The following is a 288,358-nucleotide window of genomic DNA, read 5'->3' as shown; positions in this document are numbered from 1 at the left end:
GCTATCACTTCAATTTAGATAAAAAGTCACTCACTTTTCAGCTCTGCTTGGTGCCCAGAAGAGATTAGATTAAAACTAAATCAAGAGGTAAAAAAAATCTAAACAACAGCCAAAGAAAACCTTTTCCTGCTCTTGTACGTATCCTCAGCTAATCCTACTATGGAAAGTCAGGCTACCAACAACTGATGAAAGCAAATTCCAGAAGGCTTTTGAAAGTTATCAGAGCCTTCAGAGAAAAGCAGCACTGAAAGTTAAACTACCTGTTTAGAGCTGTCTCCCTCTATACTGGATTTTGGACTGTATTAGAGAACCTTCTAGAACATGATTGGACCAACATTACAAATTCTTGTACCCACTATTGTGTACAGCTGTGCACCAAGAAGTTCTAGTGTTATTCAATTGTTATAAAGACACTGCAGGAATTTGCTAAGGTCTGTCTATCACACCCTGATTTATTTCAGTTTTGTGAAATGTAGATAAAGGACTCAGATGCAGGATCAGCAACTGATACTTTAATTTGTATTTGGTAACTGTTTTGCAAGTGGTTTCATACAGCAAAATGCCAAGAATGTGAATTTAGCTCATTGTTACAAACAGAACACAAGTAAAGGGAGAAGGCATCTATTTCATCACCACGATCCTGTCATCACATATAGGAGTTTCTAAAGCAATAGAATTAAAAAATTTTCACTTTATTTTAAAAAAGCTCTGCTTTATTTAAAAGCTGAGAAATTACACTTGGTTCATCCTACCGAATTCTGTGTGCAGCAGCAGTTCAAATATGAATAGCATATCTCAGCAGGCAGAATTAGCACCAAAGGAAACATTTTAACGAGAACAATATTAATCCTAGATTTTATCTTTCTTCTGTCAACATTTGTCGTTAACACAAATCATGCAGTCACTCAACCCATTGTCTCCTGATGCCCAACCCTGTGGCTGCAATACGCATCAAGGCCATCTACCACAGCCTTGGTCCCTCTTTGGAACTAAGCATACTGCCAATGTATGACCATGCACCCCCATGATGAGACCCGCGTAGAAATATACATATCTCATCACATGACTGAATATGTTCCTCTTATACAGCTGGGCACAAAGTCTCATACTCTTAATAATAATTAAATAATAATTATAATTAATTTACACAGTTTACCAACCCCATTTTAGGATTAAATATACACCCCACACACTAACAGAGCTGCACTAAGGAGTGCAGCAAGGATGGGGCTGCAGGCACTCAGGACAGGTTATACATTGGCACTCAGTACAGCTGAGGGGTCCTCGGAGAGTAAAGCAAGTACAGAGTGGATCACAGACTGTGTCAACTATTCTGCCGAGCTCTACCAAGACTGCTATTGCCACCTACACATGATATGAATAAACTTTTGGTTAAATTTTCTTCTCTAGATGTCGACAATCAGCATAGCACAAGATAAACAGAACTCTGCAGTAACCAGAAAGGTCAAAAATTTTTGAAGTATCATAAAATATCTTTCTTCTTTGAAAAGTCTTGTGTACTATGACTTGGCCAAATTACCTCCTAACACCCATGTTGGCTCAAAGCTGAGGGAACTAATGAAACTCTGAGACAGAAAAATTCGAACACTTTTCTGCCTCTGCTGCTAAAATAAAATTGCTTTTCCTTCTAGCCTTCTATTATTTAAGTCATGCAGTGCCACCATCTTGGTCAGCTAGGGTTTTTTTGGTAATATGCGAAGAGACAGAGAGCAACAAGCATATCGGTAGAGAGACACCGCAGAAGCGTAAATGCTGTCTGTGTACTTGCATATTTAGAGGGAATTAAAATGGGATAGAAAATTTACAGTAGACCAAGAAAGCAAAACAGTGGTAGCCTAGAAATCCAGCAAGGAGATGCAAAGTTGAATGACAGGAGACTTCACATCTCACAGAAGCCACACACCTTCCAAACAATTCAGAGGTCCTAAAGCTGTCCTGAGTATTGAGGCAGCCCATTCAGAATCCCTCTTCCCTACTTTATGCTTGCTGAGCCTACTTTCATTAACCATTTGTCCCTCCACTTCCATATAAACTCTTAATGAATATTGTTAACAAGTTTTTTCCTATATGGACAATAAAGTCCAAATCTTGGCTCAGGACTGAGAAACTTGAAGCAAAAAGTAAAAGGCTTGATTGTGCAGTACCCAGGGCTTACATCCCTGTCCACACCATCATTTATACAGAGAAGTTATCTTGTCATGATGTCCGTCGGACATTAGGTGCTCACACAAGCAAACAGTAGAGGAAACCCAACAAATTTTTGCAGGATATCCTTGGGAAGACCAGATACATGCACAAACAGTGCTTTTAGAAGGGAATACCTCTATACCCACACAGTTCCACTTAACTCAGCCAACTTCTCAACTCTTCCAAAGCTGTATACCACTTGACACGATTTACAACAAAAGTTAGCTGGCTGACATGCACCACACTAGTGTAAAAGGATTGGATTGAACTCAACCAGCTACAAGTATGGGCAAGCCTTACATTTCACAATTGTACAGACACTTGCAAAAGCATTGTTTGGCTGTGGGGTTTTTATTGTTGTTGTTTTTCATATTCTTGTACATCTTATTAGTCAACTACAACAAGAACATGGAAATGGTACAATAAGTACCATTTCTCCAATAAGGCAGGAAAAGGGGATGTGTAGGTCCAATGGTTAAATCTTCACTGGAGCACTTCATGCCAGGAAACATCAGTTTAGGAAAATGCTGTGCTTTTGGTTTGGGGTTTGGTCTTTCTTTGCGGGAAACTATCTCTATTAGACATTTCTCACTAAAAAATGCAGGACTAGTTCTGCTGCTGTAGTTTTAGACATTCGTTCCAAAAAACTGCTGGCATTATGTTCTGATATTTGCTTTAATTTTTATACTGTTGTTATTAGTATTCTAACATCAATTCATAAAAGCACTGCACAGTGCCATGGCTACTAGAGAAAAGTGAGGAAATAATGAAGAAATAAAAATCAAAACACATATCAATATGAATATTCATTTGGAAACTAAATTATGAATTATTTTTTTAAAATATAGCAACCTACCCTCAAATAAAAAGAGACACCCATCAATTTTATTCTCATTGTTCCCATTCCAGAGGAAGCCTGCAGAACTAGTACTGTAACAAGAAACAGAAGAGCCAATATTTCCCACAAAGAAAATGTATTATTTTACCCATCCCAATACCTGCAGCACCCCATCTTCAAACTACGTTTTCTCCCTTTCCTCTCCTCTCCTCTCCACAGATATATGGGAGGGATGAAACCTATCTGCAGACTTCACCATAACTAAGAGCTTCCAGATTTATGAGACCCAGAAGCTAACGTACGCTTATTGGTGAGACAACAGTTGTGTCTAAGCAGAGGAAACACAGGAAAAAAAAAAAAAAAAAAAAAAAGGATAAAACAAAACACCTAAAGTAGAAAGATTAGCTCAACAGTAGCTTTTTATATCTACCAAAAAGAGCAAATGAAGGCAGAATATGGGCTGACTAAGCCTTGTCTAAACTAAAGCTGCTCAGAAGATATGTGGTAGCAGACCTGTGAAGCCCTAGCTTTTTACAGCACTGAAGCAAAGGACACACACACCACAGTGTGATTTAGCATTATAAGGAACATATACCACACAAAAACAGTTCTGCTGGGCTGTGTGATTGTATGTGGAATTCTGGGATTTGTTCAGCTTTGTTATGAATTTACTGCTATATTATTTTTCAGAGACATTTCTTTTCCTAGATACCCAGAGTCAACATTTGATTGATTAGTGTGGTTTTTCTGGCTTACCCACTAAATTGATTTGAACAATTCATTTGTTAATACAGTGAAACACACGTTCAAGATTACAAATTGTTTAACAAGTCTTGACAAACAAGTCCCTTGGTGGTCTTGAAGTTTCTCAGAAGCAGATGGATGAGGTACAATTTTATAGATTCTCTTTCCTATTTGTGTAAAGCTGCTAAGGGCTGAAATAGGCTTTAGTGCAAACAAGGGGCATTGTCAGACAATAAAGAGACAATTGCCTGTGTTAGCACAACAATTAATTTATTTGCAGAGAACCACTCAGTCTATTTGTTACCAGAAATGTGCTAATTATTCCTGCTAATTACATGCAAAACCTTCATTATCACCTATATGAGGAAGAGGACCCCTCAGGTTTCAGTGACAAATTAATTACTGTGTTTTCCTTCTGAATGTACTTCGAGACAGTCCCTGTTATCTAAAAAATAAATTGGCTTGCAGGAAGCTTGTCTCTCAGAGACATTCTGCAAACTAAAAGCAAACACACAAATATCACATCAAGTTACTATTGCTATTTTTTCAGGCAGGTATATCCCGAAGCTCTCAGAACTACTATATTAAGGTCTTAATCCTGACAAAATATACCATCTACTGCTAAATTCCACCATGTAACTGCTTTCAGAGCCCTTTACACATCTATAAAACAAGGGATAAGATAGCAGGCATTAAGTTTTAAAAATATCACAAATAAGACCAACAGTAAACTACACAGTCAGTACAACACAGATATCATTTCAGTGAATAAATATGATTTAAAATTCATAATAACTGAAGTGAGAAGGACAGCAAAGTGGCTGAATCGCCCAGTCCCTCATTATCACCATTCTAATTCAACACACAGGACACTTGCCACCCAGTTCTTGCAATGCATGTCAGGGGCAGGGGAAGTTTCATGCGAAAGGGGGAAGAGGAGGAGGCACACAGGATCAGAGCCTGGTTTGGAAGGTAGGAAACAGGGTGAGCGAAGGATTTACAGCACAATGAATCTGGCAGAGGGATGAATGGAGAGGCTGTAGTGACTTCTCAACACAAAGGCACATAAATCGACTATTTTTAAAAAATGTTTTTAAATCTCTTATATTTTGCTTAGAACCCATTAGATAAGTTTCAGCCCTTCCTGTATGACACCTTGCCAACAGCCTGCCTCTATTTCCATAAAACGGTGCTCTGGAGTACAGTACCCACTGTCCATCCTGCTTATAGCTACTTGAGGCCTCCCAATCTCTGTGTTTGGCACAGAAAAACATCAACACTTTAACAATTCAGACTATCAGCAGCATCCATTAATGGGTACATGAACGTCATCATAACAACTCCAGAATGTGGACATCAACCACAACTTTAGCAACACCAACAACATTGCATTGTACAAAACAACAGTTAATCTGTGGCTGAATATAAATTGTGCGTGCTGTCTTGGCAATATGGCAGGGATGGGATACAGTAGCTCAGCTAGGGCTGCTAAAAAGCTAGAAATACAGTTACAGAGTGAATCAGGTGATGATTAGCACCCACACAAATCCATATTTCAACAGCCACTCCACCTTATGAAGATAAAGCAGGTGTGGAGGAGTGGATTCAGAATCTGGATGTCTATAAGACACAGCCCCACCTCTCCAGACCATCAACACAGAAAGACAATGCCCAAGAGCTCTGAACCTAGCCTTAGAGACTAGTTCAGCCATGACTCACTGGACTTATGCCCTTCCTTCACTTCAATCTGGGTATCACTAGTCATACAGCTCTCTCTTCTACATAAAACATAAGACACCTTCATCTTTACTTGCATTTGTAGCCCATTCCTCTAAAGAGGCGGACTTAATCCCCTAATTCACTCACGATACCTCCCATGCCTACCTGTTTCCAGTTTTAAGTAACTGTGTTGGTGCTTTCTCAATGTTCTCCTCCAGAAGCAGGATACCCCATAAATAACTATATGGCTACTTCATTATTCTTCAAGTCTACCTTCATCCTCTCCTTTCACTTCAGGCTTCAAAAACCTCAGTAACAGTAATGCTAATGATATGCTCAGCTTCCATATGCTGTACTACTAAATACAGAGTTTCACTGCAGTTTGCATCTGTGTATCTTGGTTCGTCTCTTGTGTCAGAGGGTAACTTCTCCAAAGTGAGAGCCATCTCTTTGGTGTATTCTTGTAGTAGTTAGCATGTCTTAAACACTACTTGACTATAATTATTAATATTAGAAGTAGTAGTAAGAAGAGGAGAAGGAGGAACAGGGCAAGTCTTCCAAACCTGAAATGCAGGAAAAGATTCAACATTTGGAGGCTAATACTACTTTGGTCATTACTACAAAAAAATGTTTAAAGGTTAATAGCAGACCAGCAGACAAAACATGCCAACTGGCATGTAACCACAGCTGCATGCACTTGTAATTTTTCTTTTAGTCTACAGTCCTAACTGAGGTCTGGCATATATACATTGTCTATGTTCGTGTCCTCTAGCTCAATACCCAGCCTTCATTCAAATAAATCAAAAGGAAAACAAGTGGACAAAAAGGAAAGTACTATACTGCATCTGACTGCAGCAGTTTTTTGTTTAAGTCAGAGACATTCATGTAAAAGTTAGAGTGTGTATGGTTTAATTTCCCCAAAATAGTAACTCATAAAATTATGCCTAAAGCTCAGACCCCACCACCAGCAAAGCAGCTGCTTTGTTGATAAGATATTAGTCCAGTCCATGAGGATAATAAAACAAACTTTTTACAGATGAAAAATTCTCACCTGGCTTATTACCAGGTTTTCTGTTCCAAAGCACAGGAAGGTTTCCCTAGCATAAGCAAAAAATCCTGTCCCTGAAATTTAGAACACAAGTTTTTAACCAGTATATCACCCTGTACGACTGAAACCCTGAAAAGTGAACAGAAAAATTAGGATTGATGCTAGGCCTCTAACAAGTGCCCTCAACCTATTGTACCCAAAAGTAATTCAGATCCAGAACATGTAAAATTAACCCATGATCAATCAATTGAAAATTGGTCTCAAGAAGGAAGAGTTTAGCTGCAGAATGCAAAAGCAGGGCATAGCTTACTTATAACAGAAAGAACTTTTTTCCATTTATTATAGCCAGGTTGCTCACCGGATTCTTTTATCTGTTTGTCAATAACAAGAACAGCAACATTTGACTGACTGGGAGATGGCTGGCAACAGGGAGGCCATGTGGCAATGAGAATAAGAGGATTCTAAATTTGAGGGAAAAGTGATAGAGGAGGAAGACTGATCTGAAAAACAGAGACGCATAAAAAGAGCTGCATGGCATTAAAAACTATTGAGAGCTGGAAGCGAAGGGGTAGATGGAAAAGCAGGTGATTTCAGCCTATTTTTTCTATGACACAGAGGAGGAATAGGACATTGCTTTTGCAGTGAAACATTTGAGCAATAAAATCATGAGTTTGCCTAGAAGTCAAACCCTTTCAACATGGGCCTTAATATCTTCTAATTTGCCTGGACTGAATTATGAGGACATATTTTTGGCCTGGCCTATACCACAAAATATGAGTAGGATTAAGAGCATTCAAAGCAGCTGACAAGATGCTGAAGCAGAAGAGAACCTTCCTGCAGAGCCCAGAAAGTAGGGGTCAGCGCTGGATTAGCTGACAGACTGCATCTTGTGTTCCAGTGGCTTAATCACTTCACTTAAACCTATCAGCATGTGAAAGTAGCAATAGAAAAAATTTATAAACTCTTTGTCATAGCTGCAGATGGCAACTATGTGACAAAGAATGACTTAGTAATATTTATTTCTTCTTTACTATGTATGAAGTTTGTAAAGATTACCTTCTCTCTTCATATTCCTTCCTGTCTAATATTAAGAATTTCAGTAGTCAGAATTGTTACAGTTGTAACAGCTTAGTAGTAAGGGCAATTTCTTCCAGTGTAGGGGCTAGAGACTCACACATCTACAGCTACAAGGGATACGGATCCACTCTTCCTGTCGATACAACACTGGCCTATCAAATTCTCCAAGAGAAGAAGCAAATACTGAAGCTGGAAAGAACTGATTTAACTCATAATTGCAGTACTACTAGAATTCATTTTATGAAAATCCATGTGCACTAAAATACCTAGTGATTTTACATTCCTTTACATTTGGCGGGGAGGAGGAAGTAGTTGTTGGGTATGGGTTTTTTTTAGATCTACATTTTCCTTCAGGTTTTCACATGCTCCTGCATAAACATTTCCTGGCTTAATATTGTGTTTGCTCACACCACAGAGGCATTTACTTCCTGCTGCAAAGAAGGGGGAGGGAGGCAGTGCAGCACCATTTATCCTTTTCAGACAAGGTTTGATTTAGAAAAGAACCTGCCACAACTTGCTGGGTACCAGAAGCCAAATAAATGATTTTACTGTTTGATTATCCACATCATTCAAAAACAGTGTAAGTGGCAATTGGCTTGCTTCTTGTCATACTGGGACCTGGGTTGCACAAGTTTGTCTTGCACAGAAACACTAGGTTTCTGGAGTTGAAAGGCTCCTGGAACTGTTAGTTTTCAATCATTTTGTCTTGGACTGAGCACCTTAACTCCTCCTTGCTCTTTAGCACAGCAGCTAAAATGGAGCCATCCTGCTGGAGCCTGTACAGCCAGCAGCTCCCCTAGGGACCCCCACACCCTTCCTCTCACATTAATGAGTGGCTAACTGAGTAAATAGAAATAAATTAGGAACTCTCTTATCCTGGTAGATATCAAGGAAGAAGAGAATCCATATGAGGAACTTAAACAGGGAAAAAGATGCATGAGCTTTACAGTTCAGCATAAGAAAGAGTGCCCGCATAAGATACTGCATATAAGAAAACAAGAAAACGGTTTTAAACAAAATTGAAAGTTAAGTCTCCAAGGCTTGCACCACTAATGGAATTGAGAGGAGGGATGAAAAATGTTAGTATTATCTCTGGCTCAGGAAGTCCCAAAGCCATGATTCAGTAGAAGGTAGGAGAGTACACCAAGAAAGGATCATTACATGCCTGACATTTCCTTATACGCTCCCCCAGGCTGCTGTCAGAAACAGGATACCCGGCTAGACAGATGTTTAGTCTGATCCTGCATGACTGTTCTTACTTTGTGATAGTAAGACATAAATGTGGATAGGAAGAAAGTTATGTGCAACTCAGGGGGATCACATGAAACTTGGAGATGATGCAGGCATAGCAGCCTACAGTGAGGGGATTCAAACTGAGGGGTGTCAACTCTGGGCAAATGTCGATTATTATGGACTTCACCCCTGGGAGAAGTTCATACTGTGCAAAATCCTTCTCGTACATTTCAGGACTTGTCTTTAGGACATGGGGCACCTTTGTAGTCAAACCACTTCCCCTACCCTCCTCCGGGCCTTAAGTTAAATATTTCATTCTTTCAAAAAAAAAGTTTCTTTCCTCTCTGTCTGTGAATTAATATCTGTCATACTATTGCCAATGTGGACATTTTCCGCACTGCATTTTCTAGGTCTTTGCAAGAAAACAGATCTTCCCAGTGCCACCAGTCCTTCTCACATGCAAGTCAAAACATATTCACTAAGTACAGTGTCCATTATCCCTCCAGCAGGCGTTTGGGAGCAAAAGCAGATAGGCAGATATTTTGCAACATAATAACAACAACATGATGTCAACCATAATTTCTAAATTGTACATAGATGCCCCAAATCACCACAGTTCAAACACAGCTGGAACAATGGGTCAGGAAGGGTTTTATTTCCTACTTTAGTGTAGACCAGAGCAAAATGAGGACCAACAGTCACAAGAAATTTTCTTTCAGCACAGCCACCAGAAAGATTACCTTTTCTTGCTCCTAGCCATTTTAATTCATGCTCTTGTTACAGTCAGGCAGACTCGCTAAAGGAAAATTGTATATAGAAAATGTTATACAACACTTGCAGCAAGTAGCCTATACAGCAGCTTATTTGCTGTGACAAATCGCACGGAGTATGCCACACACCAATACTCCGTATTCTATTCTGGGTCACTGAGTTGATTCTGGTTCAAATTCCAGACAAACCATTTCACATGCAAAGCCATTAAAGGACTAGAACTATTTTCTTTTGCTAGCTCAGACTAGACTCTGCTCTAGGAGCAAGGCAATACACAACATGGATGCAAGCCCACTCTGACATTTCTTGGATGACTATCTAGCCACTATAACGTTATATAAAAGGGAGCTGCACCACCTTTCTCCCAGTGATAGCAGCTGTCCCTGCATTTTATGAGGAGGTGAAGCCATCCACAGATATTGTATGCTCTGGGAACATTTACCAGATCAGCTTTCCCAGGTAATTCTAATCCCAGAACATCTGCTTCCTGGATCCCAGGCAAGCTTAAGGAGCAGGGCAACGAGCTCTGCTGAAACAGGGCTGTTTTGGACCTCAGCTGCAACAGCATGCCAGGCACCATGGGACAGTAAAGTTGCTTACCAAGCTTACGTGTCTCCAGGGCTAGACTGCAGTTAAGGAGGCACTCACAGTCAAAGTTTTGGACTTAAATAGCTTACTCTTCCAAGTTTCATTTTAGGTAAAAAAAAAAAGGGAATCTATTTCTCTCAGCAGTATTGTACACTGTACAAATTTATTCCTCAGATGATTGAGAAAATTACTTACTGGTTGTGTGCACCACAGCCTGACCCCGAAGACGAGATCCTTGCAGAGTTCAGACTTGTGCAACAGCCCAGGTACACCAGGTAAGATTCACAATATACTGTGAAAAAGAGAAGTTCTCAGAACAGCAACAGAGTTGTTTAATCTACCTTACCCTACACTGTCCATCAGAGTAACAACAGTTCTTACTGCTAAGTAAAAATGTGTCTCTATGTAAAGAGAGATACAGAGAGGTTAAAGACCTTTAATCAATCTTTACATATTAAAGAATGTTTACAATTTCTATCACAACACCCATTCCAGTCATAACATTGTGCTCTTATGGAAGACCACAATTAATCTGCTACCTCCCCAACTAATATTTCAGTGACTTTAGGATTATTTAAGGCCCCCGCCAGATCAATAGCCCCCTGTGACCGAACCTGTGTTTCAACAGGAAAAATTTTACTGGGGGAAAACAAAGGTAATTTCTGTTAAACCTGTAATGCTTATCAGTGATACTGAGCCGCAACTTTTCTGATGCTGTCTGACACCAGATGAGAAATCACTTTCTAATGAAGTGGAAAAGTAGCATATATATGAAGTACAAGGCAGCTGCTGAGTTTGGAAGCAGTACCATTTTCTCATTTTGCCGGATAAGTCTACTCCACTTCCTCAAAAGAGGACACAGAAAAGGAAAATGTGACCTTGGAAAAATTTGCTATGTATGGCATACAAAAAACTGTTCTTCCCAAGACTCCACAGCCCCTAAGTGTTTCAAAAACAGGCACAGAAGAATGAAAAACCAGACAGGTGACAATGATGGCATCAGCAAAATACCTTATGCCTTAGTGAAGTATTTTATATTCAAGGCACAAGTTACAACTCAGATATTTCATTAAATCTACCTAATTTATACCAGAATCCATTGCCTCTTTGTATTTCAAGGGAATAGAAATACATGAGATATTGTGGACAAAACTGATATTTCTTGTGGGAATAAAATCCAAACAGAAAAAGAGAGCAAGAGAGAGAGAGAGACTTAGGCTTAATCTTCCTTATTATTTGATAAGAAGCATTTTCTGAGTAAAGGTACAAGTAATTTGTGGTTCTGATCACTCCAGTATGCTGTTCCATACCTAAGAGTAGAAAATGTTTCAAATATTTAACAAATCAGGGCTAATTATATAGAATAATTGAATCCTTAATATAAAGCCTGAGAGACTTTATTCTTCTAACGTTACTTGCTGCTGATGTGAATACCATGAGAAGAGATAAAGCTACAGACCTGTTAATACAAAGGAGACAGTAAAAAACTACTTTCAGTTTTGAGAAAAACACTAGGCTCTGGATATAAGTTAATTATTAAAGTTCAATTCCCTTTTTCTCCCCCCAAAAAAAGTTATTTTAATTACTGCTTTTTTATGCCAAGTGTCTGCTTTACTTAAGAGAAGAAATGACTTTCTATTTGAAGCAATGCCTACTAGAAATAAGAGTTACTCAAGGGCAGTGTTTTATTGATAAAGCCTTTTTCTTTATAATCATCATATGTCATAACATTTCACAGGATTCATGAGGTTCATGTTTTTTCAAAGGCAGAAACAACTGGAAGTTCTGATCTGGAGCTAACAAAAAACCCCAAAGCTCTGTCTAGAGCTGGAGTAATTTTTGCATTTTAAACCCTAGCTTTAGTAAAAGACAGGGCTTCATAAAAGTAGGAAAGGTTGTTACCCTAAGAGCTAACATTTTTAAACTGTTATGAGTATTTGCATACATTTACATGCACTGAAAGCACAGCCATTCAGAACAAACGAGGTTCATTATGAAGACAAACATGCAGAGTATGACTGAGCGACAATCTACACAATGGCTGATTTAAACTTTATCGGTCTCCTCCATTCACCGACCATTTTTCTGAGGACGAGGAACAGCTAAGGATGCCTTACATCTCTTTGGCCACTTTTTATTTTTGATAAACCCTGGGGCTGCCTCTGTTAAGGTGAGAGAATACACTAAGCAGTAGTTCAGTCTGTTGAAACCTCCGATATGGTCTCTGACTTCTAACAGGCAACAGCAAATGAATCTCTCTCAAGTAGTGGAATAGGTAGGAAAACTTGTTTAGCAAAAAGACATACACAGTTCCCTTAAACAGTTCAACTTTAAGGCATGTCTGCATGCATTCCTACTGCCTGTGACAATAGTAACACTTCCTTTCAGCCTAATAGGTCCTGAGCCCCATCCTTTGTCTGCTGATTAACTGCTCTATTCAATGACCAGACCACTAATTGCATGTTCCTTATAGTTACCCTACATTACTGTAAGAATTAATGAGACACAATTACAGCTCCCAGAAATCTCAGTCCTAGCCAACTGCAAAGCACTCCAACTGAATAAGAACTCCCCAAGAATAAAGAGAAAAATTCAGCCCATTGTTCACAGGAAGCAGAATGTTTTTTGTTAAAAAATTGTATTTATTTGAAGCTGTTTCATAATTAGGCCCTGGAGAAAAAAAAAGGAGAGAATAGAGAAAGAACTTGGGAACCAGCATTCACTAAGAAATCACAGTGGATGCAAAGAGACGCACAGACAGTTCAGATATGAGGAAAAAAAAAAAGTAAGGGATAGAGTGCATGAAAAATTAGTGCTATGAATACTACAAACATCTATAACCGATCAGCTGCTTAAACAGAGCATGTCCCGCTGTACAGGAATTACCACTAATGCAATCATATATTTGACTAATATAGCTTCAATATTGAGCAATTTAGAATAAGTATATGGCATGCTTCTGCACTCATGTCTCTACTATGAGATGGAAGAAGAGGAATTTAATTTCCCACCCCAGAATTTAATATGCATTAGAAGTCAGTGTCATTAGCCATGAAAGTCAAAAGGAAGGACAGAAAATTAGTTTTTTGAAAATCAGCCATATTGAAAACCGCACTCACATTTAATCTGTGTAATCAACAGCCACAGCTATTCAAAGTCTTAGTGACTACAATCACTACCTATTAGCCTGTAAGTAGTTCAGAAGCTATTATTCTCACTTGAACAATTTTCCAATACACAAGAGACAGCATTAACTTAATGAATTTAATATGCAAAGTCAGTATTCTTTGTTAAGCAGTTGTCTTCTTCCATTGGTTCACCTTCAATGCATTTTCACCATATAAATTTGATTTAAATTACATGTATAGTTTGACAAAGCCACTGGTACTTAAAATAGAGCTTGAAATGCAGCACTATATAGTCCTGGTAACCATTTTCCAGGGTACAATTTATAGCAGCCACTGAGACCCCAAACTAAGAATGTCATAGACTGGCACTGCTACATTCCAGAATCAACATCTTTGGACAGAGACAACATTTTTTGTACAACTCTACAGGGATTCTCAATAATTGCACCTAACTGCAGTAATAGTTTAAATTCATGGAAAATGGATGTTCTTCTGATACTATCGCTCACTGATATCACAGCAGAACGCTTTCCTGCATGAAGCAGACAGTTACCACCATGTGGTGATGAATCCCAAGCAGGAAACAAGGCATGAAGATGGATCAGAGACCTTTGTGTTCAGTGTATAATAAGTCCAATATCCCTGTCATAGAACAGCAATCATTAACTCGGTGATCTTTTGTTAAATGGCCCCTGTGGCTGGACTGGTAACAGCAGGGATTGAATTTGCAATTTCTGTATCTCAAAATATCTCACTTTTATGATTATGATCGCATCCAATGCCATAGTTATATCTCTACTTATCACCCTCAAGACTAGATCCATCTGTCAGGGAGAGTGCAAGCCTACAAATTCATGCATTTCCAAAGTAAGTCTCCAGGACTTGAAGTGAAAATACTGGTTTCAATTAACCTTGGCCCATTAATCAGCCTCAGTGCAGGACCACAGAGCTTACATATGCAGCTTTGGCTCTGACAGTGTTATCTGAAATGGGCTCTCCCCATCTCTTGAAAAAACCTTTGAGGAAAAATGATATCTTTGTCTCAAATAAAACATCACCTAGCTCATTCAAGCTATACCTGCTTCAAGCCTAAAAATAGAACCAGTCCAAGTTCCTGCAGTGTGATGTGAAATTATTTCTGCTAGTGCAAATAATGCATTCTGGTATCTGCTCCAGCCTCATTTCTGATGTTATGAAATAACTTGAACGAATACAAAATATACCTACATTTCAGGCTAGCTGTAATTTCTAGTTAGGGTCTCTCTGCCTAAGAGAAAAGGGAGTCCTTCCTGCAGACAAACACTAACAGCCCACCCTTCAGGTCATCAATTCCAACTAAGGTAGAACATCTAAACGGAAGATAATTAGAGGCATAGAGGAACTGCATCTTAAAGAGACAAGGGAAGGTTTCAAGTCATAATCACAGTTCACTCACACCATTTCTACTCTCCTGTTCCACTGCCAATTTCTTTAGAACTACTTGTGATTTATGGTGCTGCATGAAGGATCAGCAAAGGACAATCCTAATCCATCAAGTGCTTCTATGTGCTTATTTTTTCTGGAACTGATTCACCCAAGGCAGCTTCCACTTTTGTACTTCTCATCCTTTAGTTTGTGCGTTGCACATCACAAGTTTCACTGCTAGCGAGTTTCCCTCCTTCCTTTTCATTGTTCTATCTGCATCTGGCCTCCTTTCTTCCTGCAGGTAGTTCAGTTAAACAATGGTTATGCCTATACTGTCTCCTAAGTGTGGCCCCAAAATTATCTTCAGGACTAGAACCACCAATAGGACAGGTGCAAAACGTGAAAATTCATGCATTGCCAGGCATTAAGACAACCCTGTAGACAAAAGACAGATCACGTACAATTCTTAGAGTTGCTCTAGAGGTGGTTCTTCAGAGCAACAATAGCATAGGCTATGGTATATCATCTCTGCAGGGATAAACTTGCATATGAGTCCTTACAGGTTGAGGCCTACAGCTCATTTACACTAGAAAGGTTAGTACAGAAATTATACTAACAAGACTCCTTTTCTCAAGCAACTTATATCTACCCTCTAGAGAAGCAAAATGTACAGGTAAAAGAACTTCTTATACTGCTTCTGCACTAGGGTTTTTGCTGGCATAGCTATGTCAGCAAAAAAATCATATCCCTCCCTGACAGGCCTCCTTGATAACACTTTTAAGTGCAAACCAGGTGTCACTATTTCAGTTATGACAGAAAAGGAGTTCTACACTAGTCATGAGCTGAATATGTAGTCTTTCATGACCTGGAAAAGCCCTTGCTTTCAAGGAGGTCAAATCCCATGGTCATATTTTCCACCAGCAAAATCTCTCACGAGCACTGATTAATACAGTACTAATATGGTACTATATTAACACATATAGAGTAGGTGAAAATATCATCTAAGTACACTACATTAAAGCCACAAAAAAATCCAGTGCACAGAAGGCACCAACACTTCTATGTAAAAATTTGCTGTGGTTTTTAGATTTGACTAAAAATAATTTTAAATATATTAATCTCTGGACACTTCAGTTGGTTGCATTCAGCATTCAGAAAGATTTAGATGATGCTAAGAAGAGATTCTATAGATTGAGTACCCAGATACATCTGATCATGAAAAAAAGATGATCACGTACAAACTTCTTTCATTTTAAATCAGCTTCATTAGGTAGAAAGTTAACAATACTAGTTTGAGAGCAGATAGATAGCTTTTAAATACAAGGTCCATAATTAAATACATAGACCTAGCATATGGCATTAGGAAACAAACCTGCAACTGAAGAGATTGGAAGAAGCCATGCTGCCACAGGCAGAGGTGCAGAGTGACCCTCAAGGGTCACCAACATTGTACCTATTTCTAACCTAGTTTACCACATTCTCATCATGTCCAGTTCAGTTGCTCTCTGATCCTATGAGATTATTTATGAAACATATTTAGGCCTTGCACTGATGTGGCAATAGATAAGGCCCTTTGAAAGCACCCCTTGCTGAGGTGGAGTGCAAGGGCCATGGTCCACCTGGGGTGTTCCTCAGTACAAGCAATGATGCCCTGTAATAAAAATCAGCATGAATAAAAGTGTTTCTAGCTACTTACACATGCAACACTCATGGCCATCGATTAGCCAAGCAGCATGAATCTCTGAGCTACAAGAAACAGTCAATCACATTAACTTCTTTAATTAATTAATGTTCCTTTCTTGAACATACAGGAAGAAAATGAGTTTCACAAGCAAAAAGCAGTCTGTGATACCTAAGCACTTAAATCACTACCGCAAACTGTATCCTACTCCTGAAACTTTCTTTTTTACTATTTTAGTATTTTTTTATAAACCACTAATATTATTCATAGACAGAACTGTGGCAAAACTGGAATGGTATGAAAACTGTTCCCATACCACTAGCTGAGAAAGGCACTGGTATTAGTCCAGAAACCAATTTACTCTCATAAATCAGCTTTATTCTTGCAAACAACACTGAAGGGAAACAATTTTGCAATGAGGCAACAGCAACACAGAGCATATGGCCCCTCCCATCCTCACTTTATTCACTGCCCTTCCAAGACTCTTTCTTCCATCCATTTAGCTGCACCATCCAAAAATCCCATCACCATGGACACCAGTCCTTGACAGGGCAATTTCCTCTTTCCTGTGTGGTTGGTGGCCTATGTACCCTCAGCATCATGTGCTCTTAGGCTTTCTCTGCTGAAGTCCATAAGCCACACAGATAAGACACGCTGTTGTCCCACTCGGGCTGGAAACCACTCCATTCGCCTTCCCCTGGTATAACTTTACTCCCCTTTTGAAAAAAGGAGCGTGGTACAATATGAGATGTGTTGAAAGAATCAGGACCCCTCATCCCCACTCGTTCACCCTTTCCCTACTCCTCCTAGGCCTCGAAGCTTTCTCCCTCCCTCACCCTAGAGCAGCTACTGACACTTGTCTAGCTCATCCTTTGGGTAGCAGCAGAAGCCAACATCTGTGGGTTATTTGCTTTCTTCCAGGCACTTTTGTCTACCAGGACACAGGGCAAGGAACCTGCCTGCTGATGACCACTGTGGTCCTGAGGAAAACCTGGTTCATAATCACATGAAAAAAGATGCACTGTGATTGAGGGATGGTAGATTTTACAGAGCATTCTTTAACATCAGTGTCCTTGTTTATGTCTGGTTTCATTCTTTTCCATTTCTGATACACTTTAAGGAAAATTGTACTGTGGAAGTTAAAAGTCTAGCATGAGACAAAAGTGTTATGCTTTCACTGTGCACTTCAGTTACAGATAACTTGTGTAGTGAACTAAAGAACAGAGAAGTCAGATCATACACAGTCAGGGCAAAGATTGATTTATGCCCTGATTTATTATTACTAGTTTCAGAAGAGCAACCGGCAGAGTCATTTCAGTGACAAAAACATTAGACTGACATAAGGTTTTGCATTATTTAACTTCCTGTGGCACATACCCCCAGCCCTATCCTTTTTGTCAGTCAAACAAAGTAAAGTTGGCTAATATGCAACTTGCATATTGGGCATACGTTGGTCAAAAAACAGATTGGGTGGACAAAAGAGTCAAATCCCTGTCAATTTTGAGCCTTAATGATTCCTTTTATAGCAACTTTACAGGGTAGCTAGCTCTATTAATAACAAAGCTCTTATGTTTCATACATGCCAATGTGAGAGGGAAGCTAGCCACTGGAAATTAAGTGTGCTATAGTGCCTTTAATAGGTACACAAAGTGTAAGAGTGGGAAGAGCTAAAAAGGAACAGACAGTCCAAAGAAATACAGGATAAGACTAGGAAGAAACATATCCTGAAACAGAAGCATAATTAAGCATCCAAATTGCCAATTAACAGTAAACAGCCAACAAGGAACATGTACGGAAGAATGCAGGGATGTGTGGAGAATTAAGGAGCTATATTGCAACTAAGCTTTATTCATGGAGAATTTCAAGGTATTTAGGTTCCTAAATCCTACTTAGGAACTTAAACTCCCACTCATTTCTACACAAAATTAGCCACCTCCACACCTCTCAGTATTCAGACTCAAGGATCACTACCATAAGGCATCAGTGTACATGCCTCTCTGGTGCCTGTCTCACTGTATTAGGCAACCAGAAGAATATTATGAAGAAACTCTTGATGCACCAGTGACTCAGAACAAAACTCCCACTCTACCATAAACACATTTAATGTCCTACACATAGGACCATTTAATGAGACTCAGTAAAAGCATTAGAAGAGCAGTTGTATTCTAGAAATGCAGAGTATGGGGGAAGGGAAGTTACAGGCAATTGCTTATCCTGAACCTACCTACAGGTTCAGAAATTTCCTCTGTAAAGCTGCTAGCCTTTCTTCACACACAATTATCATGTACCATTTGTATTCCTGTAGAACCTACAAGTTCAGGTCATGGATCAGTCCTACACAGATGCAAAGAAAAAAAGAATATGCCTACACATCTGATGAAAGTCACACAGCCCAAATACTAGCCAGAACACAATTTTTTAAAATTTTATTGGCTTAGAGTAAATCTAACTACTATCATCCATTGTAGAACTGTCATAAAAACATTCTTCATATTACAGCTGAACAGGCTTAGAAGGGAGAAAATATGCATTGAACCACAAAGAGGAATACAGATTGTTACAGTGTTACATATACTCTAGGCAGGCAGGAGAAATGCTTTTTTTGCATGCAGTGGGTTTTTTTATATAGATAGCTAGATAAAATGTATTCCATGTAAATGATTTATAGAAACTGAAGAAATAGGAACCACTCCAGTAATTAAAATATTGGAGAGCTCTCTGTTATAAACAAGAGAATATGTTTGTATAACGTTTACAACACATACTCCCCAGCAATAATTTACCCTTCCACTCAGAAACTTTGTGTAAATATACTTCATTGTTACCACGCACAAAAATCAGAATAACTTATGAGAAAGCAACAAAGGAAATTTGCATCTTTCAGGCAACCTGATACTAACATCTTCATAGGTTAAACTATACGCTAATGAAGATATTCTCAGCAATATGTGTGCTTATACTTTTTTCTTCTTCATGCTTGGGTTTTACCTTGTTTATGTCATGATCTACCTTGCAAGTTTAAATGCATCATTTATTCATGACCTCTGTTTTCTTTCAGATCTCCTCAGTTACACAGATGACCAAGTTAAAGAAAAATCAAGTGGTTTATCTCATAACCGTTAGTGTCAAAACAAACCATATGCATTGTATTTCTATTAGCTGAAGTAATAATAAAAAAACCCAACCCAAAACGCAGTGCTTGCTTTACTTTACTTTTTTCCAGAATAAACCCTCATAATTAAACTTTCCACTTTTCCGAGTAGCTGACTATGTATTCCTGCACAGCAGGAGGTTTTCTCCACAGACATATTGACTTGGACAATAAACAAAGCAGAAATCCCTGACTGGAATTTACATCTAAATTTAACCATGCATACTGTTAGTAAAATTTGCATATCTGTCTTTCAACATTAAGAAAAAATAATAGTTGAAATTCAATGAATTTGTGCACTGCACTGCTTTGGAAGAAAAAAAAAATGAGATTTAAGTTGTAATTTCCATACTTATTGAGGCTGTATGTCAAAGGAAATCTGTGCAAAAAAAAATCCTGGTGCTGCCTTGATGAGATTTGAAAGATGACAGCATACTAACAGTAAAGGAGCTTCTCCTTAACAAAGATGGATTGAACAGTACCTATAAAATACTGATGAAGGGCCACTGAATTCTAGAAAACATTTCCAGCATCTCTTATCTCTCTGTCCTTCAACCACAAAATACATAGAAGCAGTTAACATGTTTTGAGAAATATCACCCACCTTTTCCCCTTGGTGTTTTTCCCCATGAAACATTAACAGATCAGTCAGCATTGGCTTCTTACAAATAAAGATGGCAGAAACTTTCGCTGACACTTATTCATTGATTTTTTGTCACAGCACTGCATCACCACCAACCCTCCAAAGCCACAAGCCATCAGCAGCAAATATTCACCTTCTCTTTTTTGATTTTTGTGTCTCTTTTCACATCATCCAGCAAACCTGGATGTCTTAGGGATTTGATTTAAAGGAATTGGGGTTTCTAATTCCTTTAATACTAAGTTACTTCACCTGGGTCTGTCTACCCACAAAAACGAGACATTGGGATGCAGTTGAGACAGCATAAAATGTTTTAGATCAGCACAAATACTGAAGAGAGAAAGTACCTAATTTGAGGTACTTTATCAGTATAAAAGTTGGATTTATTCCAGGGATTACACTGTTGGTTGGGTAGGATTTTTTTTCATTATTATTATTGCTTTTTTTAATAAACTGAAGCAGTGAATTTTTACCAGTAAAGCTCACACTACCACAGTGTGTACTTTATGGCTTTCCATACTTGCACTTGCTCTGGGCAGGATTTGAAGACCACCTGTAACCTATCCTTAGGTCTTTAGAGTTTGGCTACTCCTCCACTGGAGGACAGAGAAGCAATAAATGGCATTCTGGCAAAAGCAAGGAACTCGGTCACCACTTTAAGACATTACCTACAGTTGACAGTGCAGATAAGTGGCCCAGTCTTTCTCTTCTTAGGTTTCAGATAAAACAAACACAGCCATTAACACTGAAACTACAAGATTTCTAACACCCCAGTGAGATGCACAAATCACCTCACACCTCTCAGAGCACTTCTGGCATATCTTGTTGACTTAGGCAGGAGATCCCTGAATCGTGCTCCTGAATTCTTCCTACAAATACAACTGCAACTTTTTTCTTTTCTAATAAACAAGCCACAGTGTGAGAGAAGTGCACTACAATCACCACTAGCATTCAGGCTGTGGCTATAAACAGCTTCGTATCGTCACAAGGTCTAACCAAGGTTGGTGAGACTCTATAAAATAGTATGGATCCCTACAGAGTATCCCCTTGTGAGATCCAGGCATTGCACTGTTACATCAGATTTTTTGCAACATGTTGCATTCAGATATTGCGCAACAGAGATAGCTGAGGAAGTGGAGTAATTTTATTCTGCAAAAGTGCAATGAAAACTAGGTAATTAACCTCAGTGATACAGAGCATGTACCTGGAAGCCATCGATGAGCTATATGCATTTTGGTCCAGTCGTAGCAAACCAAAACACCACAACAAAATATGACTTGCAGTGAGGTAACCATGAGATGCTGAGAGCTTAATGGGATACGTTCATGACATCGAAGTCAATGGAAGTCAAGGCCCACAATTCCCCAAATACACGTTGCTGAGTAGGAAACCAAGCCAGCAGTTAAACATGCCAGAATCAGGCACTGAAATTAATGAGTTAAAGATTAATTCGCTCACAGACTGTGTACATGGTCACCTCATGGGGCCATCACCAGGAAGACAAGAGATCTTAGAAGAACTGGCTCTACCTGAGGCTAATTAACAGATGTGCTGACTGTAAATAAAAGCAGGAGGTGGTAAACAGAAAAGGATAGGAAGTTTTGATGGGGCTCCCAACTGATGCTGTGTGTCAATAAACGTCAGCTGAAACTTAGATGCTGCTTTTATGCTCTCTTAAGGAAATCATTATTATCACATTATTTGGTAACAAAGTCTAACCAATCTCCATGCATCGTACTAGGGAAGATATTTTTTATCAACTCTAGATTTGTTAATTACCAAACCAAACATACTGAAGTTATTTTGTTTTACATACAGAATGAAGCAGCTTATTTAAAAGCGTAAATTATGATATTCAGCTTTACTACCCATAAAACTAACAACTATTTCTTATATCCCAATCCAAATTAGTGACCCTTGTAAAAATACTGGGGGGTTTGTTTTTTTTTTCAAAAGCACCAGTGAGATAGCACAAACAGCTGTATGAAACAGACAAGAGATTGATACATACAATGGCAATTAGGCTTTTTAAGCACAGAAACACTTTTTCAGTTTACCCTCATCATTTCTTAAACCTGTAGAAGATATATCCCTTAACTCTCTGGGTTTTGGCATGAGATTCTTTCTATGTATTTTACCATAGCATTTTTCTTCACTGACTCATTCACAAATTGTCTGCCAATAAAGAGTTACCTGTAAGAAAAACAGTTTTGGTAGTACTGAACATTGAAAAGATGGTAATATTCATTGTCCATACTCTGCCCCGCAAGCCCAAAAGTTAACTCCCACTGCAAATGGGATTTTGTTTGTTGTTTCCTAATCCCCTGTCCCATTTAAAGACCCGATTTGACAAACCTTTTCTCAAGCAAGCAGACACTTTAAAGTAACCAGGATCACTGACATCAGGATAGACTACTTTGCATGAGAAAGTTTTGCAGGATGTAATCTTCTCTTTTCCTTGAAGTTTAAGTAGTTACTACCTACTATTTAAATGAAAGAAATTTAATAGTCTCAGTCCAATTACTTGTGAACACATTTATTTCGCACCCAATTACTTCCCACAATTCTTTCAGTTTCAAAAAAGTGGACAGATTTGGCAACTCTACTTGCTTCTCACTTCTTGACACTATCATTAAGATTCAGATTAAGGCATACAAATGATGTGAGAGAGGTTGCACTATTCTTGCTATTCTTGACACACATTAGAGACAGGATTACAATATCTCCTTTCACTTCACAAAATTTCTAAGTTCATTTTAAAAGAATTTACATATTTTCACTGCATTTTTAGGAAAACATTGGCATAATTATTTTGCTACTTCTTCCAACTCATGAATTCTAATATACTAAAATTTCTTCCTTATACAATGATTACTTGAAGTAAAGCTAATTGACTGTGCAGGACTATGCTTCAAAAAGTATTTGGATTCCATGCATGAACAGCTGGAAAGTGGTACCATAGGAACTCACTCTTATACTTCAATATCGTGTTTTCCTTCCTACATCCTCTTTTCCAACACAATTTTGGTACTAGAATGATGCAGTAGTACTTCTAATACTAGTACCAGTATTTCTCAGCAATACTCAAAACTATTTCTTCTTTTCAAATGCTGTCTGGCTATTATATTTTCTTGCAAATATTTATTTAAAATAATTGTAAAATAATAACAGGGAAGAGGGAAATTACTGGTCATCTACTGACAATGTATTATAATTAAATTCTGCTGACAGAAATGTGAAGGAAAAAGGTATACCCTGTCAGGAAAAGAAATAAAAGAGACTCTATCTATTTTGGTCAATGCAACTACCAAGTAAACTTAAGTACACAGGAGTATAACTAGATATATCTACTTTCAGGTAATCATAAAACTTCTGAAGAGTTTATTACAAATATAGAAAAAAAATAGAGACTGTCTTACAAAACTAAGCATATGCTCATTTAAAGATTTGACCATTAATGCCTGTGAGGGCTAAAACAGCACAGTATTGCTTAGCAGTCATGAAGCAATCTAAATTAAATTGCCATGAAAACAAAGTTTAAAATATCTGGAAAGATATTTCTGTAAGAGTGCTAAGATGCAAAACAAGTAATAAAGAATAACAATCAATTTTTGGTTAAGAAACACCACATGTTGCCAGTTGCTGATAGGTTCTGGCTACAAACTGCATTCTAACACTGAACTAATGACAGAACATAACACATACTAAAACTAATGTAGGTCATATCAACAGTTTTCCTCTCTGGATTTCAATATTCGCTTTGTTTTCTCTTCTTGTCTTAATACAAAGTCCAGTGAACTCTGCAGGGGTCTTACACTAATGTTCTACCCACCAACTTTGGTAGAACTCCCAAAAAGGCTTACAGTTGTATTTAAGACACAGTTGTAGCAAATTCTTACTGCTACAAGAAGACAGGAAAGAGAAATGGAAGCTGTAAAAGCAAAAAAAAAAATCAATAGAAAGTTTGAGAATCCAGAATCTCACCTGAATAGATAAAATTATCTACCCTGTCCTGGTTTCAGCTGGGATAGAGTTAAATTTCTTCATAGTAGCTAGTATGGGGCTGTGTTTTGGATTTTTGCTGGAAGCAGTGGTGATAATGTGGAGATGTTTTAGCTGTTGCTCAGTAGCACTTACGCTGGTCAAGGACTTTTTCAGCTCCCCGTGCTCTGCTGGGTGCACAAGAGACCGGGAGGGGACACAGCTGGGACAGCTGACCCCAACTTACCAACGGGATATTCCATACCATGTGATGTCATGCTCAGTATATAAAGCTGGGGGAAGAGGAAGGAAGTGGGGGATGTTTGGAGTGATGGCATTTGTCTTCCCAAGTAACTGTTATGCATGATGGAGCCCTGCTTTCCTGGAGATGGCTGAGCCCCTGCCTGCCCATGGGAAGCGGTGAATGAATGCCTGTTTTGCTTTGCTTGTGTGCGCAGCTTTTCCTTTACCTGTTAAACTGTCTTTATCTCAACCCATGAGTTGCCTCACTTTTACTCTTCCGATTCTCTCCCCCACCCCACCAGTGGGGAGTGAGCGAGCGGCTGCGTGGGGCTTGGTTGCTGACTGGGGCTAAACCACGACAATCCCCGTGCTCCTATCTTTTGTGACTCATTTACAATTTTCTTGGAGGAAGGAGTTTCATTTCTGATAAATTTTGCTGAATTCCAGATTGCCAAAGCCCACACTTACTCATTTATCATTGCATTTCTCCTTACCCAAGGATGGCTGTGCCAATTCAGATCAAAGGTCCATTTAGCTCAGTATCCTGCTTCCAAAAGCATCCACAAGTCAGAGCCAAGAGAAGAGACCATGAGCAAAGAAAGCAGATCCAGTATTTTCCCAGAATAACCCCCAGCCTTCAACGATATTCCACTCAGAAATTCCTGAGGTTGATGCAATTTATCTGTTCAGCTTGCCCAATGGGTCTTCTCTTTCAAGCCCTTACCCCATTACCCCTTAAACCCACGTATACTGTTTGCATCCACAACAAGGTTCTTTGCTGCCTCAGGCAAAGAACGAAGAACTGTATCACAGTGATGCTATGTTTTGTGCATATTCAGTGTTCAGTGGATACAGCTACTCACATTTGCTTATTAAAACCCAGCTTAAATAAAAAAGCAAGATGGATGCACCCCTTGAAAGAAACTTGGACTTTGCACATAACCCAGCAAGTTGAGTCCAGTGGGAACCAGCATTCTGAGCAGAGTAAAATGCTGCAATAGCAAGAATTATAACAAGCTTGAATATAGCTGGAAAAGGAGGCAGATGTCATGAGTGAAAAAACAGACACCCTACCAAATGCAGCAAAAAAAACCTCTGTGAGCCTCCCTCAGTCCAACAACTGAATTTTGATCCAAGGAGGTTAAATATAGGGCTGCTTGAAATTTTCCACTGCATCTACTTTTGATGGGAAATGAGGCTTTCAGCTAAACACTTTTTGGTTGGGTGTTTTTTTTTTGGCACATCTAAGTATGTGCTTCTGCAAATATATTCTTCTTACCAAAAAGCCAAACTTACAAACCAAAATATTTTGATTGAAAACAAAAAATGTTATTAGGAAATGCTAGTGTAGCATCTCATTAAATCTGTGGTTTACCTGCTTCATGTGGCAGATCTCCTCTATCAACTAGACTTACCATTTAAATAACAACTCTGATAATAGATCACTTTGAGGGATTCCCTACTTCCAGCACTCCCTTCAAAGAGGAAAGACCGTGGCAGTGCCAAAGGTGGTAGGCGGCCTCAGTCTTGCAGAACAGGACCAGCAGGCTTCCACACGATAATGTCAGACGAGGACTACAGTAACATTTTTCAAATCAAGAAGTTTTTGTTTTCAGACAAAGCCTTCCAGTCCTCTGAATTCTGTCAAGCATGTAGTTTTTCCTGGAAAATTAAGACAAATATGAAAAAACCTTTGTATTTTTTATCAAAAATTCATGCACGAAATGGCATAGGTCAAGCAAGGTCTTATTTATTAATGCACAGATTTAAACGTAGCATCTGGATCCATCCATACACAAATCAGAAAAACTTTAAACAGCAGTAAAATGTTTCAAATTTTCCATAGCAGCCCTGTTAGCAGGACTGTTCAAAAGCCAAGGAGCTAAAACCAAACAAAAACAATAAGGGCTCGTTAGATGGGATAACTTAGTGTATGAGCCCTAAGTTATAAAATACCCATCCGCCTAACACACAAAAGCAAAGTATGCAGATAAGATTCAAACAATGGCTACACTTACTAGGCAAGAGATCTGTAATACAAAAATATCTGTTTAGCAAAATTGCCAAAGTGGCAAGAAAACTAGATATTCCATTTATTTTTCCCTTTCAGGGCTCTCTAATTCAGTGAATTAACCAGAAGGAATAAATTTTATAAGGTTAATTCATTAAAAAGCGAGAGTAACAGCTATCCAACTACGGCTGTTATCACCCCTTTTCTTGGAACTCCACAATCCACTGGAAGAACTGAAAGCCTCTCATCCAGAAACAGGCCCTAACCAGACCAAGACAGAGAAGCACCCAACTAATAATACCAGGGACAATGTTAGCACTGAATTTCTAACATCCATCTCTTGTGGCTGTTTCCTGCCATGCAATTGTGTCCTCCCATCCTGAAGGCAAAATAAATGCAAAAATGAAAGAAATAAAAGACAAGAAATCAATCAAGACTGCATCTTCTGTAACACTGTTATAAGCCCACAAAAGACAACTGCAAAAAATCTCATACCAGTGGGGTACTATTTTCTTTTCTCCCACCACACACACAAAGGACTATTACTGCCATCATTATCACCAGCTAAGAACTGAGAAAATTCAGGGGAACTGGTAAAGAAATATCCTTATTAAAAACTCAGTGGGTAAAATGAAAGGAAGGACATTTTGCTATTACAGTGAAATTCCTCTCAACACTTTGCTTTTCAATCACGCTATTATGTTAGTAAAATAAAAATAGAGAAAGGTTTTTAAGAGCAAGTTTCTGCTAAGACTAGGCACCTGAGAGTTCCCTATAAGGAGTTCCAAACTGCCTAATGCTGATTCCCTGCACAGAGTTAACATCTTTGACTGTCTAATGTTATAAAGTGAAAAGTGCTAACATGACTTGTCATTCTTGAGGACAGTTTATTCATCAAAATTAGTACAAGCCCAAGCCTGCTGTCCTTACTAATATTTGGAATCACCAGCCACTTATGTGTTGTCGCAGCAAAATTAGCACAGTGAAGGATTAGTCAGGATCTAACCCTAAAGATAAAGAATTTGTTTAGAGTAAGTGAAATACAAAGAATAGATATTCAAAATGAGTGATGAAAGAGGTGTTTGTTATTTCCGTTTTAACTCCAGGGGCAATGAGTAATTTCAGTAAGAATTTCACTGCGATTCTTATCATTCAGTATCTTAAAAATTACTACTGTCCATCCTCCATCAAAAGTTGGGATTGGAAACAGAGAAACTTAAAAAATGTCCACTTCAAACATGTATGCAAAACATTATTATGCTAAATTATGCTAAATTTTGCACCTATGAGGTACAAAAAGTAGTGTCAGAATTTATGAAAAACTTTGCATTGTTCAAGGATTTAATTACACATGTTCCTCTTCAAATCAGCCAACAAAAAGTTTTGCTTTCTCATATCTGGGTTTTACCCTTATCCATGCCTTTCAACTTTCAAAGTGTCATTTTTCTTCAGTTCACTTCTCAGTCATAAGTGCATCACCTCATTAATTTCTCTCTTAATTTACAGCATGTGAGAGGGCATACATGTAAGCTAATGTCTCCATGCAGTTTATGCAAAAGTTAGTAATTCATAGTGGACCACGCTGCCTCATCTTGTCTCTGCTACAAGGATGTTGTGAGGTTATGCAGGGAAAAGATTAGAAAGGCCTAGCTGGAATTTAAACTGGCTGCCGCCATTAAAGATAACAAAAAATGTTTTTATAAACGTATCAGTGACAAAAGGAGGGCCAGGGAGAATCTCCCTCCTTTGTTGGATGCGGAAGGTAACCTTGCCACAAAAGATGAGGAGAAGGCTGAGGTACTTAATGCTTTCTTTGCCTCAGTCTTTAATAGTCAGACTGATCATCCTCGGGGTTGTCAGGCCCCTGTGCAGGGAGATGGAGATAGTATGCAGAATGAAGTCCCAGTTGTTGAAGAGGTGGCAGTCACTGACCTGCTCCTTCACCTCGATGTTCACAAGTCCATGGGGCCGGATGGGATCCACCCAAGGATACTGAGGGAGCTGGCAGAGGAGCTCGCCAAGCCACTCTCCATCATTTATCAGCAATCCTGGGCAACCAGGGAGGTCCCAGATGACTGGAAACTAGCGAATGTGACGCCCCTCTACAAGAAGGGTTGGAAGGAGGATCCGGGGAACTACAGGCCTGTCAGGCTGACCTCGGTGCCAGGAAAGGTCATGGAGCAGATCATCCTGAATGCCATTACGTGGCATGTACAGAACAACCAGGGGATTGGGCTCAGCCCGAAAGGGAGGTCCCGCCTCACTAACCTGGTCTCCTTCTGTGGTAAGGTGACCCGCTTAGTGGATGTGGGGAAGGCTGTGGACATTGTCTGCTTGGACTTTGGTAAGGCCTTTGACACTGTCTCCCACAGCATTCTCCTGCAGAAGCTCGCTGCTCACGGCTTGGACAAGTGCACTCTGTGCTGGCTTAAAAACTGGCTGGATGGCCAAGCCCAGAGAGTAGTGGTGGTGAATGGAGTCAAATCCAGTTGGTGGCCAGTCAGGAGTGCTGTTCCCCAGGGCTCAGCGTTGGGGTCAGTCCTGTTCAATATCTTCATTGATGATCTGGATGAGGGGATTGAGTGCAGCCTCAGTAAGTTTGCAGATGACACCAAGCTAGGTGGAACTGTCGATCTGCTGGAGGGCAGAAAGGCCCTACAGAGGGACCTGGACAGGCTGGATCGTTGGGCCAGAGCCTACGGTATGAGATTCAACAAGGCCAAGTGCCGGATCCTGCACTTGGGTCACAACAACCCCATTCAACGCTACAGGCTTGGGGAGGAGCAGCTGGAGAGATGCCGGGCAGAAAAGGACCCAGGCATGTTGGCTGACAGCCGGCTGAACATGAGCCAGCGTGTGCTCAGGCGGCCAAGAAGGCCAACAGCATCCTGGCTTGCATCAGGAATAGTGTGGCCAGCAGCAGCAGGGCAATGATTGTGCCCCTGTACTCAGCACTGGTGAGGCCACACCTCGAGTACTGTGTGCAGTTTTGGGCCCCTCACTACAAGAAGGACATTGAGGTGCTGGAGCGTCTCCAGAGAAGGGCAATGAAGCTGGTGAAGGGTCTAGAGAACAAGTCTTATGAGGAGTGGCTGAGGGGTTGTTCAGTCTGGAGAAGAGGAGGCTGAGGGGAGACCTTATCGCTCTCTACAACTACCTGAAAGGAGGTTGTAGCGAGGTGGGGGTCAGACTCTTCTCCCTAGTAACAAGCGATAGGATGAGAGGAAATGGCCTCAAGCTGCACCAGGGGAAGTTTAGGTTGGATATTAGGAAAAACTTCTTCACTGAAAGGGTTGACAAACATTGGAACAGGCTGCCCAGGGAGGTGGTGGAGTCTCCATCCCTGGAGGTATTTAAAAGAAGGGTAGACGTGGTTCTCGAGGATATGGTTTAGTGGTGGACTTGGCAGTGATAGCTTAGCGGTTGGACTCAATGATCTTAAGGGTCTTTTCCAACCTTAATGATTCTATGATCAACTCAGATAGCCTACTGTGGATGGGGCATCCTTATCTCAAAGCCTTTCATATCTACTTCTTTCACATCTTCTTCCACCAGGCTGGATCAGCTAGAAGAGAGCTGCACACAGGCTGGGCTAGATTTCTCACCAGGAGTCCCATCGATCCTTGCAGTGTGGCAACTGAGCAGCTCCAACTCTGATTTACACTATACGAGAAACTAACTTGCAGTCCCCAGCTTCTTTGTTGTGGTTCTTCCTTATACCCTGTCATCATCGGTACTCAGAGTTGGTAGGAGTTACTTGTGCTATTACCCTGTCTGGTATCACCTAACCCAAATATAGATGCCACGAAGTTGAGTAGGTCAAGTTAGTAGATAGAGCCCCCTTAATTCCTCCAGTAGATCTGACATCAAAGACTAGACACATGCATGCCGTACCATCTTAAGGCCAGACTGTAATTTTTATTATAGAAGCTGCCCACCCCAGATGGCTACGGCTCATTTAGGTAAGCCAGGGGGCAATGCAGTAGCAATGGATATTTTCCAGAAGCTTTGCAGGGGTTTATGCCCAACTTATTAAAACTGAGGTCTCCAAAACTGAAGACTGACCAAATGGACTTCCCAACCCATGCTGGGAGTCACAATGGTGCATGGGCCATTTGAGCATTTAGGAGCATTAATGACATTTTGATGGAGCATGGAGAAAGAATCACAAATATGACCACAGAAGTCACTAGCATGCTAGACTCTGGCTTTTAGGAGACAGTGGTGCACATGTATACTCTCATACTATCCCTAGAGAGCAAACCTCTCCTTGCCAGCCTGGATCCACATAACCTTCCCGAGACTCAAGAGTGCTTTTCCATACTAGTTGCCAGAAAGTAAATTAATGGTTACGTGGGCAATCAGAGGAAGACAACACTGCTCACTATGTCCACACATACTTCATATGATTAGCAATTTAACTGTATATTTGTATTACTCTCCAAATACAGTGACAATGAATCAATGGACTGTTTAACTCAGGACAATTTATCTTCAAAAGTCACATGATTTATCACATGTATAACACCACACCATGAGGTATTAGAGTCTGTAGGACAGGTAGGTTATAAATAATGCTTGCTAAATAATGGGCAAAAATTAAAAGAAATAATATTAAGGAAAATTAAAAAGACTGCCGTCAAGAACACTTATTTTCTTTCATAACCTTTATAATCCATAATTTCTTGCATTCCTTCCTCCTGCATTGTTTCACTAATGAGAAATGAAGCAATATACAATTACACTGAGTCAATACATTGCAGCCCAATCATCGACTGCACAGTGTGGGACCCCTTCAATACACATTGATCTTACGTTGCCCTCATGTTATACTGCTGTACCCACTGACGACTTATGCTCATTCTGCTGCTCGAGCTGCTTCTCTAGCAAAGCCTACACACCCAAAGCAGCCTCAGGAAGAAGCCTAATCATGGTCTGCTCCTGCGTTCAGCAGAAAAACCTCCAGCCACTTTCAGGGCCACAACCTGCAGCTTCACTGTTGGAGCAATCCTCAGAACATAGCACTGATCAATCACTTTGTCATCCTCCTTTAGGGTAGAGGGACAGCAGAGCACTCTTCCAGCAGTTTCTCCTCCTTCTCTGCCACCTGCTCACTGCACTCCAGAAGCAGCTACTGCAGCAGACTGTATACAGCCTGTTTTCTTTTTGCTTAAAGGCTCTCTCACAACTAACAGAAGCATCACGGTACTGTGCTCATCCACGATCAGATCTGACATCCCTGAAAAGATGGGAGCAGAATATTGTTCTTGTCTACAAGAAGTTCTCACAAATCACAATAAAATGCAGGCTGCCTCAGAAGATGTCTCAATGCCATTTAATTTTTTTGTGAAATAAAAAATAGCTATCAAAATATAAGGTATATATGCATGCTGCCTTGTCCCATCCCTATTTCTTTGCAGGTTTCACAGTGGTGGATTTTTACTCATGATTTCTGCTTTGCAGACTTGGAGAAGTACAAATCAAAGCATTTCTTCCCATACTTGGACTGCCCATCATGTTGCTTAGTTCCAGACTACACTTGAGAAAAGGATGGATTGGAAAAACCAGTTTCTTTAAATTGGTACTTTTTAGGGAAAAGCTGAGCATAGTAAGATGCCGCAATTCCACCTTACGCTGCCTACTAACTTGCCTGTAAAAATACTCTTTCCTCCTGCTCCCATTTACCATATCCTCAAAAAGTTCCACAGTTGCCACTTTCATGCTGTTGTTCAATGTATTGGCCATGTAAAATCCCCCATGTCTTGTAGCTAACCAGTATTTGTGTAGACAGTCTCTGGATAAAGCTCTGTGGCCTGTGACAGGAAGATCAGCCTAGACTACCCCTTCTGAGTTTAATCCATGAAATTACTGCCTTCAGTCAAGGCTTCATTCTAACAAGATTATTTGAACAATTTCCATGGACTGAGTTCTTCTTTTCAAACATTTTTTTAAAAGCACCATTCATTGACCTATCCAAAGCAGACCATGCCACACTAGAATTTACTGGAGGACATTAGGTGGGAATAAAAAGCAATTTTTCAATCTTATAAACTAAACATCTGTATTTTTAAATAAACCAAATACCATTTAAAATCCTAGATTTTATGTGGTATTTTTCTTTCCAGCAAAAAGGAAAAATAAAATCAAGAGCCAATTTACTATTCTCAAACTAAAGTGCCCTGTAGTTAGCTTTACCTGGTTTGGTGTGATCTGTGGTCCATATAATCCCAAATGCCTTAGATGCACTAAAAAATTAAGCTTATGTTAGAGGGGCCAGCGACAAAACCAAATGTTTGAATAAAAGAGGTATGAATATCTGTGGCAACAAAGACCTGTAGAAATGTTATCTACTTGTTGTCAAAGCTATAGGTTTGCAAAAGGTTGTAGTATCTGTAACATTCTTGCCGGCTTTATATTTCTGCATGATTTGATGACTGGACATTTGTTTTGAAATCGCCGCAAAAAGTGCTCAAAAGTAATCTGTATTACTATAGCAAAGCTCAGCTTTTCAGAAAAAGCAGCTGCTGTATTTTCCGGAATAAACACACAAACCATTTTAAAGACTTGACCCTTGATTCCTTCGTCTCAGTCCTTCTTCTGACTTCAGGGAAGTCTCACTATATGAGGAACACACAATGGGCTGTGATTCCACAGCCTTGAGCTATCCGGGCTGCTTCTCAGTCACATAAAGCTGCCTCCCCACAGCTGCGCTGTTTTATATACCTGAAAGACAATTTCAAAAATTATCATGGTCTTACTAGGGAATTTGGGATATGCAGTCATTACTAAATTGCCATAAAGTTCCATATTACCAATTTTGTCATTACTGAACAGCTTCAAGACACACAGTATCTTTGTGCTGCACCTATTTTCAGGCTGTAAGAAAACACGAGCATATGAACGACAGTAAAAATGAAGCCAAGTGTGCTGTTGAGAAACTTGGTATTCTCTTATTTCTAGGAGAGTTATAGTGTAATTCTAAACTGCAGCGTTCAGCCTGTCTCCTGAGTTTCCTTGCTGAAATATTGCAATGGAAATTTTACAGCATCTGTGTTGCTCTTGGAAGCCATCACCTCACATCTGCTGTCTCTGTAGTGTAGTGCTTAAGTTCAGCGTAAAAAGGTACTTTGTAATAGGCAATAGGAGTCCTGACAGAGCGGTAATTTAGACTCGCCCAGCTCTCCTGACTAGACTCACTCATTTTTACATTCTGTAGAGATTTTTAAATAAGGTACTCTTCAAGCAGCCAACAGCATAACAGTCATTTCTTAAAATGGAGCATCGCATCCAGGACTGGAAAGAGACTTTTTAAATTTAAACCTGTGTCAGTCACAGACATCGCAGCCAGACGACAAATTTCTCATTCCGTTCCCTTTACTGGGCATTCTTCAACCTCTTAACACTTTTCAGCAGGGCATTAACTAAATGAGCACTATAATAGCCATCTGCTATTTTTTGAAAAGTTCTGATTTTGGCCAGAAATAAGAATACAGATACAGCAGCGATTTCGCAGCCGGGGATGGGAAACATAGGGCCACGTCCTCCGAGCACTTCTGCCACACGTCTGAAGGCAAAACCTTCCCCTCAGGTGGGCGCCGGGGTCGAGAGAGTGGGTTTGCAAATCACCGCAATGATTACGCAGCAAACGCGTTTATTGCCCCCTTATTGCCCACTTCCTCCTAACGCGGTAACCCGCGTGTCCGCTGAAATAGAGGGGCGGGCAGGAGCGAGAGGACCCCGGCAGCACGGCCGCCGGCCCGGGGCTGCGGGTTTGTGTTGCCTCCCGCGTTCCCTCCCCCCCGCCCCCGGCCCCGCTCCTCCCGCCGTGAGACCCGGCGAGCCACAAAACTTCACGCCGCCAGCAGACGAGCCCCGCCGCCCCGCCGGCTCCCCGAGCGGCGTGTTCCCGAGATTGCAGTCATTACAGCCCCAGCGGGAGCTCCGCACAAGCGCGAAGCGCAACAGCGCGGCAATTAACAAACAGGCGCCCCGTCCTGGGAGGACGACAGCCCCCCGGGACGGCGCGGCGCGGCGCGGCGCGGCGCGGGACGGGACGGGGCGGCGCCGCCGCCTCTCCCCTTAAGGTGGTCCGGCTGAGCAGGGGCCGCCGAAACTCCCTCCCGCGCAGCGGCCGGCGGAGAGCGGCGAGTCCCCTCAGGGCCGCCCCACGGACCCCGGGAGCGGAGGGCGGCGGCCTCCGCCCGCGGCCTTGCCGCGGGGAGGGAGACGCGCTCCCGGCGCCTCAAGCCCACAGGGCGGCCCCACCGCCGGCGGCGGGCGGGCTGGCGGCCCCCGCCGCGCTGCGCCTGAGCGGGGAGGCTCCCCCGCCGCCGGGCGGCCCCTGCTCCCTCCGAAGCCGGCCCGGGCGGGTCGCGCAGCCCTCAGCGGCTGCACGCGGCTCCTCAGCCAACCCCCACCTCCGCCGCCGGGCTGACGCGGAGGCCCGGGGAGCCGCGGCCCGGCTGGGACGGGCCTCCCGGAGCTGCGGCGGGGCCGTGGGTCACTCGCCGGAGGCGGCCACCGCAGATCGCCGAGGCGGACCTCGGTCCTTCCCCGGCCCGAAGCGGCTCGGCCGCGCACACCTGCGGCGTGAGCAGCCCCGTGGGGGGGCGGCTCCGGGACACGTCCACCTGCCGGAGCGCGGGGCCGCGCAGCGCCGCGGGGCGCCGCAGCCGCGCCGGCGTGGGCGGGTGCCCAGCGGGCGAGCACGGCGCCGCTCACCGAGCCGCCCCGCGGGCCAAGCGCGCCTGTACGCCAGGTGCCAGCGCTGCGAGAACCCCGGCGTTATTCACGCTCCCCCGCTGCTCGGCCGTGACCGCGAGTGGGAGCGCGCGGCCGCTGCGCTACGTGCCGCACGCGCGTGTGCGGCCGCTGGGCAGCGCGTCACCCGGCCGGCGCGGGCGGCCCGCGGAGGTGAGGCCGGGTGTCGGCCCGGCTACCCCCGGTGCCGGCGGGCCCCCGCCGCGCCGCGCTCCCGCCTTCCCCGCGAACGCGTGCGGCAGCCGGCCCGCACCCGACCTCAGCACCGCGGTGCAAAACACGCGCACACGCCGCGAGGGGCCAGCGCTTGCAGTGCTCAAAGCGGCACGGGCTGAGAGCTCCCGCGGGTGCCAGGGGCTTCATGGAAAACCGCTTGCGAGGAGGCTCCGGGCGGCTGCTGAGGTGCTGCTGCTCCCGGAGCGAGCCTGACTTGACCGGGAACCCTTAGAGAGGGAAAAAAGAAGTCCCCAGCAGCAGCCCACACACCCGGCAAGCAGCGCCTCACGGTGCGAAGCCGCACCTTCCCGCACGAGCAGGAGCCCCCACAATGCGACCAGAAAGAGAAAACCCCGCCACGTCCCCCCAGGCTGAGGGGGGCCGAGGAGCTGCCGCCAGGGTACCGGCTCCACCTTAAGGAGGGCTGGAGCCTGCCCCGCCGCCCCCCGCCCGGGCCCGGCTGATAGGCGGCCGAGGCGATGGGGGCGGGGCCCGCCGGCGCTCGCTATAAATATTCATGAGAGCGCGGTGGCCGGAGTGGCGCTGCCGGGGTCGGAGAGCGAGAAGTTGCGCCGAGGCGCTGCGGCGCTCGCCCCGCGGCTCCGGTGGCGCGATCGCGGCCAGGGGCGCCCGGCTTGCCCAGCCGGCGGCGGCGGAGGAGGAGGAGGAGGAGAAGAAGGAGCGGGGACCGGGCGGCTGGCGGTGGCCCGCAGAGCCGGGTGCTCGGGCGGGCGGCAGGAGGAGCCGCTTCGGCCGCCCCAGCACCGGCCCCGCCGCTGCCCGCCCGCTCGGGGCGGTGGGAGTCCGGCGCCGCGGGGCGCAGCGCCTGGTCCCCGGGACGCCTTAGCCATCTTGACCGTGCCGGCCGGGGGCTGACGGCGAAACTTCTGCTGCTGCCGTCGCCGCCGCCGCTCCTTGCCTGGCCGGCACTGGAGAGGCGGCGACCCCCCCTGCGCAGCCAGCCCCGCGAGGAGAGATGCGACGGCGGCTGAGGGGCCTTCTGTGAGCGGACCCCCCTTCCTCCGGCGCGGCGCTGGGGCTCGGCGGCGGCTGCCCCTCATCGGCTGCCCGCGGAGCCGCCTCCCTCCCGGGCGCCGGAGCCCCGCGGGGGCTGCGAGCCCTCTCACCTGCGGCCGGCACGGCGGGGGCCGCTCTGCGCCTCCCCCGAGGGGTAGCCGGGGCCGGGGGGGTGCTGCGGCGCCGCGCTCCCCGCGGCTGCTGAGCGGGACGGGAGAGGAGCCGGGACCGCCGCCCGCCGCCGAGCATGGAGTGGAGTTACCTGTTGGAAATCACCTCGCTGCTCGCCACCCTGTCCCTGCTGCAGCGCGCCGGCTGCGCCGCCGCTTCGGCCGCCGCCGCCGCCTCCTCCTCCTCCTCCTCCTCGGCCAAGGAGCTGTCGTGCCAGGAGATCACCGTGCCCCTCTGCAAGGGCATCGGCTACAACTACACCTACATGCCCAACCAGTTCAACCACGACACGCAGGACGAGGCCGGGCTTGAGGTGCACCAGTTCTGGCCGCTGGTGGAGATCCAGTGCTCCAGCGACCTGCGCTTCTTCCTCTGCAGCATGTACACCCCCATCTGCCTGGAGGACTACAAGAAGCCGCTGCCGCCCTGCCGCAGCGTCTGCGAGCGGGCCAAGGCCGGCTGCGCCCCGCTCATGCGCCAGTACGGCTTCGCCTGGCCCGACAGGATGCGCTGCGACCGCCTCCCCGAGCAGGGCAGCCCGGACACGCTCTGCATGGACTACAACCGCACGGACCTCACCACGGCCGCCCCGCCGCCCGCCAAGCCCCCGCTCCGCGGCGCCAAGCCCGGCGGCCCCGCCAAGGCGCCCCCCGCCGCCGCCGCCCCGCCGGCCGAGGCCCCGCGCAAGCCGCGGCCGCCGCCGCCCTGCGAGCCGGGCTGCCAGTGCCGGGCGCCCATGGTGTCGGTGTCCAGCGAGCGGCACCCGCTCTACAACCGCGTCAAGACGGGGCAGATCGCCAACTGCGCCCTGCCCTGCCACAACCCCTACTTCAGCCCCGACGAGCGCGCCTTCACCGCCTTCTGGATCGGGCTCTGGTCCGTGCTCTGCTTCCTCTCCACCTTCGCCACCGTCTCCACCTTCCTCATCGACATGGAGCGCTTCAAGTACCCCGAGCGCCCCATCATCTTCCTGGCCGCCTGCTATCTCTTCGTCTCCCTGGGCTACCTGGTGCGGCTGGTGGCCGGGCACGAGAAGGTGGCGTGCAGCGGCGGCGCGGGGGCGGGCGGCGCGGGGGCCGGGGCGGCGGGGGCGGGCGGCGGCGCGGCGGCGGGCGCGGCGGCGGCGGGGGGGCGCGGCGCGGCGGGCGGCGCGGCCGAGCTGCAGCCGGAGCTGGCGGTGGCCGAGCACGTGCGGTACGAGAGCACCGGCCCGGCGCTCTGCACCGTTGTATTCCTCCTCGTCTACTTCTTCGGCATGGCCAGCTCCATCTGGTGGGTCATCCTCTCCCTCACCTGGTTCCTCGCCGCCGGTATGAAGTGGGGCAACGAAGCCATCGCCGGCTACGCGCAGTATTTCCACCTGGCCGCCTGGCTGCTCCCCAGCGTCAAGTCCATCGCGGTGCTGGCACTCAGCTCTGTGGACGGGGACCCCGTGGCCGGCATCTGCTACGTGGGCAACCAGAGCCTGGAGAACTTGCGGGGCTTCGTGCTGGCACCGCTGCTCATCTATTTGGCCATCGGCTCCATGTTCCTGCTTGCCGGCTTTGTCTCGCTGTTCCGCATCCGCAGTGTCATCAAGCAGCAGGGCGGCCCCACCAAGACCCACAAGCTGGAGAAGCTGATGATACGCTTGGGCCTCTTCACCGTGCTCTACACTGTGCCGGCTGCCAGCGTGGTCGCCTGCCTCTTCTACGAGCAGCACAACCGGCCCCGCTGGGAGGCCACGCACAACTGCCCCTGCCTGCGTGACCAGCAGCCTGATCAGGCCCGCCGCCCCGACTATGCTGTCTTCATGCTCAAGTACTTCATGTGCCTGGTGGTGGGCATCACCTCTGGTGTTTGGGTCTGGTCTGGCAAGACCCTCGAGTCCTGGAGGGCCCTCTGCACCCGCTGCTGCTGGGCCAACAAAGGTGCCGTCGTGGCTGGGGGCACAGGGGCAGGACCAGGCGGGCAGGCAGCAATCGCTGCAGCGGGAGGACTCGGGGCTGGAGGCGGTGGCTCCCTCTACAGCGATGTCAGCACCGGCCTGACGTGGAGGTCAGGCACTGCCAGCTCTGTCTCCTACCCCAAGCAGATGCCCCTGTCTCAAGTGTGAGGAGGGGGAAAGAGGCCAAAGGTTAGGGAATGAGGGACACCGGCCTGCCTAAAATGCCCCCTCACTGTTTGGTGCCGTTAATGAACCCCTAATGGTCCTTATTAGCCACAGCTTGTATAGAACAATGCAGCTGGCAGAGGCCCCAAGCTCCAGCCCCCTCCTCCTTCCCCTCCATTCATATGCAGGGAGCATGTACTTCAAGGAGCCAGCTTATTATTTTGCTGGCAGAGGAGGGTAGAGGCTCACCCGTGTCTTGCAGAGGGCAAGGCACAGCAGCTTCTCATTTACTCTGGACTAACAGCAGCTCTTTGCTCATGGGAGGGAGAGTCTTCCTCCCCCTATCCTGAGGTGGGAGTCTGCTGGGACTGCTGGTTTTTGGGATATTGATGACCAGGCAAATGCCTTACAATACAGACTGAATCAAAACATGTCTTAATTATACACCCCCAGCTAAATACGGGTTTCCTACATTAAAGGATGTATTTATATAATTATTTGTTACCTTGTACAGATGTGTAAAATATGTATATATCCAAAGCTATACAGTCTGTAAATTTTTTTGTAAAAAAGTGTAGAGGCTACCCCTGTAAGAGCAAATATGAGTATTCTATTTTGTCAATAAAATTACTTTTGATAAATGACTTTTTCAAGCTTTTCCCCTACTCCTGCCCTGGTTATTCCAGCTGCTCTGTCTTTAGGTGGTTCTACAAACTATGTCTCTGCTCCAGTTGTTTCTGTGTAATAGATGGCTGCCGCCATTAAAGTAGGCCCAAGGGAAAACAAGTCATTCAACAAGTTGTTTTGAAAAAGTGTTTGCCAAAACCAGGAGGTGCCTTACCATAGTTCTCATCTGCTTTTTGAAAGATGATGGTGTCTTTAAGCTGAGCCTTTACAAAAGAGTCACCCCACCCCCCCCATGGCATGTTAAGTATTTTTTTTAAAGCAGGTGTTATTTTAGGAATGTGCACACACACCTCTGCGATCTGTTGTCTACGCTCCGTAAGCACCCACCGCTCCGGGAATGCATACTGAAGTGTAAAAGGTTAATGTTTTAAATTCATAGATTGTGTACTATGGTGGAACAGCAAGTTGAGATTTGTTAGATCAGTCTCTTCTTACCAGATTAAACTAACATCTTAACCTTTCATACTTAACTTTTTGTATATCAAATATGGTTCTTTTTCAAGGGAAAAGGTATTGTTCTTCTGTCAGGACTAAGCTAATTTATTTGAGCAGAAGGCTGTTGAATTAACAGAAGAATGCTTTGGCAATTGTTGAACTTTTTACCTGTCTGCCCAGTGGCTCAGAACATCATTCCTTTAAGAGAGGCTAAATGAATAGGGTTAATCTGTAGGGAACTTGGTTTCTTTTGAGTTTGGGAAAACTTTGATCTTTTCTCTTCACCAAACGTGATGTATAGTCTGAAGTTTCTTTCCCTGCTGCCTGGTTCCTCTTGTTGCAGACCAATTGGCCACCATGGAGCCTTAAAGTTCTTCAATTAAAGGGACTTGGGACTTTTTTTTTTTTTTTTATTTTAAGAGGAAGACTTGTAACAGTTAGTGAACACCAGAGGGAAAAGGGAGAACAGCCTTTTAAACAGCTTTTCCCTGCATTGTTAGCCAGCCTGCAGGCAGCAAGGCATGGCTTGGAGCATTATAGAAAAGAGCTATGAATGCCCTACAGGTGGTCTGCTCACATAATCTCCCCAATTTAAAACATTTTCCTTTACAGGACAATTGCATTACAAAACTCCCTTCTCTTTTGCTCCTAATTGAACCAAAGGACAACTACAAGATTTTCTTTAAAAACTGAGTGTCTAAAAAAAAAAAATTAAAATCTATTAACCACATTCTAATCTGTTTTCTAAAATGGGTTCGCTCAGAATACCAGGAGTAAAAGCTGCATTAGACATTATTCCAGATATTTTTATGCCTTCTGCTTATATTCTGTCAAATTAGCAATCATTTAAAAGCAATTGGTTAGGTTGAGGGCTAGCAGTGAAAAGATAGCCCCAGGTCCCTTATTAACCTGTCAATCATGATAAGAGATGGGCAGCTACCCTACTAATGACACAGATATCAATCATGATTTGTGGGAAAAACCTTGTTCCATTGAGCACTGACTTGATTATTGGTGTCCCTTTCAAAGATCCCGTAACTTAATAGACTCCTCTACTTCCACAAAGTTACTGGGATCACAAAAAGGACGAATTTAAAATGCCAATCTCTAACTCCTTGGAGGGAAAATAATTTTAACTTCTCAAATGCAAAGAATGTTCCACGGGATTTATGCATGGTGCTTATATATACACCGATTGACCATGATCAGAACATTGGCACACCTGTAAGTTGAAAAGGTCCTGGTATTTTCCTGTATTGCTGGAACCATTTTTTAACAGTTGTTGAAACATTTAACTCAACACAGCATTTTCCCTGCTGTCAGTGGGGCTAAGGCAGAGGTCTTCCTCCTGCTGGGGAAGCCCCACGTATGGAAGCAAAACTACTCTTCAGATAAAAATCTGTGTTCCTTCCCCTCCGTTGGGTTCTAGCAAGGAAGACCAAGGGGAGGTACAGCCACAACTCTTCTGTGAGCATTTATTTAGATGGGCCTCTCAAAGACTGCGGGTACGGGTTGCTAGTGCTGAGTTAAAAGCATTTCTAGTAAAAGGTAGGAAGTAGCTCTGGTGCTTAACCTACCCTGGAATGTGCTGCAGGTGGACTTAGGAAAGCAGTTTCGGGGATAGGTAGGTTAACAAGATGCCTGTTTTGGCATTTGGAAGTGACTGAGTATTTAAACAAATAAAAATGAGACAAAATTCAAATCACCAGGAACACAAACCTGGGGAGTGGTGCTAGAGATGTTAATTTACAAGTGCAGATTTTTTGTGAATGAACGTAAAATTTGTGTCTAGGGAAAAATTAATTGGAAAAATTAATCAGAAAAATCAACAGCAAGGCATTTAGGTACACAAGAAATAAAAATCCACAGCTACACAGAACTTCACATTATTATGACACCCTTTATCAGACTTCAAAGATTAATTTTCTATGAAGATCCAGAATATATTGGTGAGGTGGTAGGAGTTACATGTTACCTTTCAAGGTCTGATGATAAACTGCCTTCTCCCTAAATTTGCCAGAGAGCTACTAAAAATAGTCCTGGCAGACCCATGGCCCAAGCCCTTGCCTGCAGAGCAGGAATGCCCTTGGCATCCCTGCCTGGTGTAGGCTCACTCGTGGGCCAGGGCAGCACCCACATGCCCCAGCAACCACACCAGCTCATGAGAGCTCAGGGAAAGCTTTATTATCGCTGATGTGGCTCCGTAGCACAACTTGTAGAGCAACATTTGGAGAGCTAGCTAGGTGGCAACTGAGAGCCTCCTGCAGCTCACAGAAGGGTCTAACTAACTGCTCTGTTCAGGAGAGTGAATGAACTAGCAGAGGAACATGGGTTGGGTTTTTTTTTTTTCTTCTCTAGTAAGCAACATACCTTTAGAGTGTTCCTTTTCTTTCCGGGATCCCTCCCTGCTTTACATGTCCCTGCTCAAAAAGGAAATCCTATGGGTTATTCTCCTCCTCCTGTAATGACTGAAAAAATGCTGCAGCCTCCAAAGGAGCTGACCCAGATACCCGTGGGCCTTTTAAAAAGAGGCAGAGCAGCACCTCCCCTGGGCCCTGCTGCTGAGTCCCTGGGAGCATCCTGCAATCTGCTCCAAAGGTTTCCCTGTGCAGCGGAAGCTTCCCTGAAGCTTTGATAATCAATCATGGAAGGGACTTCAGATAGGGAGGAATTGGGAAATTCTTATATATTGAAGTAATATGAATGTGGCCAGGCTTTCCAGGAAGGCTAAGACTGGTAGATGAGGAGTCTTTTTTCCATCTTTCTTACACAATATTTTAAAATCAAAGTATTGGTGTGCTCAACATTAGAACGTTCTTCAAATTGCTTGACTAGTCCTAAAAGGTCTACCAGGTGGAGTAGGAAAGCTGGAGGCAGAGGTGCCTCTGTGTGCACACCGCCCACAGCGTGCTTCACCCCAACTTAAGAGCCCAGGCTCTTTCCAGATTCACTCGGGCAGACGCCTCACTAGGCACCTGAAGGTGGCTTGTGGGAAAAACCAACAAAGGTTTTTCACAAGAGTACAGGGAGCCAAAGCAGCATGTCCAAATTTAGAAAAGAATCAGTATCTAAGAAATACCAGAGTCCTTGGGACAAGCCCAGGTCCACTTTGAAATATAAAAGTTTCAATACACTTCAAGATCACTGTTTGATCCCAGTGACTATGATCAACACACTACTTTCACAAGCACTATGTGCAGCGCAAAAGCCAAGGCTATCCTGCCCTGGAAGTTAACCCCCTTAACCAATAAAGACATTTAATTTTATATGGGGGAGACAGGCCACCTAATACAGGGAAAAGCAAACTGGTGATAATGAATGTTGAAACACGACAAAAGATGCTCCTGGAGTGAAAGCTCTCCTACAGTCAAGATCGTGCTGGAGGAAAGCTCATTGTGGGCCAGTCAAACCAGCTTGTAGACTCGCAACCAGTTTCCAAAGTGCCTGTTACAACCTGCCTGTAGCATGCCCCGCTCCTGCACCCATTTCCAGAGCCACGAAGCCTGTGTTTCTCTAGGCACATGCTTCTTCCGCCCCCACCCGCCGTGGCCTACCCAGCTTCTGGCCCAACAGGGAAGCAATCAAGGAGCCATCTCCTGCCCGTATTCCCTCTCTGTTCGCCCCGCATACCAAAACTAGAGTTAAAGAGGTGGGCAACAAAGCTCACCCTGAAAGCAACAGGATAGGATGAGCCTTAGCAGAAAAAGGAAAGTGATTTACAGATGACAGTCAAAGGAAGAAATATTAAACAGGACAGGCTCCCTGCATGCGGTCATGAGTTCTAGGAAGCCTCCAAGAGAACTCAATTAGAAATGTTCAGACAGCACTATTTATTTAAGCTTTTATACATGCCCATCATTACTGTAATCAGGTATATGAATGTCACTAGTTCAGCAGAAAGGATCACACATTATAAATGCTATGGTGGTATGGAAATAACTAGTGTCTGGTATTAAAATGTGCAGCCATAATCTGAGGTGACTAAGGAGAGTCAAATCACTTCAGAAACTAACACCTCAGGTCAAATGCTGAACCAAGCTTTTTGAAGGCTGATATAATACTTTTTCACTCCTACAAGTCTCTTATCTATGATCTGAAAACACTTTACATTCACTTGTGAACTAATAGTCAAATTTCTTCTTGAGAGAAAAAATAATTGCAGTAATACCCAAACTAACAAAACTTAAGCAACAAGTCTGTCCTGGGCTTTCAGTAATGCTCCATTTTAGAAGCACTTCCTCACACCCTCACCAGTTTCCCCCCAACAACCCCACGCAAAGGGCCATAGACCCACACGCCCAGCGCGTACGCAGCTGCCCAGGCACAGCACCAAATCTACCACGGGTTCTCCGTAAAGCTGGCGCTCTCAAACGCAAGTCCCACCCTAGGCCTTACACGGGGCCTGGGTGAGGGAGGCGATCCTCTTCCTCAGGAAGACACGGAGAGATTTGAGGGAGTTAGGTGGAAGGACGCAGACCAGCGCGGGGCCATCACGTCAGGCTCGCCAAGCCAAACCTGGGCTGTGTACCCTGAAGGGCTGCAGTTCCACCGGCTTTTCAGAGAGTGGCGAGAAATGACTCATCCTCCCCATTCTCTAAGGCACGCAGGTATGGAAAAGAGGATTTACAGCAGTTTTGGAGTTGCGTCGGGCGAGAAATCCCGGCGAGGGGAGGCACCCGGGTGGGGCGCGGCGCGCCGCCGGGGCCGCGGCGGGCCGGGCCGCGGGGCGGGGCCGCCCGCGCCGCTCGCCGTCCAGCAGCGCCCTCGCCTGGGGGAGGCCGGCAATTTCTCCGCGGGGCCCGCCCCGGCTCCCGCAGGGCTCCGCAGCGAAGGCCTGCCACCGTTTTCTCGGCTTCTCCTGGCTCCGCGGTGCGTGGCGTGGCGTGGCGGTGCCGTCCCTGTGCGCTGGGGGGCAGCGCACCCCGGGGGGCCTGCCCGCTGCGCGTTCCCCTTGCACAGAGGCACGGCTGCGACCCTCTGGGCGAGGGGACTGTCGCTGCAACCAGCAGGGAAAAATACAGCCCTATCACGTACGTCCTTCTTTAAAACCCAGCTTTCCAAGAAAATACAAATTTAGTCAGAAAGATGCGGGCGAGTTGATCTACATGCCCAATGTGTTATAAAGTAGAAAGCTGGACTATCTTGGCTACTACCCAGTTTTTTTAGTACGTTGCAGAAAAATAATCGGTCTTTTCCAGTCATTTTTGCCTCATGTGTGAGTTGTTACGTGCTTTCATGTATGTTTTAAATGCATTAGCTAGGTGTGCTTTCCTCCCAACATTTGTCATTGCTAAATTATACCTTTTTCACAAAGAAACATTAGTCTCAATTATTTTTTCTACTTGATCTTTTTCCAGAAAATAAACCTACAACTAGAATGTCTCATTTTCACATCTTCTGAAATTGGAAAAAAACAGTTTTAACGCTATGAACTGACTTGATTAAAAATGTGTGTTAAATGTGATACCCTCATCATTTCTCAGGGGCTAAAATCTAAATGGTCTCTTTCAGTGTAAGTCAGAAAATGCAGCAATATCTGGCTTATGAAACAAACGGCTGGCTTTGGCTTTTTCTCCAAATGTAGGGTAGGGATTACATTAAACCTGACGGGGTTTTTGGCGGGGAAGGGGAAATGTTTCCCGTCCAGCTACCGAGCCCGCAGCCTTGGGGCGGCGCGCGGTCCGTGCGTTGCTGCCGTCTGGAGCCGCAGCCGCCCCGCGCCGGCGCGGGGACACCAGCCGCGCGGCAGCCCGCTGCCTTCCTTGCTTCCCCCAAACTCGCTGGGCAGAAAACTCATTTACAGTTGTGATTTTTCTTTCAGCTGAAGGTACTTTTTTGCAAAACTCTAGGTAAGCGACATCTTGCCTGTAACAATTTGGAAAAAAACCCACGCTTCTCTGGGATATGGAGCAGGGTGTTAGGAACAGTCAGATCAGGAAACCACAGAGACCCACAAGGAGCTTCATTGCTGCCATCCTCTAGCTCATTAGTGTACAAGAATTGTGTGTGTTGTTTTTAGCAGCTAAAGAGTTATTTACGGCTTCTATGTTCTCAAGCCAAAGTGAGTGAGGGGTGCAACCAGGGCAAACGCATCAGAGCAATGCAAATCACTGACAAGGCATCATGAATGCAAGCTGAGCAGAATTTAAATACAATCCATGAATGAGAGGAAAGATTTGCATGAGGGAAAGAATCATTAGAATCTGATTTAACAAGCAGTATATAAAATGGGCCTTTGCAGCTTAAAATGAAGCAAAGCACATTCACGTTATACGTTCTTAATGAAAAAAAAAAAAAAGCAAAACCACAAAAAACCCTAATTTATTAGTAGAGCTTGGAATAGAAGTGGTTTTCACAGAATACCTTTAGATCCTGATTCAGAAACTTGTGCTTGATTGCTTTCTTGAATAGAAGTGGATCATAAGCATGTAGGGTGGTAAGGACTATTTAAGTGCATGCCAAAGTCCTATTGATTTCAGTCAGATTTTATAAGATGCTTAAAGTAAGTGTATGCGTAAATGTTTTCCTGAACAAGGGTGCTTTTCTGAATTAGAGTTTAACTCATGAATTACTTTCAAACATGATTTCTTCTGGGAAAATAGGATAGATGAGAATTTAAAAAGCTATATATTTCTGCATGTCTTGAAAGAAAGTAACGGAGAATTATTCAGGGTAGAATTCTTTTCGGTAAAATTTTCTGTGAGGTCTAAAACCAACAGTGAAAAAACTCTGGAAGCTGAAAGTGAATAGTGTTCATACAGCAATTTTCATAGGTCCTCTGCTGGTTTAATCCCAACTAAATTATGGAATATTTTGATTATAAAGTATTATATAGTTAATGGCAGTCTCTTGGACGAAAAGGGATATGTTGTTTTACATTAAGTGATATTATATTCTGTCTTTGAGAAAAGCAAGAGAATTGCTTTTAAGAAACTCCTGCCATTTTTCATTTCCAGTCAGTTGTCACAAACACTGGGCAGAACAAACTTTTACTTACTATGTCCTAAAATGCAATGTGTCTACCTCTAAATATCTCGTCTTTTGAAGCAACGGCTAAGGTGGCAGATTCTGATGTGCTGTGTTTTCTGATAATAAGAGATCATATATCTCTGCCAACACTGGACAATCTTTTTGTTTCTATCGAAGCATTGGTCCAGCTGTGTATTTACATCTCCTAGCATATCCCTGTGGAACTACAGCGCTTCTCTTTGTGCAATTCTCTCGACTAAGTCATTAGCAAGAATACACACAAGAATAAAAAAAGCTCAGTCTGCAGCTGGGTGGCCATATTGACTGTACTGGTGAAAGTTAGACTTCAGTGTCAATTTTTCTTTTGGCATTTTAGAAGATTTCAGATTGTTGCAATGGTGACTTGCAAGATGTCTTTTTAAAATCTATGAAAGGTATGACTGGTGTGGTTTTGTTTTTCCTGCTCTTTTCCTAAATAATTCTACTGTGAAGATGTTTGACATCATATGATATTCCAGGTCAATAGCAATACTGTTCTCCTGACTTTGTTTTTTCTGTCTCTTTTGTTGAGCAAAAACAATATTACATTTGGTGAAAGGTAACATCCTTTACAGTAGTACTTCTCCAGCTGTGTTCATTGCTTAAATATTTCTATATATAGTCATACTTTCATTTCTTCTTTTTTACCCACTTTGCAAGTGCCATATTTAGGTGAAGGCTGAGGTTCAGCTCAAGACTAAGTCATCTAAATGCAAGCAGGTATCTAAATATGTTTTCTTTAAAGGTAAACTATTACATAAAGTCTTGTTGCAGTCAATAGAGTAATGTAGTCAGTGGTCCTGGAAAGTAAGCCAGTTCCCTCTAAAGTAAACTTGTGGGCCTTAATTCACTTGCCCAGACATAGGCTCCAGGTGGCCCTGGAGACTCCTACCCAGTTTCTACCTGCCTCTCCAAACGATTGTGGGGCTGCTGAAATTTTCTGTCATGCCTGAAAGCCCCAGGTGAATATCTTGGGTACCCTCTGGCAACTCTAATAACGTAGGGTACCTTCTGTGGGCGACTGATTGGAGACCAGATCTGGATTTGACCAGATCTCCTTGTGGGAGTTTGGACACCTACCTCACAGATATGCAACCAAATGTAGGTGACTTAATCTTGAGCTGAACCCTGCCAAGAGAGTCTGGTGATTCTTTCTATAACCAGTCACACCTCTGTTGCAAGATTTCAGTATTTTCTTGGTGGTGGATTCTTTAATCGCTGCTTTCTCAAGTTTTACACTTTTTGCTGGGCTCTGTCATGTTTTTGTACAAGCTGGTACAATTTGTAGTTTTGATTGATCAATAGAGAGTTTGTTTCTTAGCCACTCATCTGGCCTCTTTGACCCCTTTAAAAGCACTCTGCACATGGTCTGCTAAAGTTTTGGGAGGGGTTAGTCTTAAAAAGGCCTTTCATTGGTATAATAATAATTTATTCAGTATAATCATAACTTATTGAAAAGGTGTTATTTTAGTATCATCTCTTCTGGCAGTCCCCTCACCTGTAGTGATATCTATGTGCTTTCTTCTACCTCTTTTCAGTATATTAACTTCTATGTTCTTTACTTCAAAATTTATTTTGCTGCTGCTTCATTTCCTGGCAACATTTTAGGGAGGCTATTGTTTACTTTAGTTTGCTTCCTTTCTTGAATTTTTTTCATTTATCCAGATTTTAGGATGGCTTAAAGAGCATAACCATGTATCCTTAAACCGTGCAAGTTCCATCAGCTCCTCTAGAGAGCAGCAAATATGTTCAAATAAAATAGTAACATGATTCAACCTAATGTTCCCTGAAACACACATAATCTTTATTAACTAAACTAGCTAAGTACTGATAAAAAGCAAAGAACTACAAGGAATGGGGGTCCTATACCCAAGTCTGGCATTTTCAGACATTGTCTGAGAGCTGTCCTAGCCCTGGCACTTAGTGTGGATGCAGACCCCTACCCTCCCTCAAAGCCCTGCGTGAGCCCAACCCCAACTCACCAACATCTTATGGCAGAGGGAAGAAGGCAGGCAATGAGGGACCAGTCTTGGATGCGTACCAGATCTGTGGGCTGTAAAACTTCCTGTCCTTACTCACACTGGACTGTCAGCCATGAGGAAGCACTCTCTGAGAAACACCCACAAGTTCTCGGTTCCTCATGGCCTTCAGTGGGCGTTTGACAGATGGGGCTCTGTCTCCTGGTGTGCACTAGGGCAGGGTATAAGGGAACTTGGCACCTGACAACGAGCCACATTTATTTTTTTTTTTTAAAGAAAAATAGTCAAAGTAATAAAAAGTCTTCCCAGCTATAGACCTCTTCAGACTAACACCACCATGTGTGTGGACCTAAATAATACAAAAATCTTCAAAAGAAGGACAACTTTCTCTCTGTTCTTTAACATCAGTCTCCAAAGCAAGATTGACAGCTGCCTGCCTAAGCACTCGCACAGCTGACACAGACCTAATGGCAAGGCAAACTAGTTCTAATAGGAAAGCCTGTAAAAAAGAGCTTTCAAAAACACAATCATGTTTACAGACCTGTCTCCAGTAAGGTTTTCTGCCAGTAAAGCTTCTTGGCCCATGCCCAAGTTTGTATCAACTGTCTAAAGAAGCTTTTACAAAGTTTTTTCTCTCAGATATAATCGTGGCCAATTAAGCCAATTTAAGGCACCCCCGGTCTGCAGAAGGCCTATGGCTGCATGCAGAGCTGCTTTTCCTCACAGTTTACTGTGACCCACGCTACATTTCATCACCACTACCAACCCTCTTGGTGACAGTCACTTCAAATTACCAGGTACTGAGGTACAAATGGGAACCACCTTCCCCAAAATAACCAGTTGAGCTCAGGCAAACATGAAGGGCACTAAGAGACAGCTCTGGACAGACAGAAAACATTGCCAGGGTAAGAACTACTGCCAAGGCGACACCAAAGCAAGGTGCTGAAATCCCTTCTGGAAAACAGACTGACTTACCATGGGTTGGGGTGTACAGGGTACTAGACCAGGGTACACATGGGCTGGCCTGTGACAAAGCTGGAGGGGGCTGGAAGAGCCGGGAAGTGGATAGGGCCCATACTTGTCTTCCATTGCTTGCCTCAAGGACGCTCATCTCATCCTGGCACACTAGTGCAATGCAGGAGAAAGGAGTCAAGGCAGTCAAAGAGGGGGAAGACAGCAAGAGGGAATACTCCATATGCAGCCCATGTTTATCACCAAATTTTCCCTGTTCCTGGGTCATCTTTCATACCAGGATCCTGCTTCTTCAGGCACTCGCTAGCTTCTGCTGGTAGGCTGGAAAGTAAAGGCAGACACAGTTGGATACAACTAGTACAGCAACACAGGCAGTCTGGTAAACAAGTTCTGCTTCATTTTTGGAAACACACTTTGCCGAAGATCCTGAAAATGGTGGAAGTGGTACTCCAGGGTGGGTGGTGGAAGCTGTACCTTGCTGCTTTTTGAGATATGTGCTGGAAACTGGGCCAGCCCCGTGCGGGGTGCAGCTGTTGCAGTAGAAAAAAACCAGTCTTCCATACCATAAGACCCCACCTGCTGCTGAGGCAGAGTATAAAGAGACTGGCAAAACTGGAAGTAGCTGGAGTAGCACTCACTAGTGCTTTCTCTTTACAAACTAATTCCTGCAAACACTTATCATGCACATTGCATGGTGGTGTGCCAAACTGCAGGGAAGATTCCAAGGGAGCTCAGTCCTCATGAGATGGTAGATGAGGTCCTCTGTCAGGTGCTGACTGAGGCACCCTCATGGTAATCTTTATGTAATCCAGTTTCAGGGAAGATCCTGCTGATTCTCCAGTCTAAATAAATTTATCCATAGCTAACTTTGCAGACACAGGTGTGCTTGCAATTGTATTACATGTCTACTACAGGGTTGCTCTGCAAGGTGACCTTAGCTTTGCAACAGTTTATCAGTATAACCCTGTAGCATAGGATTTGTTTCAACTAATCGACTAATTTCTCATGTATCAACAGGAGAAGCACTCCATGCTCAAGGTGTTCAGTCTCTATGGGCAGGGGCCTACAGGCTGCCTGCAGGGATGCAGTGGGAAGCTCTGGGAAGTTCTGTAGGGACTGAAAAGTCCTGAAAGTTGTATTTTGGTGCCGCAGCTGAACTGTTCTTATGATGACTATGCATACAATCCAAAACCAGGGCAAAATTTGTATAGAACTTGGTGTCAGAAGCAGTGTGGGACAATATTTAAAGTTAGCTGGTGCCCAGATTCTGGTAGGCTGGACCCAGGTCCCACACAAGATTATTACCCACTGGTATCAACAAGCATTTCAACAGAAGTGGACAGCCTAAAAGTTTTGCTGAATCCTTTATCTTTAATTTGTAGGGTCTTTGGGTTATACCAGCAAAATTTCTCAAAACCTAAAGTCTGCTGAGCCAAATTCTTTCTGACAGTGAGCCCTCTAGGATTATTTTAGGAATCCCATATAAGAATAAACCAACTGTTTGGATGCTTTAATTAACCCCTTTTTTTTTTGGTGTGAGAAGTACTGTCCTGAGGAGGAATGAAATGTCAGCTGCCAAGTTTAAATCACACTGGTACCATTTTTGCTATAGACTCTGAAAATTGAGATGGATTTCTTCTAAATTGAAATAGCGCTGTGTTTCACATAGCTCCAGGCCATGAGGTGGATAATTGTTACCACCTCTATCTATCCATTTGCATTACCCCCAAAAAAATATCTGTTTTAGATCATTCCTTAATTTAGGGTCACTTTTTAAATTTCACAGGGGTTTGTGCTCCATGGGATCAGTTCTGAGTGACTGGTGGGAGATGGGACTGGGGCTGCAATGCAAATTCTGTGGCTTTCTCCAGTCATTCAAAGATCAGGGTCCTTTCCAGATTCTGCACCAAGACATATATGAAAGTCTCTGGTGAAACAGTACAAACAGGTATCTGTCAATGCATCACATTTGGTAAACTGTTATAGATATTCCATGTTTATGTTTCAGAAGAATACTTTAGAAAGAGGCTTGCTGAAGCAGAAAAAAAATCTTGGATTTGTTAGCTGAGGCATACACGAGTTGCTCATCTGCCTACATTTGAATATCTCTACTAGGCCTTCAAGGATAGCACAGAGCTTTAGGAAAAAGCAGGTACCAGAAAGAAGGGGCTAATTGCACTGTCTATGGTCTGTCAGAAGTAAGAATCACTCACACTGACTGCTAGAGAAATGAACAAAGGAGTGGGTGTCTGAGTGGGTGTCTAATTTTTCAGGACAAGGAAGGCATTGCTTAACAAACCTAGTGGGGCACTAAAACCATCTTATCCTGGTTTCTCTTTAAAAAAAAAAATTTAAAAATGTTGCCTATCTTCAGTACAAGGAAAAGGCAGGAAATCACACAGGAAAATACAAAAATTCATTCTTCTAGGTCAAAACCTTCTATTTCTTTCCATTATTGTTATTTCTGTGCCAAAAGTAACATGTTCAGTGAAAGAAAATCCCCAAACACACTCTGGTGTGTGATGGCTAAAGTCTCACAGGCAAAATAAATGTTACACACATAGAGAAGCCAGAAGTGAAAGGACTGACTTCTGATTGCTGATGCCAAATCCTCCATCTTTCTTGAGTGCACCATATATAAACTCCAATTTCTAAAGAAAAGATCAGAATCTGCCATCATCTTCATTCAGTAAATTGTTCATCAGTGCAAGCTTTTCAAAGCTAATCCACTATCCAACCTAAAGTGTTAGCTGCAGGGCCTGAATTAGAAACAGCTCTCTCTGTCCTGGCATTTCCTCATTGTGAATGGCACAGCATCATAGAACAGTCCTTGGAGTTAGCACTGTATGTGTACTCCCATAATTAAATTATAGCTGTGGAGATGGCCTGGGACATCCTGCCTGTCAAACCCAAATGGAAGAAAACAGAAGGCAAAGTGGGAGAAGGCAAAAGCTAGTGAAGTAGACTGTGATTGTAATCTAGCTACATGGATGCTGCATAATTTTAATTGTAGAGATACAGTTCATACTTTCTGATCAGATTTCTGCCTTGGTTAATTCATTTTTCAGAACTGGCATTGCTGTGCATCACAAGCCAAGAGTTCGTGCTGTGACTTTGAACAGAGACCATCTAATTTGCAGAACATTTTAGCAACTCAATTACAATGTAAGAGCATTACATTGTAAAATTACTTCTCTATCAGTCGAACATCAGGCTATTAAAAGAAGTACAAAAGACAAGTTAAAGAACAGCCTTTTCAACTACTCTACTTCCCTATTTTTGGAGATGCATTTCTTTATTACCCTCAAATACTACAAGCAGTAATAATTTATCTGTTCCTCTTTGTAATCATGACATTAAAATAAAATAATGTGCAATTAATATCCTCTTTAATGATCCCTTCTAGAAAGATAATCACTGCAATAACAATGTATCACATAAGGGCAGATAATTTTAATAACTTGAAAGAATACACTAAGGATCTCTCTACATTGTTAACTTCAGATTTAATACTTATTCTGGTCTGAACTGAGAGATTCATGGAGAACAACTGCTGCTAATGGGAAATTATGCATTCCCTAGGAACCTGTCTGCAGTGTATTTCACAAAAGAAGAGAGAGTCGCAGCTTTCCATTATGCTGATGAGAGTAAATCAAAGTGACCCAACCTAGAGTGTGAGGAAAGAGGAGAAAGTGATTATAACTGATTGAAACTTGATGTTTGGCTTCTATTTTGTTATCAAAAAACATATTCCAAAACTGAAACAAAACAAAATAAATGAAAAAAAATTTTTAGAAAAAAAATTTTTTAAATCTATCTTATTTGGGGGTAAAAAAAATATTTTCCTGTTTTCTTTACATCATGGTGATACTGAAGAAACTCCCAGTGATACTTGTTTTGGCTGCATGGAAAAATGTGGCAATGCTGGGTTCCCAGCAGCCTAGCAGATACTTTTTTAGCAAGAGAAGTGCTATGATGCAGTTGAAGATACTAAGAAAACAACATTTTTTTAGGCATTTTATAATTTTTTAATGCAAATTTTATTTTCTGTGTGAAAACTGTTTTATCACAGATTTCCTGATCAGTTCCAACTCTTATTTTCAGGGAATTCAATTCCTTTCTGTGTAGTCTTGTGTTCAGTACCACACAAGACTGGATAAGCAATATATGTAGCTTATGTATTGTTCCAGCTGAGTGACACAAACCAAAGGCCACAATTTCACAACAAGAAACCACAAACAGAATAAGGAAGAAGATCAGTAATTTCATTTTCCATTTCAGACAAAAACAGTACCTTTTTGATTTGAAATAAGGGTCCTTAGTCATTAAAGGATGTCTAGCTAGAGACACAAAAAAGCAAACTCTGTCCAGCCACAACACATTATTTATCCTACCCTATTTATATCTCACACTGAGGGATGTACTCAATCGAATATACTGAATCCACATTTGTTCCTTACATTCCTTCTCGCAGCTGAGAAGATGCAATGAATCACAAAAAGTTTCAGTGTTGCAATGTTTTGTCATGCTATGTGTGCACAGACACCATTAAAGAGGCTTTGGAGGATGAAAAGTTTAAATATTTAATGTTTTTCTGCTGTGATAAGTTTAATAATTAATGCTGCTCCTACCCTGGAAATGACAAATCATACAAGCAGCATGCATGATAAAAGAAACAAACAGAGCTAATAGAGAGGAAAACTTTACTTAGAAGGTAGTAATTAAAAACTTCTGTAGCATACCTCAGGATCCCAAAGTACTTCACAGGCAGAAGTAAATTCTGCCCCCCAATCCAAAGAGCAGTCTGTCTATCTATTATGCTACCTAATTTTTGAGGGGATGAGGGATAATTAAGATCTAGTCTTTATGTTGCATATGTAAGAAATGATACATAGACATTATGAGCCAAACTGTCTTAAAGACTTGTGCACCCACAGGAGAAAAAAGAGCAATGTGAAAGCTGTTGTCCCTTGATGTTCTGCACAAAGGAGCCAGCCATTAAGTCATTACAGAAAGTTGTTATATGGCACAGTAAGAACAAGGCTGGATCTGTGTCTGTTTTCTCCTTTGCATGGGTCTAAATGGAGAGGGAACTACTCCAGCTCCAAGCAGCATCTACAAATACCAGCTCTTGCCACTCTTTCAATAAACTGTTTTGTAAGGCACTACCACCAGTACATTTCCCTGAGAACATGCTTCTCCACATCCACTCCCACTGATGATCTGCAGGTGTATGCAACCTTCAACCCCCACTGACTTGTAGCTAAAAGAAGCTTTTTGATACTTCAGCTCAAACATTGCTGTGCTTCAGTGATGGACCACGCTTATGTAACTGCAAGAGAATTAATACTGAAGGAAAGCACAAAGCATGACAGTAATAAAATCTTCTGTGATTCACTCAATTAGGAACATTTTCAAATGATTAGCATTAGAAGTCTGTCAGACAAAGAGGGTGAGCACTCTGATACAGACATTGCCACTATATCCTTCTTTCAGGATAGAAATAATTTTCCCTAAGCCCAGGTCGGAGATAACCACACTGTGGGAGAAACAGGTATATGTAGGAATTGACTCATCTTACCTTCAGAGATGCCTAAAACAGGTCAGGTGATTCATTCCCCCTACTGAAATCAAGAGCCTAGTGTGACTATTTCAGTTTGAGACACATAACACCCTGTAGACATGTCAGTAGCACACCTACACCAGTGCACTGTCAGCAGTGCGAGAGCATGGGCACTGGAGCTCAGTCCCCTGCACTGCCGAGCTGCTGGAGCACTCCCTGACACCCTTCTGGCTCATATCTCCTAGACGACTCCTGAGCAATTGTCGAGCACAGGACTATTCCCAACAGCTAGTCTGGATGCAGCCACCCCATTCTGGAGGCTATATTGGATTTGAATAGCTCAGACATGGTCAGACCGTGCCAGCTGACCTCAGGGTCTGAGAAAGGTACTGCCATGGCGTTGCTAACTAGGGTGGGTATAAGCCTTCAATCAGTAAGATCCAGGGTTTTTTTACACATTAACACTTTGCTACAAAACATATATTTTTATTTTATTCACTATTTTTATTGCTTGAATACCCTTGCTTAACTTGGACTTCGAGAATTTAGTATGAGGAGACAAATTAACCTTCTGACAGCAGACAATGTACAATTGTGTTTAAAAGTCACATCTTTCCTCAACTTAATCCTTTGTGATAAAACTAGGTTAGGGTAAACAAGTGTTCACACGTACTCCTGGAAAACCAGGTCACTCTCATCAGTGACACTCCACAGCATTTTAAAGTCACTTGCACTCAGAAAAACATAAAGATGTTACATTTTCCAAATAACAGTTCCCTTAATGTAATATCCTTCAAACTTGTTTCTGAGGTTTTTGCTTCCTCTTCAATGGAGGAACACAGCATAGCAGAGTGTCGCTGCAGCACAACCACAGTTGAAATTATCTGAAACATCCTCAGTGATGCAATGATTTGTCCTGCCAGGTTCATAGGGTAGTGTTCACTGGCCCTATACCCATTCTGACTTTTTGGACCTCAAACAACTAGTACTACTATAATTTGATTGTGCATCAGGGTTTTTTAGCTCAGCTGAAGGGTAGTATCCTAAAAGCTTGCTCTGAACTACACAGGAAGAAACTCCAAGATGAGACTTGATCTGAGGTCTTAGAGTCAGGGCAGTATCTTTAATGAAGTCTTGCTGAAGCATGGGTCTTACTTGCCTGCATGTAGTTCCTTGGTGGTCACCAGCACACAAGGGTTCTTCAGTGCTATCTTGCTTAACAGCAAGATCTCCTGATACACAGGGCTTATTGCTGTTGCTGTTAAGGTTAGTGCTGGCAGTTTGGTGAAAGACCACTTCAGGATGAAGAACAGCCTCTTCTTCCTCTTCAGAGAGAAGTGAGCAGGAGCCACCACTAGTCTGGCTGCTTTTTGATACTGGACAGTTTTGATTTTGAGGGGGAGAAGAGCTACCATGCTGTACTGGGGGAAGATTTAAAATGCACTCATCCTCTGTGTGGAGGTTTGTGGGCAGCTTGTTCTTTTGATTTCTTGCTGTCATTCTCCGGAGAGCACAGACAAGATCAGCAAGGCTAAGCAGAAAGGATAGACTGCTGACCCCCCAGATGAAAATCATCATGATGGATTTCTCAGTGGGCCGGGAGATATAACAATCAACTGTGCTTGTACAAGGTGAATGGTAGCAGGAAAAGCGCTCAGGAACAAAAAATCCAAAAAGTAAATATTGCACGGCTGCAAAGGCAGCCTCAAGTAGTGTCCTAAAAAAAAGATGAACAGCATACGCCCCAGAAAAATTAAGGACACTTAGGTTGCCTGCACCACAATCTAATCGATTGGCAACAGCACTTCTACAGAGCTCCTTCAGGTCTTTGGAGCTTGATAAACCCTTATTCCCTTTGCATCCATGCACCAAACAGTGCATTCTTACAATGTACATAGCTACCTTGTGCAAAACATAAATGCTGAACGCAGCATAAGGCAGCAGGATAGACACAGTTTGAATGAGCCAGAATCTAAAGTGAGATACTGGAGAGAACAAGTCATAGCAAACGTTGGAGCATCCTGGTTGCAGGGTGTTGCAGACGAAGCGCTCCTGCTCGTCTTGATAGAGTGGATAACCTGCTAATACTACCACTGCCATTCGCAGCAGAATTATTAACATTAGCCAGATCTTTCCTAGAAGAGAAGGTAAGAAAAAGAGTCAGAGCACTGAGAAGGAAAGGAAGGCAGGTAATGTAGTGATGATCTCTCTATAAAAAAGACATTTGAAGAAACGGCCTCTCTAATCAGTTGCCCCTCTTAAAAGCTCCTCTTTGTCTTTGTTTTGAGTGGGACTGAAACTTGTACGAAAATGTGTTAGCTGACGCATTCCATAACCTTCATCTAGACTCAGTAGTGTAGGGGTTTGACACACAATAAGCCATGCCAACTGAAACTTCAGCCTAATGAAAACACTCTGAATATGTCCAAATCCGATAAAAAGAGTTCACAATTGAGCGAATAGTCCCATTTCACTTAGTTCTTCCTTGCTCTTGGTTTCATACCTCTGCACCTGAATTTTGTCCTATTTCAGTAATATAGATCAGCTAACATAGTATGAAACACTTCTAGATACAAAAGATTTTCCCATGACATAGTATTTGTTCTTGGCCTTGGCCATGAAATCATATGTAAAGATTACTGTAGCCAACAAATTCTCTTTATTGCATCTAGACTGGTATTTACTAGCAAGCTAGTTAGCAGGTGCTATTAGCAAACTTATGCAAAATGCTCTACAAATGTACAATTGTGTGTGCACATGTGTGCCCCAGTCATTTCTCTCTGCTACTTCTTTGGTTGCCCTATCTTGACCATGTCTTCCAACCTTCATTCACTGTGGTGCGCAGCTTCTCTTCCCATTCAGACCAAAAGCTCCTTTCTGTCTTGATACCAACACCAAGTGAAGCCTTATGGGTTTGGCATTTTCGTACACTGCTTATTTGTTCTTTCCCTGAATTTCCCCGATTGCTTTAGGCAGGGCTTCATCTCATGCACTTTGGTGGGAAAGATCAGGACTTATCCTTATTCCAGTGAAAGATCAGGCATTGGTACCCTACATATCATATCTTTTGAACGAGAGCTGCTTGGAGGACTTTTGGGTGGGGCAGGTTTTACTAAAAGTTTTTAGTAAAGTTATACACACTGCTGTATTACTGACAAAGTTATCTATAGAAAAGAAAAGAAAAGAAAAGAAAAGAAAAGAAAAGAAAAGAAAAGAAAAGAAAAGAAAAGAAAAGAAAAGAAAAGAAAAGAAAAGAAAAGAAAAGAAAAGAAAAGAAAAGAAAAGAAAAGAAAAGAAAAGAAAAGAAAAGAAAAGAAAAGAAAAGAAAAGAAAAGAAAAGAAAAAAGAAAAAAGAAATCCTTTTTCTGGGCAGGATAGGAAGGCCTACGTATACATGTACGTACATCTAATATAACATATACAGTTATATTGTCAAAAATTAAAAATATATTCTGTACAAACATGTGGAAAAATTCAACACCTGGAGTTAAGTTTAGCACTTGAATTTCTCAAGTTTCCTTTTTGGTCCTGTCACTATCACTGGTTCGCTATACAGTTTGTGAAAACGTAACTTAATTTAATAATCCCCTGCTTTAATTTCACATATTTTTAAAACATACCAAGAGAAGAGAAAAAAAAAACCCAACACTTAGGAACAAAAAGAAAGAAAAAACAAAATGGGAAAGAGTGATAAGATTAATTCTGTGCTTTAAGAAATGGTTAAGAAAACAGTTGTAACCATGGATAGACAAACAGCAAGACTCAGTGAATAAAAAGAAGCATGTTATACTGTTATATGGAGTTAACGGTTGAGAAATGCACTGAAAACCTCAAGTCATTAATAGTGATTGCACATCTCACATGCACACAAGGTTTTAAAGGCACTGTGAAATAACACCAATATATATTCTAAAGGCTTTTTAAAAGTCCAGGTCCCAAAGCATTTTTTCTATAACATATACAATTATTTACAGGTATTGTCTTGAACAACGTTCTTTTCTATTTCCCATAAAGCTGTTTCCCTCTAGTTGGCGAGAATTTTAAATATTAAAATATTTCTGCAATGTTGTATGATATCTATTATTGTACTGAACATGCAGTTTCAATGCCCCATATAAACCATTTGTAGTCGGTACTAGACTGATTATGGGCTTATGGGCAGTAAAACTGCACTCTGAAGAGGAAAAACTTCAGCTGGAAAAAAGTTAAGGATATATAAGCTAATGACAGATCATCACAGAAACCTGCTGCTCCTGGCAAAATAATATATTATCTAACCATAAATAAATTGAGGCCTTTCCGCTTTACCTTTAACCACCTGAACCTTAGTGGTGTTTTGCTGTGTTTTCAGCTTCCTGCATTTTGGTGACAGGCTGTACTGCTACTCTCTTTTCAACATAGTGTGGGTCACTAGAAAACACCAGCTGTACAGAATCAGTCATCTTTAGCAAGGAATGTTTCATACTTAGGTAGCACTTTTTCCCTGTGAGGGCCTCAGACTATTCAAAGCACATTAGTTAATTAAGCTCAAAATACTACATGCTATTTCACTATCAATTTTTAATTAGAACATGTACAATAGGGAGTGCTGCTTAAGAAAAATCAATGGCTCCTTAGGAAGTAGTTTAGTATGACATACATTTTAGAGATAACCCCTTCACGCATCACCATCCCTAATGACTCAATCTTGATTAAACATACTAGAACAAGCCCCTTCAGCGACCCCCCTGCGGCTTAATTCAATACTCCCTGCAATGCACAGCACAAACTACAGCAACTGTCCATGACTGGAGGTGAAGGGTCTTTGAAAGACCACTGAAAGTTTTCCCCTGGCTCACACTGCCTCAAAATAGCCCATGAAAAAGGAACAGTGTCATATTTAAATAAGAAGAAAAAAAAATAGAAGCATTCAGGTGACTGTTAGCTGAGGAAAAACCAACTATTTTGTTTGGGGTTTTTTTTTAATGCAAGTGAAGTTTCTTCATTTATAAAAATAAAGAATTAAAAGCAATGGTAATTAATGATAATGGTAATAAACAACAAACTTCTTCCTGTAAAAAAGAGTAGGTTTTCCCCCTCCTTTAAACTTTTTAATTTGTCACTAAAGCTATTGCATACATTCTGCCATTCACTTTTTGCGGTATAAATAAAGCGTTACTTCTGTGTGTTTTCAGCATGATCCCTACAACAGCCATTAGAGCTGACTGGAAGCTCAGGCACCAAGAAGAGCCAAATTTGGAAACCTTGCCAGAATATTTTACATGAAGTTCAGAAAATATCGATCAGAGAGGGAGTAGGAATCTGTTTAACATGAAAAGAAATACATTAACTACTCATATCACATATCTAAATAACAACTTCTTACTGTACGGATCACAGAGGCATAGCTGGAAATTAAAGTTGCTTATCAGTAGGACACTTGGGTGGCTTCAGGATACGGAGCAGCAAAAGAAAGGAGACAGCTGTTTTGAAGTACTTACCTACAATAGTCACATTATAGTTGAGTGTGACAATCAAAAATCCCAGTGAGTCCCAGCGCTCCATGTTTGAACAGGCTCACAACACTTCCAGCTCCTGATGTCCTAACAATTTTATCATTTCCAAGGGAGGTTAGACCTAGACAGGGAAGAAAGGAGAGAAAAAAAAAGTAAAACTTTTTGGGAAGGGTCAAGGATGGAAATGAGAAACCCGGCCACAGCAATGTGTTGATGAAGGATTATTTTGATGATTTGAACAGGACTGTTAGTTTTGGATGTTGGAAGAAATCTTCTTAAGGCTTTAACAGTTTGGCTTGCAAAAGCTCTAGCTTCTCAGATCCAATTGCTCCTACCTCTTGTGTGGATCCTCTGTCCAGACAACTGCAAATGGACGAACAACAGGAGTGATCTCTGCCATTGTAGGCTATTCTTACCCTCCCGGGGCATACCAGCCTCCTGGCATTGCTGAGATATTTCAGTGGTGAAAGACAAGGAGAAGGGAGAGAGGGAAGAAAAGCGCAAACCAGGAAATAACAGAGACCTCTCTGTCTCCCCACAAGAACTGCAGATGGGTAATAGATGGAAAGGGGATAGAAAAGGATGAGCATCTCTATATTTGAAAGGCACTTTCAGTTTAGTTCACTGGAAGCTATCCCATTGCAATTTCCCAAAGCAATTTTATTTCTAAAACACAGCCTCCCTGACAGGACATCATGGCCTTGTCAATCACAGCTGCATCGAATTTTCTCCTGTGTGCTGAGCCAGGCAGCAGGCTGAGCCTCTGTGCAGGCATGATGAAAAACAGGGGAAGCATTTGAAATAAAATAAAATAAAATAAAATAAAATAAAATAAAATAAAATAAAATAAAATAAAATAAAATAAAATAAAATAAAATAAAATAGTCTGGTTTTCAAGATGCCACAAATCACTTTTAATTTATACCAGTTCTTTCTGCCTAAACTGCTTGGTACTCTGGACATCACTCAAAAGATCCTAGGGCTGATTGCCCAGCAACCTGAAAGCCCAGCAAGCCAGCAATGATGGAGCGAGCTGTCTCCTCAGAGCAGGATGCCCCGCGGGTTGCATGCTCCTTGATTGCTAGGTGCAATTGCACAGCATGCCTTTGACATTGTGAGAATGTGCTGTACCCCAGGAAAAAAACATGGTTGGAAATAAGACTCCGTTTTCCTTTCCTCACTCTCACCGTAACCAATTCTCTTGGGGAAATAATCTACTACCATTTTCTACCCACTGTTCAACTACTTATGGCATGTTACTCTGTCCTTTTAGTCTGTGCTGTATTAGGGGCAAACATAATATGGACCCTTATTGTCAGGAAATGGTATCAGTAACTAGAAAAACAGCAAAAAAAAAAAAAAAAAAAAAAAAGGCTTCAGCGTGTGATATATCAAGGGAGAAAAGTGATGTCGTGACAACCTGACACCCGAGGGCTGCCAGCAGCCCAGGCACAGGTTTGTCACTGCCACCCAGCTCACGCGCTTCAGCCCACGACTCTGCTCCTGGGGGAGCAGGGTGAGCCAGCTCAGACAGGGACCCATGTGCTGATACTGCATGAGTTACTTACGGTCAGTGTGACAAGGCTAAGGTTAGGACTGAACATGTCTTACCTGGAACAAAGGTAAAACTAATCATTTAATAAACTAAAATGTGACTGTATAAAGACTGTTTCTCCCAGCTCTCTGCTCACAAGGAGTGCAATGCCTCAGCCAAACACACTGAGCATCCTTTCTGTAGGGAGACCTATCCTAAGGAAACCCTAAAAGTGGAGTTTGAAAGGACGGCACTTAAAACCACGGTGGAACTCTATATCCATTAAGTGCATAAAAAGATTTTTAACTGCAGTAGTAAATACAGGAGGTTTCCTGCTTTCAGAATTATGTAAAATATTTTCTAATCAACTATTCATTCTGTTACTGAATTGTATTTACAGTATGTGATGATGGTTTTAGCTTCATTTCCCCCCCCTCAAGGTGTGTGTGTGAGGAGTAGTATGGGAAGGAAAGCTGGAGGAAGGGAACAGAGAAAATATGCAAATGGCCAAGATATAAATTATCATGAGATATGAAGGTATTCCTGGTTAAACATCCTTTGTCAAAAATAGAGTCAGGAATGCCAAGATGGTGGCAGGGTAGGAATGTTCAGCAGCTGCATCCACACAATAGACTATAAATTGTTTCTGTCAATATTCTCAGTTAAAATATCCTTGCTCATCGTTGCTGTGAGACCTCTACCATTTGTGAAATAAGGATAACAGCTAGGGATTTAAGCCCCCAAACTGTCGCCTGCCGGACTACACCAGGTGACACCACCTGATCCCTCAGCATGGATGCGCTGGGGTAGGACGGCCCATTTTCTTCAAAAAGAAAGCAAACAACTTTACCCTCCAGACTCACCTTAGCCTAACTCATCAGCCTAACTTAGGGCTGGCTTTACATCAGAAAGCCTAAATTCTATTTTAGGTTTTACGGACAACTTCAGCTTTTTTTATTTTACCTTTTCCAGACAGCTCATCTTACTTCAGTCTGACAGTTCTCCTTTTGGTGGTGTGTCCTCTTCACAAGTTCAGACTGGGAAGAGACCCAGTCTGCCTAGCCATCCAGGACCCCTCAGAGCCAACTTGAATTTATTGCACCTGGAGGCTTCTTTTGGCTGTGATCTGGAGCATTTTGGTCAAAGAAAGGCAGGGAACATAAACACTGCCAACGTCAGGGCAGAGCCCTCACGGGCACTGCAGTGGCAGAACCTGCCTTTGAAGCACCAATGTGTCTGCAGAAGGACAAAAACTCAGTCCACTGGCCTGCTTTGCTCTACAAGTCCCTGTCATCAGTCCAGCTTTGGGCTATGGGATGCGGTGGTTGTTATCAAGTGTTTGGTCTGTGCAAAAACTTCAACTGTAGTTTTCATCCCTTACCTTAGTACCATCTTTCACACCAGGGTTCCCATCTGAAGATACTCAATATTGTACCTGAAGATAGTCAGCATACAATTCTCCTTGTTTACTATTTATATTTAGCTGTTCCCTGTATGTCTGGGACATACCGTCTGTCTCTAAAGGCTGTAAGTAAATAGGGAGACCAGTATCACAGACACATGTATAGTACCAGAGGGACTCCTGCTCCACAGTGCCACCAGTTGGCATGGCACCATCTTCCACATCAGGGGGTGGCCATGTGGTGGTGCACAGCCCCATCCTTCCCTACATGCTCCAGTACTAGACTCTCACAGAAAACCATTCCCAGGCTATAATAAAGTTCAGTTGTCAAATTTGAGAACTTGCCCTGAATTCTAGTTAAATAAGAAAGACAGGTAGAAAACACGGACATGGTTTTGGGTAAAGCCAAAATTTGAAATCTAGCAGTATCCCATCATGTCTGATTTTAGAAGGGTTCCTAAAAGCCACTGGAAAACCTTCAGAGACCAACAATGAAACATAAGAAGATGTAATTAAATCTATTTTGAAATTCACAACTGCTGTCCACATTTCTAACCCCTTAGCACAGATCCAGGGCTTGATCCTACAAAAATTCACAGATGTGACTCCCGCACTGGAGTGACCCACTGAAACTTTCTGAACTAGTGGAACCGCATTTCCCTGTGGACCTGTGTTGCGTCCCTAAGCTAAGACCAGGGTTAACTGGCGCAACGCCCAGCAAAGACACTTCACGCAGACCTTGGCTCAGAATGACATCCAGAGGGGAGGTACAGTTAGGTTGAAGCCAATTCAGGGCTTCCCAATCCAGGAGCAAATCAGTCACCTTCAGGGTGCCACAGTCTATACTGCAAGCCAAAAAAAATCATAATAGCTAGAGGCATTCCTCTGGTACAGCAAATCCCAACCACACCTGTCTTTCTTACCCAATCAACACCTACACTAATGACATGTAAGTGCAGTGCAGTGGGAGTTACTACAAGAGATTGCACCCTACATAGCACCTGACAATAAATCAGCATCCCTCTACCAATTTCATTAACAGTAAGGCAAAATGAATCAGCATAGCAGCTTCCTTAATACAGAAGCGGGGTCTGGCATTTCAGTCCAGGTTCTTTGGCTGATTATTGTTTAAGAAAGAAAAAACACAGATGCATATCTAATATTTTAAAGTCTGATTTAAAAATCTAATTAGAATTTTTCTAGTTAGCAAAAATTATGTATTAGTGACCAACATTGCAGTAAATCTAGCTCTTCAGAAAGTGACAGGTAAATTCAGGAAAAAAAAATGTATTCAGAAGGGACAGTAAGCATTGAAATTATGGCAATTAATCTTGATGGCCTTATTTTAAAAATTGGTAAAATACAGCAGAAGGGTGAGAAGGGAAAGTAAGCTAGCCATGGCAGACAACAGTAAACAAGCAGCAGGAAAAGCTGCCCGGAACAAATGCTTTTTTAAAGACATACATAGGGCATATGCATGCACATAAACATGTCAGACAATCTTCAAAGTAATCCCACAATGTGTGTAAAAGCCTATTACAGCATACAGATAACGAAGGGGCATAGCGGGGAAGGCCCTTGCTTTATGCAGGCACACGCAGTGCTGCACACCTCACATTCCCTGGGACCTCTGTCCGTCTGCCACTTGGATAATCTCTGCAGGCAGAATACATTCAAAAGTAGCCTCTCCCCAAAACAGCTATCATAGCCATACAAATGTGGAGAAAGCAAGAAAATTAAAACTCTGGAACTAGGGCTAAAGAGCCTACATATACTGAGGCAGGGGAGCAGTGAATGTTTTCCATCATGAACTATTCAATGGGGAGCTTAAACAACATGCTCCTACTCCCCACTGCTCAGCCTTAAACCCAAGAGTCCCCAGAAGTGGTCTTTCAGGAAACTCAAAGAATGTATTTGTCTCCCCCTTCCCTTTCTGTCCACCTTCCACTCCCAGGAAGGAGATACATACACACATGCTCAAACATATATAAATGCCTATGCACATATGTGTGAAACAGTCCAGAAGGGCATCCAGAACAGTGGAATTTGGCTCTTTTTTAACTGCTCATATTGATTGGACTTGGACGTGATAACTTCCACGCTAGCTCAGTCAACCCGGATACTTAAGCCTAGTGCCTATAGTGTCTCGCATATATCTTGCTGTCTCTCTCTTCCTCTGCTAATTTAGTAAATCTAAAAAAAGACTGGTTTACTGCATGCTTTTAAGGATTTGGTTTATTCTAGCTCTCACTTTGCCTCAAACAGATTCCCTTCCTATAAATATTTGAAGGTTCAGAACAGTCATCCTTCCAAAGGGAACCTGCTTCTAAGAGGACAACAAATGGAAAAAGCAGCTCATCTTCAGACTTTGGTTCAGCAGCCTCAGAGCTATTCAGCCAAGAACTTTAAACATTTCAAGACTGATCTGAAGGGAAATTAAGTAATGGGAAGTATATTCTCATTCAGAAGCTGAGGGCCAATTTCTTCAAAAGTACTTAATTTTACTAAGTAGTAAAAGTACAAAGTGAGGCCATGGGATTTTCAAAAGCGCATTATTAGTATCTTCTTAACTCACACTGAAATAGGTAGCTACACAAATGCATGATATTATTACTGAAATTTGCTCTGCTGCACCTCAAAAAAAAAATCTAGTATAAGAGAGGTTCCAGCTATTTTTTTAAATTTTGCACTTAACATTTTACACCGAGTTTTACACTTACATTTTTGTAGAGTGAAAATGCAAATCTGAAGGTTTGGAAAATTTGGGGATCTCATATTTTACGATGAAGCTGGTGAACACATGTTTCATTAGTGCCCCACACCTGACATTAATGAGAGGCTGAGTTCTTCACTCAAGTAGGTCCAAATGTAGCAATGGTCAAGCAGGCAAAAAATACGGTACACTGATTGTGTATTCAGTACACTGAAATTGTTTAAATAAGAAAAATGCCTTAAGTGACTGGGAAATAGATTCACAATAAACAGAGGATGGCAACAACATCTTCAGCTGACTGTGCTTTAATTCTAGTACTTCTATGCTATCACTTCTCAGTGTGAACATTGCTAGGTTTGTGGAGAGCACAGAGATCCCTGTTTTCAACATGCACAACAGAAGGGGTTATTGTGTTGGTTCTGGGTATCAGTAAATCTGTCATCTCAGATTTAACATACAGGCAGCCGCTGTGGAATTAAAATAAGAGTTATTTACACCTTCTTGTATTTCATGGCTGACCATTTTAAGAAACAAAACCTATACTGTTGTCTCTGTTACTGAACCATGGCACTGCTTTTTCTTTCAGTATGGACAGATGAATTGCAACTACATGGTCATTCAAACCAAGCCCTGGGCACCATGGGGAAAAGGCTAAACTAACACAGGAATGAAAGTGGGAAGCTGAAAACAGAAATGCGATGGGTTTTTCCCTCTATTTCACACACAGCTTAAACCTCAGGAATCGCTGCAGGCAGTACTGAGTGTGGATTTCTTCTTGCATGTGAAGAAATGTCGTGTTCAAGTTAAATTTGTTCCTATGCAGAAGTTCAAAGGTTCATTCTGTTAAAGCTCATCTACATATTGAAAATATTACTTTAAGTCCTCCCAAAAGCTGTATCCTGTACCTAATAAAATCCTTATCCAGAAGAATATTTCTGTCTAAAAAGACTGTGTACTTTTATCATAATGAGAGACTGATCTTCGGCTGTGTTTTAAGAATAATGAAGAAAAAAATCTAATATTCCTCATAGTTGCTGCTCACAACTTACTACGGAAAAAAATTAGTAGATTTTTTGCATCAATATCAGGATGTACAAGTTATGTATATCTAGCCATAGGATATAATTTACAAAACAATAGATAAATGAGGTTTTGAACCTCATCTTCATTTTACAAGGCTTGTTCTGACCTTAATCTGAGACCTGCTAATAGTCTGTTTATTAATGTGACCTTTTAAAAAATACTTTAAACAAACTGTAGCTAGGCCAATCTCCACAACATTGGGAAGAAAATACCAAATTATAATTTCAGGATTTGAATTTTCCCCCCTTGAACCTTTGCTTTACGACCCACACCTACCTTGCTAGTTGCCCACAGTTTCCATGGTTTCTGTTTTGTTTTCTCCCAAAGAGCGTTTTTAACAATCATCATTAATGAACTCAAAACACACGGGAAACAAGAAATTCCCCTCTTAAACTGCAGTAGTATTCATGCTTAATGTATTGTATTGTAGGCTTCATTCCACTTTCCCTACCAGCAACATACAACGGACACCATAAAAAGAAACGACAAGCGCTCGTGGTGGGTGACTCTCTGTTGAAGGGTACTGAGGCACCCATCTGCCGACCTGACAGGGAGTCACGAGAGGTATGCTGCCTCCCAGGAGCCAAGGTTCGAGACGTGGCCGAGAGGGTGCCACAACTCATCAAGAGAACAGACTACTATCCACTGCTACTATTTCATGAAGGCATGAATGACACGGAGAGCCATAACCTGGGTAAAATAAAGGAATACTTTCGAGCCCTGGGGGAGGAAGTGAAAAACATTGGCGCCCAAGTGATCTTCTCTTCTATTTTGCCAGTTCGAGGGAAGGGAGCAGCCAGAAACAGGCGCATAATGTGTATCAACTCCTGGCTACGTGGCTGGTGTCACCGTGAGGGGTTTGGCTTTTATGACAATGGGGTGTTCTTCAATGACGACAACATGCTAGGGGCGGATGGAATCCATCTGACCAAAAGGGGTAAGGGAATCTTCAGCAGTAGGCTGGCTAACTTGGTGAGGCGGGCTTTAAATTAAAGGACTTGGGGGGTGGGATCCGTTGCGAAAACGCTCACACCAGCACGTCCAACGGGGGAGTAAGTCAGGCCAAGCAGTGTGGTGATAAAGGTTCCGTAGCTGTCTCCCAAGAGGTGAAACAGAAGAGTAATCACCTCAAGTGTATGTATACAAATGCACACAGTCTAGGAAACAAAAAGGAGGAACTGGAGCTCCGCGCCCACTCAGAAGGGCACGACATCATAGGAGTAACTGAAACATGGTGGGACAACTCAGATGACTGGGGGATCACAATGGACGGTTACAGGCTCTTTCATAAAGACAGGCAGGGTAGAAGAGGTGGAGGAGTCGCACTCTGTATTAAAGAGAACCTCAAATGTATCAAAGTCAGCTATGGTGATTGCAACTGCTCTATTGAATGCCTCTGGGTTAAAGTCAAAGGGGTTGTCCCCAAGCAGGACCTCACAGTGGGCATCTGCTACAGACCTCCTAACCACGGTGACGAAGCTAACGAAGTGATATTTGGGGCACTAAAGCAAGCTTCTGGCCAACAGCACCTGGTCCTGATGGGGGACTTCAACTACCCAGACATCTGCTGGAAGAACAATATGGCAGCTCGCAGGTCATCCACCAAGTTCCTCGAATGCGTAGAGGACTGTTTCCTCATACAAATGTTAGATGTGCCAACCAGGAAGGAGGCGCTGCTGGTCTTGCTATTCACAAACCCAGAAAACCTGTTTTGTAACACCTCAGTTAATGACAGCCTTGGCTGCAGTGATCATAACATTGTGGAGTTTGGGATCCTGCTGAGTGTGCTGAAGATCAGCTCTAAGACAAGGGTTCTGGATTTTAGAAGAGCAAACTTCAGTGCACTCAGGGCTCAACTGGGAGAGTTTCCATGGGAAGCTACCATGGAAGATAAAGGACCTAGTGAGTGCTGGGTGTTCTTCAAGAACTCTCTATTGGAAGCACAAAACCAGTTTATCCCCTACAAAGAAGAGGGAAGTAAGTGGAGCAAGAGGCCCCCATAGCTCAACCATGACCTCCTGGGTCTACTCAAATCCAAAAGGGAAGTATACCAGAAATGGAGAAGTGGAGGATTATCCATCGAGAGCTACAAAGGCATTGCTAGAGTGTGCAGAGATGCAGTTAGCAAAGCAAAAGCCCAGCTTGAATTGAAACTGGCTGTAGATGTCAAAAATAACAAGAAAGGTTTCTTCAGGTATGTCAACCACAAGCAGAAACACAAGGAAAACATAGGCCCGCTGTTAAACAGGAGAGTCAGTCACCGGTGATGCTGAAAAGGCAGAGGTCCTCAACACCTTCTTCACCTCTGTCTTTACCAACACTGTCAGGTCCCAGGCTTTGGGAACGAAATTCCCAGTTGATCCAAAAATAGACCCTCCATCAGTGAAGGAAGAGTTAGTATATAAATTACTACAGGAACTTGATCCCTACAAATCAATGGGCCCTGACGCCATCCACCTGAGGGTGTTGAGAGAGCTGGCTGACATCATCGCAAAGCCACTCTCCATAATCTTCGAGAAGTCGTGGAGAACAGGGGATGTCCCAGAGACTGGAGGAAGGGAAAGGTTATCCCTATCTACAAGAAAGGCTCAAAGGAGAACCAGAGTAATTATAGGCCCATCAGCCTTACTTCAATCCCTGGGAAAGTTATGGAGGGCCTCCTGAGGCCCTCCTGAGGGCCATCACAAGTCAGTTGAAGCACATGATTGGGAAAAGCCAACATGGCTTCACTAAAGGCAGATCATGCTTGACAAACCTGGTGGCCTTCTACGATGAAGTGACTTGCCTGGTTGACATGGGGAGGGTGGTGAACATTGTCTACTTGGACTTCTCCAAGGCCTTTGATACAGTCCCCCCCAGTCTCCTCCTGGAGAAATGAATGCGTTATGGCCTAGACAAGTGGTCTGTGCTGTGGGTGGGGAACTGGCTGACAGGCCGCACCCAAAGGGTGGTGGTAAATAGCTCTTTCTCAAACTGGCAACCTGTCACTAGTGGAGTCCCCCAGGGATTGATATTGGGCCCAACGTTACTCAACACCTTTATAAGTGATCTGGATAACAGCATCAAGTGTAGCCTGATGAAGTTTGCTGATGACACCAAGTTGAGTGGGGAAGTAGACACTCCAGAAGGGAGAGCTGCTCTGCAGGGAGATCTGGATAGGCTGGAGGAGTGGGCCAGCAAGAACCTTATGAAGTTCACCAAGGAGAAGTGTAAGGTCATGCACCTGGGAAAACATAATCCAGGAGTACGGCACAGACTGGGATCCACCTGGCTGGAGAGCAGCTCTGTGGGAAGGGACCTGGGGGTCCTGGGGGACAGAAAGCTCAACATGAGCGAACAGTGGCTGCTGCGGCCAAGAAGGCCAACATGATGCTGGGTTGCATCAAAAAGGGTATCGCCAGCAGGGAGAAAGAAGTCATTATCCCGCTCTGCTTAGCACTTGTCAGGCCACACCTGGAGTACTGTGTACAGTTCTGGTCCCCGCTGTACAAAAAGGATGTGGACAGGCTGGGAGGGGTCCAGAGAAGGGCCACCAAGATGATCAAAGGCCTGGGAAGCTGCCATATGAGGATAGGCTGGGAGAGCTGGGTTTGTTCAGCCTTGAGAAAAGGAGGCTCAGAGGGGATCTCATCACCATGTACCAGTACTTAAGGGGTAGCTACAACGAAGATGGAGACTCCCTTTTTACATGGAGTCACATGGAGAGGACAAGGGGGAATGAACACAAGTTGCTCTTGGGGAGATTCCGATTGGACACCAGAGAGAAATTTTTTCGCAGTGAGGACAGTCACCCATTGGAATAATCTCCCCAGGGAAGTGGTTGACTCAGCCACATTGGACACCTTCAAGAGTTGTCTGGACAGGGTGCTGGGCCATCTTGTCTGGACTGTGCTCTTCCTAGAAAGGTTGGCCTAGATGATCCCTGAGGTCCCTTCCAACCTGGGATTCTGTGATTCTGTGTATCAACCAGGATTTTTTGTTTTAAAGAGAAAAACATCATAAACTTCAGCTTGATGGCTCAGTCCTTAATAAAATTAATAGGAGTTCAATATCCAACTCCCATTTATGCTATTGAAATTTTTTACCATAACCTCACAAAGGTAATGTGGATCCTGAAGGATTTATTCTGATGTTTTAGAGAGCAGAAGAAAACAGATGAGAATCACCAAGAGTGGATTTCCTCACAGGACCCCATCACCAAGGCAGGCTGCAGCTGGGAGCCCACCAGCACTGCCTGCTTCCCCAGGGCCAGCTCCCGGCATGGTCCAAGGGCAGGGAAATCTCACATGGCAGGTACATCGTCGAAGATCATAGTTGGATCAAAGCAGAGAGCAATATGGAGATTTTGCCAGGATGGTAAACCAGGGCATAAATGGATAAGGAGGCCAATTTAGGTCCTGCTTCAGGTCCTGTTTAGGCAAGGAGAGATGAAATAGAGCCTGTCCCATTGTTGTGTCCAGCCTGCCGTGGAGCTGCTGCCACATGTAATTGGTGGCTGTGTACTGGTAGCAGCGATTTGGTTTTTAGCTATCAAAGCTTTTACGATCAAAGCTCTTGGGAACGCACTGCTGTAGACATCTCCCACTAGCTGATTATTGAGTGGAAAAGCGTGGGATCCCTCAAGCCCTACAAGCTTCATGCTACTGGAGAGGCCAAGAAACATAACAGCTTCTGGAGACACAGTCTAGGCTATAACGTGCAAGAAAATATACAGCAAATACTTTGAATATGATTCAAGAGAATATATTCGTAGCCTTACCCATAAAAGTGTGTAAGTCTTTCTCTCCCATCCCTATTAATAATGTGTTTTGTTTTGAAATGATAGTTTGTCCATGAAAGAGCAGGGATTACTGATTATGCTCCTTTGCTTACCCACCACTTGCATGGCACTTCAGCCTTTCCGTTAGCTGTGCCCAGGACAAATGCAGATTAAACTACCTCACGTTTCTTGGTTTATTCTAAAGTTTTGTTCCAAACGTAGCATCCCCCCAGACCTGAGAAACCTTTCCAGGCAATCAAGTTTTGCCTCAGCAAAACCTTTCAGTTCGCCTGGGTAAAGTGATTTTACCCACTCCAAGATATCAAATAGCTTCCACTGAAAATTCTTTTAGTACCGATAATAGAAATGAAATTTCATTACTATGGCAAGGCAAGAACACAGTATGCAAAGACAAACAGGACTATTAGCTCAATCTTTTTGCCTCTTCTGCATTATGACAGATGCTTTGCCATTTCAATCTAATCTACAAAATTGCTACCAATTACTGTGTTCCTGACACATTTAAAGATTGTCTTAGTTGTTGTAACTGGCTGCAGATATTTATGGCTATATTCCCTTGCAAACTCCGTTGTGCCTCCTAACTGCTGGTGCTATTTGTTTCCCTATTTTTTTTCCCCCCAACTTGTTACGTTATGCCGTTTTCTCTTTCTGCTGCCTTCAATTCCCTTCATGAGAAAAAATGCTTAGGGCATCCAAAATGTCTTAGGAAACATCTCAAAGAACAGTTAAGTACTTTAACCCACTCCATTTGCCCATGATGTTTTCACTTCTGGGAAACCAATCCTATAAGAGACCAAGTACCTGCATTTCTGAATATAACCTCATTCTCTTATGTACGTGATATATGAAGTTATGTCACGTTTATGTATTTCTAAAAAATCTTTCCTTCAAATTAATTTATCTGCAAAAATATACAACTTCGGAAGGTTATAACATCTTATATATTTGAAAATCAGCATGAGTCCTTCAGGACATGTTAAAACTGCATTCCCCTGCAGTAATACTGTTGTTTATCCACACTGAAGACAGTGGGGAGAACTTAAAAGTTTTTCACTTATTGTTTAATATTGTGATTACTTACATATTGACTAATGCTCCATTTAGTGGTTTGTGGCAGAATCCCCTAGGCATCTATGTCTGCTGTGCAGGGATTCCTGTCCTGGATTGCAATGCTCAGAAGTAGGAAATGGTAATTTTCAAGTACGGTGCCCCCCTTACTCTTCCTGCCTTCAGCAATTATATGATTCATCTCCAGGTTTAGAGGCCTTAACGCCCCTAACACTGATATAGTAACCGTGAGTATCTAACAGTGCCTGGCGTGAGCGTGATGTGTCAGTTCAGCTCTCCCTTTGCTCTTGGGGCAGGTGTTGTTACAGAACTTTCATTGATTTAATGCACAAACCCCACTATATAGACTGTTGAAGTTCATCTGCGCAGATGAACAAGCCAAAGAAAACCCACTGGCTAACAACCCTGCTCTGCTCTGAGATGCAAAAGAAAGATTTTGTAATTCCTGATGTAACCTCCAAATTCAATGTTACCAATGACCTATGTAATCTAACAATAAAAGCGGCGCTGCTGCTAATGCAAATATCAGCTACTGGAGCAGGAAGGAGACCACACTAGGTCTGCTTAAAAATGCCAGCAGCTCTGGCCAGCACGCAGGGTCCCGAAACCCCTGTGGTGACAGGTGCGGCACAGGCGGCCAGGCGTGCACAAGGGGACCTCTGCAGATCGACGCAGGGGAAATAGCTGCAAATAGGCGTTAGGTGAGGGATGCACTGGGGCTGGCCTAATTATACAGACCCAGTTCCACTTAAACGCACCGTGTACATAAGCTGACAACACAAACGGCACAGACCTGCAGAATCAGATGTTTTCACTGCGCGGGAGAGGGAGCTGGGTGGCAGTTCAGGATTTCAATGGCAAGGACAAGGATGAGGAATTTGTGGTGGGGCCGCTGTGGGAAGCTCGACCTCCTCGCCTGCTTCCTTGGCCTGGGTGCTGGAGCTCAGCCTATGGGCACTTTTCACTGCCCCAAGAGATCCTCTTCCCTATATTTCCATTTTATATCACATTTCAGCCAGACTTCCCTGGGAGCGCACCTCAAGTCTTAAAAGGGATTGGTGGGTTAGGGTTTTTTTTGTCAAACCCCAAGCAATTCCGCGTTCAGGAGGATAGAGCTCCTTCACCAATAGAAGCTGAAACTGGTTTTAAGGACACTTTATGAAGAAGAAAAGCTGAGGGAGATGGACAGATACCAAAATCTGCTGAAAAAAAAAAAAAAAAAATCAAAGTTCCAGTTTTCCTCTCTTCCCCATCCCCCCAATCCTCTGAAGCTTTCCGTTTATACTGTGATTTGTAAGAAGTTCATTGTTCATGTTACAATATGAAGGGGACAGCCTTTGAACTGCAATCTCATACCATTGGATTTACCTATTCTTAGTAAGTGGAAGGATCCAGATAAATGCATTCCTCAGGGGGACAAACAACAGGTTCAAATGACATTTTAAATAATCGCTTTTTCTATTAGCAACTGCCATAGAAATTCCTTATCTAATGCAATTAATACCAAAAATAAACGCTTGCACGCACACTCACATACTGAAATTGTCAAGGAAAATTCAGCTCAAGTCTGAAATTATTAAAAAAAAAAAGTCTGAAATGGGAAAATTAGATGCTGATTTGCTTTCTATGTATTTCAGAGAAAATTCATGACTTATTTCTTGCCCTGGTTTCTTTTTCTAAAAGAAAATTCTGTTAGAAAAGTTAAAGGAAAATGTCACAGGTGGTATCAGATATCTAAGCTCACAGCTCTAGCTAATGCATGGTTTAGCGATCTGCATGCTTTAAGGAGCAGAACAACTTTGTTCTGCCACGTGCCAGCAAAACAGAGCAGAACAAAAAAAAGCCTTTCTGATGTACCATAATGACAGGCCACCACTGAAAAGGAACGATTTCATGCTCTGCATTTCTCAGAGGTCAGAAACACTGAAGATGCTGGCACTGAGATTCAAAGTAGATTCATTATTAAATGGGGAAGCAGAATAATCAGGCCAGTCCTTCATTCACTGAAGCTCGGTGTCAGGGCGACACGACCATGATTTCTCTAGATGAAGTAAATGCTGCTGCTTTATACTTTGTAGTAGTTATTTCTGTCCAGCAGAAGAAATTATCAATCCAAAGCACTACATCCAAGCTGATCTGGAAGATCATTTTACCTGACAGTATTCAAAAATATTCAAGATATACCCAACTATTTTCCTGGCATACAAGAATCAGTCTTCTAGTTTCTTAGAGGACAGATTTAGAATTGGTGCCCTATAAAGCACCATTAAAGTACACATTCAGACTGTGGACTCATTCCTATGAAGTACATACTTGCTGGCAGTGATAAGTAAGTGAAATATTTAACGTTGCAAATGCTGGTGGTGATTTGGAAATTTAAGCCATTTTCACTTTTGTGCAAAGCCACTACATAGAGAAGTTGGAACACAGTTTTTCATCTCTGTTCACAACTCTGCTAGTGCTAATGCAGAATTACTGTAACTACAACAATGGACTTGGATTTTTTCGGTGGGGTGGGTGGTGGGTGGGTGTGTCTGCAATTCTCACCCTCTCACCTCCCACCCTGTGGCCTCAAAAGTGTCACTAGCACATACTGGGAGGTGTCACAAGCAGGGGACTCTCTTTATCCCTCTCTTTACACAATGCTCATACTGATGAAACCCCACAGCACTGTCAAATTACCCCCAGCAGCTTTTGTTCTTAACAGGAGCTCTTCTACTTTTTTTTTTTTAAAATAAGTCTACCTCAAAATATTACTGATTATATTTTAGTACTCGATAAGGTGAGCTAAGCTTCTGCATACACAGGATGACCTTTTACTTTAAGGCTACAAAAGGAACAGGATATAACTATACAAGTAAGGTGACCACCAATACTTCCCCAAAACTGCTAGATTGTGTATCAACACCAAGATAGTCCTGCAGTTCTAATGCAGATATTAAAGATTATTTGGTGCATGTATTTTCATGTTGCTTCTGTCCCATGTTGCTCAGTACAACCCAGACTTCCTCCTCCAAGGATTTATGGCAAAACAATCTGCACAGCCTGTCCAGCAGAAGGGAGACCATTAGCCCTCAAACTCCTTGCCCAAGAAATTTAACAACGTCATGCTACTTAAAGTATCATTTATGCCTTTTGGTACTGACACCATAGAAGATACAAATAAATTTTATTTCCTGGTTTATTTTAAAACTATGCACACCTAATTCTGCCTCATAACCCTTCTAGCACACCGATCTCCATCTTTTTGGCCTCTTCTTTTTCCACAGAAGAATGCTTAGTTTGCCTGAAATACATGAAAGAGAAGTAGGTGGTCACAGGATCATCTGTATTGCTGCCAGTTCCCAAGATACTGTTTCCATGGAGAATAATTTGTACCAATGTCTAAAATCAAGGGGCATGAAAACCCAGAGGCAGTGAAGCAAGAAAACATATAGGTAGTAGAAGAATTAGCTCTAGACTTCAGTGTCTCAGAATCTCTTACGTGAAGGAGGTGTCTTACTCTAAGGCCTGGTTTAGTAAAGCACTCGTCACGTAAGTTTTCATCTGCCTTTTGAGTATGTGCTTCCCTGCCAGAGAATTCAAAGGGGGCAGCAACGCTAGTTCCAAAGATTTTCTAGCTTCAAAGCTTTACTGCGCTAGTTACCACAGCACCCCAGTCTGTCAGAGATGCAAGGAAAAACAAACCAAAAAAAGAATGAAACTAAATTATGTAAGTACATTGGGTAAGCCAGAAATTGTACAGTTTCACAAATACAGGTTTTTACATTTTGTTGTTATTTGCTGCTCGCAATCTGTAGAGACCATTGATGTCTTCACAAAAGATACTGTCCAGTGCCTTCAGTGAGCTTTACAAACTCGCAGAGATTCTGGACAACTCACATGGGAAACACAGGCGTGCTGTTGTCACCTATCACCACACCAAGAAGCTTGCTTAGCATATCGTCACCAGAAAGTATCTCCGGCTAATAACAGTTGAAAGTCTCTGCTGATAATGCTGAAACATTTTACAAATGGACTATAGGGCATGAAAAAACGACTCTTTTTTTTCCCGCATCAAATTGCATCAGACCAACCATTCTAGAAGGAACACAAGAAATAGTCTATTTGTACTGCTCTGCCACCTGACGTTCTTCAATTTGCCATCCTGTTGCTTCTTTCTTTAATGGAAAGAGCCTGATGACCAAGCCCAGACAACAGAATTAAACTCAAGCATGGCTTTTTTGGCTGATGTGTTCAGTCATTTTCAAGCCGTAGCTCTGGGACTCACCAGTCACTTTTTGCAGATTCTCAGAAGGGGACCCAGAAAAGCAGGTTCATACACACTATGAAACAATAATTTCCAGCATCATAATCTATGTCTGCTATCACTCCTGGTCTCCTTATGATCAGTAGCTTTTCTTCTAAATCTTTTCTCCTTTTCTAAAGCATTTTGTCTTGACAATGGTCACTATGTGTCTTCTGTCATTACCTTTAGTCTACGCAATTCCAACCCTCATCAGTTCTGTGGTTTCCTCAAGACGTAGTTCAGTTGAAGGGAAAAAAACAGAAACAGCAGAAAGACACTGCGTTTTGGGCACAGATACTAACAACTCCATATACATCTAGGTCACATTCATGCAGGTACGTTTGTGTTTGTATTTGAATTGTTTCCTCAGAACCTCTTAGGGACACTGAGTGGGCACTGCGCTGCAGAGGTAGGCAGATGTTTTCTGTCAATTCAAGTCACAAACAATTCTGATTACAGCAATGTGTTTGAAACAGAAGTGAGGAAAGTGCTAAAAGCTAGGCTGAGTGAATTCCTTAAGATGACAACAGAGAAACAGAGAGGAGTATGAGTCTGCAGTGGATGTGCAGCCCTTCAGTTAGTAGTTTAAACATGTCACTGGAAAATGCAATTTTCATTACCAACAAAGGACGACTGTAAATAATTTGTTGCTTCAGCTGTTAAGGCTGGCTTTTTTTTTGGTTCTGCCCTTTCAATTCCTCTATCCCCTCCCGCATACTGCTATTTTTATATATAGCCAACACTACCAGACGTCACTTTGTCATCTGCCACCAATACACCATCACCCTTTTCTGATGAGGTTTCTGTTACTTCTAATCTTTAGGTTCTATCTAAGTTTTCTGGCATTAGGAAAGCTAGGAAGTAGAGAAAGAGGTGTTATAAACCAAGGTCTGAACTAAGACTCCGTAAGTGTAAACAGTTCTTCCATCATGTTTTTAGTTTACATGATAAACTAAGCTAAATAAACTAAGGGAAACTAAGCCATATATGCTGATCTCTCTCTCACAAAAAAAAAAAAAAAAAAAGAGAAATAAAAAATACAATTATTGAAAAGGATACCATGGGACAGGATTTTGTATTTATGGGCCAGGATTTTGTATTTAGCAATAGAAAATACGTATCATTGGAAAGACAAATAGGGTTTGTGGAAGGTGGAAAAGGTGATTTGACTTTTTTCTTCTTTTTGCACTTTATCACATGACTCAAGTGTTCTCAGTCCCAAAGAACAGTCTCTGTCAGAATGAGATCTATCACTGACAAAAAATGAAATATAAACAAAAAATAAAATATAAACAAGTCTGCAGATGGAAAAAGGAATTAGAGAAACATATCTGGGCTGCAGAGGGATACATGAATAAAAACCCTTACAAGACACCTTTTTCAAGAACTTATCCAATTACCAATGCATAAATGACCAAACGAATGGCCCACTGGCTTAACACATAAAAATAATTCATTAAGACAATGATGCATGAAGGGACAGATTTATTACATCTCCTACACCGTTTCGTTTCTGAGCCGGTGACCAAAGCAATAATGAAAACCTTAATCCAGAAAACATTTACAGCAGATTTAGTTTCAGGTTCTGAAGTGAAAAACACAATGTATTTGTGCTATTAATTAAAACGCTAATTGGTTCTCCTCCCTTCTGACACTCAGGGTGATTCTCTAACCTTGCAAAAGCGTTTTCCATACAGTAATGCTTAAAAAACTACACTAAACACAACGTAATCCTAAATAATAATTATTTTTTTAATTACATAGTTTAGAATACCTTGCAAACAAAAGACACCCATTAAGATTTCCTGACAGGTACTGTATATTTTTTGGCAACCCTGGAACAAACCAGAAGAAAAAGCAAAGAATTATTCTATAACCATGAGGGAAAGAAACGTCCATCTAAATGTAGAAGATTCAAACAGCAAAACTTAAACTAAAGGAAAAATCCACACTTACAGCAGATTTTTTTTTTAATTCTTAGTGCAAGAAACATAACCAAGGTTAATCACAGAATCAGTACTAATTAAGAATATGGAAAATTCTCCTATACAGAGGTAGAGTCCAGTGCACAAGGCTAAAACGATATTCAATAGTCTAAACAAGACTGAGCCAGGTTTTACGGAATCCACTTTTTAAAGTATCAGACTGTATGTACATACATACAATAAATAGACTGTACAATCTTTAAAGTAGTTTAATAAACTTCACAAAAATTATAGTAGATGCATCGAGATCTTTACATAATCCAAAGTTCATATCTCTATCACCCAGAAATGGATAAAACCAATATTCCTGATATCAAGTTAGATGGAAAATAGTTTAGCAAAGTGTTGATAAATCAAAATATTTTACGTATTTTAAAGCCTAAATTTATGCTTATAAAGGATGAATTTCAAATGCTCTGAAAATGTTCCTTTTGATACTATCTGTAAAGAGGTTTCAATGCTGTAATTCGCATTTGTATTGTTATAAACACTTTCCTTACATTCCATGTTCAAGGGAAAAATGGACTTGGATACTCACAGTTCTGATGCGTTGGCACAACAAGAAGTGATGACAATTAGATTATTTTAAAGGCCCAAAGGATATCAGGAGAATTTATGGACAAAACCTTCATGTCTCAAACTACACAAATCACATTAGAAAGTTAACAGAAAGCTGTTTGGTATTACTACTTCAATCCTGTCAGTGCCTCTCCGCCCGGAGGCATCCGATTAGCATTGCACTGGAAGTCAAGTGTGCATCTCTGGGCCCCTAGGTTTGCTACAAGCCCATAGGGCTTAATAAAACAAATATGGAATCTTTATGGTTTACCACAGTAGTGCATAAATCAGGGACGTCTGTTGCCATTCATTTCAGTGATAGTCACAAAGAAAGGATTACAGGGAACTAAGAGTTTTCAGCTATATCTTTCTAAACTGTGCAAAAAAAAAAAAAAAGGGAAAAAAAATCACCCTGGGGCGTTATAAAGCAAATATGCTTATACTGACAAGTTATTTTCTAGAAAAGATTCTTACAAATTCCAAGGGGGCAACAGCCACAGTAAGTGGGAACTAGTAACAACAATAGAAGAGCTTAATAATCAGGGTTGAAAATTATGTTCACAGTTGCGTTACATTTAATTTCTATAAGCACCTATGCTGAGAAACACTGAGGGTTTGTATTTTAGCTTCGAAATCAAATCTACTTGTGACAAATACCTTGTTAAGATTTCCATTCTGCTCTTCTACAGGCCTTCTCACTGGAACAATTTTTTTAAATTATTTTTTGTTTTATACAAACAGGCTCACTTTGATTTAAAGTAAACATATAAAAATTGAGAATATTGCTTGCAACAATGGACCTGGAGGTGAAGGAATGAACTAGTCAGGCCATACAAAAAAAAAAAATCTCCCTCAAAATGAACTCTGCTAAACTTCTAATGCTATGAAAATCTGCAAAAAGGATCACAAGATCTGTTGCAAATTTCAGAGATTTGGCCCAAGTCTTATCATCATCATCTGAATATTTTAATAACTGTATATTAACGAAAAATAAATGATTCCAAGAACTCAGGAAGGCACACGCACCCAAGTATACTATAAATAAAACACATCATGAAACTAGGAAGATCTTCTGATCCCTGTACACACTTTTGGTTCAGCACTATGGTCAAGTTCTCTCTTTTGAAATACAATAAAAGGCATACAAGAAATATAACATATGCATAATAATTATGAAGAATAATGCTAATAAGACAGCTTACGGAGAAAAGTGCAGTGAAAAAACCCAATGCTATTTATTCAGGGGCTTGTGCTACTGTAAATACAGACATTATTTGCTGCTGTGCAAGGGGAAGAATTTATCCTGGGAAGCAGCAATGAGGAACGCAAAAAAACCAACAAAAAAAAAAAGATATTAAGAGAAACCTTTAGGATGGAACTCTCCCAACTTCACTCCGCTAGTGCACAGTCATCTGACTACATGGTTTGTGTTCATGCTGCCATTTCTCTTCATGAGTACAGCATATTAGGAAATGGCACAGTTCTTAAATATTTTTCTGCCTCTACTTCATTTTTATTGTTTCTTCTTCTAAGCACCTGATTTGCCGTTTCCTCATAAAAAGGGTAAAGCTGTTAGCGAAAGTGGGGAAAAAAATTGTTGCCCATCTTCTCTCCCGAACACTGATTTCTCCATTTCTCCTTCCACTAGGTATTTTACTCGTGTGCTACACAATGGGGAGGCACTGTAAAGGCAGCTTGACAGATTTAAAAATAATAAAATCAAAAGTCTTTTTTTTTCTTTATCCCCCCGCCCCCAGCCCACCCCCAAAAAATGGATGGATGAAACAGTACGTCCGTAGGAATATTCCAGTCTCCTCTGTTAGGAGATAATAGCAGGGGACCATCTAACCACAGTCAGATTGTCAGCACTGACTGACCGTTTCTTTGAGGCTTTCCTGAAGTCCTTATATGTATCTTCACACAAACGGGAAATGGCCTGAAAGACAAAAGAAAAAAACCCCAAAAGCTCAATTGCAATGGTCACAGCTGTACAGGTAAAATACAACTACACGCGAATTTCTACATATAGGTAGAACTACAAAAAGTTACTTCATTAAGCAAAACCCGTGAAGAGCTTCTCCCCAAATCCTCTTTCTCATTTCATTAATCTTAATAGAAAGAAACACACTGACATTGCATTGCCCACCAAAGCTGCTTCTGAAGGGCTCAGTGGGCATATGCAAAGCCTTTTTTTCCAGGTTAACCATCACAAATCTCATCGAGGTAGCTGACAATGCTTACCCACCGCTATATAGTAACTTGTATACAGCACTTCATTAGTGAAAAATTGTGGAAAACTTAACAATTACAGAAATTGTAAGTATATTTGGAGAATCTATAAAAAGGATGGCTTTTCTTTTTTTAATTTCCTAAAAAGCCTTGTAGTAATTACATTTTTCCCTACTTATAAATGGTCTGGCAGAATACTTGCCCTGCTTCGCTTACAGAGCTGATGTTCACTTGCCTCTCGGAAAGAGATGGTGATTTCTGTGTGATCAGGCTATCTTATATAGTGCCAGTGGGAAATAAGCTCATATTCAGAATAATTTAATTTGCATTACAAATACACGGAAATGTTAAAAACCTTTTAAAGAGAGAGACAAACATTATTCAAATGTTGACTCCTATTATACTATACTGGAGTTAACGTTTTATGTTCTCCTACTGTTTTTGGGCAAGTTTAAAACAAATATTTGTTATGGACCTCATGCACAACTACACTGTGCCCTAAAATAGCACACCTATTAGAGTTCTTGTGGTTGGCAACAGTACGGGCGTTAACCCTGGTGATCAAATGCGCAGAACTGCAGAGAAAGCTCACTGCAAGGAGTACTCAAGGTCAAATTAAAAAATAAGATTAACTAAAACAGTATTTTTATTTACTCAGGAATGCTTTGAAGTGGTGTCTTAAGATATAATGTTTAATAAAAAGTGCTGTACAAACAAAACCAGTACAAGTGTTTGATTATAACACAAGGCAATACAAATAAACAGCCTGACTCCACTGATTGTCATTTTCTTTCTTGATCTTTACTTCTGTAGCACAGCAAGTTGTAGCAGTGAAGAGTCCTTTAATCTTAATACTCCTGCAAAGACCAGAGGTAGGTATAACAGAAGGACACAACTCATACATCTGAGAGCGAGTTCACCTAATGCTTTGGTCAAGCCAGCCACAAGACATGGTTAAAATAAAAAAAAAACAAAAACAAAACAACACAAAACCTGTCACCAGCACCAAGAAACCAGTTGCTGCTTTTTAGTTGGAAACTGAATTTCCTTTTAAGAGCATTCTTGAACACAGATTTCTTTCTTGGTGCACATGAAGAGAACAGCAGTATAAAATAACACAAATATTCCTGTTGCTTTGTAGACCACAATTTAACTCTCTTAGAATTGCTTGATTACGTTTTATTTAATTTAATCAGGAACTCAATGGACTAAGAAAGTTTATGCAATTCAATTGGATTTAAAAATCAAAGAGATGAGAAGTGTTTAATCATTAAATAATGTGCCAAGGCATAGCTTGGCAAATAGGCGTCCTGAGGTGGAGCTCAGCTTCTTTCAGCTGCCAAATCAGGCTATTGCTGTAGGCATAGCCAGAGCAGGTAAACACTTCAAAATTGCCTGTTTCACAGGAAAATATCTGTCCTGGCACTTGGTCAGACAGAAAGAAATTTTGCTTGGAAATAGCACTTAATATTTGGTATCTCTAGTCTCTGGTGATTTATCATATGGGTAAGAAACACACTGACTGTTGTTTAAAGCAATCCTATGTCTAAAGATGACTCTTTATTTGCAAATAATTTACAAAATTGACATTTGGAGCCTATCTGGCAAGTTAACTAGTCAACTTTAGTGTAACATAAGGGGAAACAAGACAAAAGCAGAAAACTGTAAATATTTATTATTGTCCTTCAGTTAGAATAAATCCAAATAGCTTATAACACCTTTCAGTCGTCTGATATTTCTGTTGCTTTTATTGCTAGAAAAAGAAACCAATTTTTGACAACTGCAATGTCAAACTGCGTTTGACAACTGTATGACCATTTGTCATATGAAACCAAAACATTCTTAAAAACAGCAACACTTCAACCATGTGAAATTTTGTTGGACTTTATTGTATTATCTGTAATCAGCTAGAAAAATGCATACATACATATTCTTCCATTGTATATACCCATGCAGAACTAGAAGTCACTTCCTCTGCTGAGTTTTATGACTCTAGATGAGACACTGTCACTGGTGAAGGGAGCGGATAAGGAGAAAGGAGCAGGGAGAAAGGCAGTAGTAGTATGAATTTTGGCTGCATGCACATGTTTGTGCAGGGCAGGAAAGCAGCAGGGCTATGGCTTCACTGCTGGGAACGCACAAAGGCACACAACTGTGAGTGCTGCAGCACCCACAAAAATGGACAAACTAGAGGGATTTAGCAGGGACAGGAAGGGATATATATAAGGCAAATGTGTAAAAGGAAAAAAAAAGAGAGAGAGAGGGAGATCACTAGAGCAACTAGAAGTTGTGATGATTGGGGTTCTCCTTAATTTATGGAGAATTAAAAGAGCAGCAGTCGGGTTACTACTGACAAAAAAGCAGGGGAGTTTTGCTCTCCCTTCGCTTCTTGGCTAAGAGGGTTCTGAACATACAAGACACGCAGGATTGCAATCAATCACTGCAACAGCAGGAAGCTGGAGGGACTAAAGACACTTCTCTACTTGTAACTTACATATTTTTCTCCTCCTTTTTGTCTGTTTGATCTATGGGGCTGTACCTCTTTAGGGAAGAAATTACAGCATGTAGTTCAAAGGGTTTGAACTATGTGCTCGAGCATTGTCCTAACAATAAAAAGCTCAGACAACGTACGGTCAGTTATTGGGAGTGCACTAATGAATGCTCTTACAAAATCTAGCCTTGAAACGAGCACAGTGCTAAGGTCACAAGCAGAAATAGGGTAGGCACGTTTTGTGGACTTACCCCAAAGAGCAGAATCTGACTCACATTTAGCTTAGTAGCAGGTGCAAGAGTAGGAAATTACCAAATGGTGGATTAAGGTTGGAGATCCAACAACCTTCTTGGCAGAAAAATCTATCATATTAGAAAACAGTTCTCAGGAGAAGCAAAGGAAGCCTTGACATTTGAAATAATTAAAAGGAAGGAGAAAACACACTACAACCTACGCTGGCTGGAACAAACTGCACTGGCAGGTGGACAGACTGGATGATCTAATTGTCATTTTTAACTTGCATGATTCCATACAATGGGAAAATAAAAAGAAGAGGGGTCATGAAAATGGCTTCTGGCTACTAGGTGGACTAGCATAACAAATTCAGGACACTTTTAGGCCACAGGCTGACGAAAAGTAAGAAAAAATTACTTTCATTTAGTCATTTAAAAGACAAAGCTGCTTCTCAAGTGTCAGTTCTGGGAACATTAAAGAAGGCAAAACAACCACTGCAGATGCTCCAGAAAGCGATGCCATTTTTAACAAGTACTATAACCTCTTATAACACCTCTAAGCTGATGGATCTTGTCCAGCATTTCCATTTGATGAGGAACAGTATTTACTAGCCTTGTCCTTGGTCTTCTTGGGGTTTTTTCTTCATCACAGGTATGTCAACCTCATGATATTTGCAGGAATAGCAAGACAGATTCTGCCATGACAGATCTAATACTCCTGCTTGAGATGCATAAAATAGCTTGCAAATGCAGAGGTAGCAAATATGTGTCATAACATAACCATTTATCTAGGCAAGACCTTTCATAATCTCAAATGTCAGTAAGTTGTTTTAAATCTTAGGACTGAGCAAGGTCCTTTCAGTTTACCAGACAAGGCAAACCCTTCCACTGCATACATACATTTGCTACGAGTCTGTTGTCTCTCATCATGGACAGCAGCTTTTCTCTTAGTATCAAAAATATCACTGCCTGTGTGGTACTGCCACCTACTCCACTTGACAATTGAGGCAACTGTTTTAAAAACAGAGAACTCTGGGCTGAACAGCACATGAGAGACCTAGAAAAGTGCTGCAAATGCATTTTGATAACTCTTGGCAAGCTAAATGCTTAGCTGTGCTCAAGGAACTAGGCTATAAATTAAGCTGTCAACTAGTTTCAAGGACACACTAATGACAGCCAAGTATTGCCAGGGAACAAGGCGGTTCCTGTCATGTTCCCATCCTTCTGGCCACAGAACAGAGGCAAGGAGCTGGTAGACTAAGTTGGTTTCACAGCAGATACTCATCCTCTTCCCTGAAGGCATCCTCTTTGGCTAGCAGGGTTCTTTTACAGCCAACTTCTGCTAGCAGCACAAAGCATCCCCAACATGAGAAAATCTTTAAGAATATGGATTTATCGAAAAAGGTATTCCATTATTTCTTTTTAAATATGCCTTCTCTTTAGTTAGTACAGAAGAACCACTAGTATTCTGTGGGTATTTACAGTAATTTCCTATTTTCTTTTCTTCTAAGGTTTTAGGAGCTGTTGTTGTTACCTTCATTTTTAACCTGATGTTATACGTTGTGTGTGATACAGACCAACGGTGTTGGGAAACACTGTGGGCTGCATTCTCTTCCAAAAGTAATTACCTCGATTTTAATATATGTAATGGCACTTATTATCCAGACCCACCATCTAATAACTTAGTAAATTACCTCTTTTCATTTAAGATTACAGTCCCAATGAATTTTCATTTTTTAAAGTTCTCTTCAATAGAAACAAAATCTGATGCAAATCTACCTCACACTCCACACACAAAATTAAGTTACATTCTTATTGGTGCTATCCGCGAAATGTAGAAAGAATATTTAGAAAGAATGAGAAATACAACTTTAGCGAAATCTGCTTTGACTCTTTCTCCACTACTTTCTGTTCTCATTACAGTCACAAACAAGTCAATTAACCTTCCCACGCACCATCTCCCCCCCATAAAAACATGTATAGTACTGCCTGCATGTTTTACAGGAGCACTAGGAGTTTGAGAACATGCAAAGTTCACTCTAACCCACAGACAAACAACATCCAGTGCAAAGCTGTGATATAATTAAAGACAGGCGATGTTCAAAGCAGTTAGCATCTAATGACAGATTTCAAAATTATTAACAAAATATGTACACACTCATGCAATAATGCCCTTGTTTGAAAAACCTAGTATCAGAAAGCTCAGGAAAAATAGATTCCAGTCTTGCAAAGTGCCCACAATTGGCTCATGATTTTAAATTCCTCCTGTATCTGTGGGAATTCATTGTGCCCTGCATTTCACAGATCCAGACCATCCGACGTAGTGCCTTCTGCACGTGGTATACTCAGGTCTCATAAGCATTCATGATTTATTCACTGAAGACGTGTGCTCATTTCTGTTTTCCCATTACTGAGAAAAACACCACAGGAGATAACAGACTTGGATCTATGTGAAGTAGAGCAGTGGCAGATAACAAGAACATGGAATAGTTATTTTCAGCAATACTGGTTAATATTCCATCTTTTAAGGTGCATAATTAGTTCTAAGAAACCAAACAAACACACAAAACCAGACTGTGAACAGAGTAATTGAAAAACTTGTGGGTACTTTCACAAGGCCGATTTAGACAACTGGAGCTGAAAAAGAATTGGAAAGCAAGGGAAGGTATGAAGCAAATCGGGCCAGAAAGCTGTCCCCACGTCCATATATACCCAAAGCACAAACAAAACAGTTATGAAAATCAGGGCACACGATATTGCAGTATCTCATGGGAATATTCGGAAAGAGATGGGAGAAGGGAGAAACAACGCAAATATTCCAAATCCCCCTATATATTAAACTCTGAGCAATCGAAAAAGAAAGTGTCTTACCTCAAGTTTATATGCTCTGTCCCTGCTGAGGGGCTCCAAAGGAAAACTCAGGTTATTCGCTTCTGCCAGGTAACGCAAATCAAAATAATACTTGGCATAAACACTGGAAGGAACATTAATATTGAACTGCAACAGCTCAAGAAACTGGCGTTCTAGCTCATTCCTGTAGAAAGAAGATAAATGCGAAAACGTATTTCACACTGTACATTCTGAACGTAATTTAATTTGCAAATGATATAAACCAAGTTCATTTCTTATTCTTGCCAGATGCAATTACCCTAGCCTAAAGTTTGACCTAGTCAACCAAGTTCTATTGGCATACGTACACCAATGAGGAATATGAAAGATGCTGCGTGTTGCAGCTGCTACTGCAATGCCAATCAAACCCACACACAAGCAGAAGGGCACCTTTATCAGTTTAGTTAATACAATCTGGGAGAGGAAAGCTAACAGGAAAAAAAAATCTTGCAGTTTCTGCTCTACTTCCACTAGGTGGATCTGTACACACGTCTATGCAAACACAAAACACAGACATACCCGAAATTTGTCTGACATGTCTCATAAATGCTGCAAATTACTCCAACTCCTAAATTACTGGATAACTTATTTACTCTCTTCAGAGTTTTATAATCTATGATTTAAAACTAGCCATGGGAAACCTGAATTTTTGAGCATACTGTCTTATCTTTCTTTATGAACAGAACAAAGACATTTTTCCCTACAACGTGCAATCAAAATTGACAGTGGTGATCATCTGGTTTTCAGTACCTAAAACAAATGTGTTTGTCAAAACACCGGATCAGAACAGAGGTCCTATTTGAGCTTCGACCCCACAAAAACTTTGGTATAGCAACACATTACACAGTACATTAAAAAGTATGTTAAGAAATAAGTAAAACAACAAAATGAAGGACTGGAAATTTTCATGAATTGCATGGTAACTAGATATCCTACATAATACTTATGCAGGGACTTATGATATATTCAAAATGGTGATTTCAAGATATGAGAAATAAAAAAATAAATGGGTGGGAAAAGCTGCATGTGTTTGCTGAAGAGTATATGGACTGCACAGCTGCGTTAGCAGCAGGTACTGACTATGATACCGCATTTCAGTTACATTTTGACTGCAGTGTAAGCGTGCAAGGAATGTGCAGGCAGTTGGCAATAGAAGAGGAAGGATCTGAGAATAAAAAGGAAGTACTGGTACAGTAGTTTTTCAACACTGAATGATTTTTCTTCTCCTCACTCTTTACTCTTACATCGCTCTTACATCATAATAATTGTCTTTTCTTCACACTGACAAAATTCTATGTTTACATAGTGATAAATATGAATTAACATTAAAAGGCTATCTAAAAGCTGGATATGGACTTTGTCACGAATTCACACTGTTGAAGATTCTAGCTTTCAAAAAAACCCCAAATTTTAAAAAATTACATTTTAAGATGCCTATCAATAAATACAGAAGATTATCTTTAAATTTCCTTTTATACTGACAAGATTTTACTTTCTGCAAGCTAAGCCTAAAGTCTGTGTTAATGGACAATATAAAGCCTGTTTGAATGGAGAAAGACTTCGGCTGTACCTCCTTTGAAGGGCATCCCCAAATCTTTAAGAATCATACATAGCTTCCAATGCTTACTATCCCTTAGTTCCCAGATTTGAAGGCTAGATCATCAGACTAACGACAGATCAGAAAGAACAAAAAAAATGCAGGTATTTCGGATTTGAACTAATGTAGTATAACTAACCACCATACCCCTTTTCCCTGATACATCCACATTCAACTACTTTAGCACATCCCTTCCTGTGGCCACTCCCCACATTCAACCAGAAACTCAGGGTAATGCTACATACATGACTACAGACACATACTGCTGCTCACTCCTCCCAAGTCCTCTGTTGGCTTTTAGGCACAGTTCAACGTACTGCTGGTGACTTACAAAACTCAGGAAGGTCAGCATGACGTTTTGCAAGATACACTTATGCTGAATGATTCACAGCAGTTGAAGACTTTGACCTAGAGGTTTTCTGCCTTATTAATATAAACAGTGAAAGCCCCCATCTTGCACAGAGCTAGACACTTCAAATTCATACTATTGTACTGTCCCAACTACCCGAAAAGTGAGAATGAAAAAAAAATCCACCACACTAAGGACTGAAGGAAAAAAAAATTTGGAAGAACTGGCAGCATGAATATAAACATCAGCTCAACAAGCACCAAAATCTTTGCTAGAGAACTGACAAGGAGCCTCAAACAAAAAGCCCATGAGCCAGATCACCAAGTACCACAAAGAGAGCACAGGCTCCCCAAAGGCTTCTGGTTTTGCAGTTTGTGAGAACCCTAAAATCTTTAAGAAAAGGTTAAGATGCTAGAAACTTTGAGGACAAGGACTCCTCAGAGTTTGGCTTAGGGAATGTGCAGTACAGAAAGAGGGTCAGTCTTAGCACAGGAGCATGGGCCTGCCATGTGAGTAATGGTGTTATATAGCTCAAGTGCAACTTCTAACAGGAGCACCATCACATGTGTTTGTCAGAAACAATAACCTCTTTTTTTTGTTTCCTTTCACACCATCACAGTATGCCTCATCACCTGTCTTCAAAAAAAGCCCCGAGAATCAGCAATTTCAAAACTCATATTTATAACCATTCCTGATTAATACTGTCACATGCCACAGTCAAACCTGTCAGTCTGCTCCAAGCAGTTCAACACTCCAGCTCATGTCCCAGCTTCAGAAATACTTTAAAAGCTCCCAGATTTGCCCTGGAGGAGGAGTGAATGGAGGGAGGCCCCTACTGCCACTGAACACCCAAAAGCATGAGAAAAGGATCAAGGGAAAAGTAGCTTAGCAAAATCATTCAGGAAACACTCAGAATAGTCAAGGAAGCATTATGAAATTGTTCTGCATGGAATAATTTTGCACAAAGAAATGTGAAGGGTCTGATTTTAGCTTCTTGTTCCCCTTTACCCCCTTTTTATTTTGGAAATCTCATTCTGTCTGGGTTATGTCAGAAAAGAAGTATCATTAACCACCCTTAAAGTAGTTTACATATTTTAAAACAGATACTGAAATGGCATTATGTGATATTTCCCACCTCTACTTTCCCCAAAACTAGTGAAAGTACCTACAGCATACCACAGCAATGCGAGCTTTATGTTTTTAACTTTGACTCGGGGATAAAAACCCACGTTATTACAAATTACTTGTTAATACAAGATTTAGAGATAACTTTTCTAATACTTGAGCAATGACTGCTACTCACAATTTATAAGTCTTATCTAGCAGTGTATGTGCATGCTTAATTTAAAGCAATCAGCTGACTCCTAACATTCAACCTTTCCCTTACAGATCATTTTTAGACCAGCTATCAATCTGACAAACAGCAAACTATTAAGAAACTAAAATAGGGCTGCTTTAGCAAAAGCGCTTGGCCTTTCACTGCTTTGAGATTGCAAGCTAAGATTAAAATAAACATTCTGTGTAAACATTTCTTCTCATCTGCTTCCCTCTTTCTCTCTTCCCTCCTCCCAGAGGGGTTATCCACAACAAACTCTCTTCAGTGGCTGCAATCCTGACTTAAGTGAGTTAAAGCAGAGACAAGTCCATGTACTTCTCATTACAGACACTTAGCTTTGCTTAAAAGAGATCTGAAACACACAGATACTGTACTAAACCATCTTTTAATTTTATTGTTATTAGTTCTTATAAAAAAGGCGTGCACCAGTAGAGCGAAAACATCACTCTCCAAACGCACGTGCCACAGCGGCCTGTCGAGGCACCTGGCACCGTCCCAGCGCCAATTCCACCCACAGCCCTTCCCGCACCGCTCTCGCACACACGCTAGCTCAGGTAAGGGCACCTCGCAGTGTGTGTGGTATGTGCCTCAGCCCTGAACACATAGACAACCTCCTGGCACTTCAGCCAAGATACGCAATACCTAGTAACCAAACAAACAAAAAAAGCCCTACGCTATTTAGTGAAATGAGCATTCATTTTATTATTTGTAAACATTAAGATTTAAATTGTATTTATTCTTATTATAGTTCTTTTTGTTACTGTTGGAATATACTTTTAACATGACTCGGCAGTATCCAGCCAGATGTCACAACTCTCTATGCTGTTACAATAAGCATTTCTTAAGAATGCCATTAGATAAAAAAAATAGAAAGTTCTCTTTGCAAGTTAAAAGACTAGATTTTTAACGTCTTGGAAATGAACTCAGCAGGATACAGGGGAAAAAAACCCAAAAACAAAAACGCAAAAGCACTAATTTTGAATAATGGCAATAAATAAGTGGGTGATCATCTAAGGGTCATTAGGATCACAAGAATTTTTCTTCCTGCCTTACATGTTGGTCTACTATATGTGTGGAGAACTAGCATGACAATACGTGTTACTGAAGCAAATACATGCAGGCTCCTTGGATGTGGGGGTTTTTGTCAGGTCATACATTTAAATATTTTGCAGGTCTGTTTTCTTCACCATGGATGAACATCCAGTGATAAAATAGACTTGAACCACAAAACAAAAATAATCCATGTCTTCTATGTAAGCAACTGTCAAGTAGACCTCATGCCATCTATCAGCATCCACCACGCTTAGATACAATGCAGAGATACAAACTTTATATAATTTATGAGAGAACTTCCCGTCTCCCTCATACACACAGATCTTGGCATTCACTGACAAAGATAAACATACTGCACTCACATGTCTTCGACCGTGATATCTTTCAGGATCTGGCAGTAGTCCACGTTCCACACTGCCTGGTCGTCCCAAACTTTGGATGCCAGCAGAATTGCACCCAATACAATTCGCTTCCAGTTTGCTGGACAAATATCTATCTCTGCATAAGTCAAAAGTCTTTCAAGATACACCTGTGGAAACATTAAAATCAAGCCTTAATCTGTTTTGTCATTAAGTAGAAATGAAAAACAAAACTATTCTCATAAACCCATTCTAGCAACTTTAAAACAGTAATCTCCTCTCAAGATGACTCTTTTATAAAAGCTGTAAGCTTAAATACAAATATTTATGCCAAGCTCAAGACTGAATGTGATAAATGCATATTTTTGTTGGCCTTTGCTTTCTGATCTTATTACCAGAAAAACACCTGTTATCCTTCTATCTGTAACCGTTGGTAACAGTCACATGTTGGAATGAATTTAAATGATAGCTTAAATAGATCACTAAAATAATAATGTAAATAAATAAAATACAAATTACTAATGAGGAAGGCAAGGGTATGCTACCAATAACAGTCACTAGCTATCATACAAACAACTATAGTTGTAATTTACAGGCAATCAATTATCAGATATGGCATCATGTCATGCTGGGCCCCTCTGGCGAGCCTGTGTGAGGAGGTTCTACAGGCACCTTTGGATGGATGGATGGACAATTACCCCAGAAAGAGCAAACTGAACAAACAGGAAAGGCATGTGCCAGGAAGGTAATTCGTAACAGTTTCCTCTGGAGATGAGTTATAGTAATGCTGTCGGACCTACAAGAACTGAGAAACTCAGGACACCATAGTCTGTCCCAATCTACCCAAGGCCACCAACACAGGCTAGCATCAACCAGAGCTCATATAGCCCAGGTACTATTTACAAAGACTACAGGGTTATATACGCACATCTGGTGAAACACAGGACTCTGGAGGGACTTCCTGAACACCTACCAAAAAAGGCTGCTTGGGGTGTGAGTGCAGTATGACCCTCTGTTCCCAAACACAGAGCTAGGCTGGCCCCCTGCAACTGATGCTCCAGCCAGGGAACCATGGGTGAATACACACAGGATCCACAGGAGTAAGTCAACATGCTGTGTGAATAGTTATCTGTTATCGATAACAGCAGCTCAATTACATTAATAATAACAGACTGATAAACAAAATGAGTTCTAAGAAATACTGGTTGTGGATGATCTGTGTGCCCCCCTACTCCATCCCTTGTTAGGGACAGGGAAATTACAATTATTATGAATACTTACATGCAAGGTGAACAAAACTGAATACTTCTGCAATCCTCAACACTTAAAGAGTTTATACACTAGCTGAGAAGACACATAATAAATCTCCTACAGTTTCACTAAGTTAATGTTTATTAGCATGTAATCAAATAATACTCGAATAGTTAATATATCCCAAATTCAATGCAGGATACAAGCTGGTAAGGATTTGAGGGGAATGGGAAAGGGGGGACATAGGGGGAAATTAAAACCCAGAACAGCTTGTGATTTTCCATAAGGATGCACTCTCATACAAGCACACAGAGGACCTTCAAGTGATCTGTGCTTCTGGAAAGGTCTAGCATTAGTAGAAAACATTACATACTTTAAAAGTAATAATACATATTCTTTGAAGCTCCTGTATTTTTATGAGTCACCAATAACATCAAGGCCAATTACATCCTTTATATAGTTTTGTTAATTAATTTTCACAATTATGATATGTACAAGTAATTAGAGCTTGGCAACAAAATAATCAAAACCAGTTGACAGCTGTTGTATAATTTGATGTTTTACAGAAAGAAATATATTTTATAAAAAAATATTAATATCTGAATACATGTACACAGATATTCAGCCCACAAAATGAACTGTCTCACACACTCTTGTATAAACGGCACACTGATCTAGAAAAACATGAGAAAAAATACAAAACACACAATGTTGGACAACTTTTGTTCAAAGCGGCCACCACAAAGTATAAGTTCTTTGCTTCCTACTCTTACTGAAAGAAAATAAAACTTAAGTGTCAGTGTCTGTAGCAGTCACTAATACAGTCATATTACAACGAATTCACATGTAAAAAGTATAACATTTTCTCTCCTCAACAGTCCACCTCTCCCAAGCAATGGATTTCTCAGTCCACTGCGAAATTGTTTCAAATGGGTTTCACTGCACTCTTCTGGCAATGATTTAAGGAAAATCAGATGCAGTCATTTATTCAGTTAGTAAATTCTGCTCTGATTCAGAAACAAGTTTTTTTACTGCCTTCACTAGCATCGAGGAAGTGAACTTGTTCTGCAGTTTCATTTCTCACCTGTGGAACGACTTGCTGTACACGAAGGAGCAGAACTTGAAACTGGTAGTGCTTCAACATGACAACACAGACACATTTACTAAAACCAACAGTTAGTCCTGATAGGCTACTCTATAAAAATAAAGGTTTGCATTTACTGAAGAATAACCTATTCTTTGTATCTTGTAACAGCTCTTATAATACCCCCTTCACTGCATTGTGGTTAAAAGCAATTAGGTGGTTATTTAGGTTGCTAGTATTCTTACAAGAGTTTACATCAACCGACAGAAACTAGCAGGAGACTTTATGCGATACTCTGATGACAGTAAAATACACCTGCAAAATATTATACATATGTGAAAGGCTTCACATTTTATAAAAAACAGAACGCTGCTTGGGATTCTGAAGGGCCAGCATTTTGGTTTCGATTTTAAATACCTAAAGATATTATTCTACAAATGCTGAAATAAATCCACTTCTGCTTTAACATAAGAAATACATAGCCACTAAGAAAACTGAAAACGTTCCTGTTACATGTATGTTTTAAAATAATGTTGAAATTTTGTACTTAATTTTAAACATTTTTAAGAGGGACTGACTGTTTTATAGATGATTACTAAACGCACAAAACACTTAGAAAATATTTATCCCAAGTTTTGGGGATATCTGTACCTTCAAATAAATACTGGACTAACTTTGAACAAGTAACAAAAACTACCTTATAAAAGGAGCATACTTACAAAATGGCAAATGCATAGAAATCTTCTCTGGAAAAGCATCATCTCATTAATACTAACAATGCCAAAACAGTTTCAATGAATTTTTTAAATTATAGAATACTCAAAAAGTCTGAATAGTTACAGTATGTTGGATATTACAGACTAGTCAAAAAAAAATTCTCAGTCAAAAACCTTTGGCTTTCTCACTCCCCAAAGGGTTCTCTATTTTTCTTGTGTTGACGAGGAATTAACCTTAATCGTGCTTCAGACACTTTGTTGAACACAAGCCTTTTGAGCCTAGTGCACAAAAAGACAGGCATACTAAACATTCACAAATCTCCGTGAAACGAAGTTATACTCAGCTACAAAGTCAGAATATTTACACCGTAAGACCTCACAGATAAAACTGCTGATTTTTCAGGCTTTTTCTTAATATGTAAGAAACTAACAGGTAGCAAGATATCATAAAACTAAAGGTGGATTTTTCAAGAGACCAGATGCCAGACTCCTGAATACACCATTTCTTCTTTACCTATGATTTGCTGCTGCCTGCCATCCTAATGCTGAAGAAAACCATAACGTTGTTTTATAATGCTGTAAAACAAAATCTCACTAATTGTTCAAAGGAAGGCAAAATGCTATTTAAGCACAAAATTACAAATTATGTGTCAAGCCTGTTATTAAAAAGCCTTTTGACTTTTTAGTTGGAGCATCGCTCTGAACAGATTTTGATGTAGAACTTGGTATTGGGAGACTGCAGAAACACAAAGCTCAGTAAAAAGGTGGCACATGGATCTCACCAGAGTCTACACTACCTGATGGTTCTGTTTAAAAGGCGGCCTTTTGCTTTCCAGGCAGCCTGTGTAAACAAACCCCTTACACGCTGTATTACACAGACAAACCTGTTCAACTTAGCAAGCGGCGCTGCTCCTTGACTTACGAACAAACGGCATTCCGTGGAATTGTCCCTGGGAAGCAGAGGACTTCTTTGAAGCAACGCACCATGCTAATGCAGGGAGCTTCATAAGCAGCAAGCATATGGAAGCCATAATATCATGCCACTCTTAAATTAGGAAATGAACTTAATTTGCTTCACATCAGTGGTAAATTTGACCCTTTACTGCTAGTGCAAACCCCTTTCATTTCAACTTCCCACACCCAGTTCTAGTAGATTTTGAATGAATACTCTCCATCTATAGATACACAAAGCATGCAAAAATGAGAAAATTATATCCTTTCTTATGTGGAGCTCTAGCTTAGAGAGAGAAACAAAAAAAGAAAAAAAAACAAGTAAGGATTTTGTTGTGGGCTCAAATTCAAAGGCATTCAGAGAAGAAAGAATAAATTGGTAAGAACAGATGAGAATGATATTGCAAGGAAAGACATAAAGAACAATAATTTATAACAGATTAATTTACACTGAATTTACACCTTGAGCAGATGAACTTACACCTAAGTTAAAAGGGAGTGTACACTTGCTACTACCTTCCCACAGGCACGTATGTGAGAAATCAGCTCTAAAAATTAAATAGGAGCTTGATTAAACACTATTCTTATACTACCTTCACTACCATATTTGAGCATCTTCCAATAGCATGGTGAGGGATACGAATAATCACTCTTGAGTCCTTGGTGATAACTTGGGGTAACTCCAGACATACTATTTGCTGGAGCAAGGCTTTGTATCATCTTCCAGTAAAACTGAAAATGGTAAATACCTCACCAGGAGAAAGGTGCTTAGGGTGGCTTCTGGCTCCTTTCCTGAAAATGCTCTAAAAGACAGTGTTTTGGTTTGTTCGCTTCCTGTGGCCTCCCTGACTCAGTCCTGTGCTTCAAGTGTGTCTTCAAGTAAGAGAAGTAGAGAAGACAGAAAAAGAACAAAACTTTTTTGTAGCATTTTTAAAAGTTTTAGGTCTTTGGCTAATGTGGGAATTCACTATGATCTAGGACTTGTCTCCCAAAGAGAGGCCTATGCTGTCACGTTAGTGTAGTTCTTCAACTTGCAATCAAGCTCACTCAGTTACACACAGAGTCTTCATTCTAGCTCTCTCTAGCTCTAGTTTGGAGAGAACCAGGTGACACTGTGGATAGTGAAATTCAGGCAGAGAAAGGCTGGTACATACTTGAGCTCTCACCCTACTGATGTAGAGCATCCTCAGAACAGCAGAATACACCCAACCAAGTGAGCCCTGTCTCCTATGTACAGATGAGAAAGTTCATTATTCTTGACAAGTGGAGCTCTGACCACTGTTTTAATCTCAGAGCATTTTAATACACTTGGCCCAGGCCATGTTAACAGCCCAAGCACCAAGATTTTTACTTTGATGGGACATCAGAGGAAAAAAGGAGGTAGAGTCTGCCATGCACTCAGCAGCCTGCACCACTGAAGGGGGATGCTTCTGGCTGCTGCAAAGATGTGCTGAATCAGTACAGACTTTTGGAGAAGGGCCAGGTGGCTCTCTGCCCATATGAAGAGGAAGGACTGGTGGATGGTTAGTCACTACGCCACTCATCCCAAACAAGCTCGTGGCTGGTGGGAGAACAACACCTGCTCTTGCTGGCAAAAGCAAGCGAGTCTTCCCATATGCAGGCAGGCACGCTCCACCTCATTAATTAATTATTTAATTAATTAATAAAATAACTGAAAATATTGACCCTGTAATGGTGTTACATACAGAAATGCCATTTATATGCAATTATGTCTATATATTGAGTAGTGTCTTAAAGATGGGTAATTTTCTTAAATATGGGTTTTGTATTGAACAGGCTTGAGATTCTGTGTACATTATGTGGTTCAGTATATTCATGTGTTGTAAAGAATTCCACTAGCTTAATTTTCAAAAGCAAAACTTTCTACATTTTCTTTAGGACTAGTTGCTGTAAAGTCATGTAATACAGCTGAATTTTAAAAGGTCACTGCAGAAAAGAATATTGTAACTTGCATCTCATAATGCTCGAAGAAATTTACTTACATGTCAAGAGACCAAAAAAATGTAGAAGAAACAATGTGTAAAACGTAGGTTTGCCTTTTTTGTGTTTTGTTGTTGTTGTTTGTGGGTTTTTTTGGTGTGTTGGGGTTTTATTGGGGGGTTGGTTGGGTATTTTTTTTTTTTTTTAAACAAAAGTCTGAAAACCTCATCTCCTCTGGATTATTGCAGCAGGTGTTCCTCTATAGGTCCAGAACTAATAAAAGATAAAATGAGCTTTTAGTATCTAGAAGACATAAGTTAAAATAAATGTTGTGATTTGCCTCCACTCACTTTTAATAGCTGGATCCATGCTTATGAATGGAACTAAAGCTTAAAACAAATTGAAGCTGTTATACCAATATTATTTCTGTTTAATTCATCCCTTGCAGTGCCTCTTCTGAATGTAAGCTCTTGTGGCAAAACTTCTGAGCACTTCTCTACTAGATATTCAAAAGCTGAATTCCAAAACGACAACAGATTTATTCTGCCTTAATTCAACACCTAGTTCTGCTCAAGCACTTCAGTAACTTCCAAGAGCCATCTTTATCACACCTATCATTACCCACTTAGTTCTATGACTGTAGGTTTATAGATTTTTACAGAATGATAACAAGATTATTTAAATGGAAGATTGAAGTTCCTGATGTGACATTAGCAAAAGCTCTCAGTGGTTTCAGTCAAACAACATAAAATTCTGAATTTTTCTCAGCTTGTAAACAAGAAGCATAACTCAGAGTTAATACCAACAACACTACAATCTTCAAAACTAATTTGTAATGTAATTCAATTCCTATCTGAAATGAAAATGCAGTTCTGATCTGGAAAATATCAATGGACATTAGTCCATCAATACATTTTTACTTACAAACTCAATACCTTCGAGTTTGATGCCTCTATTATTAATGTTTAGGAATAAACCACAGGATTTTACACAACTGTCAGTCTAACAAGCATTGCGTGACAATTGCACGTCATTGGAGACATTTTAATAACTTAAGCCCACTTCAGAAGATACACTGTACAGAGTTAAGATTTCAAAAGAGCAATATTGGATTATTATTTTCCATTTCTTCCCACACACTAGGACCATGATTTTGCAATGATTGACCTTTACATTTGGAATACCAGCAAATTATTATTTAATCATAAATGAAACCAATTGGGTGATTTGCCTTTGTTAAGAATTCTTTTATCTTAATTTGAAATAATTTAATTCTATTAATTAAATAAAATTACCACTCCATGGGTATAGATAATCTCATATTGGCTTTGAGCTCAGTGAGCTCTGGAGACATTCATTATCTTAGATGCAGCACCACAGGAATGTAGTTAAATGGCTTCCAAAGCCATTTCAAGTCCAGCAGAGGTGCAGAACTGATCTGTTTCAGCACATATCTTGAGCTCATAAACCTGCCAGACCCAAAATGACTCCATGCTGAGCTAGTTTGGATGCCTCTGATCTCAACTCCCAGGACTTGGACTTGCAGTAGCATGGTGGTGAAGCATTTAGCCACCCATTATCACCACTAGTCCTGAGGGGCTTCTTTTATCCAGACACAAAACTGTAACATGGTACAAGGCTAAACGGATTGGCACCAGCATCCAAGTTCCAGCAGCGCCACTCCAGCAGGGCTACTGCCGAGCCAGAACTAATCTCCAGGGTGATTATTTCCAGTTGGGTAAGTCCATCCTGGACTTTCCAAGTGTCTGATAGTAACCACAACATCCAGTGTTGTCCCAGTTATCTAGGATGTCCTTCTCCTCACAATCCTGGATATCAGAGCGTTGGTTACACAACATCCCAATCAATAGAACATAAATCTGTTTGAAGTAATTGAAAACTAAAGATAGCATTGAAGAGGTTCAGTTTTAATTAGTGTGAAACAGCATCTAATTTTTTCCATCTCAGAGGACATTATAATGTACTTTATATGTTATATAATACTCAACTAGAAAGAAAAGTTAAAATACTGAATGAGGTTTATTTCCTCCTTTTTTTCCCCTTAAGGAAGATATACACCAAATACTTAAGTATCAAATAATTTAATTTCAGTATTTCATAATCCAAAGGACCACTCACATTTTATTAAAATCTTACTATGGGATTCTTACAGAAGTTTCCTTGTTACTTCATCTTGAAGCTGTTCAGCATTAACTTCTTCTATCCCACTGATACCTCTTATCACACTGGAATTGCAGTCAAAGTACCTAAAATACTGTAGTTCTTTTTTGGGGGTTTCCCTAAAACAATGGAGCAGGTTTTCTATGGAGGTTATGAAATTTCCATCCTCAGAGAAATTCAGAACTCAACTGGTCAAGCCCTGATCAGCCTGATCCAGCTGGTCGTGTTTTGAGCACAGGCCAGACCAGACATGACCTCCAGAGGTCCCTTCCAACCGAAATTATTCTGTGATTATATCTGTCTGCAGTACTAGAGCTTCCTGTGGTGCAACATGGAGAGGTCAGAAGTTGTGCATTGACTCCAGGGAGGCTGAGTGGGAGTCTCAGCACACTAAAATAACAGGCCATCAGCAAGGAATGTCACTGACATTACTAGAATAATTCTGAATTTTGAGGCAGCAGCAAGCGCCAAGCATTATCTTTTCTCATGCTATTTTTATATTGCTTTATGTCAAATTCTATCTCTATTTTACCAATAAAACTCTAGTGGCTTTAATTATTTCTCACTTGATTTACACTGACAGAAAGGAGATGATGGTTTTGGTATTTTATTTACCAAAATTGAGAATCTACAAATGAACAAGTATTTGCAAAAACCTCATTCCCTCCGTCTCCCATTTAAAATCCATATGAACTCACTAGGTAACCCACATGATAAGTTGCAGAAGCACAGAATAACTAATGAAGACAGTTTCCATCCCAACACATCTCAAAGAAATACAGTCCCCTCTCTTTAATGAGAAAACTTTAGTGTGTCACAATGCCTTGAAAGTGAAAAGATATTGGTATGGAAAAAATTATAATTGGTAGTGGGTCCCATATAGCCAAATTACAGCTCTAATTCAATCACTATATTGCCATATGCTCTGTTCTAAGCAAGCAGCCAGTTCCTTACCACGACTCTCCAGAAATAACTGTGCTTTGTAATTACCCAGCTGGGCATTTAAAATGTTCCACAAAGGTCTGGTGCCATACATTTGGTGGAAAAGGACATCACATCATCATGGTCCTTGCAAATTCATACATTTTTAAATTTTTGAGACCAAATGTTGAAAAATAATAAGAAATGCAGTCCCAAAACTCTGAAAATGTGAACAACTGCAAAGTACCATTGTAGATATTTATAGGAAGCACTAATGGAACTGAGAGAAAAGTCACACATCTCCAGGTTTGCCCCAATATACTCATTTTAAGACAAAGATCTATAATACCTATAAAATGCACTCAAACTATTAGGCAATATCGACTTTCCAGTCTAAAACTGGGATCAGTGTTCATTCCTTGCCCACACAGAAGCCCTTAGAGATGCATCAGGAAGCAGACACCCATTCTTTGACTGAATGTCCTCTTCTCTTGGGGACTAAAAAAAAAATTCCCTCCCAACCCCCAGCCTGAATATTCTCTTTTTATGATGTGTATATCCCAGCAGGCCTAAAGCAAGACTTGATGGAGAGACATATAAGTAATAACTGATAATCGCTCATGTGTTGTATATTAGACTGCAGTCAAAAGATGAGAATAGCTCTAAAAACAGGGACCAGAATCTGAATCTTCTGCTCCTGCCAGTGTCCAGAGCACAGGTATGAAGCCCCTGTTCCTTTTGCCCTTCTCTGGAGTGTACCCAGACACATGGCCAGCTGCCAAGGGGCTCAGGATCCAGAGCACGGGTGGAGAGACCTTTTCTCTGTGCCTGGGAGACCTTCTTCAGCCATCACCCAGGGAATGCTTGAAGCCCAGGACAAAGATGGACACCAACAAGACTGGATACACACAACTCTTCCAAGGGGAGTTCACCAGGGAACTACAGGCCAGTCAGCCTGACCTCAGTACCAGGGAAGATTATGGAGCAGTTCATCTTCAGTGAGCTCACCAGGCACATGTAGAACAACCAGGGGATCAGGTCCAGCCAGCACGGCTTCATGAAAGATAGGTCATGCCTGACCAACGTGATCTCCTTCTAGGACCAGGTGACCAGCCCAGTGGATGAGGGAAAGGCCGTGGATGTTTTCTACCTGGACTTTTGTAAAGTCTTTGACACTGTCTCCCACAGCATCGTCCTAGAGAAACTAGCTGCTCATGACTTAGACAGGTATACTCTTTGCTGGGTAAAAAACTTCTCGGATGGCCAGGCCCAAAGAGCTGTGGTGAACAGAGCTGAATTCAGTTGGTGGCTGGTCATGAGTGGTGTTTCCCAGGACTCAATATTGGGGCCAGTTCTTGTTTAATACCTTTATCCATGATGTGGAGGAGAGTATTGAGTGCACCCTCCGTAAGTCTGCAGATGACACCAAGTTAGGCAGGAGTGTGAATCTGCTCCCGGGTAGGAAGATTCTGCAGAGGGACAGGCTGTATTGTGGGCTGAGGCCAATTTTATGAGGTTCAACAAGGCTAAGTGTCAATGTTCTTCACGCAGGTCACAACCCCATGCAACGCTACAGGCTTGGGGAAGAGTGGCTGGAAAGTTGCCTGGTAGAGAAGGACCCGGGAGTGTTGGTTGACAGTTGGCTGAACATGAGCTGGCAGTGTGCTCAGGCGGCCAAGAAGGCCAACAGCATCCTGGCTTGTATCAGGAATAGTGTGGCCAGCAGGAGCAGGGAGGTGATAGTGCCCCTGTATTCGGCACTGGTGAGGCCACACCTCGAGTACTGTGTGCAGTTTTGGGCCCCTCACTACAAGAAGGACATCAAGGTGCTGGAGCATGTCCAGAGAAGGGCAGCGAAGCTGGTGAAAGGTCTGGAGAACAAGTCTTACAAGACGCAGCTGAGAGAACTGGGGTTGTTTAGTCTGGAGAAAAGCTCGCTCAGGGGAGACCTTATCACTCTCTATAACTACCTGACAGGAGGTTGTCGTGAGGTGGGTGTTGGTCTTTTCTCCCAAGTAACAAGCAACAGGATGAGAGAAAATGGCCTCAAGTTGCATCAGGGGAGGTTTAGATTGGATATTAGGAAAAATTTCTTTAGTGAAGGAGTGGTCAGGCATTGGAACAGGCTGCCCAGAGAGGTGGTGGAGTCACCATTCTTGGAGGTGTTCAAAAATGTGTAGATGTGGCACTCTGGGACATGGTTAAGGACGCATGGTGGTGTTGGGTTGATGGTTGGACTTGATGATCCTAGAGGTCTTTTCCAACGTTAATGATTCTATGATTCTCGTGGGTTTCCTACACAAGGTGGAGCCCAGCTTCAATGCTTTGCCTTGCTCACCCAGCCACCCTCATGATGATCCCTTACAGTCACTGGATAGAGAGCGACAGTGGCAAACCAGACAATAAACAGTACTTTACATTGTACTCTGAGGTCTTCGGAGGCACCTGCATCTTCCATTAGCTGTATAAGGATTGGTAGTTTTACTGGGCCAACTACAAAGGACCTCTGCTGCAGATCAAGTGTCTCTATGCACTCTGATCGCTTTCTTTTGTGCTTTTGTTTTCTTTTAAAGAAGTGTCAGATTTTTGATACTTCAGTTGAAATATGAAAAAAAAGGTATTTTAACAGCATTTAAAAGTAAAAATATACCAGTGAAAGGAAACCAATTAAAAGCTTTCTCCTTTTTCCAAACACACAGAAAACACAGTTCTCCTCAAATACTACAATTTTCACAGCACAGTTCAGTAATATTGTCTCTCTACTTAGTTGCTGCAAATGTCACTGAAGAGTACAGTAAGAACTCAGGAACATCTGGCTACATTAATTGAATCCATTTTTCATAAGGAGAATTTATTCTTCTGTACTTCAAATTTCCCAACATCAAATCCTTTCGCTCACAATATAAACTTCATAACATATTTCAAAAGCACACTACTCTGAACTTCAGGAATTCAGCTCACATATCTGATCAGTCCATAGCATAGAGACTGAGCATATTTGCCTATCTGCATATTTGCAAATGCAAAATGTATCCTCTCTGAAACTACTACAGATGCAGAAGTATATTGGGAGGTTTAGAATTGTCCTATTTGCAAAAAACTCAGAAAGTCATGCCAAGGCAAAGCAGAAAACTTGGACCATTCTCCTCTTCAGGTCTAGTTAATAGGATTGTTTTCACAGAACAAAATAACAAAGCATAAATATTTAATTTTCATGACATGCAAACATTGTATTGCTTCCCTGTTGGTATGGATAACACTCCCGTTCACATTTCTATTTGCTACCCAATTAGCAGATTAACGTAAGTACAACTTGCTACCTCTGCACTTGAGAAGACGGTGAAGATGAGACAGACACTTCTCAGTTTTAGCAAGGGTGGGAATACTCTAGCTCGAGAAAAAAGCAAATGTGCATTTTTTTCTCACAAAGCCAGGACACAGAGAATACTTCAGCCGTTCACTGGGACAAAAAACATTATTTGCAAGACTTTAAATCAGCAACACAATTCTTAAAACTAATTTTATAATTATGGTATTATTTTATAAATAAATAATGTGAATGAGTATTTAATTGTTTCAACCTGAGATTTTAACTTTTCACCTATCAGTATGGGAAATCTCTTGGCAGCTCTAGAAGCCATGTGAAAATTAAATTTTTTGTTTAATTATAAATTGGTTTTGCTGTAATAGTGGAGGGTTTAATTTAAATATTTTAATTAAGTGCTTGAAGCAATACAGTGCTGGCTTTTTGCTGGAGACTAGCTTATCTAAGTGTGGGTTTTCACACCTACTCAGCTCCTGTGCTGAACATACAGACTGCTATATAACCAATTGTAACTGCTGCTTGTACCTGACTAATGGCATGTGGAAAGACAAACACCAAGTGCATTCAACTACACACCTCAGACCATGTTAATAATTTGGGCAGTAAAAAGGGGTGGTTAGGACAGTTTAAAAATAATTAGAGTGAATGGAAGATAATAGTTGTAGCATCTTGTTCAAAATGTACTGTGATCTCCACAGATATACCTCCTGCCTTCTGGCAACCCTCCCAGGAGGAACAAGTGGCAGACAGGGCTATCAGATTGCTCTCTGATGGACAGCCAGACTATGGCAAAACATAAGCTCCAGCAGGGAATTCTGCTCTCTTCTTCTGGAGACAGGATATCAAAATTGAAAGCACTTGGAAGGTTCATAAATAGCAATATCAACACTATTAAGATTTCAGTAGTGGGGGGAAGGGGGAAGGGTTGATTGCTTTTTAACAGATTAATTTCCACATCTAAACACTTCAGAAACAACATCCATCTGGGGCCCCTCCTGATGATACTAACAAATAAAGAATTGAGATCTACAAGTACAGAGGAAACTCAAAACAGCAGCAGCAGAATTTCATGCTTGTAGAACACCATTTATCTGAAAACTCTGAAGCTTTCTGGAAAGAGGGGACAAGCAGGTGCTGTTATCCTGAAAACATGAGCAAGAATAGCAGAACAGGAATGCCGACCACCTGGACAAAATCTATCTGCAAACATCTGCTTGGCTGCTTTGAGAACTAGGCTAATAAACAGTTTATATGTTATCATTGTGTTGGGCAAAGAACCTAAGCCACCTAAGGTTTCAAGCACTAACAACTACGGAAACTGCCTCTGCAATGTAACAAATGAGTTAAACACATTTGTACTTCATTGCAGATCACACCAAAGAGTTACTTGCAGGGAAACCACATGAGAACTAGAAGAGGCAAGTACGTAGCTACAAACAATTGATACTGCAAATATACACCTGACTTAACAAGACTTGTGCGGAAGAACTTTCCATGCATTGCAATAACAGGAAGGTATTGTTATAAAAAAAAGCCCTCTTCCCTTCTGCTAAACAGTGCTCTTATTGATCAAATAACCTAAGATCAAACAACAGATAAATACAGCAAGGTTTCACTGTATTTGACAGCAGATTAATTAAAACTACAAAAGAACATCCTGATTCACACAACATATCTTGTCTCCAGCAGAAAACACTTCGGAAGAAAACAGAGAACAGCAAGAGCTTAGTACAATTATGTAAAAGAACAGACAAAACGTCATTTCAGAAAACAAGTAATGGCTGGGTCAAGTAACTAGGTAGAGTAATACTTCACAATGTAAGGGTAGAGAAATGCAGGGTGTTTCTTGCCCTATTTCTCTCATATTCCTGTTCTGTACTGGCTACTACAATTCATTCTGACCGTCTGAAAAAGAAAGCCTGCCAACTAATCTTAGAAGCCAAGGGAGAGAGATTAACACAGGAAATGAGTAGGCCTGAGCTTCAAAATCCACCTTCTACAATTTCCCCTTTTTCCATCTCAAGTGCATAACAAAGCTGTTATGAAACCACATGTTGTAGTGGTAGAAAAAAACATTTTGTTTTTTAAATTCTCTGAGTCAAGAACACGGCCAAAATCATGCCTGAAAGCTGAAGAGGCTTGTCAGAGTTGGCAGGATAAAAATTTCAGGAAAATTAAGAAATTCTCAGCTGGTGGAGAACACTTTAGCTCTTTTAATCCACACTGCTATACTGATCCATACCAGCTGAAAATCTGAACCTTCTTTTGTGTGGTGCTATTTTTAAGGAGCTAAGCTTCAGCCTTGAGTACAATTGTTCGATCCTATGACATGGTCCTGAAAGACAAGTACAGTGCAAGTAAAACAGAGCCATCACCAACATGTCCCAGTCATTCACCAAATCCTTCATGTGCCCATCAATTCTTTTTAGTGCGATTAAATTACCTACAGCTGTTCCCAAGTCTCTGCTGGGAGCTACAATGATACACAGCAAACCCCCCAAAAGTGGAAGCCGTTCTTCTTTTAACATTCCCTCCTGTTCAGACCACTTATGCCACCTGTGTTTTGTATTAGTCACCTTGGTGGCCTGTAACATTATCACTCTGTGAGGGCAAGACATAACCCTGACTTTTCTGCCGCATGTCACCCAATCTTTTCTTCCATCACTGGCTCTCTGTAAGAAAATGAACTGTAGTACCTCTTCCCATCAAGAAATTCTATTAAATCATACAAACCCAAGCTTTGGGAACAAAACTGGGTCTGTCAGATCATTGAGGTCATCCCTCCGACACTCACCAGGGTGACAATGGCACATTCAGCAGTCAGTTGAGCGGCACTGAACAACGTCCGAACAAAGCGGTAAATCTGTTTCTGCTCTGGGTCATGTTTGTCGTAATCTGGTGGCACTTCGGATTTCTAAGGAATAAATACTTCCAAATAGGTGACTGAAACAAAACGAAGCAAACAGGAAAAAAAAGACAGTTCACATGAAAGAGAAGAAGAGGCAGATGAACTTACCGAAAGGGGATGAAGGTTTTCATCAAAAATATCTAAGAGCATTCTTCCGTCTGTGTCCCTAAAAGGTATTAAAACCAAAGTAGCGTCATTATCTGAATATGACAGCACACAGCTCTCAGACACTACTGTATTGTTAAAACTCCAATACTTCTCACGTGCAGGGTGCTTAGGAACACTGCAGAAATGTGATTTTCAAATAGGATCTGGACCTATTCTGCCATAAGGTTTATGTGTAATATGAAATCCATATTACAAAGTATGCTAAATTTTTCAGCTTTCAATGCCCAAGACGCACAGCTTTTGCACTCTCTACTGTGAGGCTTTTTCACAACTTGAGATGCAAACTTATCGCACAATCAGTTTACTCTTTCTCTTAACTGTTAATCCTTGCAACCTCTTCTTTTAAGTAATTCCTCTCCCTCCTCTGTTGTCAACATCATGAACATTTACGAATATGCAGCACTATTTTGACAGGTATACTTTAGTTAATACATACATACTTCACTGATTTCTTTGGAAAACCCTATCCTACTAAGGATTTCTGAAAGTAAAAGGACTATATGCAAAAAAGTTTCAGACAAAATAATATTCCTGTTCATTGGTTTTATTTGCTCTGTTGCTCTCACATCCCTGTTGCTCAAGGTCAGCATGAAAGTTGATGTAACTTCACGTGCCTAACATCCAGAACACAAAATTTTTGCTGTGTGTAAACTTGGCGGGATCATGAACAATCACAAAAGCAAGTGGTATAACAGTACCACTCAGAGCTGGACACTTTCCGGACAGGTGCATCCATGTCACTTACTTATTACAATGCCATCTTTTTTATAGCATCCCTGGTACTTGGGTCATAGAGTTCTTAAGAGAGAAACCACTGAATATGTTATCTATCTTCACACAACAGCACGTGTCTCTCGGAGCACACAAACATGAGTTTTACACAGTGGAGTCATGTCTAAAAATGTACTTGTTAGCAGCTAACATTTAAACCTCAACATCTGAAGGTGACATTTTTTCCTGCTACAAAGCGCGCAAACACTGGAAATAAACACTTTTTTTTTTTAAAAAAAGTACCTAAATTAAAACAAAAAAGCAGACGGAGATAATTACAAAAAAAATTCTTAATCTGCAAGGATTTTAGGTCAGACTTTTTTACCCCTACATAAAAAGGCTTGTATCTTAACACAGAAGTAGTCTCACTGGAATCACTGATGAGCTACAGTAAACTGTGGCCTTTCACAATGAGAAGAGAGAAACAAAGAATTTCCTGTTTTATTTCTTCATGCTGTAGCTGCTGCATGCTATGAAGGTACATTTGATTGCCCTCAAAAAAAAAAATCTGTTACACACACACACACAAAAAGAGTTGATAGGTTTTCGTCCTCATTAGAACAAATTCACATTGTTATATGTCAAAAATGAACCATCTACTAATTGATCTAGGCATTTTTCATGGCTAGTTTGTTGGGGTTTATTTAATTTATTTATTTATGCAGCAAATTCACCAATACTTATGCATTCCTCCAAAAACAAGATAAGTGTAGTCTTCTACCACTTGTTGAATAGCTAAGCACAACAAAAGCTGCAGAAAGCCAATCAGTGTAACAATGCTAGGAGACACTGGGAAAAGAAGGAATGATAACTAGAATGTTAAAATCAAATTAATTGTGGGAAACATATGAAGGAATTTTCTATTTCATGTATAGTTTCTCGAAAAACTGGGCTTGGTGAAAGTTTGGACTATTAGAAAATAATCTAGTTTTAAGCCTACTGTGCAAGAGAAAAGCAACAAATACTGTCTGAAAAGAATTCTTCTCTAGCAAAGCAGGTGCTTGACTCATTTTCTGCCCAAATCAACCTTGAGTCTACGTAAAAGTGACAGTGGTTTCTTACTCTCCACCCCCCCATAACGAACCAAAATCTACCACATACGTCAACAACTTCCTTTTGCCTATAATGGCAGGAAACAGAACATATGTTTTGCTATTGCTGTTTCAGCAGCAAGTACAACTGAATGTTATCACATTGCCCCTCTGTTCCTAAATCAGAGACAGCCGAAGACAGAACAGTAATTTCACATCCTTTATTTCAGAGTTGTTAATTGACATATGCAACTTTGCTCCAGCATCACTGCTGAGACCATCTGTCACGAGTGCGGCAGAGGGCGCGTTTACAACACACCTCCCCACCCAGGGCAGCTTCAGGAGGGAGAAGCAGCAAAGTTTTTCCTGACTGAATTGCCTCTCCATTACAAAAGTGAAAGGACAGATAGCAAGTTTCCCAGGAAGATAATATTCAGAACATATTTGTTTTCAAAACACTGACATGGGCTTCTTATTTTATAAAGGTTTAGCTTCTCTGTTTACCAGTTGTAGATCAGATTTGCATCAAGTTCTGTAAGACCACGAATAGACATATTTTACTGCAGACAGAAATCAGCTCCATGGCAATCAGCACAAAGCGAGTCTGGTGTACGTCGGCTCTGGATTCCTCCTGCTCGACTGTGAGCTCTTAGTGAAGCTTCTCGCCCTTCGTAGCCCCTAATGTGCCCCATTCTCCAGAGCCTTCCCCTCAGCTGGCATGATACTTAACATAGTGCTTAAGAATAATTTATTTCACCAAAACTGAAAAGTCTGATTATCTTTGAGATCTTTATTAGTCACGCATCATAAAAATTGACTAGTTAGCCAAACTAACCCAGGGATGATAGAGGAAAGGGGAAAAAGGGAACCACAGATGGATAAACAAGTAATCCAAGCATGATCACTAATGCCTCATTTCCTAGGAAATGAGATTAAAAAATTTGTGAAAAGATTTCACTTCAACTTTTGCTTTACATATTGCCATGTTTCAGTCCAAAGCCCACTGATGTCTTGGAAATCCTCTAAGAGCTTTCAGCAGGGATCAAGTCTTAAGACTTTCTGCTCTTGTGCCTCTTTAGATGTCAGCTTTGTTTCAAGAAGTGTAATAGGTTCCAGTGACCTGAAACATGGTCCCGAATGACGTACCAGCTTAACTTTAAACTTATGAGTAATTCCTGTTGTTCTAGTTGGACTTCTTACAGTCCAGAAGAAAAAAACGTGTAAGTGGCTTTTTAGATCAAGATCTAAGCCAAGTTCTCTGAAAAGACACATTGAAAAGCCATGGGCACAAACGTCACTTCAAGTATTTGTACAAAATCTCTCCTTAGAAATGCCAGGAAATATTATGTTATGATACTCTGACATACCATGAGGACAGGGAATTGGAATTTAAGATACAAAAGCACAATTCAATATGAAGAAAGCTGATTTATGTACCAAGTTGCTTTTTAGATAACCTATTTTCTATTCAGTTTCAACTTGACTGAGCAGAGATCTAAAACCTGCTACACCAGAAGAGATAAGTCAGGACCTGCTGTTTCTGAGGCATCTTGAATTACATCTAATCACAATGTCACTCTTACTGTATAATCAACAGTTTTTATTCCAAAATCAATTAACTGATCATTGATTTACACATTTAACTTTACAAAGGTGTAACCTAAAAAAATAAATCTGAAAGACACTCTTCAGACTTCTCTATATGTAATTGCAACATATGCAACAATGCAGAAGTGCCCAGTGCACATAAAACAAAACACTGAATCAGCTTTTCATTGCTGAACTGTATTTCTATTGTATGTAATCCTCTAATTTCTATTTTTCTAAGCAAAATAATATATAAACATAAAAAATACGTTTCTCATTTCTAACATGGGAAATAAGAAAAACACTACCCAAAAACATTTTGAAAGGAACAAAGCATGGATTGTTAGGGTTTGGGCAGTATATTCGTTTTGATTAAAGGTATCTTCAGAACAAGATTTCATTATTCACATACCTGTTTTTGATGTGGTAATATATTGCAAGAGCTACACTGTAAAGAAAAATACAGAGTTAATCTCAGGACTGTCAAATTATATTATCTGTCATATTATCATGCAAATTTATAACCTAGCACAATGCATGACAAAGTATGCTCAACAGCTTGTTTTCTTCTGTTTGGTATTAGATAACCAGGAAAACTGCTGTAAATAGACAATTTGATAATATTTGTTCAACACACTCCAAGTGCCTCCTTTTCTCTAGTAATGAAATACCTTACAAAAATCCTGATATGACACAAACCAAGTTGCACATACCTTCCATTTAATGCCCTACTCCACTGTGGTCAATGCTGAAACACCCACTGACTTCCAAGGCTGAAGATAAGGCATCACAGGCATCGGACATTCTCTTTTATTGTCTGCTAATGCTGCCAGGCTAACATGAAACGCTTTAATCACTGTTGTCTTACGATTTTATATTTAAATCCCTTAAATTCTGGCTTGCTTTGTTTGTAGTTACTCACAAACCAGACTCAAATACCAGGTTCTTAGAGTTTTATGGCATCAAGTTACTTATTTTAACTCTGGAAAGACAACTCCCTGATTAACTTACTGAATTATGCATTTCCCATGTTCTCAACCACACATCCAAGTAACTCTGCTTATATTCTGTGCAACAACAAAACTCATCTTTATATTCACAGAAAGCTAAGATTTTAATTACGTATTCAAGTAACTGATCTCATCCACATTTGAGACTGATGGAAACTGAGACATGGCTTCTCATTGTTCTTCTCCAGTTTCCAACTCACAATTCCAGCTTTATCAAAGGACACACACTTTACCCATGACAGAGCTTTATTGAAGGATAATGCAGAACCAGCACTCCCTACTTGTTCCAGCAGCATAAAACCCAGGCAAAGCTAAAGGGAAAGGAGGAGGGAGAAGGGAGTTCACCAATTCTATTTGTTGACAATTTGTTTTGTCAGTGATTCACTGTAAGATGCTTACATCTGACTCTGACGAAAAATTCCCCTCCTTTTCCATAAAAGGCCTTTTAAAAGAGTCAATTGGTTGCCCTGTGATTTTATTCCAGAATTTTTACATGAAAAACAGACATGCTGCCTGTTGGGAAAAAAACATGTTGGAGGGACCCTATTAGTAGATTTTTTAAGTTATTTCAGGTTTGGTTGTGTTTGGAGTTTTTTTTTTTTCTTTTGAACAGCCATGCAGTGGAAAATGGTTTTTTAGTTGAAAGTAAATACATTTTACTAACTTTATATGAGCATTATAGCTTTTACCTGGCTGCATTAGAAGTTTTTAGATCATAAATGCTTCTTAAATTTTATTTTTTCTATAGAAGGAATTAAAAGATACTGTGTACTATGGACATTTAAAGGGCACAAGCCCCACTGAACACAAAAACCACATTCATGAATGAATTTAATTTGACAGAAAGCTATTCACAAAATTAATGAATCCTAAAATTAATTTTTAAATTATGCCCTTAGAAACACACTCGCAGCTCCAGTTCACTTTATGAAAGCTGATGCAAGAATCTATGTGCAGAACTCTGCTTGGTGCCCATATGGTTGCTTCTGTAAAAAAAAGTCAAATAAGTTTAGGAAAATAATTACTATTTAGAAATCTATATGAGAATCTGAAGGTCTTTCAGAGCTGTAATAGATGAACTTACATCCAACTTACATTCTGTTTCATACGCTGGCTCAGCTAGGGCTCCATGTGCAGGACAGAAGCTTACAAAGCTTTCCATCACCCTACCCTGGCCACTCCACTGCTACTGCAGATCTCCAGTAGATGCGCTGATATTTTAAGCACACCACTCCATAACATGACCCAGAAGAAATAAATGAGCTGGCTGAAACACATCGCTCATAGATTTACCTACATGCAACAGACATTTATCTGCAGAGACTGCCAGGATGGGGTCAAGAAATGTAGTGGTACTACAAAAGCAATAATCCTGCAATCTCCCCACCCTTAAATCTGTTAAATGTGCAGCCAGACAGGAAAGAAGTGGAGGAAAAGACTCCTCACCCAGAGACCACATGTGCCAGAGTCCAGTTTGTTACCCCACATAACCCCTGTTCAAACTCTCTGACCCTTTGCAGCTTCCAACCCTTCCCATGCTGGCAGCCGGGCCCCAGCCCTGCACAACTCCTCCCACCCGGATCCAGAGCCGGCTCTTCCAGCCTGACATGCACCCTCTCCTCCCTACAGCTCTGCCCCCTGCCTCTGCACCCCAAGTCTCTCCCAGACATCACCACCTTGCTCCCCCCCAACTTGTCTTTCTGTCGCCTCTTTCACAAGACTCCTGCTGGGCACCGTGGTCTGCTGAAAATGCTCTTGGCTGCTGCTGCAGCCAACGGAACCCATCTCTTCTTTCCGGGAGCAGTCTCAGTTCTGAAGCAAAAAGGGACCCGAAATCCACCCAAAAGGCTGCAGTTACAAAAATCTGCATACAAAGGATTTTAGAGCAGAAGAGTATGATATTCCAGGAGGGGAGAAAAAAAAAAAACTCAAAAAATGAGAATCTTTTTTCCAGTGTTCATCTGAAGTATTTTAAAGTTACTAATTAAAGAAACTCGAGGAAAAGGAAGACTATTTCAGACAGAAATAGCTGATGAGCAGTAAGGTGTCAGTCTCACTGCAAATCCCTTCTCCACTCCCCTCTTTTTATCTTAAACAGAAAAATCAAGAACATTTTTTAGTGACCATCAACGTTACAAACTCCTTTGGACGTGTTAGTCTGAATACATTTGTCTCTCATGTAAGTATCTCTGTAGCACAGATTTTGTCTTAATAAATTTTTGCATTTGAGTACACCAAGGCAATGACCCTACAAACAACTCAAGAGGGTATATCAGCAATCATAATAAACAAACAGCATAAAATGCCTGAGCATTTGTTATCTCATTTTTTCCCCTCACCATACAAATTGTAAAGAACAATACTCTCTATATATCCATTTAATTTCTCTACAAATATAAAAAGGCACCAGTGAAACCTGAAATGATATCTGAAATGTCACCCAAGGGTAAGCCCATGTGCTCACCACATACAAAGCTCCCTGCTGCTGTGTAATAAACTGGCTGTGCCCTTGTATTCAATAAGGAAATGAATCTGGAAGCAATTAATTTCATTTCAATCAGAAAACTGGAAGGAAAGCTTAGCAAATAAGTATTTTCTCATGAACAGAAAAGAGTTCTTCCATTTCAGATAATTCCAGAATTCTCAATAAACAAGTACCCAAGTAAGTTTTGAGGACTCATCCAAAACAAGTACCCAGTTGAACGTGGAAGCACAAGGATTTCAGCTGCTGGAATCTGAGATCCTTAATTGCTGCTTTATATTGAGATATGCAGTACTGGAAGTTTGATTCTGCATGGGCCTAAAATAAGAGTAATACCCTTTGCTCATCCTATTTACTGCCTCTGAAGCATGACTGGATTAAATAAATTCACTACTTCAAAATCTAAAACCTTTGAAGCTTACTTAGTAATGGTTCAGAAATACGTATACATAAATACATATATATAATATAGGTTCTGGAAAAGAAGATTATAAAACCTACCATTTGATGGTATACTTGAGGTTTGGTTGACTGACTGTGCTGTCATCCAGGAAAATTGTGGAGCAGGAACTGTACTTCCTTCTCAACTGCCCAGGAGGATGCTATGAAAAACATGCAAAAGAACAATGGCAATTATGTAACACCAAAGCATTTTTCTGAGGAGATGTGAGAATTTAGAAAAAACAAATTTCTCTGTCTCTCACAATGACGCACACAGTAATGTGATCATGTTTTGAAGCAGTTCAGAAAGTTCAGAAATAATTACCAGTGCAAAACTCCCTGCCTCAGCCTTGACTAATGCTTTCAAGTCCCAATCTCCCCTCCGTCCCTCATTCCCCAAAACCACGCAAAAATGTTTCTGCAGAATTACTCAAATACATACATGTACTGGAAAGCCAAGATGAACAAGACCTTTGTTTCTGTCCTCATTACAAAAGATTAAGTAGAAGAGTAGAAAAGAAATCATGTTAACAATGAGGACTGATTTAGAAACAGATACAAAACCATGCTTGGAGAAAACAGAATTAAAAAAAAAAAAAAAGCCAAGAAACAAACCCTAACAGAATCAAGTAGGGGAAAGAGGTCTTTATAGTAAAACTGCTAAAACCTCTAAAAATTAGTAGGAAAAAATGAGAAAAAATTAATTAATCAAGAATAGATTGTTATTAGACAAGAAGAAAATTGATCAAGGGATGTAAGAGAAATTGGATATGCAAATAAATAAAAAATATATCTCTTAATAGAAAAAGTTTTCAACAGATTTCAATCCTATTTCTGCACTACCATAGGAAAACACTGGAAAGCTCGGCCACAAATGCCATTGACAACACTACTTATTTCTGAAGATTTTTTTGTTGAGAGGGCTTCTCCATCAGCTGTTTAGAGCAGCCAGCACTCCACCGGTCTAAAGAGAATAGTTTCATCATATCAGCTAACAGCTATCACAGTCATTAAAGCTCTATGATTTTATCCTTGCTTATTCCACCTACACGAGTGAACAACTTGACCAAGAACCTGTGTCAGGAAAGTTCAGATCAGTCAAATTACATGTTTGACTTAGAACAGAGTAGATTTAAAATTCATTTGGCACATCCACATGACAATTTTCATTTGCCTTACAATGAATTGTTTCCAGCATTTCAGAGGAGAGACCAATGTCATTACCATTGGTGGAATCCACAGACATTTAGCAGCTCAGAGCAACTGAGTACCCAGGCTACAGTCCTGTGACTCCTACCTCAGCACATCTTCCCCTGCCTTATTTCCAAAACCAATACTATTTCAAGTGCCAGCACTCCATTATCTCACTAATGTTTCATTTTCCACAGGCAGCAGACTACTTAGAAGCATTCATTAGATACAGAACAGACAGACTCCTGGTAAAACCTACATGCATCTGAGTCATCCTTCTGTTTTTCCCAGCTATGAGCAAAAGAGCATTCAAAGTCTTCCATTAATTGAAGAAAATTTTCTGAAGCTGTTGCAATTGTAGAAATATTATGTTGAAATGATTTCTAAGTTCACAAACAAATTCCATCAAGGTCCCCCACTTGACCAATAAATTTGTAGGCTGAATTGCGTTTCTTGGAAATGAAAAAGTGGAAAATATTATCGCTCTCAAAAATTCTCCAGGAGTTTGGAAAGGTAATTTGCAACACTTTGGAGGCTCATGATCCATTCACCTTCCAAGCAAGGCAACAAACAGAAAATTTAGAAGCTCTGATCGCATTAATGCTGTAAAACATATTAACTAGCACTGACATATACAGACAGAATGACTGGGGGACAGGTGATTTATAGCTTTTATTCTACCACAGCTTAGTTCAGATTTCTGGATTAGACTGTTAGGTACCTTCTGAAGGCATGATAGAAGCAAAGCAACTAAAAAACAACGGAAAACAAGACTGTTTAGTGGTTGAAAAAAAGACAGAAGTACAGACAATTCAGCATCATTTAAAAAAGAGCACATGGAAAGTTTTAATTCTACATTTTAGATGTCAACATGTTTTAATGGTTTAGATAAAATTTAAGATAAATGGACTGGAGTCATTCAAAGCAAGCATGAGTGAAAAAAAACAGAAAAGAACTCTGTTACAACACCACTATCAGACTGAAATTTTCTTATGTAAACAGCACTTCGACATTTGATACACGTCAATAACCAGAGCCACACACCTTATTTCTGAAACTACCACATCACAGAACTCTCCACGACTTTCAGCCCACATCACACTTCGTTAGGCCTAGAACTTTTCACACTTCAGAAAAATACGTGGTGTCTCATGCCTCACTTTCTGTTCGTAACAACTTGGCAGGAAGGGGTACCTCTTCCAGTCTGAAGAATGGTGCCAAGCGTAAACCTACTATCTTGGGTAGATACACACATTTGTGCCATGTGAATAACTAACCTATCAGTACACCAACATTCCCAGTTTCTACTCTGACATCCAACTGCAGCCATATGTTATGCCAGGTAACAGACTTTCTACCTTTTCCAAATTACTGGAAAACACCCTCAGTTTCACATTCTAGCCTGACTAAGCTGGAAGACATCTCAAGTCCCACAGTTCAGTCAAACAGGCTTTTCTGATCCTCCATAAAATGCTGCAGGTGAATCTTCTCCATCCTTGCAAAGGACAAAAGAGGAGCATCGTCTCAGTATTCTGCACTGTCCTATATAGTAACCCTCTTCTGTGTCCATTTCAGTGAAGCCCACCCAAAACTGTACAAGAGCGTAATGCCTTCATGTTTCAAGACCATCATGTCTGACCACAAAAATCTTCCATGTAGACAAATTAGAGATGCTCTAAGCAAGAAAAATCAGAACAGCTGAGAAAGAATTAGAGTCTTTGAAGAAATCAGCCAAACCCTCTGTCATTAACGGGATTCTTCTCAGTTTCTGTCCCACCATTAAGGGAAAGAAATGACTGGTGCAGCTCCTTTTGTAATTCTTCATATGCAAACACTACAGTGAGCATAGGACATGTGGAGCCTTTGCAATCTCTGCCATTACAAATATTTACAAATTAAAACCTCATTGGTGGGATTCACTTTAAATGTACTTTAACTTGCAGTAGTAGTATTTTTGTACACAAACTGAGATGCAGTAGATGTCGTGCTTCGCAACTTCAGCAAGACTTCTGATTTAATCTCATGTAAAATTCCCAAAGGGCAGAACAAGGAAAACTTGGTAGGTAAAAACTACTTGGAAACTACTCTGGTTACCCAGGGACCACTTTCAATCTGGAAGGTTGAAGTAAGGGACATTCCAACAGAGGTCTGGTCTACTCAATGTAAAACATCGAGCAATAAACTCTGGTAACAGAATCAAGGTTTTCTTTACTGTATTTGCAGCTGATATTAACTTGTGGAAAACAAAAAAAAAAAAAAAAAAAGAAAATTAGAAAACAAGGTTACAATCCAGAACAATCCCGACAAATCTGGGAATTGGTCTGCACCAAAATATATCCCTGCAATCGATTAAGAACAGACACAAGGCTGTACATTTAGAGAAGAACCATTTGTCTAAATATAACATGGCAAGCAACTGTCAAGGCTATCATCAAAAGGATGTGCAGATCACGTAACAAATTCAGTTTTTTATAAAAAAGTAAAATACCATATAGGGTTTATAAATAGAGTTACCATGTATACAACAGGATGGAGTACCTGTCCACTCTGCTCAGCTGGAATATTACATCCAGTTTTGACCACCAAAATTTAAGAAAGATTAATTTATTCCGAAGAGTCAAGAAAAGAGAGCAAGATTAATCAGAGGTTTGAAAGACTTGATTTAGAAGGAAAAACTGAAAGACTGGAGAGGTTTTCTCCAGGAACAAAGCAGTAATACTGGCCTTAAGTCGTGTTGAAGGGAGTTCCAAGGAAGAGAATGTTGTTCTCCATTATCATTATGGATGGGATAAGAAAGAGCAGGTTTATATTGAACAAGAGAAAATTAAGATTGGACATGAAAGTACAAGAGGAAGTGATAGCAAAAAAATACTCCACCCCAAACTATCACCTTTTTCTAATGGCAGGGACAGATTGAGTGACTTGAGCAGTGATAGAGTCTCCATCACTGAAATTTTTGGAGAGAAGTAAAACAAATACATGCCAGGAATATCTTAGATGCTCTGAGGCAAGAAACTAGACTGAACAACCCCTTGAGATGAATTCTGGAACAATTCCCTACCATTTTGTGTTTTCTTCTGGTGGAGAGGATTCATAGCTCTTTACTTCAGAAGCAGTTGTTATTTCTCTCATTTCAACCAAAGACGTTCATCAAGAAATTTTGGCAATGTAGGTTACAATGAATACATAATAGCTGTTTTCTAGAATTTCTTTACAGAAAAGGATGTATAATGGGAAAAAAAATACTTTCTAACTTGCTAAGCTTATACATGCGTTACAGAACAAGCTCTAAGAGATCAAGATTCAATTTAATGCCAGGTGCTTCTAGCTCTTAGAAACAGCAGTTTTCCCCTCTTGCACAGCTAGTACTAAGGAAATACCACTGCTTTATTTTTCTCCCAGCTTCATCCTGAAACTCCAACTTTCTATATCATGTTTGGTTTAAGATGTTTGAACAATATGATTTACTTGAAGTTTACATAAAATACCTCTTACCAGAAATGGTATGGCTTAGTTTACCATCAAAATCATACAAGCTCTGCAGCATGGCTTCTGTGTAACTGCTATGAAAGGAATCACAACAAATTCCTAATTCACAATGAGAATACACAAAATGATGAATTTCTCTGACACTTCATTTTAGCAACACTCAGAAGTTAAACCTAAATTTGTGGGGAAAGCAGAAGTGTTGCTATTTCTTTTGTTAAAATAGTAATTTCAGGGTAGTTTTGGGTAGAAACATCTAATGGATGGGTGCATACAGACCAAAACTCACATTCAGAATTGACCAGAAGGGGTACCAGCCAGCTCTGTCCTGTAAGCACTTTAGCCACACTAGTGTGGCACTCTGCTCTGACACTCAGCGGGATTGTTCCTCTGGACACAACGCTTCCCTAATGAAGCTATCCAGCTTTTGTACCACAGCTGGCCTTCAGCCAGTCAGCTTCCAGTTCAGCAGAGGAGCTTTAGGCTTTTCTGGTCTTTGCACTTGTCCATCAAAAGATAATTTGCAGTTTCTCTCCTGAATAATGATAGTACTGTCTCTTCTTCCATCAAACCAGGTGTAAGTTATTCACAGTTACTGCATGATTTTAAAAGGTACTATTAAATAGTATTTCCCCCATGGAAAAATTGAGGCCTGCTTGTACCCGTCCGTGGAGACATGCCCATTAGCTTCCAGGCAGTAGAGGCTGGCCAAACTCCTAATAGGCAAACTGGCATGTAAAAGTACACATGAAGCCGAATTACAACAGCAAACAAAAATACCAGGACTGCTTCTGACTTGGAAAAGGGAGGTTCCTATCTTGGGGATCTTCTGTTACTTCAGGACATAATTTAGTCTGACAACATTTTTCACAGAAGAAACATGATTTTACAGGTCAAAGTGTTTCCAAAATCAAGCAAGCCATGTAACACAATTCTCTGAACGGCTCTGCAAACCTCTGCATTTATTTTCATCTTGCGTCATTTGATACTACAGCACAACTGTCCACATTTAGTGGCTAAACAGGGGTAATTTCACCTGACCAAATGCTACAGAAAACTGCACCATTGTCTGCTCACCCTTCTCTGTCAACCTCTACAATAAAAAAAAGATCCAGTCCAACCACTCTTGAGTAATAGCCATTGTACCTTATCAGTCTATTATATGAATCAACCTTGTCCTCAGCTGATTAGTCTCGCCAATAATGTCCAAAACTGATGCCTTAGACTAGATCTGTACTTGCAAGTTTTTCTGCTCTCAAAGCTTGTCCTTATTCATGTCAACTATAGAAAACTATGTCAGAGTACCAGCAAGCTCCTGCGGGGCTTGGCAACCACTGGTAAACTCTTCTGCAGCACACACAGACCCTACTTAACCACTGATAAACCACCCTGTTTTACAAACCTGAAAAGATCAAAATATTTGTTTGAATACTAAAAGCAGCTCAAAGGCATATATTTACATAGCATGTAATTGCTAGTGTTGTGCAATTTGACCAGAGGGACTTTACTAGGCTCCCAGCAGAGCAAGCATCGTACAGCAACCTTGTAAAAGTCCTCTCCTGTGTGCTCTCATTCCACCTGAAAAGTTATTTTTTGTTTCTTCCCCTACAAAAGTTTGCCACTTCATAGAACTTATTGCCTTGAGGCTGATAGGAGAGGTAAAATTCTTCACCCTAGAAGACAGGAAAAGAAGCAAGGGTCTGAAAGACATTAGGAAAAACATTTTAAACAGTAAGTTTAAGCAAGCCATTAGAGAAACCCTGTTGATTCTAACTTATTGGAAGCCTGAAAAAGCATCTTAAACAGCATCTGTTAGTAATGGCATCAGTATAAGGAATCTGCTAGATGGGCCAGATGGCCTATAAAGGTCCCCTCTAGACGTGGTTGGGGTTTTTTTGTGATATTGCAATGGAGAGGAGTAAAGACCAGATTAAGTAATGTCTAGGAGAGCTTCAAGGGCACCTGAGAAGTCTCTAATCAATCTTCCAGTTTATCTTGTTCTCCTCTGAGTAAGGAATGTCATTTACAATATCTTAAGAAATTTGGACAGCAATAATAAACGTTTACAATAGCCAGTCTCAGACACGTAACAAAAAAAAAAGATTCACATTTTATGTTGTGCTTTGCATTTTTCATGGATTAAAGAACTGTTTAGACTACCATATTTACTCTTATAATTGCTGGCTGAAAGTGTTTGATTACCAGGCACATGCCTAGTACTTTTACAATAGGGAAGGAGAACAGCCTTTTTATCCACCCTGACAGGAAAACTTGGGGGCTGCACATGCGCAAATACCATACATAATTTCAAGCATGCAAAAAGGCTCACAGAAATTGCTTGTGCTGCACTACATACAGCAAAAGGCCACTCCATTCTCCACTAGCCCCATCAGCAGGACTGCCACTGGGAAGAAGCTTCCCCTGATGTGCATCACTACAGGGTCACTTACAGGGACCAGGGTTCTGACATGAATAATGCCCAGGAACTCTTCCCCAGGATGCTGAAAAAATTTTGGCCTGTACACAGATGTTTGTTTTTTCTCCTTGGAATGATAGAAACAGTATTATTCTGGGATTTGAACATCCAGTTGCCAGGATAGCAGACTGTAAGTCGGTCCAGATCCCTAAACAAGAAGATGCTGAAAGGAAGCTATTGCTACAAGGCTAATGAAGGGTCTCCAGAACTAAAACAAAAAAAAAAATGTGCTGAGGAGAGATACTACTTCCCTTTTCTGCAGGATTTCTCTTCCTTTGGAAATACTTCGATATGCAAAAACTCCCCTTATTTTTAGTGGATATTACTGGTCATAAACCCAAACTCAACTTTAAAAGTACATCTTGTCAAAACGAGAAGAAAGTACTTTAGCAAATGGCATTTTCTTCTTGTCTGAAAGGGAAAGTGTCTAGCAAAAACTTGATAGAGAAATCATAGAATCACAGAATCATAGAATACTTTGGGTTGGAAGAGACCTTTGAAAGTCACCTAGTCCAATCCCCTTGCAATGAGCAGGGACATCTTCAACTAGATCAGGCTGCTCAGAGCCCCGTCCAACCTGGCCTTGAATGTTTCCAGGGATGGGGCATCTGCCACCTCTCTGTGCAACCTGTGCCAGTGTGTCACCACCCTCGTTGTGAAAAATTTCTTCCCTATACCTAGTCTAGATCTACCCTCTTATACTTTAAAACCATTACCCCTTGTCCTATCGCAACAGGCCCTGCTAAAAAGTTTGTCCCCACCTTTCTTGTAAGCCCCCTTTAAGTACCGAAAGGCCACAATAAGGTGTCCCCAGAGCCTTCTCTTCTCCAGGCTGAACAACCCCAACTCTCTCATCCCTTCCTCACAGAAGAGGTGTTCCATCCCTCTGATCATTTTTATGGCCTCCTCTGGACCCCCTCCAACAGGTCCATGTCTTTCCTGTGCTCCAGAGCTGGACACATAGCTCCAGGTGGGGTCTCACCAGAGCGGAGCAGAGGGGCAGAATCACCTCCCTTGCCCTGCTGGCCATGCTTCTTTTGATGATGCCCAGGATATGGTTGGCATTCTGGGCTGCAAGCGCACCTTGTTGGTTTATGTCCAGCTTTTCATCTACCAGTAACCCCAAGTCCTTCTCGGCAGACTGTATTGATACTAGGGGTTGCCCCAACCCAGGTGAAGGACCTTGCACGCTTGGTGTTGCTCAATCTCATGTGGGCCCACTTCTCCAGCTTGTCCAGGTCTCTCTGGATGGCATCCCTTCCCCTCAGGCATGTTAACCGCACCGCTCAGCTTGGTGTCGCCTGCAGACTTGCTGAGGGTGCACTTGATCCCACTGCCTATGTCACTGATGAAAATATTTTTATATTATTTTTATAATCACTTTTTCCCTCCCCTGCCCTGCTCTTTTCCCCTGCTAAAAAATAATCACCTAGTACAAAGAACTAGCTACTGCAAACAATAATAAAAAATTCACTTTCTCCACCCACTCCCCCAAAAAAACCCATAAAACATGTCTTCTTATTTGCTTCCCTTGTACAGGCAGAGATACTGATGCAATCTCACCTCTCTGAAAAAAGGAAACGCCTCTATCTCAGTCTGCATCTTTATCCCCCTCAGCAGCTTGACTAAGCAGATAAAATGACAAGTGCTCACTGAGGCAGCATTAAAGCCGTAACAAAGAACAACAACTGCCAGTTCAACAGGAAAGGGAAGTAAGAGTCTGCTGCAGCTGCTTAGAAATTAAAATAGGCTGGAAGAAAGCAAACATGCCAGGTACACTGTAGGTAGGTATGCGAAGGATCCAGCACCATCCCCAATCGGTCATCTGTCTCCCTGGCTCTGTGGAAAAACTGAGAGATGATGGCTTCTCCATAGCACCCTGTCAACCCCAATGCATGCCTTCCCCACCCCAAAAAAAGAACAGCTACTGGCTGTTCCATCACACCTACTGACAAGGTGAATCTGAAACTTGGCAACTGCCAGCCCTGGACAAAGCACAATAAATCAAAGCAGGAACCCACTATTTGTATTTGGAGATGAAAGGAAACTATTCAGCCAATTAAAATATTCTACAAAAAAAGAACAAGCAAGAAAGGAAAAGAACAGTGGTGTTATACTGAGAAAGTGCATTTTTAAGTGAAAAAGAGTATTAATGATTTTTTTTTCATACATAAGGCTTTGAAACTGTATTTGTATAAACTCCTATTCTCATCTATTACTACACAGAACTAGAGAAGCAGTTACAGAAGAAAAAACACAACATTTCTTGATACTCCTCTTGCTAGCTAGGGAGAGGTTAAACTCTGCTTGCAAAATAACCAATAAGATACTGCACAAAAGGATAAAAACATTTCGTTGCTCATCTTGGTTACTTGTCACAAAAGGAGAATAAGTAAAAAAGACTAATAAAAGGAAAAAAAAAAAAAGATGACATTATGGAAAAAACTACAGAAGAGTGCTGCATTATGCAGAGGGGTTTTTGTAAAAGGAAGACAAAACAATACTCCAAAATTTATGTCCTCTGGCTTGTTTCCTCCAGAGCAAACGCGAGGACCTGGAACTTCACATAAACAAGGAAACAGATGAGTAGCAATAGCTCCTGTTAGAAATGCACTTAGCACACACTGAAAAATGGTGGAAAAGAACTGATCAACCAATAGGGATATCATACATTTGCTTATCTTATAAATAAGACCCATAATTTATCACATCCGATTATTAAATCTAACCATTTCCTCAAATTTCTTCTAACAAGGTGATCTAGGAAAATTATGAGGGTTCCCCACAGTCTACAAACCTAAACAGTTTCCAGTTAAAGGCCACAGCAATCACTTCAAAAATAATCACCAGTTTGTGCATCAGCTTTAGCAGATTGAATATTTAGGAGGTGCTGAAGTCAACCATATATCTGAATAACAGCTTAAATATCACAGGCCTCATTTGAAAACATAGCTTATCTGTAAGTATTGTCTAAAAAACTTAACCACTTGTAAGGACAAACACAGAGAAAGTCATGGTAAGGACTTCAGCTTTGTAAAGGTTATTTTTAGCTTTGTAATTCAGAAGTAGTACTTTACAAGTACAAAGAAGTCAGACTTAAGGTAGCAGTAAACCAGACTACTGGGGGAAGTTTACATTGCTGCAACCTTAGCCAATACTTTGAATGATACTTTTGAAAAAAAAAAATAATAAAAGAAAATTAGGTTTAGCACTTAGGGTAGCAACTGGTTGAGCTGCTACATTTTGCACCCAACACCACAGTTCCTCGGTGATATGATCATCCCACCCTTTTCTGCAACGACTTGGTGGATTTACAATAGTGTGCTTCCAGCAGCATTTGTAATAGTCACCTTTGTGCAATCCACCAGACTAATCCACTTGCTGTCTGCTTAGTTCAGAACACAACTTTTACATGACATGAAATGATTCAGGACACATGAGGATTTGATCCATGACACAAGGTGGACACAGAAACTGAGTTGATTCCTTGCTTTGCAGCGTCTATATATTCATTTTGTTTGCATCGAACACTCCAAGTTTGAGGCTAAAAAAGCTGCTGGAAGTTACTGAGCACACATCATTAAGCGTACTTGTAAAGCTAATGGACTGGGTGCCTGTAATTTTCTAAAATTACAATTGCACTGCAAACCACCCTCAGGTACACTGTAAACAATGGGAATGTTTTACAGGGAAATAAAAGGTGAGAAGCACTGAGAATACCTGCTAGCCTGGTGGGGCCAACTTTAAGGCTTTTATAAGCCTCAGGGTTTTTCATCACTTTCTCAAAATCTTAACTCTTGGGAAACTATGAAAATCTCAGCTTGCTTCTAAAGCAAGGCAGTAGTTTCAGAAACACTCAGCACAAACCATTTCTCCCAACAAATGAAGCATTCCTGCCTTTTCACCCCACTCGGCAGCTCATTCCTGCCTCCATGCCTCCCTCCCTTTCTGCAAGTGCAAGCCCTGAAGTGAATCACGTTTAGCAACAGATCCATTTTAGCTTTTGGCTGTGCGGAATCTACTGGCACTCATGCTCCAACTCAGTTTACCTGGAGCTGCACAAACGTTCACCCCAGCACAAAGGGATGCAGAGACTATAAACCACATCTGCTTCTTTCAGCAGCTGTACTGGCTTAAAAACGATTCATGAAATTATGGCCCGTATTTCCAGATAGAGAAAAGTTTCAGAACTTCTCCCCATTTCACCCTAAAGGCAAATACCATTTGGGAGACAATTAGTTCTTACCCTCCTCAATTTTACTGAGGCGTGACTCCAGATATTTCAGCACAAGGCTTAGCACACTGGGAACCGCTCTGGTTCCAGGTGCTTCGGTAGTACAAACAATACTAACTGGGGCAAAGAGCCTCGTCCCATACCCAAAGCAGGCTACAAGGGATTTGCTCTAAGCTTCACCAGGAATTTGATTCAAATAGAAGTGAACTGAACTGAAAAATGCCCGGGGTACACAAGCGTATCAAAACCCGTCTTCGCACTTGGCACGTACCACATGTCCATCCACATTTACTTTACATCAACACTGGTCCGGCACTTCAGAACATCTGTGTAAACATTAAATACTGCAGCTCTCTGCTGAAGAAAACTTGCATAAAAACGCAATTTAAAGTTTTGAGGTTTTTAGTATGATTTATAAAATTATTACAATGTGTGCAGCTCTTTGTGCCAGGTACCTGTTACCTACATACACTGTTTGTGAGCATGATACTGTCTTCAAACCAACAGATCCATTCCACTAACTCAACAGCCAAGACCTATATTCTGGATCCTGATGCAGAACAGACATTTGAAGCATCAGCACCCTCTCACCAATATGGAAATCATGTGTGATAATTCTTATTTACTGTATAATACAGACAACAAGGAGAAAGCTACATAGCGAGGCATTTTCACTTACGTGGTTTATATAGAGACTCTTGCGTTTTTCTCTCACTGCAAAAACACAAAATATGATAGAAATATTACATGACTATTTTTCCCGATTAAGCTTCTTATATACCATTTATAATAAAAAGAACAGGAGGCTATCTATGTACAACATTTTAATTGCTTTTGCACTAACCAATTATATTTATATATCAAACACAGAAGGAACATACATCTGTATGCATAAAGGCATTTACACTCACTAGCGTGGTGATGGATTAAAATTCTCATCCATTGGGGTACTTCACCAGGTGTCTGCCCGCATGGAAAAGTAAATATGCAGTAAGCTACAGTCCAAGTTAGCAATGGATTAGCCATCCTTCACCAGTTCTCTGTGTGGATACTCCTGAGCCACCAGTGCCTTTGTGCAAGGTACCTTGCTGCAAAGTGGCCTACACTACCTTGCAGGTATGAAAGCACCTAAATAGCTACACCATGGAGTTAGCAAATTCTCATCATAGCTTACTGTGCACTAACTCCCACAGAGGAGGCCTTGAAACCATATACATTACACCACTGCCTTCTATAATGATCAAGTGCAAGGCTGAAACTATTACTCATGTCGGATATAACAATGAAAATATATTACTTTGGTGAGTATGAACCAGTCACCACAAGCAAGGGTTGCAAGTCAAAGCCACAATTAGCCAAAATATTCAGAAAGTAAACAGCAACAACAAGGGAGATAGATGTATAGAGTCTTAATTGTCAGGCAAATGCTTATTACAGCTGATTAAATATACTCCGTTTCATTTTTTTAAAGCACTTTCCCAATTAACTCACCCCATAGAGACCCTGTGGAGCTCTGTTCCAGTGAAAATACCACAGCATTTAGGATACAAGTCTGGAGGCAACTAACACATAAATCAAACTGCAGGATTAAAATAATAATGGTTTCATGCTGTAGGTGATTAAATGCACTTTGGTGCACCATGATTTGAAAGCTATGCAACCCGATGCACTTAGCAAAATAAGGGTGTTCATAATGGTGGGATAGCCTGTCCATTCCCTGTTGGATGAGAAGCCATTATTTGTGATTTTTATAAGCAAGCAGTCTCACATAAACAAGGCTATATGTGTGAATACTGTGAAATAATTGTGTTTAATGCAGACATAAAATGAAAAGAAAATAAGAAAAAACTTTTTAAAATCCTTACATAATTTTCCTCCCAGGGAGCAGAAAGGAGAATCACACATGACAGATGTTAGCCATGTCACTTAGCACATGCTCAGATCCACAATTACGGACATTGTATAAGAAACAGAATTAAACAGGAACAGCAGGAAAACTCTGATTGACTAGTAAACAGTTAAACTGCTTAAAATCCTGCTAAAACACTGCACTACACTTAAGTTCCACACACTGCATTTATCACCAGCAAGGGACGTAAGTAATCTAAAGGGAAACAACAAAATGATGGTAGATACTCAAGTTCTAAGAACAGGCAAAGTATTTGTCTAGTATTGCATATTGCGATGTACAGGCAGTAAACATTTCTGATAAGCTGCATGTAAACCTAACAGGGTACACAACTGAAAATTAACAGCTATTAACTGCAAAATTTTGAACACAGTTAAATATTTAACAGTGTTTTAATCACAATTATACCACATACAAAGTTCTTATGGACAAAATCCTATAAAGACAGCCTGCACATACACTCCAAATTACATTTTAATAATCTTTTTCTCCTTACTTTTTCTCTTCTGTATTTTCCCTTGTATCCATTAATTCCCCAGGAAAGTTCAATCATCTATTTACCAAAGCAAGAATATCACTTACAGTTCATTCCCATTTGCTATTTCCAATCTCCAGAAGAATATATTAATGTCTCTATATGCCCCCTCACTTCTCCCTGATCAAGCACTGCTTGTGCTGCACATTCTTCTAGGCACCATATTGACCTCCTTTCCCCTATTTTCCCCATATAAAAGAAATTCAGGGACTGCAAGAAGGCAGCTGTGCTTTTGTGCTTCTGGCCCACTCTGCCATAGCGTAAGGCTCAACTCTTTCCAAAACATATGCTGATGGGGAATCAGGCATCACAGAAACCCATTTTGTCACAACCGTTCTCTTTCGTGACCACAACCCTCCCTTTAAACAAAGGAAAGACACTTATTGCACATGGCAAAAGGCCGCTTCTGCCAAGTCAAAATGACTGTAACGAGGTAATTCCATCACTTGGCCTCAGTCAGTTCAAGGATGCTTTGCACTGCTCACACAGCACAGTATGGTCTTCAGCAGACCAGACCGTAGTGTTATAATTAACCATCATTTTGAAGATAAACTCCTAACTGCAACTCCAGGCTTTTGGCTTTCAGGCACGGGGTTTTGAAGAAACGAAGCTGAACAGATTTAGAGTCAGTTTAAACAATTAAACTTCTACTTTCTTTCTAACATTTTAGAACTTCAAAGTTGGAATGAAATGCTGCAAGTGGAGACTGAGATGTTGCCAAATTGTCTTAGTTTTCCTCATTTCATGGTCAATAACCTGCTCCTGTTTCTACAGACACTTTCAATTGCTATTATTGAGCTTCGCTATAGTAGGAAGATGTATTATTCAGAAATAAAAGGTAACGAGGAAATACACATGTGTATGTGTACATGTATGTATGTTTTTCATTGAGCTGTAACAGAAACTTTCTTTGTGCAATTTCTGTAGACTATCTTAACTTTGCCCATATCAGGATCGAAGACAAAATACTTGAGGATTATATTAAAAAAAAAAAGTCTCACATTTTGGGAGTTTGGAAATAATTTCTTTTGGTTTTATCCAAGATAGGAGACTGGTCCTAGTAAACATTAAAGAGTAAGTGCAGCTCACTTCACTTCTACCCACTACATAATTACAATTTCAATATCCTCTTTGTCTGAAGCCCAGTATTGCACTGTTACTGCAGAACTGAGCCAGTACATTGAATGTGTAAAGCCTAATGTAAGTTAGGAGAGATGGACAGCTGTAACCCACTTACAGGAAAAACCAGCACCCCAAAGTAGCAACTGTTGCCCCGATGCTATTACAAGGAAAGGAAGTTAGATTACCGGAGTGCTACGGTTTTGGAAACCCTGGCTTAACCACAACCACACACTAAATAGTGCGTGGCTTTTCAGTCACCTAGACCATACTGCTTACACGCCAAACTCAGCAAACAAGGGAGAACGTGCATGAAGCACTCCGACGTTAAAGACAAAAGATGATACTCTTTACTAGCTCCCTAAACAGAGAGAATTACTCATGTAAGACTCAGCACCTAGAAAATTCCCACAAGGAGCTGGAAACATTTAGAAAAGCAAATTTAGTTAGTAATCAAATTAGTATTTACTGTGTCTTCAACTTTTCTACAGATTCACTGAATTTTCAGGTAATTAAGGATGCATTCAGACTACAACTAAGAGGGACAGGGCAAATTTAGATGCTTAGCATAGCATCCAAGCTTCACAGAACAATGAGAAATTCAGACAGCGTAATACCCAGAGATGCCATCTCTGGTCTCCTTGCCGAGTCACTCCAGCACATAGTTATGGACTTGGCCCTTTCCTGCTGTAAAAACACGTGGTGAACACTCAAGAGTCACAGCCAGAGCCTGGACGAAAGCTTGAGTCCTGATGTCCCTCAGCTCTTCAATATGTATATTTTAAATGTCTGCCGTTTTTTCTATAGATATATTTTCACTTACAGTCAACAGGAAGGTTTGCCAGCCCACCACTATACAAGTAAGGGAGAGAGATAGTTACATGCCCAAGTTCGGTGCTTCCAATGTTGCCAGCTCAGTTCTCCCCCTTCTACACTGACTTAAGTAGTCTTTGGGGTCCCCTAAGTTCCACAGCAGGCTGTCAGAATACAACCCTACACACCCTGAAAAACCCTTATATTTTCCCCTTTACAAGCATTTTATTGCATTTTGGTGTTAGGCAACATCCTTGATCAGTATGATAACTCCTACAGCTCACTTGATTCCACAATGGGCCCAAAGTAGAGCCAAGCAAAATGCTTACTACTGTGAGTTGTCCCACCAGAACGGGATGGTTCTTGGCAGTATGTTAGCAGATAAATGTTTGCAGAACCTTTTTTTTTTTTTGTACAAGCAAGATAGACTTTGGATTTTTTTTCCACTGTGATCAAGGATAGCTGAACAGATCTTACACTCCTGTTGATAGCATTTCTATTTTGTTTCACTAAATTAATTGTTCTCACTCAAAAATATGTTCATGGTATTACTTAAACTAGAACAAAGGTTCATAGACCAACTCTAGCATGTCACTTTAAAGATGCTTACAATTAACTACATACTGTAATAAATTAACCACTATTACTACAAGTAAGAATAACCATCAGATCCAGTCAAAACTTTAGTTGTTGGACTTGGGAATTTTTTTTGTCCTTTTTTTTTTTTTTAACAAGCAGTAATGAGAAACACATAGCATCCATATGGGATTACACAGTTTCAAAACACTACAAAAACACTATAAAATAGACATCAATCTTCATAAAACAGTGTACCATGGAAATATTATCATATTTATTTTACAGACTACCAAACCAGATTAGAACGGTAAATCCCATCCAAAACCATGTAAGCCATTGACAGAAACAGGGCTGGATACAGAAGGACAATCTGAAGGGCAAGAGAGATACTCACACAATGCACTTTTCAATTAGGGCCTAAATGTATATCTTCTTTGTTCTAGCCATGCTCAAGAATTAGCAAAAAATATACAGTATGTGAAAACTACATTATTTTTAAGTGATGTGTTTGACACTGCAATTTACTATGTAAATCAAAAATGGCATTTATAGGCAGCAGAAAGAAGGACAAAGAATTCATACTGCACAGTCAGAATTACAATGTAGAAACTGCTTTGAAAAGTCTTGGTAGCAAATAATGTGTTTAGCTTTGAGTATTCATCTACCTCTAAAACAACATGTCATACATGTCCAACAGCGAATGAAAGAGCCAGAATAAATTACTTCTATTCTACTAACTCTATCAAGAGGCTTGCTTAGCAGATGTAATTCCAGAGGGATCATTCTGTCTATGAATAAAAAAAAAATACTCCAGACAAATACATTATTATATCAAATCCATAATGAGAGACAAAGACAGAAAGTTTGGGTGGGATAGGGTTGTTTTGGTGTTAAAATCTAGTACTGAGCTCATATACAGTATCAACTATATCAGAGGAAACTCCAGACGGTCTTCTTCGCTAAAGTAAGCTGCCATTTTCTCATTAATATACTCCCCACACATTTCCCAGAAGCTTGGCCTAATGTTCAGAGTTTTAAAAAATCGACGAAGAGTTACACATAGAATTTCTGATTTAGGGAAAATATTTTAAAAATATATTAAGGTGATTCCACATTTGAAGTTCTGATACAATGACTACTTGAAGCTTACAATTTCAGGACATGACAGGACTCAAACCTGTACCTTCTACTACATCTAACAAATAATTAGCTGAAGGTGTGACTTTGAACTCTAACATGATGTCTATAAAAGCCTCCCTTTTAGGGACAAGAATTATATATTAAAAGACTATCACATGCATTATAACAAAGGGTTTAGAGATTACTGCAATAGCAAATACTGTAATAAATTCAGTAACCTACCATCTGTTTGCGATTTACTGAGAAATATCGTACTAGCCCGTGGATGATCTGATGGATTGAATTCCATGTTCAAATCTAGAAAGAAAGAAAGAAAGAATAGCACAAAAACATTTATGATTATCCAATGGTACACACAGATTTTCTCATTCTTTTTAATAAGACCAAGTTTACATACTTAAGCAGCTATGGCAAAACAAAATCCGTCTTGAGGCCCATTTTTTTTATCCTTCTTCACACAAGTGGCTCTTTGGCATGCAAATCATTTGCATCAACACAGCTTTGGTATTAGACTTCAATTCTAAGGGCTGCTTTTGGATTAAAACAGATAAAGCAGCTGGAGAAGTTTGTACACAAGAAGTCAAGAATTATCCATTTACCATCAGCTTCTTCCCACCATGCCCCAAAGCTATTGCTACGTACAGGAACACAGCTTGTTATATGTAATTATAGAAGAATTAAGTATTATAAAACAAATACGTAACCTTCTGTAGATAGATGGTTTTCCAAGATTAGATGTGATTAACATAAGTAGCTATTGCAGCTGAATGTACACAAGTTAAGTCTAGGCCAGACTGTTTTTAATGGTCAAGATTACAAAAACATGGAACTTTCCTGATACTTCACAGATGAACATATTCCTTGCTGTGACAACTTCTAAAAAACCAAACAAAAACAAAACCACCCACCACCACAAAAAAAACCAAAAACAAACTCCAAAACCAAAGCAGTCCTAAAAAACATTTACCAGGTTAAAGATTCAAATTTATCACAGCTTACACAAAGTTCTATGAATGTTATTTTCCCTATCGAGGTTAAAATCCATTGAGTTTACTTGTTCCCAAATTCCACTCCACTACCAATTTGTTAAAACTCTTATATGCCTGCAACCACTTGAAAGCGTGCTACCAAAAATAGCACATCATTTTTTATCATTTTCTTGGCTCTCTCAACCTTAGTTCTCTTACATTCTCCTGATCTCTAGATACAGATTCTCTTGCATTTGGTGCAGGCATTTATGTGAGACTACATATGAGCGCTGATATGTTTATCTTCTGTGATTATCCCAGGCTTTCTACATTTCTCTCACTCCCCTTTCATATCTCTGTGAAAGCTCAGCAAAACTGGAATTTAAGCCCCAGGTCTTATGAAAACAAAACAAAGTCTTTTTGCCCAGGGGTCAAGTTCTCCTGTCTACAGCTTTGCCTGTTCCTTCACCATCCATCACCATACTCTCTTTTCCCTTTCCCTTGTATTTACGAATTTACTAGGTCTCACACTTCTCTCGTTTTTTTCTCTCCTGACTAACACATCTCTCTACAAATGTACTTTCTATTTGTATTTTTCCCCTTTATGCTCTCTCGGTTTCCTTTTCATCTCCCTGCATTCTGCAGTCCATAAGATGAGCAGCCTGACATGCTGCTAGTACCTGGACATAACTTTCCGGAATAAACATGCTCTTACTTACAAGGAAGAACCCAAAACACAGAACAGCAATTCCTCCATTGGAAAGGGGCTTACTAGTATTATCAAACCCACAAGGGGGTGGGGGGATGGGCGAACAAAAAAACCCAAACCTAGGAATCAAGGGAAAGTTACTTTGATTTTCCCAGAAGGCACAGTCTGCAGCCAAGCTTGGCGAAGATTCTAGGAAGGTCATCTTACTACTAGAAGTTCTGACTTGAAAGGACTGTGAATTAGAAAAAATGTTTTCCTATGACTTTCTGCATCTTATTTAGAGATATAGAAGAAGAAAAAAAGTATCACCCATTGAGATAGATACTGCTGGTAAAGATGGTCTTCCATTTCAGGATCGTTTTTCCATTAAGCAGAACTCAAGATGCAATTCATTAAGTAAAGAGTAATCAGCATTTTAAAATGACAAAATACATTCAGTCAACAGAATAGGACTGGCAACACGAAACCGAACTCAACTTAGAGAACACTGCCTCTAAACAGACAAGCATTCCCTTCTTCAGGCCCAGGGAATTATCTGCCCAGGGAGTAATAACAACCCAGCACCAGCTTACAGTCTGCTTGCAGGGCTGAAAAGCAAGGAAAACCAATTGCCACATCTTGCAGTCAAGTTGCAACTATTTAAAATTCCTGTGTTATAAAATGCTATTATGCAGAAGCAGTAAACCAGCAGAGGACTTAAAGTGTTTCTGGAAGAAAGCATGAACTACCAAAAAGCATTGGCTCTTGGATAAACCGTTATTCTTCAGACAGGAGCTGAAAGACAGCCAGCAAAATCCAATCTCAGCAGCTCCAGAGGCCAGACCAGGGATTTTGAACCATCTTGGAAGAGGCAGCTTACCCACTGCCAGGCCATGGCTCCTTCCCACTGCTGAACCCCACAAAGCACCACACGTCCTCTTCTCTCCACATCCCTTCTCTCACATCCTCCGAAGCAAAAGCAGCCATCAAGCACATCCGTCTTTCTCAGACTGTCTGCATAAAAATCAGAGGAGGAGGACATGGGTATGGGGAGCAGCAAAGCCTGACAGGGCAGGCTACCCAGCACAAGGTGGCCAGAAGACAACAGTGCTGCTGAGAGAGGCTGGCTCCCTGCCTCCCTTTGAGGAACAGCATAGGTCTTGCGGGCTTGCAGGCAGAAGCGCTGTTTGGTGCGTACCTGCAACTTGATCACTCCCAGCTCCTCCAGGGAAAAGCACTAGGCAAATCCAAGCATCCCACAGGCCACCGCTGGGACCACACCACTCCATGCCACCACTGCTGGCATGCAGGTGCATTAGCATGGATGAAGTTTCACAACACAGGAGTAAGATTTCAGTCTCTGGCTGATCTTAGATGGCTTAACTCACTGTATAACTTGAAAAACAATGCGTTTTTGAATTTGGCAACAAATTCTTACAGATCTGTTATTAGAAACCTTGTTACAGGAGAAGGACATCAAATGATATATACATATCTGAAGCTAGTAACTCATCACCACAATATGAAAGGTTTACCCATTTTGTAATGGAATAGCCAAAGATAAAGAGAGATTCAAACTCACACAAGCAATACTCTACTATTTGAAAGAGAGAAAAATGATATAGCCAGAATTTCAGTTATTGAAATCTGCACAAAAATGTTCTCCATTGCAGGCAGTCCGCTCTGTGACTCATCATAGGTTTACAAAGGAAAGATTTTAAGTCAGTACTTTTTCCAACACTCACCCCTGCACTCCAAAATCAGCTTTTACATGAAGAGTCACTGTCTCATAGACAGTCCAAATCAAAAATCTTTCACTGTGGATGTTCCTTCCAGTTAAATAGTTATGGAATATTTTCCAACATCTTTTCATAGTTCAAAGATTGCATTTTCTGTTTTTCAGTTCTAAAGGACTGTTAAGTTATGCAAAATATAACTCCCATTCTGTGAACACCTAATCAGTGTGATGCCCCATGAAAATTTCAGAGATTTTGTCATCTCAGGGTTAGGAACCAAAGGCGTGTGTCTACATATGCATATATCTATATCTACATCTAATTAAATCAAACCTCATTTTTGTCTAGCCAAAGCAAAGTCAGCCTCAGGTACACTTCAGCTAAGAGGTCATGTGACTAACAATTCACAATTTTTGAGGATTTGGGCAAAACTAGAGTTACAAATATACTTAAGATACCATTCTCTTCCTTGTTTAGTAGCATGTCAAAGTAACAGTTATTATAATGGGCATTCTGATTTATAATGTCAAAATAAATTCACACCCTCTCCAAGAAAAAAAGGTAGATTTTGCCTATAACTTAATTTGGTACATAACTGCACTGAACTTCAAGACAACCGCCAGAAGACACAATGAGATTCACCCCAGGCACTGTGGGAAACTTAGTTCCTAATGCCATAGTAGCTGCATTCAAAAATGGCCATAAAAAGAAGCAAACTGTAAAACAGTTCAGTTTCAGACTTGGGCTAAAGCCCAGGCAAGATTTTAAATCTCAAAACAAGATCCTAAAGAGCATTACTGAGACCAAAAATACTGAATACAGCCTCAGTTTGCACGTTTTAAAGGGTAAGAATAATGTTAAGTGTAGAAGAAAGCTACAAGAATGACAGGAGGACTGTAGAAAATGCCTTCAAATGAGAGTTCGAGTTCAAACTATTTAGCTGATGAAAAAGGAAAACCAGGAGGTGTCTGCAGTTCACATGGACTTTCACATGAAGAAGGGTAAGTACTAGAAGCTCTCTCTAGCCTAGCACAAAACATATCAGAAACAGTGGAAAATGAAAGCAGAAACATCTTAATTATGAACTTGGATGAAAAAAAGGAGGATAATTAGGCACTGAAGCTCCACACCCAAGGAACTCAACTTATTTTGATGTTTTCCCATTCTAGAAGATTGCTTCAATCAAACATCTTTAGGCTTTAGTCCAGCATGGGTATTTAGGCTCAATTTGCAAATAACTACATGCAAGTTACTGTCTTATGATTCATACGCAGGTCAGATCAGATAATCCCAGGGGCCTCTACAGAAGTTCTACAAAATCTTAAGTAGCAGCAATATTTAAATTATTACACACAAAACCTCAGCAAATCCCAGTGGCACATCTGTAAACTTTCTAAAATCGCACCAAAGTCTGCTGCAATTCTTCAGAAAGAGCTGTGTTTTAAGACTTGTGGTCAGAATACATTGTGCAAGATGAAAACAGAAAAGGATGAGACTAAATCTTTCATGACAAAATTTTAACAAACAAAAAAAAGTTTCTTCACCTCATGAGTCTGTTGAGATAGAAACACTTACCACAAGAGGATGAAGGATGGGTGCTGAAGCAACTTAACTACTGAGCAACACATATCAAAGCTTCTGCTGTGACACAAACAGGAAAAACCAACACAGTCACTGCTTTTATAACAGTGCACGTGGGCTGCAGCACAGGCAGCAGGTCTGAAAACGTGCTTATTTGATCAGAAAAATAAGATGTTATTTCCTTCCTTTTGAACAACGAAAGTCGGGCAAGTTTTGCACTGCCAAAGGTCTGATGCTGATTCAATAACGATTTGAAATCTAAATTGAGGAAAACACTTCTTCTAGGCTTAAACAGTTCTGAAGTTGTCTGGTGAAATTACTTTCCATCCATCCCTTCACCCCTGGGACCATAGGCTATCACTGCCACTGCACAACCACCACTATCATTAAGGGAAGAGATAGCGTCACATACTAATTTAATGACCTTTCAGATGCTTAAAATTTAAATCAATGCATATTTCTTCTTCCCAGAAGGTATTTTTTTCTTAGTTATTTAAAGGGACTTCAGGTAAGAAAAGAACAGACCCATCCAAGGCATGCCACAGGGTAAACTGCAGCTGACCAGGCACTACAAGAATTGGTTACCCTCTCTGCCATCTTTCCTCCAGCCACAACCTGACGTTACAGAGCAACTCCCTGGTATGGCCTGGTGGGCGGAAAACAACAAACACACCACAAAGTTGCTTATCAAGAAATTAAAAGAATGCAAGTAGTAAGCAATGTTTGATGAAGCCCAACGCATCTCCAGGAAGCCTTTTGAAAGGGAAAACAATTGCCATGGGAGCAGAGGGAAAGGGAAGCACAGGTGACCTGAGGGAAGGGGAAGCCTTTCACAGAGATGTCAAGGGTGGGGCTTTTGGTGCACCCTGATGCGGGCTGGGAACTGCACGGCCATGCCTCCCTCGCCTACGCTACCTCCACGGTACCAGCAGGACCCGAGATGTTCTTTCTCTGGCTAGCAGAAAAAGTGAAGTTGTCGCTCCAGTGTACCAGCTCAGACGAATGAGCTGATACCATCTTTGGGAAGAGAAACAGAAACAGTGTTCTCCAGGCCAGGAGATAAGTTTCCCTAGCATTGAACCTAGAAAAAATGCTGAAATACATTTCAAAAGTCTCATTGCATCTTATGCCTTTCTGCTTCTCTTTTACTCCAGTGGGCTGCTCCCCTCTATTAACAGCAATTAGCCATTTAAATGTTCAGTAATGAAAATATTCCCTTAAACATTATTATGTTGTTATAATTCCCTCAGGAGTTGGTAAGAGTTAAATGGGTACCTCAGCTAAGAGAATCTCCCTCATCTGTCTCTAGTCAAATGAAGCAAAAAAAAATCAAACATTACTTTCTTCAGCCTTGTTTCTTTGCTGTGTGTTCTTTTTTAAAGTAATCTCTCACCATTATTATCTATTTTCTTGGACTTTAGATTTATTTTAAATCACCATGATTTATGCAAAGAAGCCATGATACAATCTTACATTTGGAAAACAATATGACTAAACGTAGTAACTAAAGTTTCCATTTGAAACCTCTGTACAGTAACGTCTCTAAAACGTGGGATGTGCCAAGCACTGGGACTAAAATAATTCACGGGGATGAATAAATAAATAAAGCACTGGGACGATTTCTGTTCAGAATTTTTTATAGCTTTTAAGCCAAAATAGGACTGAATTGTATAGGCTGATTTCACTGGATAATACCAATAACTGCAAGTATTTTTACACTAAAGCTTCCAAGATGGGAGATGAACTACTAGAAGTTTTAGCTCATGCCATTCAAATGTCATGCAATCGCAGCATGAAGATTTATCAGTATCAGACCACAAGACCTGTACCTTTGTACAGTACTTCATGCCTAGTGTAAGCAGCAACTAATCTACCCCAAATGAAAACGCCTCTCAGCTGTGTTACTGCCTGCAGTATTCTTGTAAGAACAAATGTTAATGATGATGTTCCAGTGCACTGTAACAGCGATTATGAAAAGAAAGTTGGAAATTGGAAGGCTTTCAGAAGGCAATTGGCTGGATGGGTAAACTCCTTCAGGTTTGGCTAGGTCACTGGAAAAACTTGGATATGATCTTTGTTACCCTGGAGCTACGCTGTTCTCTGCGCACCATTCCAAGCAAACAACGGGCACGACATTTCTCAGCAAGCTCCCATTACACGGTGAGTCTGTTCCAGGCTCTGCTCTGATCTCGGTCTTCGAGGAAGACACAGAGATATCTCATCAATAAAAGGAGCCCTCTGTGGCAAATAATGCTCGTTTCTGTACAGTTATTCCTGACCAGTCAGGCAAGTTACAACACAGAGCAGTTCTCATGGACACAGCTGTATTTATTTTCTCTTCTAGACAGAAAATCACATATATGACTTCTCACAGAACAAGGCTGAACAAGGCTTGTATCCTGGATTTTTAGTTTTGTATCACTTTTCAGGATTTGCATTCCCCTTCACAGCAGTCTCTCCCAACTAACTAGACACATCTCAAGAGCAAATTAAACCAAACCATCTGGCACCACCTGATATGTCTCTTTTTTAAAGTCACCTTATATTTAGAAGATACCAATTAATAAATCTTTTCCCTCTCAGTTCATCTCTGGAATATCTTCCAGATACTGCATTTATTAGTTTTTGCTTTAACAAAATGAAGTTTAAAATTTTTATTGATATATAAGATATCAGAAGGTAAGGGAAAAAAAAGGCAAATGCATATCCATTCTCCCCTCCTCCCTGGAAATCAGAGAGGAAAAGACAATTACTACCCATTACATGAAGAATTCAGCATGGACTTTGAAAGCAACAGTTCTGTGCTATTATTAATTCAGGAGCATCCCCATCGTTAAACATAAGTGTCCATTGCAAAAAAACAAAGCCTAATGCAAAATATATGGCTGTGCATATGTATATTTACATCATACTCAAATAATGCTTTATGTTATACTGAAAAGCCAGGGAAGCAGGATTCTTCATTACAGTACCTTAAAACACCTGAAGTGTAAATAAAGTGAAATGCAATAATGGAATGCAGAACATGGTTCACTCTAAAGGCAGTTCTTTATGTCAAACTATCTTGACGTAAAGAACATCACCTTCCCTTCACTTATCTGAACAGAAAGCCAAGGCCAGCAAAGAGAAGCAACTTTTCAAACATGGTACCTTTAAAATTTTCCAGCAAAACCAGTTTCCTTTTAAAATCAGCAGGAGTAATGACAAGCACGTGTGTGCGCACACCTCCCTTCCTTCCTGCCAGCCTGCTCAAGACATGCTACAGCATAAGGGACACTGATAAATATTTAGTTGTAAACTGTCCTCCCAGAAAGCCTCCCACCAATGTTTTAAAGAGAATTAAATTCTTTTTTATGAAGTGTTCAACATAATCCAGCCCAAGAATCAAAACCAGACCCAAAACTTGTTCATATGCATGACATCCAGGAATATGAAGCGGACGTGTGCCAGAACACAGATAAACTGACTCCAGACACGAGGGACAACATTCCCTATGGCATTACTGGTTTTCATGAACAAAAATTCATTCTCAAAGCCCATTCTCATTATACTGAGAGTAGAAACAGACTTTTAGAATGAAAAAATTACATTGGTACAGCAAGTGGAGCCCTGTGAGTCCCACACATCGAAGAGCTCGCACTGCTTCTGACACCTTGGCATGGAGTAGGAAGCAGGTTTCAGCCCAGCTGAGCCAGGTAGCCAGAGCAAGATCCTGTAGACACAGCAGCCTCCCTCAGAAGTCTCAGGTCTGCAAGGAACCACCTGCCTCAGCTCATCTGGATGAACACACTGTCAGGGAAACACAGCTGAAGTCAAGCAAAGCTCATCTAACGCTTCTCACCGAAAGGCAAGGAAACATACACAAAACATTTCAGTTCTGCTTTTGGTATGCAATGTTGGGGGCAAGGCTTGCCATCCTTTTTCAGAAGCATGGTCTGCTCTGAATATTTTAAGTAATATAAGCAATACTATGAACACATTATTGCCACAAAACCGTTTTTACAATAATCATATGTGATTCGGTTGCCCTGAAGTAATGCACGATGGAAAGAGGAACTAGCGTGCACACTTTAAAAAGAGCATCTTGCTTTGCACTTCTGCACTTTGCTGTGCAACTCCCATCACTGCTCATTTTCTCACTTCCAACCTTTCCGTTTTGTTACTAAACATGGCTTTTTGGTGAGAGAACACAGTGCTTGAATTCCCCTATTCCACCTTCCCCCCAATAACCTTCCTCCACTAAATGACACAGAGCCAGCTAACGCACACTAGATGTGATTGTACCGGGACACATCCCTTCAGAAACACGGGCTGGCATCGCTTCATTCCAAGTGCATTTCTATAGAAGGCAGCAGAATGTCACTCCTTGGTTTGCTTCGCCACCTGCTTCCAGTGGGTTTTATTAACACCCTAACTACTGTCTGCTCTTGTCAATGTCATTTGTGCCCTGTGTAGCAACAAAAGAAACAAAGCTGCTGTCCCATTAACCCCAAACTGAAATTTATGCATTTCTCTAATGCCCCAGTGACACCGAGCACCACAAACACCTTTTCTGTGATGCATTTTTACTTATCATACAGACCACTTCAAAATCAATTTACTCTGTCCTATTAGATCCAAAGGTAGAAAGAATGGAATAGAAACAGTTGTGTAAGCTTATGGGTTTTTTAATTATCAATAATTTTATGAAAAACCAAACTTATTTTTCTTCCTCTAAATGTACCAGAAGAAATTACATTATGATTCACTTATCACTTACGATAATCATTTAACATGATACATGTGAAATCTTTTACAGATAAACACAGTATCCTTACAGACCTAAACAAATGACACCAGCTGTTGACATACCAAATTATTTTACTTGCCATTTCAAAACATTCAAACTGTACTACCATGCTCTCCCCCAACAGAGGCCTCAAGCCATCAATGCCCCCAGTGAGGCTGGCTGCGATGCTGGCCACCCTTGCCACAAATTTAACCCAGAGGTTAGCAGCTGGCAGGGAATTATTTGTCACCGAGTCAAACACACAATACCAGTCAGCAGAAGTGTTGTTTTAACCTACAGTAAAGTGAACCAATTTTACTCAAAGACACAGATCAATACAAAGTCAGCAGCATAATCGTCATGATCATCTCACAGTTGAGCTGACATTCTAAACTTGAATCTTAGACTGAAGCATTATCTGCAGCTTTGCACCAAGGTGTATGCATTTCACCATTCCTATATACACAGACATTATCGCCACGCGAATCGTTAAGAAACAGAATGACCTTAAGGATGTTTTATGTTCTGCAAATCAGGCATGGGAGTTTGAGCTGTAGCTCAACTCTCTCTCTGAAAAAAAGTAAGTTCAAAATAGTGACTCAGTTTCTGAGGAGCTCTCACACCAGCCCAGCAGAGCAGGTCGAGCTTACCCTTCCTCATTCCCTTACGGAAATTATTTTAATAAATGCCAGTGAAAATGGCATCTTTCCAGGATCTCTTCTTTTTCCTTTTGCTTCCTTACTGAGCAGCGTGACCTAAAGTTAAACTTATTTATCAAACAGCTAATTGGTAATCCATGAAATACAAACGGGAAAAGAATCTGTTCTTGTTTCTCAGAACATTTAGTGCCAGTGTGTTACAAAACACTTGTAAGGGTACATCTGTGACTTCAAGGGCAGCAGCTGCTTTTTTAATATGCAAAAATATAATTTGCAATCTTTTCTGAGGAACACTACAGGATACTTGGTAAACTACAATAATAGGCTTTCAATTTTCCCCCTGCAGATTTGTATTCACATGGCAACCAAATTACTGCATTACCAAGATACAGTGTTAAAATCAGTACTACATGCGGATTGCCACCTAAAACTGAAAAGTGACTGACATTAAATTAAAAACCTCTCTCATCGCTGAAGCTCTACATTTGTGCACATATGCAAAAGTCCATAAACACAACCAGCTAAAGCATTTGTGCATGTATATACACAAGCCCGAGCCACCAAGCACTTCCATTACCGAGCTGTTGCTGTCCCTAAGCCCGGGAGGCTTAATCTCCTTGAAGTCGTATGGCAGAATGCGTACAATATAGCTTGCTCAACATATATCCACTTCAGATGCAGCCATGTAATTCTTGCCCAGACTCCAGACACTATAGCTTCTGAAACCTAAAAACCTGTGACCTCCAGATACTTTGTCTGTCCTCAAAAAACCCGTAACTCACATTCACATGTCCTACACACCAGGCAAAGAAAAATGAGCAAGAAGAGGGGAAAAAAGATACATTAAAATTGTAATAAAACAATTGGAGATCTTTAATTGACATTTATTCTCAGTCTTTGATTGAGTTCTTTAATTGACTTTTGTTCTCAGAAGAGTCAGCTCAAAATCATTAAGTGCTGATCTTGGAGAAGCACCATATAACAACTGAAGAGTCAACTGCAAAATTGTCACTGTAGGAGGTACTATTTCCAAGTGATAAAAAGCAGTATATTGAAATCTTGTTTGCTGTGAATTTATAAGGATCTAAACCACTGCCATCCATCTTCATTTTGATCTACCGTGTTACTCTGAATACGTGAGCAGCTCTAAAACAACCACAGAAAAGTCTTATATATTTACATTTAAATCAAAATAATAATGAAGCCTTTTGTTCTTGTCCCAAACATGGACTTATTCCCAAAATTATACTGGCTCAATACCCAAGACAAGCAACATTCAGTCCCAGAGCAGTAATTAGTTTCAGATCCAATATCTTGCAACTCTCTAGCTCTTAATATAAGGGCCGGGCAACTGAAAAAGGGATAAAAGCAGCTTCCTATTTGTTTTTCTCCCAGTCATATGGGCACAGCCACTGCAAATAGTATTCAAGTCTTGAGGCTGACCTGATCAGCCACAGGTAATGCAGCCATTCTAAACTCAGGCAGATAAAACCCTATCAGATCAAACTAAGAACCTGTGCTATTTGTAAGAAGGGGAAAGGTCACTGTGAAACTGCAATCCAAAGACAGGATTAAACAAGGTTAAATTATGTACAGTACAGATAAAGTTGAAGGGGATACTAGTACTTCCATTACAGATGAGGAACGGGAATAAAGTCAACACATCACTAAAATCCTGGTACCATTTTGCACCCAGTCCACACCTCTGCAGATCAGACTCCAGGTCTCGGTCTATGTAGTTGGCCAGAAAAAGAAGAGCATATACGTAGGGACCACAGGACCATCTTGTCCGATCTTAATATTCCTAACTTTAGATGCCTAATTCAAAGCTAGTCCCTAGTTGCCCTACAGTCAATACAGCACACACCTTTAGAAGGGCATCTGTCCAGTGCCTCTTTGCCTAATCATAAAACAAAAATTTGGGATAGAAGAGATGCATCATACTCTAGACATGCTGACCCTTTATTTTTCCTGATACATTTCTTGACAAAGGTACCAGGGAATGAATTCAAAATATACATAAAGTGCTGCACTAACCCGGGCATAGTTGGCTATAGTTTGCTTCTGATCATTCACAATGATGCTATGTGCTGCTAATTTATTAAGCAGTAGCTTATTTCCAGATTATGGGAATTGTTCCATGTACCAAGGCTACTGGAAAGATACATGCAAATGTCAGACGCTATGTAATGTAACATTTTTGGATGAGCATCTCCTATTATTGCCTGGCAGGGAAATGCTAATTTAACTCACCAAGTTCAATTCTTTTGAGCTATTTTTTGCCTTAAATAGCTCAACACTTTCAAATGCTCATAGCAAAATTCAGACCTGTGCTCAACCCATCATGCAGGTAGATTGAATTTCTACCACAGAACATTTAAAAATCACCTCATGTCAGTCTACAATACTGCTTTCAGAGTTGCTATGACAAAAGAAAACCAGAAAGACAATATATTAAATCAGAAAAGATAATACCTAAAGCAGCACGCTAATCAGAATGATTTCATCAAGTCTCTTCCAAGACAATCTACTGAGGGAATCTACTAACAGCGAAGAATAACCACATCGTTAGCAATTTGTACTCCTGTCAGGAAGGCATTTAGTCACACCATAGATTAAATGTTTAAGCAATTGCTAAACAGACGTGAAATTTTCCAATCTGAAGACCTATGTCTAATCTGCCAATAAGAAAAATGAAATACAGTGAGTCATTCCAGTCAGGACAGCAGTTCCTCCCTTCAAATCTCATCAGAGGTTTTTTTCATTAAAACATGACAGCTGACATCACAGAAGTTTTACTGGCAAGTGTTGTACGTACAGAAGCAGATATTCAATCAAACTCTGACTGCCCTTTAAATGTGAAAAAACTACAATTTCATACATTCAGGAATCACCACATAAAATGAACATGTGGTATTTACCTGAAGGTCCCACTCTTCTGAAGAACCTATCTTTAACAATATTGCCCTGATATTTAAAGTACCTGGATACGCAGAGGGAAAGTCAAGCAGATTTTTGTAATGGAATGTTACGTGTCTCAGACTTTCTGAAGTTCCTTAAAGGAATAACAAACATTTAGCATAATGATACAACCTACCTGGGCTTCCAGAAGGCTTTAACAAGGTCACCTGCTTCTGAAACTAAGCAGACATTCAGTACTAAAAAAGGCCATGCACAAATTGCTTAAAAGATGGGCCATGAAGCAGAGGATGAAACGGTCACTTCTCAACAACTGTTCTCTGTTGGTTTTCAACCCATTCAAAACCATGAAGTGAGTTTAATAAGACTGCAAAGTCTGTAGATTACAGGATGTAACAGAGCAAACTAGCAACAGCTATGAAAAATGTCTGTTACTGGTCAGCAAAATGGCAGATGTAGATAAAAGTAAAAAAACAGGGCACAAAGGAAAAAAGTTCTAAATTAATCTTCAAAATTATGAGCTTCAAATACTCATACTCAGGAAATACACTGTAGGAACTAGGGACAAATGCAATTAGTATGGACAGATTCAAACCACACAAAAGAAGGAGGCTTTTCAGCAACATTAACACTGCGGAACTACTTTCCACAAGACACTGAAGTTCCTACAGTTTCAAAGGGTTCAAGAGGGGTTAGACAGGTTCCTGGGAAGACCAACTCTTTAAGAATTGCAAAGTATATAGTAACTGCTCAGGCAATTTCAGGACAACTAGGTGTTCTGAAGAACTATGGGTACATTTATCTGTTTTATATCCTGGCATCAGCTCCTGCAGGAGACAGGACAGAGGGCCAGGCAGAACTTCAGTATAACCAACACTGCTCAGGTTAAAATCCTGTTATGTTGTAATCTGATAGACTAGAAAAATAAACAGCTTAAATTAAACCAAATAGGTCCTTTGTCTTTGAGAGCTACCAAAATATCTGAAGTAGCTAATCCCAAAGCAGGGAATTTACTAGAGCATTGTGTACTTTTTTTAAGTAAGGAGAAAAGCTGTCATAGCCTAGTAGTTTATCGTCAACTAACTTTTCTCCATTGCTGTAGTTTTGTCAGCTTTCCAGCATCAGATTTATTGCAGCATATGGACTTTCATCCTCAGAGAGCACCAATCAGACATGCATTTGTCCTTCTGGTAGCTGATGTTCTGGAAAGCAGAAGGAAAGGGAGGTACTACATGCCTTGTGCATCGACCACAGGAACCAAAATAAAATGAGTCAGAAGCAAAACAAGCCCAAACCAAATTTTCAGTAAGGGTCCAATTATTCATCTGCTGCAGACTATGCTACTGCTCCAGTTAACTCTCAGGTCAGTGGATTGCTGTGTTGCAGTTCTTCTGGTTGGAATAATGCTAATGTCCTATCTAACACTATATACGTGTTGATCCACTGCAAATCGCCTAAGGATCTGGACCAGCCCAGGAAGAACTGGTCACTAACCTTTTTCACACCAGTGTATACCTAGACTGAAGCCATATATTAAAAACCATACATCTCTGATTTGTAAAACAATTACTAGAGTTGCTAGTTCTGCAGAAAAAATTTAGAGTACTTTTGGGTAGAGAAGAACAGTGGCTTTAGGTTTTGGGTTTGGTGTTTTGGGTTGTTTTCCTCCATATGTCACTCTGAAAATAGATGAAATGCAGAGGATTTTGTAGGCCCCTGCTATCTGTGAAAGGAACAGAAGAGGGATTTCAGCTTTCATCTGGGTTGCTTTGCTTATTATGCTCTCTGTATTTTGCAGAGGGCAGCTGTTTCTAATAGGTGAAATATCATGAGAAACAGGAAAGCAAGAGTATGAAATAAAGTAAAGAAGAGAAACTTAAAATCAGAAATAGGAAGAAAAAGAGGCACTATACTGGACAGGTGATACTGTGTAAAGCACAGGGAAGAGAAAAGCTGCAACAGCTAGTAGAATACCTAAAATGCAAAAGCCTATTCAGAAACAGGCAGGGGAGACAACCAAACCACAGGGAGGCAAGGCAATGGCTCATGAGTTAGCATCTAATGGCTTTTGTTGAACACTTTTGACTGATACTTATTAAACGTATTATTCAGCACATAGCTTATAATGCATTTATAGTACAAAGTGAGGTTTTGAAAAAGCCTTGGCTGTAAGGAGGGACTGGATCCCAGCTCCACCAGAGAGCCAACACCAGAAGCACATCACTGCTCAGCGAGAGGCAGAGAAACTATTAACACTTCAGTAAACACAGATCAAAACTGCCACTGCTTTTTATACAAGCCAAGACCTCGGTGGAACTATTTTTTGTCAATATTTTTCAAAGTACCACAAGTTCACACTTCTAAAAAGTAACAGGTTTTCGATGCAAAGAAATGTAGTGGTTTCATTCTGACACACACTTTTAAAAATAGAGATTTCCCACATTTTGTAAGTCATGACCATTGCCAGCTAGAGAGACAAATCACAAATGTAAGAAAACAAAAAAGTTTTTCTCTTATGAGGTTTAAATGTTCCCTTACTGCTTTAAATTTCTTCAAAAATGTTGGAAGGCACAATCTGGCCTTACTATTTAAAGACCTGACTGACCTCTGACCACCTGCAAAAAGACAAGAGGGTTGTCTTTGCCTGCCTGCCCGTCATTTGCATCCTAGTTGTGCAGAAAAATTACTTGACTGAGCAGAGTTTCACCTACTCTATGCTCAGTTTGGAACCAATGTGTACTTCATCCTCACCACCCCTCACAAAAATACCCTGCTACTTTTGCTGTAATAATACTGCAAAATTTGGCAGCTCCCATCCTCCTTTTATATAAGGAGAAGAATTAATTTTACTTTGCTGTTTGTACTTTGCCCTAGCGACATGAAACACACACAGGATTTGATTATATAATCTCCAGATATGTGGGAGGGATTTGGAGCTTTGCCTGAAAACCTGCCACTTCTTAACACATTCAAAAGCGCGACAGCATGTTTTTCCAAAGTACACATCCATGTAGCTGAAATCACAATTTAGTTCCTTCACTCTGTATCATCAAAAACATTACCAAAAAATCAAGAGTCACACAGGGAAGAGAGTAAAATTTAAAAAAAAAGAAAATGCACAGGACATTTTAAATCACATGGGCTTGGCCCTGTTGTAAATGAGAAGAGCTGTAAAGAAGTTAATGGATTTACATCAATTTACACTATCCAATAACTTTAGTGGTTTCAGTCCAAATACCAGCAGATCAGTCACTGTAAAATACAGCCACCAAAGTTGACATTGACGTCACTGTTGTTGGCAGCTTTTTCTGAGAATCTGTGGACTGGCTGAACCTTAGCCTTTTTCAACAAACACTCAGGCACGTAACACATCAGTAGTTCCAGTGACAGCAGTGCTAGACAGGTCTTCCTGCTCCCTTTATCTATCAGTCTTCACCGTGCCTTGGTCTTAAGGCAACTGGAAGTCTTCCAGGTATCAGTGAAGTCAGTCTATTTTCACTTACCAGCAACAGGCTAAGATTTTCAAAAATACCACAGAAAAAAGTTGTAAAACATACTTTTGCAACACTAAGGAAAGTCCCAATTATTCTATTTGAAGACTCACAAAACTGAAGAAAAATACAGGAGAGACAAGGTTCAACTCGACATATTTTTACAGCACAAGTACTAGCAAGGTGAATCTAGCTGAAAGGTACCAGCCTTTGAAAAAAAATCATTAGCATCACCTTTTTTTTCTGTTTTTCAACCTTTAAAACTTGATGCTGTCTCCAATCTGACTTCAAAAGCAGAAAATGATTTGTCCTCAATGCAATTACATCTGCATACTAAAAATCACTTTATGACTGTTTTTAATTTTGATGTTTTTTACATTTCTTCTTTGAAATATGCAGATGAAAATCCCACAACTGGACGCCAATTTTCTCTTATTTATATAAGTAGAAAATAGCTAATCTATTCCTGAAGACTTTAAGTTCCTAGTCACTTTTCACCAATGTCGACAAGAGATGCCCTAAATTATTTTGATCAGCTGAATATGGAAATATATTCTGCAAGTTCACAGTAATTAATTTCTTCAAAATACCAGGATGATTGAAGAAATTACAACAATTTTTGAGACACCCATCTCAAAGGTTTGCCATGGGCCTCATGCCTTGGCTTTGGGTACACACATTGTCTTCCACAGCACCCGTACTCCATCAGCCACCACTACTTCTGCCATTGCCTTTTCTTCAGCACAAAAAAGGGAAGGTTGTCATTACAGTCAAGACAAAAGGCTGGGACTCCTGAGATTCAGGGTAAGCATTTAACTCTACCAGAAACTGTGAATTCATAAATAATTCTCCTGGATTCCTAACCTTGGTGTATCGACTCACTCACACTTTTACACCTTTTAGAAGAATGATTGTTTCCTGCTGTAAGTATGCCACATAGCACCTCAAGGCTCATACAGCAATCTGTAAGAGACTGTCTGCACCAAAGCAACACAAATTAATTTCACATCAATAGCCATGTATAATGATTCAGGGGAAGAGTTTATTACATAAAGCTTACAAAAACGTTCATATTTTAAGAAGTGCTACTAAGACTGCCATGTCTTAGAGTGCCTTAGTCTGTCCTTTCTAAACAGGACCTTAGCATGTACCCACCAAATTAAGATGACTGACTACAACATCTGTACTTAAACCAACTACTCGAAGGACTAATGAGAATGGTTGAAAAAGCTACTTTTCTTAGCTGTCTAAGAAAATGAGTTTGGAGACTGGAAGATACCCAATAAGGCAAGAGGACAGAGCTAACACAGGCAGGCTTTGGGCATGTTTGAGATGGAGAAGAGATGAACATGGGTGTTCGTACAAAAGAATCTTGGATTTTCCACCCAAGCCAAAACAGTATTCCAGAAGAGGAAACACAGCAGAGGGTATACACTTTTGCCTAATCTGGGTATATTCTATACCATTAAATAAATAGCAATGATGTCCTAAAATACTGTAGAGGTATAGGTGACACACAACACACACCTATATGTGTCGATGCAGTGGATGCCCCAGAAAACCAAGATGGATGGAGATCTGAGACACTGCGGTGTTTAAGCCCCAAAATACCCTGGAAGCCAGCACAGATCTGAGAGTCTAAGGCAGTCGGGACATAAAGCTCCATTCTGTGACAGGGTAACAATAAGCCTAAAACCAGGAAATCTTTCAGACATGCAAAGAAGGAACAATTCCACAGCCTTCTGAGACACAGAAAGCATAGCAGATGTCCCAGAACTGCTGAGACCTTGAGACTGAGAACAGGCTGAGGACTATTCAAATAGATCAGTGTCAGCTCCACAGAAAAAATGACCAGTCAGATCAGATCAGCTCTGGAAAAGACAGAAAACTGCCAGTCAAAATTCCTGCATTTCTGTCACTGAGTGAATCCCTCACTGCATGAATAAGTTTCCACTTCTCTGTTGCTGACACTCTGCAAAGAGCAAGCATGCAAAGAGCTACATTTACGGTTTTAGTAACTCTACAGGCAGACCATGTTGGCCTACTCCCATTACACAGCAGAAGACTGTTCCAGATTTCCCTGAAAATCTAAGAGGATTACATCTTTCTCTCTGATATGCCATAAGCTAATTTTTTTTTTTCACTTTTATTCTACATTTGTCACGTTAGTGTCAGAAGAATCATATATTTACTAACAGAGGGCATACTTTCCAAGCCACCACTTTGTTCACTTGTGATTCCAAGGTGACCTTAATATTCTATCAAAGAGAAGCGAAGGTGGTCTCTCAAAAGTTCTGCAAATTTTTCTCACTATTTTTAACTGTCATAAGAAAATCTTTCTCTTTGCTCTCCCTCCCACTTCTCTTCACTAGAAAAATTTCATATCCATTCTGTAATAAATTAGTATGTCTCCAACTGTCATAAAGTAACACATATACAATCAAGTGGAAAATTGTTCCCTTCAATCCATCACAGAAAGCAATAAGCAATAGAGAGAAAAAAAAGGAATTATTAGAACAGAATAGGAGCTTGCAAAATATCTTTATTTACCTCCCTTTCTTTTACCAAGATCAATTTTTCTTATTGGATTTTTCCAAGGGAAAAAAAAAAAACAACACAACAGTCCCAACAGAGTTTTTTAAAGCTAATTTTGTATTTCCTGGAATGAAAAAAAGCACGTGAATACAAGTTTTTGCCAGCTATGTGTAACCTCTGAGCATTATAAATTTGACCATTTATTTTTACCATTTACAGAGATGACTGATCGTATATTTATTTTCCTTAAGATGTATGCTTTTCTGTCAAACAAAACTCTGAACAGAACTTTTTTAAAAGTTACAAATGAACACATCAGCAAACGAAGTGCAGAAGCCTTAAGATGACAGCTAACCTGTCTGTTTATGTAAATGACACATAACAGTAATCCACACTGCTCTATCTTCACTGTACTCACAGAATCTAACCCCCGTTTCCCCATTTTCTCACTTCATTTCCCACTTTCTCATTTCTACACTGGCAATTCCAAGCCTCAATTATCTTCTATTCATAAAGGGAAGAACTCAACAGTAAAGGCACAAGAAACAATAGACCTGCACAGAGAACTGAATTCCACCACAGTCAGTTATCTCAAGCCTTCATTATATGTAGGCAGATGAAGGTGCATACAGTTTACTGGTAAAGGCCCTTGATTAAATCTAAATTAAAAGAGAAGCCCATCTTATCATTATTATTTGATTTCTACTCAGGCCAAATGCAGAGCTTGAAGAAATATCTTGCTATGGATTACCTTCTTTCTAGTTCACTCCAACACCTCCTGCAAATATTTAGATTCTCAACACTATTGGTGCAGTCTGGTGCCCACACAGCTGCTATCCTCCATCCAAGGGTTTGCTCTGTTCCCCTGAGGAGATTATTTGTCTCTTAATTAAGCCATTTGTGTACACACATTATTTTGGAAGTAGTAGTATTATCCCACTGTTGGAAAAATTAACTCTTCTGCTCTCGTTAGTGCAGAATTAAACACTGTGACATGTTTTGGATAAGTTACCCTTCAAGCAGGACTCAGTTACTACTTGGTCTTCAGTAAACCAAACAAAAAAATTGACAAGGGTAATGTTATCAAAAAATTATCAAAAGTTGTCATCAAAAGTAATCCCTTCTGCAACCAATATGATAGTTTCTTCATCTCCAAGTCATCTAATTAGTAGTAGCTGGTTATCGTTCAACGCTTACCACTCTATTGCTTCATCTCAACACGTATTTTACCATTCTCCCCCCTTACGCATGTCCCATTCCATCCAAGCATGTGCTCTGATACATCCTTTCACAATAGTTTCCAACGCTGCCAGGCTTTGAATGTTTTTTCTGATCACATCTTACTAGCTAATAAAACATTTGGAGAATGGCTGTCTAAACACTGTCTAGACCACGATGGGCTAGAAAATCTTAGCCAGAAGATTCCACTCTCTGTATTGAAACGTGGAATATGTGCACTTTGCAAGTCCCCATGCCTCGACTTCAGACATAATTGTACAGGGGAAAAACCTGAGAAACACAAAACACTGAACAGTTACAAGTCAGTAGAAAATACATTTTTGAGATGATCAGAGGGTGCCAAACAGCAGCAGAACACTGTATTTGGAACAAATTCAGTGTACTAGCAAGCTGCATCCTGGATGTTTCTCCAGGAATTTCTACTCAGCTGCTGTGGGGAAACACTCTTGGCTCTGCAAAAGGGCAGCTTGCAAGATGGGAGGCTGTAGCACAGGCCCTCACAAAGACCTCCTGTCCTGCAGGGAAGAGACTCAGAAAAAAAAGTTCATGATTCTCCTACAAATTCAAGGTGAGGTGCAAATGTGAATAGAAGGGAGAATAACAGAAAGAAGCCTAAGCATAACATAAAACTGCTCCTGCACAGTGCTAGACAGAAGTCTAGAACGGCAGTTGTTAATACAGCTCTAAAACCAGGTACTGGTGTTCGGTGAGAAGAAATTTCATACTTTCATTTCCAAAAGTCTGTGAATAATATTGTCCTACAGTTTCCTCTGACTGCCAAAAGTCTGTTCCACAATAAACTCCTGCATTGCTGTTGCCAGTCAAAGCTGGGGCAGAAATCTATGCAAGACAAATGGGAAGGAAAGTGAGGATCAAAGAAAGGTATTTAAATTAAAATTTTCTCTTTTTAAAAATTAACCATTAAATAACTTGGAAGTTTTGTCTGTCCTAGGCTTAGGTGTCAGGGTGTTTGCTTAAGTTTTCCCTTACATTTTCAACTAATGCTTTAAAAAGGTTCAATTGATACAAGTTGCTGGCCAAATGTTCAACCAGTTTGTGGCAGTTACGGCTTCTTCTGCAAGTCCAGAAGCTATGTTCATTAATATAACTGAGTGAAGAAGTCAGATTTGACTTGAAAAAGGAAAGTGTGCTTAGTCTGTGAATAAAACCAATATAAAGTAAATCATTAGTTCTAAAAATCAGAAGGATAAAGGGTCTAAAATCAATGCAACAATAGTCACTATATCTTGCTCCTTAACAATTTAGTTTAAAAATACATGAATACTTTCCCTTTCTTGCCATTCTTAGTATATGGGTTACTTTATCCAGTAAGACAGTTTTAACCGGTTTTGTGCATTTCTTTTAAATCCTAAACGCCTTGCAAATAGAGCTTGACATACACCACATTTAAAGCAAGTATGTGTTAGCACTGTTTCAAGTATATATTTTTATTTTCATCAAGCACAACTATCCCTACTGACACCGCGGAAGACAGCATCAAATATCACCAGCAGTTATCCTTGCTATACATCAGACTGCTTATCATTCTGAAGCAGTCAGCATATTGTTAGCGATACATATAGCTTGGGGAACCTTATTCTCATGTAAATAAAAAAATTCATTTAGCATCTCCTAACAGAAATATAAAGATTAACCTATGTAGCTGATTAAAGATTAAACTATACAGTTGCTTATCTCACCTGTATATCCTTTTCTCTGGTCAACAAAAATAATTACTACATAAAACAGATCCAATCTATTCTCCCTTAGAAAACTGAAAATATAAAACATGAATCTAAATCCAAGTTTCCAATTTCCTTGTTTGAATAAGAATTTAGATGCATCCTTACTCAAAATAGCATCCTATTTTTTATTACTCCCTTCTAGACTTTGTTCAAATTTTGAAGTTCATTGCAACATAGCTTCAATGATCACAACACCCATCTTGAGAACTACCATAGAAAAACATATTCAAACATTTATACCACTATCTACAGTTATAAAATACATTTTGGTCAAACTCCTCCAAGAGCAAGTTTCTATTAATAAACAACTGAAAATAGAAAGTAAAGCTTGCTATGTAGAACCTCATTTCTTGTACTGCCCCTTTGAAATTCATCATGCATTACAACTAGTACTGCACAGTTAAATAGGAGTTCCTTGTTAATTTTAATTTGCATCAAATTAACTGATATTCCGTTATCATTCTGCCACGCTACAACACTGGCTAGAGAATACGCTGTTGTTTTTAATCTACAATGATCAATAGCATGAATGACTATGTCAGCAAACTGGCAAATCACAAAAGCATATGTTGTGGTTGTATGGTTTCATATGGAGATGTCACCAATTAATGGTGACATGAGTGAATAGGAATACCTGGCTTTCTCACTTTCCAGCTTCGGTACCTTGATCCATTTTCATTTTTTAACTCACCAAAATGTTTTAGACCGTTCAGGTGTCCGTGAAAGATGTTCCTTACTCCTTCGAGATTTTTTTTTTTTAAACAGGCTTATCATTAGATCCTTGAGTAAATTCAGGAAGATTTTTCAATTAAAAATTACACAGTCTTCTTGTTAGGTGATGTCTTTTTCACCTTTCTTGAATTCCCACAAGTCTATTAGCTCTGAGGAACAACAGTACATTAAGTTAGTAAGTTAAACAAACAAACAAACAAAAAAAAAGCATGGGGAGGGCTTTCTCCATTCTGTTTTATTTTTCACAAGGAGCATGCAAAGACAATTCAAGAGGAAAATTAGGATAACAAGTGCCTGCAATGTACAGAAAGCGCAGGAGAAACAAATTCAACGGAACAGAGACTGAGTGAGTATATGAAGGAAAAGGGAAAAAGGTTCAATTGTACCTCTCATCAAGCATTTCTCTAATAATTGATTTTTAGCATCATCCTGCTAGCTGGTAATAGGCTGCAGTGACTGAAAATGCAGATGAAAAAAACCATTACCCATTCTCCTGATGCAATTAAAAGCTTTGCTCTTGGCCCACTCTACTAGGCTGATCAGCAACGCAAAGACAAAAAGACTCCCTGTGGGACAGAACACTGGACTGCTCCTGAGTCATCCTCTCGGATCGGCCAACGACTCTCACTACATGTCTCACTGCATTTACGTTGTCATGCACCTTTTCAGTGCCATGAAATTTAAAACTGTCCTTTTTTTTTTTTTTTTTGTCATGAAGGCTGAGAAAATCTTGCATTGAGAAAATACAGTCCTGAAATCTGGAATGGAAATTCAAAGAAACCAGTATTTGACTAAATCTCACCTTTTTTCCCCCCCTCTCATTTTAGTCAGTGGAATGCAGCAAATGGTGCACCACAGAAAAAAATATCAGAGGACCAAGACAGCAGAAGTTACAGGTAACTTAGCAATTAGGACAGTCAGTCACTGAGAAAAAGGGTAATCCTGGAGGACCATCACCATTCCCTCCTTTCCTTCTTTATTTATTTTCTTCCTTGACCTTTTTTAACAACATAGTGATGGATAGATACAACAAAACTGAATTCACCTAATTATTTTCAATATTAAAAGAACTAAAAATGTTGAAGATCCTAATAAAGAAATAAGGTATCACAAAATAAGAAGGAAAAAGTACTACAAATTACCATTCTAATGGGCAAAGTCTTTTTGACATATCACAAAAAAACCTCACAATATGATCTCACTTTCTTATAGCAGGGTTGTTTGGTGGTTTGTTTGGGTTTTTTTTTTTTTGCAAAAAAAGAGAACAAAAAAAACCTTCAGACATCAGGGAAAAATTTTACACTAAATCTCAGCACAGTCATTGCAGATTTATACAGATTTTGTTGGTTAGCTGGAAGATCAAAAGACAAAAAGTACATCAGGAAAAACAATTACAAACCAGATTTCAGAAAAATAACAAATCAGGCATTCAAAAAGATACAGGGTCTTATTTACCCCAATCATCCTTTCTTGAGCTTGAATGTATATAAATAGAAAATTTTCACTGAGAGGTTTATTATATTTCATTTTGAAGTAGCAGGAAGTCTGACACTTCAGACAACGAAGGACTCCACATGAATGTATTCTTCATGAATAATTAATAAAAAGTCAGCCAGCTGGCTTTGCTGCTTTAAAAGTAGCTTGGTTCTTTTGCTTCTTTTAGCTCCTACCCTTCTACTTGTAACTGTAAGGCACGCAGCAACACTTTTTCCTTCATGCCAAACTAGGCAAAATACTCCTTAAATACACAGGCTGAAACTTTCTAGATTCCACAGGGATACAATATGTCACTATTCTCTCTGTACTTTTTATCTCCATAAGAGAGTTGAACTTAACAGATTGACTTAAAAATATTTCGAATATAAACTCATAATTTTTTTTCTCCTCCTTATAGCTATTTTAATGCAATGTAAACTGGTAATAAATATTAATAATATTTAATACCTTAAGATGCTCTAAGTAGGGCAAACTGTATTTTTTTTATTCTATAATAAAGTAAATAGACTCAGCCAAACCATACACATTTGTCAAAAAAAGTGTAATATAATAGAAAATTACATTCTAAAATAAGAGAGATATTTAATAGACTAAGGGAAGTCATTAATTTATAAGTCTTTTCACATTTTTATGTAGAGAGAATCTGGGTCCTTTTTGCCTTTAGAAGCAGAAATACCTGTAGTATTATCTGAGATTTCTCCAGATATATTCTGTGTTCATTCTGAGTAAGTATTAGTATATATACACCAATATCCATTTCAATGGTAAAAAATTACAAACTAGGGGTTTGTTTTTTTTTACAGCCCATAAGGGTAATTTTACAATCGCATTTAATATCTGCTACTGTAACAAAATTTCAAACACAATTTATCCTCCTAATGCATGATGTAATCACTACATGGATATATTTTCTATTTAAACTAAATAAATTCAGCACAGCTTAGGCAGATGGGATAGTGTGAAGGCTAATAACATTTACAGTTATGAATGCTATGGTGGAAACGCAAGCACCGTGCTACAGGACATAAATCCGGGGCAGCATTCCCCTTGACTTGTCAGACATTCTAGCGAGAAGACCATTTATTCATTTCGCTCTAAACTCCGATATACTAAGCAGACACTGCAGAAGAATGGTTCCCAAGGTGGCAGACTGATGGTCTGGTACGGCACAGCAAATTCTGCTCTCCAGTGTGCCAGTTGGGGGACCAACAATATGTTAATGAAGCCTGAAAGGTCATCCCTCAGGGGTCTACACCACCCCAGTCAAGATTTCTGTTCCACAATAGGAACAATATCAAGAAGGAATATTACACTACTGAATACAACTTTAATATGAATGCTTTCATTACTAAAACTAGGTTCTGCACTAGCTGTCTAAAACTCAAACGCTCCTTTCCATTCTGCTTTCCCTTCATAATTTCTTTACCTACTTCCTGGTAGTACCTACAGTACTACAGTAGTACCTACAAGTAGTACCTAAACACTTCCCAATAGTCCCATACTGAAATTACTATTCTGTTTGTATAGAAAATTAAGAAAAGCAACCTAGAAACTAATTCTCACCAGGATGGATGAAAGTCCAACAGAGCCAAACTCTGCAACTACAGAATGAATGGTTAATCTACTTCTTGCCAGTTACAACACAGGTCAGGAAAGGGATTTTGGAGTAGGGATTGTTAACACACAACTCTCTACTCCCATGTGATTCCCATGAATTTGGGTGTAACTCCCACGCTAGAGACAAGGGGGATTTAATGAACTACCTCTCAAGTTCTCCTCAAGCAGTTCTTCTGTGCGTTTGGCGATCAGGACATGTGGCACAACAGGCTCCTCTCTCTGAAGGGAGCCAAGAAAGTAATGGGGTTAGAAATAATTGGCATGTGACACTAATCTGAAAGGTGTAAAGTATGTAGCATGAGATCCCAGTCAATTTCTATTATCCTGAAAAATCCTGAATCATTATCCTAATTATTATACTCTAAATTATTACCCTAAATATCCTGAGATGTCCTGGTATCTCCCCATTTGCTGCGCTAAGGAAACTTTCACCACTTGTTCAACTGAAGGTACGGTCTCACAGCTGAAATCAATACACAAGGTATTGTTTTATATATGCATTTTCTATACACTGTATTCTGAAAAAATTACACTTGGCTAGGCTAGTAGCCTCCCCAACACTCTCAGACCATCACCTTAGGGTTCCAATACACAGACTTTGACCTATTACTTTCAACTTTGGAAAACTTTAAGTGAGCAGAAAGCTTTCAGGACAGTTCTCAGAATTTGGGAAGTTCAGCCAAAGCAGTTTGGTCTATGTGCAACTTTAATCAGGCCTCCTTCATTTTGACAGCCTTTACTTATCCCAAGTATAAACTTCCTTCTCCCCAGTGCTTACAGGGGCACTAGACACAAGGCACAAAATACTTCAGCTGTAGGAACAAATCTGCAGCATGGAGTGAAGATACCAGTTATTTGAAAGATCTGTTCCTCTCATCACAGAAAACAAGGTGTGCAGTAGACTGTAAAAAGAGAAAACTAGTCTCTCATGATGGCAGAGAAAATGGCTCCTCTGCCTCCAGAGAGTGCTTGTCTGCTGCTAGGCAGAACCCAAACTTTACACAGGCAGTCCCTGGCTGCAAGTTCCTCATATTCTGCACGTCCAACTCTTCCTAAAGTCTGGTTACAAGACTGCCAGAGTAATCAAGAGTTGCAACCCTCAAACAACAACAGCAGCTTTGCTAAGAACGTGAACCACTACATAATGCTCAGTACCCGGAAAACTTAGTTCCTGAGCACTTAAAAACAAGCACTAAATTAGCAGGCCTTTCCAAAATTACTGTATATTAACTCCACATCTGCAGTGTAAGGATACACCTGATAGAAGTCCTGAAACACTAGGAAAAACACTTGTGTCCACAAACACTACCGTGTAACTTACCTTGGAACAAGGTCTGAATAGTAGAAGACCTGTGCCCATAAAATGAACAATAGATGAGAAAGCTGCTGAAAAGCTGTCTGTTTTGTGACCAATGATACTGAACAAGGCAGAAAAGAGTCTGGGATTCTGGAACTTGCATAACAAGAGGGGAGTAGCAAGATGAATTAAGTTTGAAAGGCAGCTTTAACTCCTGAAATTTCCTATTTTTCATGTGTTCAATTTTTGGATCTTAATATTCTTTGAATGCACCATTTATTAACATAATTCATACAGAGAATTTCCATCTGCTTCATAACATGTTCAAGAAATATTACAGTGTATTTGCTTTATACAAAAAAATTAGGGGAACAAGAACTTTGTTTCATAGCTGACCACTATATAATTTTAAAAGCAGGTTCTTCTCTTCCAGTTTTCCAGCTGAGCAACTTTTTGTATTGAAGTATTCACCTGAAATAAACACTCTTAGCCCAGAATGAAAAGAAATAAATATTTCCCCACTGCATTATGAAAAAAAATGGAGCATATACTACTAATAATTTAAATAGTTATAATTTAAAATATGTGTATTATAATTTATATTTTTTCTAATAGTTACATTGCAAGTGAAACCCTGAAAGAAGTTTTTAAACTTGATTTCATTCTGGATTATCTATTTATTGTCTCCAGGAGGCAAGAATTAGGAGGGGAATTTTTTTTTTTCTATTCTCAGGTGCAATAAGATGTTCAAGAGAACAAGCTGTTCCTGCTCTAGAACATCACAACAAAAGCTGTTAAGCCATCAGCTTCCCAGGCATGCAATAAATGACACAGTCCTTTAAAACATCTGTGAACTACTTGTTTGTAAATGATAAAACATAATATGCTAGTAAGTCACTACACAGATCCTTATTCTGAATAAACACTAAGTACATCAAGTCTTAGATTCAACTGAGACTGTTTGCCCAGTGTCATTTGGTCTGCAACGAAGAACAAAACCCATGAAGCTGTCAGAAGAGTTTTTAATGCTATATTTTCAAATCCATTAATGTTTGCTCTCTTATACTACTGTGTGTTTACCAAGTAAATAAAGTAGCTAAGCTGTTGGTCTCATTAATCTCCAGTTCTTCATTAAATATCAAGCAGTGCTCATTTCCCTGTGAGTTTTGTTCCACTAAAATTGTGCTTACCTACATAGAATATTTTAGGCAGATGCAGGATTGCTCAACTCATTCCCAGGGGCATTATGACTATGTTAGCATCCCATCCACTCAGAGCACAGCAGAGCCTGCTATTTTGCTAATATTATACTCCATAAACACACCTGTAAGCCTACCAAGATCATCGTTATTCCGTTTTGCATCTTTGTGGTGAGTGCCAGATTGAACAGCAACACACAGGGCTTTAAATTCGTCTTCCAGTTCTTCTGCAAATATTTCTAATCAAATTAGAAATCTGTTGCCTGTAATGGGGTTCAACAGCTAAAACTGATTTGCCCTATGATTACTGTTAAATGTCATTAATAGCAGCCAGAATTCATAAGAAAAAGACTGACACCAGAAGAGTGATGAAATAAATATCTAGCTTGTTTTTCTGAGAAAGCAGGTGCTATATTTCTGCAGATTTCCATGTGGAACCACACTTCAAATCAACAAGCGCTCTTATTCCATGGGTAAAATGCAGCCTTCTTTTAAAAATTAAAGCCAAAATATGTGGCTATTCTAAAAATGTTTTGTATAATTATCTAAAAAGACACTGACAACAGAGGAAAATCAGAACAAATGCAGATAATATTCAGGTCTTAAAAATAAGCACCTGAACTACAAATACGTCTCTGACACAATATTTTGTTATTGCTTGTTTCAGTAACTGCTGTATTTCACACTAGTGGAGCTGCCCCTGAAAACAATTTTTCCACTGTTTGTTAACTAGCAGGTATTTAATAGAGGATATTAGACAAAAAGCCTAATTACATGGAAATCTAAGCATTTGTATGAGGGCCATTGCTTGAAGAGCAACTGTCTTCACCCATCTTGGTAATAAAGCAGGTGCGTACACATAGAGTCTCTGGATTTGGGCAACACAAACATGGAGAGGTATGAACTACCTGCAGACAGAGTTTTCAGTACTATTATGCTGCTAAAACCAGCTGCCGTAGGGAGACACTCACCAAAACTCAGTGAAACTCAGGCTTTTTGGCAAAGTACTACTCGGCATGCAGAGCACACTACCTACATCAAAGGCCCAAGCAGTCTACCAAAAAATAAAATAATGGTAACAGGCTATTTTATATATGCAGCAATTTCCCTGTGCAATCTGTTCTACTATTTTCTAGATGTGCTTCTCATTGGGTATGTATTTAGATTAGTTCTCACATAATTTCTGCACATACAGAACATTCATTAACGTATTTTTACTATACAAATCAGGTCCTAGGTAGTCAACTACAACAGTTAACATCTATTTTTTAAAAAGTAAGGAATCAAAAAAGACGAAAAAGAAGAAAGAAGTGCAAAAAAGAAAAAGAAATAGCATGTTATTTGGGTAAAAAAACTAAGTATAAAAGTACTGAGTCTTACTACCTAGGTTAGGAAATTCCAGCTACCTCTTTTCTAAATTGACACATACAGAAATGCCATACTTGCTTATTTTTGTTGTCCACAAACAGGTCTCACAGACAATAGATGATGTCAGCTTCTTGGCTTGTAGATAGATATTAAAGCATAATACTATTTTTAGCTAACTTCCTAAGGAAATCAGCCACATGCAACTGTGTTAACACTCAGCCCTCTCTCCTAACATTTTTTGAGCCCACAACCAACTTCCAATAAATTTTGATAAAAGGCTAAATATCTCAAAGATACAATCGGGAATTGCATATTTTGGGAAACCCGGCAGGCAGGTGTGGGAAAGGCAGTGTGTATTGATGACCTTGTTAAAAGGCAGGAGGGGATGATGGTTCACTTCAAGGGGCTGGCCAGCACCCTGCCACTTCCAGCCCAGGGACAGCACTTGAGTTCGATCAAAGAGACAGAAACATGGGAGAAAGATAGGGCACAGCAGCACAGGGTACAGGTAACAAGCATCTATTAAGAAAAAAAAGAAACAAAAAGAAACAAGGAAAAAAAAAAAAAGAGGAGAGACTTCATTAGACTTGCTGCTCATGAAACACCATATATACATCTGCGTATAGCATGCTATGCTCTCTCGGCAGGAAGATTAGCTCAATTGTTTAATGGAACTTATCCATCCCTGATTAAAACGATCCTAAGTGCTCCTCACAATCTTTAAAATATGTCCCTTGGCACTAATAATTTTATGATGAAGGCTAAATTATGTTCAGATCGAATTAAAAAATTGAGGTAAATTGCATTAGGCTATTTAATACAAATGTTCATTCTGAACAGCAGTTACATGTTTATTCTCCTATCCTGTAGGAACACGGACATGAAGATTATCTGTCTTAACAAAATCTCCAGATGCAATGAGAAGCAAAGACAGGGGAGAACTAGAGAACTTAACTAACAGCATCTGGTTTTCCTCTGTGTCAGTGCCCTTATTGATGGTGACCACCATAAATTACTGTTGTATCACCAACAGGGAAGTCATACCATCATGTGTCTACTCCCATTAACCCATTCCCAGGCCTAATCTCCCTTCACTTTCCAGATATTCTATCTTCTTCTATAACAAACTCTAAAGTTACAGTAGCATACAGCATTATCTATTTGCACATCTCCTTTCCTGAATTTAGGTTTCCTGCCCTGTAGCCACAGAACTCAATTTTTCCCACTGCAGATGTATTTTTTCAAATCTGTATCGTTTCTCCTTCTCCCTCTTTTGTATTTATTTGTCTTGCCCCAGAGCTTCGGTTTTATGTTTACTATATTTTCCCTCTTTCCTCTTCCTTAGGAGAAGAGAAACTGGAGACAAGTCTACTTCTCTCTACTCCTGACATCGACACTGAGCACCTATTAGGTATTTCTTCACTAGGTTCACTTACTTCCTGTGTTTTCTTTATCCACTTTCCATCCATCCAGAAATACATGGAGCACTGAGCAAATGTGAACAGCTGCGTCAGCGGCTGCCCGCTCTACAGCAGCTGAGCTACCTGCACTTCCATTATTTCAGCACCAAAATCGGAGTCTGAAATAAACTGGCAGGGCTCACTTAAGGGATTCAATGCTGAGAACGGCAGGAACAGCCAGAGCATGCAAGAGGTGAAGTGGCAATGATTTCTTCGGCACTGATGGGCTCACTCACGCTACAGGCAATGCCTTTATGGCAGGGGCCAAATGGCTTCAGGTAGCCAAAAAGGCAGGAGGGTGAAGGAAAGGAGATGACCCAGAACACCATGACTGACTGTGAAAAAGGCAGGAGTGTCTGTAACTTTAGAGAGCCCCATAAATGCCAAAGTTGGGTGGTACAAGGGCAGCCTTGTCATTTCTTTCACAAGGAAAGGCCACACTACATTTATGTGTTCAATGTAATAAATGCAGTTGCTAAAATAGAAGATTGGTATGTAGGAGAAGTGTGCTAAAGCGTGAAGCAGCTTAAAGGAGGGTTGTGGCCTAGTAAAATACAAGATTTAAGGGGTTTGCATGAGAACAGTAAGAATATGCACAAGAACAGAGAACACACTATAATACTAAATTGCACTTTAAAATCAAGAGCAAAATCCCTTTGTGAGTCTCGTACTCGACACATCTTGCTAAATAGAGCCTAAATTATGGGCTAATCATCTCAGCCTCCCTGCACAGTTGGCAGAGATTAATCTAACACCGATGTGTTATTCTGTGCACATTTCAACATGGAGATACAGAACAGAAATTTACTCCATTTGGAGAAGACTTTCCTATAAAAAAACCAAACCAACACCAAAAAAATCCATTAACATGCAGCTAAACCACTACGTTCTTTTGGTGTGTTTGTAGAATGGCAAAAAGAAGGCAAGTAAGTTTTTTAAGTGTGTTTAAAACTGAAATAGTGTGGGGCTGGGAATGGGATTTGCTTTCCAACCTTTCACTCTCTCACGCGTGGTCTGCAGCTTCTCCAACCTCCCCATGCTCACTGCCCGTCAAATGGTTTAATACACCTCCTAGACAGCTGGCAGCATCTTCAATTTTCTTCCCAGTAGATCTGACTGATCCTTGCCTCCTCCCTGTCTCTGATTTCCCTAGCAAGCTCCCAGTCTTCCCACACTGCCCACATTCTTACCATGGATACCTGGCAAGTGAGGAGAATGCACCCACCAAACATGTGTATCCCTTTCACGTGTTCTGTGCCGTAACTCAAAAGTGCAGTAGTACATTAAAAAACAAAAAGAGAGAGAGAGAGAAAGAAAGGAGGAGATAGAAAGATGTTTAGTTTACAAAACTTGATGGTACACTGCATATCTGATTTAATAATGTGTATATTATGCATATATACTTTATATCATTCATGTAGCTTACACAAATGGAGACAGGCATCAAAATGACTATGACCTGATAATATATATTTTATTACTGGTCTCCTACCTTGGTAAGAACTTCACACAGATGGTTCAGGAAACATTTCAGGTGCTTTTCCCCTCCCTACATACCCGAGCCTATGGATGGGAGCCACTATACACCATCGGATACACTGCCCACTTACACCAAGACTTTCATCTTGTAGTTACTAGTTTTAAAAATTCCACAGGAAAGTGAAAAGAGACAGACAAGAGAGAAGAAATAAATAAGAGTAGGCAGATGTAGGTTTTCACCACCACAGGCATCACTCAAGTTACAAATGATATCAAACAGCAAAGCACTAGATCTTTTTTTCCTGACCAAAACTTTGTCAGTTTTCAACTCACTGCTCTTTTGTCACCTTACTAGAACCCTCACTATTTTCTTTGCACTAAGCCGAAGCAATAGTATTTCCCAGTATTCTATATTCAAGATGCAAGCCTAAACATCAGGCTAAATTCAGAGTGTTATACACCAGTGAATGAGCAGAACTAAATGGTTTTCTGAGTGATAGGTACTTTTGCAGAATACCTATCCACATTTCTAAGGCATCTATCACTGCAGGATCTTCTGACAAAAAAGCTTTGTTCTATTTAAATCTCCAAAGACTTCATTTTCCAGTGCTGGAACACACTGAACAGAGGATGGGAAAAAAATAAATTGCTACATAAATGCAGGTGTAGAAAAATCCCACAGGTCCCACATTATGTTACTGATTTCTTCTCTCTGTGTGCACAAACAACTGGTACAAACAAGTGGAATCACAGACACACAGCAGACAACCTGTGAACTCATCAGGGGCACATTTGAAAAGGCATGCACTCAAAAGCTAATTGCTTTGGGAAAGAAAACGGTACAGAGGGTTACACCTACAAGGATTCTAAACTAACTGTAGGGCAAGTAACATCAGCCCTGAATTTCAACAGGCCTAGGTTTATTACAAAGCTCCAGAAACGTTCTCCTGTTCTGTACCACAAACATATGCAGAATTAGAACTTATGCTTGGGCATAATATTTCAGCTGTATATTATCATGCCAAAACCTTCAATCAGAAAAACAAATTACGAAGCACAAGTCTTGGTGATGAGTCTTTTGCCACCTCTTCTGCATGCTAACTCATGCATCATCCGGGCTTAGCACAAGAGGGAAAGAAGCCTCACGCATGCCGCCTGTGAACTCACAACTACTCTGTAACGTGTTTGCTAGTGAAAAAAAAATATACTTACAGAAGCTCATTAAACATCACTATAAAGACAGAAGAACAAATACCTTAGTGAGGTTTAAAGCTCTGCTGGGGACAGACCCTACTATCCCTTATGAAGTAACCACTGCAATACTCAAATAGATAGTTCAAATTTTATTTTCTGTTTAAGACTAAACTGACACTCATAACAAATAGCTAAAACAAGTCACAATACCTTTATTAGAAAAGGTACGCATCTTTGTAAGATTCATTATTAAAGTAGTAGCTAAATTTTTAAGAGATATATACGGATGACATAATTCTTTGTTACTGATAAAAACCACAAAGGCTCTGCAGCCTGAAATGTTTGCTTACCATTATAAACAGAGGTGAGGAAGGAAAACTCTCTGAACAAGACAGATGTGCATCTAAGAATAAGTGACACTAGGGATGACAGAGGCACCTGTGCAACCTCATTAGGTGGGATGAATTCATGCCTGATGATCTCTTGCAAGGATATTTTCCACAATTATTTTTAAAGAGACAGTTATGAATTTTGAGCTCAATGCAGTATAGTAATGGCTTCCTGTATAGAGAAGAGGCAATAAAACAAATGTTCAACACTATTAAAAGACATAAGCTTCAGACCTGGAAGAAGAATTACTGTTCTAAACCATTTTTGTGCTATGAATGTCTCATGTTGCTGGTCAAGGGATGGGGAAGTTTTGCATTATGGTGTGTAATACAGACATAAAAGCTAGAGAACTACCTGCCATTAGTTTCAAAGTAAGAAGTTAAAAAAATATGTACAAGCACATCAATGTCCGCACTTTGGCTATAAAGACAAAAAAAAAAAACAAACAAAAAGACCACAAAAAAAATCCAGCCTGTACAGATTTTCCTCTAAAAATAAAAGCTTCCCCCCGCCCCTTATCCATTTATGAGGGAAATAAAGATTTGGCTTTCATTCACATTTAATCCCAATTATTAGCTCTTTAGTGGCTGGTCAGCAGCTTAGATGAAACTAGAGCATTAATACTAGCCGGACCACTGCTATGCCATACACACCAAAGAGAAGGTTAAAATGGAATGGCACAAGGAACTAAAAGAACAAAGTATCCCTACCAAAAGGATCACAGAAGCAGCCATGAGCTTAGCTCTCCATCTCAGGCCAGTTCTGGACAGATTGAACATTCATATCACAGAGTGGCTACTCTGAACTGTCAAACCCTGTTGCCGGGTCACTGACAGAGGTGGCGAGTGAGTGACAGTGCTGTCCCACACGTATTCTCCTATGCAGAGAGGTGGAATCCATCTGTGGGCCAGTGCGAAAATCTCAGAGCAAGCCCAAAGTGACTCTGAGACCATGACGAAGAGCTGACAGCTCCAGAGCCCCTCTGCTATTTTTTTGCTAGAGGTATATTTATGCACTTTATAATGTACATCCAGAAACCTAATATCAGTCTTTATTCTACATTCTTCCTCCTGGGCTGCAAAAGACTATGCCAAAAGTCATGCCTGCTTATTTAGGGCACACAAATTGCATGTCAGCACACCTGATGCCTTCCCAAACCAGTATGTGCTACTTGACCTTACCTGGACAGCTTTTCTGGTGGAAAACTGCAAAAAGAAAACAATAGTTGGAAACCTCGGACCTAAATATCCCACAGAGATTCAGGGCACTGTAAACCTGGACCCAGACAGAAGTTTATCCAGAACACTTTCATAGAATCATAGAATCGTTAGGGTTGGAAAAGACCCTTAAGATCATTGAGTCCAACCGCCAACCTGTCACTGCCTATCACCGGAAATAAAGAGAACTAGAAAAGTCACTATTTAACAGCTACTTGGCATACAAATGAAATACATAAACAGGTTATTGTGCCCAAATAAGGGAAAGAAAACGTCCCAGTCCTCCTTCTCATGCCTAGCAATGTGGTTTTAACCGTTCCCTTCAACCGGACCGGCCACGGGAGACCCTTCTGTAAGCCACTCTTACTCTGCTTCTGGAAGGAGTTACAATCCAGCAAAGTGATATAATTAGATCTAAAATTGCATTTTCATTTAAATAGGAGGTAGGACACATGCAGACTTGGCCTGCAATAAATACTCCCTACAAGAGCAAGGAAGCTCAGCAGAAGACTAATGCCACACAGGTACCTACGGACAGGGTTGTGACTCCCAGCCACTGGGGTTGGTCCCCACAGGCAGAGATGGGCACCAGCACCTCCTACTGCCAAAGGTGGCCACCCTGGGGCCCACACAGCAAAATCAAACCAGATGTTTGTTTAGAAAAACACGCCTGTTCAGTAAGGTCTATAAACCAGAAATTGGTACTCAGCTCAGTCTGCCAGCTGGATTACAAACACAGCCCAAGCACAAGCCAAGAAGGACGAGTAAAGGCTCCCCAGCAATGCCACTCCACGGTCCCGCACTGTACATGGGCACACAGGGATGCAGATCCACAGCCAGGAACTTCTGCAAAAAGAGGGTAAAGGGGGAAGAAAGGCAAGGAGAACCCTTCACAGCGCAGATGAAGGTCAGAATGCGAGAGCAAATACTGGACAAAGACCATAGCTGACCTTAAGAAAATGAAAATATAATACTGTAAAACTGCTGTAATAAGCTATGTTACTGTTGTAGTTTGCCTTGAACAGTGCCCAACATTTTAATATATTGATCAAACGGTTATCTAGGTCTGCCAGGATGTCCACCCAACACAGAATACTATTTTGCAGCACCAAATACATTTTCCAGCAGTTTCAATTCAACTGTTTACCTTCCAGAGCAGCAATTCAACTTGCTAAGATTCAATAATGTTACCTCTCCACTGGGGGTGACAAAACACTTCAGTGACAGCTGTGTTTCATAAACAGAGCTGAAGACTTTTTTTCAGACACAAAACACTGAGAAAATAGTTACAATAAACATAGTCCTGGACTAGAAAAACAGAAGCCTTGAAAGTAGGCATTTTGCAGACCATATTTAAAAAGTTTCTGGTAAATTTTTTTTTTTTGTACAGCTCTGACTTAATTCTATCCAGCTTCTGTTATTAATTTGCACATGTCACCAATTGCTTCCATCTTTAGTTCTTCTTAGAAAAGCCAGGCTGCTCTCAGTGTTCACTAAGTGGTGAAAAACATGGACAGAGGGGACAAATTTACTGCTTCAGAGAGTCCACCTTTGGAGGCTCAAGCTTTGAGTGCACTGAAGTTCAGTCAAGTCCTCTCTGAAGCATTTTTTTTTAAGAATTTCTATTGCTGCATTAAACAAAAGCAAAGAAAAGTGGGTTTATCTCGTTTAATCTACTCTTTTAACTTAGTCCTAATGCCAAGCTTCACTTATACTTGAAATGGCAAATTTGTTATTCCTTGGACACTAATTATTGAACAACAAAACATGCCCTTCTGTGGAGGTAAGAGCCAACATTACTCCAAATACAAACTCTGTATGTTGGCTGCTTGAAATAGAGACTAAAATGAACCACTATGTTAAACCACTGGAAAATACCCCTAATGAGCTAAGAGTGCCTCCAAAGTTGAGAGAAAGACAAATTTAATTAGGTCAGTTGATTGGTGATGTCAAAAGGGACTTTCAAAGTTTTTCAGCTGAAAATTGAATATTCTTATACACAAATTAGATACTGATTTTAAAAGACAACAAGGAAACGGCTCATACCAGATGCAAAAAGGGAGTCTACAAAACTGAAATTACTAAATAGACCTGGTTTGTCCCTCTGCAGTACTTTAGCAGGATACATTGACTTTGGTTAGACCTATAATGACCAAATAGAAGGCCAAAATCAAACCAGATCTAAGGTCTATGTAAAATGCAGTTCATACTGCAGGCACAAACTCCTAGGACAGCCCTTGCTTCCACGAGGCAAACTGAGGAAAAAGATATATTACCCCACGAGCAATTCCTCTTGTTCTAGTTCTATCATTTTCCCCTCCTATAAGCAGAAGCATTACATTTTTTTTAATATGTATATATTTCATCTTAAGTATCACTGAACCTCCATAGGTCTCTGCAACCTGAAAAGCACCATGGCCCATTCTATAGGGTGCTACAGCTTGAGTAAAGCAGCAAAAGGCACAAGCTTTGTCAGAGATATATATTTAAAGTCATTCTCCTTTACTTAGAAGACTCAGAGTAAGAAGAAAAGCATCTTTGAATATAAGAATAAGACAGATTAAATACACAAAGTTTTCTTGATACATTTTTAAAAGCAAAATATCAAGCCTTGCTTGATATTATAAGAAGTAACAAACCACAAGAACAACACTACAACATGCAATTTCACATTTTGTGTAAGTAGAATTACTACTGACAGCAAGAAAGTGAACAAATTCATCCACAGAAACGTGGTGCTTATTTTAGGAATAATCTTCATGCAAAATTAAAGATCCCTTTCTCAAGGAAAGAAATGTAGATGAAAACATCTGGGGCTACTGGTAGGAGAGATCACTTTCTTACTAAAATAGAGCTACATTACCAACACCAAGGAGCAAATAGTAGCAATTGGACCTCTCAGGAAAAGCAGAGAAAGGCTGCACTGAAAATTTTGTTGAGCAGCAGAGTGTAAGAGTTTAAACCTCTTATTACTAAAACTTGAAGAAGGAAAGACACGTATAACTTCCAGATATATCATTTTCACCAGGAGAGGACATGAACTGTTTCCCATTAACATTCTGATAACGGAAAAATGCCCCAAGGGAGGCAAAGCCATAATGTAGCAGAAAGCAAATGTTTTGAAAAGCATTTGTGGCAATAAGCTGCAGAGAGGCAACACCCACACGGTTCTCTCCAGCCAGCTCTGCTGAGCCCCACACTGCTGAGGAGGGAGCACCAGTGAAAAAATGGAGAACGTGAGACAGAACAGTCCACACATACAGATATAGGGTAAAAGCAGTCAGGAAAAAAAAGGGACAGATCAAGGACACCCTTTCTGAAACAGCTGGGAGATGTGAGTACAGATGGGCAACTGGAGAGTGGTATTTCAGGCGCTTTGTGCTGCCCTGAAGGAACACTTCCATCTGTGGTCTTCTGCTGGTGAAAATGAAGATAGACTCCAAGATTTCGGAACAACAGTGGCAAAAACACTGTGGGTGATTTGGGGTTGGTTTGATTGTTTGGTTTTTTTTGTTTAAAATTTTTCAAGTAATAACCGGCATCAAAAGGAAACCTGAGTGTTTTGTCTCATTCACAGTTAGCTATCAAATTGTGTGGCTTCTTCCTGAAGCAGAGTGCCTTCCACAGCAGTGCCCAAACACAGCCTCTCCAGGTGGACATCTCCCTAGGCAAATATACACTTCTATAAGGAACCCACACTGAAAGGAAATGTATACATCATCTCTAGCACCCCAAATCCATAACCCCAACGCATAGACTATCCAATTCTATTGATACCACTTAATTAATTTTTCAGGAAGACTCAGAATAACAAATAACAAAACAAAGCCAAAACAGATTAGCAGGTTTTTGTCATGGCCAAAGAATGAAGAGCAGCTATAAAAAGGCACCTGGTTGCACACAGCATTTTCCAAGTATTTATAGGAAGTAGTTATTGGAAACCCACAACAGGCACACCTCTCTCCAGAGAGGAGATGGAGACCAAAACCAAAACTCTGCACCCAGAAACCCAAGCCCCATTCCTGGAGAATACACAGCACCCCTTCCCCCAGTGCTGCCGAGGCCCCATGGATGAAGGGGTTCATGCCAGCACACGCTGGCTCTGCCACAAGGCACGCCATAGGCACGGGTTCGCAGGGACACACGACGCACTCGCTGCTGTACAGCCCGCTTCCCTGTCCATTAGCAACAGCGCTTATTTGAAAACAGAAGGACAGAAGCAAATGTTCAGGACAGCCCCTGAGTCCTCACACGTTTTTCTTTTTCCATGCATTTTATGCAGCAAGACTTCACCTATAAATACCCTCATTAAAGCACAGAAAACAGCAGTTCACAAGAAAAATTACACAAGTTCACTAAGTTCAGGACCCCCCAGGTCCACTTTGTCCCTTGGCAATGTGCTGAAGCTACCCAGCAACGCCACACTGCCGAACTACCACCAACAGACAAAAGCGAACGGAACTGAGCATCTACTCAGGCCCATAATTAATGTATGAAGTATTTATTTATTAATTTCAGGCAAAAATCACACTTGTTTAAGGGAAAGCAATATCTCACAGAGTGATTTAGTCAGGGAGAAACTGATAATGAAAATAATTAGAACATAAATACAAACAAATTAACAACTTTGAACTCAACTGTCAAAAAAAGGTATTTCAAAGAGAGAGGAAAAAATTGGGGATTAATTATTTTTATTGTTTCCACTGTGAATTATTTCTAAATATCAAGGCCTTAATATAATTAACTTGCTATTCGGTCAAGTTTCTTTAGAGTAGCAGATTCTATAACCAAATAAGTATATGTTTCCAATCATTCAATTCTTGTTCTTTCTTTAAAATTGTAATGATAGTAACTACCCAGTGAGAAAAGCCGGTTCAAGTAAGTCCCAGGATGCGCAGGCAGCTCATTACACCAGCCATTTCACCCAGCATTAGATTCATTTTGGCAGAGGGAGAAGGAAAGGAAGATTAGTTACCTAAATAACCCTTACAGAAGGAGAAAATAATCAGATTGTAGAACACAGAACTAAGGTTTGTCCTACAAAAGCAAATATAATGTTTATATGCTTACCTGCACTTTATTCTGAAGGACAGGAAGTCACAAAACCTTAGCAGTTTCTAAAGACTGTTAAAACATCTCATTAAAGGCATATGGAAATTTAAATAAGAATGTTGAATGTTTTGAAGAATCATCCTGGATCTATGAGATGGGATGCTGGCACATTTGGTTGCCTCACATTGGTTTTTCTCCACAACTGTACTTCAAAACAAAAACAGCTTCCTTAGGATGAAGACTTATTCAAGATTTTGTGCTAAAATAGATAAGATTTCCACATCAGGAGTATTTAGGTGACTTAGTATTCTTGGAGGCTTTAGACAAATACAGTGGCGATATTCGCAGAAGCTTGATTAGCAGATGTTAAGGTCTGACACAAAGCCACTATAAAAGTCTATGGCTCTTTTACAGAGCAGACAGAGCACCATGACAGGGTGGATATAACAACGCTGTTGTGTACTATTACATCAGAAAGATTTCCACTAACTGTAATCTCTGTCCCTCTCGTTGGACACTAACCATAAATAGCATCAACCCCAAAGCACTAGGGAACACAACATGCTAAGTAGAACCTCCTCTAAAAGAAATCGATTCAACCGCAGGCATTGGCAAATAGTTTCTCAAGACGTAAGATACAAAAGCAAACACAGTAATGCTGTACACTTTAGGAACTCAAATAATCCAGGCCTGAAGAAGCAGGAAGCATGAAGCTTGCTAGGGAAGTAAATACGGATTTTAGTTCTGAGACATAAGCAGGTAACACACTGTTTACTTGGTCTCATTTTGTAGTGCGCAAGCCCACCTAATTAATTTTCAAAATCAAGCTTCCACCTATGTAAGTTTCTGCATTAAATCTAGGTCTGAGGTGGTGACAAATGAGGATTATAATATAATTTGTTACTAGGCATAAACAGAAGGATAGATTTAGCACTAGGCTAAATATTCCAGTCATGCAACCTTAGAAGCCCATGGAACATCCACCCAAACCTTTAAACTGCTTCATTATTGATGTTCATGCAATGACTAGTATTTTTCACCTGGGAAAAGGCTTGCAGTAGCTGGCAGTGATTGAGGTGAAGAGATCCCTACTGACATAGAGTATAATTCCATAACAATTTGAATCATGAAACTGCATTACAGAAATTGATAAATTACAATAATAAAAGCTGGTTGTGACAGTAGGGGAGGAAGTGTAAGAAATATTTTCCCCATATAATAAAGAGTGCATCTAACATGCCACTGGATTTATTTTTTGCAAGTTTAATCACGTTAGAAAATATCTTACCGTGCAAGTATTTCAACCAAATAAACTGTATAAACTAAATAGAAGTTACACTTGTTGAGAAAGTGAATTATTCAACAAGAGTCAGTGGCAGATTTATCAACCTTGCAAAGTAAAAATGTGTTATATCTCTCCACTGCTAAATATTTTATTTAAAAAAAAAATCCACCAACAAAAAAATCTGCAGCAAATGAAGAATACAATAAGGGCACCTCTAATGAGAATGCTGCTTTGATGTGCATCTGTGTTACGGAAACAAACACTTTTCCCCTGAACAGAAATGATACTAAATGTCACCTAAGAATAAACCACACACCCCCCACACCACAACCGCACCTCCCCCCAGATCACCTTGTCTGCATTTCACAGGAACAATCAATCTAAAAGCAAAAAATGCAACAATTAGTGCAGCATCTTCTTGGACTTTGAAATCACATCCAACAATATTTCCTGTACTATTAAAAGCATATAGTTATGTAGTAATCCTGCAGGAGTTCATTTCCTCCTACACTGTGCCCAAAAAAATCTTGAGGGCAACTCCTAACACTACTTAAATTATAGAAGATGTGTGTAGAGGGAAAGCGGGAGAGAATCTTTAAAAAAAAAATTCACTAATTATGCTTCAAAATTATCTTGGGAGACAAGCATCTCCCAAGGAAGATCATAAGCATGCCAGTGCCTGAAAGATTTAAAATCCTGAAATGAAGAAGTTTGAGAAAAAAAATCCAACACCAGAAGCCTCTTCATTAGTAGTTCTTGTAAAAAGCTAATATTAGGCTGTACATCATATATAATCCAAAAACATGCAAAGCAGACAATCAACAGGTATAAATCTACAAAAGCTATTTTGATCTCTCATCCTTTTAGATAAGAGGCTGTCAACCATTCCTTGTCAACTAGTCTCCATACAAGTCATCCCACCTTTAAAGAAAAAAAAAATTTTTGAAGTCTCAGACCCTGAATTTTTCTTAAAATCCTCTCAAGCCCATCCACAGTTAATTAGGCGGGAGAAAAAAAGAAAAGAAAAAAAAAAAAAAGAACTATTGCTTACCCAGATGAAGAGACCCCCTGCTTGCAGCAACAAAGCTGAGAAGGAAAGCTACTTTGAATTCTTGCTGTGAATCCTGTTAAAGCTAAAATCTAGTCTATGCATCCTAAAGAAGATAAAGGTCCATCACTCCCTTAGCCAGATATTAATGTAAACAAGCTTCTGAAATGAGGAGTTATACAATCATTGAAATAAAACAGTCAAGACCTCCCAAAAAGATCTAAACCAATGCCAGATGGTAAGTAATGGAGGATATTTTTTTTTTTTTAATTTCCAAGAACACTTATAGAAGCATTTGTTCAGGTCTTAATGGAATTTACCATAGCTTTTGTCCTTCTCAGGAATCACTGCCCAGTTTATCTATCTTTACCAGAAAGGCAACTGCTGCTAGAACATTATGTATTAGGGTCTAACGTTTTCAGAAGAGGAGACAAACATTTTTCAAAAATTAAGTACTTCCTTAGTCTCAGGCATACTCAAGAAAGCAGGACAGATATTCGCAGCACCAGGGGGGTAGTGCTCCTCACCCTTCTTGTCTGCAGTGCCACAACCGGTAACACTGAGAAATCATGAGAAGGCACCCCCAGTTCAGGTGACATTTGCAAGGGAAGTAACAGAAACCACAACTACCAACCACCATTTGCAGTTAATGTACATCTTAAAAACTGCATCATCATGGGCCACAAATTAGCATCATATTAGAGAGATCACAGAATCACAAATAAATGGTACTTCACTGTTCTAAGTATCATGATCTTCCAAAGTAAAATCAATATACAACCAAAGAAATTTTAAAAATATAAAAACTAAACAGAAAAAACCCACATTCAGATTGCAGAAGTTTGCTTTAACTTTCAAGAAAAATGTAGCTTTTAATTTTTTTTTTTTAATGAAAAAGATATAGATGATATAGCAGATCCAACTTACATATTGCCTTGATCTACAGCTGAGCCCTGTAAAAACTGTATTTACAGAAAACATAGCTGGGACAGATGTCAGAGATGTTTTCCTCCTACAACTCAGTCACCTTATTAAAATGAAACCTCAGTGCAAAATTCAAACCTAGTGTAAAGCTAACTTTTTCTTGAGGAAAACTAATTAATCCCAAAGCTCTATCAAAGCTTAATATAAGCTTGTACAGGGTTAAGAGAGCAAAAAGCTTTGAGCTTGTCTATGCTGCATACTCTTCATGTACCAAAGTTCACTGGGGAAAAAAAAATAAAAGCATCTCAAACAAATAACAAAGAAAAAAACCCTACACCTGAGAAAATTTAAAAAATAAGGCCAAATTAGCATTGCATATGTCTTTAATTTTTTTAATGTCTTTTTTTAAAAGCTGTGTAATCTCAATATTGCTGCATTTAATTGTGCAATAATTCCCACTTGATCAGAAGGGCAGTTAAAAATACAGCCTCTCCCAAACAAGGCAGAAACACTTAAAATACCAAACTTCCCTGCTGGGCAGTTTGCCAGAAAACAGCTCCAAATGCCTGGATTTCTTCCCAACTGTGTGAATACATTACACCAAAGGAAGAGCCCGCTGCCTCTGTATTCCCCTCTCAGAGCTGTGAGCACCGGCACGCAGAAACCAGCAAATGAAAGGTGCTGTGCAGCATCCTTACCTGCCCCAATACCCTGCCTGCTCTAGCAAACGGCAACGATCGTGGATGGCTTCAGGTGCTCCTGAGGGGTATATGGCTGACCCTGGCTTATCTTTGGCAGCTTGCCTTAACATGTTGGTGTTTACTGCTTGAACTGGGCCAAGCACTCCCCAAGGCACAGAGAGCTGCAGCTCTTGCTTCCCAACTGCTCCCCCAGGAACTGCTGCCCAGAACCCCGCTGCTTGAAGGCTCGCCACATGTAGAATGAGACATGGGTGCCCGTAACACCTGCTGCCAGGTATTTCCTGGCAGGAAAAAAAAATTCTTCACAGGACAAACAGGAGCCCAGTGCCAAAAGGTGAAACTCCCGCAGCGCCAGCCCTTCCCAACACCACCACCTGCTCGCACCCATGCTACGCACACAGCTTCCAGCTTGTCTCCACGATCCCTACAAAGGCATTTACAAACATTCTTCTAAAGAACAGTCTTCAGCTCCCTTTAAGAACTAGAAAGAAATAAATCGGACTAGTTTCTTGCTGTCAAGGCTCTCACAGGTTTTGTTGGTTCATAGTATACCTGGTAGACATAATGCACCAGCACAAAGTACAGGCTGTCACGAACTATAGTACAGACAAGCCTTATTATGGCTAAATTATGTCCCAGAGGCTACATGACAGACAACTTCCCCTCTATTATCATCAGAGCAGCACACAAACAGGGAAAGGAAAAGAGCAGAATACACCCAGCTCCTTCTGGACGAGTGGGGAAAAACAGCGGTTGAATAAATGGGCTGGATGGGGAAGATTACTGATTGCATTCAACCTGATTACTGATTACTTAATGGAATAAAAGACTAGGAAATAAAAATAAAATTTACCACTCTAGCAATGATTAAATTTACCAGTCAGAGCTGGTATGTGAGAAAGCACAGTACCCAAGAACCACTGACAGCAGTATTTTGATGAGCACTAAATGCTTAAGAAAAAAAAATTAAGTGGAAATTGCAGGGGCACATACGTACATAGTAGATGTAATATAATGTATTATTAAAGCCGTAGTAAACCCTAATAGCTGGAAGCAGTGGTAAATACATTTAAATAAAACTTATGTTTTAACTGTGAGAATAATTAACCTTTGAAAGCAATTAATTTATTTATTGATGTGGTGATTCTTCTAAGTTTTCAAATTAGATTTGAATGTCTCTAAATATATTTTAAGAGTAAACACTTCCTTCAGTTACATTTTGCTACAACAAAGAAAAAGGGAATATATGAGGATACATGCTTGGATTTGCATAGTACCAAAATCAATCATTTTATCTGAGCAAGATTCTTGCTCCAAACTCACCTGAACATGGTGTTTCTGCAAAATCTTTCTCCACCAAATAATGTGAACCTAGAGAAGTACATTTCTATATTATAATTGTAATTGCATATAGAAGTAGTATACCTGGGGACAAGACAGGTATTTCTGACCTCTCAGCTGATGGAGGGATTTCCTACACTGCCTCAAAACATGAGAGCCACACCGTGTGGGGTGCCTGCAGAAAAAGAACCTCAAAATACCTGAGCTATTTGCATAGCAACAGTGATTCACCAAATGATTTGCATCTCTGTGTCAAATTCCTGACAGGAAAGACTAAGCAGGGGTGGGTCCTGTAACCAGGCTTCACGATTTTAGAAATACAACAGCAAGACAGCCAGCCAACGCTGTCAGGAGGTTCCTTCCCATGCACTTACCACGGTCATATTTCACTGCGCCACATGGGTTCAAAACTATTTCTTAGGGCAGCAATTTAGAAAATAATTTAAAAAAAAATTCAAGTAATAGATATCAACAATACTTTGTACTATAAATTCAAACTGATGTTTTGTTTTATTTGGAGAAACAGGGCACATCCCTTAGGTCTGATACAGGACCACAGCCACTGACCTCCATGGCAAAATGCTTGATAATCCAATGTTTATCTGCAGGCTCTCTGAAAATCTTTGCAAACGTATTAGTAGCATGGTTCTGCTTCAGTTAAAGGCTATGGAGAGTTAGCCTGGGTGGTAAATTCTACAGCACTTTTTTTTCTTCATGCTAAATTAACATCAATCTCATCTCCATCAAAACATAACACTGCTTTAAAGCCGGTGCCTGCTCAGACATACAAATGTTAAAAATTCCACTCAAACCGTATAGGCTCATAAAATCTTGCATCTTAATTAAAAATGAAGAAAAAAATTGTTAATGAGAACAGAGTCATGGCAAGAATTAAATTGTAATAGAGCTGCTTTTAGCTGGAACATAATAGTTGTAAAGCGACTGAGCAACTGCAGGAATCCTCTGTTTAGATGTACTTCAGTGTAACAACCCAGCCATTCTAACACTATTAGGAGAAACAAGACACTAAAAATGGACTCTAAGGCTAAAAATATCTTTCAGTGATCTAGCCCATAATTGTAACTTATGTGCAGGTGTTCCACAAATCAAGACTCTACAAATTCAGGCTATTCCTAACAGAACACACCGTATTAATATTTTTCAAGGCTGTTTTTATTTCACAGTCTTTTGATGGTGATATTTGTTTTCTTCTTTCCCAAGCCCTAAAAACATTAGCTTCAGAACCATATGGAGAGAACAGACTGAAGAGGATGCAAGAATAAAGTATCCTCTAATAGTGAGATAAACTTAGAATGTACTTTTCTAACTTCCCATATGTTTTCCAGAATGCAAACTCTCAGACTAATAAAGCCTTTAAGATCTGAGCTCTATCTGCAGATTTTGGTATATGACAGCTCCTAATAAACATTAAAAAAAAAAGTAAGTTAATTTGGAACTAATTTCTTATTAAAAGTTCCCAAAACTGTTTTCATTTCCAGCATCAATGAGAAAGGAAGTCTGGAGAACTGCAGGCAACATTTTCATTTCTTAAACACTACCATGCACACTAGCGACTGCAAGGCAAGAGACTCCTCAGCACACTGCAGCTCTGCACCCGCACCAGCTTTCCTTGCTGTTCTAACAGACATTATTTCTGAACATACCAAAGATATTCTGAAGGCAGCACTTACAATAAACACCCACCACAAGCAAAAGGAATTGTTATATTGACGTGGTTTCTTTCATCCCAATTTGAAACCATGCTGAGATCCAACGATTACAAGAAACACAGAAGGCAGTTTGCCACTGTTCTTAGTGATGTTTTTGACATCTGTTTCACAGCTCTTGGAAAGTCCATTTCCATTAATCTATCATGAGAAAGGACAGGAGATAAAATTCCCAGGCTGCAGAGGGCATTAGGAGACTTTCCTAGCTGACTGTACGTTAAGAAAGAACTGTAACAGCCAAATTATGTTACTGTGAATAGACGGAAGATGCTGTAATTCTATTCCTCCTTTTGTCTTAATGGAGTTATTTATGTTGCAATCTTGAGGGCAGACCACTTAGCGAAGACATTACCAGCCACCTGACACAAAGAAAGAGCCGACTAAGAACAGAAGGTGACATCCTGGTCCCATTCAACACCAGCAGGCCTACACTTCCCTGACTTAGCCCACAAATCATCATTTGTAGAAGTTTACATATATTACTCCTGCCACACATTAACATTTAAGCGGATTCCACCAAACAACTCAGAGATTCATTATCAAATCTAGGTAAAAGGGAAACGATTAAAGGCCTCATCACAGAGAGAGCTCTAAATGACTTAAAAGCATAGCCTTTGAAAGAACAAACACATGTTTGCCATTCAGTATCATTAAAACATAAACCTAACAAACTGCTTCAAAGTTGAATACTTTCCTAAGGCAAATCAAAGGCATGTAACATGCTGGTCACATACAACTTCCATAGAAATAATGTACACTCAGCACACTGTTAATAATGGGGCTTCTTTTATTTAAAAGATTAATTTCAAGCACCTTGTCTTGAAAGCATGAATCTCAGTTTATATGACAAGATTCCAAACTGGCTTCTCTCACGCACAAGGAAAAGCAACATTAAAAACAAATACAGGATCTGACAACAACAGAAGCTTGTGCAGAGGAAGGAATGAAAACAGGAGGAGAGGGAAGACTGTTGTTACAAAAAAATTGAACTAAATGATTCATTAAATACATGTAACGCATGGGAGATTTTCAAACATGCAACAGGTTTTCTGTTTTTCTGCAGGACACTTAACACTCTGCACTCATCATTTTTGCTCCTGAAAAATAAATAGGTCACTGAAGAGCATCTACCCACCTTACGTAACCCCAAATTCTAAGTTTACAGACGTAAATGTTAGAAAAGCACCTTCAAGCATGGAGAACAGTCTGTGGTATGAAAGCATGTTAGTGCTCACTTTGCAATCCTGAGTACAGAAACACAGTGGTCAGCCATTTAAAAGAGAAAAATAATTGCAACTAGCTCCTCTGGATTAACTCAATAATCAAAAAGCCTAATGTTATTGATCCATATAGCGGGAGCTGTGTGAGTTGAAAGATATTTCACATCTGAAAGTCTACTCTGAAGTCTGAAACAGAGTAAGCGTGGTCTCTGCACAAGACCCTCCAAATGCCACTAAAACTCATCTCATTTAATCTGGACCAGCTGACTTCCTGGTAGGATGCGTGAGAAGAAACTGTGTTTCTCTGAATAAGACTGGCAGTAGGAAAAACAAAGCAACGACTACTTTACAGCACAGCTAATGATTGTAGAGAAGGTCTCTGTCTGCACTGGTTTAAGGAACAGAGAACAGCCACCTCATTGCCTTCAGGATGTTTATTATCTAGCATCATAATTAATACCATTTCAGTTAAACTGCATATGGGAAAGCAGCAGGAATTAAGAGTAAATACCAAAATTCCTGTCAAAAGGCAAATTATTGCAACAAGCTATGAATACTTGTCATTATCTCTGTGACTGTAGATACTAGGCTTTGACTTGCTCTTAATAGTTTTCAATCAATCTCAGCATGATAAACAACAAGACTTCAAGTTTGTTCAAGTTTTCCCACTCAAGATAGGGCAGGAGACATTCACATTTATAGGGATTTATAGAAATTATTATTTTCCAGACAGGATTTAAACACAGCCCTACAAAATACTTCCCATTTGAGGATGTCTTCAAGGAACAGGAAAGGTTTTGGGAGCCCACACATCTCAATTTGCAGGCCACTTTTTATGCAGTAAAGTACTCCCAGTACATTCCTCTAAGTATGAGGGAAACCAACATAACAGTCCAGTATACCACACACTTTGTGGTTTAACCACAAGAAATAAAAAGTAGCTGGCCCATGGGATAACGTCTGTATGCAGTGGGGCCATACCTGAACCGAAATGATCCCAAAGACTGCTTTAGGTGTGACAAAGCAAGAAACAGAAGGTCCTGCTTTATGTATTACATAGTACCGTCAGCATTCTACTATTGACGTTGTGTGGCAGTGATTTTTCACTAGTTGGCATCCACTGAAAAATATATGTATGTTGAATTACGCTATATACAGCTCTTGAGCTACAGGCATACTTCTCTGCTTCTCAGTAAAATATACCCTTAGAGAGAATGTAAGTCCTTCACTTCCATCACCCAGTATAAAATTTATTCCTCCTTTGTTTTCAACTTCATCATACTAGGAAACAGTAAAATTTTACTTTATTCATTTCAGTTCCTCTATATTGTCAAGCTACCCTGATAAGAAGGAAAAAGTTCTTCATCCATTGTGGACACAGTGTTAACCAGACAACGAAAGGACAAAAGAGAAGACCAAGGAGGGATGGGTGCTTCAGATGCAGGAATCAAAGCTGTAATCTTACAGACCAAAATGCAATAAATGTTTTCTTTTTCTCTTTTTCCTCCAACATCACACTGCTGCTGAAATTGCATACAAAAACCAGAGGAGAGGAGAAACAAAAAAACTTGTAACAAAAAGACAGCCAGGGCTAAATCAACACTTGGCTTTATTTCAACCCAAAAGAAAAACAACCTTCAAGGCAGGGAAGAGCAAACACTGGGAAGGGTGACCATTTGTGAGCAAAAAAGGTCAGACATGAACAAACTTGCTGGAGCAGGGGAGCTCTCCAGACAAACACTGCCTTTTGGCAAACATCTTCCTACTTACAGGACACTTTCCACCATGAAAACACAATACATTTACAACCTTCCAAGTGAATGAAACATGCCACTGGGCACCTAATATATCCTTATGATGTTACTAAAAGTTACCCCATAAGAGAAGTCTCCAAGTTTTGCAACAGCACAGAGCACTTCCCTAAGAAACAGGAGAATATGGCTTGCTCAGACTACAGGTCCGCTTTGGTTAAGCACGCATCAGCCAGGCACAAAATGCTCAGCCCTGGGAAGCATCATGAGTGAGTTAAAATACAACAGTACTGTCACAGTAGCATTGAAATTAATATTATTTCTTACAAACCTTGATAGAAAATGAAGTTAAAATGCACCAAATTTGGAAGACACGTTATTTGGGGGCAGGGGAGAGAAGGGAGGAAGCCTATTCAAAGCCATTTGGTAAAAAGCTAATTTACATACAGAAAATAAACATTCTGCAACCAGAAAATAATTCTAAATTATTCTTCCCCATTGATATAATCAAATAGAAATGTTTCCCCCAGTGATATAAACATGTAGAAAGTAGAAATTCTTTTTACTTCAGCGACCCCTTCATCAGAGGGGAAAAAAGGCAAAAATGAGAAAGAACTCTCATCAATCAAATTAGTTCAGAAAATATTAAATGTTCTCCATTTTGAGTACAACTCAATGAGTAAATAAATACTTTAGAGGAATATAATTTGATTTTAAGCATCAGCTATGCAACAAAATCTCAGTTTTAAATCACTGAGGGCACATACAGTATTTCCTACTGCTCTACACACGTGCAGCACAATGTTCTTCTGTATAGGAAGCACATACCTGAGGAACTCAAAAGCACACACAACTCACGTGGCCTTAACCACTACATATTCAAACAGGTCGAAATCTGGCAGGGACTTTTGCAAAGTCCTCAGAAAAGAGGGCAGCGAAAGGCAACACAAGGTTAGCACAAAAATTAAAGCCCTCAAATCAGAAGATAAGTTTAGGAAGATTAATTAAAAGCAACATTAAATTCATTACTATCAGGTAAGACAATGTATTACACTTGTGCAAGAGGTTTGTGATTTAGACAGGTTTTTTACCGCTTGTTCAGTAGTTGCCCATGCTTACTCGCACAAAGCTGAAAATCAGCTTGTTACAGAGCTCTGACATTTCCATTTAGTGCCAGCTAAACTCAGGTCTATTTTGCAGCAGACTCAGACGTAACAGGAATTACTTCAGAAAGACACCTTCTCATAATCAATTCTCTGATGGCAGTTTCAGCCCTCTCAGTATGCAACATGCCATAATATATGCACGATCAATCAAACCATTAAAAATCTCACTGATGTTGAAACTGAAAGATTAATGGGGTCCAACTCCTGAAGTATCTCAGGATTAAACAAGCTCAGGCACAAAACAAATGAACTCCACAAGTCAGATTGGAGAGTACAGGAACTCCAAACTTGGTTCGCTGCTTATCTTTAATCGTGTTGTTCTGCGTTAAAAAAAAACTGCAGGTGTTACATAGCTCTGGAAAAGGCCTCTGAAAATATTTCTCCCTAACACAGGGAAAACAAACGCAGATGACTAAATGCAAAACAGATTTCCTCCTAAGAAAAGGCACATGGTATTGCTCTTTCAGAGGCCAGTTACATACTAAGGTGTTTTTCCAACTCCCCAAACAAAGAAAAAAAAAATTAAAAACCCCAAACCCAATATAATGTTTTAAGAATTTTTAACACTTTAGTTAGCATATCTGCCATATATTTTAATGGTTGATATCTACTTTTGACTCTAAGCAGGACACTGCAGTTCCTCTCTATCTGAAAGCTGTACACCTGTTAGAAATTATTTATTCACCCTCTGTTAGATAGGAGTGTTGCTTTGCAACACAAGATACAGCCTCTATTAGTCATCCATTCACTTTTCTGAAAATGGGTAACTGGTTTAGGATCTGGTTTTGTTTTACATGAACTTTAGATCCTCTGTAGATCCCTTCCAGTAAAGACTAGGATACGGGGAACCCTAAAGGTGTACCTTCACAGTGCCTCACTTCAAGTCCATCCCCAACTGATTCCCAAAAGGGAAGAAGCAATAACTCAACATTCATAGTTGTTTTTTTTTTAAAAAGAAAAAAGAAAAAACCAACACCCACAAAACGGCTCTTCTCCTACAACAGCAACACAGTGACTTCACAGACAAATGTAAAGGAGCTTTCAACTACAAAGTAAGAAAAGCCTATCTAATTTCTCTCTTAGAGCATGCCAGAGTCCCCTTCCCATTTTTCCAAGATCTTAGGGCCAGCTCTGATCACTAATACTTCCAGGGACTGAAAGACCCTTACATCTCCACAATGCAGGACCAACACGCACAGAGAAGATACAAATTTGCTGTATTTCTACCCTACCAGGTTTGGGGCAGGGAACTGTCAGTGGAGCAGCAGACTCCAAGCCCACTATCTCATTTGCCTCGTAAAACTCTGGGAACAAATACACAACCCTAATCTGGAAGCACTCTACCAAGGCAAAAAAGCAGCGTGCTGTACATTTTATACCTCACACTACTACCACTTATTAAACAGCATAGTCATTTCAGAAGTATCATAAAATTTTAAGTCTTTCACACATTTCTGAAGTCCCGTGTTTACATGGCAGCTTTATATCTACTGCACAAGAAATATTATTTTTAAATTATAGTTTTGTATTGATTACTTATGGGTTATTTGTATTGGTTCCATAGAAAATAATGACAATTATTTTTAGAATACAAAGTAAAATTATTATACTGGAAATTTTGCTTACTATAGGCACATTATGGCAGACAGATAAAATTAATCAGGCTTCAGCCTGCCATGGCCTCAGATGCTATTAGCAATGCACACATGAGTGGCTCTGAAAGGAGACACTGTGACGTGAGCCTGCAGATTAAAAAGGAAAATTCAAGCCCTTAAAAGGGATTACAGTGTTGAGATAAATGAGCACAGGTGTCACCAGTTTATCTGGAATTAGCATCAGAATTTAGGACTTTCAAGAATTTAGAACGTTTAAAGTCTGTAAATAAATTAATTTAGTGAAGGAAAATAATCTGTTAAAGAACTTCATTACTCAGGAGATAAGCTTCTCCACCACAGAATCAAAGATCAGAGCTAGACAAAGATATTCCTTCCACGAGATCAACGTGCCCACAGAGACCAGCATTAACCCTGAAGGTTTTTTTTCTCTCAGCACCCTTTCAATTCTGTTCTGACTTCATTTTTGCTAGGAAATTAACAATCTCTGCATGACAGCATCAAGCAACAGGCTAAAGCAGCCTTTAAGAGAAAAATAGAAACTCCACTTCTTTGTGGTGGGAAAAATACTTTCCAGCAATACCATTAATCAATACAAAGCTAATATTTTAAACTTTTAAATGCTAAGGCATACAGATGATATTGTTAGGAAAACACTTGCCAAATAACATATCAGAAATTCCCTGGGGAAAAGGCCATTCAATTATACATTATTATACACTTGAAGCCCACTGAATCATTTTCTTTCTTCAAAGAGGACAGGAAAATAACCCAGTCAAATCTTTCACATGCTTAAATGCTACAACAGAAGTTTTAAAGATTGAGTTCCTGTATCTTAGTTTCACAGTGCTATCCCAGCAAGTTACTTAAACTGAATAATAAGCATGTCTCTTAAGACAGCAGGTCCTCGTCAACTTCTGAGAATAGTGCAAACTCGTATTGTCTCACAGATATACTGAGTTGCACCCCTCACAGAGAGGTTTTGATTCCTCTCTCCATGGATGTCTACTTTATGAACGAAGAAGCACAACAGAAGAAAATGAGAAAACTCTATTTGAAGAAAGGAGACCCCATTACTCTGATTTGGCACTTTTTACAAATGGTACGTGTACCTGGCCTTTCCTAAAATTTTGAGAAGTTCCCATTCGAAACTGGAAAGATAATGAAACTATTTTAAAAAGTTTTAATTTCAGATAACTAATCACCTCAAAATTATGATAATGAAAACAGCAGATTCGCAGTTGTAAAAAAAGATAATTTGCATGATTAGGCATCAATTCTTTCATCAAAATTAAAATCAAAATATATATTTCTCCAGCTTCTTAATGTGACATTTAAACATTGTTCATCTCACTTTCTAATACACTTGGATTTCAAGGTGATGCATCTATTTTGTAAATATTCATCCATGTTCATAGAATATAATCATAGAATCATTAAGGTTGGAAGAGACCTCTAGGATCATCAAGTCCAACCATCAACCCAACACCACCATCCCTCCTAAACCATGCCATGAAGTGCCATATCTATGCATCTTTTAAATACCTCCAGGGATGGCAACTCTCCCACCTCTCTGGGCAGCCTGTTCCAATGCCTGACCACTTCTTCACTAAAGAAATATTTCCTAATATCCAGTCTAAACCTCCCCCGACGCAGCTTGAAGCCATTTCCTCTCATCCTATCGCTAGTGACCTGGGAGAAGAAACCAACATCGTCCTCACTAAAACCTCCTGTCAGGTAGTTATAGAGAGTGATAAGGTCTCCCCTCAGCCTCCTCTTCTCCAAACTGAACAACCCCAGCTCCCTCAACCTTGCCTCATAAGACTTGTTCTCTAGACCCTTCACCAGCTTCATTGCCCTTCTCTGGACATGCTCCAGCACCTCAATGTCCTTCTTGTAGTGAGGGGCCCAAAACTGAACACAATATTCAAGGTGCGGCCTCACCAGTGCTGAATACAGGGGCACAATCATTGCCCTGCTCCTACTGGCCACACTATTCCTGATACAAGCCAGGATGCTGTTGGCCTTCTTGGCCGCCTGAGCACACTGCCAGCTCATGTTCAGCCAACTGTCAACCAACACGCCCTGGTCCTTCTCTACCAGGCAGCTCTCCAGCCACTCCTCCCCAAGCCTGTAGCATTGCATGGGGTTGTTGTGACCCAAGTGCAGGATCCAGCACTTGGCCTTGTTGAATCTCATACAATCGGCCTCGGCCTATCAATCCAGCCTGTCCAGGTCCCTCTGCAGAATCTTCCTACCCTGGAGCAGATTCACACTCCTGCCTAACTTGGTGTCATCTGCAGACTTACGGAGGGCGCACTCAATACTCTCCTCCACATCATGGATAAAGGTATTAAACAAGACTGGCCCTAAAACTGAGCCCTGGGGAATCCCGCTCATGACTGGCCACCAACTGGATTTAGCTCCATTCACCACAACTCTCTGGGCTTGGCCATCCAGCCAGTGTTTTACCCAGCAAAGAGTACACTTGTCCAAGCCATAAGCTGCCAAGTTTCTCTAGGAGGATGCTGTGGGAAACAGTGTCAAAGGCTTTGCTAATGGCCAGGTAGACAACATCCACAGCCTTTCCCTCATCTACTAGGCAGGTCACCTGGTCATAGAAGGAGATCATTTTGTTGAGGCAGGACCTGCCTTTCATGAAGCCATGCTGACTGGGCCTGATCCCTTGGTTGTCCTGCACATGCTTGGTGAGCTCCCTCAAGATGAACCGCTCCATAACATTCCCTAGTACCAAGGTGACGCTGACAGGACTGTAGTTCCCCGGATCCTCCTTCCAGCCCTCCTTGTAGATGGGCGTCACATCAGCAAGCCTCCAGTCATGTTGGACCTCCTGTTAACCTGGGCTGCTGTTAAGTGATGGAGAGTAACTTGGCAAGCTCCTCTGCCAGCTCCCTCAGTACTCTCGGGTGGATCCCGTCCAGCCCCATAGACTTGTGTGTGTCCAGGGGTGCAGCAGGTCATGAACTGCCTCCTCATGGCTTATGGAGGATTTATTCTGCGATCCATCCCTGCCTTTCAGCTCAGGGTGCTGAATACCCTGGGGATAACTGGTCTGACCATAAAAGACTGAGGCAAAGAAGGCATTTAGTACCTCAGCCTTTTCCTCATCCTCAGTTGCAATGTTCCCCTCTGCGTCCAATAGAAGACGGAGATTCTCTTTGATTCTCCTTTTGTTGTTAATATATTTGTAAAAACCTTTTTTGTTATCCCTTACAGCAGTGGCCAGGTTGAGTTTTAGCTGGACTTTTGCTTGCCTAATTTTCTCCCTGCAAGACCTAACAAGGTCCCTGTACTTGTTCTTGTGTTACCTGCCCCCTCTTCCAAAAGCAGTAGATTCTCCTTTTTTTCCTGAGTGTCAGCGGAAGCTCCCTGTTCAGCCAGTCTGGTCATCTTCCCCACTGGTTCGTCTTGTGGCACTTGGAGACAGCCTGCTCCTGCACCTTTGAAATTCCTTCTTGAAGAAAGCCCAGCCTCCCTGGAGCCCTTTTGCCCTTCAGGACTGCCTCCCAAGGGACTCTCCCAGCCAGTGCCCTGAACAGGCCAAAGTCTGCCCTCTGTAAGTCCATGGTAGTGGTTCTGCTGGCCCCTCTTCTTACTTTGCCAAGAATCAAAAACTCAATCACATCATGGCCACTAGGCCCAAGACAGCCTCCGACCACCACATCTCCCACTAGTCCTTCTCTGTTTGTGAACAGGAGGTCAAGCGAGGCACCTCCCCCGGTAGGTTCACTTACCAGCCGTGTGAGGAAGTTATCTTCCACACACTACAGGAACCTCCTAGACTGTTTCTTCTCTGCTGTGTTTTATTTCCAGGAGACATCTGGCAAACTGAAGTCCCCACTAGAACAAGGGCAGCCGACTGTGACACTTGTTCCAGCTGCTTGTAGAACCCTTCATCTACCTCTTCATCCTGGTTGGGTGGTCTATAACAGACCCCCAGCAGGATATCTACTTTGTTGGCCTTCCCCCTCATCCTTACCCCTAAGCACTCAACCTTATCATCAAAGTCACTAAGCTCTATGCAATCGAAACACTCTCTAATACAGAGGGACACCACACCACCTCTCCTTCCTTGCCTATCCCTTCTGAAGAGCTTATAGACATCCACTGCAGCACTCCAGTCACAAGTCATCCCACCATGCCTCTGTGATGGCAACTAAGTCATAGCTATCCCGCTGCATGTCTCCTGGCTCCTCCTGTTTGTTGCACATGCTGTGTGCATTGGTGTAGATGCGCTTGAGCTGGGCTATTGGTTTCACCCCCAACCCTGGCACACCATCCCCTAGGCTCCTCTCTGGTGGCCTGGCTATGTCCCCTTTCCCCTTCGAACCTAGTTTAAAGCCCTCTAAATATGTTAACTTTCTATATCAAACGTTTAATAAGCAATGGGTAACATATAAACAAACAGAGAGGGAGGGACAGAGACACTGTATTTGCTTAGAATCTCCACAACAGTCTTTTTGGCTTCTGCACCACTTTGCTGTGTTTTGCACGTATGCCACAGCTCTCAGTATTCTGCAGTGTATAAACAATCAGAAGTCCCAAACCATTCTCCATTATTTTAAGTACATATATATGCATATATGCAAATACAAATATGTGGGAATTGCCATTGTTACCAGAAGGGCTATTCAAATTTTAAAAAAATTAAGAACAAGCATATTATAACATAGCTAAGTATATCAGCAAACAGTGACTGTACCCTGTGCAAAAGGACTTTTTGCGCATAGCAACAGAGAAAAGAGAAAAGCAGAAAATAGTCAAGTGGACTATAACGGATCACTTGAAAATGAAAGTGTTGGAAGTAAATTGGTAAGATTTCAATTGTAACAAAAAGCCTCTGAAAATACATTCATTTCAAAACCAGAATATTTAACTATTCAGAACAAGGGAAAAAACAGAATAGTCATCTAAAGAGCAGACAGTTCTTCAGTAGTCTATAGGGATTTCTATGCATTAATTGGCATGAAGTAAGGAAGTCCAATTGAATCAGAAAACAGGCAGTGGTCATGAATAAGAGAAAATTTTCTTTTAAACATGAAAATCTCTAATGAACGCAAAAAGATATTTAAATGGCACTACAAATAAAAGTGGAATTACTAATAGTCTAAGAGCTGACCTAATTTTATGAAAATGATGGAAGAGCAGCCTCACAAAGAAAATGCTTATGTATCTTGGATAGCAGATACAGTTGAAAGGATCAACACAAACAGAATTAACAATATGAATACCTGCTTGGAGTTATTTTTCTTTAATTAGAGCAACATTCTTCCACTCCCTAATGACAAAGTTAAAACAGAAGAAAGAACCGAGATGTTAAATGCCAAAGGAAAAACTTTCATTTTGTTAAATCTAACAGCCCTCTGCAGTCTTTCTATCTGCCCAGCTGGAGTTTCAGTGCCTGTCACTGAACAAGTTCCTGTTAAAAAACAATAGCAGGATTAAAGCTGATAGCAGACTGTGTTTATCCACCAATTAAATATAGCCACCTCCGAGCAGAAACACAACATGTGTTTGCTGTATCGTGTACCTGACACAACTACCGCTGCTGAACACTTCTAATGAATGTCAGATACAGAATGCAACTGAGAGAACACCACGGGCAGGGGGTACTCTGCTAAAATACCCATTTTGCATACAATATTCTGTGTCAAACTGTACACTTGCACCGGAGGCACTTACCAGCTGGTTTTCTCTAAACTGCAAAACACCCAAGGGTTGTTTATTACCTATATAAAAAACTTTTACTTTCAGGAATCAAGCAGAAAGGAGCCTCTGAGACACCTGTGAAGTCACAGGCAGTAGCCAGAAGTAGGTAACAGCAAGCAATAACAGAGAGATAACAGAATAATATCACCTCAGGTCTATTTATTTTCATATCCAGACTTTGTAAAGTAGCATCAGACAACATAGAGGTTTTATTGCAATTTCAGAAATGACTGGGGAGGGCTTTAAAGTGATGACAGAAGCTATATTAAAAATTGACAAGATTTCAAACCTCAGAATTTAAAGATTTGAAAATTTGGAATGCAACTGAATTTGAAAATTGAAGAATTTCAAACCCAGAATTTGATCAGATTTGAACCAGAGCTGGATAAGGGGCAGTTTCAAAAATACTGAAAGCATAACATTTTGTAGGTTTTATCTGTTGGGTTCCTCATTAGACTTCCAATCAAGATATGCAAACAGACATGTACAGAAATTAAATCTTTGCTTTTTTTTTTTAACTGGCCCAAAATTGCTGGGGTAAAAGGTAAAAGTAAAAGTATTTTCTTAATCAGTGTTCTGGACAGGCTTTAGATAAAATACATGAGAAGTGTTGTTTAGACCTGTTGACTATCCTAAATTGAATATTCTGAACACTAATCTTTTGTGAAATGAAATCTTTGAAAAGGTTCTTTTATTCATTGGAAATTAAAGGGAACCAAAACAGTAACACCACAAATGCATGAACACTTGACTGCTGTCTCAAATTGCAATATTGCTTCCTCCCTGACTATCTATCTTGTGAATAAGTGGAGTACAGTGTAGGAGGGAACGTTAGAAATTTTTTGCCCCCCCCAATATATTGTTTAAGGCACCATCAGATTTGATACACACATCCACTTCCACCACGTGGCTATTCTTCAACTTTAGCTTAACCTCTGAATTTTACTCACCTTTCAAGTACATAATTTTTGCAATTACTAAAGCTGCCTGTATAATCAAGCACAGTTTATTCTGGAAGACGCCTTTTCTAGAAGCAACCACTTCCCTTTATCCAGTAGTAATGCACTTCCCGAGGTAAATCCAGTTTTCTTCTCAGTGTGCTAACAAATGCTCTCCAATACACAGAGCAGCAAAAATGAAACTGGTAACAGAAGTTCCAGCTTTCCAGTTTCTTTTCCCCTTCGCACACTTCTGTTTGGCAAGGAAAACCCCGACTATGAAACACAGCTGATGGTTTCACTGCATTCCCACCAAATATACAGGCCATGTAATACCCAGATCACCCCCGGCATTCTATCCAAAGGAAGTTAAGACCTACAGACACCGTAAGACTGACCTATAGCTCCCTCAGAAATTAGGAAGCCAGCACTGACGTAAACTAGTAACTTAGTTTTGGAAAGCCTATGCCATTTCCATAGCTGACTGAGAAAGTTGGCCCCTTGCTCTTCCCTTTAAGGCCAAAAGCAAACATCAATCTGTAAGGCCATACAACTTCACTGCGTAAGCAATGGAATCATATTCCACATTGAAAATCTCACCTGATTTTCATGTCCTTATAAAACTTATAGGTAGGTGATAACTGTCTTCCATAATTACATTTTTTTTGTTAAGAAAAAAAGTAAACAAAAAATGATTGGTATTTTTTAACATTCTAGTTGACTCCAAACACTTGTCACATAGTGTTTGTAGACATTCAATGCAGCTTAGATCCAGAAAAATTCAAGTGTCAAATATCTGAGGATGTCTGCTGCTCATGTACCAGCATATTTCTGTAGAACTCTAGCATGCACCCTTCTGTCTGGGAAATACAGGCATGCACTCCAAAACAATCCTACAGACAAGCTTACTTTCCTGTACCAGAGCAATCCAAATCTAATACAGACATTTATAAACAGGCCATGTAAATTTACTGCATTTTAAGGCTATTATTATCTTTCTTTGAAAAATAAGGTCACATACAAAGACAGTCCTATTTCTCATCTCCGTCTTTTGCATGTTTACAGGTATTCTTTGGTTCTGTAAGGCAATTCATCTAGTATAGCACAGCGCAAATGTTTCTCTGAGCAGCCACTGCTGTCAGAGACATTGGCTTGACCAATTGTGTGATTTCTCAAATTCCCTGCTACATGCTAATGCAACACTTGAAGATAACTAGGTAAGGTACTTTCTGGAAGGAGGTAAAATTTAGTAAAGGCTTATCTTGCATTTGTTTTTTGTCCTTAGAGAGTAATCAAGTGGTTTGCCTTTACGAAAGTCAGTCTTATATAGTGAATATCTTAGCATACTGCATACATAGCAAATACTCATCAGAATATAATGTAGGCAGTAACAGACCCTTAGTCTGAAGGGAGGGAGACGGAAGAGCAGTTGGTCAGCTACCTTTAAAATACACTTTCACAAAGCAAATATTTGAGCCAGGAAGAAAAATCTGTCCTTTGCTAAAACCCACAAGGTGGTTGAAAAGGTGAGAAAGGATTTCCATAGCTCAAGGTTGTAACTACTATCAAAGCAACTATAAATTAAGCTTTAAGCTTTAAGTGTAGATACTGCTGAACTTCCCTCAGAAAGAAAACAGCAAGTCAGATGCGTCATCTAATGCTGAATTCATCATCCACAAGAGAGCAAAGCTGCTGATCTTGTCTTACACACGTCCCAGCCAACTACCCTAACAAGCATACTACATGCTGTTCACACTGCAAGGCACTTCTCAGTATACGTCCTTCACATCCTAACAGAGGAAAACAGTTTTCAGCCAGGAGTGGTGAGAATTAAAAACTCCTCTGTGAGCCATGAACTGAGGACCAAAACCCAGAAGGACACCTAGTTTCTGACTGCAAACAGGAAGATTATTTTTCACCTTTCTTTTTTTTTTTGTTAGAGCAAACAATAAAAGTCAAGACGACCTATTGTACAGTGTACAGAGGCATAAAGAAACTAGCACAATAAGCCTTTGGCTGTTATCAGTTCCATTTGATTTACATGTTCCTGGCAGAAACCTACGCCCCGATGTCTTCCACATTCACACAGAAGCCCTGGTTTTCTTTATAGAAAAGTTTTAGTTGTGGGTTTTTTATATATACATACATAAATATGTACACATACACAAATATGTACACACACATATATATACATACAGAAAAACAAACCCAACCCCACAACTAACACCAAATCTATTCCATAAATCTTACAGCATTGTTTTATTTTCAAGGCGTAGTTTTACTACAAGAATCAGATTAACTTTTTACTTGGTTTAAACTGGTAGAAAACCTCTCCGTTTCTTTTTTTTACAGTTCACAGAACACTGACACAGCCTGAAGGAACTCCCAAAACTTGGTTTTGATTTCACGAGCTGCCTCAATGTATCACCTTGGAAAATTAAGAGATAAATTTTCTTAAATGTAGTTCCACTGAGTTCAGTTAAGCTTATTTACAACAGATTAGTATTTAACCCTAACTGAATTTCAGAGCTGAGAGGAGGGGTTTTAAGCAAGCAGTTCAGGGACACTGAACTACAGTCTATAGTACCAATGAATAAAACAGTATTTCCTTACCCATGCACCATATGTCTTCTAATGTGTTTCAAGGGTTTTTAATTCTCTCATAAATATTACTTGTTGACATGGAGATTGCTTTGCTTGAAAGATGCCTACTGTTATTTTTAACGCTAGCTTGCAGCATCAAGACACTGTCTTTAAAAAAATAAAAATCTTTTATAGCAGGGAAATAAAAGAATTTCCATTAAGGGGAAGAGAACATATATTAACTTAAAAATAAATCCTTTTTCCCAGAATCAGGCATAGTATTTGCAAGATTATTGAATATCCAAATTGCCTTCAGCTTTCCTTGTAAATCTCATCAATCCTTTTTGTTTAATTCCATCTTCCTGGTAAACCGAGAGGACATTTCTTTACTGCTGTCTGAGCTTGAAAACACAATAACTCACCCATTATTAATATACTAATAAGCACAGGCATGAATTCATAAAGAGTGTTGTTCATCACAACAACCTTCATTTGCAAGTAATGCCTGATTCTCCATTGTTTACTCAGTCAATGTAGCACCATGGAGATGATAATTATCCCTTTTAATCAAAGGAATGAAGCTAATGGAAATAATTAATGATAACTACGAATGTATTAGCTATTTACTTAAGATACATACGCATGTACGTGGGGCTAACTCCTATATATTATCATTGGAAAACTGTGACTTTTTCCTCCCACCTGTTTTAGGCTCCATTAAGAAAATACACTAAACACAAGTTTATTTATGGGGTCAAAAAATGCTATCATGACCCAGTCCTGGATAATAATTTCAGCCTGTTAGGATAAGAAAACTTACTTGTTGCAAAGCAATAAACCCTGCCACAAAGGGATAAACAGAAGAGAGGAGAGAAGGATCCAACTAAAATATAGCAGGTAAACACAGAAACAGACCCAGACAGCAAAATAGAGGTAATGCCATTTAGCAATGACATAAAACCACTTTCTTGAACCAAGTCTTAGGTTTTCCTCCAAATCATAAGTAAATATTGTCAGACTCCTGCTTGAAAGATGCTGCAGAGATCTTTCCAGAGATCAAACAGGCTCCTGGGTGAAATTATTTTCCAGATTACAGCTAGATATTACCAACTCTCTAGAAGGCATCAAGAATAAAATTTTATCAGCACATACTTTCCCTATTAGTTTCTAACAGATACAGTAAAAAAAGTACCCGAGTTACTTGAGGAAAGAGAACTGTAGCAAGCAGCAGGAAGTTAATAGGACTATTTATCAATCAGACGCAATAACCTCTCTCAACAAGTGCTTTGCTGAACAGACATCTTCCAAGAACAAGCTCCATGTTCTTAATTATTTTAACAAGTGTTATTCTCACACAGGCCCTGTTGAGCAAACTTATCATAGGACTTAACTGCAAGATAAGAACAAGCTTATATGCTTCAATATCATTGCAAATATAAGGGCTTTACAGCTAGCAATAGACTTGAGTATACAGTTTATGTGCACTGTTGAGCTGAAGCTTCACAATACTTAATTATATACTGCCATCATCTTTACACCCCCTTTATTTGATAAGCTGTTAAAGGTAACCTATTTCTGGTACACCTGCATCAAAACTATTTTGATGAAAACCAGAATTAAAATCCCCATGTAAGAACTGACATTGGCTCAAGCAGGTCAGCACATTCTCTTGAGATCTAGGTGCCTCCACTACATTTTGTCACATAAATAAGACAAGTCAAGTCATAGAGCTACAGCAACATTTGGCAGTGTGCTGACTTAACACATGACACTCCCTACAGGTTTGATTAACGTAGCATGATTAGACTGAAGGAGCTGCTTGTGGAGACGATAGCATGGCCAGTGAGAAGGACACAGGAAGCACTCACAATCATCTCAGCAACTTTCTGCAAAACATTTAAGCAAAGAACTAGACAACAGGGCTGGAGAGCCTTTCTGACCTACAGAGCCACAAACTAAAACCTCCACATGTACAAGAGCCACAGACCGACAAAACCAAGGGAAGGAGGAGTACCAGACAAGGGCCACAAGCGGGAGATGAAAACTCCCTCTCAGTCCCACCATTCCCAGCAGGACAGGGCTGGGCTGAACTTGCAGCTGGACCCAGCAACCCAACCGGGACAGCGCGGTAGCCCTTCTCACCCTGCTAAACCCCAGGGTGCCACCTGGTTTTCCAGGTAACCCTGGCCAGGACAGGCCACTTACCAGTCCCATCAACCGCCTCTGACCGCAGGAGTCACACATTCCCACTCCCTCTGTACAAGGAAAAACCTTTTTCAGCAATAGATCCTGCCTTTCAATTAGGCAATGCCAAATTAATCAGATTTGAGTGCCCAAATGGAAACCAAGGAGATTCCTCATTTACATGAGCAAAGACATGCAAAAATATGTACTTAGAGAAGATTTACATACAGCTGGACACATTGAAGCACAGGCAGAGTATCAATTACAGAGATGGTAATTACCAAGAAATTTCTTCCACGAATTGCAAATCTTAATACTGCACTAAATTTCTTTCCAGCTTTTTATTTAGAAGAAAGCAGTGTATATGCATTCCACTACTCTTTAAAAAGAAAAAACCTACACAGCCTCAGAATCTATTTAAAGAATTACAACTCAGGCACTATGGTTTATTTGTAATCCCAAACTGTAATCCAGGACATAAATTCATCATTAAGCACACACTTCCAGAAGTCATGAAGAATATTAGAGAGACCAAAAAAACCAACATTCAATGCTACTTGAAAGTCCCAAGATACAGGAGGGAAAGACAGGAATCTTCCCAATATGTGGATAACCATCACACAGAGATGAGACAACAAGGATTGTTTTATTTGCTTGACTGTAAAACATGCAGAAAAGGCAGGAAACTAGGAAAGTGCGGCAAATGTTGAAATGCAAGCATGGTGTAATCTAAAACAGGGTTTTGAAATCAACATTGAAAGTTATGATGCCGTCTGGAGCCATCACTCAGACCCTGCTAGGATGCACTGTACATACTATGTACTTCTCATTGCTCAAAAAGCACAGAAAAATGTAAGGGGTCAAGTAAGAGGTGGTGAGATCAGAGACAGGAGCTTCTTATGTTCTGGGTGGAAAAAGGTTGGGCTGAGAAGCACAAGCAGGAGGCAAGTAAGGCAGACTATGACAGATATATAAAAGGAAAAAAGGGGAGGAGGGGGGAAGGAGAGAAAAAAATCAGACAATCTTGCTAAAGCTACAGGGACAGAGGAGGGCAATGATCAAAAAGATATCTTTCAGCTCAAAGCTAGTTTTAACACTATACTTGCAACATGACAAAAAAGACAGAATAATATTTTACTGTAAAAATGCTATTGTCCAAAACATTTGTTAAATGTAAATTCTTTAATTAAATTTTCATACCTAAGATCACAAAAACAAACAACAAAATTTCAGGGGCTGAGTCTGCTACCTAACCCTAGCCTGTATTCCCAACAAAGCCTTCACTTCTGGAGCTTCCTGAAGCTCACGAGTATCCCAAGGACAAATTCCTTGCTGGCTGACATCACACAGTTATCCAGCATCCCCGTACCAGAAGAGGCCCTCAGCTAACCTCGGCCACCAGGAACAGAAGGAAATGAAGACATGAGCGGCATGCCCAGGACCTCGCAGCACACACCAGTTCCCTCACGCAGTGGCTTGCCCACAGCGAGCAACTATCTTCTCTTAGCATACGACGCTTGGCAGAGATCACAATCTCAAAAAGTACCATACTTCACTCAAATAACCACTGTGTATAAGCCAGTAGTAATACACAATTTTTTCTAGAGTAATAAATACATTGATATCCATGTGAACCTATTTTGAGATAATCCACAAAAAAATCAGCGACGAAAGAACTACTGATGTGCTTCCTTAATATCTCCTCCTTTTCTACCCACATCCATGCCTAACTTCATTGTTGTTGAACTGCAAATTTAAATTCAAAAATTACAGCATGCAGTAAGGAGAAAAAGAAAGGAAAAAAAACCCCATACAACCAGATATGTGAAAATATAAAAGCAGTTGTTCAATTTAAATTCAGGTTCTCACATAGTAACATAAAGCTTCAGTGTTTGGATTGCATAAACCATGACTCAAATACTTCTTATAAAAATAACTGTTTACTACAATATTTTTTAAAATAACTGATTTGAGGTTGAGAGCTTACTTTCACAAAACATTCATCTCCAGTTAAATTTAACTTGGCAATGTCCATTTCAGATAAATATCCATTTTGCCAAGGGGAAACAAGTAACTAGATGTAGATTTTACATCACTGCTTATATATGGAATTCTGAATGATTTTTTTTTTTTGCTTGCTTTAGCTTTCAAAGGCAGTACCAGTCCACAAAACAACCAGTTAGATCTCTCCTCCTGCATATTATTTTTATCACAGAGTGGATCTCCAGGGCTACCTCAGTTATAGGAATCCTTCTCCTACCTAAACATTAAAAAAAGCACGCTTACCCCTCAGAAAATTACAATTCTGATTTCTTTCTTTTAATACCTGACAGAGGGGAAAACTGTGCCTTGTCAATGCAGCATACTAGACACATCATCCCAAATGAACTATCCTAAAAGGAAGGAGGACATTTAGCTGCAGGAAGCACGGTTTGATAGCTTAAAATACAATTGCATTTCCAAACTCTTCACACCCTTTCCACCTCCACTGACTGACTGACTAAAACGCGCATGGTCTCCTGCCAGGTAAGAACAGTCACAACAAAAATTGTCAAGAACGAAGTGCTGCTGAGTGCTATGGGCTCACAGGGAGCTTCAGGTGGGACTGACACATAGCTTATAGTAGACACACATGCAAAAAGTCTAGTCGTGAAGCTAAATTTTATCTTGATGTTTATTTTAACATCTGAACTTCAAATCTATTACCTATGACCACATAGCAAGAAATACCAAAATACTAGTCAGAAGAAAGCTCCTGTATCTGCATTTCAGAACCCTTTTTCAGGAAATGTTCATTTCAAATCCAAATAAATCTACCATTGATTACTACTTAATATTCAAAACACTAGAATTTCAAACCATATATCTGAACAACTACATTAAGAAGTTAATTACCTTCCCTATTTCAATAGTGGCAATGGAGAGAATTTCAAATTAAAGTAAGATCATCCCCAACAGACTTCACTGAGTTTGGGGATACGATAAATTTTAGATCCCGCCTTTAGCTGTAGTTGAAACTATGTTAGCAACTTGAAACAAAATTCTTTGGGGTTTTTCTAGATACAGACACAATAGAATAATGTACCAAATGGTTAGGCAAAACATTCTGACTTACCATTATGAATTTTGTCTTTGTGGATTTCAGTTATATGGTTTCATAAACTTACTTAATAAAACCAAAATGAGTCCTTTGAAGTCTTCCAAAATGAAAAGAAAACAAACAGGTATCAGAACACGTTATTAAGATCCTGATTCATAACAGCTGTGATACTACCTCCCAACACACAGAAGACGGCAATCCTATAACAAGCAAACCAACTGTCTAGAAATAAAAATTTCTATTAGAATTATCCACATGTTCTCAATCATAACTTTTTTTTCCTAACCTGTATTTCACACTGGTTATTTTAACCGAATTCTTTGAGGAGGAGGAATGGGGGAGGGGACACGCACCAAATTAGTACAGACCACAGCTTACTGCATGAAAGCTGTATATATGATGGTATGACATACAGACAACTTTTTTTCAAGCTAGAAAAACAGATGAGATCTAAAACTCTGAACATCGGCCTAGGAATCCAGAGCTCTAATTAATTTCAAATGCTGAAAGAACTTCTTCAAGGTCTTTACATCATTTTACAAAATAACACAGCTCACAAAGTAGTTCAGAGATGTAATTACTGCTTGTAAAGCTCTGAAAGTTTCTTCTAGCCAAAGGAGGGAAGCATGTCAGGACCAGTTACAATTCCCAAACTTTGGATCTCCAACTAATGCAAACGCTTTCCTTAACAAAGTCAGAAAAGAAAATAAAGAAACCACAGTATGTTTACGTGTAAAATAGAACTTTTGATAAATACTAAAAGAAAAACCCCTGCAAGCCCAGAAGCATATCTACTGCCAGTCACTTCACATACACAACCTCACAATTCCTAAATTAACCCCTCCTTAGAGAGCTCACATAGAAGCTATGCTTGATCAGCAAAGATATTTTGAAATACACTTTCCCACTTCTTTCTTGTGCAGTATTGCATTCAAGATCTGAAATCAACGCATTCTTTCCAGGAACAAAGATGGTAATAAGTTTCTTTATCAGTTGGAAGCGTTCAGTACGATGTCAGTTAACACAGATCACAACAGAGCAACAAAAAGGTACCACTTCCCAGAACAGTAATGGGCAGGGATAAAATGCCCACCAGAAACAATTCTAAGCATGCCAATAATCTGCTAATTTTGCTCCAAATCTAGAAAAGGATCCCTGTACCACCAGTCTCGCATCTTCATTTAGTAACAGTGCAACCTTATCATGACATTTCGGGAAGCCTGGCTTTATGAAAACCTGCAGCAGTTCACACTTCCTCTGCCTCTTCTGTAATAGTTTTGTCTCCTTACAATCCAACTTTCGGATTCGGGAATAACTCATCAATTCCCACTCTTAATGAAATACCAATACAACAAAGAAAAGAAGCTTTTAAAAATTTCAACACAGTCTCATATTGTTTTCAATACTGTTGAAGGTAAATCTTTTCACTTCCTATCTGATATCTTCTGGATCTCAGCCACAGGTGTATAAGAATAATTTTGCAGACAAAGAAACAAGTGAGCAAAAGCCTAACACACCATTTTTTTTAACTAAAGCTGGGTTTGCTTCTTTTAAAGAAAGTGATGAATGAGTGGTTGAAGGCTGACTCCTTGCAAAGAGGGGATATCACAGAGATACCAGTGCAGACACTCTTCCCCTCTAAGAACCGCAGTGGAGAAGAGTGTGGGAAGTGTTCCGCGAGGTGGATGACAATTCACTTTTAATTCTAGGATTAGCTCTACTCCATAAATTTGTCTTAGCATCCAAATATGACAGTTTCCTGCAACATATTTACATCAACAACAACGGTAATAAAGTGTCACTCGCAGTGACAGAAACATTGCTTTTATCAATGCATTTTGTTCAAATGATCATAAGCTACAGACAAGAGCACAACTTTTGCAGTGCAAACTGCTTCTATGATGGTACAGCAAAGGTATTTCAGTAAAATTGTTACATTAGCCTGACTTAACAGAAACAGAATTATTTTGCAAAGAAATAAAGAAAAGTAAATAACACCAGTTTATAGAAAATGCATATTCTTGCTGATCTGAGAAACTTGTCTTAGCTGAACAATAGCTGGGCTAATAAATCCTTTAGAGTTTGCAGGCCCAAAATGTTACAAGCATGATGAGAAAGAAAACAACAAAAACAAAGGGAAAAAGAATGAATTTCATGCAAATTCTCCAACCAGCTTTCACTAGTAATTTCTCGTTAGTGCCATAATCGCAACTCCTTAGCCAGTTTCTATACTAGCTAAGAACGAGTCTTCAGGACAATGCTGCTGCTGCTAAGCTCTTTCTCCAGTTCAGGCTAATGAATGCTCTAAATTTAAGCTAGTCCTCCCACAAAAAAACTCCAGAGCTGCTGGTGCTCAAACTGAACTGGCTGAGGGGGATGGGCTACAATGACAATGGGGTCTACACAATCAGCAGTTGAAGTAGTTTAGGTTGAGCTCAATAAAACCATCTCGGTATTTTGGTCAACTTCTGCAAAAAGTTTCAGCTTGGAAAACATGAAAACCCAACAGTTCGTTTCAGCAATTCCGAAATTTTAGATTTAAAAAAGTTTGTTAACATACTAGGTCTTCACATATATTTCAGAGATGTATGGCACATATACTAAATATTCTGCAGGATGAGGTGAAAAAGACCACTCTATATGTCAGCTAACAGATTTTAACAGCTCTACTTATCCAAGTTCAAAGGAAAAGTACAGCAGCTGAAGTAATTCAGATTCATTTCTACACAGAAAGCTCAGAGGAAGACTATACATTATGTTTTCAGTTTGTAAAGTGTATTTCATATTCTCGCAAGGATATTATCCAAGGAAGATATTGAGACTCTGCCTGATCAGCAGCTGGCTGGCAGGACAAGGACAGCTGTCAGGCAGAGCTAGGCACTGCTCTCTTACTCCCCTTCCAACCTCAGGCTGTGTTGCAGAGAGCAGCTAGAAAAAGGCATTCACAGTGTCGGTAAGTTGCTGTCTGTGGGCAGCAAACAGCATCTCCCGTGTTTCAGAAAACGGTGTCCCAACATGCGGGTGCAAAACATGAGGACTGCATTTTGTACCTTCTGACCTTCAGCAAGGCCTGAAGATGCAGCAAACATACCCGGAGAGTCTGAAAAACCTTCAGTAAGCACATGACATTAGGTAAAACAGCTACAACCATACAGCGGAGAGGTCTTCTTTCCTTTTAAATACATTATTCTTATTACAGGTAAAATCTAAGGAAAAAAACTACACCAAAATACAGCAGTCCTTCCATTTTCAGAGACTTGCAAGTTTAAGTTTTGTCATTCTGCTTCAAGTACCAATTTACCCAGCCAAGACTATCGATCTTGTGTAACTCACTTTCAAAGAAAATCTTAATCAGATGGCAGTGCACTAAGAAAATCGGTTAGAAATAAGTTTAAACACGGTTAGTCTTAGCATGCGTGCATCTGAAAGCTTCTACAGCTAAATATGAAAATACTGACTTCACAAAAGGTGTAAATTTACTGACTGTGAACAATGTGGAAGTGAGGTTTAGGAAGACTTTGTACAATGTGATGGTGCCTCTTTGAGGAGCAAGGCACAGCACAGAACAAACAAAGCTAACAGCGGAAGAGAAAAAGAAAGCTGCGAGGTATGCATCTCTAGCAGCATGCGGTACAGGACTAAGTTCAGCAATGTAGGCCACAGCAGGCTCTATTTTTAAATTTTTGATGCACAAGATAGCAGTTGTACCTTGATACATGACCTCTGACAAATGCTTAGGTAGGTAATGCAAACAACAGCACTGAAAAGCATATAGATCACCTCTCTGCAGGAATTCTGGCTAAGGGAACAAGAAAATTTTTGAAAGAGACTTTTTTGTAAAACAAATTTTTTAAATTATTTTTTTTACAATCCAGGTGCTAGCAAGAATGTCTGTGTACAACATATTAGATCTTTAATTTGCTTCTGAAGTGCTTGCATCTTGACTTCTGTGAATGTAGGTCAGTTCCTTCACAACGTGCAACCCATCATGCCCTGGCTCTTGAAAACACCAGTATTGCCTTTCAGTAAAATTTCATTAGGTATATGGAGCAGACATTTTAAAACTTTCCTGTATTTTGCTAAAATCTCATAATTGTTATAAAACCCAGTAGACAGTGATACACAAATACTAACTAATCTCATTTCAGAGACTCCCACATGCCAGTTTCAAGAAGGCAGAGAAAAAAAATATGTAAATTAATAAATAAATGGCTTTTTAAAAAACAGTCTGTTCTTAGAAGCCTCTGCATTATGCAGCAAAAAAATAACATGACTGGCCCATCATGAAAAGGGTTGCAGAGGTTTATCAGTGATGCACAGTTGCACAGGATGACATTATCTGAACTAGCAATGAAAAATAACCTAGTGACATTAGCAGGAGTTGGGGGGGGTGGATATCAGATTTTGGGGTGTCTGAGGAGAGGAAGAGAGAAGGATGGACGAGACGGGAGGGGCTAATCACTGAGAAATGTTTTTCCTTCAAATAGCCTAGGAATTCTCCATTTAGTCTTTATTTCAAGAACAGCCGTTTGGCCAGTTTCATTATAGGGTATCAGCTTTGCTTCACACCATCGTATCTGTGGTAAGACATCCCCTTTGCCCCTCCCTCCAGCTCCATACTTGGAAAGCTTACTAGAGAAATCACACTTCAGAGAAATCACATTTGAGCACATCAGCACACGCTCCTTTTTGACAAGTTAAATCAACAGTGGGTCTGACTGCGTGACCTGCTGATGTAAGGATTAAGTGGAGTCTAGACTAAGGTGAGTCCAGCCAGCCAGGATTTAAACAGTGTGTACACCAAGATGCTTACATGGCTTGCACAGACTAAAGTTTATATGCAAATGAGATACAGAATCTGATACATTAAGGTTTCTACTACTTTCACTTACTGTTGTCATTAACACTGCTGTTAAAAAATGTCTTCATGTCAAACAGATAGACCTAGGAATCTGCAAGTCTTGAATCCACTGCCATAATTCTCTTAAGAGTAAATTTTTAAATGTGAAGCACTGAAAAATGTTGAACCTCCCCCGAGCAATAAATCATCAAAACTAGATGGTAACCTCTGTACATGACAATTAAAAAAAAAAAAAAGAGTAAAAATCTGTTAGGTGTTCTTCATTATCATGAGCCTGCATAAACAAAAAAAAACCACCAGGAAAAAACCATTCTCCTGGCTGCACGATATTCAGAGAGGTAATTTAGCACACGTATGGATTTTTATAGAAGTCTGTTACCTTCTCAGAAATTTTGGGGGGAAAGAAGAAAGAGAAATTCACCATTGTCATGCTCCAGAATAAGTCATTTCATTAATTCCTCCTAAACAAGTCTCTTTCAAAATTACCTTCTCTTCCAAATACCACTTCATAAACAGTTATGAAATATTACAGAAATTGGGATTTTCTGACAAGGTACCAGTGACATAGAGGTAAGATCTTGCTAGAAAACCCATTCCTACTGAGGTGGAATTCCTCCAACCGTTCTTTGAAAAACTACTAATGGATTGGGTATTGTACTTAAATTGCAGGAGACAATTCAAAGCCATGATCTTAATGCAGATTTGACTAATATTTCCCTATGAAGTATATAAGACTAGCAAACTTCAAACAGTTCCACTAGTACTAAAACTTCCAGTTAAATCACTCTTAAAGGTTTGACATCCCTCCGTCTTTTTCTTTCTCCCTCTCATACTGCCAGAAATGGGGCCTGCAACAGTGAAAAACACTCATTCTCTTAAAAGTTGATTTAAAGGTTCTAAAAGTTCTTGTTTTATTCAAGCAGCTTTACCAACTCCAAAAAATGCTTCACGAACTGCCATGAATATGAGCATGAAGGCAGCTTCCACATACTAACTCAGACACTGCGCATTTGTCACAGTCCCCGAAAGTACCACTCACAAGGTGAATGCTTGCTAGGGACATGAATTTGCACTTCGAGAACCTGACTGTCACTGCCACGTACTCAGCCGGGTGGACGGGCTCTCACTTGATGAGCTCAAGAAACATAAATTGCAGGCGTCAAAAAAGTTTCCTTTCAATGTGTCAGTCTTTGCATCACTTAAAAGAAAAAAAAAAGGTATATTTGGCAACACTACCAATTTGAGAAACTCTTGGAAATACTTTATGATTTGCAGGAATACTGAGCAATCAACATCCAGCACTTTCTCTTCGTGACAGATAACCAGACTGTTGTTCTTTCATTGTAACTAACATGGTTGTAAAAGGATCAAAATATCATTATAATTCTCTATTGTGAAGGTTTTTCCCACCCCAGCATCTCATCTAAAAACATCTGTATAGCTAGTCTAATAGGAAATAAAATTTCAGAAACACAGTATCATCTTATCACATTTAGTAATCGGCCTGTTATCTTTGACCGAAAGACCTTCAGCGAATATGACTCCAGGGTAACAGACCTGCAACAAAGGACACTTCAAAAAGCTGGTTTACCCAAAGCACCTCCAGTTGTTTTGTGTGTACGGATATTTATTGTCCATCAGTCTCCTCAGTGAACACTTCTTTCTCAGACTCTATCCACAAAAAGGGGCAAGACTAGAGTAAGGAACAAAAAGGAAAGCCAGAATTGTTTGCTCTTTTTCAGAATAAAAGACAGCTTCCCCATTTGAAAATGTGATACGGCACCAACAACAGTCCCAGATCAAAACCAACAAAATTGGAAAATAAATAATATAAAAGGTATTTTCTGTGTTCTAATAGCAGGTTACAGCTCCAGGCTTGAAACATGCCGCAGTTTAAACAAGAAGAGAGAACGCACACGTGCCTTGATCCAACAAATGATACAACCAACCAGTAGTTTGTTTTGCATTGGTTTTTTTTTTTTTGCAGATAACTGCTAACAGGCAGCAAGCTATCTGCATTACATGCATATTTTAACAAGCGCACATGCACTTACTGTTTCCACCTATGTCCTTCTTCCCATCAAAAGAAAAAAAAAACATCAAGAACAAGGCACAAAACCTACACATCTCTGACCAAAAACTTTACTGCAGACTGTGTTGGTATAGATGGAGAAATCCGTACCATCAGAGCGCACTGAATGCTGCTTTGCTGGGCAACACTGCTGTTGGAAGAATTAATCATTCATAGCACAATTGGTGCTTTCATCTCCCTGGCCTTCTCAGACCAGACCATTATGTATTTTTCTCCACCTACTGCTCCTGTTACACTCCCAATTTATCAGCTGCATGTAGCAAAGACATCTGAAAAACATTCACATTTCCAGAACGTATCTCATTAAAAGAAATAATTGTAACCAGAGAGGGAACCTATCTGCCTCTGTGGGCTTCGTCAGTTCGCCAGAGTCAAAAACTGACTTAACATAAAACTCTGTAATATAAATCACAATTGAATATGCTATATAAAAAAAAAAAAAAAAAAAAGAAGGCGGAGAGTGAATTGAAGTGCGCCGAAGTCCCTCTTTCTGGCTTTCTAGCAGAGGCGGTTCACGTAAACTAATCCACGAGATAGCTGACCTTTTACCAAGTAAAGTTTTAGGACTAAATACTTCAGCTAATCAAAAACTAAATGACATGTATACATTAAACCGCACCTTTAAAATTAAGCTGTGTTCTAGTCTGCCAGAACAGCAGCACATTCGTCATTACTAAACCAACGGGAATAGGGCTTTTTTGGGTACCGCTGCAGAGCAGGAGGGAGGTGCCGGTGCTCCTCGCAGCAGTGCCTCATCACGGCGGCAGCGGGAAGGGAAAGTCACGGCGAGGGAAGGTTGTCACGGGAAACGTTTCTCCCGCGTTTATTCCTGGCTGGGCTTGTCCTTTAATCCCCGCACGCGCCGGGCGGCAGCTCGGCCCCGCACCGCACCGCACCGCACCCCGACCCCGGGATTTGCGTTGCAGTCACCGGGCCTCCCCCGCACGGACGGGTGTGACCGCGCCATCACACGCCACGCCGAAGGGAGAGGGGTCCTGGCAGCGCGGCCCCGGGACCGAGCAGCCGCGCCGTGCTCGGGGATGCGGCGGGGGCGGTGCGATGCCGCCGGGCCTCGCCGGAGGGGTCCCGCACGCCTCTCCCGGGGAAGGGAGCAGCCCCGGAGGCTATATCCCGCGCAGATGCACCGCGGCACCCCCGTGAGCCCCGCGGGGACCACGGCCGGGCGGCGGCGGCGCGGCGGGGCAGGGTGTCAGGGCGGCGGGACGGGGATGCCCGGCCCCACCCCGCCGCACCGCACCGCACCGGCGGGGGGAGCCGCCCGGGGCAGCGCCGCGCCGCCGCGGGGAGGGAGGGGAAGGGGAAGGGAAGCGGGGGCTCCCCAGGCCGCCCGCCCGCCCTCACCGTCGATGTTCTCCCGGTCGCTGATGTGCTGCAGGTTGCAGCCCGTGTCCTCCCGGCTCAGATCGGCCTCGGGGCGGTAGGACTCCAGCCGTGAGTGGGCATTCCTGCGCAGCTTGGGGCTGGAGGAGACGCAGCAGGAGGTGGTGTTCCCCATCTTCTCCGCCCGGCCCCGGCCCGGCCCCGGCGCGGCTCGGGAGGAGGCGAGGGGCGGCCGGTCAGCAGGGGCGGCGGGAAGCCATGGGCAGCGGCGCAGACGACGGGGAGCGGCGGGGGAGGCGGCGGCGGCGGCTGCGGCGCCCTGCGGCTGCTCTGGCCGGCGGATCCCCCCGGCGGTTCATCCGCGGGGGCGGCCCCGCAGCGCGGCCCGCCGGCGTGGGCTGCGGCAGCTAAGCCCTCCTCCGCGGGCAGGCAGCGCCGGGCCCGCCGAGGCACAGCCCCATCGCCGGCGGCGGGGCCGCCGCGCTCCTCCCCCGCCCCGCGCAGCCGCCGGGCCCGCTCCGCGCACGCACCCAGGCGGCAGCGCCGCAGCCTCCGCGGCGGCACCACCGGCAGCAGCAGCAGCCGCAGCCGCCCCGGGCGGCCCCCGCTAACCGGTTCCGGTTCAAGCGGGCGGTAACGCCTCCCGCCGGGCGGGCTGTGAGAGCCGCCGCCGCCGCCGCCGCCGCAGCCGTGCCCGCTCCCGGGGGACGGCGGCGCCCCGCACGGGCCGGTGGCGGGGGTGAGGGGGGCCGACCCGGCAGCCACCGGCGCTGCTGGCCAATGCCGCCCCCGGCGTTGGGGGGCTGCGGCCCGCTGCGGGAACCCTGCCCTCCCGCTTTTAGCGTCCCCAGCCCCCCTGCACGCGTGTAGGTGTGTTTTTCCATCCTACAAGAGCAAAGCACGTTGCTCAAGGAAGCGAGGGGGTAGCAGCAGCCGCTGCTGCCCGGCCGGGCGCCGGGCGCTCCCCTCTGCCAAGGGGAGAAGCCCAGGGCTGGGAACCCCCCTGGGTGACGCCTTCGTGGTGCCGCCGGCCCCGTGGGGCACGTGCCTCAGGAAACCCCGTGCTCGTTTCCACAGCACGTGATGGCCGTGGAAACCCCGCGCGGCGGCCGGCGTGTTGTGCCTGTGGCCGCTGCCCTGGGCCCGAACGGCGCGGCGGGCGGGCCGGGCCCACGCCACGGCCGAGGGCCTGCGTGCGGCCACCAGCAGGAAATTGTCACCGGTTTTTACAGAACGTCCGAATTCTTTGACTTCTTCTTGTTAAGAACCCCTAGAGACTGACGGCGTCAAAGAGGAAGGAGGGTGTGTAGCGTGCACTCACATACCGCTTCCCCTGGGTTCAGAGCTTTCCCAGTCAAAACCCACTTTTTTGGTAGCGGTGTCATGCTGAAGGTGGGGATTGTGTGTGTTTTTCATTAGATTGTTTTTATTTTAACATCTCTGTCATCTAAGCAAATCTCATGACTACTGGAGGTCTGAGTCATGGTAGTTGAATGGTTGCGCTGATAATTTGGTAACAGAAAACCACATTTGTGTGTTTATGAATTATGAAACGCTTTGACTTACAGCCCTGCGTCCAGGGAACCACTACTTGCAACTCTAGCAGGCGTCTCATCATATCTGATGTTTTCATAAGGTCTGCTCAAATCATATGATTACACGAAAGACTTCCAAGTTTTCATCCTGCATTTTTTGCAGATCACACGTTGCAACAAAAAAATAATTTTTAATTTTCAACTATCTTTGAGTGTTTATTTCATGCAAATGTACCCTAGCGGGGTACAAAGAAACAACAAGAAAGAAAAAAGTTTGTTTTTTTTTTTTAAAAAAGAAAACCAAACTATTTTGAGGATGTTTCCTGTAACTGGTTTTGTGACACCCCGCCAAGCATGGATGGGCAGGGGTTTGTGACTTACATTGTCCCTTTGTGCTTGAGTAACTCAAGAAGAGTAAGAATATGTTTAGTGACTTTTGTGTATCAGTGTCTTTAGTAGTTTGCATCCAAACAAAAGGAAACACTTGCTGGTGCTCTGGTTTAGAAATGTTACCTGGTATGAGGTAACGCTAACTAGTGCTCTCCCTGAGCACGTAGCAGGTCCTTGCTTCCTGGGGGTCCGCTGGGCTCCTCCCTTCGAGCACACCCTGCGCTTCAGCTGAGCCTGCTCACGCCCGCTCCCCTGCCCAGACCAGGTCTGGGCATAAACTCTGCTCCTGTCGGCAGGGTTCATTAAATCTCAAAGGGGTGCGAGCAGCAATCAGAAAATTTCAGACACAGTTTTGTAAGAATCAAATCTTTCTTTGTATATATACAATAGAATGTTACTGAAATGCCTAGCTTACCGTGTTTCACAGGAGGTCCTCAACAGAGCTAGAGAGACCTCTGTGGAAGAATTATCTGTTTGCCTGCCTGCCATGGCTCCCTGACCTGCCCTGTTAAATCCTACCTTCCTGTCAGAATCAGGGCCACTTACCCCTTTATGGCCTTTTTGACTTCTAGTGTCCCAGCATGACTACTCCGCGGGTGCCGGTGCGGTTGTCTTTTAAGTACATGTGTGGGTAGTGTCAACTGGGAAACTGTGGTATTGCCTTGCCTTGCTGTACCAATCCCGATAAGTTTTTTTAGGAATACAGCAAACATTTCCTAACCCTAATTATTCAGAAGGTTTTTAACAGCTCTAAATCTATTGTAGCAAATCCTTAGTCGAACCTTGCAGTTTATACATACACCACAATTTTCATGAGCTTTGAAACAAAACAGGCAACGACATTAACGATGTAGATAGGTTAATTGCAAAGTCTGCTTCTCTCAGGAGATGAGTAGAGCTTAAAAAGACATGTTTCCTTCATTAAAAAGGAATGATTAAAACTTTGGTTTATATTTAAAAGTAATATTCTAAAAGTAAACATTTAACATGTTTTTAAATATAAAGTATTTAAAGCTTGTAATCATCAGTTGTGACCATATAATCACTATGTAGCTACCTATTTTCTTACTTGCAGTCTTTTGTTCTGAATTTTTCGTACACCTTTTTTCCTCCTCCTTTCACCCTGAGAGCTTGCTGAAGTACATTACAATGACAAAGGTGCTACAATACATATTTAAAGATGAAGTCAAAGAAAAAAAATGCTGCTCTAGGGTAATGGTCTCCTGCTGGTGTCTAAGAGCTGAGAAAAGTACCTAGGTGAAATATGTGTCAGGAAAGCGTATCTGGTTTTCAATTATGGCTACTTTATTTCAGCTATATCATCTTGGTAGCCCTTCTCTGGACCCCTCCCACCCTGTCCGCATCCTTTTTGTACAGCGGGGACCAGAACTGTACACAGGACTCCAGGTGTGGCCTGACAAGCACTGAGTAGAGCGGGATAATGACTTCTTTCTCTCTGCTGGTGATGCCCTTTTTGATGCAACCCAGCATCCTGTTGGCCTTCTTGGCCGCAGCAGCACGCTGGTCGCTCATGTTGAGCTTCCTGCCCACCAGGACCCCCAGGTCCCTTTCCACAGAGCTGCTCTCCAGCCAGGTGGATCCCAGTCTGTGCCGTACTCCTGGATTGTGTTTTCCCAGGTGCAAGACCTTACACTTGTCCTTGGTGAACTTTATAAGGTTCTTGCTGGCCCACTCCTCCAGCCTATCCAGATCTCCCTGCAGAGCAGCTCTCCCTTCTGGAGTGTCTACTTCCCCACTCAGCTTGGTGTCATCTGCAAACTGCATCAGGCTACACTTGATGCCGTTATCCAGATCACTTATAAAGATATTGAATAACACTGGGCCCAATATCAATCCCTGGGGGACTCCACTAGTGACAGGTTGCCAGTTTGAGAAAGAGCTATTTACCACCACCCTCTGGGTGCGGCCTGTCAGCCAGTTCCCCACCCACTGCACAGACCACTTCAAGTGTATGATGCAAACATAATTGTATTATTTGATAAATACTGGTACAGTAAAGCAAGAACACTTCACTGTACCTTACTGACTTGCTTAGATGTCATGTATGTCACCAGAAGATCTTTTGTGTCTTTCTTCAATTAGAGACCTTTCTATTCTTGAGGTTTAAGGTTACGTATTTTAATTAGTTTGCCCTCCTGAGCAATTTCATGCATCAGCTGAGGAACACCATAAAGCTTCTTAAACTAAGGCCAAGGCTTTAAAGATTTGTCAGCGCTTGGTACCTGTTTACAAAGGGCTTATTCCTGCACGAAGGTATTTTTACATCTGAAGCATCTCCACTAAACAGAAGAGAATTATTTTAATATGTTAAATATTAATGGCGTGACCCATTAAATTTTGTGCTTGAAATCTTCTTGGAGTATTGTCGAAAAATCTAGGTGTTTCAAACCAGTGGATGTAGGTCACTGTTTTGCTTAGATATGATTTTCATCTGTTTTGAGTATTTAATCCAAAACCACTTTCTGCTTGCAAACCAAACGATATGGGAAGCACAGTTTTTAAAAAAAATTCTTAAGGTAAATGATTGGTGACAACCAGATCGTTTAATTCTGCTTGTCTTCCAGATACAGTCTCAGAAATTTGTGTCACACAATACCTTCCCCACACCGCCATCTAACGTTTAACAAGAGTCCTACTACCAATTTGGGCATATATTTGCTCTAAAATGCCATATTGTCAAATTTATCACAGAGCAAATCCTCATATGGAGTTCAAGCAAAAGCTTAAAATGAGGATTCCTGTGTAAAATGTGATCTGTCTGGTCAGCGGAATTATACCCTGAACTCTGTTGATTGTAATAGCTAAATTTCTTTAGACTGTGATATTAAATTCCAAAGCAAATAAAACCGCAGTGATGAACACACCTGAGGAATGTTCATTATTATCCCTCTGATAATTCTGTTTGTTATTACTTATGTTTATTGTTACAAGCCTAAATTCAGTAGCAGTAAAAGCCTTTCTTCCTCAAGGCAAGTTCAGAGTGCATCCTACCCGATTCTGACCAAACCCGTATGGCAAAGCCCTTCACTGCACTCCTCAGGAGAAAGCATTCATGGATCATGTCTTCCCACCCTGTGGATCTGAATGCATTCCTCCTGTAGCAGATCTCCCCTCTGCTTAAGGTGTTGATTCTTCTAGTATTCAGACAGTCTTCTCTTTCTTGGAGGGAGAAATCCAGTGCTTGCCAAAAAACATCCTTTCAGCCTTCTCACAAGTTACCTGAAGCCCTTTCTCCGCCTACCCCAACCATCATGCTGTCATCAGAGATATCTGGAGGTTTCTGTGGTACTTAGCAGATAGCTGCAGCTACTGTAACAGGAAAGACATCAAGACCTAACCAGAAGTATGTAAGAGATGGGAGCTACTGTGTAGTGTTACCTAACTTAAAAATACTCAGATGGTATCAGTGAAGTTAGTCCTTTGGTGCATGGCACTCTTGTTTCTCAGAAATCAACTACCTTATCTGAACCAGAGAGAAACATGTAAAGAGTAAATCAAAATTTCTTTTGAAGAGCAAGGGAGAAATTTGAGCTACCTAGTTCATGTATTTAACTTTAGTGCATAAATTAGGGTATTAATCTTGTGCTAGCCAATGAACAGATACTATTCTACGCAGTACTTCAGAGCACAAAGTCAAGGTCCTGCTCTGAAGTCCCTGGCAACTAGAGGATCCTATCTGTTTTCATTTAATGCAAAGCTGGAAATAGGTGATTCAAGAATGAAGGTGATACAGAATCACAGAATGGCAGGGGTTGGAAGGGACCTCTGGAGATCATCTTGTCCAACCCCCCTGCTTGAGCAGGGACACCCAGAGCAGGGGGCACAGGAACACCAGAGAGCAGGCGTTAGAATACTTCCCTAAACATATATAATCCAGATAGTGTATATTATATTATATTATTGTAATTTTTGTTATTGCCATATTATTCACCAGCTTGAAATCACTGCAGAAAGAGGCAGTTTCCCCTCACCTAGGGAAAGATCGTTCATCCTTTTAGGTGAAGCACTTCAAGGACAACTATGCTGGAATATTAAAATGTATATATCTAAATGTTCTTTTTTTTTTTAATGTCTTCAGGGATTGAACAAGATAAGGTCTGCACTTGGAAGCAGTCAGAAATCCACGCATCATGCATATGAGGGAAGATCGCCTATACAGCACAGATCTGCAATGAAAATTGGGACAGAAAGAGTCAGTTTAGCAAATTGTACCATGGATGCTTTTGCATTGTGGAGGACAGCAGGGGCGATTGGATTTAACCAGCTGGGTGGAATTTGATTGGATTAGCTTTGGCACAGTTTCACATACTCTTAATTCATCCATGAATGGAGTAACTATGTTGTAAAGCTAATGGGGAAGAACAACATTGCCCCTGACGCTACTGTCGTAGGCAGATAGAGCACAATCCCATACAGCCTCTTTCAGTGTTTTTCTCTCTTCATTGTCTCCCTAGTTAGTTTTTTTGTGCCAGTGTGTGTCTTCCCGAATCAGGATTGGCTGCCTTTTCTTGGTCTGAGATCTTGGCATGTAAAGAGCAATAATTACCCAATAGTATGGCTTGATGGCTACGAGCAAGGGTAGGAGTGCCCCCCCTTGAACAATAAAACGCCTTGTAGAGAAAAGCCTAACTAAACCAAACAAAATAGTGCATAAAAACAGGCAGTGCTGCCACAAAGCACTTTGCCAGCTAGAAAGTCTAAATGGAGTATGAATAAAGCCTACTCTGTTTTAGTCCTTTCTGCTTGTGAAAAATCCCATTCTCTAGAGAGTTATCTGTTAATCTGTTCTGATTTCATACAAGTCTAGGCAAGTATAACTTCTTTAGTTTCAATTAAGCTAGTCCTAATTTACACTAAGAATGAAATCTGAACCAGGCCCAGCAATTCGGGGTAGCATGTTCAGACAGAACTGTTTTTCTCTCAAATTCATCTGAAGAAAACAGAATCTTAGAATCATAGAATCGTTAAGGTTGGAAAAGACCCTTAAGGTCCAACCGCTAAGCTATCGCTGCCAAGTCCACCACTAAACCATATCCTCAAGCACCACATCTACCCTTCTTCTAAGTACCTCCAGGGATGGAGACTCCACCACCTCCCTGGGCAGCCTGTTCCAATGCCTGACAACCCTTTCGGTGAAGAAGTTTTTCCTAATATCCAACCTAAACTTCCCCTGGTGCAGCTTGAGGCCATTTCCTCTCATCCTATCGCTTGTTACTAGGGAGAAGAGACAGACCCCCGCCTCACTACAACCTCCTTTCAGGTAGTTGTAGAGAGCGATAAGGTCTCCCCTCAGCCTCCTCTTCTCCAGACTGAACAACCCCAGCTCCCTCAGCCGCTCCTCATAAGACTTGTTCTCCAGACCCTTCACTAACTTCACTGCCCTTCTCTGCACGCACTCCAGCACCTTGATGTCCTTCTTGTAGTGAGGGGCCCAAAACTGAACACAGTACTCGAGGTGTGGCCTCACCAGTGCTGAGTACAGGGGCGCAATCATTGCCCTGCTCCTACTGGCCACACTATTCCTGATACAAGCCAGGATACCATTGACCTTCTTGGCCACCTGGGCACACTGCTGGCTCATGTTCAGCCGGCTGTCAGCCAGCACCCCCAGGTCCTTTTCTGCCCGGCATCTCTCCAGCCACTCCTCCCCAGGCCTGTAGCATTGCATGGGGCTGTTGTGACCCAAGTGCAGGATCCAGCACTTGGCCTTGTTGAATCTCATACCTTTGGCTCCGACCCAACGATCCAGCCTGTCCAGGTCCCCCTGCTTTTACCAAGCTCTCAATACCCAGCAATTTTGAGTATCACTCATGGCAGCTCGCAGTTAGAAACATTAGTGTGTAGTATGAGCTTACAAGTCCTATATTATGGAGTAATATAGGTTAATATGCAAGGGGTCGGAGTATTCAGAAACATAGCTCACCAGAAGAGCATGTGTCTGTACATACATGTGCTCGGGCTGAGCCTTCTTTGTGAAGAAAAGCATTAGTGAAGTTTTATTATTTTAGCCTACACCTCCCCAGAAGACCAGCCTTTTTAACTAGAATAATAGAGGGCTTTGTTTGAAGAATAGATCTGAAGTAAAGTTAAAGTTTTCAGAGTCAGGGAATCAAGCTAAATGTGGTGAACAGTACAGACCCATCTCAAGAACGGTTCCCATGAACCACATTCTCAGAGTAAAGTTCTGCTAAGTATTAACATCTATTTTGAGTGAAAATAGACTTTCCTTAGTTAATTTTCAAATCAAGAGGTGAAATGAAAGAGTGAGGAAATTCTCAGTATGAAAATTAAAGCTCTTGAAGTATCCAAATTTAAGTACCCAGGCATGAACCTTGTTGATTTTTAGCAAGGTACTACAATTGTAAATACCTGTAGGAACTCATTTAGAATTGCAAAGAGGCCAAAATGGAAATATGGATCTTAGAGGTAAAGAACTACAAATTAATCAATGCATGTAACAAATGAACAGCAGGTATATAATTTGGAGTGTGTACTTCTTAAAGGTTTCATTCCACTTCTTCAGGTCCTATGTGGTATCAGGCAGTGCCCTTTCCTTTGAAAAATAATGTAAGATTGAAAACTATGCACCTAAATGGGCCAAAAGTTTTTCAGTATTTTCTATTGGAACAGTGAATTCTGTTCACTGTCAATGGGAATTGGTATCAGTGTCCTTTGAGTAGAAAGGTTGGCCTAGAAAAGTAATAAAAACATTACTCTCGTGGTATGGTTTCCAAAGTCCTTTCTCTCTCAGTGAAAAAGTACCCAGGACATAGGCAAGCCTACAGAATTAAAACTGAGGCTCCCATGTGAACATTTAAAACTTTTCCCTCAAATATATCAAAAGCTGGCATGATTGTTAGAATCAGTTTCCATTACTTTGGCAAGAGAGGAAGAGAAGGCTTCTCCTTTAGCCAGGTGAAGCTCACTTTATTTTCACTTCAGACACTATTAGCAAGCCTTCAGTCAGGCATGTCGTAAGTGAGCTGAAGGGAAAGCTTGAATTCTTTCTGCTTATTCATTTGCTAGATCTTAAACTACATAATCACAGAGACAGTAGTACTGCTTGCTTTATTTTTGAGAATAATGACCTGCTGATTTGAGCCAAGGAACCCAAATTCAGTTTTCTGCTCCACAGCTGACTGGGTGGAAGACTTTGGAAAAACCCCTTCAACCCTGTTTCTCAGATCCCTTTCAGTGAAAGGGAAATAATATGATCTAACTATATGAAGGGATATTTTTTAAGACTAAAATCTTTAAAACAGCAAGTTGTTCGTGCGTAATAGGAATGGGGACCAAATAAACAAAGGGCAATATTATTCTGTAATCGTAGATACGCTGTCCTATCGTGGTGCTTCTGACTGCACGCTAACGCTGCTTGATGCAGACAGTGCCTGTACCTGTCATTAAATGTGAAACAAATTCTTGTATGTTGTAATGAATTTTGCCACTTGTGCAGCTTATTAACTTTGCTGTCATCATCACTCAACAAGCAGATACATCAGTTGATAGATGAAATGTCAACGTGAGAATAGTGAGTTCATAGGTTAAAAAAGTCATCTTTTCTCTATAAATAGAGTTGGTGTAAATCACCAGAGTCTGCAAAATGGGCCTGGGAAAATTAGTCACTGACCTACAAACACCGCTGGATGTCTGCGAATCCATTTCACGCAATTAAAAGTGACAAGAACCAAAGCAGATAAAGAAGCAGGACCATATGGTAAAATAAAGAGTAGGGTGTCCTAGCAAACATGAAAATAAAATCAAGTAATAAAAATACGTTAACATTATTGTGCAATTATTCTAAATAATTAAAAGGCAAAATGACCCACTTAAAGCTGCTTTTTAATGAAAATAAAAATCAGGGAATACTTTTTAAATTCTTCATAAGGAAATTATTATATATTTTCACTATCCCGCAGTGCTTGTGGCAGCTCTGGGCAGCCAGAAGGCCTTGTGACCTGCCATTGCATCTAGCGATGTGTGCTTAAACAGGGAACTCAGCACAGCCATTTCTGTAGAAAACTGATGTCTAACATTGGGAAGAATCTAGTCAATTTGATTTATACTTCACATTAAAGGGAATATAATTAATGAAGACATTTTTATCTCAAGTAAGGATCTAGCTTGCTCATTTTTCTTCTAAGATAATGCTGCCCTTCACTGCTGGAACTCTTGAGCTTACAGTTTAAAGTGCCCTCCGCTGATAGACCTCTGTCACTCACGAAAATTTTCCTTGAGGAGAGGAGTGCTATGGGAAGTAAAATATTTGCCTTAGAAAAGGTATTTTCTTAGGTCCAGCTCACTGCATTGCCAGGTTTATTTGTGGCACTCACAAGCGTGACACTTCAAAAACACTGACCAATTTGGTGATGAGTTTCCCTTTATTTTAAAGCTACTTAACTGGAAAGGACTTAGAGACACCAGATTTTTACATTCCAGGAACTTTGAACTGTCACATAGTTTGACAATTAAGTTCTAATAAACACCATAAATACGCCACACCAAAATTCAAGGAGCTGCATACTAGTGCAATTCTTCAGACTGCTCCATATGGTGACGAGCAAATGTGCGCAGCATGAGGAACAAGCAAGAGGAGCTGGAAGCCTTGGCCCAGTCCCAGAGATATGACATCATTGGCATAAGAGAAACCTGGTGGGACACGTCTTGTGACTGGTGTGCCGTGATGGATGGTTACAGGCTCTTCAGGAGGGATAGGCAGGGCAGGCGAGGCGGGGGTGGCATTGTACGTAGTGGAGGAGCTGGAACACCTGGAGCTTGCAGTTGGCAATGGCACAGTTGAGAGCCTCTGGGTAAGGATTAAGGGACAGACAAATAAAGTGGATGTTGTTGTGGGAGTATGTGTCTACTATAGGCCACCAGCCAGGATGATGACACTGATAAGTTATTCTTTAAGGAACTAAGGGATGCCTCTAAGTCATCTGCCCTTTTCCTTACGGGGGACTTCAACTCGCCATATGTCAACTGGGAATACCACACAGCTGGGACAAACAGGTCCAGAAGGTTCCTAAACCATCCAGATGATAACTTCTTCGTACAGGTACTAAGGGAACCATCCAGGAAAGGTGATTCCTTGATTTGTTGCTTATTAACAGAGAGGGTTTCGTGGGTGAAGTGCAGATTGATGGCTGCCTTGGCCACAGTGACCATGAAGCAGCCAAGTTTAAAATCTATAGTAACAGGAGGAAAACTGCCAGCAAGACCTCAACTCTGGATATGAGAGCAGACTTCAGGTTGCTCGGGGAACTGCTTAGTAAGGTCCCATGGGAAAAGCTTTTGAAGGTGATGGGGTCCATCAGTGCTGGCCACTTTTTAAGTACCACCTCCTAAAAGCACAGGAGCAGGCAATTCCAAAGTGTAGGAAGTCAAGCAGGTGAGGCAGAAGGCCAGCTTGGCTAAGCAGGGATCTTCTAGAAATAAGGTGAAAAGTACATGGCCAGTGGAAGCAACGTCAGGCAAAATGGGAGGGCTACAGAGATGCTGCTCATCGCTGCAGGGAGGACATTGGTGCGGCCAATGTTCAACTGGAGTTGAAGCTGGCCAGTACTGTATGGGACAATAAAAAGGGCTTTTTAAAATATGTTAATGGTAAAAGGCAAGCCAGAAATAACATTGGCCCATTGCTTGATGAGAATGGTCACCTCACAAGCAGGGACATAGACAAAGCAGAGATGTTTAATGCTTTCTTTGCCTTGGTCTTCAACACCGATGAACCAGGCCTGGGCTAGTGAACCATGACTGTGGGAATGATAAACTCCCAACCAACCCCAAACTTGTACATGACTTTCTGCTCCAGCTGGATCCCTATAAATTGTTGAGGCCTGATGGGATTCATTCGAGGGTACTTAAAGAGCTGGCTGATGTCATAGTGAGACACCTCTCAATTTTTCAATGCTCTTGGGAATCTGGAGAGCTCCTGGTTGACTGGAATCTGGCAAACATGGTCCCAGTCTTCAAGAAGGGCAACAGGGATGACCCCAGTAACTACAGACCCATCGGTCTCACTTCTGTGCCTGGCAAAATTATGGAGAAGATTATTCTGGGAGTTATTCAAATACACCTTAAAGACAATGCAGTCATTAGTCCCAGCCAGCACAGTTTACAAGGAGAAAGTCCTGCTTAACAGAGTTAATTTCTTTCTCTGACAAGGGCACCCACCTAGTTGACCAAGGAAAGCCAGTCGATGTGATCTTTTTGCATTTCACTAAAGCTTTTGATACTGCCTCTCACAGTATCCTCCTGGACAAAATGTCCAGCATACAGTTGGATAAACACGGAATGCAGTGGGTGAACAATTGGCTGATGGGTCGGGCTCAAAGGGTCACAGTAAATGGGGTTACACTGGGCTGGTGACCAGTCACTAGTGGGGTTCTGCAGGGATCCATCTTAGGACTGGTATTCTTTAATGTCTTCATAAATGACTTGGATGCAGGACTGGGAGGAATACTAATGAAGTATGCTGATGACACAAAATTGGGAGGAGCTGTTGTCACTCTCAAGGGCAGAGAGGCCCTGAAGAGAGATCTAGACAAACTAAGGAGCTGGACAATCACCAACCATATGGAGTTTAACAAGGGCAAGTGCCCAATTTTGCACTTGGGGCACAGCAACCCTAGATGTACACACAGACTGGGGAATGAGAGGCTGGAGAGCAGCTCTGCAGAGAGGGACCTGAGGGTTCTGGTCAACAGCAAGTTGAACATGAGCCAACAGCATGCCCTGGCAGCCGAGAGGGCCAACCGTGCCCTGGGGTGCATCAAGCCCTGCATTGCAGCGGGTGAGGGAGGGGATTGTCCCGCTCTGCTCTGCGCTGGTGCGGCCTCACCTTGAGTGCTGTGTGCAGTTTTGTGTGCCACAGTATATTAAGGATATAAAGCTACTAGAGGGTGTCCAGAGAAGGGCCACAGAGTTGGCAAAGGGTTTAAAGGGGAAATTGTACAAGGAGAAGCTAGAGTCACTTTTTTCTTCAGCCTGGAGAAGAGGAGACTGAGAGCAGACCCCATCACAGTCTACAGTTTCTTCACAAGGGGAGGAGGAGGGGCAGGCGCTGATCTCTTCTCTCTGGTGACCGATGATAGGGCCGGAGGGAAACGGCAGGAAGATGTGCCAGGAGAGTGTTAGGTTGGGTATTAGGAAAAGGTTCTTCACCCAGAGGGTGGTGGAGCACTGGAACAGGCTCCCCAGGGAGGCATCACGGCACCAGCCTGGTGATATTCAAGCACTTAGACAATGCCCTCAGAGACACGGTGTGAATTTTGGGGCTGTCCTGTGCAGGGACAGGAGTTGGACTTGATGACCCTTGTGGGTCCTTCCAACTCAGGACATTCTGTGATTCTATATTATGATGTATGACTGTAAATTGCAGCCCTCCTAGATATGCTTGGCTCCAAACTGAGAAGACAGGCCTTCTCAAATTCATTTTTAAAAACAGAAAGGTATCTTGCATAATACAGGACAGAATAGCTGTATATAAGCATATGCACTTTTTCTTCAAATTTTACTATAGAACTTCTAAAACAGTGGCAAGATCGTTCCAATAAATAGCAAAAGGACAATTAAAAAAAAAAAGACTTTTTTGTTTCCGCAATCTCTGAGTTAAAATACTTTCTAATACTGAGTGAATCACATGAATTGCAAAATTTGGTACAAGATTACAGAGCAAAATTCTTTCTTTGGAGAGCTCAGGCAGTCCAGGTCAGATGTTCGCAGTTGACCATTAAAGCTTTAAAGCCGATGAAATCTAGTCTGTGGACTTTGTATATTCAAGTTATACGAAGTCTCTAACCTCAACTTTCACTGTCTTTGTCCATAATAAATTTGCTACAGATACATCTCACTTCAAATATTGTGGTTTATCCATAATGATGATAGAGTATTTTCTCTGAGTCTGTTAACCAGTTTCATAGTTTTCCCAGTTGTTCTGACTGAGATATGTTAAGAATTCACAGCTGGTATAGGCCTGTCTACATAGCTAAAATATGTGTCTTAGTGGTGGCTAATATTTCTCATCAAATTTGTGTTGGCAAAGCGTTTAGGTTCAGGATAAATCATGTTGCTGGCCACAGTGTAGCCAACAAAAGGAGAAAAAAATTGTACATTAAAGTAATGCAAAATACATTTTCTATCATTCATCTGGAGTGTCGGGACTCACAGACTCTTTGAGTTCAATCAGGTACAATCCCCTTGAGGAGTTAAGGGGGGGGAAAAAAAAACAAACAAAAAACCAACCCACACCCAACAAACAAACTGAAAACCAGCTATGCAGAACAAAACTCCCCAGAAGCAACCACCAGAAGAAACAGAAATACAACCACCAAGTTGACTGTCTCACTGCAAGCGCTTACTCCCCCAAATATCCTGCTTTTGTGCATGCTTAAACTTAATGTACAAATCTGCAGATGCCATCAAAGCAGTAAACATGTCAGGGGCCCCTATAGTATAATGCATCACTGAAAACTGAATGGTAGGGTCAGTCACAGGGAGAGTGCCAACAGCTCCAGGACCTAGCCTCACCACTCCTTCATCCTTACTCTACTAATTACTGCTCAGTTTTAGCAAGTCCATATTTATTGAGAATGTTCCTTTTTTCTTTCCCCAGAGAATAGGTTGTGTTGTGAAGTGTGTATTTCCACTGACACTGCATCAAATCAACCGGCCCCAATGACAGCAACACCAACCTTAACGATTCTGTGATTCTATATCCAAGAGGGTAATTTCAGAAGGGAGATTTGCCACCCTGAACTTTGGGGGTAAATGCCTCCTTTCCAGTGAAAGTAGACAAGAATGAACACCTTAACTTTCATTTGCACTATTGAAAATCTCACCCTACAACAGACATCTCCAATATACAGAACTTCTAGATCCTACTAATGGTATGCAAATTATTTCAAAATGGCAAACACAGGAAGACACAAAACCACCCCTCTCTCCTTTCCCTGGGACAAAGCATAGTACATAGCCAGAGGAAGGAAAAGCATTGCATGTTGCTTCCTTCTGCGCACATGTGCTGGGAACTTCTGCTGCCCCCAGTGATGCAGTTTCCCAACTTTTACACTGATCTCCCCCAAAAGCCGAAATACACTATCCGAAACTCACTCTAAATGTAAGTGCTCGCTGTTATAAAACTGGCTGTCCTGATCTCCCATGTGCATGATCGTGTCTGTTCCCCTCTGCCAACATTATTGTGTGGCCATATAGGAAGCTACATCAGGAGCCCATTCTGGTTGAAGCTAAATCAGCCAAAAAAGTTTTCAGCCAGTTTCTAACCCAGGTTACCATGCAGTTGTGCTAATGATATTACTAGCTCAAGAGAAGCAGTGGAAATATGTGACTGGGGAAGGATAGGACTGTTTTTCTGGATCATGGTCTCACTCGAGGGGTTTAAGTGACTGAGACAGCAGCCAAAATTTGGGAATCATGTCTGAGAGCAAACACATTCTCATCAATCCTCTCTCTCTATTACTAATCCTACACTGCCACTTCCTTTTCCAGGACATTTCAATATTTTTTCCAAGTAGGATGCTGAAATAAAAGCAGGCCAGTATTTTTGGTCAAGTGAATTTGACCAATGCTGGACAACTGTAGCTTCAGCAGTTTATTTGAAATCGTCCACGGTGCTGTTCTCTATTGGTGGGTTATATAATTTGCTTCCACTTCAAGAACCTGGCATATCTGACAGCATTCTTGGGCACAGGCTAAAGACTCAGAAATATACAATGTGGTTATTGAAACAAGCACTGGCTTTTTATTAATCCTGTTATCTTTATCTATCATGCTGGAAATCATAATTCTGAATTATCTCATTTCACAAGCAGAGCTGCTGGACCTCTGCTTGTGTGATTTTGGAAATGTATTTCTAAGTAAAAGATGCAATGCTTTCTGCTGTGTTGAAGGAAAATTAGAAATGTAATGTTCTGTCAGAGAAGGCGTTACATATTTTTGACAACAGAAAAAAGTTCAGCTGGAAATGAGAGGCTATGTAACCAAGTGAAACTTAATCTCTTTTCATCTCACTTCTCAGAAAGAAAATATTAAAAGCTACTGCACAGTCACCCACCCACTCCAGCTTGCTATCGGTTAGACGTGGAAATTGCAAGCTCCTGGATTCTACTTCCAAAGATGTGATGCCACACTAATCTTGACTTCTCACAACCTACTTGAGTGTTAGAGAACATGATGCAATAGAGAAGATTGAGAAGGATATTATCTGGCTGCTCCCTACACAAAACCAACAAAAATAATTACATCAGCAAATGACCAATAGTAGTAAATTTGAGGTGATTTACCCTTTGAGAAAGGGCCTACAATGCAAAACTCTCTCAATTCTTACTAACACCTTTGAGATTATACAGTATTATTTTTCATGAGAAGCATTGGCATGAGAGTCCTAGAAAAATCATTTGCACACACTCATAGAACAAGCACAGCCTGGAAGACTTAAATCTTATATTCCTTGCAGTTGTCTCCATGTTTACAGAATTTCACCTGAAAGAAGAGAAAAGTTACTCCTTCAGTTCTTGAAGTCTAGGTTAAGAGTGGGCAGTTCTAGTTCTGGGCATTTTTGAGATAAGAATGCTTACGTATTGTCCTGAGTATCTCGTTAATACTTTTAATTACAAAAATACTTCTACTTTTTACTAAACACATCTGGAACTTCCCCTGGAAATATTTTTATGGGCAGAGGATTTTCAGATTTTGTCCAAGCTTTCTAGAGCCGGATATGTCCAGATTAGACTACTGCATTGTCCATGTCACCTGCCTATCAACTCTAAATGCATTAATTTTTCACATTTCCTGAAAAGTTTCATAGCACTGCATATTCACAGCATTCACAGCTGTGTGTACCAGGTATACTTGCTGCTTCTTGCCCATGAGATCTGGGAAATCCTACTTTCTTCTCCCTGTCACAGCATTCCAGTTACCCTTTTCATTTTCCACAGGAGGGAACAGGCCCTCTTTAGTACCTCGATTTTATTCACCTTAGCATCATTTACATCTTTGAAGCTACTCTCACCCATGGGACATACAGTGCTGAGTAGTGGCTGTCTTGGTTACCATACCCCGTACACACATGAAAAATAATAAAGACTAAGAAAAGTAGAGTAAAAAATATAGTAAAAAATATTATTTGGAAAAAAGTATTTTTAGAAGAAAATTGTCCATCAGCAGTGCAATTTTGGAATATATAAATGTAACTTAATTAAAAAAAAAATCCTGCCTTCACAGTCAAGTTTTTGCTGCAGAACTTGGAAGCTGCATAAGGCGGAGGTTTTGGCCAACAGCCCTGGGACAGAATTCCCAACGTAGGCACACCCCCATCCTTGTGTATGCACTGCAGTCCACCACCTCAAGTCTTCAGTTTTTAGGCCAAATCTCTGGGGAATACAAGGTTCACGTTAGGAGTGAACCTTGCCGCATTTGTGTAATTAGCTCTCAAGTCAAAGGAAATAAGATTGAGTCACTCTCCTATAAAATAAAAATGCATTTTTTACAAATAAGGGATAGGATGCAAGCCCTCGGGCTGTGGTGGTACAAAACCACCTGACTGTAGGTAGATTCAAACACTTGGCCTGAATAAAGACAAAATCCGGCTCTCTAATAAGGCCTGAAACAGAAGAGTCTTGCACAACTTGGATTAGCATTTTTCACGATAGCTGTATATAAGATGTGGGACTAACAGTAGAACACTGTTTTCAGCTTGAGCTTCTGCACATAAAGATGTGCTGCCTTCACTAGCCACCGAACTCAGCAGAAGCCCAATGTGATTTACAGAATGTTCTTTGCCAGACTGTCATCCCCAGGCATTGCAGAGGAAGCTTAGGCAGCAAACTAAGTTATCAGGATTTCGCTCCTAATGTAGCATTTACAACTTATTCATGATCCATCCAAGAACTTGTTGGATATAGTAAGAACAGGCATTAGTTTCAGGTTCACAGATTTGACATTCTGAAATCACAGAAGTAAACATCACAATGAGAGACGCATATCTGCCATTAACCAAACATCATCAAATACGCACACTAAGCTTTTGCTTCAGTTCCCAGCATTTAATGAATGTAGCACAGAGAAGGGCCCACAAGATATTCTGTTCTGCTCAATCTCTTATTCTGAAATGCATCCTAATTGCACAGCCCTATTCTCTCATCATATAGCCAAGGAGAACATAGGAATTGTCATAACAGAGCAGGCCCTGTAACCACCCACCGTCATGTCCTGCATTATGGACATCATGGATGCACGTTAAACGACATGCATGGCATCAAGCCAGTTTCCAACAAAAGGGTACCCTGCTCAACATATTTGAGACTTTCCAGAGTTCATTTTTATGAAAAGCAAATAAACCAGATGGCATCTTCATCACACCCACAGGTCTCTTGAGGTCAAGAGAGGCCAATGGAAGATATCCCAGGAGAGTTTCATGTTGCTATATCCATTCTGGGGTTTTGTACTCCTGGGCTGTCAAGTCAGAAGCCTTCACTGGCATTGTATGTTTGGTTTGGGGCTTCTTGTGTGGGACCTTTTTGGTTGGTTGTTTTTTTCAGTTGTGCCTTTTTATTTTTCTTTTTTTTTTGTAATAAGAGAGATGAAACATTATTCCATCACAGACCAAAATATTTGTAGCCAGCCATAGCAGGAGGCAGCTGCCTTTATCACTAAGCGATTTCTTTCTTATAATAAAGGGAAAAGCAGTGTGAGACTAACTGTGTCTGTGAGATTTTCTGAGGAAGGAGGAGTGTTCGTACCTCTCTTGCTTTGGCAACTAGGGAGCTCAGTTTTGTAACTCTTTATGTCATTGTTACTTCCACCATTGATCTTACTGAGTATCCTGGAGTCCTATATTTAATGCACATATGCATTGGACCCATATTTTGGTCCATATAGTTAAATTACATATATAATAACACCTATTTTCAGGTAAAACTTCTGTAACAGTATATTTTGACAAGCTAATCTATATTTCTGTATCCATATGTACTGGGCATCACCAATTAAGAGACTTTACTGTTCTACCTATTAGTGCAAATCAATTTAATTCCAATCTGCCAGATTGTGTAAGTAAACAGAATGTTGAGGCGCAGAGGATAACTGCAAAAGCACAAGACAGCCACTAGATTCCAGATGGAACAGAAATGGTCACAGACATATGGAATTGTAGAAGCCAGATCCATAACTCAACTCTGTAAGTCAAGACTGAAAGCATGTGCTTAAGTACAGGATAACAAATAGGTTTCTATCTATCTGCACAGAGAAGTAATCACACATGTCCTAAAGCTGCCAGCATTGGTGACAAGTGGTACTGCAAATGAAGACAAAAATAACTTCAAACATTTTCAGATCTGCACTGATTATTAATTTATGTTGTTCATCTGAATAAGATAACTTTTGAAGTTGACGTGTAGAATCTAAATAAACTAAATAACTATCTAGGTTAGACTAGAGGCATGGGCTGGGGAACTTTAATGCAATATACAATTTGTACCGTGTACAATGTTCAATTTTAAACCTTCCTCCCTAACACACGCATACACAGAAAAAAAAAAAGTATTGTGTTTTTATTGTGAGACTATTTCACAGGTAACAGTGAATTACCATTTGCATACCATTGATGACAACTTATTGACAAAAATCCAACACATTCAGAATCTTCCCCTGGGACCATGTATTTTCAATTGCAAATGAACATTTGACTCATTCCCAACAGTCACAGAGTTGCGCATTCATTTAAGCTGTTTGTATTCTTATGCAATTGTCCACCTCCGTAATTATTCATGAAATATTTCTAGAATACATTCAAAAGGTTAAGAACTACTCAGAAATATCTAAGTTTTTACTAAACCATGGGTTTTGCTAAATAAGACAAAATATGCTAGCTGATAAGGAAGAGTAAAAAAAGAGAAATAAAATAATCATTAACAATATCTAGTATATAATATTCACAGAAATCTTTGTACTTTAGATTTTTGAAGTATTTACATCTACACTAAGGTAGAAAAATGAATGAGAACATGATGAGATATTTGACTGACATAATGCAACAAGGTCAGATCTGAAGAAAGGCATCACTATCTAAAAAGGGATATGAATAAACTTGGGTATCTCAATTCTTAAGATTAAGAGCTCCTGACATGGCTAGTTTTGCTCCTGTTAACAGCTGCAGGTTTTTCAGTCCTCATAGGGCTGCTTACACTCAACCTAACCAGAATCCAGAACACAGGCCTGATACCGTTACGGATTTCAATTAGCTTCAAAGTTTCAAAACCTACCTCATGCTTTCAGATCAAACTTGACATACGAAGCCAACAAAGCTATTACTATACTTTAAAAAGACATAATCCATGCCTGGGATGTTTATGGAGCACCTTCTGTGGCACAGAATCACGATTACTCTCCCAGATGTGCAGGACCCCCATTCAATTCCTCCTCTGCCCAAGAACAGTCAACCTTACCTCTCCTGGGAAGAGTCTAACTACTACACAAGTCAGAGGCTGCTGCCTGTACACTCTTGTTCTGACAATCCAATCTCCACTTCCTTACCGTAGCTGGTCCTCTCAGAAATTTTTCTTCGAGATAAAAGTTGATCTGTCTTGAGAAAGGTAAGGGATTTATAATCTTGGTGTTGGGTGTATCTTGACTGATTTTAGCTATTGAGAAGTCAGACCCCTCTTCATAGCTCTTCTCTGAACTGCTTACACGTTCAGTGGAAAGAAGGGACTGCGTGAAGGGCAAATAATTCCATCCTCAGAGTTATGGACTGCACTGTGGAAACACTGCCTGCGATCCCACTGAAATAGAGAATTAGACTACTGAGGAATACCTAGATTTTAGATGACCATTGTTAGAGAAGACAACTATTACTTCAAGCAATTAAACTTGCCCAGGGATCTGGAGAAAGAAGTCTTGGACTCCTATAAACACTTCCAAATTTTAATATAATTAGTCATACATTAGGCAGAGAGCCTGTGCACATTGAGAGAGAGATCCAGTTACCACACTCAGGACCAGATAACTTGAGTTTAGACATGCAACAATTTGCTGTACAATCTAATGTCTAGCTAAAGTAACACTATTTCCCACAGCCAGTTCACAAATGCCATCGTATTTCTCTTGGGTACCATCAACATGGGATGCTCTTTAAGGTTTCGCCCCCTTTAGAGCCTCTGCAGTGATGAGGCACAACTAAATCTGCCGTTCAAGTTCTGGATGTGAAGCATGCTGTTCTTCAAGCAGTTCTGCTTCTGTCATCATTGGACATATTCGGCTTCACGAGAGCTGAAGGAGAACCAGGCACGGCACTCCAGTCTCATTTTGCACCGCTCCTGCTGAATACTTGGCTAAGACAGTAGGCATTTTTTTTTTTTCCATCCCATTTGTTCCAGTCAACTGCTTCATTTTGCCTCAGGTACCTACTGGGTCTGGATTGTTTTGTTGTTGGGGAAGGGTTGGTTGGTTGTTTTGGGGTTTTTTATCTTTGCTTAGGTAAGAAGCTTTAAGAAAAAAAAAAAAAAGACAACTTCAGCACAGCTTCAGTTAGCTCGCATGGAAAAGCTGTTGCCAGCCGAGCTAGGCTTTCTGCTGCAATTATCGACTGACATGAGCAAACAAAACTTCCTGATCTGGCTAAATGTCACATACCAGGTATCCCCTGGTCACATATCAGCTATGTTCCCTGCATTTTTTGGTACATTTGATCTTGCATTATATTGGTAATATACAAAGCAGAATAATTTATCGGGAATGTAATCTTTAATCATATTTAAAATTTATTTAGCCGTTGTGTTTATGAAGAGATTTTGAGAGGTTTATTTCCTTATCAAATATGTATTTTAAAACTGAGCTGCTGTTTTTACACCATTTCTCTATATTACTGGAAAGTTAATGATTTTGTTTGATTGGTTTAAGTTTGTTGCTGTTTTGTTAGGGTTTTTTTTTTTTTAAATAGGATTATTTTCATATCAGCAATTCCATTAAGTGTGTTTCACTTTACTGGGCATCTGTCCAAAATCCCAGATAACTCATCTCTAAAAAGTGACCTACATACTTAACCATTGTGCTTATTCATAAGAGACACTAATTGACTCATATTTTCTGTTTGATCTACACACAATTTCTCTTGTACAACTGTATAAATCATCATACATTAGTCAATTTAGTCAATTTTCTGTATATGAAGATTTTTCCAAGAGTAATTCAGACAGATAAAATTGCCTCATATCCTAACCAAAAAAACAAATTTATGTTGACACTGCTAATCATGTTTTCTCTTTCCTAAATATAGCCTTTATGCAGTGTGTAATAAACCCATGTAAGCGCTACGTTTATTTTCTTATAATTTCAGCAGAGGTAAGCACTGGAATCAGATTTTTTACATAATCTGCTGTAAACTGATTCTTTCAGACTCTCATTAGACTGGCTGTACAGCTGAAATCTTATATTTTCAAAACCTTTGCAGGGGGCAGAGGGGTGGGTGAGGAAATGCTTTGGTCAGATTTAAAGTCTATTATGAAACTTTAAAGCACAGCTTTAAATTTTATTACAGGGGTGCCCTTCTTGCCGGGAGAAAGCTTTTCCTACCTTCAATTGAGCATATGCCTTTATTTTACCTTCATATACTTGAAGAAGCTTGTCAGCATCTCTGTAGCCATTCCCTTAGTGTGAAGTGTGTATAAAAAAGCATAACGAGTTCCATTGCCAGGGGTGGAAGCTGACCACCTTTCTAGAGAAAAATTCAAACCTTAACAGTTACCTGGAGGCAGCTAGGTCAAACTTTGCTGCAAGAGCCGTCACTCTGAGAGAAGACTTTAAAAGCAAACTAAAAGGAGTTGACAAGAAAGTGATACTTGCAGAAATGAGAATAACTTGTGCAAGTTCCCTTATATCTGGTTTTGGGCAAATGTCCAGTAGTGAGCAGAGGTTCTATTGTCAGTCATTTATTAAAGAGATCTGGTGTGAGATGGTGCTGACCTGAGACCTGCACATGCTGCAGTGCGTATTTGCACAAGTCGCTTGTCCTCTCCCCTCCTATCTTTCCAAGCCAGAGAGTGAGACCTCTGCTGTTAGTAAAAGAAAAGAGCTCAGCTGCGTTATGAGAGGGAAATCCATTTCTGATCCCCAGGGCACTAATGGCAGATGTGGGAGACCAAGCAGAAGACGTAAGTATTTCCAGGGCTCAGATATCGACCAAAGAAATGTAGTATTTATTTCTTCCTTTCGTTCTAAGGCAGGAGGGTGGGGGGCTGGGAGCGGGTGGTGTTACTGGAAACAGAAGGGCTTTGTCTGTGAAACCAACTGATCGACTCAAACAGCAAGTGCTAATGTTCAGTGTTCTTTGAGGATAACGTTTCTAACCTCAGGAATGCTCCAGTCTGGGGGAGAGATACACAATCAGATCTAACACTGGCCAAACCAGCTATACTGCAACAGCTGGGACAGCAAATCAACTTCATAATCTTTGCAGTCATACACTACAGTGAAAGTGGATACTGACCCTCTTCAGACTGTCTCCGTTGCAACACAAACTTTAAGAACAGCTTTAAACTGTGGCCAAGTTAACATTATGACTGGAAATTGCATGGTGTTAGTAACTTATTTAACTGTTAATTACATAAATATTTAAATCAATCTCTTCACAACAGTTCTGAAACCACGTATCTGGAACTTAAACGGGCCGCCGCCATTAAAGGTAACAAAAAATGTTTTTATAAATGTATCAGTGACAAAAGGAGGGCCAGGGAGAATCTCCCTCCTTTGTTGGATGCGGAAGGTAACCTTGCCACGAAAGATGAGGAGAAGGCTGAGGTACTTAATGCTTTCTTTGCCTCAGTCTTTAATAGTCAGACTGATCACCCTCGGGGTTGTCAGGCCCCTGTGCTGGGAGATGGAGATAGTATGCAGAATGAAGTCCCAGTTGTTGAAGAGGTGGCAAGTACGCAGAATGAAGTCCCAGTTGTTGAAGAGGTGGCAGGCCCCGATCTGCTCCTTCACCTGGTTGTTCACAAGTCCATGGGGCCGGACGGGATCCACCTGAGGGTACTGAGGGAGCTGGCAGAGGAGCTCACCAAGCCACTCTCCATTTATCAGGAGTCCTGGTCAACCGAGGAGTTCCCAGATGACTGGAAACTGGCAAATGTGACACCCCTCTGCAAGAAGGGTTGGAAGGAGGATCCGGGGAACTACAGGCCTGTCAGCCTGACCTCGGTGCCGGGAAAGGTCATGGAGCAGATCATCCTGAATCCCATTACGTGGCACGTGCGGGACAACCAGGGGATCGGGCTCAGCCAGCATGGGTTTATGAAAGGGAGGTCCTGCCTCACTAACCTGGTCTCCTTCTATGGTAAGGTGACCCGCTTAGTGGATGTGGGGAAGGCTGTAGACATTGTCTGCTTGGACTTTAGTAAGGCTTTTGACACTGTCTCCCACAGCATTCTCCTGGAGAAGCTGGCTGCTCACGGCTTGGACAAGTGCACTCTGTGCTGGCTTAAAAACTGGCTGGGCGGCCGAGCCCAGAGAGTAGTGGTGGTGAATGGAGTCAAATCTGGTTGGCGGCCAGTCAGGAGTGGTGTTCGCCAGGGCTCAGCGTTGGGGCCGGTCCTGTTCAATATCTTCATTGATGATCTGGATGAGGGGATTGAGTGCACCCTCAGTAAGTTTGCAGATGACACCAAGCTGGGTGGAAGTGTCGATCTGCTGGAGGGCAGGAAGGCCCTACAGAGGGACCTGGACAGGCTGGATTGTTGGGCCGGAGCCAGTGGTATGAGATTCAACAAGGCTAAGTGCCAGATCCTGCACTGGGGTCACAACAACCCCATGCAATGCTACAGGCCTGGGGAGGAGTGGCTGGAGAGCTGCGTGGAGGAAAAGGACCTGGGGGTGTTGGTTGACAGCCGGCTGAACATGAGCCAGCGTGTGCCCAGGCGGCCAAGAAGGCCAACAGCATCCTGGCTTGTATCAGGAATAGCGTGGCCAGCAGGAGCAGGGAGGTGATCGTGCCCCTGTACTCAGCACTGGTGAGGCTGCACCTTGAATATTGTGTTAAGTATTGGGTCCCTCACTACAAGGACATCGAGGTGCTGGAGCATATCCAGAGAAGGGCAGCGAAGTTAGTGAAGGATCTAGAGAACAAGTCTTATGAGGCAAGGTTGAGGGAGCTGGGGTTGTTCAGTCTGGAGAAGAGGAGGCTGAGGGGAGACCTTATCGCTCTCTACAACTACCTGAAAGGAGGTTGTAGTGAGGCGGGGGTCTGTCTCTTCTCCCTAGTAACAAGCGATAGGATGAGAGGAAATGGCCTCAAGCTGCACCAGGGGAAGTTTAGGTTGGATATTAGGAAAAACTTCTTCACCGAAAGGGTTGTCAGGCATTGGAACAGGCTGCCCAGGGAGGTGGTGGAGTCTCCATCCCTGGAGGTACTTAGAAGAAGGGTAGATGTGGTGCTTGAGGATATGGTTTAGTGGTGGACTTGGCAGCGATAGCTTAGCGGTTGGACCTTAAGGGTCTTTTCCAACCTTAACAATTCCATGATCATCTTTTTTCATAGAACAGGCCCATTTACTTACTGTATGGATAATAATTTCTTGTTCTAGATCTTGAGATCACATTTCATGTATTTGGAAAATTCTCTTGAATGAGGAAAAAAAATTCTTTTTAGGAGCTCGGTTTGGGCTTCATAGGAGCCACGGAAAAAACACTACACAACCCAGTTCTCTATAGCCTATCATACAGACAGCCACTTGCACATGTGACTATGGGATGGAATACTGTACGGTCATGGTTGCAATGCAAAAGTGAGCAATTTATTAGAAAACTGGAGTCTATCTAGCCTGAAGAATGCATTTTCTTCATCACTGTGCCTTTATCTTTTCCTGTTTTCTTATTCCCACTCCCTCTCCTTTCTATTTCCAAAATGATCTCTCCCTATGCCTGGATTAAAATTGCATTATTTCCTTTTCTCTTCACACCATTATGTTCAAAATATACAAAAATAAAATATAATTAAAAACTTAGGTGACCTAGAACTTGTAACTACTGCGCTTCAACAGCAGTATTTGTAATATATTTTTAAAGTATTTAGATAACATTCTATGATTATTAGAATATATATAAAACAAGATTAAATAATTGACATTTGGACTTTCATTAAATGGGACTATCAGTCAGGAAGACTCTATAAATTGAAAATTTGTCAATATTTTCAATATTTTTTCCTGTTAGAAAGCTATCAAATTATAAATCACAATATTTATATTATGATTACTAATGATAAGGTTTTTACTAACTACATATTAACACAGGAACAGCAGGAAAAATGAACTTGTGTTCTCAATAGCCACAGAACACCCCACAGCTCATCTCCTCTCTCCCAGGATACAAGAAATTCTCTACTTCTGTAGCATCCTTTGGCTGCTTCATCAGTTTGGAAATAAAGTGTAGACATTTATACTCCACAAGGTGTCACTCTAAAACAGCTGGAAAAAACCACTCATGTCTGTTTTGAACTTAACCTAAAAGGTCAGAAATTACTAGCATTTCATCTTTAGCAGATTGAACTACCATATTCTTTACTCAAAGCTACTACAATGTAACAGTAAAGGCAGTGGGTGCTTTTTCTTGTAGACAGTGTATTTCAAAACCAGTCTATTTTTAACTCATCAGCTAAAGTCTGCAAAATTGTCAGTAACTGTTTAAATCTGGGACAGCATCCAGCAAGTGTTTTATCAGGGTACATTCCATTGCCCTTTAGTCAACTACTGTTGGCTTAGTGAAGAGGCAGAGAACAACATCAGACCCACCAGCTTAGGTCTGCAAGGCATTTAAGCTTTTTAATAAAATACACTTTGTCTATATACACATTTTCCTTGGAAATAAATGTGGTGTATTCCATAGACATTTGAACACACACTCCCCCCCCGCCCAAAATACAAACAGTTGTCAGCAATAAAACTAATGAAACCTCATTTTCTATAGTTCATCTGCAATCAGTGAATTAATTCTCTGGATTCCAACAGGTGAAAATTCCAAGTAAGTTTTCTTATATCTAACAAAGCTTACGTTGTAGTTTTTCCTTTAGTAACTCCATGCCTTCTTCAGTAACCACCTATTTTCATGAACTTTTGAGAGATCTTTCATACAGTTATCAATTTAATAGAAATTGACCATCAGGTTCAAAACATACTAGAGGAAATCAGACACAGCCTGTCATTTCACAGGAAACAAGATTAGTATTTCAAAAAAATGAAAATCATCTGTGAGAAAAGACACAGAATGTATAGAACAGATCTGATGGCATGAGGGAGACAGCTATAGATGACAATTTACACAAGATACAACAACAGAAACTGGAAGCAGTTTTGAAATGTTAATGCTTTTCATCCTGTGCTCAATACAGCAGAGCTCTGATCCCTGCTTGGACCAACAGGATTCTTACACAAAACATAGAGAGGGGGGGCGGAAAAAAGACAATACCTGCTTGTTTGTGTTACTCTGTAACCCTACAGTTTTCAAACACTTTGTTCACTCTGTTCTGATTTTTTTTCCCCCGTTTCTCTCTGGCTGTATTTCATTTTAGGCCCACTTCTAGTAGACACGCTTCAGGAAAGCTAGTTAAGCCAGGCCTCAAATGACAGAACCAGAAGAACATCTACTCTGAAGATCTCAACAGATTTTGGTTGCCCACTTCTGTCAAGATGGCTGCAGTTCCAGGCCCATGTCTGGACCTTTGTAGTAACTGACAGCTTCATTGGTAAAGAGGCAGAGGTGTAAGGATTTAAGCATTTTCTTGTTTGTATGGCAGCTGACAATGTTCTGAAAGCTTTTAGTTCATACAATCAGGGTCTTTGGTAATCTAGTTCTTTGAAACTGATTTCATGAAGCAAAACACCTCAGTATGCGTTAAACTAAGAACGTGTTTGCAGTTCTCTCACTTCTCTAAGTATTAATGAAAGTAAGAAGTCTGATAAATACCTTGCTGAAATTAAAATAAAAAAGTCTTTAAGAGAACGACTTTAGAAGATGCAGACGCTGTGGACCAGACCAGTCTTGTTAAACAACTTTACTCCAGCTTTTACCTGGTATGAGCACAACCACATCTGAAAAAAAAAAATAATATGAAAATGAGGCCATTAAAAGCCTCATTCAAGGCCATTTAGATATTATATTTTTTAAGCCACAAAACAATGACTTGGCTAGGTAACCAGATTTCTGAATTGTGACATTTTTAGTTATAATTCCATTCACAAGATGTATTAATCACACCCGATTCCACTGATATAGCTGTTAAAGGAAAGGAAAAACCTCAGCAGTTACCATAACAAAGACACTTCCTTTACTGTTTTTTCCATTCAAGTCATATATAATACAATCAAGTTATTTTTTTCCCTAGTCTACACACCATTCAACTCTCACATCACCCTCTCTCTTTAAGACTTTGTGCATATGCACAGCTTCTACTTCATAACTATGTCTAACAAGCAAGTTGCAAGAAGGAAGCTTATCTCAGAAGTCGGGAAAAAAACAGAAACCTGAGAAAATGACCTAGAAAAAAGATTGACTAGAGACAAAAGAAGAATAAACTCATTTTTGCTACCTGCCATTGCCAGTCTGCATGAGATACTATCAAATTGCCCTAGAAATTAACTCATTTTCTTCAGTTTTTAAATTAAGCAAATACAAGAACACAGCTTTTGCTGTAACAATGAAATCATTGTTGTCCCTCATCCAGAAGAGCCTCATAGTGCTGTAACAAATAAAGCCAACCAACAAAACAAACAAAAAACACCCAGTAAATAAACACTACCACCAAATTAAACCCACTCCCCATAAGACAATATTTTATATGGGAATGCTGGCAAGCAAAATGCAGCTACTTCTACCAGTTGCTTTACAGCTCAGCATTCAATACATTCTTGTCATGTACACACCCACGCACAAAACACCAAGTGGATAAACCAGAAAAAAACTGTGGGCAAAATGAGTCAAGCTGAACCACAAGCTGAGCAGACCTCTGTTTTCTTTAAAGTGATACTTCATTCAGTACAAGATCACACTGGATTTAGCTATTACACTGATGTCTATAGGATAACAGCAGAATCAGCAATTACACTTGATAAGAATGGAAGGAAAACCCTGGAGAATCAAGAGGAAGACAATAGAGCTTGCACTCCTTCGGGCTGTATCAGTGCAGGCAGAAAAAAAATCTAGTTATTCTTGCGAACAGAAAAATCCATAGGGACTAACAATCAACCCACCCCCCAAATAAAAAAAACCCAAACCAAAGAAACCAAACCCACACCTACTCACACACAATATACTTATTTTAATTCCTTTTTTCCCAGGTCACAACAGCTGAGGCTGTTTTAGACAGTCAAGAGAGAGCTCTTCCTGGACAGCCACAAGATTTCTCTATATAAAACTCTGCTCCCCACTCCATTTAGATGGGGGAGAAAACAGCTCTGACTCAAAGCTGTACCTTAAGAGGAAGCTGACAACTACATTCCTCATCGCCCACAACTCTAGGAGGTTGAAGACATTTTTCAAGAGACCATTTCGCTTAGCTACATGAAATTCTATTTGAAAAAAAACCAAAAACCAACCATCCATGCACACTTGTGTATACCTTCCCATAAAGTAAAGGCAGATCCTCTAGCTATCTATCTCAAAGAAATCTGCAAACAGTTGTGTGGTTTCAGCAAGGGACAAGAATTTCATGCCACAGGGATGCAGTTTTCTTACAGATAGGAAATCACAATTATTTCAGCCTTTTTTTTTCCCTGGTACTGAAAAAAAAAAATTCCTGGCTCTGATAAATCAAAGCTTGGGCACTGCTCAAATTCTCTTGTAATAAACACAGATTCATTTAATGTTTCTGTACTAAGAATAATACTGTGTTCAAAAGGCCTTTCACCTGCACCACATCAAGTGCTCTGCTTCACAAATCTGAATTGGAATCAGATTCCTGTGGAAATTATATTGGTATCCAAAGCTCTGAGCTATGTTTCTATTAGAAAAGTAGGTGCTTCCCAGCCTTGTCAAATGAGACAGTGACACAGCCTTTGAGTAAGATAATTAAGACCGAACACCTCTTCAGTTGCTATTTGTACATTCTTAGCAACCTCGAGAGTAGAAACAGCATCAAATTGTGAGAAAAGGCACTAAAACTAACAACACACACATGCTACAAAACAGAATGTGGTTTTTTGATCTTGTGGTCAACAGGTTCTCTGGAAAGAGTACTGAACCCAAAGCCTGGTTCAACTGAGAACTAAAGTACTAAAATGGGGACAGAGGGCAAATCCCAGTACTCACATGAACCACAACAGCCACTGATACCATCTTTCCTTAGGTGGGTGATTGACAGCCACGTCACAGTCCTTTCACAAAAATCAACAGTTAGTTTGCATGCTTGCACTGTACAATTTTAGATTACAATATTTATGGGGAAAGGGATGGATCTGTCATTTACACAAAGAATGAGACATGAAGAAACTCAAAGAGGCAGTTTTTCCAGCCATTGTCACTGAAAGAAATGCGCTGATCCACTTGGAAATTCTCTGCAGATTGTTTAGCCTTTGGATGAACAGAAAGTGGTCACAAGGCGAGGAAACAGACAAAATGCAGAAAGCAGTTTCTGCTCTCCCATCAAAATGCATCCTCAGGAAAACAACAAGTAACTGATTTCAGTAAAAACCCCAAGATTATAAATGGACCTTTTCTTGGCCTGGTATCCAGAATGTGGGTGCCATAACACAAGCACAGGCAGTTTCACCGAGACAGTTAAGCAGCAGAGCTCCTAAAATGTGTTAGTGTCACCTCCCAAGAACTTTGGCACTTACAAATTCAGACCCCGGTCAAAAGAAGCGACAACAACTAGTTCCAGCCATTTTCACTTTTTCTGCCCTTGAAGCAAACCACTAGCAAGCGCAGGACTTACATGCACAAATACAAGCTTGACAAACAGCAAGTCAAAAGAAAAATTCCCTTCTCATTCATACCACATGTGCATCAACTCCGGATTCCAGTGTTGGAATACATTCAGAAACATGACATGGACGTAGAATAAAATGAGTCCCACAACTGGTCTAAAACTTGAGAGGGCTATATTGACACTTTAAAGAGGAAAAAATAAACTGAAGGAAGACTAAGATTTATTTTCCTTTATAATCTAAACTAATTTGTATATCCTAGCACACATTCTATCTATTGCTTTAATCCTCTGATATACTTCTTGAGCAGAGACCCAGGCTCCACCAGTCCCATCTCACGTAAGTATTTTGGTATTATTTCTCTGACAAAGCCCAGTGGTACGCTGACTCTTCCTTCAAATCCTCATTTAATCTCAGGGAAGTACCCCACAAAGTTTTCAATGTACATCTCTCAAATCAGTTCAGAACTGGATTTATTGTTTTAAGTAGTAATTCTTGCAGTAGCAATTTGACAACAGATTCTTGGCATTTCTGCAGACCTGCCTTTGCTTAGTTTCAAATAAGTTATTTCCTTACCACAAGATGCACCTTAGTTCTAAATGACAGACTGTACATCTTAAATGTTCTTATTCACCAAACTCACTCATTCTCATTTTAAGATATGGAAATGCGTGTTGCTAATTCTGTCAAAATTAATGCTATACCAAGCTGAACTACTGAGAATGATAGAATAGTACGTCAACCTTTTCTTTTTTTCCTAGTCTTAGTCTAAATGAGCCACAGATTGTGCAGCTGACTTTTCTGAAGCAGGATAGTTTTCTCTGGTGCAGATAAACAGATTAAACGGAGTTTTCCAGAATAACCAAACACACACCAAGAACATTTGGGTTTAGCTCTCATTATTAACAAAGCACCCCCACCCACACAAGTAATTATTTAAATAAAAAATACACATTGATCGTATGTTTTTAAAGTATTAGCAAAGAAATGAGCGTAGGCTACATAGATGTGGAAGAGATGAGGACTCCTTCTATGAAATTTCTAACTACAGTTAGTACCAGATACTACTGGGAAGATAAAGATAAGAGAAGTTTTTACTGAAGAGACATCCACCATGCACCCAAGTTTCTTTCCACTTAAGGTCCCAAATCCCTTGAGAGTCAGGAGCAACACCTACCTGTAACAGAAAACAGATTCTAGTGACAGAGCCACAACGAATAATTTGCTGGACACTTTGTTGCAGTCTAGAGGCTGCAACACAGACCTGCAGACTGTATTCATCCTGTCCAACTTCAGCAGAGAACCTTTGACTTCTGCTGACTTTAGTGCTTAAGATGTACTTTCACAGTGAAACAGAGATTTCAAAGTTTAGTTTACTTTTGTTCCAGACCTGCAGCAGAGCCTGTGGGCCCAAAAGGCAGCGCACTTCCTTTCTAAAACCAACTAATGTCTGATGTGGCTGTGGGAATAAGACATAATACCTCTTCTTACAAATGGTCTCACTTTGGTACCTAGCGGAATTTTCAGGTGATTCAAGAAAGTTATCCAGTGTATTTCAAGTAATTTGGGAAAGCTGAAAGAAAATCAGACTAAGAAAAAAAAAATACACATGCACACACATGGCCCCAACAGAGTGAAGACTCTGTTAAATGTGTATTTAGTTTCAATTAAGTGACCAAGTCTCAGTGAGTTGAGTAACTGTATGATTCCATCCCTCCCCCCTCCACACACACACACACACTCCTCCCCAGTAAAGCCTATTAAGTAGGAACTAAGCCTTTCTTCCTGTCACATCAGTAAAGCAACAGTGCTGCTAGTTCCAGCAAAGCTCCTGAATACTCTGCTCATAGACTGTACTGGCCAACAAACAATTAATCATTCCTGAATTAAAGAAATTCCCAGAAGCAGTTTTGCATAAGCACTGTTTTCTTCCAAAGCACAACGGAAAGTTGGCACATACTGCATTTACCAGAACTGGAATCTGGTTTAAGCATAGGTTTATTTTAAAAATCTTCAGCTCACACCTATAGGCTATTTCAGAACCCTGTGAATCAGCAGATAGTTAAAGAAGGAAGCTTTCCAATAGTCAGTAAGTTACCTTTACTTCCTTCTCAGTACTTTGCAGAAAGTGTGAAAAGAACTACACCATCATCCTTTGCTATAGGCACCCGTCTGCAATCCTGTCCAGAATCTAGAACATGAAGTATTCAGAGTACAAAGCTGAATTTTGATATATAGACCTCTAATAAATCAAATATTTTATGGACTATGGAAAATTTATGTAAATAGCAGCCATATAACGGACAGCTTCTTTCACGTATTTACAATACACTTAGCATCCTGTCATGAGTTTAGGTATGCTTTTTTCCTTTGTCCTCTTCCAGATACTCACGGGTTTTAAAGCATCTCAAATAACCAGATGTTTAAAGGAAATCAGACACTACACAAGTTAAACAACATGGTTCTATTAAAAACTATCTTTAACCATGGCACTCAGTGACAGCAATACAATACTTTTTTCCACAAAGCAACTAATATAAAAATATGCCATAAAATCATCTGTAGACTAGTATGCTAGTACATATATGTAATCATAACATTCTTTTATAAACTCTTTCCTGAGATACCTTGGGTTGTTTGATTTCTTGTATTACTGGATGCGTTATCTTTATGATTCATCTAAAACAACTGTAAAATATTTTATATGTGCAGGACACTCAGTAACATGTAAAAAGTAGTATGTAAATATATGGCAAATAAACAGCTCTTAGAAATTATGCACTTTTTTACTTTGTTACTTTTTTAAACACTTGGCTCCTTGGGAGATGGAAAAGAGGAGCATGAAAAACCTGGAATTAGAGCTATAAATTGAGAAAAAGCAGGAAAGCACTTCAGGAATGTTAGGAGTTGGAATATAATATAAATGACACAAAGAGAAAGCCGTAATTCATGTTGGCTATGTATTGCCTTATAAAGCAACTGGACATATTTTAGTCAGTTCACAGTATAATAAATATTTTTACTAATCTGTTTTGGAAGAGCAAATGTCTTTTAGGGTTTCAAGCTCCTCTATAAGTTTCTTGTTCTGAACTTCTAGCACTGCAACACGACTCTCCAGACATTTTATGTATTCTTTCTTCCGACGTCGACATTCTTTAGCAGCTTCCCTGCAAAAAGCAGAAGTAAAAAGTGCGAACAAAAAAGCCATTTGCATGCCATTAGAAAGCTCAGCAGAGTATGGAGACTATGACAGAATTCCAAATTTTGGAATATCTCCCAAATCAGTCTCAAAACACTAAGCAAAACTGGGTTCCACAAGGGCCTCAAGTGTCTCTTTCTCAAGTTCATATGGCAATCTGTAGAATTGCTTCCTCTCATGCCTTGATTAAAGTTCATAATAAACGAGGTCCAAATGAAAGACAGTTATTCTGCTTTATGACAATAAAGATCTTTGAGGGCCTTGAGTTCCTCAATGAGAGTCTTGTTTTGGTTTTCAAGCACAGCCACACGATTTTCAAGACATTTGACATATTCTTTCTTCTTTCTGCGACATTCTCTGGCAGCTTCCCTGGAACCAATACAAGGCAAATGACTACAGGAACAGCCACAACATGGCAAAGACTCGATAAATGAAATTACCTGCAATCCCTGTGGTTCCACAATAACAACAACAACCGCCACCACCACCACCCACTGGATTGCACAAACAGAACAGCAGATAACAGCAATAACATGGTTAAAATACAAAACAACTATAACTTGAAGCAAATTCAGCGCCAACAAATACAAAGACGGAATTAATACACAGAGGAACTAAGAAAAACAGTGAGTAAATGATAACGCATTGACTTGAGTTGCACTAAACATTAAGACTGAAAGCAGCATTTCTTCTTCCAGTCACATTCCACTTTGTGTGTTTATCAGGAGTATTATCTTCTGCAATCAAAATCTTAAAACCAAACTCAAAGAATTTACTTTCAGTAAATACAACCATAACACTACTCTCTACAGATAAAAAGCTAGATGCAAAGCTTACAACCTGCTGTAATTTTTTTACCTTAATGTAACAATCTACAGTAAAATTTCAGTCCAAACAAATATAATTTATTAGCATTTTAGAACTGTTCACCCAGGCACGTTTCAGCCACGTGCGTCTGGGGTTTTTTGTTGTTGCTGTTGCTGGCAAATGGCAGTCTGGAGAGATTCTCATAGCTCTGCTCTGAATTCTGTTACATTAAAGCTAAACACTTTGGGTAGTATTTTCAGAAGCATGTGACTGAAGAAGCATTTGACTCCAGAAGAGATTTTAGAAGTACTGGGAGTCCACTCCTTTAATATCTTGGAACATGATAAATTATCAAATTGTGGGAGTGTAACTTTCCAGCAAGTTATATGAGAGATAGCATAGGCACTAGTTTTAAAGCTGAAGAGAGGAGAAACAAAAGGAGGCATAACAATGCAGCAATCCTCATGAGTAATGTAAAATAAAGGACAGGCATGAGAGCAAAGTAATACCATGAATTCAATCATAAGGCAAGAGGCTATTCAATGTATTAGAGATCTGCATAGCAGACTATTTCTTCCATTAATCTAACTGCCATTGATAGCAGCGGCTACGCATTTAAAAAAAGGAGTCCCCTAAGAAGAGCAAAAAGACTGCACAGAGAAGGACTTGCATTTACAGCGAACAGTCAAGTCCATGCCAACTAATTAAAAAGTATACCGCCACCTCACACAATATGCCTCACAAAATGACAGGGGCACTGCACAATAACTTACCCCAGTAGCCAAGTATTTAGGAAAGTCTATAATTATCATTCCGTCTTAGAATAAGCCCTCTTCACAGCATCATTAATACACAGCTGCTAATGAGATCCTCAGATATTTTCCTAACTAATTCTTTGCTGAAATGTTCCAAAATGAATAAACCCATACTGGTCGTTTTACTGTCAGTAGGGGGTGGGGGAAATATTCAACAATAAGTATACCTACAGATCATCACAAAAAATTATCAGCAAGGGACAACACTAATATGGATTTCTGAATAACCATAATATTTTAGAACTAAAAATCTGTGGCGATAAGGTCAACTCTAACTTTACAGAGTTAACAGCCAATACTCAGTGCCATAAGGTCGTGGGATGACTGACAAAGAATTTCTTGCCTTCCCTTCATCAACCACAGGCAGTGCTCATGACCTTAAGAAGAAAACTTCATTAGAACGTTTGGGAGAGGAGGGGGTTGCAACACTGGCCATTAATTGTTACATCGTCTTACCTATTTTTCAGAAGTCTCAGCTCTCTCTTGCGTGTTGCCTCTTCTGCCAGCTGCTGAGAGCTATGCAAAGTCCCTGGCGAGGCTGCCATTACCACTCCCTGAGGTAAGGTAGTAGTGGGAGTTCGAATCTGGTAAGCTGGCATGTCTCCAGTGGCAGCTGAATAAAAGAATCATGTTTTAAACTTTATGGCAAAAATGAACTATGCAGAAGTCTCTCTAGAAATAACAGAATTCTGTTGATGAGTTATCCAGGATCCCTGATACATAAAACATTTCACAGGCCTGTAATGTCACAGCTATATTTGTTATCTTAACTAGAGTTTATTTCCACACTGTAAATAAGTTATCTGAATTGCTCTAGCATGTGGCCCCACTAGCCAGCCAGACTGAAGCCTGTGAAAGCTTCCACGTGGCTCTTTTCAGACAACATAGAGAAAGCTGTTTGAGAAACACACTCAGAACGTCCACACTTATTTCCTGTTTGCACAACCCCACAAAAAGATGGGCCTGCTGTTGCAGCCACTGAGGTTTATATGCTATCCCTGCCCTCTAACAGAGGCTTCAGGAGTCAATGTGCTTCAGAAGTCACCTTTCTCCTCCTTCTGTGTGATGGCAACAGTGACAGCCTTACTGTCTCTCCTCCCTTTACAGCAGCAGTTTGGCAACCTTTGGAAAACCAGTGAGAGCTGCTGTTGCCAAAATAAAAAGGAACAGATAAGTGCTCATGGTGAACAGGAGTTTGCTCCTTGAGCAAGAGGACCACAAATAGGATGCTGCAGCATTAGCAGGCAAGAGGAGGTGGTGGCGGTTGCACAGGAAGGGGTGTAACTACACAGTAAATTGGAGTGCAGAAGTTCAGATTCAGCTCCTGAGCCTACCAGTTTTTAGCTCCCCCCAAGCTAAACACAGATCTGAAATCTGACATGTTATTTGGAACAAAAATCTTTCTGATAGTGTCACCCCATTTCTGAGGTACTTTGTTCCTACATGATGTACCCCAACTTTAAAACACTGGGAAAGTCCTATGTACCAGTGTCTTGTCTGGCAGAGAAAACAAAACAAAAACAAAAACCAGAACAAAAACCCACAAACCAACAAAACCCAAAATCCACACCTGGACAAAAAAAAGTAACCCTCCTCAAATTATAAGCAAACATTTACCTATTCCTTTCCATACGTATTTTATATTACCACGGAACAAAACTTCAAATTTTGTCATTAAAGCTATTGAATATAAAAGACGAAATTTCAGGGGCTGTTACGTTATGCTTAATTTATACTTTAATTCCTTAAAGCAATATTCAAATAATGGAAAAACTTAACTTGGAAAAATAAAATGTGGACAGAAACACTTCAGGGAGGCTGACGGGTAGAGCAGTAGAGAGAGATCCGTCAACCACAAGGGGAAAAAAAAAAACCTGAACTTAATAGAAAATTCACTATTATTGTTGAGTTAATGCAGGTGCTTCACTAATTAAATACAAAAAATAGGATCAAGCTGTGTTTAGACTACAATTCCACAGCCATGTCCTGAAATCATTATCAGCTTAAACACTTTGCACCTCCCCCCTTCTCCATCCTGCCAGTAAAAGTGTTTGTGGAATTACAAGAAGGACTGGACCAGTGAACTGACCTGAGTTAGGGATAATCCCCTGGGGATGGGGGAGGGAGAGAGGACAGCCCTGTGAGCACTAATAGGCAGCTGCCATGAACACAGGGCTTGGTCTTCCTGTAATGTACAAGAGCATAATTACCTAACCCTTTCTTTAAGTTCTCCACATCTCTTCGCAGTTCCAGTTATGTCAATGGGACAATACTTCAGCTCACTGTTTGTAAAAATGGGATTTTGGAAACTCTTCAGGCTCACCTTTATGTTGGCCACATTACATACATTTTATAGACCCGGTGGTAAGAACTACCTTTTTCTCTCTCTCATCACCAAGTAAATAAGAGATGTTATCTTAGTTTGCATTAGCTACACTGAATTAGAAATTCAAGGGAACAATTTTGTAGATCAAGCCACGGGGAAAGACCCATAACCCAGGTCACTTCAGCCTGGCAAGACCAACCCCTTTATTGTTTTCGTTTGATTTATATTCAGATGTCAGCTAACAGGATTTACTGCTGCTGTTAAGAGGACTGTGTGATAACGTGCCTGCAACACGGCTTAACCAAAGTGAATCCCTATCTCAGCTGGGATCAGCACTGTAAGTAACAACATGTTGCATGGATAATGTGAGCTGGTTCCAGTAGCGTCCCTGTCTAAAAACTGGCTCACTTATAAACCTACAAGCATGGTAACAGAGACAAATTATCATTTCGGTGGTGCAGTTAAATTAAAAAAAAAACCACACAAACAGTTGAAAAAAGAATAGCATTGACAAAGTATCTTTTAGTTGTGCAGTAATATCTGCTTTATGATACATTACTGCAAATCAATTATTTCAAAGTCTGCAATATTTTTTGTATAATATCTCAGAAAGTTACAATAAAATACTGCTTCCCAAAAAAAGAGATTGAGAAAGATGAAACAGGCTTTAAGCAAGGGGGATAAAATAACCTCAAAAAAACCAAAATCATAGTTTAAGTCTAGTAATGTATCTACTTATTACAGGGAAGGGTACCTCCCATTTCATCATCTCAGACAGAACCCCCCCAACCTTGATCCAGACAGACAAACCTCTGTGGCCATTTCTAATGAAACTCCATGAAGGTTTAAAGTCATTCCTAACATATCAGACATAGGACTGAGACCGTTAAACAAAGCAATAAGCCTGGAGATGTTGCATTTCCCTAACGCATTACCCCAGGTCTTGCCCCCCCGCTTTCCTTAAAATTGCAAGTGAGTAAAAAGTCACTGAAAACCTGAAGCTTTGAGCTGAGACTTACAAAAAGGAAATTACTAACAGGAAGACAAACAAATGAAAAGACCAAGCAAAAAACTAAACCACGTTCAGAAGAGTACAACTAACCTTGTAAATTAAGCCCTGAGAAATAAAAAAAAAAAAAATTAAAAGAAAACCAAAAACATCAGCCACCTTCTATCAGTAGAAGTACCTTCTGTCATCTAGCAGTAACTTGATGAACGCTAGAGAGCATCCCTGCACTTAAGTTCTTTCAGTGACTATCCAAGACAAAAAAAATCCTGATGCATGCCATGTATTAGTACATCTATTCGCCCCTTCTGTGAGTCATAACGATGGGACTAGATTATCAAAGGGGTTTTAACTTCACCACTGAACTGGCTAAACAAGGCATGAATCATTATCACTTTGAGCATTAAAAAAATAAAAACCTCAAACAAAAACCAAAATGTCGACCCGGAGAAGATACTTATCTTTAGATTAATGAAACAATATGTAACCATCAACAAGCAGCAGCACGTAGGTACCAGCTGCGAACTGGTTAACATTATGGATCTGCCGGAGGCAACTGACGAAGCAGAAAGGAACTGACTAAATCGCAGCATGACTTGGAGCTGACGTCAGTGTGTATCTTGTTTGGAGTTTAACTTTTCCAGTTCCCTACTGCAACACGATTCCAGGAAATCTAATGACGTCAGCCTTTTGAACTCAATTAGCTGCGGAACAGACCATTTTACAGTGGAGGAGAAAACAAGCAGGCATTACAATACTTAAAATTATTGCTCTCAAATTTGTTTGCATTTAGTATTTTCTTTAATAATGAAAGCATAGGGTTTATTCACACTACTGAAACAATGCACACCTTCCTTTTACAGCTAGGTTTAAGCCTGTTTTAGCTATCACATCTGAAGTGTTTATTGCTAAACAAAAAGGCAGGGTCATTTTTACAAAATAAAAAACAATTATAAACACAGTAACATATTACTGTCTCCACAATAAAGAAGAACTTAAGAGTGGTGGATTTTTCAGCAAAATCCTGCATCAAATACTAAAGATTAGTTATCTGAATCAATCTCTGCAAGAACTCATGCACTAACAGTGGGGTTTTTTTTCTCCCCCCAAATGAAACTGTTAAAATTGCCCTGAAATCCTGCACTGCCTAGGTATAACCAGAAGCTATTTGTACCAGTTTTGAAATATGAAAGTTACAGCAACAGGTTCAAAAGAAAATGTCACAAATACCAACTAAGCACTGCTCAGACATCCAAAAATACCATGTAAGAGACTAGGACAATTTCTACCTGTTTCATCTCCTGTTACAGCCATGATCAGCTTCTGCACACCCGATTCTCCTGTTCCTCTACCAGAGCTCGGCGTGAACTGTTCCAAACTAGCAAGCATGTGCAGGATTACAAGCAATAGCACTGACATCACAGTGACCTCACTTGCTTACCACTGTCATTAATATGCTCTGTCACTGGAACAGCTCACTGAAACTGCAGCCCAAATAATTCCTTTTCCAGTAAACCTTTTTCTTTCTTCCTCTCCCATATTTCTATAAGACTAGCTTTGTTCTTTTTCCCCTGAATTATTCACAAATCAACAGAAAGCACTCACCACAAAGCAGGCTGTAAAGCACGACCTGAGAATTCAAAACACTCACTGACAGAAATTAAAACATGACTCTAGAATTTGTGAATGAATCCAAACGATAAAGTAATGAGTGGATAGAAAATAGGGAAATTTCAAAAAAAGACGTGCAGTTGTTTGGATTGGAGCAGTTCAACTAAAAGGCAGAGAACTCTGTCAGACAGACATGCAAGACAGGAAAGCTTAATAAGCTATAACAAATAGTCAAGTGAAAGGCTAAAGCTCCTTGCTTTTGGGGGGGAACCCACAACCCACTCATTTAGTTTCAGTTAAAAGCTTCAGAGTAAGTCAGCCTAAAGCTAGTGATTTCAGATGCTCTTACAGGCAGAACAGTAGCTCTGGGTAGGGGCTACCTCTCCCCCATTCCCTCCTTTTTCAGAATAAGTCCAAGAGGTCTGGTTGACTTAGTTTTGAAAAATAAAAACCAAACAAAAATATCTCAGCTCAAACACGTACTCCTTATTTACATCAATTTAAATGAAATTAGTTTCAGACCAGCAGTCCAGACACTGGTCTGTATGTAGGGCATAGCAAACTTCTAAGGCCTTTGTCTGTAATAAACAAATTCAGACTGATAATTCGTCAGCTGTGAAACTATGCCAAGGACAGCAATAATGGAAGCATTGGTGCAAAAAAGGAGCGCCCTGTGATTACAGGACCACTTCAGGATCATACGAACAGAAGATCAGAACTGAAGCACCCGAGAAATTCAAGCCACAGATCTCAAATATCGCTGTTCATATCATGAAAACACACATAGATCGCAACAGAATTATTTTTGATAGAACTTTTCTACACTAATTTTCACTAATAATCAAACACTTTTTTTTTTTTTTTTGCTTCAGCTAGCAAAATCCCCCTTAACCTGTATTAGGAAACTGTCAGGACATCAGAACTGCCTCTTATTTTGCCTATGAATGTAAACTTGTAGCAACTGAAGTATCACTCAGTTGGATCAACACCTTTGGCACTTTTATACTAATCCTTTTTTCCCAATCACAGGTTATCAGAAAATACCAAGCTCAGGGTTTCTGTGATGCCGTCCATTATTACATGAGATGCATAAACAAATACTTTAGAAAAAACAAACACATATGCTATCTGAAATATTCGGAAACAGATCTTTTCAGCCCTAGGACTGATATTTGTTATATTTTTTTCTTTCTTTTACTTCCATGATTATTACAAATAAAATTTATATGCTGTCTACCCAAAATCATTATTAAAAATATACATAACTGGAAAGATTACTACGCAGAATGTTGCTTTCCTATTATAATCTGTGCTATCACAATATTAGGTGAACAGTGAACAATGAACTGTATGTAAACGACAAATGTTCATAAGCTGCATTCCTAGTTTCTAGCATAAGCAAGATGACCTGTAGAAAGGACTTACTAGAGACTTTTATATCCAACTAATTCCACTGTCTCACTCCATCATGAGTAACGGGTTTGTTGACAATATGCAATTTTTATCATAAAGAGATCCGTATTGCTGTAAACATCCCCAGCTGCTTTCATAATCTTTTTATATACTCTCATGATTTTTTAAGATTTTCCAGTGTCAATAGCATATATAAGTTGAAACCTTTTATCTTCTCATCATCTCTGAGTTCGTGCTCATTTACTATTCCCTTTGTTCCCCTGTGTACGTTATGCAGCACTTTTCTTCCATGTCAACAGCTATGAGCATCACTAAAGCACTGGACTTCATTTGGGCCAAAGAAACAGAGAATTGCAGGAATTCATCTTCTCTGAGCATGCACAGAGAACAAATCAAATTAGTTAAAAGTATCTAGAAGCTTCCAGAAATAGCATATAGCAGGTACTGAGTAGCTGCCTCTGAGTCTGTTTTAAAAGTTTTCATCACAGGCAAGACACTTACAGGCTATACCATTGAGTAGTCGAGCCCATCACTGAGACTGAGGCTGAATAGACAGCCCATCAGAGGACAACCCTGTAATGCAGAGTCTGTAAAGGAAGGCCAGTCAAATGAAATTCCCAAGGACTGAAATGTTGCCAGACACAGCCCCTAAATTCTGTGCTTCTTCACAGACTGGGGAGGTTTTAGGAAACAACTGAGGAGATACTCTCTCTGCCCCCCCCGTCCCACATTGAAGCTCTGAAGAATCAAAGCAATACATACAAAATATTACAGTCAACCTGGAGAGACAGAGAAGTCCTCTAATTTAAGGGATGGGTATGCATGTGTACAGAAAACATATTAGATCCATGCTCAGAAAACATGCACTACCAGAGTGGGAAATTTGTTTGGTGGACAGCCAAATTTGGGTCTTAAGGCTTTGCTAAGAACATATTAATAATAATATTTAGGGAAGTTATAACAGTACTCTCTGCATGATGAAAAATAATGTTTTGGGTAAAGGTTTTTCCTATTATAGTCTTAAGAGCTTCCTTGAAATGTTTCTGAAAAGTTTTGGGAAGGCAATGTATTTCAGCAAAGAATTAACCAGAGGCAGCTGAAGAATTAAAATTCAGTGTTATTATTTAGCATTGTCTCAACAAGTTCAGATATCTACAAGCTATTATCTTTATTTACATCCTGGGCTTCCTTTACAGCAAAGGGAGAGAAACGGCCACTTAAGACAGAACTTATTTTAAATGTCCTTATTAGGGAAAAAAAAAACCCACCTCAACCTGGACTTCACCAACTACCTCAGATAACTGTGCCTACATTTAGCTGATTACTCTCATCTACTCCATGAACACATATTTAAAGTCTTCCTAGCTCTTCTCATGGTTTATTTCAGATAGCTGTTTTGGCTTAAGAAAGCGTTTCATTCATACAGCTGACCCTCCCTACTTCTCTCTGCCCACAGAAAAATAAATACGGAATATAAATTCCCTATATCCTCCATTAGTTTAGTGTCTCCATACAGAAATCTATTCACAATTTTCAAAGGTTTTCCTCAGTATAACCCAAATCCCAAACCTACTTTCCCTGGTATCAATACGAATTCAAGATATCTTTGGCTCTCAATCTCCCTTAGCATTTCCAAAAGGCTGGGAACAGTGGAAGGAAAAAAAATCCTGCATAAATTATAGTAAGGTTCAAGAATTTGCTATTCACAGTTCAATTCACATGTGTGGATTTTATAGGACCTACGAAACATTTGTCTGTGGGAAAAATAGCTTCAGTAAAGGGTCTCCTTTCTAATAACTACAAGAATCATAAGGACATTCTGCCCTAAGCATATCCAAAGAATTTCAGAACTTGTGTTTTATTAAGATTGATTAACTGCTGAAAAGAATAGATTAGTTTCATATATTAAATGAGATGCACCCTCAGCATCTCATTTCAATCTGTAACAGCACCTTCACTGTGATTAAATGATCTCTCAAAGTCTGGACAAGAGAATTCAAAGCAGAAAGTGATTTTCTACTGCTATTTCCTCCTCATAACTTTTTAAATCAAAAGTAGCTGCTTTACTGGGCAGAGAAACTGAGCCTCCTCCTAAGAGTTTCATCTTGTTATGTATAAATATTTTATTTAATAGTGCAATAATACCAACACAAAATAAAAAGCCTTTAAGAAAAATTGTTTTCTACTAAAAAACTAAAATGCAGTAGACTAACAAAATATACCTTGAACAACAACTTGGCCTCTGGGAACAAAAAACTGCTGGGTGCCATCAGGTGATTGTCCTGCATATTGCACAATGGTAGCACCTGCCTGAGGAGCTCCTGAATTTGTCATTGTTAATGTCTGTAGTCCGTGGACACCATCAGAGGGTGGATTAGAGATCTGGATTGTACCACCTTGAGTTATAGTAACTAAACATAAAAAGAAAAAGAGAAGTTAGGCAATAGAAAGAGATATAACACATGTTAAAAAGCACATCTCCCTTCTTAAAATAAACATTGCCTGACAGGACCTCTGGTCCTCTCCTTGCTTAAAGATCAACTGCACAATAAAACTTAAATTATGTTAATACTGATTTCCACAAATATAAAGCCTGTTGTGTAGTACATGCCACGTGTATAACAGATAAAAGGCAGTGTTCCGCACTGTTTACCTCTATGCTTCCAGAAATATTAACTCTCCTAAAACAGTTCTAATACAAGAAAAAAGTAGTAGCTCCTAGCTGTAGAGAATCATTGTTGTTTTAAACACTAATGTAAAAAGGTTATTTAAAAAAAAATGAAAAGGTCTGTTTATTGACTTCCACAAAACAAAAACCCAGACATGTAGACAAAGGAAGAGCAAGCCTTCGGACACAATCCTATCCTTAATGTGAGAGAAAGTCTAGCCCAACAACGTTTTTCCAAGTTCTACAAAACTGTGGAGAGTCCAATACTTATGTAAAAAACAGAACAAAGGTTCCCTACCATGTAATCAAAAATATGAAAACCACAAACATATTTTCCCCATTTAAAAAAAAAAATCACTGTGTTGCTAACTGTAACTAAATATTTATAAAAAAATAAAATTCCCTGGAGAGGTTACTAACTGGATATTCCTCTTGAAATTAGCATTGTCTTTGTTAAGAGCAGAAATATAATAGAATCACAGAATGGTTTGGATTGGAAGGGACCTTAAAGATCATCTAGTTCCAACCCCCCCTGCCATGGGCAGGGACACCTCCCACTAGAACAGGTTGCTCAAAGCCCCATCCAGCCTGGCCTTGGACACTTCCAGGGATGGGGCATCCACAGCTTCTCTGGGCAACCTGTGCCAGTGCCTCACCACCCTCACAGTAAAGAATTTCTTCCTTGTATCTAGTCTAAATCTCCCCTTTTTCAGCTTAAAGCCATTATCCCTTGTCCTATTACTACACTCCCTGATAAAGAGTCCCTCCCCATCTTTCCCATAGGTCCCCTTTAAGTCCTGGAAGGCTGCAATAAGGTCTCCCCAGAGCCTCCTCTTCTCCAAGCTTAACAACCCCAACTCTCTCAGCCTTTCCTCATAGAAGAGGTGCTCCAGCCCCTTATCATTTTCGTGGCCCTCCTCTGGACCTGCTCAAGCAGGTACATGTCTGTTTTATGCTGGGAGCCCCAGAGCTGGACACAAGACTCCAGGTGGGGTCTCACCAGAGCAGAGTAGAGGGGCACAATCATCTCCCTCAACCTGCTGGCCACGCTGCTTTTGATGTGGCCCAGGATGCAGTTGGCTTTCTGGGCTGCAAGCGCACACTGCCAGCTCATACTCAGTTTTTGATCCACCACTACCTCAAAGTCCTCCACAGGGCTGCTCTCAATTCCTTCATCGCCCAGCCTGTATCCATGTTTGGCATTGCCCTGTCCCAGGTGCAGAACCTTGCACTTGGCCTCGTTGAACTTCATGAGGTTCGCATGGGCCCACCTCAGGGGCTTGCCCAGGTCTTTCTGTACGGCATCCCTTCTCTCTAGAATATCGACCACACCACTCAGCTTGGTGTCATCCACAAGCTTTCTGAGGGTGCACTCAATCCCTTTGTCCATGTCCCCAGCAAAGATGTTAAATAATACTGGTCCCAGTACAGACCCCTGAGGAATACCAGTTGCCACTGGTCTCCACCCAGACATCAAGCTGTTGACCACAATTCTTTGACTGTGACCATCCACCCAATTCCTTATCCACTGAGTAGTCCACCTGTCAAATCCAGGTCTCTTGTGTTAATGAAAATACTCCCGGAACTTTTAGATGAGAACCCAATTCCCAAGAAGTAACAAACTTTTCTCCCCCAAAGGTTATCTAAACTGCAATCATTATAATTGCATTTAAGTGGTATGAGATGGTACAAAATTCATATGAAAGTACAGATTCGGGATTGCCAGCTCCTCTTTTTTCACTGTCAGATTCACAGTATTTGGTAATGCTCTTAAAGGTTCAGATCTGGTTATCTGAGTACATGATTTGTTTAGACACCCATGTGAGTTTTGGAGATGGTTGATTTCAAACGTTCTGTCTTGACAATAGTAGGTTATCTTGAAAGGGCAACATCAGATAACACTTCAAAGAGCACTGAAATTCTAACAGTTGGTTAGTAAACTGTTATCAGTAAAGCAGACAATAGGAACTATCCACTAGAAGCTCAGCTAGCTTTTTGAGAGTGTAGTAGTTATCTACCAAAATGGCCAAATCCTAGCAGCTAAATTAGCTTTTTTTGGGGGAAAATGGGGAATTCCTCTCACGCCGAATGAAGCACTGAGCCCTCTCTGCAATACTGGAACAGGGTTCAGCATGGACCTCCAGTCATACCCTCAGAAGAGGGAACATGTAACATAGGAACTAGCTGGGTGCTGCACACAGGCTCCATAAGGCATTGGGGGCAGGCAGAAATGACCAAGAAGTTGTTTTGGTTTGGCCTTCAAAGCAGAAAGTGCCCCATTTTGGGGCAAGGTGGAAGGGACAAGCAGGAAAAGTAAATCATTGTCTCCTCTATCCTTCACGACATCCGCAACGCGTTCCCAGCAGCATGTGAGCTTCCCAGCAGGATTTTTCACCTCTACCTCCCAGAACAGTTCCACAGCTGAATTCTGCCTCTCAGAGTTAACACCAAAAATGGTATGTCTACACCATGACAGTACCAGACCACATCAAAACCAGTCAGTTTGAGTTCCTGAGCAGTAAAACATCAGCACATAATCAAAGTCCTTGGCTCCACAGCGAGCCTGGGTAAACAGTTATGTCACAGCTGTCCTGCAATTATTCTTTCAGATCACAATCCAGTACTTTCCACACAAGAGTGAATTAACCCCAGTAACTCTCTCCCTTACAGGATTGATTCCTGCCATATTACCAGAACACCACACTGCCCCCACCCCGCTCATTGTCCTGTTCTCAACCGCTGCATGAACTTTTGTTGTGCATGAGCTCTGCTGGAAATTGGGCCTCCTTAGAGTATAGGACTTTCCCAGACGGTCCCTGGAGTTGTACATCATGCATGTACATGGATACATCATGGATGTAAGTGGCATCTTCTCTTCTAGCTAGGACTGAATACGATACTAATACAATTCTCTGAGTATGATCAACAGCTCTATCTAATCCAGAAAAATCAGATCTTTCCCTCCCTTCCAAAACTGGGAAAAGCAACTGAAGTTGATCTTTCCCAAAAGAGTTCTTAGTTTTCCAGTTGTTAAAAACCTGTCCTAAGAGAGCAAGCAACCCACACAGATGGCAAAAGAACGAGTAATCTTCATTTCCCCTGCACGGTTTCACACAGATCATGATATGCACAAGTAGGCAAGGGACAGGGTGGCAGGCAATTGATTCATACACTCCAACTGAACAAATAACTCTTGCATGGTTAAAACCACCACCACAGCTAAGGCAAGCAATTTTTTTTCTCAGTATTCAATAACCAACATGGCAGAACTACAGCCAACAGAGAAGGTCTGTAGCCAGATCAGGCTACAAGGCTCATACACAAGACACCACCTTAGGCAAAACTATCCATTCTCCTAACAGAAAGGTAACACCCGTGTTGATGGAGGTACCCGAGAAAGACATTTTAGCTAGCTGGTCATGCCTGTCAGTCTGCTTCCATAAGCCAAAGCCAAGAAGCTCTGAGGAAAAATGTACTTGGAAACCATGGCAACATACCATTTTGGCTGGTAAAAAGAAAGCACAAAACAGCCATCGCTGCTGCTAATAGAAAAAAATATATTTGTTTTTCAGAAAAATCCAGATATCAAGCTCTTCCAGAAATAGTCATCCCAGACATGCAGGCACCAACATACAGTCAAAATTATCTTTTAAACTAAACTACCTTTCCTATGCAGGACTAGAGAGAACGGTGAAGAAAATAAGGAATCAGCAAACGTAGTGACATGACATCTGTTTTAAACCACGGCACAGTATAGCTGGCTGTAGTGACACTGCAAGACCAGTTCTTCATTGCCGTGGACACTGTACAAGCTTTATGGATAAACTGCAGGATGCCTGCACAGGAGAACCCATGCAACCAATGCTGGCCAAGAAGAGAAGAGTACTCAGATACAGTAATTATAGGCAGAAGTAAAGAGCCATTGTCAGGAGATGTAGATATACATGTAGTGACCTTCTGCATCATATACAGACAGAAATCAACATAGGAGATGCTGCATTCCCACATAGTGTTCCTGGTTTTAGCTGACAGCAGTTCCTGAGGATCACAGGCAGCCAACAGGATGGCTGCTCAGAAATGCTGCAGATCTGTGCCTCACATGCATAAGGACTAGAAGTAAACAGTCAAGCTCTCTTTGGTAAATTCCAAATCAAGACCCCCATCTACCACAAGGAGATGGCCATTCTTGCTACCACTTAGATTCAACTTGAAATCTAACTTTTCTGGCATGCAATAACTTAAAAGGTAATGACCAGCATTCTAAGAAAGATTTTGATGTTATCTTTCCTAACCAGAATTAGAGAGAACACACTGCAGCAAAAGATGTGCAATATTTTAACTTTAGAAGTTTAACTTTTTTTTTTTTTTTAAATCAAATTAATGAACTAATAAACTAGGCAAGAAAAAACATTTTCAGAAAGACAAAGCTCTCAAAGTTTTTCAGCCAGAATCAGGACAGTCTATGAAGGCTGACATTGCATCCTGAAGCAATGCCTCATTATGGCTGAAAACCCATTTATCATGTTAAATTACTTTATACAGCACGTTTTTTTCAGACTATAAGTCATTCAAAGAAAAAGCACCATAGAACAGAAATCTTCTACGCTTGGCTTATGTGAAAGCCAAGTTTAAATTAAGATTTAATTAAATTTTTGTGGACTCTGTTAATTCAAGCACATTGTTGGTGATGCTCTCTGTTGTTTGATTTTTCAGAAATAAATGTTTGATTGAACAAGAAAGCAAAACCTGTGAATTTCATTATTCTTTTATACATTTCCCTGTCACTATGACTTATAGCTACGTTCAGATTAAAACATCCTCAATTAAGAAGTAAGAATCACCCGCTGCAAGACATTGCGAGTAAGAGTACAACTCTGGTTTCCTAGAGGAATAGACCACTAAGAAACCTAAACTCCTAATTTCTCAGAAATCCTAAACATTTGGACACTCACTAGAGCATAGTACAGACACTGTAACACTTCTTTTTTAGCCTTGAAATTGCTGATATATGTATATTTTTTTAAACTGAACCTAAGCCAAACAAAAAATATAATTCAAGGATATCTGCCAGATTCTGTACTGGACAACTATCCTTTAAAATGACCTCAGGTTCACAGAAATGAGCACTTCAGATGCTGGACATCATGAAGCAGAAATTTCTTTATGTCTATACCTTACAGAAAGGGTAAGAAAAGCAGCTTAGGAGCCCAAGCAAAATTACTTTCTATGCTGAAGGTGTAGATAATATTATAGGAAATACTGCTTTCTCAGAGTTGGTAATTACTTTTGTTGCATAAATTAAAAATAACAAGAATTATAAGGGTGACTAGAATACAACTAGAGAGCCATGCTATCCTCTTTTATATGCCATAGCAGTGTCTTAATAGTCTTCCTCTGTTCTCCTGTTTCCGAAAAAAAACCCACCCACAACACTTCTTTTGCAATTTTCCTGTGATTATATCAAAGGAATGATACCTGCATTTCAGTGTGGCTACAGATGAAAAGACATAAAAAGGAAATAACTGTAGCAGTAAAGCTTTATCCAATACATCACTGACAAAGAGTTATTAGAAAGTTATCCCTCAGATGATACATGATTAAACCCAAAGAAACTATCCTGAGCAAATTACACAACATTTTTAACATAAATGCAAGAACAAAAGACAGAATTTTAAAAATCTATGAACAGAACTGTGAATCTAACTTTTAACTTGTGTTTGGATGAAGTATCAAATGTTGGAGACCACAATTTAGGTTAATTCTCAGCTAAGAACTGGAGAGGAAGAGACATAGTTCTTTTAAGAAAGAAAATTCAAAGGTAAGAAATAATTTCATACTCCAACCTTACACTTCAAAAGAAGTCTAACTCACTAGTTGTCATTTTAGGTAATGAATAGCACTAATACATAGCAAATCACTAATGTGAAACTGCAATGATTTATAACGCTGAACATTCACATAAGTGTCAACATTTTCATTTCCCCCGAGCCTCACCTTCACATTTAAATGGATAGGAGTTCTAGAAGGACTAAATCTGGCAACCAACAAACATTACAAGAAACAGACTAAAAGTCTATAATACCCATGTTAGGAAAAATTAAATATAAAAATTGAAATTATTTAGAAATACAGAAGCTCTCATTCTTCTTAACCAAAATCCAACATTTCTACTTCATTATGGAACTCTTAGAAACAAAGTTGTTCCTACATATGTTCTGCACCATCACACAGTATCTTTGCAAACATACTGTATTGCCCTGTGTTAGTATGATACAGGCCAGTTGGCATGGCCATTGCAGAAATTCCAGAAGGTGCTCCTTCATCTTCTGACTTTTCTTCTTCTTCAATCTTTGGTACTGCAGGAACATCTGATGACAGCTCATTCAAAATTTTTCTAAAAGAGAATGTAAATAATTTTATATATTTGAAATCCCATATCCATGAGAAAACTAAGTCACTGGCTTTTATCAGACAGTTTTGCTCTAATATATAAGCTGCCTTTAAAAACCAGCAAAACCAAAATAAAAGTTCCTTACCGGTATGAAGGCCGCCTTGAAAGTATTTCCCTACGTTTCTGAGAATCAATTATCCCTTCTGATTCTGCAGATTCATCTGCAATCGATGTTACCTGTAATAGCAAAGTTTCTAAAATTTGTAACTTCATTAAAAAAAAAAAAAAAAAAAAGATATCAACAGAGTAAAAGATTATTTTAAAAACTTTCTTCCATGTTTGCATACAGGAAGCTTGTGCACTTATTTATTCACTAATTATGTGATCTTGGACTTCTTTTTCCAAAGCAAATCACAAATTATGAGGTTCGCAACACATAGCCACTTAAATGACATCTTCCATTTGAAAAAGAAAAATAACTCAAAGCAATCCAGGTTATAGTTTTTGTGAACGACACCTAGAAAAGTTACTAAAGACAGAGATTTCTTTAAATATAAAATATTATACAATTTAATTAGCTTTAAAAGTGAAATTAAACAGAATATGCACTAATGCACCTTAACAGTATACAATAAAAAAGCCTCTTCACAACCACACGAAAGCTATTTAGAAAATAAGTTTATTTAAATATGCACATTTATTACATTTACCAACACATATTCATAAATACAAATACATTGCTTAGCAATACTGTGCGAGTTTTAGAAACCCCTGACAAATCCACAATGTCTCATTTTCTCAGACCTTTATTAGTAGTATTTTCACAGGTTCTTTTTCTCTTAAAATTACCCAAGACAACTTTAAGGCCTGGAGCTGAATCACACTCTACCAGCAACTACCTTATTACACAGAACTGAAAGTGATTATTGAACAAGGAAAACATGCTATTTTCTTGATTCATTTAACTACTCAGAACTACTGGTGTGCAAGATCTCCAAGCTGAGACAGTGCAGTAAAGTTAGCGTGGGAAATGACCTTTTTCACATAAAAACAGCTGACTGCAGTTTCAGACTAAGCACTGCGTTAAGCTAACGCTAAACAAACATGAGTTAAGTGACTAGGAGGCTCAAGTGTTCAAACTGGGTGCAGTGGAGGCTTCCTGCAGCTCAGGGAAGACAGAGAAGAGCTCTAGAACTCATGCGGCTGCCAGGCCTGAACGCTTGGTGCTAGAAACAAAACCTGCTTGACCTCAACAGAAAGTGACTGGCTGGAAGGTTCTGGAAATCTATATCCTGGGGTCACCCCAACTCAAACCTGTGAAACTCTGCCTTGAAAGAACTACAGGTTATTGCAGAATGAAATTGTCTCATCACTTGTTAATTTTATTATATTCCAGTTATGTGTAAAAATACTTTAATGTAGCCTCATTTTGCTCGGTAATATGTAGGAAACAATTTAAACGCTATCCCTGCCTAATGAAAAAAAAAAGACCACACAGAAATAATGAGCGGGACTTCTGCATGTCTGCAGATGCATAGTTCCACACCAGACTTCAAAGCTGACTGGCAGAGATACAAGAGCAGTTTGTATTCATCCTTTTGCAGGATGGACCAATGCTGACCAGAAAGAGAGATATTCTGAAAGACATTTCTCTCCAGTTCCCTACAGCAATCTGCTTGTGGATTGACCTCCACTCCTCCGGCATAAACCTTCAAAACTAAGACAGTATTACACAGCCAAGAGCCTGGGCATCCTACCTTAAAACAGAACCCTCATTCTGCTGGGGGGGGACGGGGGGGCGGAAGTAGTAATAATTTAAAAAACCAAAAACCAAACTATTTGTCCCAGGACAAACAGCAGGAAAAGACAAATTTAGTGCCTTTAAACCTTGCCATTCCATTAAGGGTTACCAACAGCCACCCCTAGTTTGTGAACATGGCCAAAGAAGTCAGGAACAGTCGTACTTTGGAAAGAAGGTAAGGAAATCAAAAGAAGATTTAAGCATTTTAATGTGGAAGAGGTAATTTTCTTCAAGAAGTTTCAGAAGTTCTAATTTTCATCAAGACAGAGATAAATTTAATGTTTCAGTTTGTTCTAATAGCAAGCAACCACGTTCACAATGCTAACCAATGCAAACCATTGTAATTTTTTTCCTGGACATTATTCAGACTTCAAGTTTACCACACCACTCTGCATTTGAACAAATTTAACTTCGAGCTCATGTTAGTCTGACAATACCTGATATATCACAGGGGAAAAAGTCAACTAACAATCTAAACTTCAAGCCTTCCTACAAGTAAAACAATGTAAACAAAACAGTTTCATCCCAAAACCAGCAGCATTACAAGAAAAAAGTTTTAACGCTTTCCAGTTAAAAGTTGCAGGTGTTTGAGGGAGAGGTCATGCAAGCTTTAACATCAACCTTCAACATACTTTCTTTTTTAAAAAATTTTTTAATTAAACTGATATCATTTCTCAAGTTCCCCACTGTCTGGCAGGGATACGCTATCAAGTTGAAGTCAAATGATCTGGAGGAAATGCCAGGTGGCAGGATAAAGTACTTAAGAGGATCACAGAAGGGCTGAACAACCTCTGTAATGGAGTCTTTTACAGCATCTTCAAGCCCTTCTTGTAGCGTCACCTCATTTGCCATTAACACACTCAAATGAAACCAAAGCAAAAGCCTGGAACTGACTGGACGGTATTAATCAGGACACAGTTTTCCTGTCTCTACTCCTTTGGGAAAGGGAAGACAGACAGAGATCACTCAAGACAACAAATAGTTGACTTCCACTCCCCTAAGAAGGCAGAGCAGCAGCCGGCAAGAGATTCCAGAAAAATTCCTCCTGAGCTTTTGAGCAAGCCCTCTATTTTCACATGTATGTCCTGACTATACTGACTTGAAGAAACAGTGACAGAAATTGGGAATGACTGTAGTATACTTCTCTGATAAAGTTCACTCTCATAAATTACAGTTAGAAAAGGATTCCATAAAAAAAAAGTCTTTGTTTTGAACACTCTGATTTTACTTCAAGTTTGACCAAACCCAAGTCTCTTGCCATCTACACTGCCTGTTTCAACAGCGATCTAGAATTTCAAAACCATACCAGGTCCCATCATCTACACCCACTGCTTACAAATAAAACCTTGTCCAAATACTGATTTTTTTTTTCTCTAAGCTCCAAGATAAATCATAGTTATATATGCCTTTTTATTTATTATACTTGAAAGCTACTAAGAAGTCTCAAACATTAAAGGTGGCTGGCAAAGCATGTCTTTTCCTTAACATGCTGCAATGACTGCAGGTAAAAGAGTTCACATGTAGCAGGTGTACGGCCTCTTCTACCACAGATATCAATTCTATTTGCAAAAAAGCAATTCAGTTGACATTTCACAATCAGATTTTAAAACTAGAGCAAAGGCATTCCTAGCTACAAGAAAAACACCAATGGGAGGCCAAGTCATTTTCAAAACACTGCAAGTTCTTTCTCTCTAGTCTTTTTCACTATTTAAAAGCTCTGAAAACTTGTAAGCATTTCGCACCAGTCCCTGTTTTCTAACATCAGCAACTTCAAACATGTGAAGATTTGCCAAATAAATATTTATTTTGAGGATGCCTTTATTTTTGGTCTTTACATATCCACACCCACAAAAAGAAATACCAGATCCTCTAACAGGGCCTGCTAAAAATAAGGAATCATTTGACTATAATATGTTTACTTCCATTACATCCAGACGCTCTCCAAAAATACATTATGAGATTTACGAGTTCGTAGTCTCATTTTAAACATGATCACAGAATTTAACAAAACAGAGAAACTGCAAGAAACACTAAAGTAAGGCTACATTATTACACAAATTTGCTGTTGCCTAAGTTCAGGGTTCCAAGACACAACTTCTTAAAAGATAAACAGGAAACCTTAAAGAATCACTACACAATGCTTGTAGAGCTGCTACTGGTTGGCAATTTGCCACCCTCACACCCCGCAGCTTCCCGCACCACATGAGTATATCTTGCAGCACTGGTAGGAATGAAGAGAAACTGAAGATGGGGCTGGTGGGAGGAGTTATGAGGCACCAAATATTCATGAAAATGTAACAATAAAAGCGCTAACCTGAACAGCTTGCATGTGTGGTGACTGAATGACTGAGGGCTGTGTGGCTTGAATGACACCCTGGACATGAACAGTTTGACCAGAAGGCAACTGCACTAGAGTTACAGCTGGAGATCCTCTTCCAGCACTTGATGCAGCTACAGACACCTGCAAAAGTTACAATCATCTTGTTTAAGTAACATGCCTTAAGATTTCAGCAACGCTTTTAAAAGCGATACTAAAACAGATTGGTTTTGATGCCATATCTAGAACAGCTAAGATGTGTGTCATTATCACACGCAGAAATAAACTAGTTCTACTAGTAGTTTGGTGTGTATCTTTCCAAATGGTACCGAAAGCTTAAAGCTGTCCCCTAACAAATTGCAAATCTTTCTTCTTTTTTTTCCCCTCCAGTGACTTCATGATTTCTTTTTAATTAAAAACAACCCTGAGTTATCGCACACTAAATCTGTCGTCACTAGCATGAAGGTTAGGAAGAACCTTGAGAAAGGTAACAAAAAAATAGCAATATTCACTGAAGTGGTACATTGCTGCAACAACATACACGGCAGAATTTTCTTAGGAAAAAAAATAATAATCCAGAACTGCTTTGGTTTTGCTTGGCAAGAAGTTACGCTTTTCAGAGAGATGTCTCAAGAGACACGAGAACTTTTGAGATAGCAAAAAAAACCCTGTTAAATAAAATAATACGTGGATTTGTAAAATGATTTAGTTTAATAAATTCTCTTTATATATATTTGTATATAAAGAAAAAGATACTTGGAGTGGATCAGTGCTTTGCTACAACAACAAAAATAAAGAACAGCTGAATCTTCTTTAAGCCTAGCACAGCTGAAGAAAGCATTCTGTTTAGGAATAATCTGATCCCTTTTTCTGATGACATTTTAGAGCACACACAACTTTCCCCAGCCCTGGCTCTCAACCATCAGTACTGTGGATGAATGGGTTAAGAAACTGTTAAACACCTACAGGCTCAGAAATGATTCAATATTTATGCTTTTCTTGTTAAGTTCATTAACAGAAAAAAATACTGAAGCTAAGGGAAAACACTATGATCTCAAGTTCTATGTGATGAAACATCTCTAAACTCAGAAAAGAAAGAGAATGACAAACATAAATCAGATGATAAAAAGAGATATTGGGTTTTTCAAAGTATACTGCATTGAAAAACCTTTTATCTATATTCTGCATGTACAAGAATAAACCCAGACTCAGCTCTAAAATTCTGGTTTATTCCCTTCCTAGCTTTGTTCTCAGCCCCAAAAGGTATCTGCTATGAGCAGTAAAGGTAGAAGATGACAGTGAAGAAAAATATGATGAATGCCAAATAAAAAAAAAAGTTAAAGAAAGCTTCATATTTGTCTGTATTCACACTGAAGGCTTTTTTTTTTTTTTTTAATTCCAAATATTAAAGAAGCCTTCATTCCTGATCCATAAGCCATTGCTTGTCTGGGTAACACTGCTTTCTTGAAGCAACAGAAAAATTTTAACTATTATTAAGACACACTACTATCAGAAAGACCAGATGTTGGCTTTAAATTACCTCGAAAAAACAACGTTTCTAGGAAACAGACAGGATCTTGTCAACATTCACTACGTAATTGTTCAATTGTTATAGGAAACTGAACCACTTTTCAGGAAATAGAACAATTGAGGGCATTTCTAACCCTGAAATGGAAGCAATCATTCCTTAAATGGCATTAAATGGCAACATGTAAATAGGACATACACACCTTCTTCCCAATCTACAAAATAAATATTATTATCATTTATCAGAAAGAGATATTTGAGATTGAGGTCTAGAAAGTCTCAAAGATCTGAAGAGTATGATCTATTTTGTGTCAAAGCTGATGTCATCCTAAACCCAAGCTTCAAGGAAAGACCATAAAGCAGTCTACATGTTTACAAAACATGCTAACTTTTCAAAACATTACAAAAGCAATTTCATCAAACCTTTTGATTTACAGCTATCTTTGCAAGAGCTGCAATCTAATACAATACTCTGTGTATCAGAAAGAACTTTCTGCATACAACACACACAAAACAGTACAAGGTGAACAAGGTGAAGTTTTTCTTTTTAGTACACAATGGGTCAGACACACATAATCAGGAAGTAATCCAGTACTCAAGATTAAGAAACACTACATTCATTTAAAAGCTCCTTATTCAGTATAACCACACATGAAAAAACAGAAATCCACACTCAGCTAATACTCTTTCACACTACAGTTTACAATGTCACAGGAGAAATTGTTTTGCTTCCATTAATTCAGATAAGATTAAATGGGGGGAGGGGATGGGGTTGAGGGAAGAGGAGATGGTTGTATTTTAAAACTGGATCAAATCAAAAGTGATTTGTTTGTTCATTTATATCTATTTTGAACAGCTCAACCTGATTTGATCGCTGTTTGCTGAGTTTCCACAAATATCCAAAGGTTACACAACACGTAACCTACAAACTTTACTTTAAAACACCTGTGATTCTTTTGTATTAGGTTTGTTTCCTATAACTAAAACTGAAAAAAAATATTTCCAACTTCATATTCTGCATCTTTTACAAATATTAGAAATTTTAAAAATTTCTATTCATATTTCCCTTTGCATTGTTTTCAAACTGAATATTCCCATGTTAACCAAAATACTACAGTATTTTGAGCTGTCATGCATAAATGCTGACTGAAACAGACTTGGCAAAAAAATCACTTTCTGACATCAGTGATGAGCAATGCTACCTTTAACATCATTACTTCAAGGGCTGACTGGCACAGTGACTGAAAACAATCCACAGAAGCATCTCAGGAACATAGAGGGTGAGGGGAAGCGTAACACATTAAGCACCTGGTTAAACAGTGCAAGGGTTATGTCCCTGGCAATGGCAAAGCCACTTCAGATATTGTAATGTCCTTTTGTGTTCTATCCTCTTCGGTATGCAACAGCCAAGTCTAATAGCTTCAACGAATACCAACCCAGCATTCTGTCATAGCAGTATGGTCCCATACTTCATATGTTTGGAAATACAAGTGCTCCCTCTTCCAAGAAGGGAAAGAAAAGTAGCCAACATAAAAGATCATGAACCACCGTTGTTGTAATGCGCCTCAGGCAAGAATGCACTCAAGCCTGATGGGGAACGTTCTGGAGGGATGCAAACAACCCAGCAGCAGCAGGTGCCACTCAAAACCAAGACAAAAGGAACTAAGGACATCTCCATCTAGACCAACATACCTTGCAATACACGACAAGATTACTCCATGGGCCAACTCATGACCATATGTGGAAGAAGGACTCAGAGTTCATGGAAAGGACACAAAACCACCCCTTCAACAAACCACTAGAGACCACCCGATACCTCTTCAGGGGCTCCTAAGGGACTTGAAACATACGGATAATTAAGATGCAAGTATTGTAATTAGTTCCAGGACATCTAATGCATATGAATATACCTGAGCGATATAAGCTTTGCCCATCGCAACTTGCGGCATGCACGCTAGGAGGAATTAGCCCCTCTGCATCTGGCGCCATAATAAAGAATGTCTGCTTCTTATTACTACATTGGTGTTAAGGAGTTTTATTCCTGATTTCGGTGACATCTTCATACTGACACATGCATTCTTTCAGAGAAAGAGGTTACTCATCAGTTATCTGACTTCAAGGTGCATTGTCCATCTGAACAGTTATACAGTGGATGTACACACTCTCATCACCCAAGGCCAGATAACTTTTCCCTACAGTCTACTACAGAGGTTATGTTCACATTCAACCCCTCATACCTTAAATATTACTGATATTAAGTACCCAGTGCGCAGCTGCATCTGATTTCTGCCCCTGTTGTAGAATCTAAACACTACAAGGACCCTAGAAGTAAAGGCAAATGCACTCTGTAAAAGGGAAAGACAAAGCAAACCCATCCTAATGAAAGAGCAAAGGACTCACCACACTCAGGCACCGGGTAGCCTCTACGAGGAAAAGCTGAAGACAGGGAAGTTCTGCTCAATTCCAAAGCTAATGCCAAAAAAAGCAGCACATAGTTTTAAGGAAGACAAGGTTAGGCTGATTTCAGCCCTTTGGTGACAGAATACCCTTAAGGAAGCACAAAATGGTGACAAGGCTGCAGGGTTTATAATGCTCTAACATCAACTTCGCAAAATGTGCCAGACTTGCATTTGGCAGGCTGGTTTTAGAGCCGTATTTACAGCAGCCTGGCAAACTTCTACAGGGCTCAATCTGTTGGGAGCAGGATTTAACACAATGTTTGATGCCGAGAGCCCACAGGAGAATAACCCATAAGTGCTAAATCCAAGCAGTCCCAGCTTGCAATGGCTATGCACTCCAGACTCTGGAAAATTACTTCTGCTCTCTCTGACGGCAGTTCTCACATTGTGAATCCTGACCCATGTCTAGTTCAGGGCCAGCACCAAGGTCAACAGCAGTATCTCACACAAAGGCAGCTGACAGCTCTACTGATAGAATGAACATGACAAAGTTTATAAAATAGAATTCAAAGAAGAACCCATCAGAGTTGTAGGATTAAAGAAAAAAACCACAACAAAGTATTTTTGTCAAATCTGAAAAAGGTCTAAGTACACTGCTCTTGTATTTTTAGGGTTGTATTTAGTGTAGCTGAGCACAGGGCAACACAAAATGCAATACAGCCTCTAGAAATCCTGCAAAAGGAACATCTGGCTTCTCTTTGAATACCACCAGTGCAGATGTAACTGTTCCAGGATACAAGTTTGACCATCATCAACATTAGCAGAGCATTTCAACCCAAATTAACTTACATTAATACATATAGGGCTGTTCTTAAAAGGAAGCTCTGTGCATGTGAGACAGAACCCATGGAGCCCATCTCAAAACTGGTTGAGAAATTTTCTACCCTGCATCTTTGTTTTTCCCTGAAGAAAAGGTGTGAAGCTCCCATACAGGTGCTCCGTACACTTTCAACAGCCTCTAAAGACAACCACCAAAATATTTACAAATTATTATTTTCTTAGCTAATTTTTTTGGTGGCTGGATCACCAAAACAATACTGTGTCAATTCATTAACTGGCTTAATGTTAAGTTAAAAATTAGTAAGTTACCCAAGTTAAAAACTAAATTAAGTTAAAACTTAAGAAGTTAAAAGTTATTTGTTAAGTTCAACTATAAATACAATCTTGTCCTACATTATTTATTTTAAAAATAACACTTTCAAGATAGAAATTGTCAGTTTTGCCTCAATGGATGAAAGATAGAAACTAGCAAAAATGAGATGTAATTTACTGATTTTTGCTTTTGCAGAAAAAGTAATTTCATTATCATCACCAAAAAATTGCAGTAGCATATGGCAGTATCTATTACACAAGCTAGGGAAATAAAAAAAAAAGACAGCTACCTTTTCTCTACTACTAATCTATAATAGGTCCTGTGAGAAACCATAAACTAGGGTATTGTTTATTAAGACTTATGTTGAGATTGTGAGAAACTATAAATTAGGATACTGCTTACTAAGACTTATGTCGAGATTGTGAGAAACTATAAATTAGGGTACTGCTTATTAAGACTTAGGTTGAGGTCAAGGTAGAGGTCATGCGAAGAATACCTCCCAAACCACCAGATGTCCAGACTAACCAACAGAGATAAGGAACTGAAGCATGCGAAGAATACCTCCCACTATTCCTTTGAACATGGAAGTAAAGATGTATAAAAAGAGACTGTTTGAACTGCTCAGTACGGCAGTTGGCGGAGCGCAGACTCCCCTGCCGTCCAGCGCTGTATTTGCTCATATTCTACTTGCTATAATTAATAAAATTCTAATTGGATTCTGATCCATTGTGGTCTCAATTTATGACAATCTTGGTGCCGTGACTCGGGTAAGGAACGGTGAGCTTCTGTCCTCCGGGGAGGCGCCCCGCGGCAATCCGCGGCCCCGCGACCGATAGCTTACCTCAACCTTACCGACAAACCTAAATTCTAGAATGATGAGCAAAGGAGAAACCGGTAAAATCCCATAAAAATTCTGTGCACAGGAGTCTGGACGAAGACGCAGGGCGCGTAAGTATATTGCGAGTTTGTTCGCGGGTTTGCCGTTCAGGCGGGATTGGGTTTCCTGGAATATAACGAGTGAGAGGTTCGCTATATTGAACCAAGCGAGTGTGGACTCTTAAGTACTGCGTTTCCCATCTCCCGCGAGGGACTGGGCCAGGAACAAGGGGAGCGAGTGAGTGTATGTTTGTGGATATTCCAGAAGATGGGGGCGAAGGGCAGCAAGCCTTCGACTCCCATGGGAAGGGTACCCACTGTACCTAAGAATACCCCTCTGGCATATATCCTAGACAATTGGAGATATTTCCCTGGAACCCTAGGGAGAGATAAACAGAAAATGATAGAATATTGTACTAGGATATGGGGAGGGAAGAAGATTTCTAAAGATGTCGTTTGGCCAGTCTATGGGTCAGAAGAAGATTGGGTCAGACAACAATTAAACCTCTGGGTTAATAATAAAAAACCCCTTAACCCGGAAGAGAGTCAGTATGCGGAAGTGTGGCTAGAAAGACCGAGAGCTAGACTTTATCCACTGAATGAAGTAAAAACTAAACAAAAGAAAAAGAAGGAAGAGTCAGACGAAACCCTTCTAACCCCCCCTCCTTACATTCCTCCTCCTGCTCCCACAGCCCCTCCAGAGGTCCCCAGAGCGCCCACTCCCCCACCAGAATCAGAACAAGGGTCTCCCCCTCCTCCTAGACGTGTGACTAGGAGTCAAAAAGGGGCAGCTCAGATGTATCCTCTAAGGGAAATGCCCATGGGGGGACCCCAACCTGTGATTGGATGTATTTCTGTACCCCTAAGCTCGGCTGACCTACGAGATTTTAAAAGAACCGAGATGGGAAACCTAATTGAGGACCCACTCGGAGTGGCAGAAAGATTAGATCAATTTTTGGGACCAAACCTTTATACTTGGGATGAGATGCAATCTATCCCTGGTCAATTATTTACTACCGAGGAAAGAGATATGATCAGACGAGCAGGAATGAGACTGTGGGATGCTCAGCATGCCCAGGGACCCCAAGCAGATATTAAATGGCCACTCCAAAAACCTAATTGGGATAATCAGGATCCGGTGCATAGAACTCATATGCAGGACCTGAGAACTATAGTAATTCAAGGGATTAGAGAAGCAGTACCCCGTGGCCAGAATATCAATAAAGCATTTAATGAAATGCAAAAGAAAGATGAGAGCCCTACTGAGTGGCTGGAACGACTGAGGAAAGCCCTTCAGCTGTACTCTGGGGTAAATCCAGACGACCCTTTAGGGCAAGCGCTCCTCAAAACTCAGTTTGTGGCAAAATCATGGGAAGATATCAGAAAGAAGATTGAAAAGTTAGAAGACTGGCAGAATAGAGGGTTGGATGAATTATTGAGGGAAGCTCAGAAAGTCTACGTAAGGCGGGAAGAAGAGAGCAGCAAGCGACAAGTAAAAATGATGGTAGCAGCAGTCAGAGAGGATCGCAAAGGGCGGACTGGTGAACACAGATCTGCTGGAGCGAAACAAGGGAATGTAGTAGTAAAGAAGGAACAGCGATGTTGTTTTTACTGTGGAAAGAAGGGACATATAAAGAAGAATTGCAGAGAAAGGATCAGGGATGAAGAAATATTGAAAACGGAATAGGAGAGTCAGGGGCTCTATATCTTAGGGGACCGGAGTCATCATGAGCCCTTAATAAAATTAAAAATAGGTCCCCATAAACAAGAGTTCACCTTTTTAGTAGACACTGGGGCTGAGAAATCGACTATTAGGCAAATACCTGAGGGATGTAAAGTTTCCCCTGAAAAAAAAAAATACAAGTAATTGGGGCAAAAGGAGAACCCTTTAAAGTAAGCAAAATCAAAAATGTAGTATTCGAAACTGAAAATAAATTTGGAATGGGTGAACTCTTGCTCGTCCCTGAAGCAGAATTTAATCTGTTAGGACGGGATTTAATTGTTGAATTGCAATTAGAAATTAAAGTAAAAAATCAAGAGCTAACGGTGTCTGCTTATCCTTTGACCGTAGATGATCAAAAACAAATTAACCCCGATGTCTGGTACTCTCCGGACACAATAAGTAAACTAAAAATCCCACCGATTAAAATTCAAATTTCCGAACCCCACATACCTGTGAGGGTAAGGCAATATCCCATATCCCTAGAAGGACGGAGAGGATTAAAGCCAGAAATTGATCGATTGTTAGCACAAGGAATCTTAGAGCCTTGTATGTCACCCTTTAACACTCCCATTTTGCCTGTAAGAAAGCCAAATGGGAAATATCGGCTTGTACATGATTTAAGGGAAATAAACAAAAGAACCATCACCCGGTTCCCTGTAGTAGCAAATCCATACACACTGCTAAGCAAGCTAGGACCCCATAACTCCTGGTATAGTGTGATTGATTTAAAGGATGCCTTTTGGGCCTGTCCACTGGCAGAAGAATGCCGTGATTATTTTGCCTTTGAATGGGAAGACATAGAGACAGGCCGTAGACAGCAATTGAGATGGACGGTGCTCCCCCAAGGGTTCACTGAGTCCCCTAATCTGTTTGGACAGGCCCTGGAAGAGCTCTTAAAAGAATACCAGGTACAAACGGGAAATGTGCTGCTACAGTATGTAGATGATCTGCTCATAGCAGGGAATAATAAGAAGGATGTAAGAAAAGAAAGCATTCGACTCCTAAACTTTCTTGCATAACAGGGACTACGGGTATCAGAAGAAAAGTTACAATTTGTGGAGGAAAAAGTGAAATATTTGGGGCATTATTTGTTTAACGGCAAAAAGATATTGGATCCGGAGCGCATTAAGGGAATTCTAGAATTACCTATGCCTGTCACTAAGAGGCAAATTCGGCAAGCATTAGGGCTATTTGGGTATTGTAGGCAGTGGATAGAGAATTACAGCTTTAAAGTTAAAATTTTATATGAACAACTGTCTAAAGACAAAATACCCAAGTGGACCCCTCAGGATCAAGAGCAGTTTGCCAGCCTCAAAAGGGAGTTAAGTCAAGCACCGGTTTTAAGCCTCCCAGATCTAAAGCGGCCATTCCATTTATTCGTTAACATACATGAAGGAACACCATTCGGAGTATTAACTCAGGAATGGGCCGGACAAAAGAAACCGGTGGCATACTTATCAAAGCTGTTAGATCCTGTGAGCAGGGGTTGGCCAAGTTGTTTACAAATCATTGTTGCTGCTGCCTTATTACTTGAAGAAATGAATCGTATTACCTTCAATGGAGAAGTTGTCCTATATGCGCCTCATAACATAAGGGGGGTGCTTCAACAAAAAGTAGAAAAATGGCTTACAGATAGCCGACTACTAAAGTATGAGGGAATACTTATAGAATCTCCAAAACTGTCCCTAAGGACTGTCGGAGCGGTTAACCCTGCAGAATTTCTATACCCAGGGGAAAGTACTGAGTTAATACACGATTGTCTCCAAACGATTGAACAACAAACACGAATTCGACCAGATCTAGAAGAGGAGGAATTACAACATGGAGAAATATTTTTTATAGATGGGTCATCTCGAATAGTGGAAGGTAAACGATTGTCAGGGTATGCCATCGTTAAGTTAGAGAAAGGAGAATTTAAGACAATAGAATCGGGCCCCCTGAGTGCCAGCTGGTCGGCTCAAGCCTGTGAGCTGTACGCATTGTGGAAAGCCTTAGTATCACTGAAGGGAAAGGATAGAACTATATATACGGACTCACGCTATGCGTTTGGAGTAGTACATACCTTTGGGAAAATATGGGAGGAAAGAGGATTTGTTAACTCACAGGGAAAAGAACTGATACACCCAGAATTAATTTGGCGAGTTCTGGGGGCATTGAAAATGCCAAATAAAATAGCAGTTGTACATATAAAGGGACACCAGCGAGGCACGAGTTATCAAGTTAGGGGAAATAATGCAGCTGATACAGAAGCAAAACGAGTAGCAGGCAATTATAGTACGATTTTGACTATGCAACAAGTGCCTGTGAGTAAAAATTTGAGTTTTGAGTCTGCAGAAAAGGAAAATCTAGAACAAATGGGAGCTAAGGAACAAGATGGTAAGCACATATTGCCAGATGGGAGAGAAGTCTTGCCGAAGGGCATAGCACTTGAAATATTTTCAAAAATACACAGTAAAACACACTGGGGAACCCAGGCGTTAGTTGATCATTTCAATCAGCAGTTTGCCTGTATAAGCGTATATAACATAGCAAAGGCAGTCACGGCAGCCTGCGAGACCTGTCAAAAGGTTAATCGAAACAACATGAGACAAAAACCTCTTGGAGGACGTTCCCCAGCATACAGACCTTTCTCACACATACAAGTGGATTTTACTGAACTACCCAGGGTAGGGCGTTACAAATATTTATTAGTAATGGTGGATCATTTAACACATTATGTTGAGGCTTTTCCTACCTCTAAGGCAACTGCTAACCAAGTTACTAAGGTATTACTTGAGCATATTATACCTCGATATGGAGTACCTGATGTAATCGATTCGGACAGAGGAACACACTTTGTGTCAAAAAATTGTTAGAAATCTAACAGAAGTTTGGGTATTAGGTGGGAATACCATACGCCATGGCATCCACAAAGTTCGGGAAAAGTTGAAAGGATGAATGGAGAAATCAAAACTATTTTGACTAAATTAATGATAGAAACCAAATTATCATGGGTTAAGTGCCTACCCATGGCACTATTAATTCTCAGAACCAGGCCCCGAGCAGATGTAAGAATATCAGCGTTTGAACTGGTGTATGGAATGCCCTATAGAATCGAAAATCCACAAACAAATGTTTTAATTCGAGATCATGTGATTAATGAATATGTTTCACAATTAGCAGAACATCGTAACAAGCTTTGGAAACATGGACTGATTGTGCAACGACCCCCGTTGGACTTAAAAATTCACAATTTTAAACCTGGGGACTGGGTATTGGTTAAAACGTGGAAAGAAGAAACCCTAAAACCCAATTGGGAGGGACCTTATCTTGTTTTGCTTACAACAGAAACAGCTGTCCGGACTGCTGAGCGTGGATGGACTCATGCCAGTCGCATTAAAGGCCCAGTGACGAGACCTCACTGGAAAGTAATCAGTACTCCAGGTGACACCAAAATAACTCTGAGAAGATAATGTAATGATAGAAACTTTAGTTGATTATTTTGCCGCATTACCTTTTAGTATAAAGTGTATATTGCTGTTTATATTTGCTATAATTATCTCTCTTTTATCTATTATATTTGGAAGCGTACGAAGTGTGTTGAAGGAAATTGCTAAACTTATGCAGTAACACAATATTGAATATAGAGGAAAAGCTATTAAGCACTCTAGATATAAGAATTAAATGCAATAATTTGAACTGCAATTGTTATCCATTTGCTTGTTGCAAGTGTAAGGTATGCCAGGATAAATGGTGGACACACTGTGAATATGGATACCTTCCGATAAGAGTTTGCACACAGTCTCTCACTAAGTGGAAAATAAAAACAATTAGAGTCGGAACAAGAAATTATTCGAGGATCCCATGAATGGTGGGAAATTTTTGCCAAAGGAATAAACCCTCAGTATTATTGTTACCATTCCAACGAACCAGTCCCCTTTGTGGTTGAAATTTTGGCTACAAAGTGCAGAAGGGAAGTACTAGCTGTGTCTTGCTTTGTCCCGTTAGTTAAAGCTGTAAAGTGGAAAGCCTATATAAACAGGCAGTAAGCCCGAAACAGCTGTTCTCCTGAAGATTTCCCTTGCTGCCGAGAAGATGGTACACCCCGTGGCTCGAAGCAACCGAGTCGACGGGCGAGGCAGAGGAGAAACAAACTGTGGAGAAAAGAACCAGAACAATGAGACGCGACAGCAGCTATGGTCGAACTTCCCCAAGACTGGTAAAAGTGTACCTAAGTTGGCAAAATTGACAGACACCCTTTTTCCTGGTATACCGTTAGTTTTATTGTTGATAATAGCCCAAGCAAATGGAAAAAGAAACCCTCATGAACCCATGAACTGGATAATAACAAACATACAATATCCAAATAAGCAAATCCAAGCACAAACAGATGGGAGAACAATTAGTTTTAAAGTGAGCATAGAAGACCTGATTACTGACCAAGGCCCAGCAGGTCCAAGTAAAGCTATTAATGAAGATGACGATTGTTGTGAGTGTGTTATGCCACATAGGAACTATGATTGTAATTGTGAGATATTACCTTGTGAGTGTTATGATAAATGTTGGAATTGTGGAAGAAGATTTGCCTGCAGTGCCGAAAATGGAAGTAGTGTCTAATAAACAATAATAGGACAAAAAGGGGGGATTGTGAGAAACCATAAACTAGGGTATTGTTTATTAAGACTTATGTTGAGATTGTGAGAAACTATAAATTAGGATACTGCTTACTAAGACTTATGTCGAGATTGTGAGAAACTATAAATTAGGGTACTGCTTATTAAGACTTAGGTTGAGGTCAAGGTAGAGGTCATGCGAAGAATACCTCCCAAACCACCAGATGTCCAGACTAACCAACAGAGATAAGGAACTGAAGCATGCGAAGACAGAGATAAGAAACTGAAGCATGAGAAGAATACCTCCCACTATTCCTTTGAACATGGAAGTAAAGATGTATAAAAAGAGACTGTTTGAACTGCTCGGTACGGCAGTTGGCGGAGCGCAGACTCCCCTGCCGTCCAGCGCTGTATTTGCTCATATTCTACTTGCTATAATTAATAAAATTCTAATTGGATTCTGATCCATTGTGGTCTCAATTTATGACAGTCCTCCTTAGCATCAAAGGTTATCCCTCCCATCAGACCATAGTGCTCCAGCCCAGACATTCTTAATGTCTCCTCTCCCTTCCAACAGGGAAGACATTAAGAATGCCTCAGCACAAAACAATGTCTGCCCTCTGGGGATTGTCTACCTTTTTAAAACTAAATGGCAGGTATTTTTTAAAAAAGCCTGAATTCCAGTGGTGAGAAAAACAAACCCACAAAAAACCCACCTCCTATGCAGTCGTACGCCTCAGCATTTTACTAGTTCCTCCCTGGCCAAAGTAATACTTAACAAACTGAGCAAATTAAAAAAACTCATGAAGTTCCAATTAAACATAAAGAAACCCACCTTTTTTAGTGCGAGGGCAGTCAAATACCAGCAGAGGTGCCCAGAGAGGTTGTGGAGACTCCATCCTTGGAGATTGGAGATATCCACAACCCAACTGGACACAGCCCTGGGCAACCTGCTGTGACTGACACTGCTTGTGCAGGGGGTTGGACTAGATGATCTCACAGAATCACGTCACTCACAACCTCAACCATTCTGCAATTCTTTGATAATACACAGAAAGCTACAGACTGAGCACTCAAAAGACAGCATATTAAAATTATTTACTTCTGACTGAACAAAACCAAGGTTGAACAAATATTTGGCTGAGAAAAAAAAAAAAAAAATCAAACAAAACCCAGGCAGATGTCTGAACGGGAGCCCTCAGTTTCAGTTACCAGGCACTTTACCTCTCAGTAAGAACCAAGTCATTCTTTTCTCATATTTCTGCACATCTGCAAGAAAATTAGTAGAAGAGATGACTGGAAGTTGGTGCAAGGTGCATTTCAGTCACTTTAAGTGGTTGCCTTCTCTTATCTGTGCTCTTCCAGAGGCCAAAGAGGGAGAAGGAGCTATCCGTGCCCTTCCATAACAGTCAAAATACAGACACTGGACCAGCAGCACAGCCACAAATTCCTCAGAAAAACCCTGAATTTCCCACCCCATACCAGCAAAAGCAGACAGGAGATGTCCCACATGAGATCCCGGTCTCACGCAGGGGTTAACCTCCCAACATCCGCCTCTAACCCTTGCCCTGACAAAGTGCCCCACCTTCAGAGCCTGCCAGGTAGGAATATAAGGTAAGAAAGTCCTCCTCATCTTAAGCCGTAAAAAAAGTCATAACAAGGTCTTTCAGCAATGAGCTTTCTGCCAGGGCCTGTTTTATCAAAAGAAAGGCTGTGGCGGCTCAGCTTCGATGGGCCGAGGGGGTGGGCACAGAGTGCCAGCTGCCCTGGGCCGGGTGGCAGCAGCGGGCCGGGGAACAGCAGCAAGGGAGGGAGAAGCAGGCCCAGAGGCTAGGGCACTGCCAGGCGGTGACAGGCCTGCCGCTGGAGGCCTCTCAGCTTCACTATTTTTCACAAAGCGGCACAACTGCATCGACCCCGCTTCTCCAGACAGCCCAGGAGAGAGACATCGACTCCAGCTATGGGTGCCGATTCACTCTGACAGGTCCAGGCTGGCTCCCTAGGCCATCTGACCAAAATGAGGGACTCCCAGATGTAAACTCCAGTCTATTATCCTGAGCCTTCAAACTGAAGTCATGTGTCTCATTTTAGTGCTAGCTGACTGAGATCCATCAGTATTACAGTTATTAGTTTTAACTGAAAGACCTGAGGCCTGTGCCCAGTATGGCTGAGCTTCACGCACAGTACTCAAGCACCAAATGCAGATAAACATAAAAAGTGTTTTCCCTGAGGACCCAGCAGAAGTCCTCCTACAGCATGAGTGACAGCTTTGTCTCTGGATCAACATTAAAAATTCCAAGTGGCAGAATTCACAGGTATTTTCTTCTGAGATTACTCCACAAGCCAATAGATTTTACATGTAAATCAACCTATGAAGTTAAAAACACAAAATTTGAACAGAACTAAAGAAATGAGGGGATAATATCAACAGAGCAAACCAAATAAAATTCTTGGTTTATGCTCTGTTCTTACAGAAAAAAAACCCAACCCAAACAATATTCCCAATGCTGCAGGCATCAAAACCACAACAAATGCCATAAGCAACAAAGACAACAAATAAGCATTCATAAATGTTTTGCAGTCTACTTTGTGTCTGAAGACCCAACAAAAAGCAGCTGCATTCAAGTCTTGAAAATACACCTATAATGTAAATCAAGTATTTAACATTCCAAATACGTGGCATCAAATAACTGAGCAACCCTCCCTTAGATTGGACAGGACTCTTACTGAGTAACTTCTAACGATGAAGAAATTCTGTAAGATGTTTTTTAAAATCAGCTCCTTTATTTAACAAAGGGTTTTTGAAGATCCTTCTAAGTCATCTATACAGCTTCCTGAAGCTATACTGGCAAGAACACTTGAGAGAAAGTGCTGAACATTTCAGTGCATATTTTTAATGCTTTTAAATTATTATTATGTCATCTTTTATCCATTAAGTACCAAAGAAGATTCCAGGTACAACTACCATACAGAACAAGTAAAGAGTATTTTTAGAACTCCAGGCACTGTCGTTGGATACACAGGGATGAAACAAAACAAGCATACATTAAAAATGTACTTGCAAAAAGATGAAACACATTCTGTATGAAAACTGGGACTAGGAAAGAACCATGATTATTTTTATTAATTTTTCATTTTTGTTACACAATACATCTTCAAGTTACACATATTTTAGCTACGTTTGATCTTGCAGCCATTTCAACTCTCTAAGATCCTATTCCCATCTCCATAATAAACAATCACCTCAGAAAAGCGGAAGAAAAACGCAAACAAAAAGTGTCTACTAATCATTCTGAAAAGCCCAGTCTCCTAGAGTGTTACCTTTTAACAGACCTGGTGTTTTAATGGCTCTTTGTTAAGTATAGCAAGCATCATTTTCAGTGTATCTTTGCTATATTTTTCCTATTTAATAACAAGATTTACAGAACATGAGAAGTCCATACAAATTGTTTTTTTAAAAACCTTAGCAGTGCTGAATATCACTTTATCGACTCTCATCTTTCCACATCTGCAGCTTACCTCAGATACTGGGGAAATCTGACTTCGGCCTGGCTGATTCTGAAGGCGACCAGCATCCCTCTCTCGCACAGAATCCCCTGCATTGTCATCCTGTTGTGATTCAACCATTTCCATGGTCATCTGCCTAAAAGTAAGTACGTACACATCTAAATAATTCAGTACAGGGAGGCGTATTAGGCACCTAGGGAGAAAACAGCAATTCCAGATTGTTTTATATTTGGAGCAGACAACTAACAAAAAATAAATAGATTTCTCTCAAAACTATCAGATTGACTGAAGTTCTTTCTTCCCATTCTCCTCTACTAATATATTCATTCATATGACAGGAGCTCTAAAACACATACTTTGGCAAGCTGCAAGGAGGGGTAGTTCTGGAAATGGTTCTCATGCGCAAGAGGGCATGAGAAGACAAGCAAAGTCCCCAGCACTTGTACAGTGTTGACAGCAGCGCTGGGAGTGCAGCGCTCTGGAGCAGCCCACCAGCACTGCCCACAGCAGGTCCCTCACCTCATGTCTCCCACCGGACAAGGCTTGAGTTGACCAGCAGCCACATGCTGCCACAGCCCCCTTGAACCTTCCAAGATACTGACCCCCAGCTGGGATCTACACTTGAATTGTCTGTAAACTCCTTGTGGCTCAAGACACACGGCAATTCTTCTCGTTTTGCAGGTCTAAAACAAGGGTAGATTTCATTGAAGAATAAGCAACTCCCTGACCCTCAATTTAAACTGAGTTTAAACTCCATAAAGCTTCCAAATATATCTGCTGTATAAAAATGCAATTACCTGACAGTTGCTTTTCCATATTTCTTGGCACACTTAGTCATAACGGAAGGTGTGTGTTTTGAAACAAGAGCTTGGTTCTCTTCGGCTCCCTTTCTCTCCTACCAAACCCTGCACTGAAGGTGCAACATTGAACAGGTGATGTCACAAACATTGCCATGGCTACAGATCAGTTTACAAACCAAACAGAGACAGGAAAGGGTCAGGCAGAGGCAAAGGGTCAGGCAGAGGCAGGCAGGACATGCTGCAGGCATGCTTCCACCTACACCTTACTTACACAAGGAATTGAGGCCACAAAAGGAAGATGTGATACGAGTTGTGGGATTTAAGAGGCAGCAAATCTTGCTTCCTCGGGCTCAGTTACTGTAACTAGGGGATGGCAAGCCCGTCTGAACTCAGAGTTAAACTACTTCAACTGGCTGACAGTTACTGCAGTTTCTTCTCAGGTCTTACACCGAGAGATGGAAGAGACGGGGAAGGAAGTCTGCTATGTGCCAGACTCTGAGGCTGCTGAATTTAGTCCCACATTTTAAAACTTAACTACAGTAAATCATATTAAATGTAAAGCCAACTCCTTTTGCGGCACTGTTTTACAGACTATTCCTCAATCTTACAGAAGAAATTTTTTTGAATTACCCTTTTTGCCTAGAATAAAGGCATGAAAATATGAAAAGTAATCCAGTTAAATGATGCAGAGAAGCATATTTTTTAGCTTGTATTCCTCTAGTCATACTCTGCTGACCAGACTTAACAGTAGTATAGCTAGTGGTAGCCAAGCTCTACACCATTCAAGATTTTAAGGGGTAACATCAGTATTTCTGCCAACAGCAGTTACATAGTCTATGTCAGTATCAATTCAGATTAGATTTACAAGGAGATATTTTACACCTAAAATCTTTCTACACTCCTGTCTTGTTAGTCACCACTACCTTTTTCTCTAGATACAATCTAATTAAAGACCTACTGAAATTCACTAAAGTTGAGCCGCTGCTTTAAGAGTGTTTTCACCAAGCTTTCCACCATAATTTTCCATAACAAGACGTTTATTAAAATCATTCCAGTTTTATATATGCATTCAGTGTAACAAAAATAAAGTAGAACAACAAAAAAAAATGTTCCTCCTTAGTAAACTAGGACCATCCATAGAGTCTCAAACATGAAAGCTCTATCTCGCTCATGTAAGAATGCCTCTGTAAACTCACACCCCAAGGAAGACTAAATACCACATAGGTACTGGCAACATATTCATTGCAATCTCTTCCTAAAGATGCGAATATAGTCAGAACTAACTCCCTTTATACAGGCCTTGAAGTATTTTCTTACCCAAAGCTATTTGTCACAGATAACCTACTGCTGGGTAAAAACCAAGTATTTTTATTCCCACTGAATGCATTCCACTGAAGATTTACCTGGAAAGAGCCGTTTTCATGTTGTGAAAAACTGTTTAGTTTCTAAATTTTAGCTGCAGAACACTAAACATTTATTTATTTTTACTACTTTGATTATCAGGATTTTTCTCCCAAAGTCGTTTCACCTGCTGTGCTCCAGTAACTGAGTTATCAAATACCTATGAAAAGACCATCAGCGCAGCAGAAAATCTAACAAAGTTATTCCTAGTATTTTACAAAATACAGTACAAAGGACTGCATTTTTTAGATTATCTATGTTAAATTAGAAAAACAACAGCAAGTATTACACATGCCAGTGAAATGACAAATATAATTAAGACTTACGACATACATTAAAAACCTCAAGAATTTAAATAGATTTTCCATCGATAATTGTGTACATTCTGACTTTTAACACAAATGATTGCCTATTTTAAATCTTTAGCAGAGTAAAATCTGAAAATTTCTATGCTGCTTTTCATTAGCTTTTTCTGACTGCCATAAAATGCAACTTTTACCCTAAAACACAGCAAAATACTCCTAGATAAGCTAAAAACCACTTCTTTTTGACAACCTAGTAATTCTAGCATGCTTGTAAACAGAGATTTGACTAAAAATGCCCTCCAAATATAAAGACCTAACAAAACCAAAACAAAAGTGACAGAGGACATAGGTAATTTTAAAAGATACACTAGTTATCTTGGCATAAAACTTCAAGGAAAAAGATGACTAAGGACAAAATGTAGCACATTAATATCATAATTCAGAGATGTTACAAGATTGTGAATCTTTGTTAGACACTGGGACCGTAGGGGAGTACTGAAGCAGGTGACAGTCAGCCACAGTCATTTGAGCCCGCAGGGTCAGAAGTGGTACAGCCACACAGGGCCACGTCACTTCACATGGGCCTGCGCACAGCTCCACACCACGCGTGCTAAGAAACTCCTGAATTTCAGAGCCCAGTCCAGGTTGTCACTGCCTTTAGTGCACTCCCATAAACTCTCAAATTTATATAACCTGAGTTGGACAGATTTTGTATTTCCTCTATTACCTCATATATTGTTTTACCATGAGTACACTGAAGTGTTTTTAATATACAGAAAAAGTACAGAGCAAGATTGTAACTATGTTTCTAAAACATCAGGAGTATGGACTGTGGTAAGAAACAGTTATTAATACAATCCAGAAACTACCCACATAAACAGTTTCCACATGTATCACAATCAGCCTACACTGCGAGCAAATCCTTACGTATTAGTTCTACGTTTCAAAGAAAAGTCTTTTACCAAGCACTCAAAACCCTTTATAAAAGTGTATCAGTAGTAGTACCCGTCACACTTTGAAGTTTACATTACCTTCCTGCTATTTTAAAGGAAAACCAAACAAATCATTTTAAAGTATATGGGTGTTTTTATTCACTGTACGATTGATTAAATACAAGCTTTAGTCTTATATTCAGTGTTAATACATTCATTTCTTACATTTTCCACCTTGGTTGCTTACCATCACTAAGCAGTAAATTCAAATATTAGTCTGGATTTTTAAATTAATAAACAAGTTATACCTCTCCCCTCCTATAAAAAAGGGGGCAAAAAATGGCTTTCCGTAACATAGGCAAAGATACCTGCTTCTTCCTACAAAACAGCAAAGAAATCCTCAGGATCTGGCAGGAGGTTTAACTGTTAACTATCTAGTAACATTTCACCATGTACTAGCACGTGTTTACTACAGTCACTGAGACTGGCATACAGTAGGCCAGTACCAGGTAAATGCAGATTAAGATGTACATAGTGCACATCAAAAGCTTCTTCAGCTGATAACAGCAGCATCCCTGATGGGACAAAACTGACAGGCAGCATCAGCTAAAGGAAAACGTTACCTGGGTGACCTAAAGAACTGGAATTCCTTTACAGCTAGAGGTGTGAACCTTTTATACTTTTGTCCATAGATAAAAGGTTACGGATAACACCCCTAGCAAGATGTGTTCCTGTGTAATAAAGAGCACACAAAAAAAAATCCTTTCATTCCTCCCCAATACTGTTTGTTTTACATCACTGAATATTAATGTATTTAATGGGTGTTGGTAAAATTATACTGCATAAGCAAATTGGTACTGTATTTTGTATAGCTGGAAATGTATGACTGTCTAATTAAATACCCAGAGACATTTTAAAGACAACTTCTTTATTTCAACAAATCTTTATACATCAGAGACCGTTTACAAAGGTGGCTTATTACAAAGGAAATTGTAAGAGGCTAAGCAACATGTTTCAGCCCTTGCTCCAAGTCCCTTTGAAAGCTTTCATTCACAGGGAAGTTACTAGAAAGCAAGGACCTATTTTGCATTTACTGATGACCCCACGGTGAGTGTGGAAACTGTCAGAATGCACTAGCTTCAGAAGTGTTGTGTTTTCAAGTATGAAGTCTATAATCTTTTACTGCACAGCTTTGTAAAGCACACCAGCTGGCAAGGTGGTCACCATGTTCAGCCAGGTAAGATGAGCAACAGTGCAAAACAGACCAGATTCTGAAAGTGTAATCTTTAAGTTTTCAGTATCAGCAGAATATTAAGTTTTTTGTGTCTCCTAAACGCTAACGTGTTTCCTCATTTTCTTCCCCATCCTTTCCTTCCTAGAACATCTTATCAACAACCTAAAACAAAAAAAAAGTAAAATCCCAACCTGACATTACTATAAGCACAAGCAAGCTACCTGTCACTCTGCTACCTCAGTAATCGGGGCAAGACAGTGCCAAGCCTGCTGTGAAGAGGACACACGGTCCCCGTTTAGAAGAGTCCCACCAGTCCCTGACAGGCAGGAAGATCGATTGAGCATCAGTGTCTGTACAATTACTTAACGTGGGGTCCACTCAACAGCAAGATGGTGACACGGCAGCGGTGGGTGCAGACAAAACCCTCCAAACTTTAAGCAAGACCCAGGACCGACGAAGCCCTCCGAGATCCTCCTCCTCCTGCTTTCCCGTCCCGGCTCGGAAAACCCCTGGGACAAGGACATACTCAGGCCTGCCGGACTGGGCGGGAGCGCCGGCGGGCACCGCGGCCCGGCGCCACGGCGGCCGGCGCCCGCCCCCCTCCGCCGAGCAGCGCCCCGGGGACAGCAGGGACCCGCGGGCAGGCAGGCTGCCCGTCCCTCCTCCCCCGCCGGGCCGCCGGCAGCCCAGCCGAGCCGCTCTCCCTCCAAGCCTCGCCCCGGGGCCCCGGCGGGCACCTCGGCCGCCGGGCTACAACGGAGCAGGGCGCTGCCTACACCCCCTCCCCGGGCTGCGGGGACCTCTCGGGGCCGCCAGCAGAGCCACGCCGAGCCGCGCCGGGCGACCGAGCGAGGCAGGCATATCCTGCCCGGCCCTCCCTGAGCGCGGCGCGCTCCCGGTCGCCGGCGGGGACGCGCCTCCACCCCCTCCTGCGCGCTCCCGGCGGCAGGGGCCGAGCCCGGCGGCACAGCGCCCCCCTGCCCTGCCGTGCCCGCCCTGCCCGCCGCCCCGCGCTACCCGAGCCGGCCGCTGCCCTCGGCGCTCCCCCGCTGCCGGCCCGCGGGGGGTCGGGCCGCGCGCACACGTGTCCCCGCCTCCTCCCGCACTCACCCGCCGCCCTGTACGTGCTGCCCCCGTCACAGGGGGTGGGGGGGATTGGGCCGGGCGGAGCCGCACGTCGGCCTCACGTCAGCGCTGATGCAGCCGCGCCGCCGCGGGGGCGCTGAGGAAATGGCGTCTACGGCGACTCCCAGCCCCGGCGGCCGCGGAAGGAGGAGGAGCCGGGGCTCAGGTGCCGCCGCCGATTGGCTACGAGGCGCCCAACGGCTGGCGGGCCGGCCAACCGCCGCCGCGGGGCTGCCGGCGGCGCCTCCCATTGGCTCGGGGGCGGGACGAGCCGCTCGGTGTGGGTGAGGGGTGGCTCCCCCCCGTCTGGCGGGGGGTGGCGGTGGCGCGGTGGGGCGAGGAGTGCCTGGGGTACCTCAGCCCTGCTCCCGCTCCCGGGAGGGGGCCCGTACCCGAGGTGTGCCACGGCAGGGCCGCGGTGCCCACCCTCCGCCCTCCCTCGGGGAGCGGCGTCCCCGCGGAGCTCGGCGGGGCGAGGCTGGCGCCCTCTGCACAAACCCCCGCTGCCGTCGTGGGGGGGAGGGGCGGGGGGTGGCGGCCGGCAGAGCAGCGAGCCGGAGCCGTGGGCCTGCCCGCAGCCGCTTTTATAGAGCCTTCTTCCCGGGAGCCCGTCCCTTGCGTCAGTCGTTCCCAATACCGCATCTTTCTCCTTTCGAAGCGTGACATCGAGTTTTGTATTTATTCGGCTAAATAAACCGGACGTTGCCGGAGGCAACGAACGGGATCGACGCGCGCCTTTCCCCGCCCGCCGCCGCGGGACGCGCTCGAACGCCATGAGTCACCTTCGGTTTGTGCCGTGTGTCGGAGCGTTTCTCCTTCCGGGAAGTATAAGGCCCGTATTCTCAGTTTTAATAATATTGAAATGCCATAAATGCCTCGGCCCTGAACTCTGTTACTTGTGGTGTTTTCACATCGTACATCTTAACTGCTATTCAGTATTTCACAAAGTAGTGTCAGAAAGGATTATACTACAGTATATTTTAAACTACATGACTATATGTTACTCCACTTATTTACCCTTTTTTACTTTTTTTTATGTGTGTGAGAAACTATTCAATACTGTGCTAAACAAGAATGAAAACCTTAATTTCACGTGACTCATTGTGATGGAAGAATTGGAGGATGTGTGTGTCAGGATTGGTAATATGTCTGTACAGGTCAAATGTTCAGTCTTATTCATGGAATGAAGAGAACCTAGGTATTGATTTCCTGTGTTTAAAAAAAAAAAAGCCAAATAACTCTTATCTCTGACTTCATGAAAGATGAATTGGATCTATTTGCAAAGCTTTTTGCCTTTAAGCATTTAAGCTTGTTAATTTGCTTGTTAATTAACTTGTTTAATTAACTTGTTAATTAATGTGTTAATTTAAGTTAACACATCTATCAAAATCACAATCTAGTGCAAAGAATACAAATTTTTTTCATGTCCCTATTGCTTATGCAAGTTTTCATCCTACATTTCCTTTGTTGAAATATTGAACAACACCCCCTTCCTGTTTTGAGTTCTGTTTCCCTCCTTTTGTTTGTTGTGTATATTTTATGTGTCTTTTCAGGGTTTTAAATAGGAGTTTCTCTTCCCATGAACAATAATCTTCTGATTTGACAGCTAACCCATTCAGTACCAAACTGTTAACGCCCATTCACCAAAAGATGTGCTTTACTAGAAAACCTCTGGCGAATTAGAAAATATTTGACAGACTAATAAGACAATCAAATGAGCAAGCAAGTGTAAAACTACTGAGAACAACCCTGGTGAAGCTCAAAAAGCCAAAAGTAGCTGTTGTGATAGTGGTGATACCTACAAAAATATTTTTGTAGGTAGAAGACTGATTATAATCAGGAAGAAATTTCGAATGAGTGTGTTAACGAAAACCACGGGAATGAGTTCTTTATAAAGAATCTGAGAATTTCCATGGAACTCTTACGGTGTGAATTTGGAAAAGCAGTTATTTTCTATTAGTTTTCATAAGCAGAAGTCATACGCATCTTTTATAAGCAGCTTTGAAATGTTTAACTAAGAGTTTATTACTATTTGTACCTTTTCTCTCTGCTAATTTAATGAA

General features: G+C 40.6%; 4 protein-coding genes across 18 annotated transcripts; 1 reads left to right on the top strand and 3 right to left on the bottom strand.

The window, feature by feature from the left end:
* Positions 1-35,976: 35,976 nt before the first annotated feature.
* On the top strand, positions 35,977-39,365 carry FZD8 (frizzled class receptor 8). Its single transcript, XM_064444981.1, has one exon. It carries the CDS (start codon positions 36,706-36,708, stop codon positions 38,722-38,724), a length of 2,019 nt encoding a protein of 672 aa, XP_064301051.1. The 5' UTR covers positions 35,977-36,705; the 3' UTR covers positions 38,725-39,365.
* Positions 39,366-53,806: 14,441 nt separating this feature from the next.
* On the bottom strand, positions 53,807-63,755 carry GJD4 (gap junction protein delta 4). 2 transcript variants are annotated; one of them, XM_064444980.1, is made up of 3 exons: positions 63,358-63,755; positions 60,846-60,981; positions 53,807-57,500 (listed from the first exon to the last, which is right to left on the bottom strand). In XM_064444980.1, the coding sequence occupies exons 2-3, from the start codon at positions 60,907-60,909 to the stop codon at positions 56,314-56,316; spliced, it is 1,251 nt and encodes a 416-aa protein (XP_064301050.1). In that variant the 5' UTR covers positions 60,910-60,981; positions 63,358-63,755; the 3' UTR covers positions 53,807-56,313. The 2 variants fall into 2 exon arrangements, with proteins under 2 accessions (XP_064301050.1, XP_064301049.1); XM_064444979.1 differs by lacking the exon at positions 63,358-63,755 and adding an exon at positions 61,196-61,999.
* A 15,441-nt stretch (positions 63,756-79,196) lies between these two features.
* Positions 79,197-210,083, bottom strand: CCNY (cyclin Y). Of its 2 annotated transcripts, XM_064444977.1 has the most exons (10): positions 209,515-210,083; positions 133,280-133,354; positions 127,642-127,676; positions 115,636-115,736; positions 112,055-112,090; positions 108,194-108,251; positions 107,972-108,091; positions 92,811-92,977; positions 88,096-88,258; positions 79,197-82,207 (listed from the first exon to the last, which is right to left on the bottom strand). In XM_064444977.1, the coding sequence occupies exons 1-10, from the start codon at positions 209,666-209,668 to the stop codon at positions 82,091-82,093; spliced, it is 1,026 nt and encodes a 341-aa protein (XP_064301047.1). In that variant the 5' UTR covers positions 209,669-210,083; the 3' UTR covers positions 79,197-82,090. The 2 variants fall into 2 exon arrangements, with proteins under 2 accessions (XP_064301047.1, XP_064301048.1); XM_064444978.1 differs by lacking the exons at positions 127,642-127,676; positions 209,515-210,083.
* Positions 210,084-242,816: 32,733 nt separating this feature from the next.
* CREM (cAMP responsive element modulator) lies at positions 242,817-286,435 on the bottom strand. Of its 13 annotated transcripts, none has more exons than XM_064444965.1 (9): positions 286,281-286,420; positions 281,296-281,408; positions 280,511-280,634; positions 264,719-264,865; positions 260,749-260,840; positions 260,461-260,606; positions 253,767-253,955; positions 245,645-245,801; positions 242,817-243,534 (listed from the first exon to the last, which is right to left on the bottom strand). In XM_064444965.1, the coding sequence occupies exons 2-9, from the start codon at positions 281,334-281,336 to the stop codon at positions 243,390-243,392; spliced, it is 1,041 nt and encodes a 346-aa protein (XP_064301035.1). In that variant the 5' UTR covers positions 281,337-281,408; positions 286,281-286,420; the 3' UTR covers positions 242,817-243,389. The 13 variants fall into 13 exon arrangements, with proteins under 13 accessions (XP_064301035.1, XP_064301041.1, XP_064301039.1 ...); XM_064444964.1 differs by having other exon boundaries at positions 243,429-243,935; positions 286,281-286,417; XM_064444971.1 differs by lacking the exon at positions 253,767-253,955 and having other exon boundaries at positions 286,281-286,425.
* Between the last annotated feature and the right edge of the window lie 1,923 nt (positions 286,436-288,358).

Source organism: Phalacrocorax carbo, chromosome 2 (genome assembly GCF_963921805.1).
Source record: "Phalacrocorax carbo chromosome 2, bPhaCar2.1, whole genome shotgun sequence".
Lineage (NCBI taxonomy): Eukaryota > Metazoa > Chordata > Aves > Suliformes > Phalacrocoracidae > Phalacrocorax > Phalacrocorax carbo.
Note: the sequence above shows the minus strand (reverse complement) of the source record. Positions and strands in the feature narration are given on the sequence as shown.

Excerpts from the sequence above, each read along its gene's own strand:
- GJD4 (XM_064444980.1), bottom strand. The coding sequence starts at position 60,909 with ATGGAGCGCTGGGACTCACTGGGATTTTTGATTGTCACACTCAACTAT. Across the intron at positions 57,501-60,845 it reads CTATAATGTGACTATTGTAG|GAAAGATCTGGCTAATGTTA; the intron begins GTAAGTACTTCA and ends CTTCTCTTCTAG.
- FZD8 (XM_064444981.1), top strand. The coding sequence starts at position 36,706 with ATGGAGTGGAGTTACCTGTTGGAAATCACCTCGCTGCTCGCCACCCTG.
- CREM (XM_064444965.1), bottom strand. The coding sequence starts at position 281,336 with ATGACTAAGTGTGCCAAGAAATATGGAAAAGCAACTGTCAG. Across the intron at positions 264,866-280,510 it reads AGATTTCCCCAGTATCTGAG|GTGTCTGTAGCTGCATCAAG; the intron begins GTAAGCTGCAGA and ends TAACTTTTGCAG. Across the intron at positions 243,535-245,644 it reads CTGAGACTTCTGAAAAATAG|GGAAGCTGCTAAAGAATGTC; the intron begins GTAAGACGATGT and ends TGCTTTTTGCAG.
- CCNY (XM_064444977.1), bottom strand. The coding sequence starts at position 209,668 with ATGGGGAACACCACCTCCTGCTGCGTCTCCTCCAGCCCCAAGCTGCGC. Across the intron at positions 115,737-127,641 it reads AGAGTCTCTATATAAACCAC|CATCCTCCTGGGCAGTTGAG; the intron begins GTAAGTGAAAAT and ends TGTTTTTCATAG. Across the intron at positions 108,252-112,054 it reads TATTACCACATCAAAAACAG|GGACACAGACGGAAGAATGC; the intron begins GTATGTGAATAA and ends AATACCTTTTAG.